This window comes from Falco rusticolus, chromosome Z (assembly GCF_015220075.1).
Source record: "Falco rusticolus isolate bFalRus1 chromosome Z, bFalRus1.pri, whole genome shotgun sequence".
Lineage (NCBI taxonomy): Eukaryota > Metazoa > Chordata > Aves > Falconiformes > Falconidae > Falco > Falco rusticolus.
The window spans coordinates 47,817,663-48,106,020 of NC_051210.1; the positions used below are offsets into that span (position 1 = coordinate 47,817,663).

A 288,358-nucleotide genomic window follows, 5' to 3' on the forward strand; every position below is an offset into this window, starting at 1 on the left:
CTCCTTTTTTGTGATATATCTGCAACATGTAAGAAGACAATAAAGGCAGCAATTCCTTTCAGCACGTGTGGAATCACCAACAGTATATCTATGAAAACTAGCTCTTGTTAGGTCGGGTGCAATGCTGCACTAACTCAGCTGTGCTCTTCCAGAGTTAGATGCATATTGAGCAGAAATATTGACTCATGTTCTAAGTCAGGGATCTGGGATCTGTGCAGCACACTTCACAGCATGTGATAGGATGTGAGGGAGCGGCCTCAAGTTGCGCCAGGGGAGGTTTAGGTTGGATGTGATGAAAAATGTCTTGACTGAAAGGGTTGACAAGCCCTGGAACAGATTGCCCAGGGAAGTGGTAGAGGGACCATTCCTGGAGATACTTAAGACTTGTAGATGTGGCACTTGGGGACATGGTTTAGTGGTGGACTTGGCAGTGCTGGGTTTACAGTTGCTTCAATGATCTTAAAGGTCTTTTCCAACCTAAATGATTCTATGATTCTATGACGTAGGTATGTCTGAACGTGTCTGAACATAGGAACTAGTGCCTGCTGGGAAGCCTACAGCTACATCAGTTATTTCAGCAGACACAAAATGTGCAAGTGTTTTCAGCATCGCAGGAGCTGATTACATAAACCTTTAGGTAGTTAAATACATTAATGAGCATGACTCAAATGTCTCTTATTTTCCAGCAACTGTATAATTATTCTATTGTAAATGCTGTTTTAGCAGTACTGGATAGTATTACTAGAAAATTGCCTTCACATTTATAACTTTGTAGTTCTTTAAGCCAGGGTCTTTGCACTTTCATATGCACATAATTGCAGCCATCTGCTGTAATGAGATCAAAGAATGTTTAACTGTTAATCCAAAATGAAGGAAATAGTTGCAACAGTTTGTCACTTAACCAGCTTAAGATTGTTCTTTGATTCTGCTCCTGTCAGCCAAAGATTGTATTTACAGTTTGTGAAACTGGTAATTTTAAAATGGCTGTAATTGCATCACAACCCCTTCAGCCTGAATACAAGTGGTATTTTAATATTTTTTTTGTTTAATAATCAACATTGTTTCACAACTGACATATATTAAAAAACTCTCTTTTCCAAATTTGAGCCTGAATCTGCAGATGTTTTTAAGTAATTATTACTCAACTGAGTGGTCTCAGTTAAGTTGTTAAGAAGACTATTAGAATGAAAAAATTAGGTAATAGAAGCATTTACCCTGTTACACTGATGTGCAACATAGGAAAGCAGCTTATATTGATTCAGTTCTGTTCCAAGTCAAGAGGAAAATATTTTTGTCCACATACATAAGAAATAAAAATCAGCACTGAAAGACTCCAGAGGACTACCCAGTTCCATTTCTTCCTGTAGAATCCTAGGTTAGGGAGATGAGTATGGAGTGTGAGTCTATGCCAGAAAACTCAGCCATTTAAGGGATTCTGGGAAACAGAATTGTCTCAATGGTATCTGTTAAGAATAAATGAATTTTCTGCTTGCTGACAACCTTATTTCATCTTATTCTCAACTGTGACACATACTGAAGAAAAAATACCTTCCTTCAGTGGAAGACTTTTTTTTCACTCTTATTTCCTGTTTCCTCTATCAGTGAAAATTAAAAATCCAGCAACCATAATCCTACAGTGTAGTAGAGACTTTACCTTTTGGACAGCTTCTGTCTTGCTAAATGGCTTCGGATGTCACCAGCTGTATTAGAGCTACTATTAAAAACCTAAGACGTACTCTATTTGACTACGCTGTTACCAAAACTTCTCTTTTGAAGTAGCCTGAGTATAAAAGCTGTTCTGCTTATCTACACTCTAATTCTGGTAAAACAAAAATGATGCCAAAGATACCATAAAGTAACAGGACAATCATCAAAGAGATTATAGCCTTGTGGCTTTCAGGACAAATCTCCAAAGGTTCAGAAGGGACATTGGTTTCTTGACTTCAGCATAAAAGCCAGCAGGAACACAGAGGCACACACTTTGTGGAGACAAAAGACAATTATTTTCTCACTCATCTGATTTGTTCTCTTTTGCAGTACATACATTTGGTGGTGCCAGGCCTAAAAGAACCCTTCCTTTCTCAGAAATTAGTATATCAGGAGGAAAGAAAGAAATTAAATCATATCTTTACAGCCTTCTGAGAAAAGCAGGTGTTGTGGTTTAACCCCAGCCGGCAACCAAGCACCACCGCAGCCAGTTGCTCACTCCCCCTCACTCAGAGGGATGGGGAAGAGAATTGGAAAGGAATATAAAAAGTCAAGAGTTGAGATAAGAACAATTTAATAATTTAAACAGAATAAAGAGGTAAGGACAATAATAATAACAATAACAATAATAATAACAATAATAATAATAACAAAATGGAAAGGTGAGGAAAAAAGGGCAAAGCAAAAGCTGTGCACACAAGCAAAGCAAAGCAAGGAATTCATTCACCATTTCCCATGGGCAGGCAGGTGTTCGGCCATCCCCAGGACAGCAGGGCTGCATCACGCGTAACAGTTACTTGGGAAGACAGACGCCATAATACCAAATGTCTCCCCCTTCCTTTTTCTTCCCCCAGTTTATATACTCAGCATGACGTCATATGGTATGGAATATCTCTTTAGCTAGCTTGGGTCACCTGTCATGGCTGTCTCCCCTCCCAATTTTCTGTGCCCCCCACCCCCCCGCCCTCTGGCTGGCAGGGCCCAAGGAACTGAAAAGTCCTTGATTTAGTATAAACATCACCCAGCAACAACTAAAAACATCCATGTGCCATCAATATTGTTCTCACATCATAGCCAAAACACAGCACTGTACTAACTACTAAGAAGAAAATTAACTCTATCCCAGCTGAAACTAGGGCAGCAGGGCATATCAATAAATAAATCTATGTACAAGTATATCTTGTATAAAAATGTCATCATGGCTCTTACCCTGCAAGATAGTAATCATCTTTGCAGACCTGCTTCCACCTCTACCCTGTAACCCAGCAAGTGATCATTCAGGATCACGCCCACTGTGACTTCTGTCTAGCTATAGCTATGAATCATTTGTGTGGTTATACAGAGGGAGAAATAAATTTAAAAGGGCAGAGGTTTAAAATGATATCAAGTAATAATGATCTCCAGAACAAACTTAGTAAGACTAATTCAAATCTTTGCAGAAGAAAAAAAGCTGGAAGGAGGTGGACAAGAAGTAGAAATATTCCAACTTAGATCGATGCTTTTATTTTTGCATTTGAGTACTTCTAGTGTTTTCTGAACATCAAAATCTCTCATTGACTCAAAAATGCTTAAGAGTCATGATTTCCAATGAAACTAGCATGATTTAGACAGTTAAAAGCTCTAGATGGTCTATTCTTGGTCCTTACAAGTCTCTTAAGTGACTTAACACTCGAGAAGAGCAGCTCAGCTCAGCTGGGCCCCGACACCTGGAAGTCCACTGCATTAAGTGCAGTAGTGGTCCAACCTTGCTGTCCTCACTCATATGCATAATCCTTAGCCTAGTAAATAGTGTCAGTATCTTTTTCTACTTATCTTGCACGTACAAAGTTTTAAAATTACCAGAATCAGCTTTGATGTTTATGGGCTGAGCAGGAGTTCTTATGCCAGCTGGCTTGCTGGCTAGCTCAATGCAAGATTAGTTGAAGATATGTGAACTATTTGATCTGCATTATGACTTGTGCAATTTTTACAAATGGTATTCACCCTTTTGAGGTGTTATTACTGATACTTACACCGTCTTTGGGAAAAAATAAGATACAGCTCAGCACCTTTGAAGGAAGTATTAAATTATGCTAGAATTTCGATAATGTGCGTTTCTCATTCCGAAGCGAAAAGACAAGAGGATGGGGATGCGGAGAGGTCAAATGAGGACATTAGCGCAAGGACGCCGCGCGCCATCTCTCGGCGAAATCTGGGCCGCCCGAGGGGCGCGTGTCAGTGTGTACGCGTGCATCTGCTGGGAAGGATGGCTGCGTTGGCTGTGGGATCAGTGAGTTTTAACTGCCACCAGAAAATTAGCAAAAATGTAATTATCAAACAGACAAGAGTCGGTTTTCGGTGTGGCAAAATTTTAATATAGACAATTTTGGACGATTTTATGTTTGTCGGAAAATACCTCACAAGCATCAGTACTGTGATTTAGTCATTCCTAGTAAATCACTTGCTGCTCCTCACCAGCATATTCCTGTGGCGTGAATCAGCATGTTATCTCTTACAGTATGGAAGGGATATGGAAATTGTTGAGCTAGTATTTGTTTTTTTTCAAGAGAGTATCGGCCTATTAATGTTAGAAGTAGCAGTCGGTGCTACAAATACGTGTTAAATGATCCCGGCTGTCATTTCCCACCTGCTGGCCACCATCACCTGTCCTACCCGTGCAATTAGGGCATTCCCTTCCTGTCTTCCTCCCTTTGTTTTGCAAGAGGATTTATTGGGAGCTCTTCAGAAACGTCTGCTTGTTTCGGTGCGCGGGACAGAAGCCGCGGTTTGGGGAGGCCGCCCCTCCTCAGCGTGCCTTGGGCACAGGGACTCCTTTCACTTACTTTTGTCCGGGGGCCTCCTGCAGGCTCGGCGGAGGGCGGCGGGCGGGCACTCCGCGCGCTGCCGTGAGGCGCTACCGGCTCTCGCCGCTCGTAACGGCGGATCCAGACCGCCGCGCCCGCTGCCTGAGCGGCTCCGCCAGGGGAGCGGGGCACGGCGCCGCGGCCCTTGGCGTGAGGAGAGGCGGGGTGGGAGGCAGCCCCACCGCGCGCCGGCCCGTTTCGCTCGCAGCTGTTCTTGCTCAGCCTGCTTTCCCGCTTCGGCACGGCGCCGCCAACCCCCGTGCACGGCTCGGCGCCGCCGCCGCGGGCCGCCCCGAGCACCCCCCCGCTGCCAGCCCCCCCCCAACCTGTTACTGTAAGGGCTGCCGGGGAGGGGCGGGGCTGGGCGGAGGGGCTCGCGGCCGCGCCGCCGAGCGCCATTGGCTGCCCAAGCCGCCCTGGTGCCCGCCCCCCTCCGCACACTGTTATGTCTGTGTCTCGGTGTCAATCGGGCGGGCGGTGCGCATGCGCGGCGGGCACTCGCCCAGGCGGCGGGGCTGGCGAGAGCGCTGAGGCCGAGGGTGCTGCGGGCTCGGTGTGGTGCGAGGCAAGGCAGCCAGCGAGTCAGCCAGCCAGCCAGCCAGCCAGCCAGCCATCCAGCGGGAGCAGCGAGGCAGATGATGTACGCCGGCCGCCCGCCGCTTCTCTGCACGCCCGTCGTCGTCTCCACGTCTTCATGAATTAGCGCTGCGGGTGGGGGCGACGGACCGGAGCGAGCGCCCCAGCAGAACCGGCGCCCCAGGCATGGCCAGCTCGGTGAGTACTGCCCTCCCGCCCCAAGCCCCCCGCGCTGCCCGGCGCCGCCGGTGCTCGCCGCCGGGAAGGGGTTGGCGTGACGGGGGATTTGTCTTCGCCTGCGGCATTCCCTGCCTCCCGCTACCTCCCCGCCGCTTCCGGCATCGGCACGGAGCACGCACGCACCCGCAGCGAGGCGGCGGGTGTCGCCTGAGCCGCTTTCCTGCCGCCGCACCGGGGACACCGAGCGCGGAGGCGCCGGGAAGGGAGGACGGTGCTGACAGCGGCCGCCGGCTGCCCGCGCCCGCAGGACGGCACCGCGGGCCGGTGGCCGCGCCTTCCCGCGTCCTCCCGGGCGGCAGCGAGAGCTCCTTACGCCCTCGCCTGCGGGTCCGGCTTTCTGCTGCAGGGTTGCGGTGAAGCCTTTTTGGTTTTGTGCCTTGCCGGGTGTGCGGTGCCGTTGTGTCCCTTGTGTCCCTCCTCCGCCTGCGATGAGGCCGGTCCCCCTCGGCTGCCCGCCCGGCCGCGCTGCCTCGGGCGCTCACCGGCGCTCCCCGCCTCTCCCCCCTCAGGGCGCCGTCCAGGTGAAGCTGGAGCTGGGACACCGAGCCCAGGTCAGGAAGAAACCCACCGTGGAGGGCTTCACCCACGACTGGATGGTGTTCGTCAGAGGACCCGAGCACAGCAACATTCAGCACTTTGTGGAGAAAGTCATCTTTCACCTGCACGAGAGCTTCCCCAGGCCTAAAAGAGGTAGGTAGGGCCCGCCGCGGGCCACCCCGCCGCCGCCGGCGTCCTGCCCCGCCGGCGCCGCGCTGCCGGTAGCGGCGGCTCCCTCCAGGCGAGCGCTTCCCGGCCGCCTCGGGGCGGGCACGGCTGACAGCGCCGTGCCGGTCTTCGCGCAGAACAAAAGCGGCCGTCGCTGAGGTGATGGGCTGCCGGCGGCCCTTTTCCCGCCCCCCTTGGGGCTGCCCGGTGTCGCGGTGGGCTCCGGTCTCGTTTCTGCCGCCTCCGCGCTCCCGCACTTGCTCCCTCGGGGGTCTCCACTCGGGTCTGGGTCCCGGCTCCTCCCGGTCTCTTAACTTGTCGGTGGCTGTCGCGGTTTAACCCCAGCCGGCAGCTAAGTAGCACGCAGTCGCTTGCTTGCAGCCCCCCCGCAGGGAGGAGAATTGGGGAAGAAAGTAAAACTCATGGGTGCAGCTAAGAACAATTCAATAAATGAAATAAAATATTATAGTAACAGTTGTAATGAAAAAGAGAGAGAAATAAAACCCAGAGGGAAAAAAACCCAAGTGGCATACAGTGCAACTGCTCATGACCTGCTTACTGATGCCATCAGTCCCCCAGCAGCGATAGGCAGCCCCGGCCAACTGTGCCCAGTTTCTGTATCGGGCATGGTGTTCTGTGGTGTGGAATCTCCCTGTGGCTAGTTCGGGTTAGCTGTCCTGGCTCTGCTCTGTTGCAGCTTCTTGTGCACCTGCTCACTGGCAGAGCAGGGAAGACTGAAAAGTTCTTCGTTTAGAGTAATCAGTACTTATGCTGATGGTTTAATTGCTGTGTCCTCCTGCTGAATCTGAAACACAGCGTTGTACCAGCTACAGAGAAGAAAATTAACTCTGTCGCAGCTGGAACAAGGACAGTGGCATGGGGCTGACTTATCTCTCAGGATAGGTCTCCACCGAAGGTTTTTGCTCACATGTTGCTTTCTTCTGGCTAGTGTTGTTTTCTCTCGATGTACTAAGTATCTGCCTGAAAACGTGTTCCTGCCCCAGTTGTGGTACTTGCATTTGGACCCCCCCAGAGCTTTGCTTTCTGCTTTGTTCTGTAGTTCATCGTCACGGCTTCACCCCTGCCTGAGTACATGAAAAATTCTTGAGGTGTGTGTGGTGCGTGCGTATGCATGTAAGTTGTGGGGGGAGAGGTATAAGAAGCCTTTTGTTTTCATTTCTGATTTCTGAGCCCTTACTGTCCTGGTTATTGTAGTTGGATTAGTAGGGGTAACAGTACAAATATAAGAAGTGAGCAGGTTTATTTGTCTATGCAGACACAATGGTTAGTAGTTATCTTTCATTTGATCTGTAATTTTTATTGGTATCTAGAACTCCTGCAGTTCCTTAAAACAATATCATCATAAATCCTGTCTGCTTAGAGCTAGTGGAGAAAAATTGAATGTTCAGGGAGCAAAAGACAGGAAATCTTTGTGTTGAGAATTTTTTTTTTTTTGTGGTAAGGTAAAAACGTATTTTGATTTAGTTTTCCTCAGTTTGAAGATACCAAGCTGTGACTTTTTTTTACATCAAATATTGTTTCTTCTAGAATATTTTCCTTCCCTTAAGCAATGAAGTGTAAGAATTGCAGTATTTTAGCTGCTAAGATTATCTTCTGAAGTATAAGTTATTAATTCCCTTTTACTATCAGAGTATCAATTTTTAGATCTACTGTAAACCAGTGCAGTATTGCACAAAGGGTTTTCAGTGGATCACATATAATACTGCAGTATTTCTGATGAATTAAATTGCCCAGATTGTGCTGTGGAGTCTTCTTCCTGTTTTCTTCTATTTCTTGTACAGAAAAAACATAACTTGAAGTAATTTCAAATAGTTTGGCAGAGAAACTCCTGAGAACACATCTGAGTAGCCTAAATAGGTGAGATAGCATTATGCATATTCAGTGAATTAGATGATCTATTGAAATCAGTGGTAGAAACTACATTTAATACTTTGAAGCTCTGTCTGCACAGGGGGTGTTTGTGATGCTTTTATTATCCATACTTTATTTATTTATTGCTGTCTGGCCTCGGGGGACATGGCTGTGCAGCCCAGACTTGGAGGTCGGTTGCTAGGTGTGATGTGGAGCTTGCTAATTTAGGACTTTTGCAAGTGAGAGATGCACGGTTTGCCACTGGGAGTGCTTTGTCTCCAGCTGCTGAGTTTAGTTATGGAGTCATTTATGCCATTGTTTTAAAGTGTTTAGTTTGGGGTTTTATTCGCATGCACCATTTTCATGATGTGGCAACTGCTGGGAAACATGCCAGCTTATGTAGCCTGGGAGGGACTTGTCACACTGTGATTGCCCATGACTTGGACTATGGGAGAGCGCTGCAGCCACTCCCATCTTGCAGAGTGTAAGCTCAGATGGCGAGCACCCCATTCACTTCTGGGCTTTGCTTAGCCTTCTAAAACTACAGCAATGAAGGAAAAATAGATGGTGAGGAAATGCAGGCCCCTGAAGACACCGTGGGAGAGATGAGCATTATGCTGCCAAGAGCAATCCATGTATCAATTACCTAGCACTTCTTTCTGTGATTCAAAAGTGTTCAGGAGAGTGGTGGTGATCTGTGCCTTATAAATGGAAACATTTTGTTTGTCTTTCTAATTTACAAATACACTTAATTTTTTTGACAAAAGTAAATGCGCTCTGTAAATCAGTGCTTATAGTTTGACTTCAGATGGCCATCAGGGTGCTGTCTTAAGTGTTGCATATTTAATAAGAATGATATGCTTGCTTGTAGTTGGTCAAACTACCTTGTTTTCCATCACTTCTTCTGAAGTTGCATACTTTATTGGAGATACTTTGTAAGTTCTCAAACTAATTCTGGGCCATGGGTTTAGCAAGCTGAGGTAGGTGTACAATATTAATCAAGAACAAGTACTAATATACTGACTAGCCATAATAACACTTAGTTCTCTGGTAAGTGATTTTTTTTTTTTTTTTTTTTTTTTGTCTCTAGATTCATGCTGTGAATGGCTGCTGTAAAAATGCTTGCTAGGAAAAGTTCAATTCATTAAGTCTATTTATAGAGCTCATGATCAGTTTGAAAATAACGAATGAATAGGCTACCGTGATTGTTATTAGCTCATAATGTGTTTCTGTTGATAGATCACTTTTTATTAGGGGCATAGTCATGCCAAACGTCAAGGGGGACAAGGGAGACTAGTTATTTTTGGCACATTCATTTTGCAAGTTTATGAGAATAGCTCGATAAACTGCTGGCTACAATTCTGGCTTTGCTTATCTGTTCTGGCTATAGTAGGGATTCTGGTAATTAGTACTGGAGGTTGGTGGTGAGTTTGCAAAGGTGTGTCCAAGTGTTTGCTCTACTAATAATTGCTGCAGAGCAAGCAGGGTCCTGTACCCTGAAGCTGGCATTGGTTTAGAGATGGCAACATAGCTAGGAACAGCATTTGGTGGAGAGCAGAGCAGGTTGGTTGGTTTGTGTGTATAGATAGGATGGGAAGGCGATGGTGACTAACAGGGGTGTCGAAAAGATAAGGTGACCTAAGAAATAGCCTCCTTCATCTTTCACTGGGCCTCACCTTAAAAACTTGAGCTTGGCAGCGGTTTCATTGTTTTCTGTTTGCTTTATGGTGATGGAGTGTTTCAGTGTATCTTTGCACAGTAGAGCATACAGGCATTCACAGTGGTTGGTTCCCTGTACTTCCTCCCATTTAATAGGCTGCTCCTGCCATCTGACTTCCATGAGTAATTTTATGGGGCTACAGGACTGCTTGTCACATTAAAGTAAGCAGACTCATGGCCAGACTCAGTTTTGAATAGAGTTTGCAAGACAAATGCTCTCCAAAATCATCGTGCAATCAGAAATACGGCTGTTTAGAAAGTCTCGTCTGTTCTATGATGCTGGTGCAAATTGGTTAAGACATGGAGAATTTCTAAGATTCTAGCTTTATTTCAAAGTGTTTGTTGCTTGCCTTTCATTATCAATGTGAAGAAAATAGTGCAGTATTTTTAAAGCATATCTGTGGAACAAGATTTGTCATCAGGTTATGATTAGTTTTGATCTGCTGCGATACTGCCTCCAAAAGAGGAGCTGATTTTTGATTATTATTAGTCTTACAGTATTCCAGCTGAATAAGGAAATAAATCTCTTGTGTTTCAATGACTCATTATTAAGTACATGCAAAAAACTACATTGGAGCTAGCATGGCGTGAGTAGTTAAGTTTCTATTGATCAGTGGTGCATTTTGACAAACTACATTTTTCTTATTAAGAAAGGGATGGGCTAATACTTCCTTGCTAATGTAGTAAATATGAAAATAGTGATTTGGACACTGGAATAATGTAATTTGAAAAGTGGGAGGTGTTGCTTTCCTCCGCAGAGCTGAGGAGAACAATGCTTACTGCACCTGGGTTGAAGTTTTAAAATGATATGGCAAAGGATGGAAGTGGAACTGCTCGTTATTCTGCTATAGGATGGATCAAACTGTAACTTTCTTTGAGGAAGTCCACATTTCCAGTATTGGTTGTTTTTGTTAAGGCTGTGTGTTAGTGCGGCATGAGACTTCAGTAGACCAGAACATTTTGACATAGACTTAGCTACTGTAAAAGCTGCCGATGAATTCTTCCTAGTAAACACATTCTTTATTTTCTCATATGAAAGCTTTTCCCATTTTGTTCCCACAATTCAACTAGGCGATATTTCTGAATAGTCTTCCTTAGAAAAGTCACAAAATCTCTTCTGAATCCATTGTGTTGTAGGAATCCAGTAAGGAGGAAGAAACTCTGAAAGATGCAGTCCCCATTATCACTGGCATTTTTTTACTGTTTGTTTTTTAAGATAACCTTGTCCCAGAGGCCATGGTATTTTGGGCCATGGCAAGGTAAGAATATTTTGGCATGGGAAGTGTGGTGTGGAGGTCAGCAGTGGTGTGGGGTGTGCCCTTCCTGGTGTGCTCAGTGTACAGCAGTTGCAGAGTAGAAACAGCATTAAGACCATCCTTCAGTTTGCTTATAAGCTCTTCTTGGGAAAACATATTTGTAGATAAACCCTAATATAGTATGCAGAATTTTATTTAAAGGGTAAACTTCTTGATTTAGGAAAAAAAGTCATGGCTTTTTTGTGCCCTATACGCTGCCTTGAAATGAAAAAATGCCAATCAAATTCTGCTTTTGTGCATTTGGATTCATTATGCAAAAACTGAACTAAATTGATTGCATCAATTGCTTAACTTGTGATGATCAGATTGGTGCAGCTTCCAGATGTAGCTAGGTTCCTCCGTGGAGATGTTTGGCCTGCTGCTTTAAAGGGATGTTTAAATTTAGACAATTTTTTGTAGTGACAATTTAATCCTCTTGTGAAAGCATATCTCATTCTATATTCTGAAATAATCTCTAGTGATTTGTATTTTGGCTGTGAAAATGCTTCATGAAGCTCCCTAAAATATTGATAATATGCTGGCCATGAGAATGAAATGTCTTAGAACAAACTTTAATTAGAAGGAATGATGCAGTTCTTACCTGGTTACTGTGTGGTGGTTTTTTTTGTTTATTTATTATTTTAAATTTGCTTTCAAATGCTGTGTTAGGAGGCACATTAGTGGAAGAGAAGTGAAAGAAGATCCTTAATCTTTCCTTCCTTTCCTAGCCCCATTTTATTAATGTCTTGACCACACTGCAAATATTTCTGCCTTTAGTAGCTTGTATATTGTCTTGTAAAATTTCGGAGAACATGGCTGTACAATATTATCTCAATGTTCTTGATTAGGTAGGGTTTTTTATTATTTTGCTGACTTTTAAATACTAAGTGTAAAGGGGAAAAAAAAGTCTCTCCCTGCTCCATTTAAAGTCAGTGAGAGACTTCACTATTAATTTTAGTAAATTGAGTGGTGGGAGGGACCCACAAGCAGGTTCTTACCATGACTTTGAGTTTTACTTTTGTACCAACTAGTGCAGGTCAATGGTCAAGATCACTAAACAGGCAGTCAGTTTTCTGTTGAATATTTTAGTAGGATATTTAGCTACACCTGTAAGAACTAAGGTGTTTTGTTTGTTTAGATTTTTTTTTTCTCCCTTTTACATTTTGCCTAAGCCTAACCCTCTAGGTATGATAGGCATGTGGGAATTTCTTTTTCTATCGGTCTTACAGATACAGGCTTGGTACTGCAGCTTTTAGGGCAGGTGCTGCTACTTCAGTTGCAAAATTGTTTTGTTATTGGGAATGGATTTGCTTCTCGGTGGATTTCAGCTATGGCCAAATGAAACTCCTGATGTCTAGCGAATGTAATTTCATTTGTTTAACAGAAACTCTTGGGGCTTTGTGTTGCTACTAGTTTAACAAGAGGCTGAATAGCTTTGAGAGTACATAGAAAGTGCACTTCAAAACACCTAATTCAGCCCAGTGCAAATCACAAGGGCATCTCACAGCTGTCTTTTTCAAAGAGAGTTAGAAGAGTTGAATATAGAGAAGCTATCAAGTTTCATTTTTACATGAGTGGCGTCAGTAAATAAGTGGTGGCTTTGGTAAGATGCTGCCTGTATAGTAAGATGTGTTTCTAATAATTTCCCTTCCCTGGTACATGTCTAAAAACGATGACATGCAATGCCAATGCTTATGCTTTATTTAGAAGTGTACAGTGTAATAAGGACTTGATTCCTAGAGTGGGCAGTTGTCATGGTTTAACCCCAGCCACTGACTAAGCCTCACACAGCCACTCGCTCACTGGCCCCCCACAGTGGGATGGGCGAGAGGATCAGAAGGGTAAAATTGAGAAAACTTGTGGGCTGAGATAAAGACAGTTTAACAAGTAAAGCAAAAGCTGCGCACGCAAGCAAAGCACGGAATTAATTCACCACTTCCCATGGGCAGGCAGGTGTTCAGCCATCTCCAGGAGATCACGTGCAGCGGTTACTTGGGAAGACAAATGGTATAAATCCAAATGTCTCACCTTCCTCCTTCTCACCTCACCTCCCAGATTTATATGCTGCACGTGGTGTTCCATGGTTTGGAGTATTTGGTCGGTTGGGGCCAGCTGTCTTGGCTGTGTCCCCTCCCAGTCTCTTGTGCCCTTCCAGCCCTCTGGCTGGCAGGGCCTGAGAAAATGAAAAGTCCTTAACTTAGTATAAACATTACCCAGGAACAACTAAAATCATCCATGTGGCATCAACATTGTTCTCACACCAAATCCAAAACACAGCACAGCACCAGCTACTCAGAGGGAAATTAACTCTATCCCAGCTGAAATCAGGACAGCAGTACACATCTGGTTTACGAGTACACAAATCTGATGACCCCTCTTCATCAGCAATGATTTGCTGTCTGCGAAGACTTGCATTGTATTCAACTGAAATGAAATTAAATGCAGACTGAAGTGTAACAATGGGCGCAGAGCACTTGCTCAAGGTACGTGACTGTACAGTCTGTAAGTACCTCAGTGTGACAGGACATCTGACTAGCAATGCTGCTACATCCTCCAGTGTCATGAACTTACAGATTTTAAAGTTTACCTGCACTTTTTTTTATGTGATTTATTTGTGTGGTTTGTCTTCAGTGTGTGCTTTTTTCATTCTTCTGCATGGGATGTCTAGTTTCTGCTAGGTTTCTTCCCTCTGCCAGTATATTTCTGCAGGGGTAAATGATGATTTGTCTGAACAGCCAGTCAGTTCTGACTGTAATTTCTTAACTCTTAAAAAGAAGCCAGGTTATTTATTTCACATTAGTTACTTTAAATAGCATTTAATTGCTGATACAGTATTTTTAGTTCTTAGAAGCTAGGGCTACATCTATCTAAAAGCTACATTATTATACTCTGTGCTTAGAAATCTTCTAGATTTTAGATGGTACGAAATGAAATGTAGTTTCAGGGCTATCATATGCAAGATTTTTGGCTAGCCGTAGAAGAAAACTCACTTGAAGTACAGGAAACCAGATTGTTGTGTGTAAGATCAGCTCTATCACTTTAGTAAGATGAGAGGGAAGATACCTCAGAATGTTTAAATCAGTAGACAGTCAAATTTATTAGCATTTATTGGAGAAAATGAAAACAGCTGGATTGTTTGATTGCTTTTTATTATTACTACTCTATTCTGTGCAGTCTTTATCCTTGTAAGAAATTTCTAAACAACATTGTTTACTGTTACAGGTTAGACAGTCTCAACTGGAGATAAAGTACGTTTAAGATTCTTCAGTGCTGTATTAGTAAACTGTAAAGTCTTGGAAAATGGTGTAGTTCAAGGTGTGAAGGCTGTTCTCATAACAGAGCAGTGCAGTATGGTTAGGGTTGTTTTTTGGTGTGTTGTTGGGTTTGGGGATTTTTTGTTTGTTTTTTAAATTCAGGTTTAGGGGACGTTGGAGAGGGTTATTCTGTCCCTGGTTCTAGTAGAATCTGTGGAAAAGATTGACAACTTGATCGCTGCAACCTGTAAAGCCTGCTGATAATGCTTTTGATAGGTGGGAAAGCACAGATTAATTGCAAAAGTTTGATCTGAATGAAGTCTGTAGGCTGCTGCAGTTCAACTACATTAATTTTTGTGAGATACTTATGATGGATGCCTGCACTTTAAACCAGCAGAACTTAGTTCAAACTAAGTGGCATCATTCTGTTCTTTCCTTCCAGGTAGTGATTGGTAGGCAAATATGAAAACAAAGGAACAGTCAAATTCTAGCACTTCTATGTGTTTGCGTGAAAATTAGTTTCTTGTCACAAAAACACTTAGCTTCTAGTTAAAAATGTTTGGGTTTTGTATGACTGTTGGCTTTTTTGCTATGCTTTCTAGTGTATATAAAGGGGAGGAAGAACAGACTGGTATTTAGAAACCTTTGTATGCTGACTTAAATCTCTGTATGGCTATTTAATTTATAATTAATGTGTTATACTGTCTACTATTAAAGGATAGAGCTAAAATACAGATTTTTTGCAATGTAGAAAATTTTGAAAATGTACGCTGCTAGATAAAACCTGTTGTTCAGTACCTGTTAAAAAAATTGTTGACTTCTTTCTGGAGAGCTATTTACTTAATATTAGTGGATAATATTCTGTTACCACTAGGCAGAGTCAGCCATCAGAGAGTTTCTCATCACTATCCTTGTGATGGTGCTCCTAGGCAGAGCATCTGTGCTGAACTGTCTCCCTTGCTTGCCAGCTACCGGCTGTATGCCATTAATCCCATGCTGGGTTTCCTGCACTGGCTCTGGCTTGTTGGGCTCTCTTTGAGGACTTCAGTTTTGTTCCTTTGAGCCATCTGCACAAGCCAGTGGTGCTGGATTCATTTGATTTTAAAAATTTGTGGCACGCTGTGGAACAGAGATCTCAGCAGCTGTAACATCAGTAAATGATAGATCAAATATCTTTTTCTTTTTTTAAGTATGTTCAGATCTGTTCTCAGCAGCTGTTGCGTATGAATTGCCTTTGTATGGTCCCAGTAACTTGTCCATATTAGTGTAAAAAAGCATACAGTAAGGATATATGTATTTTCATATGGAAGCTTGCTCGTGAGGGCAAATACCAAGATAGTATTTCTGGTTTTAGGTGGTTATGATGGCAGAGATTATAGTGCAAACTGCATTATTATACACAACAACAACAAACAACACAAAAGCATAGCTGAACAAGAAATGTGAGATGGATTGATTTTGCTGATGATATAGGATATAGGATACTGAGTGTTTGTAGTAAGTCTAAATTTACTATTTGTGCCTACCTTTCTAAAGCTTGGTACATAAAAAAACTCCACCAGGCTCAATGAGACACTATCATTTGTGGCTTGTCCTAGATAGAAGTAATGTGAACATAACATAGTCTTGAAAGAGCAGTTGGCAGACAAGGTGTTCTGCATCTGTAGGACTGTAAGGGAAATAGAGGACTGACTTTGTATACTTGTAGGAAGACATTATTTTACCTTTCATGTGCTAATTTAATTTTAAAGGGCAAGTGATCCAGAAAGGAATAGTGCTGAGATTCAATTGAGACAAACTACTTGATGCTGTGAGCCTGGAGGTGAGCAACCGTGGTGTTTTCCATGTGTGGGGGGGGGAAGAAGGGCACTTCCAAAAACACTTGCTGTTAGTCAGAGCAGCCTTTCTGATAGTGGAGGGCAGAAGTTTTCTTGAGGAATTCTCATTGAGAAGTATTAAATGGGTAAATAACATTTGAATTCCTTCTGTGATCCAGCACCAGGCTCTATAAATGACAGTAAAAAATATTTGCCTATTTCATCTTATACAATGCAAATTCCGAGTGAATATTTTATTGAAGCGCTTGGTAGAACCATTTACAGGATGGTTGTTTTTAAGTTGTCACAGCACTAATGTCATGCTTTACTGAAAAGCAGGAGAGGTGGATTGAACTTAATTTTATGTATTCTGAACATAGAGATGCACAGGTCTGGCATAACATTCAAAGGTAGCTTTTTTAATTGGGATACTGCCTGATGATTTTTTTTGTGGAGTTTTTCTTTAATTTCTTTTTTTTTTTCCTCCTTATTTTGCTTGCCCAACGTGGAGGTACACAGTATTTCTGGACACACTTGATGACTCAAATGATTTAATGTTACTGCAAGGTAGATAAAACTGGTGTGAAAGAGAAATATACTGAATGTGTATGTCATATAGTGGGACAGAAATCAATCTCAGATCTGTTTTTATGAAAAGATCTAAATGAAAATAAATTTTTGGGAACTATTCCAAAGTATTTCTTTAAATACTTCTAAAAGTATAAAAATGAAGATGTTTCACTTTTGAAAGAACAGCATGTCCTTGTGCTATATTTTGAGGCAATGTTGGTATGTTTTGCCTCTCTGACAAGGTAAATTTCTACTTGGGTAATAAATAGATGCTAATAAGCACAGAGTTGGTTTTTTTTTTTTTTTTAGCCAGATCCAATGCCCAGCCTTTTCCAGCCAATATCCAGTTGCCGTCTTTCATTAGGGGACAGCTTAGAAACTGGAGGTACTGCTCAGGATGGAGGACCTGCACCCAATACGCACTCGCTTGCCGTGTTCTGAGCTTTCCCAGGGCTTGGAGGCTTTGTTTTGCTGAGCACTGACTGAACTCACACCAGGCTTCAGACACTGGCTCCTGTGTGCCACAGGCAATGTGTGAGAGATTATCCAGCAACCTGCTCTCTGATGGATGGGCTGGCAGGGAGGCAGAGGTGGATATCTGCTGCCAGCAGATAAACACACATGAGATCTGCACTGGAGTTTTTAAGAAATGGTGAGGAGGGCTGTGGAAATGTTTTGGTGCATTTGAAGACTTGACTGCTGAAAGCATTTTATGCAAATTGTTCCCAAATTTAGTAGCTAGCCAGATGGTGGAAGTACAGTTGTACTTGTGTAGTTAACTGGCTTTGCACAAAATAAAAATAAACCCCAACCAGGTAATCTTCAGTCATCTCAAAAATAGTGAGCACGGAATAAAGACAGAATCTATGGTGAGAGTAGTATCTGGAAGGACATATATATGGTCTGAGAGGGGGGAAAAAAACCAAAAAGTGTATTTTGTAACCATACCGTTCTGCTAGCTTTTTGTTTAAATAAAATCTTAAATTTCTTTGTAGTGCTACACTAGATTCAAACTGCTTGTGAATTCCTCTTTGATATGTGAAAGTTCCTCATCTGTTTTGATGCAGCTACTGTTAAGGTTATGCCTCTTTGAGCTGCAAAGGTTTTCTCTCATCTGTGATATATTCCTGCGCTATTAAGACTTAAAAGCTTTTTGACACTGAAGTTGTTACTTCTTTGTCTGGCTGTCACTAGTTTGTGAAGTGTGTGGTTACTGTGAGTCTGTTAGTATTGTAAATGCTCCTGTTTGTATCTAGCAAATACTCAGAACATAAAATCCAACTTCTTAAATTTGGTGCGGGCTTTTTTGTCCCTTTCATTTGAGCTAGTTTTAGAGCCTAACTCTGCAGAATATTGCTCTAATGTCTTCTCATCAAGAAGTATTTACCCATAACAGATAGCCTACACAGTAATTCGTTACAGTTAGGTTAATAGAAACAGCAATACAGTAATACAATTGCCCGTCCTTATCTAAAAGCTAGGGATACTTTAGGAAGTTTGACTGGACTGTAAATATTTAAGATTGGTCTTTGTGTGAGAACTGGTGTACTCTCTTGCTTATATAAAGGCAACTGGAACACATAAATGTGTTCTCTATCTTGTGGTCTTAGCCTCTTCTGTCTCCTCCATGAAAGCATGGGGGCATAGTAGCCTTCAACCAGACTCTGTATTTACCTAGCATACTTTCTATAAGGATATTGGCTTTTGTTACTCTTCAGTACTGTCCTCTCCGATGATATTCCCTAGATACTTTTTGTTTTTAAGGAGCTACTTAGAGCTGACGAAAATGCTGTAGGGTATTCCTGTGTAAATTACTTTGAAGCAACTCCATCCAGGTTGTTTGGGTGCCTTGGCAGTCCTGTGCAAATACCCAAGACCAAACCTTGAACCTAAATCGAGTAAGGTACCCCCCAACAGTACAACGCCTCAGTTTGCTTCCGCAGGCACTGCTGTGCTGTGCAAGCACTGCACTTCCAGTGAGTGGCTGGCAGCGCTGCCAGTCACTCTGGCCATCCTTAAGGCCGTAGAGGCGGTACTGAAAAAGGCTCTCATGGTGCTGTGTCTTGAAGTAGAACCTGCTTTGGTCCTGGGGTGATTAACTCCCGGGAAGCAGCAGTGACCTGTGGTCTTCAGGCTGGACCCAGGTGGGCAGATTGTTCTGTGTGAATCCAGTTACAACACTAGGAGCAAAGACCCAATCATTTCAAATCATCAAAGAGACTAAAACTTAAGAAACCACCAACAAACAAAAACATGTAGGTGCATGTGCACACACTCACACTTTACAAATACTGACTGTTCCATAGACATGGAACACTGTTTCTGTGTGGATTCTGTAGCTGTCCAGCATTTTAAGTTGAGGTGATGTACCTCAAACCTGCTGTGTTTGAAATCCTGTGCTTTAGAAAAACAGAAAGTCTTTGTTGGATGTTGCACTTCATCAAAGGCTGTTCTTAAAATGGTAGTCATAAATTATTTTAGTATTTGCTTTGAGCTTTATTGTTCAATGTTGACTCATCCCACAGCAGAAAAGTTTATTTTTCACTTACAAAATTATTTCCAAACAAACTAAATGTCTTCACTGAGTGTACATGAGAATAGAAGTTATTATTGACAAAGTAAATTTTGTCAAATACACTGATTATTTGTTTTCATTACCTTTCCATTGCCTGGAAACTAATAGAAATGAACTGGTTTCTATGAAGCAGATCTCGTTAGGTGACTTCCTTCAATTTTTTGATATAGTAAGGCAAAGTTAAACAACCACTGTAGGTCTTTCAGGTTGCTAACAAAGTTTAGTTGTACTGGTCTACTGATCTTAGTCTGCAGGGATATTTCCTTACATTTCTGTCTTAATGCCTGAACTGCAATTTACAGGAATTTAAATACTAATAAACTAATAAAATAAATCAATTCTAGATTGACATTTTAAGTGAACAGTCCAAAGTATCTATCTATGTTTCAGGTGGAATATTTTAAATGGTTTTGGTGGGCTTTTTTTTTGTTGTTGTTGTTAGCAGCTTAAATCTGGGAATTTGTCCGTTGTGTGTCCAGACAACGGAAAATTTCACATTTTGTTTTCTGTTTCTTCCTTTGTGGTCTGTCCTGAAGTGTAGAGAACAGTAATTTCTTGATTAAAATCTGAGGTAACCTCTGGTTGTTCAATGCATTTTTAATGAAATATTTGATATGTAAATATTAAGTTAAGCTATGTAGCTAGCGTGTAGCTTGTAAATGTGTTTGTATGTATTGTAATTTTATAGGTATAACCAGCTTTTTTTTTTTACTTTAACAGTAGATTTTGAAATCTAAAGCAATGATTAGCTCAGTATGTTTGCCTTGAGGCTTCAGTAACTTAATATAAACTCCTGCAAAATTCTGGAACATTCTTTATTTGAAAATGAAACTATTCAATAAACGAAAACTGGTATCTATATCTTTGTATGAAAAACAGTGAAGCCCGTAAGGGTGGTTAAGGCTAACATGCAGTCAGGTACTGAAGATAAGGCTTTTTTCCTTCTCCCTGCTCTCCCTAGAGGGTTTTTTTTCTTTCATAACTTTCTGCAGCCTGTTGTACTGTACATTAATCTTGCATAACTGGTCTTTAAACTGTATGTATAGTAGTTTTGCAAAGCCAGTGTTGGGGCCACAATGTTTAACTGCAAATTAGGACTAGAGTATAAGTACAAAATGCCTTCCAGCCATGGTCAGGTATGGGATTAAAAGTCTTTTTTTCAATTTTTCCTTGTCAAGTTAAGAACAGTGGACTTCATAAAAAGTGTGCAAGATTTTAAATGATAATGAGAAACATGTTTCTTCAAAAGTGCTACCGAAGAATGGGAAGAGGGGGTGAATCAGGAAAAGGCTTAGATTAAAGGTTACTCTAATTTTTAAAAAAATTTTGACTGATTCTTTTCCTTGCTAGAGATCACCAGGTTGATTGCCTGGTTCTAAAAGAAGGATTTAAAGTTACAGGCTTGTTTATCACAATGCTAATTTTATGTGGCACCTCTAGAGCATGTGAGTTCATTCTGTGAAGAGAAAAAATGGACATGCGGGCATGCACATCGTTTATACATAGGGTAACTCTAGAATAGAGAGTCCATGATTCTAATTTAATATTGACTGTGTGTATTTGTGTGTGCCTGCTCATGGTAGGAATTACTGGCAAAATTTTCTTCAGCCTTCCACCAAAAACACAACCGGCACTTGAAATGAGCAACGAGTTTAAAGGTTGTTTTGGATTTTTTTTGTGTCTTTCAACCATTGCATATTATATTAGCATGATAGTTTTCCTTGGCTGACAGGGAGTTTTCTTTCGTACAAAGAAATACAGTCATCAGTCTTCAATTTTTTTTCAGTTTCACCTCTCAAATTCCCCGTCACTAAAGAGGCAATAAGCATGTGTGTTATTTGTAAGGGGTTATAGTGTCCTCCCCTTGCCTCTCTCGAGTTGTATCATGGATATCAGAAACCACGTTGGTACAGCAAGAGCTATCTTCCCCTGCTTACATGAGGTGAGGACCCTTTCATACTATAAATAATACCACAGAGATAAATGTAGCTATATAAATCCCCAGGCACCTGTGATAGTGACTTTCAGTGTATTTGTAATTTGTTTGCTGGCATATCAGTTCCCTTAAAGCAAAAGATACTGTCTCTTGCGCTTCTGCATGCTTAGGCAGTTTCACACTTTCCTTTTACTATTATGATTATTTCCCACCCTTTCTTTGCTATCCATACAAGAAGGGGAGAGCGCTGAACAATTAAGCGGAGAATGTGCTTCTCAACTTGCCAGTAAGTATTGGGGGATCAGAGGCAGGTGTCGTATGCTCCCTCCCCTGCTTTTCTGAAGTTGCCTGTATCTCTGCCTTCTGTGAAGCAGTGTTGATTAAACTGTTGCTGTATCTACTTGTTCCATGTTTGTGCTAAATCCACCTTCCTTTCAAACATGGTCATCCCCGTGCTAAGATTTTGGTGTGTCGTGTTTGAACATCTGTGGGAATTGAAATGCTTTTATTTCCTCTCTGTCTTCTGGAAATTAGATTTTAGCATGCCATAAGATGGCTTTTGAAGCCCTACAGCCAAGCTAGGATATCAACAGGGCTACAGGAATTCAGCCATAATTGTTTTATGGCTTGCCAGAAATCAGACCTATTGTATAGGTAGCATAGAAAAGCGCTTTGATTTGACAATTTTGGTGCCATTTATATCACCATAAAACTAATGAAAAGTTAAAGGGGTATTTTGGAAGCAGGAACTAAGCTGTAAATACAAATTGCTTCTGCATTTTCTTACAGAAACAAAAGAAACAGGTTTAGGAAGCTTTTTATTGACGCCAAAGTTAACACGGACCCTGTCTACTCTAAGGATATTTAATACTGCACTTGCACTGTCAAATAGCACATTATTGTTCCTTTAGTACAAGATCACATTGTCCAAAATATCCAGATTAAAAGGACTTAATTACTAATACCTCGAAGGAAAATTAATGCAAACTTATGCAGCAGGATGAGTAAATAGTCCAAGTGACCTCACTTCTGGAAAACTGGAAATACTTCTTTTTCTGTGTGAGTCTATGCATGATGCCCTTGCTGTCTTCTGGAAGTCTTACTCCAAATTACTGTCCAGGTACCATTTATGACTGAAACGTTAAGTGTGCAGGCGTGAAACTCTAATAGAATACTTTCTCAGCGGCCTGGAGAAGCTATTTTGGAAATGTGTTGGCAATCTTATTTGAAAACCTGGGATTAGGAAGCACTGGATCCCTACAAAGGAGTTTTAGGGTGTTTTGCTTTCCATTATGTTGATAAGCATCTGGTCACAGTAACTTAATCGCATCTACCTTGCCTTTCACTTGGCTGTACAGAGTACTCTGAACATGTAAGTATGTTTGAGGGGTTATTCCAGTGCACTGTGTAGAGGAGCGATGTAAGGAAGAAGTGTTCTGTGAGATACTGTTCAGTGGCATGCAGTGATAGCAAGGGCTGGAAGATCCATCTTTTCTTAAATAAAGAAGCATTTGCAGAGATTTGACTTGGCATCAGCACAAATACAGGTCAGAGAACCGTCACCATGTCTCCTTACATGTCTAAACAGATGTGGAATGGCAGGTCAGTTGTTAAGTACAAAAACCTAGTTGCCTAACTGATGAAATCCCTGTATTTAACAATTACAGGGGCATCAAGGCGTTAGTGTTCCACCCAAGTGAGGACTGTTAAGGGGGTTAGTGTTTAGCTTGCAGTAGCCTGTGCCTCTGTAAGCAGAGCAGAGCACGTCTCAAGGTGGTGAAAAGAAGCACTCCAAATTACTAATGGCAATTTGCGGCCTGGAGAATGAGTGAATCAGTATGCCACGCTGAGCATAGCAGAGGCTAGAATTTCCACTCTAGCACTCTTCCTTTTGTTGATGTTGGTGAGCCTGCTGACATCCAAGCTATTTTCTGATTAGGCATACCTTATTTCTTGTCCCGATCCCTTCTGGTTCTTGAAAGCACTGATGTTTGTTGGAGTGTTAATATCATTTACACAAGCAATGAAACTTGTATTTGCTGTTGGGCTTCACTTAATGTGTGAACCAAGGTTTGGCACCTCTACTACTGCCCTGCCCTGTGAGAAAGAAGGAGATTTTTATTCTCAAGAAATAGTGTCGTTCTTCCTGCTGCCAGTGGCACTCCTGTCACTAAAAAGAGTGGTTTTTCATTAATATCTCATCTATCTCGTCTTTTGGTACCTGAAGAAGATTGAACTGTGGAATTTGTCTTAAATTCATACTTCTAGATCTATTGATTTAAGCTGTTCACTCTTAGTGGCTTTTAGGCTGACTGGTTATACCCTTAGTTGGTTTCCAGCTCTCACTTCATCGTTTTGACATTCATCTGTTGAAGACGGAAGAAACACTTTTAAGATTTGTAGTTGAGCTTGTTGTATAGATTGTGGGTTTTTTTCAATAACTAAGCCTGCTTTGAAGACATAGCTATTTCTTCTCAGTTTATGGTGTTTTGTTGAATGTTGCCTCCTGACTTGAGTTGTCTTGCTAATATCTGTGATTTGGCCTGGCTAGTAAATATCTTCCCTCTGACAAAGCAGTGCTTGGGTTTCAATTCTTGGCCTTCTCACATTCTCCAACAATGTCCTTGGTGGGGTAGGATTATTCAGTTATTCAAGCAGGTGAGGATTTGGATTCTGTGAACTTTGTATGGCATGAGTGCTTATCCCATTTTTAAAAGATTTGCTGGAAGTGGAAACCATACAGTTGATCCAAGATGAAGGCCAAATAGCTGGTGATTTCTATGCAATAAGATGTGAGCAATTGCAAACCTACTATAATAGCTGATAATTGTACCATGACTTGCCATTCAGACTGTGTCTGCAAAGGGTTAGCACTTCAACACAACCTTGGTACAGCTTGGCAAATTGGTTGATTGTTTGATCATTGTGTAGCTTAAGTGTTTCTGTTTATCTCTCATTGACATTGTAAATTGATAAGTCTTTCAGTTGTGGAGCAATGAAGAGTGAGACTTTGGTTGTATCTCAAGAAGCTTTCAAACCTGTGGCACACTACGGTCAACTGGCATATGAAGGTGGACTCTCAGGCTATAGCCATTTGACTTTCGCAAGCTTCTAGTATGAGTATGTCTGAGAATTTATTTGTGTTGTGTCCTGAAACAGATTCAGTTAAAGGTGATGTAGTTCATTGTGAGGTTGTGGGCATCTCTGACCTGCAGCAAGTTCACTGGAGAAGAGGAGGTGCATCTTCTGCTCTGTGTGCTTGTGTGGTCTTATGTGGTTGCAGTTTTCCCTCTTTTCTCTTTGTGTAAAAAGTGGCCAAGGAACTGTACACAGCATGTGTTACGTGAAGCCTTTGAATTTTCCGTTCCATATGTCCTCATTCTGAGCTTCAAAAACCATCAATAATATGGCATTTCTGTTTATCTTGTCTCTGTGCGCTAGTTGAGGCACCCAGAGGAGCTTATTTTCTGTTTGCTGGTATGTGTTTACCCTGCAGTTGCACATGCAGTGTAGTTCTTGGGGAGGTATCAGAAGTGTATCTGTTGTTGTGATCTCTAGGAATGCTTGAGAAGCTTTAAATGGTAATAGATCCTTACAAGAGGTCTTGTTTATACCACTCCTTTTAACATCCTGCTGCTATGTGTCATTTCCTTTGTAAAGCTTATAGCAAAAAGAAACATGATGCCTTTAAACCATCTATAAAACAGGATGTCTAGCTACAGAAAGTGAATTTGCAGCTTGTGAGCTTTTCTACTAAGCCGAAGTTCTGTATGGCTAATCTTAACTGTGCCTTAGTTAAGGGCTGAAGGTAAGCTCTTCTGGAGTTGCTTAGTACCTCACGGTAAATAGTTCTTCTCCTCTTCCTCTTTCTCAAGGACTGCTTCCCAGTTCCAAGATAACTATTTTTAATCTTGGAGTTCTGGTGAATACAATTAGATTCATAGAGACAACAAACAGCTTAGTAGTTACATAGTTATGCCTTACTAGATCTAGGCACCGCCTGCTGCCTAAATGGGTGGCTTCATGTCTCCTTCTGTGTGTGTGCTGCTGCAGTTTTCCATGTGACATTGGTCTGAGCTGGGACAGCACTCTGATTAGATTGAAACAGCTCCAAGCCACTCCTACCACTTGTGGCTCTGAACTCTTGAGAAGTTCATTTTAGTTGGATCTGTGGCTGAACTGACTCGCTCTAGAGCTGCCATGGCATCCAGTGCCAGCAGGACAGCTGGGAACGCATGGCTGAGAGTGGAAGGAAAAGTAAGTCTTCCTCTTTCAGTGGCAGCTTGCAGTTGCATAAGGTGAGATACTGTGTTAAAACAAAACAAATCCTTAGAGTTCTTGTATAAATAATTATTGCTTTGACGCTGATGATGATCGGTTGGGGGTCTTGGCTCTGACATTGTGCCTTTGTACAGGAATCTTTAACTCACTCTAGAACTGTACTTACTCATAATGAATTTCTCTTATTTGTAAGTGCAGACTTTGCGGCATGGTTGGGAGGTGCAGGGCACTGCAGTATTAATTTAAGACTCGAAGGAAAAATTTCATAGCTTGGGGAAAGGCTATTTGCAGTCTGTCCGACAAACAGTATCTACCAACTAGGAACCATTCAGGTCTGTGATAAGGAAAGGATAAAAGGATGCTTTGCTTTTCACTTAGAAAGAGAAATGTAGTATTTAAAAAAACCTTTTTTTCTTTCCTTTTTCCAATGATACAGCTTGTTTTCCTTGAAGGCCATTGATACTCTGTTTACTCAGTGGATAAGAAGGCCGGTAAAGGGAGCTGTCCTGTCTGTATTTCTAGGGTTTGTACAATTCTGAAGAGCAGTGAATTCCCTTTCTTTTGAATGCTTACAAGGCTACCAGTATGCGAGGCATGCGGTAGTACTCAAGGGAACTTCACTGCCCAATAAGTGAGGGATTTAAAGAGAAACTGTTACAGCAATCATGCCAAAACTAGGCTTACTCCTTTATATATCTGTGATATCCATGCAACTCTGTTCCTGTTCTTAATGTTTGGTTTTTTTTCTTGAATTTTTACTTACGTTTTGGTTTATTGGTGTTTGTATGAGAGCATTTAAACTGATTGGTTTCATGACTAGTAATCTTAAACCACCCAAATAAATTAATTGGACTTCCTTCTTGGGTTTGATATTTACAGGGGAAGAGGGAAAAGTGACCTGACAATGTCTTTTTTTTCTTCTACAGTGTTTGACCCAAATGAGCAGTGCTTTGTCTCCTGTCTCCAGAGACAAACGCTGTGATGCCAGAGATGAAGATTACTGCAGTGATCCTTGAAAATATGCTGCTTGCTTTGATGTGCTGTTTTAGAGCCTCCACTTGGCACAGTAATAACGTGTTCATCAGCTGAAGACTTACTAGTGATAGAGAGTACTGTGTAGTCTGTAAGTGATGTGGGACCTAAGCTGTGCCTGCCTGACTCTGAAAATTCTCTCTACTACAGGCTTAGAAGTTACTAGGCTTTACACATTTTGGTTTAGATGGACATGTAATTAAACTGTGACAGCCATATTGACTTAGTAGTCTATGATACATTAACTGGATGCAAGCAGTTAATTTTTCTTTACGTGTTGGTCTCTAAGAATAACAGACGAGGCCAGCACTGACTCAGGCTGCTTCTCATCATTTTAGACAGTGTAAAACCAAAACTGCTACTTTAACACTCTTACCAGAGGAACTGATCAATACTGAAGCTGAGCCAGGTGTTCATTTACCTACAGATTTTTTATTTATTTCTAATGGTGATGTATTTTTACTGATAGCTTACTATTTCTTGAGTGATATGATCAGCCTGAGTTTGGTGAAAATCTAAAGCTGAGAGGTTCTTAGTTGCTGTCAGGTCTTTAAAAAAAAAATAATTGCTTCTTTCTACTACTGGAGAGGAGTACTTTCCAGATCCAAGAAACAAAATTCTTGGTCCTGAATGTTTAGGACATAAGGGGTAATGCTTCCGGAGCTGCTCCTGCACTTGTTACACCAGTCAGAGATATCGAGAAGTCTTCCACAGCATTCTAGCCAAGGAGCAGCATTATTAGGAATCATGGAGTGTTTTTGAGGTTGCTGGCAATGGTAGGGCTTGAATGGGCTACAGTACTGCAGACACTGTTGCTTCCCATAAGCTTGAAGACTCATGCCAGTTGCTTGTCAAAATTAAAGACTTGCCAAATTGCAGAGCAGCAACTGGTACTACAATTTCCTCCTGTGTCTACAGTACCAGAGGCCTCTCCCAACGTTCTGCATGCTGCAGATATGCATGACTTGATGCTTATACAAAATTATATTCTTTTGAAAGAAGACATGGCCTTCTCTAATTGCTGTGATCTTTTAGGTTATGATTTGTTGCCTTACTAGCACAGAAGGAAAGTCTTCATGTCTGTTGCTGAGGGTAGGCACAAGTACTGAGACTATTTTCTGTTAAGTAAGGGCATGTTATCGTCAATAAGTATTTGAACAGGTGGAATAGCCTACTGCCTTCTTTTGCTTGCTTCTAGACTATCAGTGTTCAAAAGACAATGTGTGACATCAGGACAGAGTGACATCAAGATAGGGTTAATGTGCAAATATGGAATGCAGAAGTATTTCATTCTAAGCAAGGTGAGAGAGGACAAAGCTTTTTAAGTTGCATGTCTAAAAATTTTCTGTCAGAATGGTCAATTTGTTTACTTGCATCCTAGGGATATGAATGGGGCCAGATGCAAAATCTGACTGTTTTTCAAAAGGCTTATTTAGAGTAATTTTATTCAGACAACAGTTAAACTCAATGGTATTGTGTGGCATGTGATCCCTCTCAGATTGCAGCAAAGCAATTTGAAGTTTTAAACTTTTATCATACAAGCCCTTGGAATCCACCCATTCATAAGGCATTTTACCAATAAGCTTAAAACTGTATCTGACCTTCCCTGGTGGAATTGTAGTTATTCTTTTTCAACATAGCATATAATTGGAAACAGACTGAGTGAACTGTTCAGAAGTGAAGTAGCGTGGAGTGTCAGTACAACCGAACCCTCTTGACAAGCTCTCAAATGAGTTAACTTGAGAAGGCGTGGCCCTGAAATGAACAAGAGTGCAAACAAAAGTAAGGTAGAGTGGGTCTTGGTTGTCTGAAACATGGGATAGTTTGCAGTGGTCAGCTTACGATGATCTTCCAGATTTGAAATGCTTTTGCAGACATTGCCTGACTTATACAATTGGCTTAGATAAGCTGAGGGAAGCGATGGGCATTTTTATGGAAGCGTGTAGTAAATGCTTGGGCCTTCTGTATTTCCCCCTTCGTTCTCTGGAGGGGTGGTGTACTGTGGGCATTTGTCAAAGAGCCAGATGTCAAGGGAAGTGTGTATGTGAAAAGTGGTGAGCACAGGCTCATCAGTAGGGCAGGGAGACAGGGAGCTTTAGAGGCAGTATTTTCCCTCCTTCAGTGTTAAGTGAAGCAGTCTTTCTCGATTGTTTAAGGACTAGTGGATATCCTTTGAATTACACATCTGCAGATGCAGCTCTGGATTGACTCCTGTGAGGAGCAGAAGCTACTGTGGCTATCTACAAACATTGCTGTAGTTGTGAACTCTGTTCTCCTGTAATGTTCCAGTTTGATGGCAAGAGAGACATTTCTGCAAAATTTTAGAAATTTGAAACCTTGAAGAGGAAGGCATTGTAAAAAGCATAATGGAGATTTCCTTTATTAGATCCAACCAGTGGTTACCTACCCTATATCTTCACCTGCTGTAAAAATACCTGATGAGATAACTTGCTCCTAGGACCAAGGGAGGAAAGCCATTCCACAATAAAATCAGGTGGTGTAAATTCACTATTCTTACGCAGATCTGAGATAAATATCATGAGGAAATCCTCTTGCAGGAAAAAAAAATAAACAGCAATTTGTTTGTCACTTGATATATTATGAGTAATTAAGCAGATTCTTCCTGCATCTGCCTTGTTCTACATAGGTTTTCAGGTTTTTAATTCTATTTTTTTCCTCCTCGGGCTAAAAAGCTTTATTTTTGTTACCTTATTTTGGGTTTTTATCTGCTTTGGAAATGGTCGAAACTGTTAACATCTGTGTAATGTCAGTGATAACACTGTCTCCTATGTAAAATATACAAGTTGTTCGTGCTGTGTATGTGACTAATTCTGCTTTCTGATACTTAAGCTTCTGTAAAATGGGAGTCTGAACTGTCTTTACTAACCTTATGAGCTGTTGTGGACAGCAGGTTGAGTTCAGTGAGAATTGTGCTTCAACACCTGGATGTTATTTTGAAAAATTACCAGCCCCCTCCTCCCCTCCACCCCCGCTCAGCCATCTTAAAAAAGACTTAGATGGTGGGCTTGTATTTGTTACTTGCTTTGAGAAATTTGTCAAAAAGATATTAATTTTTTAAGATTAGTAGCTTTTGAAAATGTGTCTTTTTTCATGTAGTTAGTTTGTTTTGAAACATCAGGCTTCTTTTAAATTAAACCTAAAAATATCCCAACACCTTAAGTACTGGAATTACAAAGTCTTGAACACAGCAGTAAGACCCTCCAAGGCACATGCATGAAGCTGCATACTTGCTTAAGTGTTTGCAGGCCTAAAGCCTTTGTTTAGAAATCTGTTATTTTCTTTTTCCCCTTGCCTTGCTTTAGAAAAAGAGTCTCTACCAATAATGGCAGTCACCTTTCTTCTCACAATGCACCATTTGGGAATTTATTGTTTAATTCCTGTAAAATATGTAAAAGTGTTGGTTAGTGTGATTCAAAGCAGTTAGTTCTTGATGTAATAAGTAGGTTAGGTTCTTAGCCCTTTCGCACTACCAAATAGTGATAGTACATTTACTAGCATAAGCATAGTTGAAGAGTTGAAAAAAAATTCAGTATTTTTCCTTTTCCTGGTTTGGTCTATACCCTGGTATTTATTTAATTGTAAAGCAAGTCTAGTCTTCCTACATTTGGGAGGGGAAATGTATTTGGGGTGTTTACAGTAATATGGTTTTATGAGTCAGTACCATATTTTTCTGTTAACTTTTGGATACTGTTGCTGAGGTTGAGCCAAGTGAGAGGAATCTGGAGTGCACAGTTTTGTCTGGAAGGCTAGAAGAGTACAACAACAGAAGTTAGGGATAGATCTTCTACAATGGAATGTAACATCATTTCTGTGAAGAGCATTCTGTGATACATACTACTTCATACTGATGTTACAGATGTAATTTCATCATGTAATGACAATCAAGTACGAAAGTCTGTGATCCTTGCAGGCAGTGATTCTTTACCTTTGCAGACTGGAGGTGTAAACAGGGCCCTAGATGAAGGGGAGGTAAAACCACCAGCAGGCTTTTTGCCTTGACAGAAGCTTGCGAGACAGTGGGAAGTATTCAGGGCAGGGAACTACAGACTTAAGGAATCAATCCAGAGTAAACCTGAGTTCAGATATGAGTTTATTAACAAGACTGCTGCATGCAAGCATGCTTTGTGGTCTGTGTGGATCCTCCTTTGAGCATCCAGAGGTATTGAAAATATAGTAGCAATATTTTAATGTTACACTCCTAGACTGCATTAATTAAATGGTAAAGCAGTATGGAATTTTCTTGAAACAGAAGCAGAGATGCAGGCTAAGTTGCTATGTAACCAGAAGGTTACTGACGTCAAGATTTGAAAAGACCAGCTGCTTCTTGGCCATTTCTGTTTTCACTTTGTGTGAAGAAAACTTGAGTATGAACTCCTTAAAACTATGATAAAGGCAAGGCAGATAAGTGCTTAATAATAGTTGAAATAACTCTACTGTATAGACTTAGGAGTTGATCATGGATTAAGCAAGGGAGGAAGATCCCAAAGAAAGACAGTCATTAGCAATTGGGATTTGAACAGAGCCTGTTAATGACACAGTGGATTTGCACTCTGAAATCCTGGCTGTACCTAGACTTTCTGGTGTATGTGGTAACATACAATGAGCTGGTAAAAGCTGCTTAGAAATGAGACCAAGATGTCCCTGCTCATTCCTGATATATGTCAACATGATATCAGTAATTTTCAGTACTGACTTGCTTGTTATTGTTCTGCCTTTATTGCTGTGTGGCTTTTGGGATGTCAGTGGATATCCTGGGCTGCTTCAAAAGAAGGTTGAGGGGCATGATTCTCCCCAATCTGCTCAGCTCTCATGAGAACCCACCTGGAGTGCTGCGTCCAGCTCTGGGGGCCCCAGCATAAGAAGGACGTGGACCTATTGGAGCGAGTCCAGAGGAGGGCCACAAAGATGATCAGAGGGCTGGAGAATCTTTCCTGCAAGGAAAGGTTGAGAGAGTTGGGGTGGTTCAGCCTGGAGAAAAAGAAGGCTCCAGGGAGACCTTACTGCAGGCTCGTCTGTCTTAAAGGGGTCTCATAAGGTGGGGGCAGACTTTTTTAGCAGAGCCTATTGCAGTAGGACAAGTGCTAATGGTTTTGAACTAAGAGAAGGTAGATTCAGACTAGGTGTAAAGAAGAAATCTTGTTACAGTGAGGGTGATGAAATACAGGAAGTTTGCCCAGAGAGGTGGTAGGATTCCCCATCCCTGGAAGTGTTCAATGCCAGGTTGGGTGGGGCTCTGAGCAACCTGGTCTAGCTGAAGATGGCCCTGCTCATTGCAGGAGGGTTGGACTAGATGACCTTTAAAGGTCCCTTCTAACTCTAAACTGTTATATGATTCTAGGGTCTTTCTGCCTGGCTAAAAACTTAAGTTCATAAAATTTTTCTTCAGTGATCTGAAACACTTGAAGTTCTGGATGAAAAGGAGTTGATGCATTATCTTAGAGGATAAAAGCAGAAAGTTTAAGTGTGTGTTATTCTCTCCTGATAGAATGGGAAAGTCAGGTAGACCGCTAGTCTTACAAATAACCTTTACACAGGCAAGTTTAAAGATAAAACTCTCAAGTGCCTTTCATGAAGGCACAAAAAAGCACCAGTAAAGCTAATGAGTTTCAGCATAAGCAGTGGCAATAGAGTGGGCTCTCCTCTCTGCTCCCCTCTTCCAAGAAACCCCCCCAAAACCCAACAATAACTTGAGAGTTGGAAATGGAAGCTTTTTGGGGTTCCTGTTTTAAACAAAGGTTACCTTTTATTCAGTCTGAATGGGTCAGGAAGGGATGTCCCTTGGTTATCTGTGTAATTGGATCTGTTGAAGCATGGCCCTTAAACACTAGAGAGTTCACAACTTTCAATTCAGTTCTGAGTGCACTATATGGCTATTCCTGCAAATTGCAAAACAATGTCTGGAACTTCCTGGCTGATTTCATCCAGCAGCTTTGCTTGTTATATAGTAATCATACCTTGTAGTACTGGAGATTTATTTTAGGTTCGTTGTGCCCACAGATGCACACATGCACAAATCCATATCCAGTAGTACTAAAGCTAATACACAGGTAAGCTCTGCCACGTGTGACCATCATCTGTCCTCATAAACAAGTTTGTGTGAGCTGTCGGACGAGTTAAATATGGGGCATTTCAGAAAACCACCCGTTTCCACAAAATCATTCACATTCATATAGTCTCCTTCACAGTACCTAGCAGCAGTCTCTGTTTCTGTTTGTTGTGTGTCCTATCTCCATTCATGGGTCTGGAGTCAATTGCATGTGGGCAGCTTTGTGTTCAATTTTCTCTGCCTTTACAACCCTTCTCACTCATACCAAGGAAGACCCACATGCTTGTGCTGTGTGTTTAATGAAACACCAGAATGCTGCTCCCCAGATCTATGTGGGATTGCTTGCGCAGCATGTCCTCTTTTCTAACACATGGAGGGCTTGTTTGGCACACTTACAGCTTCACCAGCAGCTTTTATCCAGCCTCTTGTATTCATTATGTTTAGCACGGCTAATACAGCTGCTCTGCTGGCAGATGATTACTGCTGGCTGTTGCTGGCTTTTTGAATAGAAGAAGAGGAGGGGGGAGTAGTGGGGTCTTGGCATATACCTTTCATTTCTTATTCTTGGTCTTCATGGTTCTGAATGTTTCTGACTGTGGTGTTATGGAGAGGAGTCTCAATGAGGTTTGTTGGTAAGTTTAAGAACAATAATATTTTATTTTTGGACTCATTTGTTTATCTGAGCACTCTATGTGATAGTTAAAGCATCAGTAGCTATTTCAGTTTTCAGCTAAGATTCTGTGGGGTTCAGGCATGATAATATTTAGCTTGTGAATTTTTACTGTGAAGTCAAAGCATTTCACAGAGGAGAGATGTATATGTCCATTTGCAGATACGGAGAGCCTGAGACATCATGGCATATTGTCCTGAGAGGTCAATGGCAGAACTAGGAAAGAGAGTCTGATGCTTCTAGGCACTGAGTCCAGGGTTAGAGACCTTCCATCCTACCCAGACCAGATAGGATGGAAGGTCTCTAGCCCATTCCCCACTTCAGTTTTGTGCTGCCGTAGGGTATTAAAACTCATTTTTATGATTTGAAATTGTTCAAGGGAAGCAATTGAACTGTCGTAAAAGTAAGCATGAAAATTTGTAGTCACAGGAGTTGCAAATCTTACTAGTTTCCCAGAGAGAAACATATGCTGCTTTTGTGCATGAATGGAGCCCAGCTCCCTTCATGTACTATCCACAGGTAATCCCTTATTCCTTTTCCTTTCTTTTCAGCTAGACCCATTTGACCACACAGTTACCAAGTCATCTTTGAAAAGGCCCTGCCCACTGTGTACCTCCAGTTCTCCTAAGCACAGTAAAGCTCTTCTGTACAACAGAAGTGTGCCCGCGTGTGCTTGCATATTCACACAAAGGAGGGAGTGTGGAACTAGCATGTGAGCTGTTTCTCTCCCATCATCTCCTGACAGATATTTCCCTCCTACTGTTATTGTCCCCTGTCTTTTGATTCTTCTTCTTCCAAAAGTTATTTAACTTCTTTTTTCAACAGTCTAGTAAACATGTAAGGTACAACATACCGCTTTTGACACACCAGCAGGTTCAGTGGGCTGCTGTGTCAGCGAGGTCAGCACTGTGATGTGATGTGCTTTTGCAGTGAGACTGGCATGTCCTGCCTCACTTACTAAGGGCCAAAAGCATGCACACAGTCCTTATGCATGTCTCAGGTGATTTATATGGTACCCCAGCCATGTTTCCAGCCCCTCAGATGACATTAATTTCTCTTCTCCTTCCTCTTTGGTCCTCCCACTCCCAACAGTGCTCTTCATGGTTGGACCTCAACAAAATTTACTCTGTTTTCTCAGGACATTGAAGACTACAGCATCTCATTGTAGGTCAGGTTCAGTGACTACAGTATTTCTCTCTGAGCTGCCAATCTCATAAAAAATTGATCTGTTGTTTAATATGCCTGTGCTACAGACTGATGAATTTACTGTGCAGTTTCCACTTGCTCTGTAGTACTTTTTTTCAGTCCCAATAATACAGGATGTATTGAGGTCACTTGCCCAACTGAGCTTGGTAAAGGGATGCTAATAGTCTGTTTCCTATGTACAAACAAATCTCTAAACAGCTTCAAGTTGACTGTATTTTCTGATCACCTTGGTGATCACTTGGTAGTGGCCAGTTTATATCACTTTTCACACAGTGCAAGGAGTAGTAGACAGGGAGATTTTTCAGGTGCTTTTACCTGTTCTTTGAACAGTGACTGCTTATCAGCCTTGATTGTACCAGATCTGGTGCTAGCACTGGTTTGATAATTCTAAACTGCTGCAGGAAGTTACGCCCTCTAATGCAGATTTCTTTCCTGTTTTTATAGAAGTATAGCAAGTGGCTAATGACCAACAGGTACTATGTCTTTTCAGAATGCCTTCTTTTATGATAAGTTGATTGAAGCTGTTGTTCTATAATAAATCTTAATTATACAGAAGGTATTTGTGACCTGACTATTAAATGCTTAGGGGTTAATTGTAGACTTCCTATCCAAGGAATCTCTTGATTTCAGTGGGTACTAGGAATGTATTAAAGCTGCAGGACTAAAGAGTAGTTACTGTAGAGTAGAAAGCCAGGCAAATTGGTTTATTTTTTGGAACAACTGAAATGCAAGTTCTAAAGACACATTCTTCCCCTCCTATATATTCCCTTCCTAACCCCTCATTAGAAGCCTGTACCACACTTCTAGTTTTTAAGAGACACTTTTGAACTTCATACACGGGGAATAGTCTTTGCCATTTCAGCAGTGTTACACATTGTAACCCTACCCTTGAAACATTTAAAAGCATGGCCACCAGTTTTATTACCCTACAGCAGCATGTGACTGAAGTGGAGAAAGGTCCTTGGTCCATATTTGTTAATGAGCCTTTGTAGACTATGGGATGAGGAGATAGACTTTGCATTTCGTGCTGCTTAGGAACTTTTCTTGATCTCCACGTACATGTAGAAGGGTTAGGGACAGTGTCGTCGTGGCAATCCTAGACTGACTGAAAGAAATGAGGAGAGATCAGTGCTTTTTAGTTTATAGGTGGTCAGCTGTAATATTAATGTACAGCTTCACAGAAGTGGAGTCAGTGCTGGGATGCTTTCCTTGTAATAAGTACAGGAAGATGGGAGCTTTACTCAAATCTGTATCACTAAAAAGGTGCTTGTTGTAAGAATTCTGCAGTCATGCTCAAGAAGCCAAATGGGAGCAAACTGTACCAAATAACATTTATTCCCCTGTTCTCGCTTGTTTCTTGCAATTGCCAGAATTTTGTCTTAAATAAGTGCAGCTATTATACTTCTGAGAGTTGTGACATCTTTTTAATGTGGAGTACCTTTGCAGACACTGGCATAGAAGCAAAGTTTGTGAAGTAATCCAAGGAAGATTAGCATCACTTTCAATTAATACACTGGACATCTGAACATCAAAAACCTTGCTGCTGTCATGTATTTCCTTTTGTATGTGACGTGTATGCCAGGATTGTCCATCCTGTTCATGAGCAGCGTCAAAATAAGTATTTTCTTCAGGTTATGCATCTGTATTTAGAGCATACTGTTTGGTTGCTTTTTTCCTGTTTCCAACTATGGCAAAAATTTAGCTGATTAGAGCCAGTAAGTTTTTGTTTTATTGGGTTTCAGCTTTTGACTTTTTGATGGCAGGCCTTCCAGTGATTGATATGCTCTAATTTTTCTAAATTATTTTTTAAATTTTTGCTGTGGGTGCTTAACTTTGAAGTTGTTACTTACCTCGCTGCTGGGCTGATCGATACAAGCCTGAAAAGCAAACAAGATTATTTTGAGCTTTTCTGTAGCTATGTTTCAGCAGGGATCTTCAGGCGGACGGTGAGTGTCATAACTGGTTACAACTGGCAGGCTGGCTGTGCATCAGCCATGGGGAGCTCTCTGTTGTTACAGGGAACAGAAGCCTGCTGTATGGTCTTGGCTGGAAGCTGCTGCACTGTACAGGAAATTGGGCAGGGAAGTGGGGATGGGCTGATTGCAGTCATTAATGCCCCTGTAATGGGGGGCCTGTAAGGAATGTTACTCAGCAGCTGTCATGTCCCTTGTGCGGTGCCAATTAAATAATGTGAATGTGCAATTTCAAGCAGCTAGTACTTGGACTTACACAGAGGGGACAGGAAGTTTCTTATGAGGCAGGGATTAATTGCAAAGTCTGAGGGAATGTGAGGTGGCTGAAGTTCTCCCTTGTGTAAATGGGTTGAATAATGTTGCCTTTAATAGAAACTTGGAGAATCTCACGTTTATTAAATAATTCTGCTGGAGAACTGAGTTCCAGTGACAGGCATTATTGAGCCGAATAACTGTGTGGCAACTCTGCTTCCCTGCCCCCTGCTATGATCATACCACTCTTTGGGTGTTGCTTTGGAAATAGTATGTACTTTGTTCCCTAGTGTATTACCAGTCTCTTTGTTTAATTCCAAAATGAAAGATCAATATAATGATTGCTATGAATGCTAAATTTTGGATCTGTGTGGATCTTTGTTTTGTTACATTCCCTTTAGTACTTATTCATGTGACCACAAACTAGTGATTTTTAAATGACTATGGTAGGGAAAATAAAACTTTTCCAGTGGACATAGAACTCAAGCACCATAATTTCAGAAAATAAATAGTGCTGATTCCCCCAGCAACATCTCGCAGCCATAAGTTTTGAACTAAACCTTTTAAACTGTTACCATGTTTACCATATCTCAAAACAAATGACTATAAGCATTACATTGTTAGATTACTAAAAACAAATGGGAGTAATCCTCACGATCTTTACAAACCAGCTGCAATTCCTAGTTAAACTCTTTCCTTTCTTTCTTTGCTTTGGGGTTAAAATAATGGCATGCAATAAGATCTGCTCACATTCAGAACAATGAATTAGTGACTTTACCTAATTAACATTTCTGAAATGTAACTTTGCTCATATGGCGTGGCTTGTTCATATTTGAATATAATAGGAGCATTGCAGAAGGTGAAGATACTAGGCAGAAGTGCTGTACACAATGTCAGGAAATACTGTCCTTTAAATCAGAGTAGTTGATATCCACCCACCACCACCCCAGCTCTGTGTTGTGTCATTGTTGGTGAAGAAGGTGGAATTTAATATTTGTGGAAGTGTGGTGTATTTAAAGAACTACTTTCAATGTCAAATGAACCTCTGGGTTTCCTTTCAGCAGCAATGCATTTGTGGAGGCATATGACATCCCGTCACTGCTCCGGTGGGACCAGTTTCCTTTCCCACACGGGTCTGCTTTGCCCCTGAACACGGGTGGAAAGGGGAACTGGAGACAGGCTTGCCATTTAATGAGAAGTAGAATGAAGTGGTAAGCATCTTCCTCACAGACTTTTTAGTTCTTGATGACTTCTCATTTTGTAGTCTGTTGACAAGAAGGTGGGTTTTGTACCTAAACTGCCAACTTGTTTTTAAAATCTGCATATTAAAATCAGAGTATGTGTGTTTCACATCATTACGAACTGACTTGCAGATGAACTTGCGCTATAGATTAAAATATACTTTCTACCTGAGAAATTTAGTGTGCTAAACTGGGGGAGGGCTGTTTCTGGTTTTGTTTGCCTTCTGTGGTCAGGGGAAGGTTAGTTGAGTTAGATACTGTCTTGTTATGTGAGTCTTCAGGAGAAAGGTGGAAAGGTACCTTGAAATTGACAGTACAGGTGGGTCAAAGTTTAGAGAAAACCTTTTCTGTTTTTTTAAAAAAGCCCTCTTTAAAAGCTGTGGATTTTTTGTTTAGGGAGTTCCTTTTCTACCTTTAGTCTTCTGAAAGAAGTGAGTATAATCAAATTTAAAGTTGAAGTTTGGTGTTTTCCAAAACGTTTCTTTAAGCTTTTTATTTTATTTTCTCCATGTCTTTGTTCCTCAGTGCATCAGAATGAATGTATTTTGGGGGAAAGTGAGAACACTCGTTTTTCAGGCCTTGTTTTCCCAAAGCCAGAACAATTGTGAAGGCAGGGAAAGGAGTGGGCTGGCTGAGTTTTAAGGGTGGGGGAGAAACCAGAAATGTCATGTAAAGACATCAAGGTGCACTCAGAATGCACAAAATTTCTAGACTGATGCTTCCAAACTAATGCTTTCTCATATTTGAACAGTTAAACTACAAATACCACCTCAATATGAAACTATTACAGAAATGATAGGTGGTCTGCAAGGTGTCCATTATGTTGCAGCTCACTTGAGACTTGTGTGCTCAGTACTGGAATCTCATCTTGCTTGGAGAGACAAACTGTGATGTCTGACAGGGGCAAGAAGAAGGTCCATTGTGTTAGCAACCCGCAATTCATACATTTTGTGCATGTACTCTGCTTGGCCTACAAACTGGTTGAGGTCACAACAGCGTCATTGGCATTCCCAGCGATGGCTACTTTTTTTCTCTGAACTGCACAGATAAGATCTCTGATTATTCTAGAACCTGCCTTTTAAAAGTACATGTACACTGAGTATTTTTTTTCTAATAGTTCTGCTCTTATCAAAGAAAGAAAGAATTTTCTTTGCTGGAGGAAGATACGGGTGCATGATCTTCTCTCTGAGTTGCAAGACATGTCAGCACCATCATAATTAGGTCAGCTGCCCATAGCAGAGCTTGTGTGCACATTTCCATAAACCATGTGCTTAAGATGACTGTGTTGGTGTTTAAACTAACATCATTAAGTGTGGGAGAATATGGCAGGACCTGTAACTCACACCCACAGTCATGGAATTCTGCTCATACTTGTTCTTTAACTATATTTTTCACGTACACCCTGTTTACTTCTGAATGTATATTGTGGTGGATATTTCTCTTCAGAATTTTTGCTATTGGAAGCCTCCTCAGTTCTTCCAATTAATGTTTAAAAAGCAGAAAAAGGCAAAGCAGTCAAACTTTAAGAACATCACAGAAGAAAACTGATTGTCTGCAGATTCTTAATATCAAGACCACTGGGAATTTGAATTCAAGGTAAGCACACAGCAAACCTTGTAAGTCATTCCCCTGTGAAGAATGTTATTATCTTTTTCCTTAAAAAAAAGAAATAATTTAGAAAGTATTAGAGCTCAGACCTGGTGAAAAATATGTGGCTTGTTGTTTTGAGAAAAGATCAGTTTTGCTAAAGCCCTGACACGTTGTGGTATTCTTTCTTTAGTCTTGTGATTTAGGCTTTCTTGAAGTCTTTTGGGTTCTGGAGTTTTGAGAGAATGGTTATATCAGACACCAGGATAACTTCAAAGTCCAGAGACTTGAGACATTCCTTGTTTTGCTGTTCTTTGTTTCCCCCTTCACCCAGAGTGAAAACACTCTGCCTGGCATCTGCTGTTAGAGTTGGGGGAAAAAATTAATGAGCTTCAGGTACGCCCTCTTCTTTTGGTGTGACTTACCAGGATAGGCAGCATTCTGGGTCTGTCAGCCAACTCTTGCCACAAACTTACTATGTGCTTTGACCATCATGGCTACAACTCATTACACATCTGTGGTAAGACTGTTTAAATGAAGCTTTGAGTGGAACCCTTTTCCTTTGTGTTTTGTAAATGGACAGTGCTTTTTTTACATGTGATACCTCTAGTGAACATCTTGAAGGACTAGAACATAATGGTAGCCTGAACGTCTGTTTTCTAGTTTTCATCTTCTGTTAGCCTTTTTCCTTGAAACTGAGGTCTGTGCAAGATCTAGCAAAGTAGTGAGAAGTGGCAGGCTTGTAAGGAGGCCAAAGAAAGTGGAGCCAATGCCATGCATTAAGTTAGGTGTATGTTGTACTGTTGGAGTCTGAGCAAGAGACGTTAGCGCCTTTCATAATTCTTCCCCTTAAAGTGAGAGATGGAGTAGCATGTGTTAAGCCGTAGACTGGCCCATTTTTCTGGTACTGCCAACAGTTAAACGAGTCTTTATTTATGTAGTGCTCCCTTTCTTGTTTAGTTGAATATTTCAAATATATTTTCAAATGTTACTTGAAAAATAGCAGATTTATTTCACAGCTATGAGGTCACAATCATGAAGTTTCAACTTCTAAAGCTGTAGATACGATGTACCTTTTTCAGAGGTAGATATTTCTTATGCTCATCTTGAAGAAAGTGCTAGGCAGTATGTTGTACCACGCAGTACGTAAGCTATGTAAAGCAGACAGAGCAGCAAATATAAAACAAGCACACTTACTATACTCATTCTTTATTTGTGTAAGTTTTACTTGGAAGACTCCTAGCTGCTGCTTTTCCTTAAGGTGCTGTGTTTGGATCGGCAAAAAGCAAGCCAGATCTAATTCTTAACAGAATAGTTTCTAAATACACACTTTAAGGATCACAAAACATCCTCACAGACATTCACTCTTCCCCCTAGATCCTGTTCTTTTCATGTCAGAGTTCCTGTGGATGATTTTTCATGCTGTTGGTGATTCAGCTACATACCATAGTTTAGAGGTGGATGAAGCTCATGGGGTGAGGGACAGGTGCTTCTAATGCATACATAGACCTTGGCACATACATAAGTGCTCCCTCTCAGAGAGGAGGGAAAGAACTGCTTAGTCCTCCTTTTGTGAGAGCCAGCAAGGCAAGATTGGAAGCATAGGCATGCCCACAAGTGCATGATCGGGCAGGGGAAAACTGGTGTTTGAACACATTGTATTTGTGCCATTTAATCCAGTTAAATGGAATTGTATGTCTGTAAAATAAATAATAGGAATTCTAATAAAAAAATATTGTAAAGTCTTTTCTTCTTGGGGAGAAGATCTAGGCAGATCGATCTCAACATTTCGGTCATCACTGGGTTTTTTTTCACAGGTTAAAACAGCCCACACAGAAGTAGAAGAGATTACTTCAGGACCTGGCAGTATGAGTTACTTTGACTTATAAAATATGTGGGGGTTTATTAGAATTAATCCAAACTTTCAAAATGTACCTTCATAATTGCTACTAGTTGCAATGTTGGTTAGGAAAGTGGTAACCTAGTTAAGCTTTTCTGATCCTTAGGTTTATATGATGTCATGGTTGTAATATTTTAGTAGATTTATGAGGTTCATTATTTATTAGATTTATTATCTTTATTAGACTAATTTTTTAGATTTATTAGGCTTATTAGAGACACAAAACAGTGATGTACAGTATAATCTGACAAGAGGATAAGTCATGATAGACAACAGGTCTTCATTAGTATGAAGATGCAAAACATTTAAGTGGCAAGCTCTTTTTTGCCTGTAGGTAACATGTATACACAGGGTTTGAAAGGTTCTTTTTTCTGGCTGTGTCTTTTGCTTGATTGACCAGTCAGTTTCTTGTTAACCAGATCAGATGTATAATAAATACAATTAATTGGTGGAGAATGTGAAACAAAAAGCGGCTGAGATGTTACTGCTTACAAAAAATCATAGGTTAGAGAAAAGAGCTGGTTGGCCAGTCTGCTGAACTCTGAAGACTTGCTAGGACAGTAGTCTCTCTGTTGGTTCAAACTTGTAATGAGTAGTAAGCTTCAGCTCCCAGCAACAGCAAAATGGATAGAAAGTATAGAGTATGACAAGCATAAATCAAATTGGTTAAACCATGGTAAATTGAAATGAAATTAAAATCCTTAGAAATCTACATGGAACGTCAGACAGAGCAGACTCTTTGAAACAGTAAACCCTGGCATTTCTATGTTAGATCACTCCAGGAAAGTAAACAAGAGGGGAGGATGTATGAGTTGAAAATTCAGTAGTACTACTAATTTAGCTAAAAGGAAGAGTATTTACAGTTTCACTTGGAAGTAAGGGACTTCACACAGCAGGTAGATAGTCCCACCATCTTTCATAGGTGTGTGTTTATATGAGAGAAGTCTGGCTGCTAATTTGTGGTAACAGCATCAGAATAGAGACTTTCTCTCCTTGCCAGAGGTATCGTAATTTTTTAAATTCACATTTTAAATGTGGCTTTTGTTCTCTTTGTGTTATGTTGTATGTGGGCAGTGCAGAGAACACATGATCTTTGTGGCAGATGCCGTGAAAGTGCTATGGAAAGAAAAAGTAGGGAAGCATCTTGAGTAACCTAGGAGCAAAATCTGTATTACATAGGAGAAGGAAATGGTAAGAATAGGAGTAGAGATGAGGTTCATTGAGAAGTTGAAGTGATTTGAAATCAAGGAAAGGAGCCACCACTATAAAGCGTCATGACTTGGCTAGTGTTGGATTTAGAGGAGGGATGGTGTGAGTGGCTTATAAGTAGCTAACTCAATTGCTGAATAACTTGCCATGTGACATCTGGTGTATGGAAAGGGGGAGTTAGAGGAAACGTACAACATATAGCCAAACCACTACCGAAATTTATCCCTAAGTCAGAGGTAGCAAGAGAGACATGGCTTGTCAGAGCCTAGCTAGGTGCTTGTTTGTACAGCTCCGATTAGAGGTATTGTTCTCATAGTTGTGACCTTCAAAGTACAGTGCTAGCACTTTTTTTTCTCCTTAGCTTTTCTAAGTGGCTGTGAACAAGCTTTTTGAAATAGTAGTTTCAGAAGCTAGCAGTTACACTGCAATAACAAAGGCCTGCAAGGCTGTAATAAAGGGCAGTAAAGGATTTTAAATCCAGTTTGATATGGTGAAAAGTCTTATTGTTGCTTTAAGAACACTGAAAGTCCTCCAAAAATGTACCAAAACTGATTACAGAGAGAGGAGAAGTGTGTGCTTGTAGTGACCTTGGGACTGAACACTTGCTTTAGGGATTTGACAGGAATGGCTTGCAGATCAGAGAAATAAAAAGCATGTGTAGTAAGTATACAGTTACATTTGATGGCTGGAATGAAAAACAGAACATGGGTCTTATTTTAAGGTTCTCAGCACTTTTATTTTACTGCAGAAATCATGATTGTGACTAGTTTGCCAAAGTTGTTATCTTTGGTGATAAATGTGCTTTTAAGTATCTGAAAGTATCTATGCAAGTCAGAGAACAGCCAGACATATACCATGTTCTACTTCTCCAATGGTATCCTTACAGAGGTTTTTCTTTTTTATTAGTTTGTTTTAAGCAAAAAAAATTAATTATATGACTGCTATTAAGCCTTTCATGAAGGACTTTATACCACATAAAGGAGACAGGAGAGGCAGGAGGCTAAGACTGGGTATGTAGTGAGTATTGCAAAGGGGTATTTTTTAATTGGATTTGTTTACCAGTTTATATAGACTGCAGTAGTATTAAAACCTGGAAGAAACCAGCCCTGCAGAAGCATGTGCGTTGGCATTTCAGCACCCAGTGGACAGCATATGTGCTCAGCTCAACAGGAAATAGGGTTCTTCAGATTTTTTTCTCGGCTTATTCATCACATGGCTGTGAATGAGTTGCTTCATTTTCACATTCCTTCTGGCTTCTGCACAGGCTTATATCTTCAGTGCCATGATGTAGTTTTAGGAAAGGTGCTAACAGACCAGACTCTCCCCTTCCACTTGTTCTCTCTCTTCCACTTGGAGCTTTGACCAGTCACAGCCGGAGATGGAGCTTTCCTACAGGCTGAGGTCTCAGTCTTGGCTGTGAACCTTTTTTCAGTTCACTGGTGTTTGAGTGCTCGGGTTATGTCTCCAAATTCCCAGCCAAAGAGGGCTGGTGTTTAGAGGATGTTTAGAGCCCCTCTGCTTGCTCACCATCCCAAGAACTGCTGGTAGCTCATCTTTACCTCATTGCCAGAAGCAGCTGGGGACAGGTAGTAGAAAATATCTAGTCGTGAAAGGGTTGAGCTAGGATCTGTGTTCTGGTGTGGACAGTGAGGAGGAGAGAAACAGCCTATTTAAGACAAAATTCAGTAAATTTGTGGGAGGGTTTGGTTGTATTACATGTTTCCCAGGAGCCTCCACTCAGCAGGCTAGACTGTCTGTTATGTTCCCAAATTCAAGTTCTGCAGTGTCTTGTGACATAACCACATCAATGACTTTGAGAAAACAATTGAAAAAATTGCCTTTGACTCAGAACTGAGGATGAAGTAGAAATGTTTAATCACCTTTTGCTAGATGCTATGGATTGAGCATGTTTGTATTAGAATATGAAAGCACTTTCTATTTGTCTTCTATCAAATACAAAGGTGAATTATAGGTGGCCTGGTGTTCCTGGTTACGTTTTGATCTTGAACTGAGGGGTGCTGATAAGTTCTGCCAGAAAAATGTCATCATTAGAGTTTTGTTTATTGCATATGAAAGTAAGGTAGACAGAAAAAGAAATTAAAAGTAGCCAGTTTAAAAAAAGATGAGTTTTACTTTGTTCTTTAGTTAATTTCTGTTTTAGCTTAATAAGGTAATGTGGAATATCTTGCAGGATGCTGTGAACGTAGAATGTATTGTGAATTCATTTAAAAAAATCTTGTTGATAGGTAGAATTTGGAAATGAAGCATCATGTCAGAGAGATGTAGAAACAATAGAGCTTGGAATGAATTCAAGTTGCAGAAACAAGGCGGAAACTGATAAATCATCCTCAGCATTTTAGTGCTTTGAGTACATACACTCATATGGTATTCTGCCATGACTGTCTGCCAGATATCTGACCTTACCTGTCAGGGTCTCCAGTTCTCTTGAAGGCTGACCCACTGATTGCAGTGGGCATGGGAAGGATGAGGAGAGGGAGTGAGTATGTGTGTGTGTGCGTGCTGTCTTTTCCACAGCATAAACAACCACTAGATCTGTGTTAAACTCTTGTAGTGCTGTCATTTAATTCTGTTCTACAGCAACTGTGAGAAATTACTAATGTAGTGCTAGGACTGCACAATTATATTTGCCAGCTTGTGGTTGTAACTGAGAGCTGAGAGAAGCATTAATTCAACCATGTACATCTTTTGTGACATAAAATAGATTATACAACAAATAGTAAAATATTAATAGGAGGAAACCAATAGGATATGTCACACAGATACAAGACTGTCTTCCTCCTGCCTGTGCACGCACTCTGTAAATTTGTATAAAAGAGCAAATTGAATGTGCTGTTAACATATATGTTTCTGACCTTTTTTTGTGTATGTTGGAGAAACAAAGACGCTTATTTGAACTGAGCTAGTTACAGAGCTTGCAGAGGATAATCTCCTGTGTTGTTCTAGTTAATTGTAGGGTTCTCTTGTATCTCTGAAAGATGAGCTATTGTTCTTTATTTGGAGACCAGGTGGATAGAAACTGTAGTGCCAGTCAAGATAGTTTGGACCAAATGCATGGTAAAGAAACAGTGCTTCACTGAACACTGGGGTTTTGTGGAATGGTATGACATGAGCTAAAGTCTGCGTGAAAGTGAATGAGCAAAAAATCCTGGGCCTGTGATGGCTATGTGATAAGTGGTTTTTAAATTTGTCCAGCAGTTAGTGGTCATGGTGGTTCTAATTGATTATAAATTGACTTGGAGTAAAATTATAACTGAATTGGCCTAAATTTTATGTCACTGGATGCTAGGTCTCAAAATTTCATGGAAGCTTTTGTTTTTATCATAAGCTCATTGAATCAGGACATGTCTTCCTGTGTTTTTATAGACTGCCTTGGACTGCACAGGGATGTCATAGGGCCTCCACAAGCTGTCACTGCATAAATAATATGATTTGATATCAGTTTGACCTAACATCTTACTATCACTGTGTCCTTTGCAAACTGACTTTCAATTTAGTAGCTGATTGCCATCAGTATCAGTGTGAGTGCCTGGTTTGTTGTGGTGGCACTGTTTTGCCTTGGAAGGCATTTATCTCAGAACTATGTTACAATGTCCTGTGGATGAAATCTGTGGGTGATGGGTCACAGAATCAACTGATGCTCTTAAGGAAAAAATGAGTAAGGTTTTGGGCAGATGCAGTGAGCAGCCATTCCTCATATTAGTAATTGGTACCCCAGTGCCTGTGTCTGGTCATACCCAGAGAAGAATAGCAGCTGTTCTTTTAATATGTCTACAGGGGTTGAGTTGTCAGATTGTGAGGGAAGAAGGTGAGAAAAAGAAATATTCTACATCGGCATTAGTCATGAAGTGGAGAATGTGGCTGAGTAGTGTTTGGCTTTTTTTGTTAAACAACCTGTGCAAGGTGCAAATGATGACCCTGAGAGTCTGCCTTCTGCAGTCTCCCTTAGAAATGGAAAATGGGTTGGTTTGGATGCATATAAAGATGGTTAGCACCTCAGTGTAGGAGACAAGGATTACAGTATAGGGCAAGTATGACCTTTAGAAGGTGGAAGAAGAATTGGAAAGCCATAGCTGAATGCTTTTGGGTATGCAAAACCAAATCTTGTATTGTTGAAATACCTCCAAGCTGTCAGTGAATTTTTCTCTTCTCCTTGCTTTTTGATGTAAAAACTAGACTAGCACAATAGTGAAATAATATCAAACACTCTATCCACTTGCTACTCTAGCATAAGTATGCTATTCACATGTGAATTAAGATTATGGCAGAGAGAACCTACATTTCCACAGCCCTGAAGATGCAGACACCTTCCTTCTATGTGCAGGTATGATTGCAAAAAATGGGCAACTACTGCAAAAAAATTTGAACATTGGTTTTACATTGATGCTTGAGATGAGACAGTGAAAGTCTACAGTATTTATGAAAGTAAATGAGGGAAGGAAGAATAAGGGATGCTTTAATGGAATCATGTTTTTACAAGTGAGCCAGCAACAACAATATTTATGACACATGAAGACTAGCCAATTGCCAACAGTGAAACTAAAGAATCAGAATTATGTAGGCAGGGTTGTAGGATTGAAAATGGGGAGGAAACTGTCCTTTTTTTAACCAACTTTTTACTGCAGGCTAGAACTGAGGGGAAGAAAACGTCATATACCCTGACCTTACTGTGTTTTACTGCACCTTGTTCGATCCCTCTAGCAATGCTGATGTCTTCATTGAAAAACGTGTAATTTCTGAAAGTATGTTAAAATCACCTAAACTATGAATGCAGCAGTAGTCCTAGCTTTTAGATAAGACAGTAAATTGTGTGGTCCTTTCCTAAAGGAGTTGCTTTTCAGTTTGTGACAGCTCTGCTTTTATTGTCATTGTTCAGCTGTGCTATTTTCAGCACCTTGTAATATAGGCTACTAAAAACAGTTACTGACCCACTTACTGTCTTTTCATGCTGGGTGCCATACATGGATGTTGATGGCAAAATGTTAAACTTCTCACTTGTCTAATCTGCCCTTGTGACAGATGATTGCTTTGTTGATAGGCATTAACCCCCTCAAAGTATAAAACACTGAAAATAATACTGCAAATTGCACAGAACAACTGCTTTGAATAGAAAGAAAAGGGCTTCTTGAGTGTGAGCAACTGTAAAAGAAGACTAACAGAAAATTATTAACTGATACTTCAGCTTTCACTTAATTATATTAATTTGCTGCTTGCGAATTCTGATTACAGACTGCTTCTCAGTACTTGTTTCCTTCCACATCTCTTCACCGTCTGTTAGTAAGAACCAATGTAAAGTTGAGTTGGGATGACTTTATCCTGTGCCAGGTACAGTTCACCCTAGCAAAGAGAGCTATGCAAAAAATCACATGTTTCTACCTTGAAAACCTTGAGCTCCCATCAATAGCAGCCAAGCAGTACTGTAGCTTCTTGAATTTTAATGGAACTGAAACTGTTGTAGCAAGATTTCGCTTCTGCACTGAGCTGAATTCCCTTTTTTAAATGAAGTGCTTCATAGGAAAGGGCATAACTGAAATGTCTTATTGCCATTGCTTGAGATTCTGGCTTCCCCTTTAGGACTTGTATCAAAAGCTTGAAAGTTTCTTTACATTTTGGGAAATGTGCTTTACCATATAAGAATATTTGAGCAAATATCTTGTTAGAAAAACAGTTTACTAGATTAAGATTTGCTGGTAGGTTTTACTGAGAACTAAAATTGTCAGTAGTTGGTACCTTGCTCAAACAAACCAGGTAGGAAGTCTGTTACTAATCTATAGTGCCATCCCATTTTGGAGAAAACCAAGTGCTCCCTACCATTTAACCTTGTGTAATGGGTGTATAAACATACCTAACTGTAACATCTCTGTTGAGTATGACCTCATTCCATTGCTCCTGTTTGCTGATAACTGTGGATCTTATGGTGGGTTGGCTTTACAGTGGTCCACCTCTTAATGCTTCATTCTTTCATTCGTTGTGTTAGTAACAAGACTAATTGTGTGCTGATGAGAGAACTCATACTCTCAACATTTTGTTACTATTTTTAAAGTGCTCCACTCTAACTTTTGTGATTTTAAAAAACAGCCCTTATCTTACTGGGAGAATAGGTTTGTTATCTTTTAGTTGAGAAAACTGTCTCATACAAACCTGCTATGTCCGCAATTATTGTGGTTTGTCACTGGTGCTTAATAATACTAAGACTGACGAAATGTATGCATGTAGTTGTGTGATATATTCCCAGGTGTTAGCTCAGACTTACCAGCTGTCTTTGAAAGCAGTGGTAGAAAATGTCAGATAATTGCTGCCTAGAAGGCATGTTATATTCAAAGCAGCTTAGGGGCAGATGTGTGTGAAAGATCTTTTTGTTGATTTACTTTGTGCCTTTTGGGAATGCTGAATGTGAGGCCAGGTTCAGGTTCAACTTTGTGAAGTCTAGCAAAATGGAAGCTTTTTATGGATAGTCATGTCTTAATGGCAGTCGGCAGCCCTTGCATCTGTTCTTGACTTTGCCACTGATTTGGTGGATGACTTAGAACAAAGTGTTTCAACCCCGCCAAATCCTCTTGAAGTTGGTGCCAATAAGAGTAGCTTCCTTGGTCAAACACTTGGAGGTAAACCAAGTTTTTACTATATTACTATATTTGTCTTGAGAAGTGGTGTAAAATTGGCTCTCATTTCCTGTTCAGCTGAATACAAATGTGATGAGATTCCACATTAATGTCATCCTTATGGTGAAACACTGCTCCTGTATACTTTCGTGTTAATTGAAAGACATCTTATCTTTTTGAAAGAAACATCCCTCTCTAGTGATCTGCAAGCCACTTCTGGGTGTTTTTTTGGGGGGTTGGGTTTTGTGGGGGTTTTTTTTTGTTTGTTTGGTTTTTTTTTTAGGGTGGATACTAACAAGTGCCCAGCATGCAATAAACAAAATAGGATTTTACAGTGTAGTCACCCAACCAATTATCAAACTGTAATTAATTAAATTAAAATTTGATAATTCATGTAAAAGAAAATAGCAAGGCTGAACTATGCTTGCCTGAAGGCACTAAAAATTGCTAATGACCTGTTTATTTGCACTATGGGATGAAGATTAAGTGAAATCTAATGTTTCCTTGCGCCTTTTGAGTTTCCTCAGTCTTAGGTCACTTGTAAGCATGGAATTTTGTGTGACTACAGACCTTTTTTGTGTGGGTGGGTTTTTTGATGTATGTTTGTTTGTTTGGATGGGATTTTTTTAGAGCACTTTCTGGTGTCTATTGGAGCACAGGTTCAACCACAAATTTACAGAGGTGTTTCTTATTGAGTTGATTCTCTACCATCTTTCCATACTTTTCTGTGCAATATTAAGATGCTCAGTACATGCACCAGCTGTAGGTTGTATTGTAGAGCTGTTTTTTATAAGTGGTGTTTTGTAAACATATAAAAGAAGAGTTGTGCTGTTTAACTCTGGCACTGACTTTGGTGGATTGACTCTAGTATGAAGTAGGCAGAGAGAATTATGCTTCTTCAGAAAAACAGAATTAGTTACTTGTTCTCTTCATTTTATTTCAGAGATGCCTGCAATAGATATCCACAGCTATGGTGTTTCAGAGTAGGTAAGGATCCTTAGTGCAAAGAACTTGGTTTGAATAAGCCACAGATACAAGTTGTTTATATACTGAGAAACTTAGAGAGGGAGAGGTTACGCTGTAGTTGAGATCCTATGAAATAGGACAGTGACAACTCTGAACTTGATGAGGTATCTGCAGATAAGGACAAATTATAATGTGTTTATTATATAGAAGGGTAATATAGAGAGCAGCAAACACTGTCATGAAAAGTCTTCAAGCTGTAGAGAGCAGCTCATAGCCGGCTCATGATCCAAACCCACAAAAATAAGTATTTGAGGTATTATTCTTAAGTGTCTAGGGTACTGTAGGCTTAAGATACTGTGTTAGTGTAGAGCAGTGTATTTTCACCAGGGGAGGAAGTAGTTTCATAAAGTTCCCCAAAAGGACTATGTTAATCTATTCTAAATAATAGCTTCCCATTTCAACCTTCTATTATCTTAGTTGGAAAGAAGCTTTTTTTCTACTGTTAGTCATGTTACTAATGAAAGGATGAATTAATAAACTTTTTAAAAGATCAGAATGACTGTGGTCTGAGACAATACATGGATTAAGGTACTTAATTTCTTTCATGTAGTATGTCTTAATATCACTTTTGTTTCTGCGGCTACTCATTCAAAGTAGTAGTACAAGACATTAGCCAGCAGCTGAAATTTTCACTTTAAGGATAGTTGAGTAACAAAAATAATCAGTGCCCACATGTCTTTCTGCAGAGGCATTTCTGTAGCTGTGGCCTAACTTCAAGGTCCAAGGGCTTAAATGTATTCTTAATATTTAATTACTGCAACAGCTGACTCAACCAAGGAAAAATGTGTAGGTGCCAAGGAAACTCTCAGAAGTTGAATAAGCTACTAGCCTCTGGGAATTTCATCCTGATACACATGGTACATATTAGGGGCTCTTGTGGGAAAATTGTGTTTCATAGAATGTGAAGAAAAAAACAGTATAATTCACAAGATGATCAGAATACAAATACTTTGTTAAAGGAATTTTTACTATAAGCAAAGAGCAGACAAGCCGGGGATCAAATTCAGTGGGAACAGATGAGCTAAGGTTTAGGTTATACTGTAAACAGTGTGTGAGTGAATCTTAACCAGTATGGCTGGCTAGAAGAAACATGTAAGCCTTACTTATTTCCTTAAAGACCAAAGCTTTTTCTCATTTTCACATCTCCCCGTGAAAGCCAGCCAGTTTCAGCCAAACTTGACAAAGGAGATGGGAGTCTTGAGGATGTTAAGTTTTTCCATAATTTATGGAAATTGGCACCTTCTGGAGGGGAGGACAGACTCAATTTAGCATCACCAGTGATGGACAGGCAACACAGAGGTTGATGCTAGTCTCTTCCGCTGGCCTTTTTCCTTCCCCATCAGGCTGGATACATATCAGCACTTGCTAACTCCTGCTCAGGAATGCAGGAGGCTGATTTGTCTTCCAGCTTCTCATCTGGCAGGATAACATCTCTGGAGAGGAAGCCTTGGGAACAGGTGAAGATAGATGCCCAAGGCACACAGGCCACACACTCATACAAAATCTGGACTAGGTAACTGCTGCATTAAGAACTACTTGTTTCGTTAGTCAGAGCAGAGACCTTCCTTCTCCTTCACGTAGGGCATTTAAACTTTAATGGCTTTGATACTTCTTTTCCTGTTGTGTAGCCATAGTCTGACAAGGTGATGGAGAAACAGTATTATGGATCTGTTATCGTGTGTGGAACTGTTGAGACTAAGACACTGTAGCTTTTTTCTGTAACTTCAAAAAAATCATGCTGTTTTCTTGTAATGTTAGTTTTCTCAGCATGGGTTTCAGCAGATCTAGGGAAGGATGAACAGACTATGCTTTTTGTAGTTGTTTTCCAAACCTGTTTAGAGGAAGAAGGGTATATTTTGAGTCCTGTTCTTCTGAATTTCTGCTCTTGGAGTGGTGAGAAGCAATGGGGAACAAAAGTGTGAGCACAGTTTATCTGTCTTTGCTTTCTGGTGAAGCCAGTTAACTGCTGCTGGGAGTAAGAGGGTAAATGAGCCCATTTTATAGCGAATGTCAGCTTAAACATGTGTTACATGTTCAGAATATGTCTGTTAGTAACATCCAGAGGGAAATGAGCAAAACAAGAACTTCTCTAAGGGTAAGAATGATCGCAGTCAAAGAAGGAGCATGAGTGCTGGGAGGCAGAAGAAATTGTTGGTAACTCCATATCCACACGTTGTTTACAAGTGAAAACCTATATAGAAGAACTATAGCCAAAACCCCTCTGGATTAATTTTATTTGGTAACAGATTCCAAGTCATAACCCTTTATCTGAACTATTTCCCAGCAGTTCAATGGGTGCCAAACTGTAACTTGCTCCACCATTTTTCTTTTATGGTATCCTCATTTAAAAGTGTGGTGAAAAAGATTGTTTTTTGTGCCTACTAAGAGCAGAGGATGTGAAATGAATGACCTGTCCTAGTTCAAAGCATTAGAGTAAGAAGTAAAGGATATGTTTAAGAAACCTGTAATAAGAAACTCTAGTCTCCTTCAGTTATTAAATGAAATTGTTTCCAGGGGAGGAGGTGTGATATTAGTGAAGCTTTTATACTGTGTTCCCAAGGAACAGTGTTTTTAGTCCCTACTTCTGTTCTAGGAGAGACATCCAGAACGGAGTTTATTCTGTGCCCCCTGAACACCCAGCCACAAACTGAGGGACCAAGAGTGTTAAAAACAATTTATTTATAAAACAATTGTCTCACAGTTTCAGGGGACCCTGAAAGAAGATAGAAGAGACAAACCAAAGGCTGTTTAGCCTCAGACTGGGGATATTAATGCAGTTTTAGTGTCTTGGATGAGTTGGAAGGATTAACTTGGAGTCCAGACATCGCATTTCCTGCACAGTTGTGTATGTTGTGTATGCTTTCAGAGGATGAAATGTATTGGCATCTGTGAAGTGTTTGGTGTGGATTGAGAGGGTGATCTGAACAACTGGAAGGGTCATAGGTGTATTTTTTGGCCTGTTCCTGCAAGAATCAGGAGTGATGAAGGCAGAAATACAGATCCTTGTACATACTTCTGTACTTTTCCAGGAGGAGAGCTGGTTGAGGAGTGAGAAAAGAGAACAGAAAGCATTCAGTGCAGGTCAATATACGAGGGTAAGACTGTTTATTCTGTAGCTCCATGGAAATCACCCCCTTAATTGACTGTGTCAAAGCCATACCTCAGAGTCTCTGCCAAATGCTTAGGTCACTGACAGAAGAAGCTTGGGGGTTTCCTGGAAAACTGCATGCTGTAAAAGCAGTCAGTAAGGATACAAAGCTGAAAACTGCATAGTTCAATAGTTACGCTATTTATATTAACATAACAAAGGAGATCTATCACTAACTTAGCAAGCGTATGTGCTTTCTACAAGGAATAGGCTTGCACATAAACACTTTCACAAGCTGTTTTTTGTAGGTTTACAAGCAAAATTAAGTTGTTAAATACAGAAATATATTGCGCTTAGGGATGTTTGACAGACATGTCATGGGATTTTGTGTTGTATAATATCTTATTTAGAACACCCTCCTTAACCATGTTGCGAGTGTAAGCAGGTTACTAATAAAATAGCAAATGTTGCTATATAGAGAGACATTATTAGCAGAAGTAGTAACACGGAAGGGATGTAAGTTTAAGGGGCATGGAGGGAAAGATGAAAATAACAAAATAAGGCTTACCTTGGATTAATGTGAGCCAATATCTAAACTCATAGCAGCAAGATTTAATTGCAGGGAGATGCCTAGAAAATAGATCCAGGAAGGAGTGGGGCAGGCTGATAAGCTTGTAGTGAACAGCAAATATATTGGTTTGTGTTGGACATATGTAGAAATAGAAAAGGCACTGCAGTTTCATTAGGAAAAGGCACTGCAGAATACAGTGAGAAGTATTGCTTCAAGGGGGTGCAGATAGTTCCTTCTCCTTCAGGGCTCTGCTGCGTGGGACTGTGGGAGGAAACTTACAGAAGAGCAATGAATTGCGTCATGGAGAGGGACTGCAGCCTTAAAAGTCTGGTCTGAGGCCTTTATTTAAATGAAACAGTTTGCCTTGGGGGATCTGGTGGGTTTAGGACTCATGTAGTGAGACCTGGTTACATCAGTCTGCATTAGAGGTTACCTGAACATAGTTTTCTGTTATTGCTTTACTTTGTAGCCAGAGATTGTTGCTCAAGAAGGCTAAGGTTGTTAATGTTTTTGAAAACAAAACGTACACCTTTATGGTATAGGTTGGTTTCTAGCATTAGAGTTGAGACTGAGTAGCAACAATGTGGTTATGATAGCCCCATACAAGCTACTGTGAAACAATGTAACTCTATTCCAGACAAAGTCACTAGAGAAGTGCTATACATCTGCTGCCTAAAGGCTTTAAGGTTTATCCTATGAAGGAGGATGCTTCCACTGCTGCTGTTTGTTCAAATCTGTAAGTCTGTTCTAAGTCTGAAGTGCAGTGTGTTTAGTGCTACAGACAACTAGTTTTGTGGGACTACCACTGTGAAGCATCTTACAAAAATGGAAATAAAATTAGAAAAATGCTGAAGTTGAGAACGTGCTGCTTTCTGAAAGTGACTTATTTCCAGAGGCATTAAAAATTATTGTTGTCATATTGTTGCACTTTTATATGTTTCCTATAGCTACTGTATAGCTATATACTTGTTTAGTCTGTGAAGGAGGAGTCTCAGGGGGGATCTTATTGCTTCCTACGGCTACCTGAAAGGCAAGTGGGGATGGGTGTTTTCTGCCAGATAACAAGTGACAGGACAACGGGAAACAGCCTCAAGTTGTACCAGGGGAGGTTTAGATTGGCTATTGGGAAAAATTTCTCCACTGAAAAGGTTGCCAAGCATTGGAACAGGCTGCCCAGGGAGGTGGTGGAATTGCCATCCCTGGAGGTGTTTAAAAATGTGTAGATGTGGTGCTCAGCAACATGGTTTAGTGGTCCATTAATTGTTAATGGTTGGACTTGATGATCTCAAAGGTGTTTTCCAACCTCAATGATTCTGTGATTCTATATGTATTTGTAGGGGCTTTAGTATGACTCTGAAAGTAATTACAGGTTTGAAATACTCAAGTGCTGTGTGTTCATGCACAGATATGGCAAATAGAGCTTAAATGGATTAGATGGTTTAAGAGATTGACAGTTGCATGGCAACGTCTACTAGCATGTACTGTTCAGTGTCCTCTTGAGGTAACTGCTATGTTCTGAAGTTACAGTAATTGGTACTACTGGGAAGTGTGGGAATCTTTTGGTGAGAGGAAGTTCAGACTAAAAATTTAGAGAAATTATCCTCATCTGTTGCTGTAAGGCTTCAGCTAGGGCATTGTGAAAGGGAATGCATGTTTGGGGTTGTCTTAAATGGCTAGTTTTCGCATGTAGAAGCTGTGGCAGTGGCATTCATGAGCACATGACCCAATTTATTACCTGAATAAAGCACGTCAAAGGTTTGGTTTAACTCTTCTCAGTGGTGTTGTAATTTTTGCTTTTTAACATTCCTTTCAACTTTCCCTAATTTTCTGTTGTATTTTTTAAGGAATGCGGAGAAGATAAGTCATCACTATTACAGCAATTCAGTTACCCAGAATAATTATGTTACACTGCAGAAGAGCAGATAACTGGAAGACTGGCTATTTCAGTTAATTATTTTACTGGGTTCATATTGAGATTGCCTTGACTTCTTATGTTCATAAGTAGGATATAGCACCAAGTGGTAGGTACTTAAAATGGAATTACAGTTTAAATGGTATCTTTTTAAAATTCATATTACATGTTTTTCTGTACATTGATTTCCATTTGTTACTGCCTTGTTAAGTGTAGGAAGTTATGTCAAGTCACCTGGTTTTCTTTGTTATGCCCAGATGGAGCTTAATCTAATTTTCTTTTATCAAGATGTTTCCTTCCCAGTAGGCTACCTGTCTTCCATCTAGTCTTTAGTAAATGTTGTGACTAGCACTCCTATATTGAAAAATATCTCATTAAGAATCATGAACATTGAAACAATCTGCCTGTTTAACAAGTTAAATAAATAAAATTAAGATCGCTGTCTGGTTTGAGTGTTCTGTATTCTTTTGGTTTCGTAGAAGTTCTTTCCTGCAATACTTTATATCTGTCTGGTCTTCTGTGATGGGGTTACAATGTTGATGGATCAGGGAAGAGCAACTGACGTCACGTACCTGGCCTTGTGCAAAGCTTTTGGCATTGTCCCGAGTGGTGTCCTTATCTCTAAACTGGAGAGACATGGATTTGATGGGAGGACAACTCAGTGGATAAGGAATTGGCTGGATAGTTACACTCAAAGAATTGTGGTCAACGGTTCAATGAGACTGGTGACGAGTAGCATTCCTCAGGGGTCTATCCTGGGACCAGTGCTGTTTGACATCTTTGTTGGTGACATAGACAGTAGGATTGACTGCACCCTCAGTGAGTTTGCTGATAACATCAAGCTGTGGGGCACGGTCAACACACTTGAGGGAAGGGATGCCATCCAGAGGGACCTTGACAGGCTTGAGGAGTGGGCCCCTGTGAACTTCATGAAGTACAACAAGGACAAGTGCAAGGTCCTGAACCTGGGTCAGGGCAGTCCACAATATCCATACAGACAAAGGGATTGAGAGCTTCTCTGTGGAGCAGGACTTGAGTATAATGGCAGACAAAAAGCTGGACATGAGCCAGCAATGTGCGCTTGCAGCCCAGAAAGCCAGCTGTAGCCTGAGCTATATAAAAAGCAGCGTGGCCAGCAGACAGAGGGAGGTGATTCTTCCCCTCTACTCAGAACCCACCTGGAATACTGTGTTCATCTGTGGAGCCCCCCATATAAGAAGGATGTGGACCTGTTGAAGTGAGTCCAGAGGAGGGCCACAAAGATGGTCAGAGGGCTGGAGCACCTCCCCTACGAAGACAGGCTGAGAGAGTGTTACTGGGTGTTGTGGTTTAACCCTGGCCAGCAACTAAGCACCACACAGCTGCCTGGTGTGATGGGGGAGAGAACTGTAAAGAGTCAAAACTGATGGGTCGAGATAAAGACAGCTTATAAGTCTATATGTCCCCTGCTTCCTTCTTCGCCCAGCTTTATATACTGAACATGACATTCTGTGGTGTGGATTCTCCCTGTGGCTAGTTCGGGTTAGCTGTCCTGGCTCTGCTCCGTTGCAGCGTCTTGTGCACCTGCTCACTGGCAGAGCAGGGGAAACTTGGAAAGTCCTTGATTTAAAGTAAGCACTACTTAACAATGGAGACATCACTGCGTCATGGACATTATTCTCATACTAAAGTCAAAACACAGCACTGCATCAGCTGCTGAGAAGAAAATTAACTCTATCCCAGCCAAAACCAGGACAGTGGGCATTTCTCTTCTGAGTGCACCTCATTTGTCTACCTGTGAAGCAGCCATTCCTACTGTCCTTCACTCTTGTCTCTGATGTCTTAAATAGTTAAACTTACTCTGTCTGTGGGAAAACTTAAGAGTGTCTGGTGCTCATGATTGTTCTTAAAAGGCAAATTGATTTAGATAGGGCACTCATTGCTCAGAGTGTTATTTTCAGTCTATCTGTCTTTACTTTTAACTGAAGCAAAATGTTTCCTGCAAGGAAAGGATGCCCAAAATCTACCCTGGAGCAGAAGGTGGTTTGATCTTTTGTGCTGTCCTAAGAGGTACATAGGGAGAATCAAGAATGTTCAGTTCCTACTCTTACATGGACCATAATACAGTTTAATATTTTTTTATCATGCTGTCTTTTGTGTATGTAAGTAAATATTCCTCATAAAGAAACCTGAGAATATTTTGGAAGGTAGTAATATGTTCTAAAACCAGGTTTTTGCTATGTATGTTTTCAGTGTCTGTCTTTTCATTGCTTCTCTTAGTCCTCCTAATTATGTTGGGTTTTGCTTGTAGGACTTCTCTTAAAAGTGAATCATTATTAAATAGCAGAGATCTGCATGTATGTCTCCTATTTCAAACCCCACAGAAAGCCTATTTATCCATTCCTACGGGTGATAACTCTGTGACTGATTTGTTCCATCTCCTTCAGCATTTCCTGTAATATCAGTCTGTCCAAATGGCACTGCCTATTGACATGTGGTGTCCTGACAAACAGCCACGGAAGCATTCTTAGTTTCTGAAGCACATGGCTGAAGTTCTGCTACTCATAGCAACCAGTTCCTGAAGATAGAGGTGGAGGTTGGGTGCTGGAATGAAAGCCTTCTCCTTGTCCCGCTCCATGTCATGGTTCTCTGAACATTTCAGCTGCGGAGCTCATTCTAGCATGTGTTACTGCCTTTGCTTCAGGTTTTTGTACTTGGGAGCACTGAGAGTCTTCACAGCTTGAATTTTATTACTGATGGTGTTTTCTTTGTAGTATATTGGATTATGCGTGTGGGGAGGGCTCTTCATTGCTCACTTAGCATGAGGCTGTGAATGGGCACGTTTCTGACACTGTGACCTTGTTACTGAAGAAAAAGGGTTTTTTTTGTTACTGTGTTCTTTTCATTTAGATGACAGCATAATTATCAGTAGCCTTTAATATGGCTGGTGGCAGGGAAGCAGTGGAGAGTGCAGGAGTGCTTCTGAGTGGCGTGGAGCAAGGCAGTGGTGCTGGGTGTGGGCCCAGGCTGGGTGGAGGCTGCGTATTTCTGCGGCTGCAGGAGAGGATGTGGGGCAGCAGAGGTTCAGAACTTGCTATGAGCTCTGTCTTAGATGAGAAGTACTAGGGTGTATGTGGGTTTACAGCAGATACAGAGTGCTTCCTGAAGAGGATGGGTAAAGAGTAGCAGCATCTGCACAGAGGAACCCCTTTCCCCTGCCTGCATCCCCAAACCCAGAGCCTGCAGCTTGTGCTGCTGCTTGGCCAACTTTTGGGCCAAATGAGGCTTTTCTGCCATTGTCTGTTACATCTTCCTCTTCTGTTTGTCCTGGAGAAGGATGTGTGCTTTTTAGCCACAAGTTGTAGCTTCATTAGCACTGAGATGAAGACAGAGAGGTCTTAATTTGGTAACTGCTCTTACGAGTTGACATCCTTGGGTGCAGGTGCTCGCTGATGTCTGTCATCCCGTACAAGTCTCCAAAAGTGCCCAAAGGCTCCAGTGTGACCTACCAGCAACAGAGGTGTGGTAAATAACAGCTGAAAACCACTTTAAAAGAAGGACAAAAGTAGCGGGAAGGGAGGTGTTTAAGTGGGCAGTTTTCCTTGTGTGTTGTCTAGGTATTTTCAAAGAACAAGACAAGCAGATGCTGTAAAAATGAGGCAGTCAAGCTTGCACCTTCTGTTTGGCCCTGTTTCATGCTTACCTGTTAGAAATTAAATGAACAGGAACATCTTGAATTTTAAAAGAAACAGTACCTGGCTTTGATACAGCATATTTTTAAAACACCTGATTGGTGGAGAGACTTGTCCTTCCAAAAACATACAGAAAAACGAGTGGCAAAGCTTACTTAAGAGTTTTGCTCTGATTTGACTACATCTTGGGTTTCACTTTCTCTTTTTGTTTCTTAAGATTCAACAGTGGATTGCATGCACACTGTGGTCAGGGGTTTTCTTTCTTCAGACCTGTGGAGATCAGACTTGGAACAAAATCCAAGAGATATCTATTCAGACAGTTTCCTGGGGCAACTGCTAGTTTAGTAAAAGAAAACAAAACAAAAGTAACCAACAAATCAAAAATGACAAAGTTAAGAAACCCCCAGAACTAAACATGCCAGACTTTGAAAACCTTTTTTATGCGGTTATTGTCAGTCAAATCTATTAAGGGAAATAATGTTTTTTGATTAAATTATGTCCAAGAAGGAAGTCAGCTTTGATAAAGGGAAGTTGTGAGCATGACTCCTTTGAAAGCACCTGGTATGCTAGTTTGAAATGCTAATTTTCATTTTGACTAATTCAATGTCCTCTAGGCAATGTGTACTCTCATTCCAGAAAGAACTATAAATAAGTGTTAACTGGGGGATATTTTGTTAGGTTGAAGCAAATTATTGTGAGGTATACATGATATTACGGGTTTATATTGATTCACCCAAAGTAATTAATGACATTTCCTTCATAAAAAATGAAGAGAAGTGTGCAAGTTTTCTATTCCCCTCTATTCTGAGTCATGACCACTAATGAAGCAATGGTGGTGTAAGATTACTTGTTTCCTGCATGTCTGGCTGGGGTAATGCTCTTCAATTTTTTATTCAAGATATTTGCTCTGAATTATTTATGTTCTCTGTTTTTAAAGCTGTTATTAAATCAAATAAAACACATGCAGAAAGCATGTGCCAGAGGAATACCAAGAGATAGATAAATATATTTCAGTGAGCGAAGAAAATTATTAGAGTTGAAGTGATTGAGAGTTCAGATTCAGAAGGTCAAGTGATGAACTGCAGAAAGTGTTCTAGAGTCTTTTTCCTAAGCTGTTCACTGTGTTAATTTTTTTGGTTTTGTCTGGTTAGGCTTTGTCTGAATGTGTAATTATATTGTTGAGTAGGTTTGAAGTCCAGTGGGATTGATAATGAGCGAGGACATGAAGTTCAGTACAAACTAGTATCTCATTAATCGACTGTTTCCTTACATTAATTTCAGTTTACATCTGGCAAGGAATAACCTGTGTTGAAATTGAGAAGACTTCTTGTGCTTTGTTCATCCCTGGGTTATTAAAACTTCAGAGTCACAACTCAGCTGTAATAAAGTAAACAAGGCCTGAGTTGTTCTGAGGGAACAAAATCTGATGTAGAAAATCTGTCAAGGGTAATTTTAGTTGTCATTTTATCATGTAAAGTCCAAGCAATGACCTTACATTTGGCCATTTTCTTATTTCAAATTGACACATCATTTAATGATATGAATTAAAGAGCTGTTGAAGAATATAAGGAGGCATGAGTTTTCTCCTGGAAATAATTAAAATACCTGCCATATAAGAATGTCCTAGTCATTGTCCAAAGACATGAAGTTTGCTTTTCAAACATACCATCAAACTTCAAAGATATTCAGTTCTTTGAGTCACAGTTGTGTGACTGAATTCCTATTTGATCAACTTGAAGGTGAATGACAACCAAAATTCAAATACTTTGTGCTGGGAACATTGACGGAGTAAAATAAGACCATTCAGTCATGAAAATGAAGCCATAACAAACCTTTAGTACCTCGGTAATGAATGCTAACAAGAGCAGAACAGATGAAAATGTTTCAAGGAATGAGGTACAAAAACCAATCAGAGACTATACTTTTTTTAGAAGTGCATTACGTGCCACCTCTTAAGCTTTTGAGGATTAACTGAGATGATTTTATTGATACAACTTCTTTGTCTGTACGTGACTTTAAACATACTAGCATACTATACAGTCATAGAAAATCTGTCTATTATGCATCTTGAGTACCCTTTACTTTTCAGCTTTGCAAATACATTTTTCCACAGGAAAGCTTTGTAATGACACTTTTGTCACTTTGAAACACTTCTGAAACACTTTTCTGTTTCACTGCCATATTCTTTGAAGTTCTTTTAAAAATAGTTTCCTGGAAGCAAAACACATTATATATTAGGAGTATGGCATAATTCTTCACAAAACCAAACTTGCCTTTGCCAGTGATTCTAAACATATTTTTAATGTAATAATGCTGTCTGAACACTGAAACAAAAGTTTCTGGGATATCTGGTAGTAAAAATGAACGTTAGCAGTTTGCGTATGTCAAGGTCTATTAGGAAGCTGTTCACTTTTCCCCTGTCTGCAGAACTAACAGTTAAGAGCCCCAACTGTTCCTCCAGAATTTTGAACAAAATTATTTACTTATTACCCAACTCTTGCAACTCAACAGTGGAATTATAAAGATGTCATTGATGGGAAAACGATGCTGTACATTTTTTGTCTCAGAAACAACTACAGGCTAGGGATTGCAGGTAAAATGTTTTTACTCTATAACGTATAAACAAGTAAAACATTGCTAATGTTTCAGTCAATAGCTTTCTGATTTGTTTAATTTCAAGAAAAAAAATACCAATTCTCAGATGCAATTTTGTCTGCTTTTTTCCATGACTTTTTAAAAAAGCAGAGTTGAAAGATTGCGAAACAAATGGCTTTCATGCCTGAGAAAGCAAACTGCTTTCTTAGGCAAAACCCTAGCCATGATCTATCAAATATGTATTTGGACTGCACAGTCACTGTATTTTTATTGTTTTACAGATTACCACAAGATTAGTAGTGCATATACAGACTCTTGAATGTAACATTTTTTAAGGTGAGGATTTTTAACACTAATTGTTCAATTTATGCTGGAATTGGCCTAGAACAAACCCAACTATTGTGGATTAGACCATGCACCACTTTGAAGATTTTCTGCTTTCAAGGCCCAATCTGTCTTTCCTCCCCCTCCCTTTTCCATTCTTTTCAGCTACACAGTATGTAGGGCTGCAGATTTTGAGAAGAAACGCATCTGTGGCTGCCTTTCAGCGTGTATCTTTCAGTGTATCCAAAATGCTTGTACACCAGTGCATGCAATGCGAGAGACAAACAGGATAAACTGGAAGTGTTGGTCAGCTCCCAGAGCTACAAGATCATTGGAATTAGTGAGAGTTGGTGGAATGAGCCCCACGGCTGGAGTATTGGGATGCAGGGCTACAGGCTGTTCAGGAGGCAGGGCAGGCGAGGGGAGATGTCACACACACTGTATGTAAGAGAGAGGCTTGCCTGTGCAGCCCTTACAGTTATGGCTGATGTGGTTGAGAGCCTCTGGGGGAGGATTAGGGGCATGGAAGGCAAAGGAGATGTTGCAGAGGGTGTTTACTGCTGATCACCCAGCCAGGATGTAAGCACTGATGAGTTGTTCTATAGGCAATTAGGAGAAATCTCTGGGTTGGTAGCCCTTGTCTTTATGGGAGATTTCAACTTCCTACACATCAGCTGGGGAATATCATACTGCTGTGACGAGCAGGTCTTGGAAATTCTTGATGTTTGTAGGAGATAAATTCTTGTCATAACTACTCAGTGAGCCAGCTAGGAGAGATGCTCTCTTAAGACTTGATTGTTAATGGTAGGTGGCTGTCTTGACTACAGTGACCTGGAAATGGTTGAGTTTAAAATTTTCAATGCAATAAGGAGGAGAGCAGAGTTGCTACCCTGGCTTCAGGAGAGCAAACTTTAAGTTATTTAGGGAGCTATTTAGCAGAGAGTACCCTGGGAATCTGCTGTTGAGGGCTTTAGGAGTCCACAAGGGCTGGTCTGTTGTTAAGAACCACCTTTTAGAAGCACAGGAACAGGCAGTCCCACTGCGTCATAAGTCAAGTAAGGGGGGCAGCAGGCGAGCTCAGCTGAACAGGGAACTCTTCGTGGAGCTCAAGAGAAAAAAGAAATTCTGTCATCTCTTGAAGCAAGGTCAGCCTTTGCAGGAAGAGTTACATAGCTGTGGTTCATTTATGCAGGGAGAGGACGCAGAAGACCAAAGCTCAATTAGAGTTGAAGCTAGACAGTGTTGTTTCAGATAACAAGAAGGGCTTTTAAAAGTACGTTAATAGCAGGAGGAGGCCTAAAGAAAACATTGGACCAATACTTGTTTAAGATGGTCAGCTGACTAATAGGGATGAAGAGAAAGGGGAGGCACTCGATGTGTTTTTCACCTCAGTCTTTAATACTAATGATGAACCTTGGGCTGCCCTGTGCCGAGTCAGAGGACCACAAGTGCGGGAAGTGGCTTTCCATTGGTGGACTCTGAAATTGTAAGGGACCAGCTGTATCAGCTGGATGTTCGCAAGTCCATGGGGCCTTATGGGGTTCATCTGAGAAGGAGCTAGGGGATGTTACGGCAGGATCCCTCTCAATCTTCTGCCAAAGATCTTTGGAGTCTGGGGAGGTCCCTGCTGACTGGGAGCTAGCCAGTATTATTCCAGTCTACAAAAAGAGCATGAGGGATGACCCAGGGAACTACAGACCTGTTAGTCTAACCTCAGTTCCTGGAAAAATTACGGAGATGATTGTACTGGGTGCCTCTGAAAGCCATTTAAGGGACAGTGCAGTCATCGGGCACAGTCAACACGGGTTCACAAAGGGAATATCGTTTAACTAATTTGATACCCTTCTACAACAAGATCACCCACCCAGTGGGTGAAGGGAAAGTGGTGGATGTAGTTTTTCTGGATTTTAGTGAGGCTTTTAATGCTGTCCCTCACAGCACCCTCTGGACAAGCTGTCCCACTGCGAGATGAGCAGGTTCACGGTGCACTGGGTGAGGAACTGGCTGAATGCCAGGGCTCAGAGGGCTGCAGTGGATGGGGCTCCGTCTGGCTGGTGACCGGTCACCAGTGCTGTTCCTCAGGGTTCCGTTCTAGGGACTGAACAGTCCTGTTTAATACATGTATCAACTGTCTGGATCCAGGAGTTGAACGCACCATTAGTAAATTTGTCAATGATAGTCAGCTGGGAAGTGCTGCTGACTGTCTTGAGGGACAAGAGACCTTGCAGAGGGATCTGAATAGACTGGAACATTGAGCAAGGATTAATGGCATGAAATTTCACAAATGCAAATGCTGGATTCTGTGGGATGGAGTAATGCCAGGCACAAGCACAGGCTGGGAGAGGAGTGGCTGGAGAGCAGCCCTGCAGAAAGGGGACCGGGGGTGCTGGTGGGCATTAAGCTCACTTGGGTCAGCAGCGTGCCCTGGCAGCCAGGAGGGCAAACCGCGTCCTGGGGGGCACCAAACACGCCGTAACCAGCCGGTCAGAAGGGGGGATTATCCCGCTGCATTCAGCGCTGGTGCAGCCTGACCTTGGGTACTGTGTGCAGTTCTGGGCCCCGCAATTTAGGAAGGGTGTGAAGGTCCTTGAATGCACCCAAGGAGGGCAACAGAGCTGGAGGGAAGGGCTGCAAGGAGTGTCCTATGAGGAGCGTCTGAGGACGTTGGGCTGGTCTGGTTTGGGGAGAAGGAGGCTGAGAGGTGACCTCATTGCTCCCTGAAACTTTCTGGGGAGGGTAAGTGCAGAGGGAGGTGCTGATCTCTTCTCCCTGGGATCCAGCAACAGGATGGGTGGGAATAGCTCAGAGCTGCGTTAGGTGAGGTTCAGAGTAACATTGAAGAACGTTTCTTTTGCGGGTGGTCAAACACTGGAACAGGCTTCCTAGAGAGGTGGTCGATGCCTCAAGTCTGTCAGTGTTTAAGGGGCATTTAGACAATGCCATTAATAACACACTTTCAGCTTGGCCGGCCCTGGAGTGTTCAGGCAGTTGGTCTAGATGATCATTGTAGGTCCCTTCCAACTGAAATAGTTTATTCTATTATATTCTACCTCTCGGAGGCAGAAAAATAAAGCTGTAGGTTTGCTATAGTGGTCAGAAACAGCATTTAGTGCTCAGAAATTCTATTTATTTCTGTTTGAAGAAAATCTTAGTTTTCTGTGCCCCTTCTTTATAAATTACTTATCATTAGCCTCACATGGCTACCTGTTCTCCTGTTTTCTTCCCTCAAAATGTCAAACAGCTGAAGAGTATAATTGTTGTGAACATTAACTGCATGGCAACATATAGAACATCTGCATTACCTGCATGCAAACACAGTTCATAAGCTGTGTTTATGCCTGGAGCATACATTTGCATTATGTTCATTATAAATGTGTTTGCACACAGACCTCAAATCTCTGCTTCAGGGTATTTTTGAGTGTAGGCCTTTGTGTTGGTCCGTTACACAAGTAATGTGAAGTGGAAGCCGGAAGAAGTGGGCAGATTCATTTAAACACACTGTGTAAATAATTGTTCCCACCTTAGCGGCACCCATGTATAGTTTCAAGCTCATGTCATATTAGTATGTCAATGTTTTGTTTATATTAGGATAGTGTACTTTATTGTATTTTCCCATTTGCTAGTGAATGGTGTTAATGAAATGTGTTTGAAGAGGTATTTCTCTTTCCCTTCTCTTAGTCCCACTCTCCAATTGCTAAAATAACTACGAAATGTAGACTAGCATTCCTGATCTTATATACAGATGCTCTGAACAGCATCAAGAAGACTATCAGGTAGATGATACAAGCAGAAATAGTTATGTTTTCCAGTGTATTAAATATGAAGAAAGAAACATTGCAGTTAATGTTAAAATGTTTTTGTAAGAAGCAATTTCTTGCAGACTTAAGTTAAAATATACTGCAATTCTGTCTGCAGGCTTCAAAGGGCAATAAAGAGATACAGCAACTATTGTTCCAAGTGCAAAATGCTATTGCAGCTGACAATGAGGATGTGCTAACTCCACTGAATTAGTGTCTTGCTTTTAGATACTAGTTAATATTATTTCAAATACAAACTCTGTATTCATTGTGAACAGTAACTGAATTATGCTACTTTTCATGCAGATGTGCCCTAATCTCCTATCTTGGTTTCTTAGTTCTAAATACTTTATCTTCTCTGAAGAGAAGTTGTCTGTTACTTGGCTTTTTCTGGAGAGTGCTGATACAGTCCAGGAGCTGTTCTAGCCATCCAGAAATCCACTCACTTTTGTTGCTGGAGCTACTTACGGGTTCCTTTTAAATTGTCGCATAAGAAGTCAGCTACATTTATGGTAACTAGTGGTAATGGTGAATGTAGTAGCAGATTTTGTTCTTTGCTACTGAATTTTCACAGAAGTTCTACCAGACAGCATTACAGACTGATTTGCAGCTCTTGTCTCTTAATAAAATGGAAAGATTTGTACTGACTTTGTTGAGCATTAGGCAGCAGCCAGCTTTTCTGTGCACTTTTTAAAGCTTTTTTGAGCACTCCCAGACGGAGAGACTTACCTTCTCAAGGCTGTTGCAAACACAGATTACACATGATGCTGTTCTTTTACAAGAGAAGCGTTCTGATATTTTTCTAAGTTACTATATGTGTTCCATAGAATGAAAAGCCTTACAAATTAAAGAAATTATGTTTTTGTGATCATTAACGAAGTAAAACAAGCACAAAGAACTGAGAAGTGTGATGGAAAAATTCTTAGACTTGGCTTGCAGTTCAACATAAAGTTTGACACAAGTATGGCATCACTGGAATACAGACTAATTTTGGTAGCTCTGAAAATATTTGTTCCCAGTTAGATCATTATATAGCATAATTAAGTTAAAATAAAGAACTACATAGATATTTATTTGACTTTTAAGTGCCTGGGAGTTGAGAAAAAATACTCTCTATGCAAAGTCTCTTTATTGAGCAGGGAGAAGTATATAGTTAAAAACTGAGATAGAATTTACTTCAGACCCTGCAACTGTGCAACCTATTTTCCTTAGTAAAAGAGAAAATCCCAAGGGCTATATTTTCTATACAGTTATGAGGATGCATCAATGCACAGTTACTGGGCATTTTTATTACTCTTAAAATAATAATGGTATCTACAGGACAAAATTACGTTTATAGTCAGTTTTTAATATTAAATCTAATGTCTTTTCCATGAAAAATAATTGTCTGGTTTATTATGTTATTTCCAGACAGCCCTAGCTGCAGTTCAGTTAAGGACCTTTCCTGTTCAAGGGTGTTTCCTTTGCTTCAACAGCCTTCATTTCTAAGGAATACTTCTAGACTTCCTGGAAGTCATGTACTCTTATCCATTGATACCTGGGAGAGATAACACTCTTGTTTGAACACCACTTCCTGTTGGGAAAAAAAAACCACAACAATAACAAAGAATTAAAAGGTGAAATGCAGTGTAGGAATAACTTCAGTTTCAAAATAGTCGTGGGGTTTTTTTCCTCTTCTCTCCTCTCCCTGTCATTCCAATACGATGTGGAGGAAACCTGAGGGAGCAGATGGAAGGGTTGGGAGGGATAAACTAGGAGTGGTCCTAGACAGCTCCAGTAACTTCCATATGTCTCATTAAAGATTGTTGCTTGCTTGTGCAGTACAGACAATAGCTAAATACTTTCTATGTCCTTGAGCCAAGCGGAGGGGCTTCTGCACCATCTGTGATGTGTGCTGAAGTTTGAAACCTTGCAGGTGCCAGGGTCTCTTTTGATGCCTGTGGTGGGGCAGTCAAGAGAAGTGCTCCTCCTGCTGGAAGTCCTGGAAGGGGTGGGGACACATGGTTTAATGCAGCATTTCAAGGTCCAGTGGACGATTTACTGCCAAGCCACTATTGCTCCACAGTCTAGCATGTGACGTGGAGCTTTTAAACCCTTTCCCCTTCGTCTCCCATTTCAGCAAAGCTGGAGAATATTAGACAAATAATTAGTGTGAATTTCAACAGTGTACCTTTACGTGGGAGGGAACTTCCAAGTTAGGGTAGCTCTTGCCTGTTCTCTGGCAGTACAAATTGCTTTCTTCTGTGTAGTTAATGAGTGAAGATCCGTTCTTTCCTGCATGCACTTTCTGCAGTATACGTACATTAAATGGGCTTGCACAGCATTATGAAATAGTGAGGATACCATAGGTCTGCCTTCTGATCTCAAACAGTTGATGTCAAAACGCTTAGTGACTATATTTTCAAAGGCCAGGGGGTATTTTATATGTGCTGCAGAAAAAAATCAAAGTAAGGAATTCCTGGATCTGTTCAGTTTACAGCGTCATGTTCTCAATTGTTTCCAGGACCTGTGGACAGATAGTATATGTGCACTGAGAATTAGTATAAGAAACCATTAAATTACAGGAAAACACCTCTAAAGTTATCAAAGTTATTGACAGCATCGTAAATGCGAAACTTCAGGTTGCCCCGCCTGACTCAGAGGATGTAGGAAGCACACTGCTGTATTTCAGAAACTCGAAATTGTGTGTTGTAGGCTTACTGCTCTCTTTGTGTGCTAAGACTAAGAGTTAGGAGTGCCTGCCCCCCCCCCCCCCCCAAAAAAAAAAAAAAAAAAAAAAGGGTGTGTGTGTGTGAAGGAACCCAAATCAAAAAAACACCCCAAACCTCGTCCTTGTTAATCTACTTTTGTTTGGAACAATAAGAAATTTGATTGTGAGTGAGTGGGTGTTTTCTACTCTCTCTGCTGGTCTTTTAGCAATGTTTAAAGGCCAGTGCTGAGTTAAGTACTTCAGTAAGACCTGAAGTTGGAAACCTTGATGGACATGATGGAGTTTTTTTCCTCTTCCCTCCTGTCGTGTGTATCAATTTCACCTGAAATGATGAAGAAGCTACCCAGTGGTCAGGGAGTAGGCATTGCATACAGAAAATACCACTCCAGAAGTTAGTTAGGGGTCACTCTATTTAAGGTATCTTTCTATCCTATCCAGCTGGTAGAAGTGGTGAGAATCTGGGCATTCAGCATGTGGGCCAGGGAGTTTCTCTGACCGTAAATGCACTGCTGAAAGCTCAGTCTTCGTGCTTAGTACTTCCCGTGATCTCACATGAGGGTTATATCTTTCTTATGAAATTCTTGTTAACATAAGGTGTTAATGAAATGCAAACTCCTTATTCCTAGTGTAGGAGGTGCTGTTTAACCCACACTCGACATAGTAATTTTCGTTAGCTTTTGTGTGAACCTTCCTAGCGATTTATTCATATTTAATGGCTGAGGTGTGCCTGGAGGTTGATGGGGCATAACAGATCTGTTCTCGTCCTGGCTTTTTGTAGAGTCCAAGTACTGCAGCGCACCAGCTGAGAACGTGAGCTACTGAGTAGCAGTCAGAGAGCTTTTATAGACGTCTCAGCTGAATATTTAAATCTGACTTCTTCCTGCAGGAGGGTTTTGGCACCGTGATCTGCCTTCCTCTGAAAGTCAGTGCCACCCCTTGTTCTCAGACTTCTTTCAATGAAGCTGGTGATGAATAGAAGGAAAAAGTTGGTCAAAGGGTGACAAATATAAGAAAATTATAGGCAAGAATATATGAAATACCAGTACAACAAAGTTAAACCAGTTCTCTTATCAGAAGGCTTCACTTCCTCCAGCACCCGCTTGGTGTATCCTGCAGGGTGCACAAAATGTATGTGAAGGGTTACAGTCATTCTGCATTGTCCTGATGTCGTGTCAGTATCTGCCTAAAAGGAACTTCTGCCTTTCCTTACTGATCCTGACTGCATTTTTAATAAAGGAAACATCTATTCACAGTAAAGTGTTTAACAGTGTTGGAGTGGCAAATGAATCTCATGTTAAAGCCTTTAAAAAAGATAGCTCTTACTAGAATTTTGTTGTTGTTATCTCCAAAGGCCCCATTGTGGTCACTCTTAGTGAAATGCATCATCATGGCTTGATTTGCATCTGTTCCTTACGTGTCAGTTAAAGTCTGATGCAACACATGAGAATGCATGTGGGAGCACAACACAAAATGCAGGGCTTCACTTGTGGAATAAAGAAGCAAAACATTTGAGATAAATTATTTAAGCCATTTATGTGAGCTACAGAGAAGGCATATTCCCCTGACAAATAGGGGATGGATAGCAATTCATAAATTCCTGTCCCGGCTTGCTGTGATCTTAGGTAACTCATTATGCTGGCATTATCAAAAGAATTTAGTTGTAGAGTGCATTGAATGAGAAATGAGCGCTCACGTCACTCTCTTATACGTAGAAAAACAGGCAATATTACCAGAACATGTACTGAGATCTTTTGGAGAGGAAATGCTTGTTAATAAAATTGGTTATTAGTAATGATAATGTTTTTACTGATCTTTCATTTAAAGATGCATATTGATAATCTTGCAGTTGGTCTCTGGAAGGCATGTTTTGTTTGAGGAGTATTTCAATAATTTTTATTAGCGGCAAATTACTGCACTTGCGTATGTGGCAAGGCTGGTCAAAATAAACAGATTAGTATGGCCAATATGCTTCTGACTATTCCTGTTGTTTGTGAAGTGTTGGTAATACAGCTAAGACTGCAGCTAAGTGCCTAAAGAGTCCTCTATCAAGGGAAGTGAAGTGACAGTATGCTGTAGGTGAGCACCTGAGGTGTATACAGTACTGGAAGTCAGTACCTGTGCGGTTGCACACGGGTGTGCATGTGTCTGTTTCCCTAGCGTTATGGCAAAATGGCATTCCAGCTGTGAGAACTACTTCTTGTCCTGGGACCTGAACCTTCTTTCTCTAGCATCTACACCTTCCCCTCTTCCCTCCATCGCTTCACTTGTGTAGTCTTGTGTAGCTTGTGTAGTCTTTCAGTTTCACATATGTTCAAGCTCCTATGCAGTATATGAACAGCTTTTGTTATACTTAGAGCCCTGCTTGATCCAAATTCCCTTCTGTGGCCTCCAACATACCAGTGTTACTATGTGTTACAGCAGCGTTCACCCCAAGGTATAATGAAACATGATGAGCAGAAGGGATGGACTTCAGCTTGTATAATTGTGTTGCATAAACTCCTATTCTCATTTCAGAATTGCACTAAAACTGCTGTAGGGGGGTGGTCTATCTGTGTTCAACAAATGCGTTTGCAAATACCTAAGATTAAAGCTTTCATTTATGGTGGAAGAGAAATGATCCTCCATTCTGACAAAGAGATGATAACAGTATAGTGCCTTACAAAGGCAAAAAACCACAGGTTATTCTGTGGCTAGTGGGCCTAAATAAATACGCATAGTTTTGCTTTTCCTCTTTACTTCTCTCCTCCTAGCCCTGCAGTTCTCTTGAGAGGAGGTGCTGTGTTATAACTGCTTGTAGTTACGCATACTGCTGGCTGCTTATCCCTGCATCTCAGTTAAGATACTCTCTGGAACTGCTTTCTCAGAGCAAGCACTAGTATATAACTAGATCCATAGGATTAATTGTCACAGAGATTCTTGAAGTTGGACCACCTAGTCAAAAGATAGAGGAAAGAGGGAGGAAACTCATTGTGAATCATACAAGCTGTTTCCATAGAAAAAAACCCTGGCCAAAATAATTACATCTTAGTGATAATGTTGTGCAAGAGGCTTTGTTTATCTGGTGCTTGAAATGCATTTGTAGGTGCCACTTCAAAGGAGAAGAGCATTACTGGGGACATGCCTCTATCCCTCTGGATGAGGAGGAAATTGTATGTCTGTAGAGGGGCAGTTTTTCCAGTTTATCTACCTGATGTAGTGTAGGTGCTTTTTTGAAGGAGCTTTGAGAAGCTGTTAGGGTTTCCAGGTTCTTCAAAATCACTCCTTCCTAGTGTCTGTTGTTGGTTCTGATCTGTGGGGCTATACTTGTAATTTGCTTTTGCTTCTATTTTCCTTCTCCACTAAAGGTGTGGGGTTTTTTCCTCTCCTGTTATTTTTTTCTTTCTACTTTTTCTGTATTTTACCTAACTTGCCACTTCTGTCTTTTCCATTCACCAAAACTTGCTAGGATGTTTGTGTGTTGGCTTGGCTAAACCACACATGCCATTGCAGCCCTGGATACTACTTGTGACAGTTCAGCAGCACAAAAGGAGCTTATGTCGGTGAGCGCTGGCTCAGAGTGCACAGAGGTGCTGTTTCTGCCAGTTCAGAGTGCACAGAGGTGCGTTTCTGCCAGTTCATGTAGTAGTGGCTTCCACAAGAAAGGTGAGGAAAATGCGATAGTTGCTGTCTACACATATGCAGTGGCATGGAGCTTTTCTCAGTCACTTGCTTGCTTTTTTTTTTTTTTTTTTTTTTTATTCCCAGGAAGGTTTCGTTTACAAGATTGTAGAATTTTCCTTTTATTAGAAGTCCACCTTTCAGTTGGGGAGGGCACCCGAGGTAGTTTCCTTGTGGTTATTCTTTAAGCCATCACCCAAATTTCAACAAAGCCTGCAAGTATAGCAGACTTCGTTTTCAGAACTGTATTTGGAACTTCGACAAGGTACTGTTCAGCATGGCTAACAGCTGTGTAAATCTGAAAGAAGATAAACTTGAGGGAGAGAATGAGAAATACTTATGCTGACAGTGTGTTCTGTACCAATTAAGTGCTTAGGAAGAAGTTGATGTGATATTTATTTTTTAAAAAAAGAAGATTTGTGACCTGTCATATAATGGAGCCTGAAATCTCTGTAACAGTTAATGTATTGTTACAGTTCCTATGTTTCTGTCTGGATAAATGCTGCTGTATAATCTTTCCCTGGTTTTATAGAACTAGATTTCAGTCTTCTGAACCCTGCTAATCATTTGAAGAATACTGGGAAGGCTTTCTTCTCATGTTCTCTTCTGAAGGCAGGGGAGAAGCAGGAAGGTTCCTCTATTTTGACTGAAAAAGTTGTCAGAATGTATAACTCTTAACCTGTCACTGTGCTCCACTAGGACTATTTACATTTTTCAAATGCTGGTAAGCCATTTTAAGGGAAGACATGTCAATAGAAGGTGAAATACCACTTCTGGGAGGTTCTAATCTAACAAAATGCCCAGTTTCCAACTTGAAAGGTTTATGTATCAGAAACCACCTCTCAGATTTGACCTATCATTGTTAACACGTTTCTTCAAAATCTTTTACAATCCCACTTTATCAACCGTAAGTCCTCTTTTTTCCAGCCAAGAAAAACAAACTAAATTCTATAGCTGCAAGAAGACAGTATTGCAGAAGAGCCTGGAAAAGAGACTATTCTTACTCTGTTTTTGTCATCCTTTTCCCTTTCTAATGATTGCATGCAGTGAACTGGGTAGTGATGGCCAGCTTCAGTAGGTGAGCAAGGACTTGGAATCTTTCTCATCCTTGAAGTCCTTGTGTGGGGTTGGTGCTAGCAGAGCAGGAGAAGAATGGCAAGGTAGTATGAGAAAATTCTGCTGTGTTCATTCACTTGGGGTTAACCAAGCTTGCATGTCTTCAGAAAGCTGACATACCAATGATACTTATTGAGAAGGTAGCAGTGGTTGTATTCCTGGATGTGTCTGATGGGCCTGTCATCCCTGATGGGATGGTAGAGAGTGGTAAGTGCCCATCTATGGTGCTTTGCTAAAAATAATAATTTTGGTATTCAGGCCCTGCACAGTTGATTGCAAGACACACTTTTTGTAGCTTGTTGTACCCGATACAGTACAGTGAACGGCTAACAGGGAATTCTGAAAAAACTGTACATCTTAGCAAATGATGATCTATCTCGAAGTCTGAATTCTTTTTTCAGTCAGCAAGATTGAACAGTTTACTTGTAGACAACAAATCTACAGTTGAGAAACTGGTCATTTGCCTATGATGTCATAGAGATGGTAGTGCGTATAACGTGTCATACGTATCGATGCAGCATTTGGAAGCATCTGAGTTGATGCTGCAGGAGATGTGGTTTCTCAGCATACCTTTGTGTGTATGTGTTATGTGGGCATGAATTCTGTAATGAGGTTGTCATGCAGCCAAACAGAAGAGGTGGCTTCTGTTCCAGGTTCTATAACAACTTGCTTTTTGTCACTGGTTGGAGTCACTTTCTTCAGAGAGCTCATGTTCAATACTGTGGGGATTTCATGTAACTAAAAGCCTCTGCATAAACTGAAAACCTGAGGGAGATGTTGGAGCTAGTAATACTCACTGTCAGTTAAAGAAGTCTGAATCCTATAGGGTAAACCCGAATACTGTTTTAGGTTCTCTAAGCTGGAATGTTGTGTTGTGTGTCCCTCCCCCCCAGTTATACAGATTTTAATTTTATTAGCTCTAATGTAATTAATTTATTTTAAATTAAAGTTATTAGAATTAGCATTTTATTAGTAGTAGGTTATGAATACATGACTGGCGGTTCTTCTGCCCTCTACATGTTTAACTCTCTCAGGGTGGAATCCTACTTTCCATTCCCAGAACAAGCCATGGCTGCAGTGCCTATGTAGCAGTTGTGGGTACTCAGTGGGTCCACCTGGTGTTGAAGTCCCTGGTGGTTCTACTTCAGCAGTCTGAAAGGACTGAAAAAGAAAAAAAAAAAAGAAAAATTTGCTATCCCTAAACTGTAGGTTGTATACCAGCAGGAACGATTTGCTTGCAAAATTCACGTTGAGTTTTGCACAGATATGTAGTACTGTGTGTGTGTAGTTTTGTAATGGTGCTGCCATAGAACTATTGTCACAGATTATTTGCTCCTATGTTTTGCTTGTGCATGTAAAACTTTTTTTTGTGTGTGTTAAATATGTTTTTTTCTTTTCGTTTCAGTGTGCAAGGATCCACCATACAAAGTTGAAGAATCTGGGTATGCTGGTTTCATTTTACCAATTGAGGTTTACTTCAAGAACAAGGTATGGAATGACACACTTTTCATTTTTTAAAAAAATAAATTAAAAAAATCATGTGGAAGTCAGAGTTTTTAAAGTATTTACTGTGTAATTCATAAACTCAGTTAAAAATTAAGTTTAAATCTGTCTTTGTCAGTGCTGTTCCTCAATTCAAAGTCACTGTAATTTCTAGAAATGCATAGTTGTGTTTAGTAGATAACTATGAAATTAGGATTACCTGATAAAATAATAAAGTTGAATGTAATTTTTCAGAAGAGTTACTAGCCCTACTCAGAAGTGGACAGGCTTTAAATGATGATTAAGGAAGTAAAAGGGCCACTTAAACTTTAAGAAAGGAAACTGATCTTGAGTATATTGATTTCATAATGAACTCGTTCTATTTTAGTATTGCCAATCTTTTTAATTTGTTCACTTTCTGATCTTGCAGAACAGTTTTGGATTTTTTTCAATCCTGTATCCTCAAACTGAAAAAACATTCTTTTACACTGCATGTGAACATTGATTGTACTCAACATTACCAGGGGGCACAGTTTAAAAACGAACCCAGTGCCGTTCTACAAAGCTTGCATTATTGTGGTATCTCAAGTTCTTGAGTCTCAAGTAAATACTGCAATTACTGTGGGTTTCTTAGATAGCAAATACAGAAATTTGCTTTAATGTATGTAACAGGGTCTGTCTTACTAATAATTCATTCAGTTAAAAAGAACAGGATTTGGGTGGAATTATAGAGCAAAAAGCTTGCAAGATTTAATGTACAGTGCCTTAATAACTGCAGTATTTTAGGTTCCTTTTGTATGCCGTGTGCCTTGGTGGATCTGGTACTATACTTTGCAGGCAGAGAAGATAACTCTGTGACTATTTTATGTTACCAAGATGTAGTTTAATATAATTATTTTAGTCAAGTCAGCGTTACATCTTTCATGTGTTGAATGCTTGGTGAGAACTAAAACCAAAGGAAAACAGAAATGCATAGTAAAAGACTTTTTCAGGAACTCTGGTCACTTAAAATTTGTGTTAAGAGTACAACTTTGTTAACTGTGTATGCCTTTAAGTAGATACTCCAGTATTCTTTTGTCTTTCACAGAAAGCTCTGTCAAGGTGTCAGGTGTGGATAATTCTGCTCAGGCATTTTCTAAGTTCTAGGTTTTGAACAGAACAGGTAAATCTGAAATGTTCCCTGTATCAATCTGTGAAGAGCAGGGCTTAGGCTACCCTGTTTGCTGTTGGAAAAGGACAGAACTGCCTCAGTGAGCTGACTGGCTTTTTTGGTACGCTTTTCAGCACTGTGTATATTAGGGAAGCAGTTTTGATTCATTCAGGAAATCTAATGAAAAGCAGCCCGTTCTCTTTATTGCCTCTGTTAAGAGGTCATCCCAAAACTGGGCAGACAAAGTCAGAAGACAGTGAGTCAGTCATTGAAGCATCTCTACAGAAAGCTTCCTGCCCGACATTTCTTTTTTTGTTTTTCACTCAGAGTTTTGGCTGCCTTTGCTGACTGTGGAGACCTGCAAATCTCAGGAGTTCTCCAGCAGGAGTTGTGGCTTAGACTGAGATCAAGAGGGCAGCAGTGATTACAACTCACCTCACCCTCAAGCAGCATGTGGAATTAGGAAGTTTGCAAACATCCATCACCCTTATTTTGGTGTCATGGAATACGACAAGCAGCAGTTGGACTGTGAGTCAGCTAGCTCTTCACACAGCTGCAGGAGCATGCCCTTCCCAGGGGTCTGTACAATACAAAGGAAAAGTGGCACAAAAATTGAGCTGGCATTCCTGAGGCAAATTACTGCTTTCTCCTGGCTCAGCTACTCTTCCTCCTCTAAGCCACTTCACAGGTATTCCAGTACAGAAAAAGAGGAGATAGACAGAAGGAGGAAGAGGAGACAGACCATCATCACTTATTCAAGGTAGACAATTTTTCAATTTCTGATTCAGAAGGTACCCTAGTGAATAGAGAAGGCAGGGGTACAGGAAGCCACTTGGACCATGGAGAATTAAAAGGGTCCCTGTTCCCAGGACTAAGCAGAAATTGGTAGTAAATCTAATAGGCATTTCACCCTGATGGAAAATATTCCAAGCTTTAAAGAACTGGAGAAATGGCAAGCAAACACCCCTCCCAGATGCAGTAACAGAGCATCTGTTAGCTATTGAGACAAAGTCCTTGAAAGACGCTTTTAGGTCAAAAGACTCCTACTTCAAAATGCAGTCCATTTAGGGTAAGGTTCATAAACTGCAGTATAATCTGCCTTCCCTGTCATACCATTTTGACACAATGACAGTGGTACTGGGAGTCCTTTGTGTAGTAAAAGTCATCTTCAAAATCACTGGTTATGTTCATCTAACTTTCCACAGAGTTCTTCCTGTTTATAAGTTATTGCAACTTTGCTTCTATGGCAAAGCTGTCTGGTACTAACTGTTTGCCTGTAGCAACTTCACAGTTTTCTAGACAGACCGTGGAGTAAATCACATCCACTTTTTTTCTGCAAGAAGTCGTGTGTTAATCTTTTTAACAATAAGAAATATCTTCATCCATGGTTGCCTTTGAAAATGGTCCATCAATAAAATAATTCATGTAAGGGAACTACTCTCTTCTGTCTTCAAAAATGGACTACTGCAGACCGTTTATTTCATATACCCTTCTGTTGTCTGCTCCAAATCTAGAGATGGGATGATGAGGCTGCTCTTTGGCCGTGTTTGAAATCTCTGATTTTAACTTTTAGAATAACTGAGATTTCTACTATTTCTGTTCTTTACATCCTTGGAATCCTTAATCAAAGCTAAACATTTTTTAATGCAAGTTTTTTAAGCATCTGTTCTTGAAAAAAGCACACATTTTGATTACGTGCAATGTTGGATATGGACTAAGATTTTTCTATAAGTCTTCCTCCTTTTCTCTCATGGTTCCCTTGTAGCTAAAGCTTTTCCCGAATTTGACTTTTTAGTTGTTCTGCCTTAAGATTGACATTAGTTTGGTGGCTTCTGTTGTACATCAGGACCTTTTGAGGAAGGGCTTCTTCATCTTGCCTTAAAAGAGCATTTAACTTACATACAGCTTCAGGAAAGGACTGTGTAAATGTATAACACAAAGTGTTCTTGGTATCTTTTCTCTGTTATTACAAACTGAAGTCTGTTCAATGCCACTAGTATCCTTTTTTCAGCTGAGGCTTTCTTGGGGCAGTAGAGCACTGATGATTTTTTGCTAGATAAAGTTAACTTTCCGGTTCTTTCTCTCTCCGTATTGGTACAGGGAACATTCAGTTTCATTTTTTTCACTGCAGCAGCAGAAAATCTTAATCGCTTGGAAGCTGTGGTGCAACACTTGGAATCTAGCTGGCCACACTTGTTCAAGGCAATGAAGTTTCATTAATAAATGAGCAGACCCCATACATAGGAGATCATATGCAGATGGCTGCAACAATTTCGTTCTTACCCCTTTCTACAACTTGTGAAGAAAACAATGGTGTTTGGCTTTGTGGAGGAATTTGTGTTAAAAACTTACTGCAGTGTCTTCAGTACTATCTGAGGCTCAAAAGTGTGATTGTGCTGGTGAGTGAGTTACCTTGTGTCAGCTGAATCATGATACTTGCCTATGTGTATGTCTGCTGCCTGTGCCAAACGTGACGTAACACTTCAAATTAAGCCTTTTCAGGACAGCTTGAAGTTCATGAAGTTCATGCATTTTACCATGTGTTATTGTGGGCTGATAGGAACTTCTCTGATTTATTGTAGCTCAGCTGACACTTGGTAAATTCCATCATGTGTCTGAGAACACAAAGAATGATTAAAAATGACATAATTTTCATTTTAATTTACAGTCTTTATGTAGTTCTTATTTTCAACTTAGTTTTGGTGCTAGATGTTTCTATCTGGTTATTTTCAACCCTCAGGAAGAACCTAAGAAAGTTCGATTTGACTATGACTTATTCCTGCACCTTGAAGGCCACCCACCTGTAAATCATCTCCGCTGTGAAAAGCTCACATTCAACAACCCGACAGAGGAATTCAGAAGAAAGCTGCTAAAGGCAGGAGGGGTGAGTCCTGCACCCGTGTCAAAAGCCATCACAGTAAAGATGTTGCTGCTTATTGCTGGTGCATGATTAATATAATAAAGATTTACCTGACAGTGAATCCAAGTGGTTTTGTGATTAACTTCATGTAAGAGCTCAGTGCTTGTTGTCTTTGAGCAGAGTGGGTGAGCAAATGAGCATGTGCCTACTCTAAATACATGATTAGATCTCTGTCTTCACACCCAGCTGATTAACGTTTACTCCTGCAAAAGCAGAACTTAGACCTTATGCATGAAGCATTGCTTGCTTGACTTCCCAGAGATGAAATACAGGAGGGGTACTGTGATGGGAGGAAGTAATAAGAAAATAAAATGTGTCTCATTTAAAGATAAATGGTTCTATATTAAGCAGAATAAATTCAATAGTTATAAGGTAGAACAGCTCAAAAACTGTAAGTATAAATAAACCTACTTGAATTTATATATGTTACACAGTCTGAACCAGAAAATTTACCAAGATTTCTGTACATGTTGGTAGAATTAATTGATACGAAGGAGCCCAAAGGAAGTTTGCCCGTTTGGAGGGAGGAGAGGGCCAAACCTTTAGATTTACACTTTGCCCATTAGTGGAAACTGTTCTGCTGTGTTACACACAGTGGCAGAATAGTTCATGCTGGCAGGGACCACCAGTGCCTCAGCCCTGGGGTCAGACCAGGCTGCTCAGGGCTTCGCCCCTCCTTTCCAGGGTGTGAAACCTCCCCTGGCTGAAGGTGGGGCAGCCTCCCTGGGCCCCAGCTCCACCACTGGGCTGTCCTCGTGAGGAAGAGGCATCTCCTTGTCTCCAGTCTGAGCTGTGTCATCCTGTGCTTCTGCCTCTTGCCCTCCTGCTACACGCACCACCCTGTAAAGCCTGACTGTCTCCTCCATTCCTTCCAGTTTGTGCTGGGGATGCTGTTGGGTGCCCCCAAAGCTGTCCCTCCTCCCACCTGAAGCAGCCTTGATCCTGCAGCCTCTCCTGGCAGGGCAAGGGCTCCAGCCCCACAGTCTCAGTGGCCTCCTCTCGCCTCCCACCAGTTTGTTGGTGGTGTTTCTGTGTCAGGGACCCAGACTGAAGGCAGTACACAGATGGGGTCTGATAAGCACCAAGCACAAGGTGCAGTCCCTGCTCTCCCCTGGCCTGCAGAGCTGTGACCTGCTCATGAGACTACAGGCACTGCTGGCCCTTGTTGCTGCCCAGGCACGTGGGTGGCCCCGGCTCAGCTCACTGCCCTCCAGTGCCCAGGACCATGTCCCAGAGCTGTTTCCCAGGCCTAGCCTCATGGCTGCAGCTCTGCCTTGCTGGAACAGGGCTTGGTGCTTGGCATTTGTCCTGGTTGTATTTCACAAGGCTGCTGTTGACCCATTGCTTCACACTGTCTGGGTCACCTTCTGGTGGGAGCCCTGCTCTTGTTAGCTGCTTCCCTTCCCCAGCTGATTGTCATCTGCGAATCTCATGAACACAAGTGTGTTCTGTCTCCTCCTCCAGGTCACTGATAAGAGATGTAAAGCAAGCCTTCATACTGCGGGTTTACTAACATTAAATGCCAATGCTTTGCATTTGTGACCATTCATAACAAAAATGGGTAGTCCTGTTTGGCAGGATTAGAAAATAGTAGGCTCTGGGCTGGAGATAAGAGGTAGCTAGTGTGAAAATATTCAGTCTGCTGAAGAAGGTCTTTGAAAACAAAGCAAAAATAAGTAGTCACAGATGCAGTCTGAAAGACCTTGCTATCCTCCTGGAGAACTGTTACAACTATAGTTGTACTGAAATAGAAGCACGAGCTGTGTTTTGTGTTTGTATTTATTAGGCACAAGAGGGTATCCATGTCTGGACAATGTATTGGCTCTTTATTGTGTTTGCAAATAAAACGTCAAGATTGTGTTCTGGAAAACTTCATGAGCTACTGCTTTAATATTAATCATACCAGGTCAGTTGTCAATGGACAAGTTTTACCCACAAGTATAATAAATCTAAATGATACCAGCAGGGACATTGGGAGGTGGCTAAAAAGGTAAAAATAGGCAGCATCCCTTTTATTGCTCACTTTCTGTGCTTTCTAATTTTAAGTTTCATGAGGTAACAAAAGCAAAAGTACTGCCTAATTGTGAACAGTGAAAACATGAGTTTTTTGATAAAATTATTTCCCTGAATATTTCGGTGTGGTCATTCCTAAAATGCTTTGTGTCATTGTCTTCTGGAGGCTACAGACTGCTTGCCTTTTTTTTTTTTTTTTTGTGTGTGTGTGTGTCTCTTTTTTTCCTTCTCAGTTTTCCCAATTTCCTTCCAAGAAATGGGTCTCTTTTGAACCTGTCAGTGTTGCATGCTTCCTTCTGTAGGCTTTCTGACCTAGGAGTTTGACCAACTTGGCAGAGATGATGTAATGGTACTCTGTCTTGTTATTAAAAAGTCTCGATGAAGGGCTTCCATCTCCCAGCATTAAAGGCCTGTTACACTTTCATGAAGTGCTACACTCAGGCTTTCCTTTGAGTGTTTCAGGAGCCCTGGAAAGCTGGCTCTTGCTTCTGAATGTAAGTAGAATAGACAAAGAATTCACAAAACATTAACTCACACGTAACTTCCATGATTTAGGCTGAGAAAAGCTCAGAAAAACATTTACAGGGTAATAAAGTACAAGATGGGGTTTGCACGCACTTGTAAGTCAAAGCAAATCTTCTGGCTTATGGCTGTCTTCAAGAAAAAGTAGAACAAATAAGGCAAAATGAAGTTTATGTCCTTCGAAAGGAATGAGACACCATTTTAATGTAAAACACTGAGTGGCAGCTTTAAGAAAAGCACTCCAAGATGTCAGCCTTTCTCTTACATGCTTTTAAATAATGGTGTAAATTGCTTGATTTCTGTGCACCTCAAACCCCTGATTTCTCATTAGTTTTTCTCCAAGCAAAATTCATGGACCGTGTCATTTCACTGGTGTAAACTACTAAATATGATTCTTGATTTCTCGTTTGCATAAACATGTTTATTACAGATAGTGTGTCATTCTGAAGGGAAGACTACAGGCTCATCTGACACCTGCATGCTGCTATATTTAGTATAGACTTGTCTATGTGTTGATCTCTTGCCGCATATTCCTTGAATTACTGCTTGGATGCTCACAACTCCCCTTTTCCCTCACACATACACGTTGTGGCATTCCAAATGCAAACCAGTCAGGGAAACTTGCTACAGCCAATGTTGTCTTTAAGGCTAAGAACCCCTTCTTTTGTTTTAAAATTAAGTGCTAGCAGTCTGCCGTTCCATTGTTACAATTACCCTTCCCCATCCTTCATGTGCCCAAAGGCCTGGCCGGTTATCCTGCAGTTCACTAGGAGAGAATAAGAGTAACATTTGAGTATCCCAAGTAGTCAAACAAGTGTGAATGCAACTGTAGCACAGTTTTGCAGTGGCACTGCGGCCACTTTAGTTAAGGCAGCAAGGACACAGGACATGAAGCGTGGTGCCAGTCATGTAGATTAATTATGTGGAATATTTCTCTCAGCGTTTAGCTTGATACCACCAGAATTGAAGCATAATTGTGCAGTCAGTTATCATTAGTAATTACCACCTTGCTGACTTCCAATCTGTCCAGTAATTCCAAGAGAATTGCTCTTTCAGTCCTTACAAGAAGAAGGATATGATTTGGCTACAGAGATTGTATTTCTGTAGTCGGGAAGGTAAATGGGAACCTTCAGTTCAGTCTTGTCCAAGTTTTCCACCTTCAGAAACATATTTTCTACATCGAGCTTCCCCCACCCCCTGAAAAGATATTAATGCTCAAGTCCATCTCTACATTTACCTACTTCCAGTTGACCTTGTTCTAATAAATGTAAAAAGAAATGTTTACAGGAGAAATAAAATGTTTTTAAGAGTACAATGGGCAAATTCAATCAAACCATTCAGTGTAATTGTTTATGTTCCATCTTTTTGCATATGTATTCAAAATGACATTTCTTTGTCTGCTGTGGAAATTTCTTGTGCCATTTACTCAGTGTAGTACCTAATGATGTGAAGGTACCATGTATACAGATATGATTCCTGTGAATTAGCAGTGTGTACCATAATCCAACCTGTTGCTTGAGATCCCCAAAGACACCCTGTATACAAATGATGATTTCTAGTTAATCCAATTCTTACTGAGAAAATCGTCAAGTTACTGGTAGTGACAGAACTATATTCATGTAGTCTCCTACTGAGCTTTATCCTCTAGACACAGCATGAAATTATGCATGAGTAGGTACAGCAGGATTCAAGTTTTAATCAAGGAAACACCAGCAAGCATTGATCCTTACATGGTCATTCCTTCCTAGATTTGTCAGTTACCTTTCTGATTAGTTTCAGCCTTTAAATGTGAAAGAGCCTGAGGGAAAATAGGCAGTGTTGTGATTCCTGTGTATGAATATGGGGAGAGGGATGACTTGGAAGTTACAGTCGTTAAAAAATAATCTTCAAATTTGAAGTAGATTTTGAATGCTGAATCCCACTAAAACCGTTTATAAACAGGGTCTGACACCACTGATGTGTTTTGTATTGTCAGCAGTAGTGCTGCTTCTGTTGATTTTTTGGCTTGCATGTTTTTCAGTTTCAAGAGAAAATTGAAAATTATACCTAATCTGCTTGTTAAGACAGAAAGAAATTAATTTTGAAGATGCTGAATGACAGCTACCTCCCAGTTGAATTGAATTTTGCTGCTGGAAACACAGGCTTACTCAGGCATCGCTTGTTTGAATACGATGTTATGAATAACTTAATTTTGATTCTTGCAGGAAAAGGTAGTGTAAGTATTTTCAGTCCATGATAAGACAGCAATTTGATAAAGCCCTTTCTCCAGTAGGTTCAAATACATAAATAAAAATATTTATATTGTTTAATACTCCCACCTTTTTGGAAGGAGACTGAAAATTAGTCGTTTAATCCAGGAATATATAGACAACATTTAATAGCTGAATTTTCTTTCATAAAAGGAAAAGCTTTATAGATGCTTCTTAGAAAGCAGTTACCACTATGGAAAAAATAGTAAAATTCATAAGGTTATTACAAATGCACATGACTATTAACGGTAACAGTTTGAGGTTTCAGATTTAGAGAATGCAAGGAATAGGTCACTTTTAGAGTAGTAACAATTCGTTGTAGCAATAGAGGTGTCCTTTTTCTCTGCTTTCTGTAAAATTAATCTGGAAATACAAGCAGTTCTGCTTCTATATTAAGACTACTCTTTCCTTGAAGAGAATTGGTGTATTAATGAGTCAAGAGACAGAAAGAATCATTCTGAAAGGGGTAGGATTTTTAGAAAAAAGTACCAAGGTAAAAGATCAGGCTTTGCCAAAACCACTGCATTGTGTTCTTTGAGGTTTTTTTCAATTCTTTGTGGTTTAACTGTTTCACAGTTGAGAAATGTCTTTTCAGTCACTTGAGAAACCTGCATGATGCCTGTTCTAAAACCTACGTTCCTAATTCATGTAATGAAGATGAAATCATGGGGATTCCCCTCTTTTCTTTATTCTCCCTCTTTCCTTGCAATTCCTTTGTGTCAGTTGGAATAGTTGGCTTCTACCCAGAGCCAACCTTAAGTATAATGCTGCTCTAGGGAAGGGATTATCTTTAATCTTGTGCTTTTAATAATTAAGTGATTTAATTTTCTTAAACTATGTATTACTTTACTTTCAAGCAAATAAAATAATTCTAAAAGGTTTTCTATTCCCTTATGAGTTTTTTGGTTTAAATAGCAGTAATAGTTTATCAGGACAAATGGATTTTTGTTGTTACTCTTAGTGCTTTCAGTGGTGAATGAGCTCATTCTTCACTGTAAAACACCATGGGTGCGGCAACCCAGGACCACACAAAGAAGTCCGTTTATCTGCCACTGATGCACAATGAATAGAATTCATCTTCAGTGCTGCACAAACGTTATAATAATGGTTCCTTTTCCCCAGAGTTCTAGCAGATACCTCATAGCTCTTTACTGAAAGTACTATTTGAATTTTTCTGCAGCACATTGTGAGGAAGCTCACCAACCTGCTCTGAGTTCTGTTGTATGAAGGTGTTTGTAGATTACCAGCTCAGGAAATGAAAATACAACAGGTACTTTGGTGTGGATCTGTTTGATGCAAGATTATTCCAGCTTTGTTGATAGCCTCCTTTCATTCAGGAAAATGAAAAAATAGGAGACAGGCAACAGCTTTTTGGTAGTGATTCATTCCCCTGGAGAAGCTCTAATGTGCCTTAATAAGGTGATTGTTTTGATCTGGAGCAACTGTGACAGCTCTTGTAATTTCTACCTGTGTAAGTGCGTATGTGGGTTGGTAGATACATGACTCCCATGCATCAGGGGTGGCACAATGTGCACTTGTAGATACTGGCAACAAGAGAAGACCAGCTTCCATGGAACATTTTGAGGCTGTTCCTGCTGTTCCTCATGCTTTCTGTACTGGGATCTGAAAAGCAAAGTTTTGTATTCTGAAAGTGAGTGGTTCTTGTTGGGTGCTTGTATATTCCAAGCTGCCAAATGTGTTGGTAGATAAGTGTTGTCTTAGGTCAGGTTTTTGTAAGGAGATTTCTGAATCTGTTGTTAGTAGGTTTATGTACAGGTATTATAATTTCATAATTTTTCCCAAAATGCTGGGAAAAGGATAGTGGAAAAGGGTTCCTGATTGTATTAAGATAATTGGTACTGCACAGTTGTTGTTCCCTGATCCCTTCCTTTGTTCAGCAGTACATGGAACTACATAAATAAAACACGTGGCAATTTTTCATTCCATAGCACTTAGTTGTCTTGAGTAGCAAACTGGAATGCCGTTAAGAAGGTGCCTGCAGGTCAGGTAATATGGAGATTGCTCAGTTCAGGTTGATTAAGCAGGTAGGAGCATTCCTGCCCAATAATGTGAATACCAGTGGATTTTCTCTTCTCGTTGTTTGGTTTTGTTTTGTTTTGTTTTGTTTTTTTAAATAAGTTTTTCTTTGCCCTTGCCCAGGAAGCTGTCTTTTATTTAAAGCAGCTGGTAGACAGACTTTTTAAATACAAGCTCAACAGCTGCAGGCTAAAGTAGGTGTTTGGTAAACTAGAGGCAAGATACCGCTACTAGCAGATCAGTTTGAATGCTGATATGCATAATGCTTTGTTGGCACATATGACAAAAGGAGAAGATTCTCTCTGTATGGGGTGGACTGGTGAGAAAAATGTTGGGGGGAATGTCCTGGTTTCAGCTGGGACAGAGTTAATTTTTTTCTTAGTAGCTGGTGCAGTGCTGTGTCTTGGATTTGATCTGAGAATATGTTGATAGCAGTGGATATTTTCAGTTGTTGCTGGGTGATGTTTATACCAAGACAAGGAATTTTCAGTTTCTCAGGCCCTGCCAGCCAGAGGGCTGGAGGAGGGGTACAAGAGACTGGGAGGGGACACAGCTGGGACAGCTGACCTGGAACAGTCAAAGGGGTATTCCATACCATGGGATGTCATGCTTGGTATGTAAACTGGGGAGGGTTGGCCAGGGCTGCTGGTCACTGCTGGGGGGCTGGCTGGGCATTGGTCAGCACGTGGCAAGCAACTGTATTGTACATCACTTTTTTTCTCCCTTCCTTTTGGATTTTATTCATCTTCCTTTCTCTCTCCTTTTCATTATAATTATTATTATTATTGTTTGGGGTTTTTTTTCTTCCTATTTAATTGTATTTTTATTGGATTGTTCTTATCTCAACCCTTAAATTTTCCATTCTTTCCAGATTCTCCGCCCCATACCTCTGCGGGGTAGGTGGAGTGAGTGAGTGGCTGCATGGTACTTAGTTTCTGGCTGGGTTAAACCACGACGGGGGGAAGCTGTCTTATACATTTGTCCATAACAGCAATGAAAGTAAAGCATAGTTTATGTAGACTTGTTCTTTTGCTCTGCAGCAGGTGTTGTTTACCATAGTAGATACTACCAGCATCATATTCATTTGATATTTGTATGCTTTAATATGATTTAGTCTTGCATTGCTTTCATAAATTTTTCTTAGATACATTATTAGGATGAGATCTTGTGAAAACTTATTTTGATGTTACCACGTCTTCCCTATGTTGAGCTAAAACTTGCATGGAACAGCTTATTAGTGGTGGTGTAGGAAGCCTCCCAGTTACAGCGTAAACCAGAGCATGCAAAATTACGGAGGTTCATTTTCTCATGTTCAAGTTTAGTGTTGTGTTAAGTAGATGCCCCCACTGATGCTCCAGTTCTCCTTTCACAGAGAAAGTGAAATGGATTGTGGCTTGTTCCATCTCTGTTGTCCATTATTCAAATAACTCCTCCAAAAACTGCAGTCTTTGATGTTACTGGAACAGATGAGCTTTGGAACAGGACAGGGAAAACCAGCAGTGGGCATCTGCATTTTCTTCTGTTTCTGTCTAGCCACATCAAGCAGTTGTTGCATTAACCAGTGCTACTATTGGTCTTTCTCCTCTTTGTCTTGACTGGCATCCTCTACCATGTTGACATCATCTGTCCATCTTCACTAGATTACAGGCTGGCTTTCTTGGGAGTTCACATCACCTGCTGACTGAGTTTCTGTATGCCTTATGGAACAGCTCATCTTTTTCTTCTCTTCCTTAAACATCTGCTAACCCAACAGTCATGTTAGTATGGTGGAGCTTCTCCTGGACAGCACAGGCCATCTCTGAAAAACAGCTATCTGTGTATCATCTGTGAACTTACTGAGAGTTCACTCGATCCCACTGAATTGTTAATCAAGGCCTCAGACAGTTTTGGACTAAGTGTTGATCCTGGAGCGGTGCTGGTAGTCACTGGCCTCTAGCTGGACCTCATGTAGCTGAAGAGAACCATTTGAGTCCAGCAGTCCCAACAGTTCTCCACCCATCTCATCATCTATTTATCCAGTCCATATATCACAGATCTGGTTCTGAGTTCTTATTAAACCTATGCTGACTGCTCTGAGTCACGTTCTTGTCCCTCCAGTGGCTGGAGGTGGCTTCCAGGAAGATTTTCTCCATCTTCTTCCAGGGACTGAAGTGAGACTGATGGGACTGTTACTCCCTAGATCTTCCTTCATGAAGATGAGTGTGATGTTTGCCTTTCTGAATTCATCAGGAACCTTCCCTGATCATCACAACCTTTTGAAGACTGACAGAGAGCTCCCTCGCAAATGGTACTGACCAACTTCTTTAGTACCCCTGCTTACATCCAGCCTGGTTTCTTGAACCTGAGTGTCCCTATGGATGAAGTACACCCTTACTCAATCCTCCTCTCTTCAGGGCACTGACTTGCCACTACAGACTCTGCGAGGATGCTCGGCTACCTTGGAGGCCTGAGGAAACAAGATCTTACATGTGAAAAGAGAGGCTAAAAGAACACTTAGTACATAAGCCAAGCTCTTTGTCATGAGGTCTCTTGCCCCATTGAGTAGTGGGCCCACTCTTTAGCCTGCCTGTTATGGCCTGTCTGTTTTTAGAAGCATTACTTGTTGTCATTCACATCATTGAATGTTAGCTGCTTCCTATGGGTGCAAAGAATTTCCATTCATGAGGATTATGAAATTCCTGCCAACAGGTAGTATTAAAAAATACACATTTTAAAAATTGAATTTTAAACAAAACAAAAAAACCCCAACGTAGATACGTAGAATCATAGAATATCCCAGGCTGTCAGGGATCCATAAGGAGTGCAACTCAGTGCTCCTTGCAGGACTACCCAAAACTAAACCATATGACTAAGAGCATCATCCAGGCACTCCCTGAACACTGACAGGCTTGGTGCTGTGACCATTCCCTGGGGAGCCTGTTCCAGTGACCGACCACCCTCTCAGTGAAGAACCTTTTCCTAATGTCCAGTCTGAACTCCCCCTGATGTAGCTTCACTCCATTTCCTCGTGTCCTGTTGCTGGTCACCAGAGAGAGGAGATCAGCACCTCCCCGTCTGCTGCCCCCCCTGAGGAAGCTGTAGACTGCCGTGAGGTCACCCCTCAGCCTTCTCTTCTCCAAGCTGAACAAACCAAGTGACCTCAGCTGCTATTCCTATGTCTTGCCCTCGAGGCCTTTCACGACCTTGGTTGCCCTCCTCTGGACACAGTAATAGTTTAATGCCCTTATATTGTGGCACCCAAAACTGCACACAGTCCTCAAGGTGGGGCCACACCACTGCAGTGCTAAGTGGGACAGTCACCTCACTTGAAATATTTCTTAGTACAAGTTACTCTGTAATTCTCATATCTTGGTACCCTGGTATTAAACTGTATTGTATTGGGCATCACTTGTTTTTCTTTCTTCCGTTCCTTTTGGATTTCATTCTTCTGTCCTTCTCCCTCATGTTGATTATATTTCCTGTTGTTGTTGTTGTTGTTATTTGGTCTATTTCATTTTATTTCAACTATTAAATTGTTCTTATCTCAACCCTTGAATTTTACATTCCTTCCTGATTCTCCTCCCCATTCCTTGCAGCTGGAAGGGGGAAGTGAGCAAGTGGCTGTGTGGTACTTAGTTATCAGCTGGGGTTAAACCATGACAAATGGGTAACATCATGTCTACTTTTGCTGAAAGGTGATTTGATTCTAATGCAATTGGTATTTTCTGTGAAGTTTGTGATTTAAAACATTGCATTGAGTTTCAGTTAAAGGAGAACAGTCTCATTTAATCACCCATTTGACTTAGTCTGTGAGAAGAAATAATGGTAGAGATGTGCATTTTCTCTACCTGTTGCACAGGTTTATGGTATGCACATGTGGCTACAGATTTTCCTTGTCCTTGTTGCTGATCGTTCTTTGTTAGCTTGTGCCTTCTCTTGCATGCAGCTGGGCTGAATTCAGTCAAAACCCTTGACAAGTTGAGGTTAAAAAGCAGTTGTGAGGCTAAAAGAAATTCCTCATTGCAATTCACAATAGCTGATTGCTGTTGATATTACCATGGTGACAAGAAGGATGCCATTGCTTTTGTCCAGCTAATTTTTGAGAGTTCTGGCTCCTGCCAGGCTCTGGTTTAGGTGTCTGAGAAATGGAAATGAGGAATCGGGGAGAAAATTTGTTACATGCCCTGGGTGGAATCTTACTTCACAAAATGTTTGAATACATTAATAACTTTTAAAGATTTATTATTTTTTTAAAAAATACATGAACCCATGGTCAAGGAAGGAGAACAAATTTATTGCCTTCTTCCTCCACCTTTGGATTCTAGCATCAATGTTGAAAGGTAATGCTCGACTTACAGGCTGGTAAAAGTAATCTTTATTACCTAGACATGTCCTGTAATATTCTCCAGGCTACCGCATGATCTTTGAACAAAGTTGTCTGCAACAAGATTCATTTGGAGCAGTGTTTAAACAAAAAAAAATTAAAACATTTAAATACTGTCTTGAAGAAGCTCTAGGCAGTAAATACCACCTTGACTTTGAGACGTAAAATATGAAGTATACATATATACATCCTAGATATCCAAATATTGCTATTTGTGTTCCTCCTTTATCGTAATGTGCATGAGGCACGTTATGGGTCAATCTCTCACTGTCCCCAGTATCAGAGGATGTTTGGATCATGTGAAGACGCAAGGGTGACCACACTGGGCATCCACAAAACCAGTTGTGACTTTGTGTGGAACTGGTGGAAAGAGAGATATGTTTCCTTTTAAGTGCAGAGCTCTGCAACTTCTCTCCAGGTTTTCAGGGCTTGTCAGGCAAAGTAAGCTGTCACTGCCATTTAGGGTTTTGAAACAATAGATAAATGAAGAGCTGTGCTAGGAAGCAGTAGAATCCAGGCACAGCAGCGCTGCAGCAGAAGACAGGAGCTAGCTGAGTTTCTCTCAGACAGAAGGCATCATCTTTACGTGTCTGGTAACTGCTCTGTGATGGCTGATTTCTCTGGAAACTATGTTTGTACTTAGGAGTCTTTAAACTCAAGAAGGGGAGCTAGATCCTTGTTAGAGCAAAAACGCTGCTTGCTCACCAGCCATCCAGTTTACTGGGCTCTAGGTAAAGCAGAAGCTTGAAGTTCGAAGTTGAAGTCGGAGCTATACTGGTTTCACGTTAAAACCTCAGGCTGTTTTTACAGTGTGTGGCTGTGGTGGGCTGATCTTGGCTAAGGGCTGAACCTCCTACCCAGGCGCGTGGTCACTTGCTCTGTCTCCTCAACAGGGCAAGAGGAGAAGACAGAATGATAATGCCCATGAGTAAAGATAAAGACAGGGAGATTGTTTACCAGTTAATGACACAGGCAAAACAGATGTGACTTGTGAAAAATAATTTTTTTTGGATGCAAATTAAAATAGATTTGGCTAGCGAGAAGCAAGACAAACAAAAAAGAAAACACCACCCCATCCCCACCCCAACACCACTGTCTCATGCTTAACTTCACTGCTTTGTTCTAGACTGATGTCCTCCACCTCCTGGAGAGGCACAGGGGGATGGGGAATGGGGTTGGCAGTCAGTCATAACAGCTCCTCTCTACCACTCCTCCGTCCTCACACTTTCCCTCTGCTCCAGCACCGGGCCTCTCTGGGGCTGCAGTCCTTCAGGAACTGCCCCAGCATGAGCTCTCCATGGACTGCAGAGAAATACCTTCTGCAGTGCCTGGAGCATCTCTTCCTCTCAGTCTTTGACCTTGGTGTTCACGCTGCAGTTTCTCACACTTTCTTTTTTTTCCTCGCCTGTGCAGTCTTTTGCCTGTAAACCTGGGTTCCGTGAGGCATAACCATCTTGCCTGAGGGGCTGAGACATGTCCTGCAGTGGGTCCATTGGAGCCGGCTGGATCCAGCTGTGTCTGGCATGGGGGAGTCCCCTGGCCTCTCCTCACAGAGGCCACCCCTACCACCCAAACCTTGCCACCTACACCCATTACAGTCTTTCCTCACTTTGCTTTAGTTGAACATTAAGACTGCTGCACATACGTATTTATGGGATGTCAGCAGCCTGCAGAAGCTTTTACTGAAAGTGGGATGCATTTTGAAGAGTACTAGGCATTGCTCAGGAGAAGAGCAAGAGTGCTAGGGACTCAGGTGCCATGGTGTGTAAGCAGCCATAATCAAACAAGTTATGCCGTTTTCTGAGGGGGCTTTGTTGCATTTGCATGGAAACAGAAAGATGTGATTTGTCCATTAAATAGGGGATGGCAGTGTGGTTTCACTAACCCATCACCTGTTGAGAAGATACATGGATACTTTTGGCGGAGAAGTTTTATTCTCCTACCAATGTGTTTTGCTAGTTCTTAGGCAGGTGAGACTGTCTCTGTTGGTAGTGTTTGACTGATGTGCTTTCCCTCTTACAACAGATCATGATGATGTCAGATAGCACATCATTCTCTTCAGGACAGAGCCTTCATCTCCCCAACCTGCCCAGTAATTCCCTGTCTTTTTCTGAAGTGAAGAAGAAATCATCTCATGGGCCAAAGGTGAGACTTATTTTGCTAGAAGGTACTTCAGTCAGTGGTGCTTTCCTTGGGAATTAACTTGATAAAAAAATACTTCTAGGTATTATTTTTGCAATCTCATTACACAGTCCAGTGATTTTGGTATTTCATTGTTGTGAACTGTTTACCACATGAAAATAACACAGAGCAAGGAGAGCAAGGATGGTTGTGAGAAGAGGTGCCAATGAAGGTACTGCTTTTCTGCTTCTTGTACATGCATGATTGTTTTCCTCCTTTCCCAGAAGGAATTCTTATTGTCACTTTTAGTATTAGGGGATTCTGGTGGTGGAAGTGTGACATAAAGAAATGTGAAGAATATGAGAAAATACTGTAATTATTGTTTCATTTATTAAGTATTTTTGAATACTCTTAAAGATAATTGTGTAGACTGAAAACTGGACGTTGGTGTCCTTTAGTATTTATAATTTTGTTTAAATTTCAGAGGTTAATTCTTTACTAGGTGTTTCAAAGACAGCAATGTGTCATCAGTCTCTAGGACATCAAATTTAATCCCCAACCATCAACATGGTAAAAAGGTATAGTCCAATGAACCTTTTGAATAATACAAATGGACCTTTCTGAGACAGTGGAGAATTTCTTCAGTTGGACAAAATGAATTAATGGTGTGGGAGAATAAAGAGCATCCTGTTATTTATTCAAATAAGAAATGCAACACAATGACTTCTTCATAAATGAATTAACATATGTGTCTTTGTTCTGTTAAATTGTTCGGATTTTGATTTTCTTTCTTAACATCTTGTCAATTTGAAATATGTTACTTAATCTTGCACCGCATGTACTACAAGGGGCAATACCTATTTTTATCAGTAACTTCCATGTTCTGTAGCTGTGCCAAATCTTGTATCTTGTAATAACTGTCAGGTAATGAACTATGCATCTGCCTAAGTCTGTCCATTGGAGAACGTGTCACAACAGTAATGATACGGGGTGGTTGCGGTGGTGGTGGGGGATGGCGGTGGTGGGGTAAATAGGTTGTTTTGACATGTTTCTGCCTGGTTTACATTTTACCTGAGTGCCTCTAATGCACGTCTACTTGTGATGTTTAAAGGATATGTGGATGTATGATTATTCCTAGTGAGGAACTGCGGTAGATTGAGTCTGAGGGTTAGACTGAAGACACTTACTTTGGCATGCCAAAATGACTGCTTAATGCCTAAAAGGAAGGCATCTGGCTATATCAGGTGCTGGAGCAAGGTGCTGAAGATAACTGACTTTAGACTAGAATGCATCTCCATCTACTCAGATACTGACGATGAGTTATTTCGACACTTTGCCATCTATAATAGAGGTTCTTGAGAGGCTGGATACCTCTCTAGAGTTCGGTTCCCGATCACTTCTTCAGGTTCAGCTGTAATGTTGATTCACTCTTGTCTTGCATTGCATGCCAAAGCAGGCATACTGAGGCTTGACCTAAAAAAGCAACCCAAATACCTGCAGAAGGATTTCAGGGAGGTACAAACATGATACCAAGTCCTACACTAATGCTCCATCTAGTAACTGTACACCATGGTAAGTCTTGAATCTTCAGTGTAAATTTTTTCATAAGCAAATGCTAACCTGGGATGTCATTTTCTGAACTGTATATGGACACTGAACTTTTGTCTGGTGTAGAAACCCGACAAGTGTGGAGTGTGTTTGGAGCAAATTAGGGTGAAGGAAGTGTTGTATGTTTGCTTTACTCATCATTATAAATAAACGTTTGAAATCTTTCATTTTTGCCAAAGCAGCCCAACTACCTGCAGAGAACTTGACCCATAGCAGGAAGTTACAGGAGTCAGAAGGCTAGATGTGCATCACATCTGAGGATTGTATTCAATATCTGTAAAATTGTTACACAGGAATGTTTTTAACTATTTGGTTTCAAAACAGGGATGTTCAGCAGCAGTGCTGTCTATTTGAAATCATTCTTTTTTCAACCTTCTGTGCTGTTCACTGGAGTTTTTCACAGTGGGAAGAGATGTTATATCAATGCACTATTTCTTGTCAGTCCATGTGAATATTCAATTTTACCCCTCTCCCCAGCAATCTTTGTTTCCTCCTGTCCAACTTAAAACACACACACTGATGAGCAACTCTTGTCTCGTAGAACTGTATATATCTGGCTAGATATCTAGATCATCATGTTTTTGAGAAATGGAAACATAAAGTAACCTTGATTTTAGTATAACAAAAAAGTTGGATTTTTTTATTATAAATCCTGGGAGCGGAGAACCCTTGGATTTTTGTCTTTAGGATTTCTGTTTTGGTTGGGGGGTAGGAGAGTTCCAGCCAATGTGTAAATAGATTTTTGGTTTTGTCATTTAAAGTAATTCCAGTGATGGAGCAACGTCAGTGTCCAAACTTCATTTAAATATGCCTCTAGAATAGGAGCTGTAGAAAGGTCTTGGTAGTTCTTGGATCTAAGTTGTCTGTACGAAAACTGTGGGTGCATGTACTCCAGGCATCTGTACTGGATGATTCAGGGATTTTTCTGCTGCAGTAATAGCCCTTTGATATGCTTGGCTTGGTTTTCAAGACAGTAAAACCAGTGCAATGAAGTAGTATTGTTGGTTTAGCATTCACTTATAAAAAAATACAATGCGGTATGAAGTAAGAGAGAACTGTCAGTTAGCTTTCTGTCACATCCTCTACTGAAATATTGCTTGTATTTGTTTGTTTTTCTATTTGTATTTCTGAACTTCAAAGATTTTGAATTTAAATTAATGAAGATGGTATTAGTGAACCCCAGCATTGTGATTCTAAAACAAAGCTTTAGTCTTGGAAATGCAGAGGACAGGCAGAAATGCATGAAACCTTACTTTATGCATTTTTTCAGAATATAGAAATAGGTGCAAGCTAGCTACAGATACTAGTGTTGCTTTTAAAGCATTTTAAAGCATATTACCATGCCTGTTTGTATTATGTAAATACTCCATGCACAGAATACAGAGAAACAGCTTGATTAGTTTTGTTGTGATCATTAAGTCTTTTGGAATGAGCTGTAGTGCCAGCTGCAGTGAAATGAGGTTTACTTTATAAACAAAAAACCCAAAGCTCTTATTCCCCTGTGACCAGGAAAAAACCCCACACTGTTTTATGGTCCCCGTTTAGGACTTCTCTGTCAAACCATTGAGCCTTATAATTCTCCATCTGCTTCTAATTCTCCTGGTGTCATGGTCATAATAGTTTGGTGGGCTGGACAAGCTGAAGTGTCGAAGGCTTTGTACATATGTGATACAGTAATAATCTGTAGAAGAGCTAGCAGCAGGTAATTTCATCTCCATGCGGCTAGCATGTGGAATAATACCACAGTATTTGTGGAGGCTCTCAGAATCTTGTGTGTGTGTTCCCCTCCCCCCCCCCAAATCAGTTAGTGTTTTTATTCAATAATAAACACATTTGCATTCACAAAAATCTGAATTTCCTTGGGCAAGTGTTTACTTTTACATATCTTCCTCCTTTTAAAAGCAGGATGCATTATTTGAGACTAATTCGAGTCTATTGGCTTAAGATGGGTGCACTATTTCAATAGGAATAAAATTTGAAGAAATGCTCTTTTATTACAAATGAAAATAATGCACGTTTTTATGATCACTAATAACAAATTTGTAGACTAAACCCAGAGTACAGTAGATTGGCCTGGCCATGCTAGTGTGCTCGGTTTAATGACTTTATAAAATTTAATGAACTGTCCCTCCCTGCCCCCAGCTGCTCCATTTGCTAATTAGGTTCCTAATGTCTGTCAGCAACTGGAGAGTTTGAAATGCTTTTGAGAGGATACTGCTTATTCAAACTCATGTTCAACCAAATTGGGAGTTACATTTTATGGTGTAAAGTCATAATCCAACCCTGCAAGATAAAGAGATTTCAGCACCATTTTTTGCCTTGAGTTACAGAAGTGTTTTAATCTGCAAAAGTGTTACCTATTGAGTAGCTGTCTTGGTCTGTTTGGACCTCTCAAATTTACAGGACAATGTACTCTTGTGATTTAAACTTTATTTCGTGAGCTTATTAAGAAAAACAACAAACAAACACAACAAACAGAACTTGGTCACCTTAGCCCAAACTAGTCTATCACATGAATTTACTTATTCACCACTCAGGTCATAACGTTTCATAACTTATCACCTGTAACACTTAATTCATGCACTTGGGAGCAAAAAAAAATAAAATAATCAGTTACCTAGCCAAAGGTGAGGGTGCGCATCCTTCCTCCTCTGTCGCAGTGTGAGGGTCCACTGCATCACACTGGGAATCCTGAAAGCCTCAGTAGTCCAGCTGCTGATGGATCTACTGCAAAAGTTGTTGGGTTTTTTTTTTTTGTAAGATGATGGTTTATATCATCCAGCTTGGAGATTTGGTTTATATAATTTCCATGAGTTAGTAGATTCTTATGAATTACCAGACAAAGATGGTGGCTGCAGGAGACAGCAGTTTGCAGGTAGGTGATCATGGCTGCATGATGGCCCTTTTAGCTCTTTCTGACCGCCTGTCCTGCCTACCTGATGCTCTTACTGCTCCCAGCGTACATCAGGCATGTATGCCAGCATACATCAGGCATGTATCAGCATGAGCTGTATTAGCTAAAATCTGAGCAGGAACTGAGTGCAACAGTCACAGTAGCACAGTTTTTCTCTGTTGGTAAAACTGTAGATTTTTATCATGCCTTCTAAAGTATGTATTTTTAAAGACCTGTTAGTACTGCTGGATGAAAGGGGTTATGTATCCTGAAGTACTAAATATATATGGTGGTACTTGGCTTAAGAAAAAAACCAAACATCTGCAGGTATTTTAACAGGCATATAATCCTCAGTGTTACTCTTTTGATGTTTGTTATTAAATATATAAAAGTCTAACATTCGCTTGGATTGCTTTAATATTTGATGAATTCACAAATGTGAGCTATGGTATGTAAATATATTACCTGCCAAAATTCTATGATCTCCATTTTGCATATGAACTTGAGAAGAGACCCTTTTCTTTGTCCATCTTAGCAGAAATACATTGTTCACTCTTATTCCTTGTAATACTTCTGTAAGGTGGGAAGGAAAAGAAACATTGAAACACACTGTTAGATTTTGATAAATAAGAAAATGGATTGAAAGTGCATTCTGATTTTCACTAAGATCTGTGCTGTACATAATGTATTTAGCCACATTTCATCCCCACCAGCCTCCCACATTCATCATTAGGTATAATATAATTTTACCAGTGAATATATATGGGTTTTTTTCTGTCCTACAAATTTTATCTTCCTCTTAAGTCATTGTTGGCTTCTGTTAGAGTCTATTGCAGAAACTTAAGAAATACGAAAAAGATACTTTTTTTACTTAGAGAATGAATGCAGATATAAAAGCAGTGGGTTGACCGTCTTAATGAAAGAGTAGTTCCCAGAGAGCATGACAGAGGTATATGTATGTGTCCATATCATAAGTACATTGTATACTTGTACTGTGATTTTTATGACAGCGCTAGCTTCCATATTTTAGAAAGAGGAAAGAAGTCTGATTTTAAAACTGAAAAGACAAGAAAGCTCTCAAGTTCCTGTTTGAAATTAATACTGCTATACCCCAGGACCTATTTCACAGCTCTTATCTGTTGGAAAACCACTAAAATTTCATCTCTTCTGTTGGAGAAATTTAAAATACATAGTAAGGAGACAAGTAAGAAACATAAGGACTCAATCTAGTTTATTAATGGCACATATTTTATTCCTGCCCAGGGCAACACTTAAAACTCTGGCATGGTAGAGAGATATGTGAAGATAAAAGTATTAATGTTCATTAAAAGTTCATATGTCAGCCTTTGGGACTGGTATTGCATAAAATAAAATATGGAGCATGTTTGTGGTGTTTTTTTAAAAATCAAAAAACCCCAAACAAACAACAAAAAAAACACCAGGAAGAGAGTTTTGATTGAAGTAAAATCTCAAGGAATGATTAGTGCTTTTTTATTTTCATTTTTTAGTTGCTGGCCTGGGAAGTGAAGAATTGCTTTATGTTCTGACATTCAAATGTCATAATATTGTTCATTGTTGATACTTCTGCCCATTGATAATGTTGATGCATATATATTATATAGATGTGTAGATTTCCAAATCTGACTCAGCATTACGTTTGCAGTACTGATGCAAGAAACATCTGAATAAAAAGCACAATTGAATAATTTGTGCAGCACTGTGTGAAAATTCAGTGTTTCACTGAACAGTTAAGGTAATGAGAAGGGAAAAAAACATTCAAAGTAATCAGTTTTGATTACTTGTTTCCACCTATTGCTACAGAGGAGGGGGGAGATAGTGCTTGGTTTTGCGCATAGGATGTGTGTAAACTGTTCAGGTCCTACAGCATTCAATGCTGAGTTAACACATCTGGACTAGACAAGTCATAAGTAGTTATCTGCCAACAGGGAGCACACAAGTGGATGCATTCTCAGTCTTCATTTCTCTTCTTGTTGTCACAACTTTCATTAAACAGGCTAATTCTGCTTAGTTTTTTTGAGTGGGGTTTTTTTTCCAGAGCAGTTGTACTGGCTTTATTTTTAGAATTAGTTCAGCCCCCATGGGGGTTCAGGCTGGCCATCTCCTGCTTTGGTCCTTCGGTTTCCAGCACACTGAAAACAAGGAATTCATTCACCGCTTCTCATGGGCAGGCAGGTGCTCAGCCATCCCCAGGACAGCAGGGCTCCATCACACGTGATGGTTACTTGGGAAGGCAAGTGCCATAAGTCCCTATGTCCTCTCCTTCCTTCTTCTTCCCCCAGCTTTACGTGCTGGTCATAACTTCATATGGTCTGGAATATCCCTCTGGTCAGCTGGGGCCAGCTGTCCCGGCTGTGTCCCCTCCCAGCCTCTTATGCACCCATCCTTCTCACCAGTGGGGTGGGGTGAGAAACAGAGAAGACCTTGATGCTCAGTGTGCTATCAGCACCAATTTGGTGCTGATAACTCTGAAACATAGCCCCATACAAGCTACTGTGAAGGAAATTGACTCCACTGGAGCCAAAACCACTGCAAGGGTCAAAAAAGAAAACCAGATTCTTAGCATTGTAGAATGATGTGTGGATGGCTAGAAAATAAAGCAGAACTAGGGATTTGTACATTAATTTTATACAGTTGCAAGCATATCCAGTCTTACACAGATGAGAGAATTTTGGGCACCACTTTGGTCTGCAGCTTGCAAAGGACTTGGATGAATACCAACAAAATTATTGAAAGTCAAACCCAGAAGTGCATTTGTAATATTTATACTGACTAGCACCTTTTTAGTAGTTCCCCAGTTCCAAAATGCTTTCTTTGCATAAAAATTGTGTTGGAAGAACACTTTATTGTAAGCATCTTTCATCATCCTCTCTTTGAACCTCAGAATTTTATTAAAACTGTGACTCTAAAACTATGTATTGGGACACCCCTAATTAAATATATTCCAACTTCTGTCATCTTTTGTCCTAAGGAGTAGTAATTAAAGATTCTTGAGCTAGAAGAGGTGGTTTCCAGCAAGTAAGGTGAATCCAGCAAGTGAGCATGGGAATCTTTGGCATACTGCAAGTGTACAGTCCATATCCTGCTTTCAGGAAGAGCTCGTTTCTTAGGTTCATGGGCTATAACAGCCTTACAGTTTTTCATCAAGAATAAAAATTCACATACTTCTATTTTCTAGATTAGTATGGGTTCTTCTTGGTGTTATTCCAGCTTGGTATTGTTAATGAAGTCCTATTCAGTATAAATCTGTATCTAGCATTAGGATTTTTACAAATTTCACAATACATCAGGTTTCATGCTTGATTTTTTTCCCCAGGGTTGTAGTATTTTTGGTTTTATACCATATAAACTTCTGTTCTACGTAAAGGGAAAGGAAATCAATGAGTACATGGAATATATTTGTTGAACTGTTTCTTTCTGAAAGTTTCACAGATGCTAGGCAATATATAGGTAGAAATGCTTACCATCAGCTTCGAAGAAAGTAAGCAACCTAAACTTGCTGACCATAGATTCCTGTAAATTGAGATGTTACTTTGCGGATTTGAAGTAGTATAAAAATGAAGCCTGTTTCTGGATAGAGTGCTACAGGTGTTTAGTGTTTGTAACAGTGCAGTTAGGCTGCTGGGTATTTTTGTAACGCTGCGCACCCGCTGCTAGCAGTTCCAGTGAAAGTAGGCAGTGCTGGAGCTATCCTCATCTTTTGAAAATGCCTGGGTGTTAATTGTCCGAAGAAAGGATCCTACACAATCCGTTCTGGATGGTTCAGTTCCTGTATTGCCAGTTCTAGCTGCAGATCACCACTTTCCTTGCCACTCAACTTTTCTGCCACAAAATTTTTTTGACTGAGTGAAGAATGATACTGCTCTGCTCTTTCTGCTTTTGCCTATCCTGGGGGATGTCTGAGTCATCACCCTCTCAGAAACCCTTCTCACTTACAGCAGTTGATTTAAAAAAAATGCAGTTAAATACTCAGCAGGGACAGCAGCAATAAATACAAGGAAGAAAACTTTTTTTAGTAAAGGAGTTTTCCATTAAAAGACATTAACTGCTGAGATGTTGTGGGTCAAATCAAGTCTTCTACAACCAGGCTGAACCCAGAGTTGTTATTGTGTATGAAGAAGAGGATCTGGGAAAAGGTGGAGAGAGGACACAACAGAGAAGTCAAACTTTGCCTGAAATGTCATCAGGAGCACATTTTGCTCTGGTCCTAAGTAATTCTGTTGACAGTATATGATTCCTATTCTGATCTTTAATTACGATGGTTTCTTTTTCTGACAGCTAATGGTCATGGTTAACATTTCCTAAACTATCTTTGTGCTCTTCATAGGGTGTTTCTTAAAAAACATTTAATTCTAAAAATAAAAGCTAACTTGTCTTCCAGATGTTGACAAGCAGTGGTACCTGCTCATGTACCACCACTTTGTAACAGCTAAGTTGACTGAAATGATGGGGTTTGTATCTGTTCTTATATAGACATTTGCAGTTTCTGGTTTTCAACCTGCAGTTCCCAGTTTTTGATACGAATCCTATGTCCATATTGTCTCTGTCTTTCGGGAGTTTAGGGTTCTTTTTTCTTTTTGTAAGTAAAATTTTGCATCTCTTTTTTGCAGGACCCAACTAGGATTCTGAACACAAATAGTAGCAGCAGCAGCAGTAGTAACAGTTTTTCCAAGACCAAGTTAACAAAGGAGCACAAGGAAAAAACTTCTAAAGACTCAAAAGAACATAAAAGTGCCTTCAAAGAACCTTCCAGGGAACACAACAAATCTTCCAAAGAATCCTCTAAGAAACCCAAAGAAAACAAACCACTAAAAGATGAAAAAATAGTTCCTAAGATGGCCTTCAAGGAACCCAAACCCATGTCCAAGGAGCCAAAATCTGAAAACACCCCCATCCTTACTGGTACAGGTGGGCAGCAGCAAGAAAAGAAGACCCCTACAAAAAGGCCATCTGTTCTGGACTCTGATGAACCTTCTGCAAAAAAAAGAAAAAAAAGTGGCTCAGATTCATTATTTAAAAGTTTTTCTAGTGCCCCACCACTGATTCTTACGTGTTCAGCTGACAAAAACCAGACAAAGGACAGATCTCAACTCAAGGTGGGGAGAGTCAAAATTGAAAATGATGCACTGGAAAGGAAGACGCCTGCTCTACCGCCATTTGATGATATTGTAGATCCCAGTGATTCTGACATGGATGAAAACATGTCCTCCAAATCTGAAGTAAGTGGTGTGTGGTTTTGCTTCATACGTATTGAGTATTCCCCATTTGTGGAATTGTGCACCGTATTTGTATTTTCCCCTTCTTTTTTCCTGTCTACTGGCAGATTGTTCAAACTGAAGGATGTTGACTGCCAGCTGTTCAAACTTAACACGTTCTAGATGAATTGTATTGCCTATTCAAGTCTACTTAATTTATAAATCTGTTAACATTGTGATGAATGAGCATATGGGAGATGGCGATAAATAATACCGGACTTCTGGTCTTGTTCTTTTGAATTTCATGCTTCTTATGAGAGAGAAGGAAATTGATTTAAATGCTTGTATTTCACACCCTAAGTCTTTGTGCGTAGGTGTTAAAGAATTCAGTAAATTCAGGAAAGGGTTACAGTAAAACAGAGTGTTATTTTTCTGGTTAAAAGGGCAGTTCTGTGAATGATGCCAGTTTTGTGGAGGAGGAGTAGTTCCTAGAATCCTCGCTGTGATGAGGAGACTCTATCCAAAGTCACAGGCTTACCCAAGAAGAAAGACCATTTTTATGGAATTTGCTTTCCTGGAAATGTTTATCTACCATGTCTGCTCATCTGTTTCAAGCATCATTTGCTCTTGATGTTTATAATTTTAATCATTCTCCTAGCGGACTTCAGTTTTCAGAAGCATCTTTTATGGAAACATAAATAGAGGAAAAAAGGGCTGGGAAGAGATGGCTTGTTTGGTGCCTTTATTTGTGCTTATGGCTAGAGGTAGTGTGCATGGTGGAGAAGATGACTTCCCAGCATTGCCTGTTCAATTCTCTCATTTTTCTGGTTTCTGTTGTATGCCTGTGTTACTGCCATCAGATTCACAGCCCTCCTAGCCCTCTCTGGAACAGACAATAAATACCCTGCTGTGGGGATGTGTCAACATCAGTTTTTTACTTCATAGAAACTTGCCATGAGGGAGAAAGTAATTTATTTCTGAAGTGACCTTTTAATGCCTGGTCCCTTATGGCTTATGAAGTCTGTAAAATTTAGAAGGTATGGAATAGGACGTGGCGCTGGTGATATTGTGGTTAGGGTGTCATTCTTAGTCTTGCTGAGAACTTACAAATTTGCCTTTAAACCCAAAACTGTTTACACTTGTCAGCCTTGGAGTGAATTAATTTTTAATGTCTTCAAAAGAAGCTGAATCTTTTATTTTAATTTATGTCAGTAACCTTAAGACTCACTACCTACCCTTAGTATAGCCAGCTAATTTGCTATCAGATTTCCTATTCATTCAAATAGGTGCCATGTAGCAGTACACAAACTTCTACGGGCAGCAGCGGTTCTCCGTTTTTCTTCAAAGACAAAAGAATTGAGAGGAGCAACTGCAGTGTGACTGGGATTTTACAAATGCAGGCACTAGAGAGGCGCGTGCTGCATAGATGACTGATATGTGAAGGGTTTGGATGGTGCTTAAAACTGAACCTTCTGAATTGCTGATGTGTTTCCGTCTTTGTCTTGCAGCCTCTCACCCATTACTACTGGTTTAATGGGTACACCCTTGTGGTTTTCGTAGAGTGACACAAATCCACTTGCACTTCTGTTCATCATCCACTTACAGTTGACCTTCAGGCTCAAAGGAGATCCTTAATTCTGTACTAAGGCAAAAAAACAGATTCAGGGTTTTCTCATTCTGCAAGCTGCTTTACTGAGAGGGTCAGATACTGGAGTTTGCTCAAAGACAAGCAGATTCTGCTGGTCTGGGCTCTGGTGAATCTGCTTTAGCACGGGGTTGGGCTAGATCCAGGGTCCTCAAACTATGGCCCGTGGGCCGGGTACAGCCCCCCAGGGTCCTCAGTCCGGCCCCTGGTATTTACAGACCCCCCCGCCCCCACCCCCGCTGGAGGTTGGGGGGGGAAACCAAGCAGCCGCAGATGGCTGCCTGCCGCTGCATCCGCGCGCCAGCCCCCTGGTTAAAAAGATTGAGGACCCTGGACTAGATGATCTCGAGAGGTCCCTTCCAACCCCAACCATTCTGTGTATGTGTGAGGTATGGACCAGTGTGGACCACATCTGTCTGGGTGAAAAAGATGTCTGCCACTTTGGTACTGTGCTTATTAATAAATCGGCTCCAGTCAGTGACAGGCTATTATTTAGAAAGTAAATAATTTACTTATTTTTAGAAAAGGTATCCAGTAAACCTGGAACAATTCCCTAAGGTGCCTGTGGATTCAACACTATTGTTAGTGCTGTGGGTGAAAGAGCTGGGCAGCCTGGTTGATGAGTGCCTACAGAATTTCACACATTCCTTCTACACGTCATTATTTTTGATCAGGGAACCTAACAAAAGGCAAGCAAGCAGTGTAGTAGAGGTAACTATGTTGGAATAGTTTGAATTTTTAGTATGTGTTGGTGGGTTTCTAAGCATTTGAGGAAAAGGAGTGCATTTTACAGCAAGATCCATAGAGGGTGTGTCCTATAAATGTAGTTGTATGAAGAAAAGAAAAAGTGAAAAGTTGCAACGTTATATAGAGAGTAGGGGAAGTGAAAATACGATAATGCTTTTTGCTATGCAGGAACAGTTAGTTCTGTTAATGCTTCATGATACTAACCAACATAGTTGCCTGCAGCTGGGAAGACACTTCTTCAGTGGCATGTTCTGGCATAACACGCTCTAAAATTCAGTCAGATGTTTTTTCTTACTCAGGTACAGTTACACTGGTGGGTATTGTAGCATTAATGAACAAACAATGTATCATTATTGAGGAGTATATTTGGTAGTAAAGTATTAGTATAGCAATAATACTTTATTACTATATTAAGTAAAGATTTATTCCTAAAGTGGCTTTAAAAAAGCAAATCCACAAAACCCGACTCAGCAAATTTCGGTTAGGTGTGAGAATTCCAATTACAAATAAATAACTACCAAAAAAATTGCTAGGATACCACAAAAATATTAAATTTGAGTCAAGTGCATTTTTTTAGTTTGTTAAGTTTATGATGCAGTACAAACCTAATGCTGTATGAATTGTAATAAAAAATTATTTTGCTAAGAATTTTGTGAGGATGATAATTTCTTCACTCGATGGAGTAAGAGATGTTCTCATTCTTGAACACACATGTTCTGAAATGGTGACTTCACTTTCTTGGTATTAGTTCATATACATAATTATGCATATCAAACATGATAAATATGTAATAAAAGGTGTAGTGTAACAGAGCTGTTTGTAACTGCTTTGTAGCTAAGGTTATATTACTTCACCTAGAATTATTATAGTCATGCTTTTATATTTTATAGAGAGTTCACTTTGTCAGTAGGTACGCAAAACCAAGTAGTTTTTATGTTCATTTCTTTAAAAAGGAAAAAAATGTGATAGGGAGGGTAGAGACCTTTATTTCATAGGTTTTGGAGGAATCTTCCCTTGGCAAATGTTCATTGCTTCTGAATTTTGCCCATTAACTCATTTTTTTATAGTATGTAAGAAGCAAGTTAAGAAGTGGGACATCAACAGACAGTGCTGGCATTATCTCTGGAAATTTGTCCAGTAAGCTGGATAGCAGTGGATGAACTCTTACTGCTTTTAGCAAACATTCACCAGAAGCTAGAACTTCCTTCAAAATTGAGTTTCTTTCTATTGCTGGGCACACCAAAGACTGTTTTAGAGCTAGGGGTAGTCCCCTCATCAGTTCTCAATTTCGAAGGCTGGGTTCAGTTTTTTAAATTGAGGATGACATCATGAAAAGTCCTCATGGTAAAGGAAGCTGACAAGCATCATTAAACAGAGGTGCTACAGAAAAGAAATGCTGCTGCTCCCTTCATTTCTTCAGATACAGCCCCTGTTCAGTGCATTGAGGTGGGGTGTATCCTTTCAATTAATGGGCTTCAATTTCAGATGGAAAAGCAGGGTGAGCTCAACCCTTCTCAATATTGGCATTATGCTTTACATGATTCTGGGCACTCAGACTTGAAATACTGGCCTTTACCTTCACGAAGTCAGGATGTAGAGGTTTAGTACCCTCTGAGAGAGGTGGATTCTTTTTCATGTGGTAGAGCATGTCTTCCAATGGCTAATTCACCCTACAAGCTGTCCTTTAAAATTCAGGTTTAAGACTTAAACACAGCCAGATTAGCATACTGTTACATCAGGGGTGTTTCAGAATGCCAGACACTCTTCTGATGTCCTGCAGTCCATCCCTGTTTTGAGCTCCAAATATCTTTATAATATTGCTGTGGGAAACAAAAAGAATCACATCCTCGCTTAGTGATAAACTTCCTGCCCTTGTTCCCTTTCCCTGCATGACTTAAAGAATAAGATCAGGTATGGTAATTTCTCTGTGGTCTGCTTGGCATATGCTGTAGTGTGATGAGCTGCTGTATTTGGTTTAGCTCCGTTTTTCTGTTGACTTTGAGCTGTTGGCAAGTGAAATGTGTCTCCCATTCTCTTCACTCTGCTATCTTGAGTATCACTTTCCAAATACATCCGTGATTTAAAATGTGTTGGACTTCAGCATTAGTGAAAGCCTTGTTCAAAACAGCGGTGATCTTTTTAGAGTCAGATGAGCTAGCAAGGGTATTCAGGAGTGACATGTAGTATATTCAGTTAGAAATTACAAATAAAGGCTGAGGAATTATTTTACTAGCTTTGCTATGATGCATATAAAGTAGTGTATGGAGCAAAAGCATGTCAGATTTATGGTTTTATTGAGGCGCAGGAATATTGGCACAGTCCACTTGAAAACTCCAAAGATTTTGATGTTAAATTCAATGGCAGGATAAGAAGACTCCCATCTATTTGCTTTCTGTGTGTGGACAGTGCAGCAACATGATTGAAAAAAAATAATTTAAAAAAAAATATTAACATTTCAATTTTACTGCCTGTCTGATCATGAAATACGATGATGTTCTCAGAAAATTTGTGTGAGCTGCAGACTGGTTTGTGAGATGGGGAAATACAGTTTCGGATCTGAGCGAGACATCTTGCATGGCCGGAGCTGGCCCTTCTGAGCTGTGGAGCCATTGCAGAAAGGATGCTCTGGTACTTCTTGATTGATTATTACCAGTTTTGCGGGGCTGGGTAGGGAGGAACAAACAGTGTCTAGCTCTAAGTGAAGCTGCTGCAGAAAGGCATAAAGGAGATCAGGCAGATACATAGATGTTTAGGTGTTAACAGATGTTCTCAGTGTATCTCCAGTTGCAGACATCCGAATAAAAACTCATAAAAACTGCTGTGCGTGGCAGTGGTATGTTGGTGGATTTTTTTAGAGAAAGCATGTGGCTCTGTTGGATGAATCTCTGCTCCTGGTGTGATCATTTTGCACATAGCATGTATTGTTTTTACCCTTTCTGCCTGTGTATGTCCCTGCAATTGTAGCCTTGTTATTATTAGTAGTAACATCCTTTTGGCACGTTGAAGCTTACAGAAATACAAACTAAGCAGAAATGCATGCTAGCAAATTGTGACAGCTTAGGGTGAGCAGTTTCAGTTATTAAAAGTGGAGTACTTCAGCGGGTCTTTTTTGGGCTGCTTGAGAAGTCCATTACAGAGCAATAAAAATGCAGTAGTGATCACATAGGCTATGGGTTTGTACATAACGTCTTGCATATCTTAAGCCATCTTATAGTTACAATATGGGTACCTTTTTTAAATAATGCATAAAATGCCACTTTGGATCTGGCTCATGATCTATTAATTTGACTCTTACAGAGGAAGAATATTTTGAAAACCCCTATGGTCTTGTAAAACCTCCAGGCCCTTGTTAGATGAAAAAACCTGCTTTCTGCCAGGGCTGGGAGCCAAAGTAAGATCTCCTTCAGATAATATTTAAAGTTAGAGATAACAGTAGTGAAATAGAGCTCTGTGTGGAGTTTTCATGTAGTTACTCAGGAAAAAAAGGAAGCTTAATTTTTTTTGTGAAACTGTGACTCTATTAAGATCTTTAATGACACAGAAGAGGATCAATACTGATGATGTCCTTCATTGCAGGCTGTGTACCGTGGGTTTGCAACCTGTCATATTCTTAGAAACCTTACTTTTGCTTGATATTTTAATGCGTTGTTTCTACATTTGTTTACTTTTAGTCCAGATGTGAATGCTTCTCATAAACCCCTGCCAGCCACTTTTGTTGTGGGGTTGTTTGCCTATAGTACTGTTGTATCAAGGAGGTAATTCAGTAGTTGCAAATGAGTGGGTATTAGCAGGTCATGTAGATTCTGTACAGTCCAAGGAGTTTCCTTCCAGATGCATGCTCAGAGAGAAACAGCAGCCTAAGACAATCAGACCTCCTTAGAGAAAGCGTAGTAGGCACAAGTATGCTCCGTGGCTGTCAGCGTCTACTGTAGCGTGGCACCATTCAGCTGCTATACTAAGCCTATTTTTATTAGCTGTTACTATGAAGGCAAAAACGCTTTGGCTTCGCTCACAAAAGCAGAGGTGCATATTAAGCTGCTCTGTGTGTGGTGAGATGAACCACTGGTGGATGGGGAAGCAGCAAGATTGACAGGGAGTGATTCCTCTAGCAGCAAGCTTGGATGTTAAACGGGGATACTTTTGTTACCATGGTGTGTTAGGGAATCACTGCCTTACAAAAATGTATAGGATTTAGAAATAAAGCAGTGAGGAGAAACTATGTAGATGTGGTTAAATATACATTAGTTAGTTGCAAATGTAATCCCATGAGAGTCAGGAAATTCTGCATTCATGAGGCAAAGTCATGGGTATTGAGTTGTTCTTTTCAGTTTTAGGCAATGTCATGTTTTGACCACAGAAATAACATCCTATGTTATTAAGCTACTAGTTCAGGCTTCAGTATTTTACTTTATTCACATGTGTTGACTACATTCCTTTCAGTGGGCACGACTTGTGTGGATTAAGTCATCGTTAGCATAAATGCATTTTTAGGTTGGGGCCTTATTTTCTATATTTCAGCCCTGGAAAATTCTATTCACCTGGTAGCGTGCAGAAAGTAAGGATTTTAACTGGGTATGCGCAGTGCCAATATTTTAATTACATTCTTTCTTTTGTGGCAAAAAAACCCCCTTTGTGCCTGGTCCAGTAAAGTCATGACAGTTTTGCAGGGCTTAGATGAATGCAGTCAAAATGCTAAAGCTTGGATATTTTATTTTAATTGTGATCAGGTGACATCTTCTTGATACAGATTTCATTGCTTTGAAGTTGCTTTATCTACTTATATACATTATGTTGTGATCCAGATAAATGGCTCCATATAGCTAAAATAAAATCCAACACCTGTTAGTTGTCTACTATGTTAACTATGTCTACAATAGTTAGATCTATCCAAGGCTTTTACGCCCTTTTATTTTTTATGTGGAACCATCAAGCTTGCAGTTGTTTCCTTTGGCAAAAATGGCATGTTTTACTCATGTACTTTTGAAGGTTTGCTGCCAGACTCCCCATGAAATTAATTAGATAATTTTCGTAACGCTTCCCATTTAGAAACTTGTAATCTAGCGATGACTGATGTGAATTCTCAAGGACACACCATAAGTGCACAATTTAATTTTTACTTTTTAAAGACTGAGTAATCCCCTGAAGGGTAATCCCCTGCAGTCTGAGTTTTATCAAGGCAGGATAAAGACTGCCTGAACCCACTGCTACTGAGTGTGTCGTGCCTGTGTAGAGTTAATGACAATTCATTGCTTGCTGATGAGGGGCTACTGTTCGGCGTTCCATGCTGTGGAGTCCTGGAGTTGTGCTGGGTGTTGGCACTTGATGCCACACCATAGGGGGATGCTGGGGGGCCCTTTTGGGATGGGCAGCAGATGCTCCTGATGAATATCATGTGCCTGCCCCAAACTCAAGGGTGATAGTGCCTGTGTGTCACTGTTCTTCCAGTACTGAAGTGCATGTGTTACCCTGGTACAGAGAATGAGTGAAGGTAGGTGTAATCCAGCGGTGCTCTTTCTTGCCCTCTGCGTGGTTGCCTGTTCCCTCGTGACAACAGTTTCCACTCCTTCACTGCAAAATCAAGGCATGCCAGGCAGCAGCTACTGTTTAGGGAGAGCCTCGTACCTGCAACTGATTTTAACAATTGTTTGGGTGTTCGCTGAAGGTGGTCCTGCATCACCATAGCAGCAATAAGAAAACTGTCGTTCTCTTAAACTTTAAGAAGTGCTGGTGTGAATTTGATTTAACTCACTGTGTCATCATTCAGTACTGCTGTCTTACTCAACTTGGTCAATACCTTAGTACAGCTGATGTTTTTGTAAGAAGATGTTGCAAAAGGAATTTTCTTCACACTTTTTCCTCGAAACAAAAAACCCAAAAAGCTTAGAATAAAACATTCAGCTGTGTTGGTAGTAATTCCTATAAAGCCCAGCGTTTTCTATTAAAAGCCTTTAAGCAGGCTTACATCTTCCCTTGAAAACAGAAATCCTTTTCTGCCCAACTGAAATGTGTAGTTTGTGCTTCCTCTGGCCCCAGGTACGTTAGTGGGGTTTCTAATGCTTCTCTTCAAGCATCAATATTTCACACCGTGCATTCCCATTGGGGGCTGAAAACAAGTAGGTGCGTATAGCGTTGGTGTTCAGACTTCTTTGTTGTAAGACTGTGTGGCTATGAAGGGATCAAGAAATTTGCTAATTATTGCTGACTTTATCCCATTTGAAATGATAGTCCTTGCACACGTGTAGCACAGCAAGACAGGGCTGCCTGGTTGTAGGACATGTATGCAGGGTTTTTCAGTTTGTCTTGGGACAAGTTACCTGTTCTTGTCGGGGATGTCTGAACCTCTGTGAAGGAATCGCTTACTGTGTACCAACTGTGCTGCAAGCCACCTGACAAAAGTGAAGGAAACTATGTTCTGTGTTGTAGGAATTAATGTTTCAGACAGCAAAGTTAGAAGATACAGATAAATGGAGCTATTTGAACATGTCTGAATCTGTTTAAATATCCACAAGACTTGTATCATTGCCTCAGAGTAAGAGGAGAATGTTTAAAAGGGATTGGTAATGTATACTTCATCACCAGAAGAGCTGTGTTTTGTAGCTGAGGTTAACGGTCAGCTCTATTGGTGCCCAAATGTCCCAAGGAGAGATTACTCACATATCTGGGGATAACGGGAACCAGGGCAGCAGTAGCTGGACCGGTGGCCTCAACATTGATTATGCTGTTCAGAAAACCATTGCAAAATTTATGCCCTTAAATATCATTGTTGGTGATCAGTTGTGGGTAGGACAGAAGTAAATCAAGTAACGTTGCTGCTTTGTGTGAGGTAATTTTATGTATTAAATAGTGGAAGGACATTACATAAAAGTCTAACCCCGTGTGTTTTTAATGTTTCAAATTATCAACCACAAAAGTGTAATGGTTTAAACCATGACAAGAAAAGAGTAGATAAAGACTGTGGTAATTTTAGTGTCTTTCATTGTATGAATAATCTTTTTCCATTGCCCATGCTTCTTTAACACGATTTATTTAATACATTCTAACTTTATTCTATGGATGAAGAGGACCTAGTTTCAAGACAGTGATTATTGCATTGCATCTTCCACAAGGAGAGTGAAATATCACAAGTGAGCAGGAATATCAAGCAAACAGCCATGGTCTGAATATTCTGGATAATAACAGTTCAGTTGCAGAGTTTCTCGGGTTCAAGGCAAAAGGAAAAAGTCACTCTTGGTATTCTCAGTGACCTAAATTTGCTTTAGCAGAGGACTGTTGGGACTAAATAAAATTTTCCTAAGTTACAATTTTAGCTAAATAAAACAGTTTGTAGGTGCGATGGTTCAGCTTCATTTATTTGTGCCATATGCAGCCTTTTTGATCCTTTGAACACTGTAAAACTCAAGATTGATCAGGGTTGTAGTACATGAGATCATAGTTTAGCCAGCATTTTAAATAATGAAAATAAGTACCCAATATTTTCAATAACTTCAGTTACCTGTATGTTACTGTATCAGTAGCTTTTTGTATTTTTCTCTGTGTAACTTTTCACTGAAACTGGAATGTACATAAATGAAAGCTGAGATTTTCACATAATCATTTAATCCCAGGAGTTAAGTAAATACAATGAGGCTTGCTGTGAAGCTGACAGAGGCCAACAGAGATGGCATGTAAGAGCTGCACTAGATCTCTCTAGTCAACAGTGAAATTTTGGATGCAGGTTTTTTTTCTGACATGGGGGTGCAGGAGCCAGCAGTCTGCAGTAGCAAAGACAGTGCATAGAGACTCTGAAGCAGCACTTCAGAAGAAAAGCTTTTGTTTTTCCTGTATTTACATCTGTGTTTACTTTATGTGTATGACCTTGACAAGACTTCTGCATAGTAAAGGTTTAGTGTAGGGTCATGCTGGGGGTGCTGTACAGAGTCTGAGCTATAGAAGAAAAGAGAGGAACTTCATTGAATTTGCAAAGTCCATGAGTACCTGCTGGGAAGATCAGATCTCTAATGATGTGGAAATGTAGTGCAAGGATAACATGCATAAAAAACATTCTACATGTACTGAGGTGGTTCTGTGGTTGCTTCCTTGCTAATAGAAGTGCATGAATTCCTAACATCAGGACCTCAGATCTGGGAGAATTTAGGTGAAGAACCTGCTTACTGCACAAAAAGTGACAGCAAATTGTCAGTTCAGTTTCAGAAACTGGGACTGCATCAACATCTGCCCTTCTCAGTGCTGACATGTGAAGCAGGGCACGCAGGAGAGAAAACAGGGCATAAGAGGAGAATTGGGAAGTGTTGGCTTTTGATACAGCACCTGTCAGGGCTGGCCAGAATAGCTACCACCTACCTTCTGCCATTGCTGATAGTTCCATTAGAGCAGAAAATGTAGGTTAGTTGCATGAAACTCTCACACTGGCTTTAATACCTAGGCTGAATTTTCGAGTTTGTAACTAGCACTAAAATTGAGAATTTGACTTCCTTTCTAAAACACATTTCTCCTTTGTTGGCTTATCGGAGCTTTGTGTATAGAATGTATGAAGGTTCTCAAAGGCAAAGTTTAAAAATTGTGAAGTTGAAGTCCCAGAAAATCAGTATCTGAGTGTTGCTTGTCAGCTTAATTTGGGCTTTCCGGTCTTACCAGAGCAGAGTGACGCTATTCTCTTGTCACAGGGCTTTCATGCCACTGAGCTTGCCAGATAAGCAATATTCTTCAAACAAGTTGTCCTAGTTTCAACTGGGATAGAGTTAATTTTCTTCCTAGTAGCTGCTGCAGTGCTGTGGTTTTGATTTAGTATGAAATAGTGTTGCTAATACACTGATTTTTTAGTTGTTGCTCACTATTGCTTATTCTAAGTCAAGGACATTCCAGTCTCCCACACTCTGCCCGTGAGCAGGTGCACAAGAAGCCGGGGGGGGACACAGCCAGGACAGCTGACCCCAACTAGCCAAAGGGGCATTCCGTGCCATAGAACGTCACAGTCAGTACATCAAGTGGGGGGAGTTGGCCTAGGGCTGCCAATCGCTGCTGGGGGACTGGCTGGGCATCGGTCAGCGGGTGGTGAGCGGTTGTGTTGTGTGTCACTTCTTTGTTTTCCCTTGGGTTTTATTTTTCTCTCCCTCTCTCCTCTTCATTATTATTATTTTTGTTGTTGTTGTTACTATTTTTCTTTTAATTATTAAACTGTTCTTCTGTCAACCCATGGGTTTTACCCTTTTCACATTTCACTTTTTACCCTCCTCCCCATCCCACCAGGGTGGGGAGTGAGCGAGCAGCTGCGTGGTACTTAGTTGCTGGCTGGGGTTGAAACACAACACAAGTGATTTATTTAGGATATCTTCATCTTTCATCAGTGGACCCCATTTTGATGTTGTTGGGGTTTTTTTAAATGTAATTCAGACTTCCCCACATTGTGCTGCATGTACTTTATTAATTCTTACAAATATTGATGCCTTTTCACACACTTCTGGGAAAATATGGTCCAGATAATGCAATTTTTAGGGCCAGGTTTGAAAAGCCTAGAACTTTATATAATCCTGTATTTGCCAACATTACCTACATATTCAGAACAGAGTTTTCATGGTTATCTGACAAGAACTTCCTCAGTTTGCAGTTTGCCTCTTTCAGTTTCTTAAGGACCATGTTCATACTCTCATGAACATGCACCTTTTTAGTTTATTTTACATTTAGTTTACTCATTATTTTGTAGGCGTGAAATCCATTGGAACTGTAGTATTCAGCTGCTCTACATGAGAAACCATCATATTATCACTTGTAGTTCTTTGCCTGTGTGTCTTCTACTCTTACCAGTAAGGTTTCTTCTTCAGCAAAAATATTCCTGCAGGCAGCAGCCTTCACTAGTGCTTCATCTTTCAACTCTATTGTGCAATGAATTGTTTATCCACATGTGTTAGCTCAGACTCCTGTGCATGACTCTAAGTCTTATACTAGATTATTTCTGAGTTTTTATGTTAGCAGTGTCTCAGTTGGTTTTTTTTATAAAGCTAAGACAAAATATGTACATCAATATAGAAGGAAAGAATTTTCTTTCAAAAGTAGATACATGTGTCAGTAGGACAGTCTCTAAAGAAACACAAATCCTGCTTCATCCAGTGCAATTGTTCAGACAAAACAGCTGCAATATTTGTCTTAAGGTCTTTTCTGGATTCTAATTGTTAAACGAAGGATGTGTTTCAGATTCATAGAATCACAGACTGCTTGAGGTTAAAAGGGACATCTGACGGTTATCTGGTCCAAATTCCCTGCTCACCCAGGGCCACTTAGAGTGGTTGCCTAGGATCACATCTAGACTTTTAAAAATACCTGTAAAGAGACTCCACAACCTCGCTGGGCAACCTGTGCCAGTGCTTGGTCACCCTCACAGGAAATAAGTGTCATCTGATGTTCAGAGGAAACCTCCTGTGTTTCTGTTTGTACCTATTGCATCTTGTCCTGTCACTGGGTACTACTGAGAAGAGCCTGGCTCTGTCCCCTTCACACCCTCTTTGCACCTTCCTTTCAGATTAATATACGTTGATAAGATCTATGAGGATCCCTAGATCCAGGACCCCCATGTCCTTTTCTGCCAAGCTGCTTTCCAGCTCAGTGGGCCCCAGAATATGTTGGTGCATGGGGCGGTTCTTCCATAGGTACAGGACTTCACGCTTCTTGTTGAACTTCATGAAGTTCCTGTTTGGCCCATTCTGTCCATCTGTCAGGGTCCCTCTGGGTGGCAGAATGACCCTCTGACACATCAGGCACTCCTCCAGTTCTGTGTAATCAGCAAACTTGCTGAGAGCACACTCTGGCCCATCATCCAGATCATTAATGAAGATGTTAAACAGGACTGGACCCAGTATTGACCCCTGGGGTATATTGCTAGCTACTGACCTCCAGATAGACTTTGCACCACTGATCACAAACCTCTGGGTCTGGCCATTTGTCCAGTTTTCAGTCCCCATCACTGTCTGCTCATCCAGCCCATACATGAACGGCTTGTCGATGAGGATCTTAGGGAAGACAGTGTCAAAGACCTTACTGAAGTCTGGGTAGACAGAATCCACTGCTCTCCCTTCATCTATCAGGCCAGTCATTTCGTCACAGAAGTGTATCAAGTTGGTCAGTCATGACTTCCTCTTGGTGGAGCCATGCTGTGACTGGTCCTGATGATTTTTGCATCCTTAAGTGTCTGGAAATGGTTTCCATGATTAGCTGCTCCATCACCTTCCCAGGGACTGAGGTGAGGCTGACCAGCCTATAGTACTCTGGATCTTCCTTCTTGCCCTTCTTGAAAACAGGAGTGATATTCTGGAGTGATATTCCAATGTTAGGGCACTTCGTCCAGTCCCTGTGATCAGCCAAAGATGATCAAGAGTGGCCTTACAGTGACATCTGCCAGCTCCCTCAGCCCTCATGGGTGCATCCCATCAGGGCCCATGGACTTGCTCAGGTAGCAGGTACAGAGTCAACTTAATTAACAAATAACCTCATCTCCATCAGCAATTTGGTATTTTTGTTTGAAATTATAGTAATTAAGGCAGTTAATTGTATCAGTACCTTAGGTCACATTCTCTGCAAATGGCTGTCTCTGCCTTCTCTCAAAAATCAATAATCTTGGATTTGCTGTTTAAAGTTTACAGATCCTTAAATTACCTCTCTAAAGAATTGTTTAGTTCCTTAAATGTTGTAAATGTTATGAATAAATACTTCCATTTCTATAAGAAAATAATGAATTCCACTTCCCACTCTCTATCCCGTTCTTCCATCCTCCCTGTGAGCTTGCAGTTTGCAAGCCAACCTTTGTGAATGGTTAAAAAGGAACAGTTTTAACCCTGCCTTGGAGGTTAGTTGCTAATGTAGCAGCGTGACGGGAGATGTGGCGATACAGAATTTGGGCAGGGTGCAAGCAGCTCAGTTCAAGCTTATGGTATCATGGACACCCAAATGGTGTCTCCCTGTGGTGGTGGCAGATGTGGGATTGTTCCATCCTTTGAGCTACAGAGGGGTTGGATTACTCTGCTAAATGCTGAGACGGTGGTCAGTGACAGGGCGCTTCAGAGGCAGTACAAATTTTAAGTACAGGAGTCCTGTTAGCAAAGGCAGCTTGTCCTGCGGGAGCATGTTGCTCCTCCTTCTGAAGCTAACTTTGGATAAAGCAGAAGTGGAAGTAATACTCGGCCATAAGCACTTTTAAGTGGATAAGACTTTTCAGTATGTACGGCATAGGGAAACTTAAATTTTAGACTGTTGTGTGTAAAAATAGGAAATCTATACACTGGTTGGTGGGAAATGGGATATTACTACACAACGGAAATTTTATTTCAGGAAACAATATGTAAGCTTCCCTTAAAAAAGATTAAGGGGAAGGTGAGAAAAGCCATTGTCACCCACATACAACTGTTTTCTATTTTTTAGTGTAAATTAGGAACGTAAAATGATGAGGGTTATTATTAGAAGTTAGATGAATCCGTTCAACCATGAGATATTACAGAAACAGGTCTATTATATCCTGTGTCATAAACAGGTGAGTTTGCCTGAAAATTGTTTGCAGCTCAAGAGTAAGTTGTTGTACTACTTGTAGTAACAGACAAGGGCTTGGAAATGACAGAAGCCAAGTGATTTAGAACTGGTGAAAAAGGTGCCTTTTTAGGGAAAACTTGAGCCAAAGAAACTTCCCTTTTCTTGCTGAAATTTTTCAAAGCACAGAATTCCCTCAACCAGGCCTAATAAAGAAGCCAGTGTCTCCTTTGCATCGGTGTGAGAGCACTAAAATGAAATAGACTGTCTAAGAATGCAATAAATCATACCGGGTCATTGCACTAATGAACAGTTTGGGCCCAAACTCTCATTAGCTTGTCTGGGGGAAGAGAAAACGAGTAAAACAGGAAAAAGCTATTAGGAAGGAAGCTGGTACTGTCTTAAGCTTTCATTGTTGAAGGACACCCTTTAGCTAATTTCAGACCCATAGAAATAAATAATTCTGTTTGGTGATTAGTAACCAGTGGATAAGAGCAGAAAGCCCAAGTGAGTAAAGCCATAAATACCTAAGTCTTTGGGATAACAGCCTGCAAAACTGTCAAAAAGCGCTGCTTAAGTGACAAAAGATAGCCTCTCGTAACTAGAAGCATCAGCGCAGTCAGCACTAATCCATATTCATAGATGGAAGACATATTTTTAATTCCTTCTAAAAAGACAAGTCTTTTCTGTTAATAATGTTCATTCTTATGTTAAAAGCAGTTGTTTCCTCTGGGTGCGCTCTCACCCAGATTTCTCAAAGTCAGAAAAGCTAGGTTTAATTTCTGATACTTAGCAATTTTATCATTTATGCTAATCTGTATTTCTTGGAATAACTTTTCAGATAGGGCTGTTTAAGAAAATAATGTAAATTGTTTCAAGAGGCATTAAGAACTTTTTTCAAAAAAAGTGTGAATTTGTTTCACTGGACTTCTCAACTTGCTACAGCAGAGTGAAATTTTTACCAGGAAGATATTGTAAAAACTTTATGTGTATTCATATCCATTCCTTCTAGCGATCCTGTCTCATTTAGTTAATGCTGAGAAAAAGTTTTGACACAGAAGAATTCACTGGTGTTTGCATGCATTATAATGTGAACAAGACCAGGCCTTTTCCCTTTTTTCATTTCAAAAATGGTTAAAAAATAAGTAGTGATGTTTTCATAATGGCAAATATCACTGTCTCCGCATCTGTGTGGTATTTTCTTTTCCCTACAGTTTTAGCACTTCTTCAACTGAATTTAAAACTGAATATGATAGTCTTTCAATGTTTGTTACTTTTTTAAGGGAATGGATTTTATATTTATAGAAGTTAAAAGTACATGTTGAAATTAATAAGGGAAAAATACAGTTAATGGAAATACTCAGAAACCAGTTGTCAGCTAGTAAATTTGTTGCAAGAAGCCAAAAGTGACAGATAAACCAGATGTTTAAGAGTAACCTGAAGCTGGAAGACTAAATTAGTTTTCCGAATGGTGCTGTCTTTAAAGTTTGCATTGACTCTTGTTCTTCATCAGGGGCAGTCTGTATCGCGTTATGATGCCACTGTATAGATACCACGGTATATACATTTATGTCAAAGTATTCTATTAAGGGAAGGTTGCTGGTATTAAATGAATCACTGCACAAAGTTTAGTCCAAGCTGACTCTCAAGTCATCAAAACTGGTGAATGAAAGGACTTCTAATCAACGGAGTCGACCTCAGGAAACAAAGACCCAATGATTAGAGCACTGTTATCTAAATCATGCAGAAAGAAGCCTCCAAGTGAGGAAGTTCTGGCCACAAGAGGAGACAAGCTGATAAGGTGCTGCAGCCCACAGAAAATCAGTTGAAAGTAGGACAGAGATAATTGTGGCACTGGGAGATTGGACCTCCCACTCAAGTACCCCCCCCCACCCCCTGCAAAACAGAGCAAACTCCCGCTTCAGGACCATGTATAGTTGATAGAAAATTTTGTTAGTGCTGTCTGAGGGTGCACACTAGTTTGCATTAGAAGCAAGAAACTTGTAACCAGTCCTGAACGTGAACGAAAATGCATATGTAATACACTATGAATGTGCAAGTACTCTACTGTATATAATGTGTACCCTCGAGTAAATTGGTGAGCATGCTTGGAGGAGACATTACCCCATGCTCCAAGCACTGTAATAAATAATGCCTGCCTTCTAAATCTTCAAATCAAGTGTTAGGTTTTTTTTTCCTTGACTGACTTCACAGTATCAGTTATCATACTTACTTTACAGCTAAAAATCTTGTATGGTTTTGCAGAAGTTCAGACAGTGAAAAAAATATTTTTTTTTCCAAAATTACTTGATTTTTGGAGCACTGTCAAGTGGTGCTGCAATGTCTTCCAAAAAGGTCTGATGCTGTGAACCATGTAAGAATCTGTCTTGGTACTCAGAAACGGCTTGTGGTGCTGGTTGGGTTGGGTTTTCGTGCACAGGGTTGATTCACCTGTATACAAGCTGTATATATCCATACAGTCAGGTCCGGAGTTCGTATTTTGACTGTGAGGACTGGAGCTGGTATTGATTTGAGGAGAGCAGATGTTAATAGTGTTTTTCTCAAGCATTCTGTTGCCCAAGTAGGTGTGTCTCATTGTGAGAAAAGGCGATGAAAGGCTGTAAATCTGCCTACTCCTTACAAAAGGCAACAATAGGTTGATTTATGGACAAAAAGTAACGGTTCTGCTTAGGTAGCCTGTGTGCATGAAAACTGAGTTTTAAAGTGACTGGATAGTACTGCAGTTATTTTTGAGAGCAGTTTGCTTCTAACTTAATCATGAGGGATATCATACAGGCAAGGAGAGTCAGAAAACTTCCGTTAGCCTGGATAACACTTCACTATAACACAGTTGTATAAAGTTTAAAGTGCAAGCAAGTTTTCTTTTCAATAGTAGATTTTTAGATTCTTACTTCCTAACCTGATTGTCACCATTCCTTCTGTATGATCGCTCCTTTCTTGTTTGATATTCTCTGTTAGCGTCTGCTGTGCCCACATACCAGATTTGTTCTTTTCCTCATATCTACAGATGTCGGTAGGTGCAAGTACGTACCGACACCCATGCACTTCAAGCCTAAGAAACAGCAAAAGAGTATATGGGGACATGCAGCATGTCAGCAGGAAGCAAGACTTCTCAGTACAACCCTCATAAGCCCTAACCACTATGAGAAAAATTATACAGAATTTTTAGATTAAGTAATAAGCCTTTCTCTGTAATTTTATATACTTTTAGAGAGAAATTTATACATTTTAAACAACAGTGGAAAAACATAATTTAGAACTGTCTGTTAAATAATGTAAACTGATTTAAACAATTCTGTTTTAAAATTGTAGTTGTCTTTTGTAATCTGTGGGTTTCAGATAATTGTCTAACAAGGCAATCTTTCTTGTTCAATCACTATTACCATCTGTAGGGTCTTTATACATATGGAAAGTGTTGGAATGAGGACAAATCCAGTAACAGCAGAAAAGTTTATTATGAATCCTCGTCTTTTAAACTTACTTTCTAAGGAAGAAGAAAGAAAACTGACTAGTTTTTCTGGCATTTAGTGTGGTCGGCTCAGGTGGTATTCTGGTTTTTGATTCTACTACATCATTACTAAATTGGAAATGTTGCAACTACGTTATGACAAGGACGCAGGAGCCTTAGATCTATTATGAGCTCATTTAGGCAATCATGTGCAGCCTTTCAAACAAGATATTGAGAACTTCTCGTTAGGATATTGGCTGTAGTAAAGAATGTGTATGATGTAGTAGTGTGTACGTATGTTGAGTGCATAGCAATTTCCACAATGTTTGCCTCACTGACACCTGAAATAAAGATCTTTGAGTATTATTGTGTTCCGCAGTTCTTTTTTCGTGACAGCATGCCTTAGGCAGTAGCGAATATTAAGAGTTTTAGGCAAAAATGTTTCTGACTATATTAATTTTCTTTTTTTTTTTCTTTTAAATCTGAACAGCCCAGTCCTGCAAGTTCCAGCTCCAGTTCCAGTTCCAGTTTTACACCATCTCAAAACAGCAGACAACAAGGTACCAGCAAAGGAAAAGAAACTTAAAGTGAATGCGTGAAATGAAGGAGTGAAGAAAAACAGAACTGGTGGTGTCTCATTACGGCTTTTCTGCTGCCTTTCACAGCCTGAACTGACCACAGTTTTGCTTTAAAGACTTTTTCTCTGGTTGTTTTCAGATGTGGCTGTCAGGACAAAATAAAAGGGGAGGAAATGTGTTTCTGAGAAAAGGGTGTGAAGGGTATTTGTTTTGAAGCACTAACTACATGCCAGTCACTTAACAGATGCTAAACTCAAAGGAGCTTCTGTTTCTGAGGTTCTTTTCCAGGGCTAGGTAGCATGGCACCTGGCTCCATCTGAAGCCCTCCTCAGGAAGGTGTGGCTTCCCATGGGAAGCCCAAAGATGTGTGCATGTGTACTGTTTCAAAGGGCTGTGATCTTCCCATAATATCGGGAAGATTTAAGAGCATACGGTATTTACTTTAGATACATGGCAGGAGATGATGATGGTCGGACTTTTAAGTTTGCGTTTTGGTTTTCTGGCTAATAATTACTGTGTACTTGGAATTCAGTAGTGTGTTTTTCTTCCCAGACAACTTGCCAAGGCAAGTTTTCTATAAAGAAGTTGAAATTCATTCTACGTGAGCTATTACTTAGTTCCCATTTGGCTTTTTTACCTGGGTTTATAAGATTGTACAACTGATACATTCTTAATCAGCATTTTTTTTGTTCTTTGGATCAGGAGCATTAAAAAAGCAGCTTTTGACTAATTAAAATTGCATTTGTTTTATCCATTTATATTCCTCAAAGGTAGACTTGATTTAAGGTTATGAAAATACATTAGTGCCTGAGGCAGGCAGTTTGTTTTTAAATAGATCTACACATGATGCAATCTGTCATGCTGCCTTCCTGTAGGTGACTGGTACTAATTTTCTAATGTGTTCTGGCGCTGTTACTCCAGATGAAAGAAGGCAAGAGGTGAAGTGAAATGTGGTTGATGACTGGCTTCAGGCATTAGATTTTTGCCTACGGCTAAAAAGAACCCCTTCTTGCTGAAACCCCATTTTTGCTCTCATATAAAATTCATTAATGCTGTGAACTGCCTGTTACAAGCCATAAGATTTGGTTACACATTCCTGTATCTGTTACCTTATGTTGAGCAAAAAACCTGTTGACTTAGTATGTTTTTCTGGGCAGACTGGATCCATCCATTTCTTCTGGTTCATGTACAAGATGTATCGCAGACCCTTCTCAAGAATAGGTGGATCATTTTTCCTCTGATGTGAACAACTTTTAAGTGCAAGCATTATATGTCTCCTCTTTCTTGCCACAGTGAATAGTGATTACTGCTTCTTTCTGGGAGGTCCAGTTAACTAAATGTGTTCATTGCTCAGGCTGTGCATTTGCGTATCAAAGGGAGGAAGTGTGAGGCATACTGTGGTGTGTTCAGACCGTGTGGTGTGTTCTGGTCAGAACCCATGCTTTTTTCCCTATGGAGAGGTTACCTGCCAGGGCCATTGCTCTTTTTCTCTTGTGTTCAAACTCCAGTGCTCGTTCAAGTGTCAAGTAAACTGCAGCATGAACTTTTTTCACCTCCTTTTAAGCAGTGGGCTAACCAAAGTTCCTTCAAGTGCTTTGGCCCTTGGGGCCTACTCTGATACTTCTGTTTCCTTACCAAGAGTACTTGCTCTTGGCCTTAAATATTCTGATCCTTTAGGAGATAACTTCTCAAACCCTTAAAAAGGTTGTAATGAAATTCTGAATTAAGTGTTAGCAAGGAGCAGAAGGTTAACAGTGACATCACTATGAGTGCTAAAAAAAAAAAAAAAAAAAAAAAAAAAAAGACCTAGAAATTAATGTGTTGCTGATTTTTAGGAAAGTCCACTGAAAAAATTACCCAGCTGGATACAAAATGCCTATGTAGAGTTGCAGGCATAGTCCTACATTAAGTGAAAACTTGTCTGTATGGCAGGTTGTTCAGTGCCTTTGGGTCTGTCAGTGGTGTATGTAACTCCCAAGAGTCCAAGTTAATTTTTCTCCAAGAAGAGGAATAAGCCTGGTGGCAACTTGAGACAGGACTATCTGCTTGTCCCAGAACACAGCAATGAAATATCAGGGGATAAAATTCCCCTGTGCTGTGCTTGAAAAAAGACATAGGCAAGAATAATGAATTAGCTTAAGCTTGAAAGAGTAGGCTGTGTAGGAATCATGAGGAATGTGTGCTGATTTTCCTTCTGGTTCTATTTAAAAATAAAATCAAGGACTGATGTTTTAGGTGACCTGTGAGCATAGATACCAGTTTCTGCGTTGTAAAGTGCTGGTGTTCTATGCAAGATCAGCTATTTATATGTCATACTAAGTTTCATTACAAAATTAGGTTTCAGTTGATTATTTTATGTTTCCTTCTACTGATCTTTTCTTCTCTTTACCATCAAGAGCGTGATGATGCTTTCATTTCACCTGTCCTTTACCAAGTTTTTTCTATCATATTCTTCCTCCTGTACATTGTGGAAAGGAGACGGACATGTTCTCAGAAGCTGGCTTTGGCCTACAGAGTGGAGTGAGACTCATCTGCTCTCAGTGCAAAGATTACCCTCTTCAGTAGGACTTTGATGGTGATTGTTAGTGTCTTTGCCCAGTAAGGTGTAAGGAAAGTAGCTTCTCTTGGCTAAGCCTAGCCTGTGGAAGTACCTTTGTGTTCTACCCTTTTATCTCTCTTGAAACATAGAGATATGTTTGTATATTTATAATTTAATTCTCTTTTCTAATCCTTTATGGCAATTCGTTCCATGGTGGTGGTGTGGACAAGAAGCACTTCAGTATAAGTCCCCTGCCCTTGTCAACGGTTCAAGTGTCGGGTCTGTGAGGAATCTGCCCATCAGCACCATCTGGTCTTCTTCCTAGCCAACTATGGGATGTGAAAACAAAAAGAAACCATTGATCTGAACCTGCCCAAACCACCAATGTATGAAAGTTGTAGTGCACTTTTAGTGGTAAATAATTCTCACCATTGGCTTTGAAGTCACTCACACAAAACTAGTCAAAATGCCTGTAACCTGAGCCTTGATAGGTCTGGAATAACCCATAAAGCCATTCCTCCCCTGAAGGGAGCATTTGCCCTGTTAGGAGTATGACCCTGACAGACAGAGGTCTATCTTATCTTCTGGCAGTGACCAGGGATGATACTCTTTGACTGTTTTCCCATTAGCGAGTAGAGAGCTGCAAGCTTCATCTCCATTTGAAGAACACTGTGAGGCTCACTTGAGTCACGTTGGTATTCATTGTTTCCTGGGTGAAGGAATTACAGAATCCTAATAGTACTTACTAATCCTGCAGGCATTACTGTGGCTTTCACTTGCTGCTTCATGTCTCAGATGGGCTTTAGTTCAGAGTTAAATGCCCTGTGGCATCAGTCTTGCTTCCTCCCCGCTTCTAGACTGCATTTGCTTGTTCTTATTTCAAGCAGCTGTAGTTTTACATTTCCCAGATACGTTAAGCATACACCTCTTTCTGTAACTGACTTTTACAGCAGAGTAAAATAAAACCAAAATCCCAAACTGAGTTTAATGCAGTTCTATGAGCAAGTCAAGCTCTGTACCTTCTGTTAATTCAAAAAAGCGATAGCATGGTGTTACACGGGACTGATGCACTTTTTACATATGAACATTGGCAAAGCACTTACTTGACTTGAAATAGACCCTGAAATAAAGGCACCAGCTAAAGCTAAATATATAAAAACCAGGAAGGCAAAGGCTGCCTTGGCCAGAATATGTTCATCAGAATGATTTTTTAGATTCTGCTTCGCAGTACGTGCATTAACCTAACAGTCATAGAATCGTAGAATCATTTGTGTTGGAAAAGACCCTTAAAGTTATTGAGTCCAACCGTAAACCTAACACTGCCAAGGCTGCCCCTAAACCATGTCCCAGTGTACTATTACTGATCAGTATGTCCCTGTAGATCTTTAATCGCCTGTAATACCTTTGAGAAAGCAAAAAATGCTAAAACCCAGCAATGCAAAACAATGTTGCATAATATAATAATAAAGTAATAGTCAATTTCTCCTGGCATGACAGTCTTTTACTTACTTCAGCTGTGGTCCAGGGGGCCCAATCATACAAACACTTGAACCTAGGAGTCACTTTACTGTCATGCGTAAGTCTACTGAAGCTGACTGTGTTGCTTGTGTGAGTAAACAATTCATGAATAAGTCCCTGCAGCACAAGGCACCAGTGCATTGCTTCATTTGTTTAATGTTTAAGATGCTTCCCTCCCAACACAGCGTGGGAAGGGTAGTTTTCTGTCTTTTGGGGGGTTTTTTAGACAAAACAGGGTGAATTGCCTGGAACACTACAAAGTGAACTTCATTTGTGTATTTTATTGTCCGTGTTGTTTCAGGTCCCTTGAGGTCTGTAATGAAAGATCTGCATTCAGATGATAATGAAGATGAATCAGATGAAGCAGAGAAGAATAATGATTCTGAGTTGGAACGACCTGTAAATACACGAGGAGGAAACAGAAGTCGCAGGTGAGCGTCTTGTCTTATGATGTCAAGTAGCCGGGTGGCCAGGATGTTGTGCATGTTAGTAATGAGGTGAGGTCTGATGTTCTCAAAGAGCGCTGAGTAGCACATGGGCGGAGAATTCAGACTCTCCTTTTAAAGCAGATGAAGGTAAAAGTGCCTTTTCTAAAAACTAAGAGAATTAGCCATTTCCAATACAAACTATTTCTATACTAATCCATATGGCTGTGAAGATCTTCCTTCGACTTCCCTTGATTTCATGCCATTGTGACTTCAGGGGAGTAGTCATAATTGCTCTTTGGCATAAATGAGATAGAATTAAATCCTTCAATTGCCAGATGAGCTATTTTCTACGTAGCATCTCATTTTCAGGATCTCTTTGCTTACCAGTTTTAGGTTAAGTTGTTAAATTGGATCAAAATCAATTAAATTTGAATTTCAAGTAATTTCTGCACTACGTGCAATAGTTAATGTGTAAAAGTGCAGGCAGAAGGCAAAGCAAGCATCTATCACAGAAATTACTTTTTTAAAAAAGCTTCTGCATCCTAGCTGCAACCTGAAGAGAGTGTTCATCCCTCCTTCGGGCAACTTTACGCTCCATCTGAATGTTGTTGCAGGTTACGGAAAATCCGAAGCTAGTCTCTCTTGAACCTTTTCATAGTAGGTTCTTTATCTGATCCACAGGCTTTTGCTGTGAGTGTGCAGCACCCGAGTACCAGTGTCAGCTACTGCTTAAATGGGAATGTAATAGGAAAACTTTAATAAATGTGAGCTTTTTCCCTGGTATACTTTAGCAGCTGGCATCAAGGAAAAAAAGACTAAAATGACTAGCAGTTTGAGAATTTGTTCATGACAGTGGTTGTATAAAGGATTGTCTGAAGCTCAACTTGCTCTTAATTGTGGAGATTTTGTTTCTTTTTTTTTAGTAAAACCTTAAGGCTAATTTTTCTCTACCTTCTTTTTATCCCAAATAATTATTCTTTTTTCTTCCAACAGTTAAATATTCCCTGTTGTTCCTAACTAAATGAATGATGAGACTGGCAAGGAACTGAGCTTTTTCATGTGGCCTTTCCCGAGATACTAAGTTTTAAAATTTTACCTAGGCAAAAGACTGTTATTTGTGACAACAAACATGGAACTTTTCAGTGAAACACCTGTCCAAGTGAGAAATACAGCTGTTTAGAAAGCTTGTAGAAGAGCAGAAAATTATATCTAAAAAAATTTTCCTCCTTCCGTGTGGCTGTGAACGAAGATACAGAGTAGGTTCAGGAATGCTGGGAAAAGCAGTTTGATATTCTAAATATTTAACAGTATCTGTAATGTTAGATGCTGTTAACTAGACATGTCATCTCAGCCAAGTGCAGGCAGACAGCCTTATTCTCCATGCTGTGCAGAGCTTCTTTCAGAGTGCAGCCCTACTCAGATGCCTCTCTTCCACGTGACCTTGATTAATGATGGCTTGCTTAGCGAGGGGTCATTCTTGGTGTCTGCCTCGAAGTGCAAGCTCGGTTCACCCCTGTTAACAGCCCTTTGTCTGGAGGTGTAATCTCTTGGCTCTGTTTTTTCCATAGGGTTAGTCTGAGTGATGGCAGTGACAGTGACAGCAGTTCAGCTTCCTCACCACTACATCATGAGCCAGCACCACCTTTACTGAAAACCAACAACAATCAGGTAAAGTCAGGATTCGTAAATGCAGTCCTGGGGAGCTGATAATGACATGCTGACTACTTTGACGCAGTTACTTAGTCCATAAACTGACATGCTAGCTTTTTTATCGGTAGAAGGATTTGGATTAGCAAATACTGTAGACCAAAGTAATGTTTTCATAAGTATTTTAAGAAATGTGTCCTTTCTGTATGAATTAGCTTTGTAAGGTAAACAATGCAAACTGGCTTTACAGTGTCAGTCATACAACTGATGCAGATTAATACAGCTATTGATACAGGTATTAGCAGTAGACAGTTTGCGTCAATAGGCTCATTCTCAGGAGTTTATTGACTCATCTTTTCCCCTCTCCCCCACCACTGTTCATCTCGAAAATACAATATTTTTTACTTCACTAGAAGACACAATAGTTTTTTTTACCCCACTATCAAAGTGTTTTTTCTGTATCTGTAAGAGCTAACATTGTTATTATTTTTGAGGTAGGAAAGTAGGGTAGTTATTTTTTTCAGAAAAAAAGAAATTAACCTAGAGCTACAAAATACATTAGGGACAAATGACAGTTAGAGTTTGGGAGTTACCTCACACCCAGTCACCAATAAAGCAAAGCTCTCCAAATATAAAAATTAAACATAAAACCTGTTTTTTTTTAAAAAAATAATAATTTATAAAATACATAACTTGTCCCTTATTTTAGGGAGCCGCAATTCAGTTCCAGTGTCAGTTGGATCATAAACAAATCAGTCATAAAATTTGCTGACTGGTCATAAATGGCTGCTTACGATGTTGATACAGTTAGAATAGTGTCTACATGTATTAACAAAAGTCTGTGGTTTAGGTGATGAGTTTTATGGGTAAGTTTTTCCTATATCTCTTAGGTTAACTGCTTCGATTATCTGCCAGAAATTATTTACTTGTAAATGTTTTTCTAGTAATGTTTCCAATACCAACTTACTGATAGTGCAGAAACAAAACATTATTATTCATGTTAGTTAACTTCAAATACACTGTGGAGAAAAAGCACACCCTAGGAAGTAGTATGTACACAGAAAGGAAGGAGATTCCATGTCCAGAAAGCATTCTTACCCACCAGAAACTCTGTAGGCTTTTTTATGTTGCTCTGTAAAAAAGTTACAAGTTTTAAAGACAGAGTCTTTTGGGAGAAAAGCAGACTATAAAGATGAAGAATATTGCATTTACTGGAGACATAGCACAAGAAAAACAAAACACCTATCTATGGCTTGTTGCTTAATGAAGACTAACGTGTACAGAGGCAGTGTAAATTTTAGTAATTGTAAGTCTCAGTAACAGCAGCCCACTCAGTCACATCTTTCATATTCCTTTCACCTTCATTGATCTAACAGAAGGTCTGCCTGCACATCTAAGCACTCCAAACAATAGCAGTGGGCCAGCTAAAATTGAATGTCACGTACCTTCTTCCATTTTTATAATTAAGCTGAATTTTAAAATCAAGCTGAAAAACATAAATTCAGGGAAGCATTATGACAATTCTAGTTGTACGGACCATAGCCACATTTGAAATCTCTGCTTGGTAGCATAGTGCTGATTGCCAGGATGATGCTTCTGACTGGTCAAATCAGGGTTGTGTCAACTAAGTCCATTCATAGAACTAAAGAGCTAAGACAGAGTTAGTATTTATATAAGCTTCCTCAGATGTGATCAGTGTTGTGTCTCTTCTAAATGAGTGCTTAAGATGTTGGGTTTCAATTACACATCAAGAACACTGTAAGGAAGCAGATTTTTTCCAAATATACTGTGGCCTTGCTAAGGTTCTATATAAACAGAGTTTTCTTCCTTTAAAAACAAAAGCATCTGAAAGGTGCTGGATCCACACCTAGAGGTCTGGGGTTTTTTTTTCAAAACAAGACTTTCTTTTCCACTAGCCTACACAGCAGTAACCCCAGGGAATACTGAATCAAAGAACTGGGATTTTCCTGCAGAAAAGTATGTTTTCTTTTCTGGACATGCGTCACTCTTGGCCAAGTAAATCCTTAAGTAAGGTTAACTCAGATCTGCAGTAATTTTCTCTATACAGGGAAATAGCTGCCTGCCTGCTGTATTCGCTATGCACCCTGGACAGCATATATGCAATCTTAGTGATTTATACCAAGGGAAGTAGAAATGAAACAGAGCTTAGAGAAAGCTATCAGTGAGGCTTCTTACTAGTCTAGAAGACTTGATTTTACAGGCCTTATTTCCTTGATTTATTTGCTGAGGTTTGTCCTGTGTTGTGACTGTCCAGCATGGTTTTAGAGATAAACATGCTAGTGATGTTAGTCTTACCTACAATGAAATGTGAAACAAAATTTCCCATCGTCTGTGATCATTTACTTTCCTTTGATGTTTTTCAGAAGAACTGATCATATTCTAGGTTAGGAATAACATGATGATTTATTATGTTTTTTCAACTCTTTTTTTAACTTAAAAAGAAGTGTGTTGTGTGTGGAAAATTGGTAGAACAATCAACAGTTCAATTTCCCTAAAGTATTCCTCACTTTAGTCCTAAAGTTTTCATATTAAGCATGTTGTTCTGCTGCTTGTTGACATGCTCTTCTTGGATGTGGTTCATTACTGGATGAAGCATTTTGTATATTGTTTGTATATGTGGTGGTAAATGGCTTAGTATGGCATTGAAGGAAGGGTACCATAAGTGCAAGAGAAATTACCATCAAACACGTTTTTTTTTTTCAGTTATAACTCACGCAGTCATTTCAAAGAATGTGTTTCAAAATCTGTATTGTAGAAGAAAAGATACAGCATTGCGGGGACATGGAGGGAAGAACAGGAAAAATATACTGTCATGTAACATTTCAAAAGCACTGGATAGTACTCATTTTGTATCTGCAGAATCAGACCTCTTATCCTACCGATGTGCAAAAGATACAAAAAAGTGTTGAGGTGACTTTAAATGACATGAAAATAAAACTTTTAAGGTTTAATAATATCAATGTCGCCTCATTCCAGCAACTCAGCATGTTCTGCTGTAAGCTGCTTTTTTTCTGAAAAATATGAGTAGGCTGTATGGATTAAAGAATGAAAAGCTCTTGAGTTTTGATTATATTTTCTCCAGATGTTGCATTCTTTGTGTTATTAACTGATAGCACAATTTTTCATATGTAATTGTATCCAATGATGCATTTAATTTTTACAGGATTGTCTTTCTTTTCCAGATTTTAGAAGTGAAAAGTCCAATAAAGCAAAACAAATCTGATAAACAAATAAAGAATGGGGATTGTGATAAGGTAAATGAAAATGAGGTAACAGTAAACTAGTCCAGAAAGTAATATCAATATATTTAGTAAACACCAACCTTTGTTACAGAATGAAAATCTTAGTAATTAGTACATTTTTTGCTATGGGTTCCTAAGGTTCAGATCTTTCTCTTTTTTTCCTGTAATTCTTTCTTCTTTCATGCTATTTTGGAAGTGTTTCCTTCAATACTTACGGTGATTTGGCAAATGTGACCAGTTAGGAATCTGCCATCTATTATTTATTTTACCTACTCTCCACCATGAGTTTGCTTTGTGCTTCACAGGTGAAGTGATAATTTTTGAAGAGGAGAATTCAGAGTTGTATTCATAGCCTGTAAATCCATCAATTAAAAATATATATATTTTTTCCAGAATCCTTTCTGAAGACTGTGCGTTAGGAAGTGGCAGTGTGATCTAGCATGTTAAACTAGAATGATGTGAAGCAACAGTTACCATTTAACACTGAGGAAGACAGTTTTGCATAAAATTATATCAACTGGCCATGAGTAAGAGCTTTAAGTCCTTGTGTGAGTTAACATAGCACAATTTCCCAGTGTGGACAAGTTCCTTTGAAGGTTCATATTTCACAGGTATTAGTGATAACATGAGGCAGGAGACCAAAGTTTCAGTATCTGCTGCTAGATTTTCAGTGGCCTGATCCATGTGCTTTTTGGTTTCTTAAGCTGGGTGCTGTATATCTCTCCGCTTAAAAGAAAAAAAGGTTTCTGATGGCTCAGACTGAAGGAGAAAGTTGATAACTGGGTGAAGAGGTGGGACATGTTTGACTCCCAGGAAGAAGGACAGTGGAATTTACTGTTGTATCAATCTTTCTTGATCTTTTTCCCCTTATATGTCCTTGTTGTCACAGAAAATTAAGTAGCCTTAGAGAAAGAGAAGGGGTTTGACTGTGAGCCTTTAGGTTTGGGTCTTATGTGGAAAGGTGGGAGACTTTTTTTCAAGATGCTCTTTTGGCATCACCAGTCTGTTTGACACTTTTTGTGACGGTTCAGATACAGAGATTATCTTCTACAGCGAAGGACCACCTAGCAGGATTTACATTGGCTATGAAGTATCTTAAGAAAAGCCACAAAAACTTACATTTGGGTTCTACTATGCTAGAGAAAGCCAGAATACTAAATGAGAAAATTTAGCTCAAAGAAGATTTAAAATAAAATTTCCATTTGTACTGGTTTTTGAAGACATCTGAATTTTTTGAAATTTATAGCTATGACTTAATTAACAAGTTGTTTATGGGGGGGGGGGGATTTGTTTCTAGGCGTATCTCGATGAACTAGTAGAGCTCCACAGAAGATTAATGACATTGAGAGAGAGACATGTACTGCAGCAGGTGAGGAGCACTCTCATGCAATATCACAGCGTGCTCATGGAAATTGTGAAGTCACATCTATTTTTTTGTCTTCATCTAACTCTATAATCAGGTTTAATGGCATTCAAGCCTGTATAAACCATATACAGTCCATTACCACTTCCAGTGCAGTTTAGGGAATTTCTACATATACTTTAAATTGTATTATCGCACTAAATGACAAAAAAACCACTAACCCTGTGTAGGCTAAATTTACACCAATTCATTATTATGTTTCTCAACATACTGTATCAATAATTACGGAAACAGGATGGGAGAATGGATACATACATGTGCACCATGACTTGATAACAATCTTGTTGCTTTTTCCTGAAAATGATCAGCGTTTTCACAGAAAAAAATTAAAGATGTTTTCTGTGGCAAACAGCAAACGTGGAATTCAAAACAAAACTGGGGGAAAACACATACTCATTGAGCCTGCTGAAGTCATGGAAGAGTACAATAAGAAAATGTGCAAACCAAGAAGGCTCCAAATTTATTGGAAGGTTATACAATAGTAAGAACAAAGAATAGTATTCTTGTTTTGGGTGGCATTGTCAGGTGTTATTAGATTACAAATTGTGAAGATTAATAACAAAGCAGATGTAATCGTAGTACAGATGGTTTTATTATGTTTAGTGCAGTTATGTGCTAGTTGTGGACATGTTGTAAAGTGGGAAATCTTTTCTACGCGATTGCCATCACTCATCAAATTTCTCAACACTTGGATAAGTGTGTTAAAAGTATTTTGTAAGCCCAAACATTAATTTGTTTATTACTTCAGGCTCAATGTTGTAAGTAAAAATGAGAAAACGGTTGAGAGGTCAGTGAAAAGGAAGACATTGATTAAGGATATTCTTAGTTAAAAGATGAATTCTGATAGCTTTGTCAGATTTCGTAAGCTGCAGCACACAATGATGCATATTGGTTATTCTTCATAATTTCATGTACAGTTGTTTCCCAAGTTCCCTTTTGTCTACAAAAGGAACCAAAGCACACTTTCAGAATGGTGACAGAGGCAAATTTTTATCTACATTGGGAAATTAATGTGCAGGAGGCTAAAGGGTAGGAATTGCAACACCCTCTCTGCTTCACATTATTCATTAATTCTTAGAGAGTTCACATAAAAAGTGAATCTGAAAAAGCCGCTGTATTGTAAATTCCCACCGTAGCTTTGCTTCCTGAGCGCTTACTTCCCCAGTTATCCAAGGCATAGCTGTTGAATGGTTTCACTTCTGGTAGACCTCGGTAGGCAGTATTACACAGTTACCAGCTCTCAGTACAGAATGACACCACTGCCTTAGCCTGCACCATCTGGCCCTAACTCCAGCGCTCACTGGGGCTGTATCGACAGCCTGCAGAGAGTGTAGGGCTTAGGTGGCTTCATGAGAAATTTTGAAAATGAAAAACATCTTCAAAACGCTTTAAGCAAAGCAAAGATGAAAACTAGCAAGAAACATTTTTACCCTGTGAGGATGGTCTAGCAGTGGAACAGAGTCCTGGAGAGACTGTGCTGTCTCCATCCTTGGAGCTTTTGAAATCCTGACTTGATGAACCTGGAGCAGCCTCACGTGATTGCATGGCCAAGCCTGCTTTGGGCAGGGGCTGGGAACAGAAAAATCCCTTCCAGCTGTAATTCTTCAGTCATCCTAAGAAATACTTTCCAAGCAAATAAGCTGGTTCAAGTTGAATCCATAATCCTCTTTCTCATGTAGTAGTATTTAAGTGTATTGGGTGGGGAAGAAATCACAGAATGGTTGAGGTTGGAAGTGACCTCTGGAGATCATCTAGTCCAACTCCCAGCTAAAGCAGGTTCACCTACAGCAGGTTGCACAGGGTGGTGTCCAGGTGGGTTTTGAATGTCTCCAGAGAAGGAGACTCCACAGCCTCTCTGGGCAGCCTGTCCCAGGGCTCTGTCACCCTCAAGGTGAAGAAGTTCTTACCTATACTCAGATGGAAACTCCAGTGTTGTAGTTTGTGCCCATTGCCCTTGTCCTGTCACTGGGCACCACTAAAAAGAGCCTGGCCCCGTCCCCCTGACACCTGCTCCTAAGATATTTGTGTACATTGATGAGATCCCCTCTCAGCCTTCTCCAGGCTGCACCGGCCCATCTCTCTCAGCCTTCCCTCATGAGGGAGATGCTCCAGCCCCCTCACCCCCTTGGCAGCCCCCCGCTGGCCCCTCTCCAGTCGCTCCCTGTCTCTCCTGAACTGGGGAGCCCAGCGCTGGGCACAGCACTCCAGGTGCGGCCTCAGCAGGGCAGAGCAGAGGGGCAGGACACCCCCCGCACCCGCTGGCCACGCTCCTCCTGATGCAGCCCACGCTGGCAGCGGCCTTCTTGCCCACCAGGGCACACTGCTGGCCCACGGGCCACTCGGTGTCCTCCAGGCCTCCCAGGCCCTTCCCCGCAGAGCTGCCTGCCAGCAGGTCAGCCCCAGCCTGTGCTGGTGCATGGGGTCGCTCCCCCCCGGCGCAGGACCCTACCCCTGCCTTTGCTGAGCTTCATGACGCCCCCCCTGCCCCACTGCCCAGCCTGCCCGGGCCCCGCCGAACGGCAGCGCAGCCCCCGGGGTATCAGCCGCCCTCCCAGCGCTGTACCACCAGCAAACTCGCTGCGGGCACGCTCTGCCCCTTCACCCAGGGCGCTGGGGGGTGGGCTGAGCAGGACGGGACCCAGTCTTTTTAGTCTTTTACTTTTGTTGGAAAAATTGTGCATTCATCTACTAAATCTTCTTCATGGGAAGTTACTAAAACAAGGAAAAACTGTGTGAAAAGAGACATAACTGAGCTGGAAATCTAGAGTATCCTATTCTGAGTAAATGAAAAAAAAGCAATATGTTCTTCTGCATTTTAAACTAAAGATAGACCTTTTCTTTTTTCCCAGGGTTATTTATCAGACAAGAGAAAGCATTCATTCATTGACTGTAGCCTCATAACTTCCGTGAAGAGTATGATTTTAATACCGTAGTTGGTGACTTCTGATAGTATGTTTTTTAATTAGTGATATTATAAAAGTTAGGTTGATGTAGAATCAACCCTGTGTTGCCTTGTTTCCTGGGAGGCTGTTCTTGCAGATTGTTTCCCGTGTTTGGGGTGCGTGCAGGCTGTCGGTACAGCCCCAGTGAGCTGGAGTTAGGGCCAGGCGGTGCAGGCTAGGGCAGCGATGCCGTTCTGTACTGAGAGCTGGTAACTGGTAATACTGAGAGCTGGTAACTGGTAATACTGGCTGCAGAGGTCTACCACAATACAATGGGGGAGCTAGCTTACTCACTAGTTGTCTGTTAGCCAGTCTGCACTAGCAAATGGTCTATGCTGTTATAAAACAAATAATGCAGTTTAGTTTTGAAGACTTTAATCCCTTTATATTCTGCGATTCATTAGTTCATATGTTTTTATCAGTTTACAGAAATAAGTTCACAATATTGAGTGGATATCTTTCAGAGTGTCAGTGCTCCTCTGCATTACAAAAAAACCTGTCATTCCATCTTAAACATCCTTACTGCTTTTCAGCTATGTAAGTAATGTGAAATAATTCCAGTGAGCACAGAAATGGAGAAAGAGTACAGACCCGAGAAAGTTGTTAGGAATGAATGTGAAACTTCTAGACCAAGAAATACATAGAGACTATAGGAAGTACAAAGATCATGAGAGCAAGGGATAAAACTGTGGAAAGGGATGGTATTTACTGCATATGAAGGATTGCATGCAAAAATAGCAGAAGACCATAAAAGCTGCAAGAGTTTTCAAGACAATGACGATGTTGAAGTGGAGTGATGGTGGAGTTGTGTGTTCCTGAGCAGTGATTGTCAGCTCTTTAGTTTTTGTCAGGGCAGGTAATAATCCCTTGCAAATGGCAAAGTCTGCTACCCGCAGACTTCTAGGGAATTGTTAGAGAAGGGACTTGTAAGAGAAGAATGAAGGCATTGATCATTCGAAAACGCTGGCTTTTGAAACTTGTGCTGAGGGATGTGCAAAGGAGAGGACAGGTTTTTGCAATTTCAGTTGTTACCAAGTTCACAGGCATGACAGCAAACAGGAATGCAGCCAAGTTGGAAATGAGAAAAATGTATCTGTCTGAGAATGTGGCTCTTTCCCAAGAAAGGCATTTCTCTTTGAGATGCTTTGTTAAAGGAAGCTGAAATAAATCTGCAAAAAAGAGGGAGGAGGCAGGAGACATGTCGTATTGAACTGCAAGTGCCTGGAAAGTAATCCTGATGTAAAATGACACTTAGAGATATATAAGAACTGTCCAAGAGGGAGAAGGCAAACGGAAAAGAACATTTGACCAAGAAATCAGTCCTGTGAGAGTCACCTGAGCAATTTTTATGTGAATATTGGACAATGCCAAGACAGAAATCGGTCTGAAAATACATTTTAAAAAGAAATATCTCTCCCACCTCTTTCACTGTAAAGAAAGGGCTTGGGATTTGCAGTGATGAGGCTTGTGGGGTTTTTGGGGATTTTGGGGTTTTTTTTAACATTTTAACATCTGTGATTTCCATTGAAATAGTAGGGATAACCAAGTGTGCATCAGATGTTAATACTGCATGTCCCATACATTCAAATTTGGCTGCCTAAAGCTGTGTTTCTAAATCTGCATTTTCAGTGCAGATGATGTTAGCATGACCCCATGAAAGGCAACAAGATTTCTGGTAAGACTTTGCCTTTTATTTTGAGACGTCGGAAGTTGTATCTTCAGTGGGTGAAAAGTTTCCTTAAAGCCGGTGTGCTAGACAGCACAGGCATAAGGAAGAAACTGAGAGTGTGCAGCACTGCTGAAAATTACGTTGCTCGTGTCCACAGCTTAAGTTCAGATGGAAACTGTCCCCTGAGAATTTTCTGCAAGGGGTAGCTTGCAGGTCTGGAAACTATCACATGGCCTAAACTCCTCCATAAATTGAGAAATACACACACACACAGACAGACACAGAGACACATGCACGCACGCACACACACACACACACTTCATGTTTAAAGGCAGACAAATAGTTGTACTATAGTGGATAATGATGAAACTGAGCTGGAGAGACATTATGTAAGAGAGATGTGCATTACAGCAGAAAAGCCAAGCCTGCTACATCAGGAATGAATGGGATACTTTTGTTCTTTGCAGCCTGAGGTCTCGGAATAAAACACTTTAATGCTGTGGTTTTGATATTAGAACTGTCAGGCTTCCTGGCAACTAATCTCAACGTTTATTCTTTTTCAAGTATTTCTGTATAGCATAAGGATGCATATGCTAATACTGTAAGTCATGAATTCCTCATGGACTGGCACACAAGCAGGTGTTTTTCATTGAGCTGTCTGGGTTTATCTTGATACATTTTTGTACCTCCTTTAAAACTTTTGGGGTTCATTTCAGTCCAATTTACCAAGTGCCCTGACATGGTGGCTACATTTCTTGAGGGCTGGATGAGGGATATATTGAAAATGTTTATATTTCCATTGCTCTAGAGCTTTAAAGCCCAAAGCAGAACATGATCAATAGAAATCCTTATCAGTTTTTTAAAATATACAGTGCTGTTTAAAAATGCATGTGTTAACACTTTTATGTAATCTTTGTTTCTAAAGTCAGGCATATTGCTGTGGGGGTTATGAGTGGTGTTATTCTTCTACTGTAATGCAAGGAAGTGTTAGGCAGAATTGTTCAGCATAGCTACGCCTTCATGGCCTCGGCTTCTGCAGACATCTTGTGCAGCCATTTATATATCGCACAGTGAATGTACAGAGACCAAACCTGAAATTGCATTCCTAATTTTACAGAGAGAGGCTGGATTGACTCATTAGCTTCTCCTTACATGAGGTTCAAGAGAGTGCCTTTCAATGAGAATGACATTCAATGAGAATGACAAATAACACATATCAAAGTTTCCTTCTGGTAACAATCAGTTCTGTCCCATTTGATTTTTCTTCTCTCTTATTAATTGCAGTATAGTAGGAGATGGAAAAGTGTTACCAGAATCTGTGAATCAACAAGTGGACAAAAGAAGTTGGCAATTTTAGATTAAAACTTCCCATATGGAAAAAAATTAAAGCCAAGAGGCACAGGTTTAAATGAATTGTTAAAAAGAGCAGGATTGTTCCTAAGGACTTTCAGAATTTTGGACAGCTGCAAACCAAATTAAACAAGTTTTACTTTCACACACACACACACACACACACACACCTGGTAAATGGAAGGTGATTGAAAAGGGGGATTTTTACTATAACAGGCATTTCCCTCTTATTATTTTATCTTGTTTCCATTCTGTTTAATCCACCCTGGGCTGTATCGTTCTATGCCTTGACAATACACATACTTCATTTATCATCAACATAGTCTTTTCTTCCATGGTCTAAGGAGGAAACCCATCTGCTTTTATCACAAGATGAGGAGTGGAAAATTAAAAAAAAATTAGTTTAAAATCATTTTTCTTTTTCAAGTTGGTGTATTCCTACCAGATTTGTCATTTTAAGGTATGCTCTGTAAGCCATGTGTGCACACGTCTGTATCTACTCCAGCTGTTTGAAAGAAGTTACAGTCAGAGTCATAACGCTCAAACAAGTAAGGACTATCTAGCAGCAGAGTTTTGATGGAGGTGGATGTGGAAGCTGTGGAACTAAATGGGTTTCAGATTGAAGGGTGCAAGCAGGATATGGAGCCCAGTCTAGGTACTGGGGAAGCAATGGTTGGAAGGAATGAGCAGAAGATCTCAGAATGTTCTGTCAGTCCATGACAATACCCAGAGGTCCACTTCAGATGGGGTGCCTTTCTGTGTGCTCACTTGGTGTGTCTGTCCCTTGGAATGAAACAACACAGAACAGACTTAGAGATATGGTCCGCCCTATCTGACAAATAATGCTTTGGCTTTCTGAGATGTTGTGTGGGTTTTTTTAGGTAGGTGTACATTCTAGAACTTCACATATCTGGAGTTACTTGTTAAAGAAATTCAGTGTTGAGTATGACCACTCTTCAAAAATGTAGGCCGCAATTCAGAGACTAAGAAGCAGAAAGCGACAAGTTAGATACGCACTGTTGATTTCACAGAATTACAGAATGGGTGAGGTTGGAAGAGACTTCTGGAGGTCATCGGGTCTGACCCACCCCCTGCTCAAACAGGAACATGTAGAGCCAGTTGCCTAGGACCATGTGAGATGGCCTTTGGCTATCACCAAGAATGGAGACCCCACCACCTCTCTGGGCAACCTGTGCCAGTGCTTGGTCACCCTTACAGGAAAAAAGTGTTTCCTGATGTTCAGAGAGAGCCTCCTGTGTTTCAGTTTGTAACCATTACCCCCTCTCCTGTCACTGGGCACCACTGAAAAGAGCCTGGCCCATCCTCTTTGCACCCTCCCTTCACGTATGTGTACACATTGATAGGATCCACTGTGAGCCTTATCTTCTCCAGGCTGAAGAGAATGGCTTTCTCAGGCTTTCCTCATAGGAGGGGTGTTTTAGTCCCTGTTTTTCTCAACAACATCTGACAGCTCTTCTGTTTCCTGTTTGAATGAAAGCTGTGATTGCAGGTTAAACAGTCGCCAGAAGAAGTGTTTTTTGCCATTGGTAGGAGTCTTTCATGGTTGATTCATTTTTAAAAAAATGATTTAAGTCTGATACTCCAGAAGTAACTGTTAGTATGTGAACTAACAGTTGATGTGAGAGCTCTTGAATAAATTTTCTGTTTGATAAGGACTAGATTGTATAAGGATTTATTTCTTTCCCTTACTTTCAGAAAGACTTATGCCAATTGTTTTCTAAAATAACCTGCTTAGCACTTATGCACATAGTAAATATTCCAGAGATCTACCTGGGGTTCTTTTTATATGTTCGGGCTTGGGGGCTGGGGTGCATGTGCTCATGTTTTGGGGTTTTTTTTGTTGTTTTTTTTAAAGACCAACTAATAAAATATGCAGATTTTGTTTTAACATTTGTAATATATATTCTCAATAGTAACATTTGCTGGAACAGCAGATGGGTAGGCTGACGTTATGGTTGATGATGATCTAAAAAAAACCAACCCTGAGGTACTGTACACTGGATCTTAATGTGTGTCAGAAAGGAAGTGAATGATAAGGATAATGGTTTAACCTGCAAGTATTCGGGCGATTTGGCTTGGTTTATGCCTTTTGTTTCATACTTAGTGGCATGCTAATATATTCAGTAGGCATGTAAAACTTGTGAAATTTTCAACTGCATCTTTTCTTTCCTTTCAGGTAGTAAATCTTATAGAAGAAACTGGACACTTTCATATCACAAATACAACGTTTGACTTTGATCTTTGCTCACTGGACAAAACCACAGTCCGTAAACTACAGAGTTATCTGGAAACGTCTGGAACCTCCTGAGGATTCAGCATCTGGCTGCATCAAAAACTGTTCTTTAAATGACACATTCAGAATGATGCAACCAAAATGGGGAGAAGGAACAAAACAACCGTCTTCAGCTTTATTTTTCCTTAAAGCCAGTCATCATCTCTTAATAAGGGAGAAAAAACGTGACAAGACTCAGAGGACCGCTCTTCTGAAGAAGAAAATACTCTGGAAGAGTTTGCCTGGATAGCCTTGAAAAACAAACACACAAAGACAAAAATACTTGGTCTTAATGAATGTGTATGGTATCATGTATCTCTCTCTGTGGTGTTCCAGTCCACAAGATGAATGCATGTTCAGCACACTGCCTTATTACATAACTGATCTATTTATTATTGCATACATGTATTCTAAAAGTCATTGAATGACACTACCAGATGTTGCAAATAGCGGGGTCCCATGTGTGCTCTTTTCATGCAGTACTATCACAAGCCTGGTAAACCTTATTCATGTTAAAATGCCACTTCTTGCTATCTTTTTCTAGTCACTTAAAACACTACAGTCTTGTTTTCACTTCTGCATTCCAGGAAACAAGATACAAAGTTGAGGACCAAACAGCGGTCCTGTATTTTCTTTCCTATCTGTCACAGCAGGTTGCACTGCAGGTCCTTGGTTCTATCCATTTATTGATCTTGGTCACAGTAGGAAATGCACCAAATAGGATCATATGACTTGCTGTCTAGCCTTAGTGAATAAACCAGTAGGGCTTTTAACGAAAAACTATGTATACTGTCCTGAATCCAGCATCTTTTCCAGTCTCCATTCTTGTGTCTGTTTTAATGTTACAAAATTAAATATGAGTGAAGGTGTTCTGCAGTATCATCATACAAGAGGAAATACTGGTCCGGTCTTCTAAGAAAGTGTTGTAGAAAATTCTTAATTTGGAGCTATTTATTACTATAAGTTTTAACACTCCTCTGCTGCCATTGTGTAACTAACTTTTACCGTAAAGCTATATGCATAATAGTTTTGTTTGTTCATGTAATATGTGGTCTGCTTAGTTTGTTTTGGGGTTTTGTTTCTGGTTTTGTTGGTTTTTTTACAACTGCTAAATTAAAACCCATTATTTGAAAAGAAAAATTATGTTGTTACACAGTTACATATTGGAATATATACATATGCTATATTGTGTATATATATGTGTGTGTATATATGTGTACACACACCTGTATATATAAACACACACATATACATACCTGCTTTTTAACACTTCCCAGATTTTCTTATCTTTTCAACAAGCCACTTGTGTTTCCAGAAGGATTTCTTGTCTATAAAAATGCGTATTCTGTCATACCATCTGTTACACATTAAAAGCAGGATACTTGTTTATGCGTGATCAAATGAGAGGATGTGTACTCACTTTCCCATCAAAACTCCGTGCTCTCATATTGCTGATGGTTTCTTGATGAAATCATCATCGTTCTATTAGAAGTTCAAATCCTCCAATGAAAAGAAAATAGAACTAAAATAATACTTCTGGAAGCACAGGTTTATTCAGGTTTACCTGCCTTACAAAATGTATCTTGTTTCTGGACAGGCCAGTATGTAATGTGTATGCTTACATGCCATGTGTAGTCTGTATGTGTAGAGCTGAACAGTAGTATCTGTATGACTTACTGTTTCATGCGCACAGATTGTGCAGCACTGTAAAACTAAATTTTATTGGGGTTATTTCTTATTCAGATGGTAAATTTTAATAGTGTTTCTTTAAGTCCAAAGAAGGTTTTACACTTTACTCTTTTTGAGAGGCAGGATATGGATTGGGCTATGGTTCTTTTTGCTTATTTAAAATGTTGTTTGACCACACTCTGCAGGGAGTCCTTCTCAGGCTTCCCAAGAATAAGTGTACTTTTTCAGTAATGTTATGACTCTTATTGACGATTGGCATGAAGCATACTTGAAGCATTATGTTGTTCTTTTAAGTCTATGTCTTAATGTGCAATTGGGGAGCAGGGTGAGGGGAGGAGGAGCGGGAGTGTAATTGCAAAGTTACTTTTGACATAAGGCAGGTGGTGATGGGGATAGGGAAGGGATGCATGTGAAGGGGATAAACTTCAATTTTTATTGATTATTTTATATGAAAATGTTTGGAAATCTAAAAGAAACCTTAAAAACATTTGTTCTACTAGTGTGTGTTCAACTTCTTATCTTTTAGTTATACCATATACTTATGGACTTCTGTCCACTTTGACTTTTCTAAGTTTTGTGGTAAAAACTCATTTGAGTTTCAGGAGGGGAAGGATCCCATGATTCTTCTAGGACAACTGTTGCATTGTTTTGCTAGAAATGGTGAAATGAATAATTTTACCTTTATAATACCAGATAAGCTCAATTATGCACTGAGAACAGGGTAGAAGAAAACAGCAAATAGGAGAATAGGCATAAAAGGGAGATGACAACAATTACAGCGTCAACTTTGTACTGAATTTCATGCAAATGGTGGATCATCCTTTAACTCTTTAAGTTTTCTGATTCAATGGGAGAAGGAAGAACGTAGTCTGCAGTTGTGTGTGTGTGTGCGCGTTGACTTTCACAAAATTCTGATAAAATAAGAATTACTAAGTGTTGATCTACACTGAAAAAATACAGTAGCTATTTTGATCTAATTTTGTATGCAGAAACAAAATAAATCCTTGTTCACTTAATTTCAGACATTCATATTTCTCTTAAAGAAAAAATAGTAAGATACCCTTCCAAGACTTTAATGTATATGAACATTGATCTTTGGGATGGGTTAGTGTTTTGGCAATAAATGTTTTGGAGTTTTACTTAACATCAGGCAGTTTAAAACAAAGTTACACGTGAGAGTTTGGTTTTGTTGAGGTGACCAGGCAGAGGTCTGCAGTAAGTTGCAATATCTAAAAAAAAATTTCAGCATGAGTTGCTGTTACCAGAACAGTAGTTATATGCAATAGGAAGGACAGTTTGCATCTCACCACTAACGTTACAACCTCAGAAAGTGGATGTCCAATACGGTTGAGAAGTTTTAATATCGTTTTGTAAGTCTGAATCCACTGAGAGGCTTTACAAAAAATTCATTATCATCTGGATGTTTAGGCCATCTTAGTCCATGCTAAAGAGAAAGAGCAAGAAAGGAGGAAGGGGCATACACTGAAGTGAGGAGAGTCTTCCAAGGTAAAACAAAACCCATGCTTAGTCTTCAGCCTTTGGATCATAAGAAATGGTTGATCATTTCTCTCTCTCTTTTCATGGGTTGTGTGGTTTTAGGTTAAGTCTATGCTTTCAACTTCAGAAGCCAAGTACATACAGTACAGTGCATTTGGAGAGCCCAGTATATTTTTATTAAAATTTCTTTTAGTCTGGAGGATGGAGATTACAAGTTCTTGGGTTTTGCCTGACCCATTCTCCTTCTTTCCCAATCTTACAGTGAAATAAAGTATGTTCACAGTCTGCTTCGGGTCCTTGATCCTTACTTGGCAAGTATAATTTTGTTTTCTTAGAGCTATACTAATGTTTTGGGGTCTCTTGAACAACCCATTGATTCATCTGAAGGAAAAAACTGTTTGGTTGTTGTATGCATTGTCTTACTCTAGGCATTGCTCTGATGGTAGAATGTTTGCTTTGCTTCATGCCATATTTGTCCGTACACATCGTATACCATCTGTTACTAGTTGCAGTTTAACGGTAAACAGTGTATATTTTAGTGAACTCCTGTTTAAGTCTGTAGAGGGACTTGTTACTTTTGTTTGCTCATTGGTCTGTTGATTTGCACTCTTTGCTGTAGTGCAGTACACTGAAACTGAGACTCACAATGAAGTGTCAGCCATAGCAGGAGCTAGCAGGAACTGCAAAAATAAGCAGTGTAAAACATGTTCCAAAGTTTAACTTTGTGTTAAGTGCAAGGCATGTGTTTTTATAAGCCTTAATAGTTTTCTTAATTATTAAGCACTATACAGTAGAATGTAGTGTACGCCAGGAAGCTATTTGGTATACTGTACCGAGAAGCTTTACTGTTGGGCGTAAAAAGCTTATGAACACATGATGGAGACTAAAACTCGTATATCTGTAGTGCTTTTGTGTGTGCTTGGGAGTTAATCAGTGCATTAAGACAGCTAAACCAGTGACATTTACAAGGCTGACTCTGTGTCTGAGCAGATAAATTAACATCAAAGCACAATCACATAAGGGCCTTGAATTCACTTGAGCAGCAAGAAATGCTACTATGATTAGACAGGAAAGAGCAGAGAACAATACCCTTTGTGTGGGGAAGAACTAATTAAAAAAAAAAAAAAAAAAAGTAGAAATCCCTTAGTAGCTGGACATGGTTCCTTATGTTATCATAGAGAATACAGGTTTTGCCGGTCAGCAGTACTGTCTGCTGTAAGAGTGGCAGTGTGCAGCAGCAGCTTCTTTGGTTCACTGCTGTAATAATTCTGGTGTTGCTGACTTGATGAGAGAGAAGTATTGCAGCATCATACAAAAATCTAAGCTGTCTTATGGTTTGAAATGCTAATGTCTGTGTAACACTGAATATTGCATCTTTTTTATATTCTGTGTTTTACCTCAGCCAGATTGATTCTACTGCAAAGTGATAATCTTGCATTTTTCATTCTTCATTTACTTTTAATTTTTCCAGTCTGGAAATCTGAGCAAAGTCAAATGTAGGTCTGTGAATACAGCAGCAGATGTGTTTTCATCATCATTCAGTATAATTGGGACTGGAAGTAACCCTTTCCTGAATGTTACTTCAAATGGGTCATACATTTTCCTGTGTTCTTTCAGCGAACTGATGCTATAAAAGCTGGAATTTTCAGTAGTAAACTTCACCCTTCTCATCACAGTGAGGAATAAATGATTCCCTTTTATCATTGCTCACAGGGAGACAGAATCAAGGTCTGGGTCCTCTTTAAGACATAGTAGGTTTGTGAAGCTGTCAGTTACATCTTTTTGGTAAGACCTAGAAATAAAGCCTGTCTCTAGGGGAGGAAAAGAAGGGGAAGAAAAATCCTTGGAAAATACTTCCAGTCTGGTAATGGTGTTTTTTTCAAAGTTATATTCCCCTTTCAAATCCTTAGGCATCTAGTACTAGTAGAGAGACTGTTAAGGAAGCAAAGGTATTGAAAAGATAAGTAAGTTGTTTTAAAAGCCTGGCTGCACCATTAATAAGGTCATAATGCTGATACTGCTTTCAGTGCAGGGCAGACATTCCTAACACATGTGGTTTGTGTATCCAGATCTGAGTGGGTGGTCTAGAAAATGGTGCAAAATGCTGCAGGAGAGCTTAGTTTTTGAGCAGTGGTGAGGAGACATTCAGGATAGGCTCAGTCAGCACCACCCAGGCTATCCAAGATAAAGCAATTTTCTTTCTGCTTTCATGAGCAGATAAGTTTTCACTTTGCCTATTCATTTAAATATTTGAGTTCTTTTTTGCAACTATATTAGTCTCCACTCACAAGTTTTATGCTTGCTAGGAACCTGGTTGGGTTTGAGGTGGGGTTATTTTGACGGGTGGTTACTTTCTTTGCATGGGGCATAAGAAGATAGAATTGGAACATGATGGTGACTTGTTATTATTCTCTACTTCTGTCCAACAAGTATAAGTTTCTGAAATGTTTTCCCTCAAAAATCCTCTTACATGTGGGAAGAGGTTAATGCTGCTTTCATTAGTGTCACTTTTTGTTAGCACAGTGTATAATAAGATGATGAATTAAAGCTTCTGTGAAAGTACACATCTAAGATTAGGATGTAGCTTGGTGGAATGCTTGATGGTCTGGTCTGTTGGACCACTGCAAGCAGGGAAGGCTTTTTTTCATTATTATTATAGAAATGTGTGAATCTCAGCCCATGTAGCGAGTGAAGTAAGTGATTGAGGCAGTCAAATACTTTTTGACTGTCTCTTGCCTAAGCTCCCTTGGACAGCTGCACACCACCTATGTAAAAAACAAATTACTGTGAGTAGTGGGATTTTTCTGTGCTGAACAGCCCTTTCTCTTTACATTATCACAGATATCAGGAGTGGGTGGCTAGAATAGACATCTGCTACTGTCTTGCAACTATGGAACAGAATTCTGCAGTGCCTTGCTTTAAGTTGAATTATACTCAGGACTAGCCATGATGTTGGTTGCTCAGATAAATTTTCTTTATCCTTTACTATTTTGCAGTTAAAGATGCCCTCCCACCTCCCCTCTCCCCACCTCCAAAAGAGAGTTGTTCTCTCTCTGTCTCTGCAATGCCTTTCTTCCTTCCTGGTTCACATTCTTAAAATAGTTAATAATAAAACATCAGGACTCAAGCTCTTCCCTTGACAATGTGATGCATTAGACATCTGCTGAACCTTTGATGGCCTAAATCAACACTGGGTCTACAGTTTCTTCTTCAAAAGGAGTTGAAGCAAGGAAAAAGAGATTGATTCTATTTCACAAAACTGTTGAGATTGGAAGGGACCTCCAGAGGTCATCTGGTCCAGCCCCATGGCTTCTTCATGTGAGTCCCATTGGGCTTTTGCCAGACCATTTGGGAAGCTCTTGGTTTTGGGCCTTTCTTATGCACTGAGTGTCCAAGAGCATTTAGACACACTCTCATAAATGTTATGTCACTGTTCCTTTAAGAACAGGCTTTCTTTCCTTCCTGGGTAAGGAGTTTTTCTCCAAGGGCCAAGGCTGGTACAGATCTCCCTCTGTTAACAGTAAATTGAAATAATTTTAAGGAGCCTTTTCAGCAATTTAGATACACCATCTTACAGTCCGAGAACACTTGGTTGGCTGTGGTTTTTAGACTAATGGTAATGTTTCTTCTTTTATTAATATACATACTATATTATAGAATCATAGATTGGTTTTGTTTGGAAGAAGGGTTGGGACCTCTAAAGATTACCTAGTCCAAACCCTGCTGCCATGGGCAGGGACACCTTCCACTAGGCCAGGTTGGTCAAAGCCCATCCAACCTGGCATTGAACACTGCCAGGGATGGGACATGCACAGCTTCTCTGGGCAGCCTGTTCCACTGTCTCACCACCCTCATTGTGGAAAAGACTTCTATATGTCCAATCTAAATCTGCCCTCTTTCAGTTCAAAACTGTTGCCCTTTGTCCTGTTGCTACAGACCCTGGTAAAATGTCCTTTGCCATCTTTCATATAAGGTCTTTTTATCTATTGAAAGGCCACAATAAGGTCTCCCTTGGAGCCTTGTCTTCTCCGGGCTAAACAACCCCAGCTCTCTCCGTGTTTCTTCATAGGAGAGGTGTTCCAGCCCTCTGAACATTTTCAAAGCCCTCCTCTGTACCTGCTCTAACAGGTCCATGTCTGCCTTGTACTGGGGACTCCAGAGCTGGATCCAGTACTCCAGGTGGGGACTCACAAGAGTGGAGTAGAGGGGAAGAATCACCTCCTTCGACCTGCTGGCCACACCACTTTTTAAGTAGCCCAGGATATAAACGCCTTTCTGGGCTGCAAGCACACATTGTGGCTCATGTCCAGTTTTTTGTCTGCCGGTATCCTCAAGTCTTGCTCCACAGAGAAGCTCTCAATCCCTTTGTCTGTATGGATATTGTGGACTGCCCTGACCCAGGTTCAGGACCTTGCACTTGTCCTTGTTGTACTTCATGAGGTTCACATGGACCCACCTTTCAAGCCTGTCAAGGTCCCTCTGGATGGCATCCCTTCCCTCAAGTGAATTTACTGCATCACTCAGCTTGGTGTCTTCTGCAGACTTGCTGAGGGTGCACTCAATCTCACTGTCTGTATGTCATGCAGATATTAAATAGTATTTGTCCCAGTATGGACCCTTGAGGTACACCATTCATTACTGGTTTCCACTTGGACATTAAGCTACTGACTGTAGCTCTTTAGATATGGCCCTCCAGCCAATTCTTTGTCCATCTAACAGTCCATCCATCAAACCCATTTTCTTCCAATTTAGTGGCAAGAATGTTGTGGGGGCCTGTATCAAAAGAGCCACAGAAGTCTGGGTAAATGACATCCATAGCTCTTCCCTTCTCCACTGATGCAGTCACTCCATTGTAGAAGGCCATTAGCTTAGTCAGGCATGATTTGGCCTTGGTGAAGCCATGTTGGCTGTTTCTTATCACCTCCCAGCCTTCCATATGCATTGACATATCTTCCAGGAGGATATCTTCCATGATCTTAAGAGGCACAGAAGTGAGGCTAATTAGTCATTGGTTCCCATGATCTGCCTTTTTACCCTTTGTAAAAATGGGTGTGATATTTCCCTTTTTCCAATCACTGGGGATTTTGCCTGACTGCCGTGACTTTTCAAATACGGTGGAGAGTTGCTGTGGCTTGGCAACTATGTCAGTCAATTCCCTCAAGAACCTGGGATACCTGTTGTTGGGTTCCATGGTCTTATGTATGTTCAGGTTCCTCAACTGGTCTAGAACCTGATCTACACTTATGATGGGAGGGACTTCATTCTCCCAGTCCCTGTCCTGAGGTTCAGAGGCTTTAGAGAGATGTGGGAGAAAGATTACCAGTGAAAACTGAGGCAAAAAATTGTTGAATACCTCAGCCTTTCCAGATGTCATTAGTTCAGTATTATCTATGAGGAGTGGGGAGACACCTTTTCTTCCATCTTCCTTTTCTGGCCCATATACCTGCAGAAGCCCTTATTAGTCTTTACATCCCTTACCAAATTCAGCTCCAACTGTACCTTACCTTTCCTGATCCCATCCATACATATCCACGCAGCATCCTTATACTCTCCCCAGGATATATGTCCCTGGTTCCATTGAATATGCATTTTCTTTTCACACTGTAGTTTGACTAGGACGTCCTTACTCAGCCATGCTGGTCTGCTGACTGCCTTTCCTGATTTCTTATACATGAGAATCAAGAGGTTTTGCACTCTAGGGGAAATATCCTTAAAGAGTTGCCAGTTCTGTCCAGCTCTTTTATCCATGAGGGCGGTTTCCCAGAAGGTCTCATCCACTAATTCCTTAATCAACTGAAAGTTTCTTCTACAGTTCAGGGTCTTGAGATCTGTTCTTCATCTGCCAATAGACCTCAGGGCAGTTCCACCAGGGCATGATCACTGGATCACTGGAGACCAGGCTGTCACCAGTCTTGACATCTTTGATTACTTCATTCATGTAGGTAGGCAGCAAGTCTAGTAATACTTCTCTAGCTGGGCTGTCTGTCACCCGGATTAAGAGATTATCCTCGATGCACTCCCAAGAGTCTCCTGGACTGCTTGCAGCTGCTGTGCTGCTTTTGCAGCAGACTTTAGCATGATTGAAGTCCCTCAGCAGGATCAGAGCCTGCAAGCATGATGCTTTCTGAAGTAAAAATGCTTTGTCAACAGGGTTCCCTTGACACCAGCCACAAAGTTTCCTTTGATGACTTGGCCCCTAAATTTTACCCATAAGTTCTCAACCTGTTCATCGCTGTTTTTCAAAGACAGGTCTGTGCAGTCATTTTTTTTACATAAAACGCAATTACCTCACCTCTGTTTTTCTTGGCTTGTTCCTTCTGAATAGTTGATAGCCATCAATTGCAGTGCTCCTCTTGTGATTCCTCCCACCATGTTTCAGTGATAATGATAAGATGGCAGCTTTCTAGCTGTGCAGTAGCTTCCAACTCTTCCAGTTTGTTACCCATACTGCATGCATTGGTATAGAGACACTTAAGTTGGGCAACTGACCATGTCAACTTTTTAGAGGAACATGCCCTGACTCCTTCAAGGCATTGTTTGTTTGTTGGCTCTTAATATATCATCAGTTCCTGGCTCTTCTCTGTGGCTCAAAACTCCATCCTCTTCCCCCACTAGATCATCCTCTGACTTCAAAAATTCAATACAATACTTTGTCCCATTTCAGTACTGGATCTCTTTTGAACTTGTGAAAATCTTGCTTGTGCTGTTTTGTCAGCCACCTTCACTGGGTGTCAGAATTTTCCTCAGCTTGGAGAACAGCTTCACAGAGAGTTATCTTGGTCTTAAGCAAACTACAGTGTTTTTTCTGGCAGCGGTTTCTTGCATTCAGTCCATTTGCAGTGTTATAGCAGAAAGCAGCAGCAAACTACTTCTGTTTCTGGAGAAAATAAATGAAAGATTTTCTTCACTCCATGACCTAGTCTTCTTGTTGGTTTCTTCTGCGCTTTGGAAAAGACACTATATATGGCAAATAATCTCATCTTGGTATGGGATAGATGACTCTGACTTGGGTCATTAAAACCATCATGAGTCTGATGAGAATAATCTTTCTCCCTTCTACCTTGTCTTGGTTTAACCCTGGCCAGCAGCTAAGCCCCGCACAACTGCTTGCTCATTCCCCCCACCGTGGCATGGGAGAGAGGTTCGAAAGAGTAGAAGTGAGAAAAATTGTGGTTTGAGATAAATACAGTTTAATAGGGAAAGTAAAAGCCATGCACGCAAGCAAAGCAAAGCAAGGAATTCATTCACTACTTCCCATGGGCAGGCAGGTGCTCAGCCACCTCCAGGAGAGCCGGGCTCCATCACATGTAACAGTTACTTGGGAAGACAAACAGTGTAACGCTGAATGTCCCCCCCTACTTCCTCCTTCTTCCCCCAGCTTTATGTGCTGAGCATGACGTCATATGGTCTGGAATATCCCTTTGGCCTGTTTGGGTCAGCTGTCCTGGCTGCGTCCCCTCCCCATTTCCTGTGCCACTCCAGCCCTCTGGCTGGCAGGGCCCAAGAAACAAGTCCTTGACTTGGTACAAACATCACCCAGTAACAACTAAAAACATCCGTGTGCCATCAACATGGTTCTCACACCAAATCCAAATCACAGCACTGCACCAGCTACTGAGAAGAAAATTAACTCCATCCCAGCTGAAACCAGGACATACCTGGACCAAATGTCCGGGAAAGGAACATCTTTGCTGGTGGATGCAAAGAAAAGACTAGCTAGCATGCCAAAACAGAGATGGGAGTTCTGATGAACCTGCAGGAAGGCTGGAAGAGCTTGTTTTACTGCAATGGGTCAGCAATCCTTTTCAGCTTTCTTGGCTTCAGTTTCCACTAGGAAACCTCTCCCTACAGGCTGTGGAACTGCAGGTCAGTTTTATTGTAGTGCTTTGGGGGAAAAAAAAAAGAAAAAAAAAAAGACTTATTTGATTAATTTATGGCTGGTATAATCTGCTCGTACTAGCTGTAAAGTTTCTAAAAGGAATTCACTGAGGTGTCTTGCCAGCTACCAAGTGCCTCTCTGACATTATTAGTGGCTAGACCAGTGACATCCCCTAAGAGACTAGAGTCTTTGCTGTCATTTGGTGAAAAACACCCTTCTGATATTCATCACCTAGAAGGCTGAAAAGACCAGTGTTGAGGGAATCTCCTACAAACATGACTTTTTTTTTGGTGAGAATCAGTTGTCCTTAGATCTCACCCAAACTTATATCTGATGGGTGCCTTCCCTTTTTACACTGGTTGGTGGTAGTGACTTCCTTTGCAGAACACCGTTCCACTGCAGATGTAGTGAGACTGTGGGGCATCACTGGCTGTTTGCCACCTTTTTCAGCCTGGACAGAATCCAGCCTTTTCAGGTGTATGCCTGAATTCCTTGTTGTGTTTCCTGGCAGAGATAACATGCTGCTCCAGCAATTATCTCAGGTTGGCTACTTATTTCATCCTAACAGTCATGTCATTGTGTAGTCACGTATCTTCAATAATCTACCTGTGCTATTACTCAGAAGCTTGCATTTTTTAAAGATTTTTTCTGGCAAAGAGTATGGCTGCCTTGCACCTTTCACTGCTGTGCTACATAGTGTCAGAAAGTATCTAAGAAGCAAGCAGACCCATTATTTTGAGAAATCTGCTCTCATATATGTATGCTTGTGCCCTCTGAATGGACCACCTGTCTTGAGGAGCTTCATTACTCTAAAGCAAATAACTGGTTAGTTTCACTACATATATCTTGTGTGCCCTTCAACAAGGCACTACCCCACTTTGCTGCTTCAGTTCTTTTGCTGTACGTAAAGCACTAGCACAATTTTCAGTGACGAGAAGGCTTACGTGTCTGCAAGGTATCACCTTATAGATCAATGGTATCTAGCAGAATGGAGGTCACAGGATCAGAATGGTTGAGGTTGGAAAGGACCTCTGACAGTCATCTGACACCAACTTCCAATACTCAAGCAGGGACACCCAGAACCAGTTGCCCCGGACCATGTCCACATGGCTTGTGAATATCTCAAGGATGAAAACTTCACAACATCCCTGGCAACCTGTACCAGTACTCAGTCACCCTCACAGGAAAAAAGTGTTTCCTGATGTTCAGGGGGACCCTCCTGTGTTTCCATTTCTGCTCACTGCCTCTTGTCACTGCGTGTCACTGGGCACCACTGGAATGAGCCTGACTCTGTCATTTTTACACCTTCCCTTCACTTATTTGTACACGTGAGATCACCCTTGAATGTTCTCTCACCCAGACTGAACAGTCCCAGCTCAGCAGCATGCTTCACTGGGTTCATGTGTGTCTGTCATTATTGTATGGTGATTGATTTAAAAATATCTGTTGAAACAGTTGATGTTGCTATGTAATCTCCCAAGCTTGTGAAAACAGATACCTGTGGTTTCCAGTCTGATTTATGAGACTTACACGGATGTCAGGGGCGTGCTTGTTTGCAGGATCAGGGTCTTAATGGTGGGATTATGGGGCAGCCCTCAGGATTCCTATCAAACTTCTAGTGTATGTAGAGTAGAAGAAACTTAAGGTGTAATGCTGCAAAATCACCATGGCTGACTGGACAGTGAATCTCTCCAACACCATGGTAAACTTCCAATCATTACTTCTTAAAGGAGAACAAATATAAAACCTGATTGTCCTACCACAATAATTGTGAAAGCTCGAGAAAGTAATGGTTTTGACTTTTGTGTTATGGTTGCTTTTGATAAAGAATGAATCTGTGATTTCTAAAATGGAAATTTAGGAAATAGGAGGAATGGACTTTATTAAGAAACCATTTTGGTTAATAGGATTGAAGTGGTGATGTAAGACTTGTTAACTTTCCTGGAAAGCTCCTGAATGCTTTTTGTTTCACTAAGGTGTGATGATTTTGTTGTCTTTCTAAGCCAAGACTGTAATTTGTCTAAGTGGAGAAAAAAAGATAGCATGTTAGCAGAAAAATAAAATAATGCAATATTTTAAACAGGAAGGGACCTGGGGAGGCCCATCCCAGGCCCTGCCCAGAGCAGACTCAGCTGGAGGACCCAGACCGGGCTGCTCAGGGCTTTACTAAGAGTGTGAAAAACTCCAAGGATGGAGACAACCCAGCCTCCCTGGGCCATGGATTCTCTGCTGGACTGTTCTCATAGGGAGAGGCTTCTCATCTCCAGCCCAATACTCCTGTGTTTCTGTTTGTGCTGCTGCTTCTTGCCCTCCCACCATGTGCTGCTGTGAAAGGTGCAACTGCATCTCCTCCATCCTTCCTGTCAGTGCCTGGCATGCTGTTGGGTACCCTCAAAGCCATCCCTCCTCCCAGCTGAATCAGTCCTGGTCCCACAGGCTCTCCTTGTAGGGCAAGGGCTCCAACCCCATCATCTTGGTGGCATCACCTCAACCTCCACCAATCTGTCAATGGTTTTCCTGCATTTGAGGCAGTATTCCTTACATGGTCTGGATGCAGAGAAGAGGGGATGATCCCTCCTCTGACTCTCAGGGCCGCATATTTTTCATGCCACCCAGGATGCTGCTGGCCCTTGTTGCTGCCAGGGTACAGCTGGCACCTGCTTAGCTTGCTGCCTGGCTGTTTCCCCAGAGCTGTTCCCCAGACCCAGCCTACATCATTGCAGAGCTCTGCTTTCCCAGGGCTGATCTTAGCATTCATCCTTGTGAAATTTCACAGGGTCACGGTCATCCCCTTCCCCCCACTTGTATAGGCCATGCAGCCCTACCCTCAAGTGTTTGACTACAGGCCCCTCAAATTTGAGTTATATGCAAAGCTGAGGCAGGTGCAGTTCGTGTCCTCCTTCAAGTCACTGATAAAGGTGTAAAACAGGAAAGATCTCAACAAAGACTTGAGGAAGGCTACCCGTAACTGGCTTCCAGGTGGAGCACAAAGCATTAATGACCAGCCTTTAAACCTGACCACATTACTCTTGTAGCTGTCTCCCCACCCAGACTGTAATGTCTGAACCTGACTATGCAAATACCATGGGAGAATAGGTTGAAACCTTTGCTAAAGTTAATGACATCCACTGCTCTCTCTTTTACTCTTGGTAACTACATGCTTCTGTTACCTGCCACCACCATCACCTTCACGTGCCTGGAAGAGTTTTACAGAGGCCTGGGAGACCCTTTCAGCAAAGACCAAGGTGAAGGCAGCACTGAGGATCCCACAGCCTTATCTGCGTCCATGGTCACTAAATAGAATCTGAGCAAGTAAGAGTGGGACAGTTAACAGACCATAAAGCTTGATCATATGTAGTCTGAGCTGGGGCTGTGGTGCAGTATAGAGCAGGGAAAACATCCTTCATCCAATCTGGTGGATTTCTTCTCTTGAATGGAGATGCCAGGTAACCAGTTACAAGGATTTTCTGGCTCCTCCTACTGTCAGAGCTGCACAAAGGGTCTGGAAGAATGCTAAGGATTCAACCATTTATCTGAAGATAAATAAACAGAGCAATTCTTTGTACAGTTTTCATGTTGGTGGTTTTGCTCCCACTCTCTCTCAAGGCAGATGCCAAAACCTGCACCAGACATAATCTTTTCTTTTTCATAAACAATGACAAGGAACACAGCGATATATAAACTTAAACTAATTAATCAAATAAATAAGTCAAATGTTAAGTTTGCTTAGCAATGAATGCTGTGTAACATAAAGGGTCAGGGAGGACTACAGCCTTCTATGCACTTTCCCAGAAATATCAAGGAGGTATGAGAGGTGGTGCGGAAAAACTTTCAGGCAGTAGTTTTCTTATGCTAGAAGTTCTCTCAACAGAGACAATCTTTGCTTTAGTGACTGCTATTACCATAAAAGGGGAAATGTAAAACTGGAATCAAGCTATAGAAAGACTTGAAGAAATCCAGGCTAATGATATGATAAGTAGAAAGCTTAAAAATCAAAGAAAATATGTGGCTCCAGGAGGTCTGGTGAATGAGTTTTCATGTCCAACAGGGCATTAGTGATGGTTTACTTTGACCATCTCCGTAACATAATGCTGAATTTCTCCTTGAAGTTGTCCCTGTGTGTAGCTGAACTACAGCCTCATGCGTGAATGACATTTGGTGTTAATTTGAGAATGCTACATGACAGAACACTGTCCTTGGTTCCCTGTCCCTAGAATCACTAACTTTCCCTTCATTTTAAGTGTCCAGTTTGGGGTATTTAAACTATATACTTGTTATTTTAGTACATAACTTTTATCCTCTGAATTGGACCTCACTTCTTCTTCACTACCTGCAGGGCATGGTTTTCTTTTTCCATTAGCTGCAACTTAAGTTTCTAATTTAGCTGTCTGTTCTGTGCTTAATCTAGATGCATAAAGTACACAGTATGGATATGCTTTCTCCTCCTTTTTTCTAGTATGACATTTGTTCATCTTACTGAAGTAGTTTGTCAGGAATCATAGAATATCTTAAGTTGGAAGGGACCCATAAGTGCCATCAAGTCCAACTCCCTGCTCCTTGCCGGACTGCCTAAAACTAAACCACGAAAGCGTCATCCAGATGACAGGCTTGGTGCCATGACCACTTCCCTGGGGACCCTGTTCCACCCTCTCAGTGAAGAACCTTTTCCTAATGTCCAATCAGAACTTCCCCTGACGCAGCTTCATTCCATTTCCATGTGTCCTATTGCTGGTTGCCAGAGGGAGGAGATTAGCATGGTCCAGAATGGTTCTAAAGGTCTGAAGATACGTCCAAATTTGACCTCTCAGCTTAAACGGAAACTAGAAAAAATATAAACTATTTAGAGAGCAGTCAGTAGGTACTGTATTTTAAGATTAACCAGTATAAGCCATCTTGCCCTCAAGCACTGAGAACTCAACTGAAATGTGTTCTAAATTAAGGAGTTATAAATGTCTAATTTCCTCTAAATTGAGAGGAGAAGACGATAGAAATGAGACTGTAAGAAAATTGGTGAAACGTTTAACACATGCCATTCAAATATGAGGCTGATCCAAGAGAGCAGAATAAATGGATAAGATACCCATTTGCAGTGTTGGCACAGTGTGAAGAGTACAGGTACATACATGAAGAAGAAAGGGAAGATGCTTTAGTTGAAGACATGAATGGTTGCAACACTGAAGCTGAAAACTGATTAATAATGCCATCTTTTTTTTTTTATTAACATTAACATTAACATTAACATTAACATTAACATTAACATTAACATTAACATTAACATTAACATTAACATTAACATTAACATTAACCCAAAGTTAATGGCTTTGTCTCCTGGAGGGAAGGGGGGCACATGGTGTGCCCTCACCAAGGAGCTGTGACAAGAACAGGGAACACTGTCTTCCCAACTGTCCTGCCTGCAGGCAAGCAGGCTGAGAGAAAAGGTACTGTCTGTCTGCTAATAGGAAGGAGGGAATGAGCTTTGGTACTGCTAATTGTTTTAAACCTGAATAGCTGATGAAATCATGAGGTGTGGAGACTGGGCTACAGAGAGAGGCAGGAATGCAGGGTGTTGACAGACGTGCAACTGAGATGAGGGAGGATAAGAAATTAACATTAGTATTAGAATTTACTTTCATTAGAAGAAAAAATCAAAGAGCTGGTGTGGATGATGGTATGTTAATTTACCAGTGGGAAGGAGAAAGAGGAAGTGAATTAAGAAAATGGGGCTTTGTGCGGTTAATCTTCAGTGAGTATTTTTAAGTTGAAAAATATCAGGCATAGTTTTGTGGACACTTTCAAAATCCCAGTACAGGGGCTTTAAATGGGAAACTTCCACAACTTTTCCTGGTGTTCGAACACTGAAACACCAATGCTGCCTGTGCATTAGGAAACTGAGTCAGGATAGGAAACTGAAAGTATTTCTTCACTTGGTGAATGATGGCTGTATGGAATACATTTCTAGAAAAACAAGTTAAGCAGTCATCTAATGAGAGCAGGATATCTTGATTTGTTCCAGGGGAAATGAAGATGTCAAAGCAGCAGGGTGAAAAAGTTCAAAAGTGAGATTTTGATATATTTCAGAAGGTTTAATATCTTTTCCTGTCCCTAAATTTTAGTATGATCTTACGTCTGATTAACCTTTCGCCCCTGTTGTGTGGCAGAATAATGGTGTCTTTGTTAAACTCTCAGCAGAGCTGATCCATTGTATCCTACTTAATGTCTATTTGTAATCCTCAGGTTTATCTGTGGTGGGGGTTTTTTTCTCCATTTTTTTCTCTTCCTTATCAAACCAACAGAAACAAAAAATAGCACTCAGACCATTCTGCCTTGTATTTCAACCCCAGTTGCTGAAATGTGAGAAAGAAGTAATTTCTTTTTAACCAGTCTAACATGTTCTGTATTGAATATTAGTTTTAAAAGCAGCAATGTCAGAGCTTGCACTCTGTTTTTCTAAGATGAAAGAAAAGCACCAGGGGTTTTATACCTCACTGCTCTGTCATCTCGGGAAGTGCACAGGAATAACAACCATTTGAAGATTTTTTTCCAAAACAACATGGTGAAATTTTCCACACTATGTGAGTACATTAACATTGCTTTTCAAAAGGGTCCCACAGTCACTGAGGCTTTTACTCTTGTTTTGTGCCTCACATACATTATGTACTTGTCATTGGAGTGGGTATCCTCCTGTATTGCCCAAATCGTGTACCATAGGATGGGGCCTATAGAATCTAAGTTACCTGATTACATAACAGTATCAGTTCATGAGCTCTGAGCTTAAGCAACAAAGATGCAGCAGTAGCTGCCTACATTTGATATATGATCTTCACAACAGTCCCCAGAGAGGTTTGATAAATGTTGAAACTGAGGTGTAAAAAATTCAGCCAGGGTATGTCAATGTTTATTCTTTATGTATCACAGTGAAAGTATACAGAGAACTCATTAAATTTGCTACACTTTCTGTACAGCCTGCATGCTGGATTTGCAATACTAGTCTGAAATGTAATGCACCTGAAAATATTTAAGCGTTTTGTCTGCTGCTTTTGCCTGAAGGCTTAGGGTGTTTGGCTTTTTTATTAACTTTTCTCATCACACAAAGCCCAACCACTATCCTTTCTTAGTGAACACTTGAGGTTTTGGGGTAGTATTTTCTTACTGTTGCTGAAAGCATTAACCGTTGATTGCATAGAAATTAATCTTTTAGTGAAAACTCAATGGTTATGAATAGTTAAATTAATGGGTAAGAGTGTGGTCTCTTTACAGCATCTGAAACTTTCAGAATTTGTTTCATCTCTAAATTTAAGTAACTAAACACACAAGTTTTTACACATCTGCAGAGAGCCACAGTAGCTGAAATAGGTTTTGCAGGCAAGATGTTATCCATATACCCTATAGCCTTAACTGAAACAGTTATTAAGTCACTTATTGTCACTCACTGTAAATCACTTTTATAACACTTGAGAGATAAATATCGCTAACACAGCACTGTGAGTAGGCACAGCACCCCAGAGGTGTCTGAACATCATGGAGAAGTTTACCATCTAAGTAAGATGTAATTCAGCTAGTAAAAAACAAATAAATAAACAAACAAAAATATTTGAGAAGCCCAGGAGTAATTGCATTAAATCTGTTGTAGGCAATGTGCCAGTTTCAAAAGCGCTATTGTACCAGGGAAAGTTAGCAACAGCCAATTTATTCAATCTGTGTGCTGTACTTTTGGAAACAAATAGATTAAATGCTTGAAACAGAATTGAATACTATTCTCTTTCAATGAGTCTCCATTAGCTCATTGTTTGTTGGCTAGACAGCCCAGGTCTGGTTTCAGACAGTGTCATACCATCACAGACCTTGGCCTGGAAGCATGAATGCAAAAGTGCATTCATTGAAAAGGTCTGTGAGGTAAATGTTTTCACATCTGAGACTGAAAATTTAGGATAGTTAGTGATCTTATGAAGAAATTCAGTTTGTTTCTCCTGACATCTTCTCTTGCCACCCATCTGGGAAGGATTATCTCACATGTGATCAGAGTAATCCCCTTTCTTTTGTATGCGGGCCATAGTCTGTTCTCATGTCTCATAGCAAGTCCTCATCAAAGTAGGAGATCTGCCTGCGTTTTGAAGTGTATAGGGTCCATGAACAGTGATCTCATCATCTGGTAACTACAAACTGGATGCTACAAACCTGTGTTATAGCAAACAAATTGCTATCATGGGAAGGTTTGGGGATTTTTTCCCCCCTTCCCCTTATGGTGCTGTATGGGACCAAAGTCATGGATCATTTATGCAGCCAACTTAGGTTACATTGTTTTAAGGATTTCTAAACCTTAGGACTACAGCTACTCTACCCTTGCTAACTGCTTGCCAAGTTACCAGTCCTGCAAAGCTGATTATGTGTTCCCAGATCACGGCAAGTTTGGTGAAAGGATACAATTTTATGCACAGCGGCACTGGGTGGGAAGGATTGTTGGAACATAGTGCTGCTTCACTCTGGCTGTCATCAGACTCTTGGTTTTTCACTGCTGGTTTTAGTATGGTAAAGTGGGAATATTCCTTTACCTCACAGGGGACTTCTGAAGCTGGTTTTATTGTTAATTTACAGTCAGTCACTTCTTTCTTTCATTGCTTCTCAGTTAAATAGTGTGAGCTCAGAGGTATTAGGTGTGCTCAGAAGAGCTATATAACTTCTCAAGTATGCCATCAACTCCGCAACAGCTGTTGGGCTCGCTATTTCTTGCCATGATGCCCAGCCACTTACTGCAACCGTGGAAGTCTTCTGAGCACTTGCAGCTGCCCAGTGGGCTGTCACCTAAGAGGCAGATAGTCTGAACTCCCAATTAGCAACATAGGAATGTAGAAAGGATATGGTGCTGTAAAATGTTGAATACCTTTAAAGATTGTATGTTGCCAACCCCAAAAGAAAATTCCTACTGAAATTCCCTAGGGCATTGCAAGGTGAGGACTACAGAAGAAAAGACAGAAAAAGTAGAGAACTTTAGAAATTGGAACCTGGAACCTGTGTGTAAGCCTAATCATTTATTTGTTTATGGCACTGTTGAATATGAATATAAATCATCTGCTGATTATTTGAGGGGTTGTTTTGTGTGCTTCTCCTCTACCCTCTCTTCTTCAGAAGCATGCCCGGTATGTTTTCTGAGTTGTTTTGTGACTGAAAATGGGAAATGATAAATATTTTTCAGAGTCTATATTTCTAGGTCTGGAAGATGTTTTGTGGACACACATTGTGAAAGGATGTGTATAGCCCACTCCTGTGAAAATCAGTATCGACATGATACATAGACACAAGCCTTAAAGAAAACAAAGCTTTACAAACACAGCTTTAAAACTACTAAACGTTGAGGGGGTTTTTTTTCCCTTCTGTGTACTATCCAAAAGCACACAGTACCTCTGGTGCCAATTAATGTAATTGGTTCACTTACTTGGGCAATGTTTTCAAGTGCCACTAAACTCTCTCAGGCCTTGGCACACAATTAGAGGAGATGGCTTTGGTAGTTAAAAAAATTTAAAAAAAAAAAAAAAAGAAAGAAGAAAAAAGGAACAATTAAATCATATTTAAATGTCTTTGTGAGAGCTCATGAGTAAATGTGTATACAGTTTATACAGATGCATGTGCAAACATGAGTCTGTTACTGATTTGGAATATTAAGTAGTTTCAAGACTTTTGTCTTTCATTAAAATTTCTTTGAAATTTTAATCATGTACTGGCTTAAGTTCTTTCTTCTAGCATGCTTTATTTTTTTCAGTCTTGATTCCTTTCTCTTTCCTCTTCCTTTGATTTTTGTCTTGACTGTTATGTCTTGTTCTTGGTTCAAAGACCAGGATGGAAGCTGTCAAAGAGCAGAGTAATAGTGAGGTGGACCAGGATGTATGGCTTTCTAGGTCAGCTTGGTATTTGCAGTGCTCCTTCAGCAACAGTGAGCTGTGGACATAAAATGAACAGTAAGACTTTCATTTTCAGCATACTGCTTTTTAAAATCACTGTTTAAGCTAAGTACTTGCCTACAAGAGACTGAAAATACTGTTGTAGTGTCCCAGATAATGAGTTCATGCAAAACAAATGCCACAACAATCTCTTGGCACTGCTAATGGTACTTGAGTGCAGACTTGAAGATTGTTCAGACTTTGAAGACTATTTGTCCTTGGATAGCTGTGACCTCCAGCCTGCTCTCGCCTCAGTATTAGTGCTTCACCTGGGCCAGAGAATCCCCAGCCAAGTATAACCGACCCATGGGAGCAGGTGTCCAAAGAACTGTCGGGAGAACTAGTGTCACCTTCCAGTCCTGTGCAGTGGTGTCCTCAGGTCTGCGGGTCCAAACAGCAAAGAGCTTGCTTTGCAGTGTCTGAAATTGTAACCCGTTCTGTAACCTGAGGAGTGCTCTCACTCTGTCCTTCTTACCCCGCACCCCACAACCCTCACCTCTCCCAGCCCCTCAAGCTCTGTGTTTCCTCCGCACCAGCCCATACATCTAACGCTGGGCCAAAATCAAAGCCTGGGTAAAGAATGGAAGAAGATATAGATACCAGGTTTTAAATTAGATGAGATGCAATGGTTTGGTAGGGGAAGAAAGGTTTCTCCTAAACTGCCTGACTTTGGTAAGGGTGTAGAAATTTACTAGTGGCTAATAATTATGACCCACTTTTTCAAAGAACAGTAACATACAATTGCAGTAGGAAACTAGGCAGGTGGTCAGTTGAGTGAAATTTTATTTCAAAAACAAACGATGCATAAACATGCAAAGCATAGAAGAAAGTTACCTTAGCTGATGACATTTTTTTAATTGTCCTGTAGCTTTGTTTTACTGGGCAATCTTGCTGTGGATTTCACATATCAACACTGTGAGATATGGAGAATCAGGATGTTTGAAGTTAATGGCACAGAACACATTAATCTACTTACAGGCAGTTTGAATAGTGTGAGTAATTCTATGCCAGCAAGTGTCTTACATTCCTGTGTTATTCCCTTTAGAGCAACTGAGAGTTCACGGTCTTATGTTTCTTCAAATGGAATTAGATACCTAGAAGCCTGCAGTTTGTTTATGTTTCTTTTCAAACTAATAGAATAATGTGGTTGCATTCAATTAAACCTTTTCTTTCAGCTTTTGCAATCTTTGAAACATCTTTGTGGGTTTTGATGTCCATGTAGCTGCATTTATGCCAATTAGATTCAGCCCCACACTGAGACTCTGGCACAAAAATGCTAAAATAAGCAAAAAAACCACTTGAATGTTGCCAGTTGCTGCTGTCCCCTCAGCAGTCTTAAATGCAAGATAGTGCTGTGGGGGTTTTGTGTATATGTATGTGTAAACATCCATTATATTTTACTTGGTTACATAATTTTTACCAAAAGCTCTTAAAAAGAATGTGAAGGTGAAGGAGCTTCCCATTTTTTGCTTAGAAGGAACTAGGGGGTTTAATATGTGAGACCATGGGGATAATATAATTATTACACCACTCATTTTAACTGCTTATGATACCGAAATCCTTGTCAGGCAGAGCTGTTTATAGTCCAATACCTTGTTTCTCACAGGAGCCTCTGAAAATCCCTGAGAGGAAGGTAAAGGAAACTGCGCAGCTGACAAGTAAGCATTAACTAGTTTTTACAGGAAGTCTGCTGGCTTCAGGGCATAGTCTTTTTTTTACTCTCTAGCCAAGGTGGCTGTTCTCCTTAACCATTAACAATGCACAGAAATGGCTTGTTGACTAACTTGGGGAGCAGGGAATAAGACTAAAAGGAGGAACAGAAAAGAAAGTGAGTCTGTCTTTACTTTCTTGTTGTAGTTAGTGAACAAGATGGAGTGAGCAAAATGAACGGGGAAAACTTTCCACCTGCTTGGTTTCTGCTTTCCTTTATTGAAAGAGCTCTGAGAAGAGCAATGAAATACACAAAACACACTAATGAAAAGAGGTTGTCATGGACAACTCTAGTGTTCAGGAGCCAGTGGGCCCCCATCTCTGCTGAAGGACTGGCAGATCGCTTTGCACAGGTCCTCACTCCTGTAAAAGCAAATGTCAAAGTTCTCACGTTCTTGGCAATGGTCCCCATTAAATGCACCTGCATTGGGTTTTAGTTGTGTTCAACATCTAGATTCACATACATTGTTTTTTCTCTTTTTGAAGGCAAAGGAATATCTTTTGCTATGGACCATAATGCAAGTAATTGGATAAAATAGACATCTGCACAGTGAATGACATTGCTTAGATTTTAAATCCCCCTTGACCTGTTCCCAGCTACCTCATATTTAATGGAAGTGGAGGAGATTGGTGACATCTGGACAGGTTTTTTTTCTGAAATAAACGTAGAGTTGATTTGCTGTTTCAAAACTCCACTTTTTTTTTTTTTTTGGTAGTAAAACTCCTTGAGGGGTGTATTCACCTTTTTTTGATTTATGAATATTTTACATGTCTAGTTTAGGAGGATGGGAGGAGTTGGGGATGATGAAGATAAAATGTTAACCAAAGTGTGACTTCTAAATATTTTTGTTCTTGGTTTTTTGGTTGAGTTTTTTTTAAGCAGTCAAGGAGCAGTTGACAACAAAGATATGGAATTTGTGTGTCTTGAATTTTAAATCTCATAACTGCCTAATAGTGTTAGTGGCTAAGATCTAAAGACATGCTTCATGAGTGGCTTAGGAATCATGAAAGTTAGCTGTGGATATGGAGGTTGCAAGGCACAAAGAAAGATGTTTCAAGTGGAAATCAACTTTCTTTTTGTCAGTGGGAAAATTAATATTTGGAGCATTTATGGATCTGGCCACCTGTAACTGACAAAGCAGAAGAGCACTGGTCAATCATCCAAACAAGAGCTTAGCTGGAGACTGTAGCAGCTGATACAATAGTAGATTTGTCCTGCAGAAAGCCTCTCTTGTGTCTGAAGTGAGTTATGAGTTGCAGTCAAAGTCTTTCCTGGGGCATTTCCCTCATTCCTCAGTAGTTCCCCACACTCAACCAGCCCTCACAGCCTCCCCATGGCTACAGGCAGAGAGGTGTCATCCTTCCGCAGATCTCTGCTTTCCTGGGCATGGCCCCTTTTCACAGATGATTCCCCTTCCTGCAGCAAGCTCTCAAATGTTCCTTGTGCAGGGTGTGAGACAGAGTATTTACAAAAGATGGTGTGATCATTTGAGCCCTTTCTCCTTAGGGCTGGTAAAAAGGCACAAAGTAGACTTGCATCAAACCCTGAGAGTCCATAGGTTTCTTAGCTACTCTTTAGTTTGCTGTTTCATCAAATAACACATTTCATGTCAATTGACTTCTCTGCTGCAGACATTCTGGTGAAACTTGCTCAAGTTCTAAGTAATACTCTTAAAAAATATTATTTAATGTAGTTTATTTTACTGGAACTTATACAGTTTTAATAGTATCACCAAGAATTCTGGAAGGAACATAAAAAAAAAAAAAGAAAGGAAAGTTATTTCATGTCATTTTTGCTATAAGCAGAAGGCTACTGTAATCTGGTGTGGGATGTTTTATGTTCCTGTACTGCCAGAAAGGCTGCGATACTCGATTAAGGCCACAGGGAAGTAATGCATCTTTCGGACACCAGGAATGAAAAAACCCAGGAGGAAAATGGTTAGTGGTACCTGACTTCTGTGGTTTGTCATATTATGTCATGACAGCACTGCATGTAGAAACAAGCAGTGGCCGCAGAATCCCCAGGGATCAGTGGGGCGGGTTGCAGATGCCCCTTCTCTGCCACTGTTCAATCCAGGTTGATGGGGCTTTGAGCAACCTGGAAGGGGTCCCTGCCCATGGCAGGGGGGGTGGAACTAGATGATGTTTAAGGTCCCTTCCAGCCCAAACCATTCTAGGATTCTACGAAGAGCTAACCATGTTAGGTGGGTGGTTTTGCATTTATACATTTATAACCTAAGACTAACAAATTCATCCATGTAACACCATTTAGCTGAGACTATCATGGAGTCTATTATGCCCTGTGAAATCATTGCGCACTGTGGAGCATGTGGTACAGTTAGACAATTGCTTGGCAATCAATCACCCCTAGCCCACCGCAAAAATTCAAAAGCCTGTGAAAAACCCACCTAGAAACACCACAGAAAATGATCACCAAAGCAGCATGGAATTGTATGATTAATAAAATCCCTGTGCATAGTTTTGGTGGTTCTACTATAACTGTTGGCCTCAAAGCATTTGGTCATAGGCTCAGTGTAACCAGTTATAGCATTTTCATGGCTTTCCATCACTTTTGGATAGAGTACAAAGTACTGTTCTGCTCAAGAGATAGATTTAATTACCTCAGTTTTAAACAGGTGCAAGCAACTCTGTAATGTGTTATATTGTGTTAGAGCTAGATCTTCCAGTATTGTTCATGAACTTAGAGAACATTTGACTTTGGTTGCTGTAGTAAATTTTCAGCAAATGTGAAAATCAAGCTTTGCATAGCCAATGTATCTGTAAAAATAGCAGACTGAAGACCAAGTAGACAGGCAGCAGTGACAACAAGGAACAAAGCCAGGGACTTATACCCTGTGGAGTTTCTCCACCAGATCGGAGTGTAAAGAGTGTCTGCTATAGGCAATTCTCTCAATACTTGGCTCATGAACTCACTGCCTTCTGATAAATCCATTCCCTGATAGACTTTTTCTATTTACAGATAAAGAATCCCATAAATATTTACCAAAATATGGAAACAGTCTGAATGGTTTACAATTTCATGCAAGGAAACAGTAAATCAAGGTTAGTAGGCAGTAGCCTGCTACTGTAAATGCTTTAAAGACTGTTTCAAAAGAGTGTTTACCTTGTCAGTTAAGACATCTTTGGGGTTATTATTCATTGAGCTACTACCTGAGCTACTACCTTATGGTAAGCATGAAGTATGGATTCAGCAGGCCAAGTGGATGTTATAACCAAACAGTAATCAAAATGTAGATCAAAATTTGGAAGTAAGAAACAGTAGACTTCCAACATTTTTTTTTCTGTATTCATAAAACCCATTCTTTCATGTTTGATTGCTTTTCTAAAGGAATAAATAGAAATGAACACTGTTTCTACTGTGTCCTTATGCTAAGTATCTTGCAGACAGCTTGTACCACAAGCTCTGGTTTATAAAACACATCTTAAGCCACACTTCTTCAGTCTTCAATCTGCAATGCAAAGATAATAATGATGCCCTGGACTTAAAAGATCTAAGGTCTGTGTAACAAATTATTTTCTTTTATTCAAGTGTATCAATTAAGAACTTTGACAGAGTCTTTTTTGTCATTATTACAGATTTCTAGTTTTCGTATGTTCTATATGTCTTAAGCTACTTTCCATATGACTTTCCAGATAATTGTTTGTGGCTGTAGTACAGATGGATAGGCACATTTCACAGCTTTAAAGTGATGCATGTTTCTTCAACATGGCAACACCACGTAGTGTCTAGAAATTACTCTCAGTGTTTCAGTTAATGCCCTCTCCTTGGTAGAGGGCTTAGATGCTGGATGAATGGTTTGTCGGTCCATTTATAGAACCAGAAGGAGTTATTAAATCACCAAGTCTGATCCCCTGCTGAACAGGGAATGAAAATTTTACCCCGTTAATCCTGAACTGAATCTAACAGAGGACACAATACTGCATCTGCTGGCAAAGCACAGAACTCTCTTTCAACTTCTTGATTTGTGTTGATATGTTTTAGAAGGTGAAAATGAAAAACAACAACATGCAATGTGCCCTACAAAATACAGGTAAGCATGATGAAATGATATGACCTTATGAATACTTTTCTACTTCATATAAATAAAGTCTGTTTTAAAAATAAGCACAATCTTACTGATGAAACAACTGTAAGTGCTAGAAGTGCTAGCCCTGGGGATTTTCAGAAAGGCCTTTGATAATTTTTAAATCCTTGTTAATTTAGCTCTTGGATTTTTTTTCTAAAACCTTATCTCTTTTAAAGGTGACTTGAGAAATTATGTCATTTCTGTTTGCTTCCTGCTTAGGTACAGACTCTGTTACCTGAAGGTGTTTCTATAAATGAGTGCACTGCATGTTATTTTCTTTAATGTGAGTGCAGTGCTTTCTGTGGCACAGCTACATGACAGCAGTAACCTGCAAAGTACATTGTACCACATGAATTTCTGTTTGTATATGTTTAATAAGATTGGTAGTATCTAGTGCTGCTGCCATTGAAAGAATGCATCAGACACCATCCAATGACAAGTGGAAATGGCCAGGCATGATAAGACACCATACCTTTAGTTATCTCTGAACATCTTTTCTACAAAAATAGTCTCCAAACTTATGCTTTTCCAGATGGCAACTCAGAATGGGTCCCTTTAGACATACTGGAAAAGTCCGTACTTAAGTCCAGCATGCACCATCTCCACTCTGCAATGTTTTTGACCCTGACTGATGCTGGATAGCCTTTCTTCCTGGCAGGAAGCCTTGCAAGGCTTTCCTCAGACATTTTCTGCTGCTTACCCAGCCCACATGCATCATGCAAGTCAAAATCTTTACCTCTAATACTCTAGGCCGTACAATCCAGTAATAAACTGGACATCCTCTTTTGCATGTGGAAAGTATAATTAGCACAGTGATAACCCTTAGAATGGCCTATGCTAAATAACTATAGTTTAACTACAGGCCAAAAGCAATTGCTGCTGTATTTACTTCTTGGTTTCTCACCACATACAGTCTGTGTAAACGTATTTTTCCAGTTGCTGAGATGCACAGGGAAACCTAGTCTTGGACGTCTGTCAAAACTGAAGGCTCCGTTTGGATCTTTCTGTCAAGTATCAGTCTCAGATAATCTATGTTCTGCCTATACAATTTCCCATCATACTTCAAGGGGAAATGATATGCTATGCTCTTTTGTGATGCTGTGCACTGTTCAGCTGCTGAAATCCTGTATCCCAGAACTGGTCATGTTCAAATGCTGGATGAAATGACTCAAATCTCCTCAGCCAAACCACACTAATGCGGCTGGTACCCAAACAATGGCAGGTGAACGCAATTCTTACTGGCATTTACTCAGATGTCTCCTGTGCCTTGGGAAAGGGGAGGAATTGGTAAGGCATTTTGAAACTACTAGACCAGACTGAATAAATTACCTACTAACTGGCAACAGCGTAAGAGTTAGAGCAAGACATGGCAGGATTAGCGTGGGTTTGTCATGAGCTGCATCAGACCTTGTAAGGCTGCTTGCTACCACTCTGTCTGTCAGCTACATACAGAGTTCTGGTTTGGGATATCTTTGTTCTCATGCTGGATATGCCAGTTCTGATTTTCCTGCTTCCACAGGATGACTTCTGGGATTTCAATGGAACTGCTGTGAAGAAAATATTAGATTAAAAAAATACTGTGTTGGCCTCATGTGTTCCAAATTGGGATTTAATAAGTAAAAAAAATTAATAACAACTTTTGAATATTATTGCTGGTTTAAGCTGAGACTTTTCAATTTTTAAATTTTAATCTAGAGGTAGTCTGTTAAAACTAAAGACATTACAGTTCAGAGCATATATTAAAAAAAAAAAGAAGGTATGAACTTAATTTTATGTTACCTTATGAAAAACTGGTGATGATTATTATTACTTCTTAAAGTAACATTAAAAAATTAAGAGCTCAGACTTCAATGTTGTGATCTCTGGAACATTCCTCAACTCATGCTGGCCTGACTGTCGTGAAAGGCCTGACTGTTCATTTTTGTTTGATGAGCTTTTTCCTATAATATGTCTTTCCTAAAAAGTAGTTAAATTTTTAAAAATTATGTCATTTTGCCATGATGTACTTCCTGTAACTTCTGTGATAACAGGAGATGCAGAAATTCAGCACTCTGTAAAATGACATTGCACTACTTTTAGCTACCCAGCCATCAGCATTACACTTGATATCGCTCATGACCTACGGCATAATAAGCATGATGAGCTGAATAAATGTTTTTAAATAGCTGACAGCAGTCCACTGAAAACAGTCTGGGAACACTATTTGCTTTACTGAAATGAACTGATGAAAATCTAATAATTTCTGACTTTAGCAACAGTTTTTCTCTCCACACTGTGCCCCGGTTGTATTTCAAGTGGATAAAGCATGCAAGTCCATGAGCTCTTTGAGTCCATAAAAGTGAGAAGGGTTGTAAACTCAGTTCAGCTGTACAAGCAAACCTGTTGTCTGACATCAATTCCACTTGGTGTAAGTAGGAAATCTGAAACAACTGCATCCCTCATGGTAGAATATTCATGCAGAGGGGGCAGGCAAATGCCCAGAGTCCTTATTTAAAGTCAGAACATTTTGATAGTGTTAACCAGCAGTTTCATTTTTGGAAAAGTGATCCCTGATAACTTGCTCATCTTCACACTGTAATCTACTAACTGTAAAGAATTTTATAGATCACATCTGTTAATATAGCTGAAGAATTTTCTTCTGTTTTGTTGCCAGTGTTTATGCAGCCCTAGCTGGGGGGAGATGTCTTGACCTTGATATTGTGCTCTATCTCCTTAATCTATGGAAAAGTCCTGGTAAACCTTAGTAGAAAAGGTTATGACAGCTTTGAGAACCTAGGTCATAATTTTTTTCATGGAATGGCAAGCTGCTGTTGCTTGTCCTGTCCTCTGGACTAGTGCTGAAGCACATACACATTTGTGCAGACCATTTTACAAATCAAGGTGTCTTTGGGGCAAAACTTTTGCTATGATCAGAATAAAGTCAAACATAAACTATGTTCCAAGCCCTCTATTCAAAGTAACTGACAAGAAGTTCTACTTAAGTAACTGAAACAGCTGTGTGTCTCAGCAGCAGATGGCTATGCTTTGGATGTTACAGAGCTGAAATCCCATTTAATGTGCTTATCTTAAAAGTGGGCTCATCAAAGTGTTGATACCAGTTTAAATGCTTAAATGTTGCATGTCAGAAATTAGTTTTATACTGTGTCATTGTAAAAAGTTACAAGAAAAAGATTATCTCTGCCTTTTATTTCTGTGTGGAGCTGCCCCAAGCTGCAATGCAACAGGGCTGGAAAGCCTAAGTTGGTTGTCGTAACCCAGGTTTCTGCTGTATCAGTGGCTGAAAGAGAATGCATTATACTACCTTTTTCTTCACTGCAGAAGGTAGGGACAAATGGACAGATGTTCTTTGGAAATATGGCAATAGCAATGTGGAATGTTTTATTTTTGTTGTTATGCCAGAGTCAATACCAACTACGTAGTAACAATAAATTTAAAAATCCACGTAGAAACTGGGTACTCTACATGTAGGTACTGGGTTTCCTCTCTCAGGGTGAATTTAGAGCTTCTCTCACAGGCATGACTGACATGCCCAATTTGTATATCTAAATTTTGACTAACTAAGCAAGAGAACACAAAGAAAGTGGGCTATCTCAACACACCTCAATTCTTTCATCTTTTCCATGAGATCCTACTGACGTAGTCTAGCTTAAGAAGTGAGCCACAGCTGGAAATCCCGTTCCTGTAGTATCTTGATTTTTAGGTATTTTCCCAACTGGAAAAGGAAGATTACTGTTTTTAATCCATGTGGGATAATTCTCTTCAGTCACATCCTGACAAGAATAGGCATGCTGAGAGAGATTTGTTTTGAGGAGGCATTAAACTGGCTATTGTTTTTTGAAGTCATGTTGAAAAATATACTGGAAGGGATTACAGACCTATTTTAGTGGTAGTGTACCTGAACAGAAACAGAAACCCACAGAAACAATCTTCTCAGCATAGTCTTTTGTCTTTGTCTCAAAAGTAGAGCTATATCATGCAAGTTCTATGTAGTAAGGAAAACACATGGGTGCTTTTAAGGACCAAAGGGCAGAATCATTCAGAGTCCCTGGTGGCTGGAGGTGGCAATGCCAGTTATGTAGATAAGTCAGGCTCACCAAGCAACAGCAAGTGAACACAGAAGCCTGTGCATGATATGTGCGTACCCATGAAAGAAATAATGTAATTGTACTAGCTATCAGAGATTTAGCAATTTTCTTTCTGTTTCATTATGACAAAAAAAGCTTTTTTGTGTGTTCTTAATCATCTGGGAAAAAAAAACCCAAACACAGACCAAACTGCAGACCAGAGTAATCTATTCCAATAACAACAATTATTTTTTTTCCTCTGTAAGTTTTCTGTTACAAATTTTGAGAAAACTTACCGCTGACTAGCCACTGGAGGACATCACTGCCACTGCTATATGAGGCTAATCCCAACATGTACAGAATCACAAAATAGCTGAGGTTGAAAGGGATCTCTTAAGATCATCTAGACCACCCTGCCCTGCTCAGAGCGGGTTTAACTGCAGCAGATGGCTCAAGTCATTGTCTGGTCAGGTGTTGGGAATCTCCAAGGATGAGGACTTTGCAAACTTACTGGTCAGCTGGGTCTAGTGCATGACCAACCTCAACACAGCAAAGTGTTTACTGCTGTTTAGGTGGAATTTCCTGAAAATCCGTTTGTGGTCATTGCCCCTTGCCCTTTCACTGGGCATTACTGAGGACAATCTGGCTGTCTTCTTTACACACTTTCATCAGGTATTTATACACACGAATAAGACCCCCTCAGCTTTCTCTCCACCAGGCTTTACAGTCACAACTCTCTCAGCCTCTCCTCTTTTGAGAGATGATCTGGTCACTTAATCATCTTCATGGTCTTCACTGGACTTGCTCCGTTATGTCCATGTCTCCATTGTAAGGAGCCCAGAACTGGACCCAGCACACAGATGTGTCTCAGCAGTGCTGAGCAGATGGAAAGATCACCTCCCTCTACCTGGTGGCACCTTCCTGATGCAGCACAGGAGGCTGTTGGCCTTCTTTTCTGCAAGGGTACACTGCTGACTAATGGTTAGATGTTGCCCACAAGGGCCCTCCAGGACCTACTCTGCAGAGTTTCTTCCCAGCCAGTCAGCACCCAGCATGTGCTGGTGCATGGGCTAACTTCTCTCCAGGTGCAGGGCTTGGCATTTTCTTGTGTCAGATTTCATGGCATTTCAGTCAGCCCATTTCTCCAACCTGCCCAGGTCCCTCTGGATGGCTAAACCACCCAGCTGGTCTAGCAACCACTCCTGTCAGTTTTGTGTCATCTGTGAACTTGCTGAAAGATGCTCTCTGGCCCATCATTCAGGATATTCATGAAGCTATTAAATAGTATTGACCTCATATCCACTCCTGGGGCACATTGCTGGTATCTGGCCTGCAGCTGGACTTTGTGCTGCTGACCACAACTCTTTAAGCCTGACAGTTCAGCCAGTTTTCAGTACACCTCACTGTCCATTTATCTGACCTGAATTTCAATAGCTTGTCTACATGATTGTTACAGCAGACCATGTCTGAAGCATTACTAAAGTCAACAGTAAACAAGATGTACTGATGTCCCTCATCCACCGAGCCAGTCACCTTGTGGAAGGCTGTCAGATTGGTTAAGTATGAATTCACCTTCATAATATTGGTCCTTACTTCAATACAGAGGAATACCTTCAAGAATAGACATCTTTGGAAAACTCCTATCTTAAAGTTAGTTATTTCCTGTAAGAGTGGACTTGCAGCCATCTATATTGAGTACAGAAAAAGGTGAATTTAGAATTCTTAGGTCCAGGTCAAGTGAAAGGTCAGTGGCAGAAAACAAACCAGAAAGCAGGTTTCATGTCCAAGCCCTTTTCATTGTCATCTTTACTGCTTCCTAAAACAAAGAAATGAATGAAAGTCACGATATTAATTAAAATAAAAGATCAAAAATCAATCTCTGGAAACACTGATCTCAAGGGTTTTTTGCCTTTAAAATACTTATAGAGGCTTTTTATTCCTTTCTTCTTTTTCACTGCCTTAAACAGAGAAAGTCATCATCCTTGCAATCATCCCTCGCTCTATCTCTGTCTTTTTATGTATTACTAAGCATTGTCATGAGGTGCCAATTCGGTATGAGGCCACTGAATGCTTGAAAGATGATAATTTTGAGGTTTTAACAATATATGAGATCCTTTCCGTTCATCTGCAGTCACTTGGGTTCTACCTCACAGTGGACTACTGCAGTTACACATGGCAAAGGCAGGGAGTCTGCGTTGCGCCAGTCTCACACACACTTTTGTAGCAATAAATGTGATAGCTGTGTGTCTCTTGTGGGTTGTATGCAATCTGATTGCTGTATTCTAATTGCTATAGCAATTTTAAGGTAGGGCTGAGGGGAAGAAAAGGCGTGGGCTGTGGAGAACAGTTGCAAGAGTTCTACAGGAATGTGCTTCTCTCTAACTAGGAGAAGTGTCCTATCTTCTTGTTTGTTTATTGCTGATTTTTTCCCAGGTGGAGAAGACAAGATCCCTATCCATCGCACCTGATTCCACATTAGACTCAGCAACTGAAGTCTTGCACAGCAGCAGGAAAGGGAAACAAAATGTTATCAAGATCCTTCAGAATAGGCCACTAGGGCAGTTGAAAGGAAAAGCTTTGTGAATGTTCAGGCTGACTAATGAGGCATTGTCGTATCATTCATATGTTCAGATTTGAAGGTAGTGGCTGACCACATGAAATATGGAAGTAGGTAAATGCCACCTGTGCATTAATGAATATAATGGAAACACATTGTGAAGCATGTGAGAGTAGTGATTTAAAAAGGCATTTTCTAAGCTTTGTGAAACTGCAGTGTATGAAATAATGTTACCGGAAAATCAAAGCCACATCTTAGGTAACAAAGTTCACAAAACCCTTTGTAACCAGTGTGATAACAGTGGTCTCTATGTATCTATTAAAGATTTTAATGAGTCACACAGCTCTGTTAAGCCAATGGACTTAGTTGGAGACAACTGAATAGAATTCAAGATACATGGCTTTTGCAATGACACAGCTGAGAAGATATTATTAGTTTGGTGTTTCTCTTTACAGAGCCTGGGGGGAAGTGAGAGGTCTACAAATCACCAATATAACATGTGTGTAATTTTAGGGACAGTGCTGTGGGAAAACAGAGCTGTCCTGGTTTCAGCTGGGACAGAGTTAATTTTCTTCTTAGTAGCTGGTGCAGTGCCGTGTTTTGAATTTGGTGTGAGAACAATGTTGATAACACAGAGATGTTTTTGATTGTTGCTGGGTGATGTTTATACTAAATCAAGGAATTTTTAGTTTCTTGGGCCCTGCCAGCGAGAGGACTGGGGCGGGGCACAGGACATTGGGAGGGGACACAGCCAGGACAGGTGACCCCCAACTAGCGAAAGAGGTATTTTCATACCATATGACATCATGCTGAGCATATAAACTGGGGAGAAGAAGGAGGAAGGGGGGGACATTCAGCATTATGGCATTTGTCTTCCCAAGTAACCTCTATGTGTGATGGAGCCCGGCTCTCCTGGAGGTGGCTGAGCACCTGCCTGCCCATGGGGAGTGGTGAATGAATTCCTTGTTTTGCTTTGCTTTGCTTTGCTTGCATGCACAGCTTTTGCTTTCCCTATTAAATTGTTCTAATCTCAACCCCTGAGTTTTACATTCCTTTCTGATTCTCCTCCCCGTCCCTCTGGGTGAGGGGGAGTGAGCGAGTGGCTGTGTGGTGCTTGGCTGCCAGCCGTGGTTAAACCACGACAAGAGTCCTAGAAAATAATGCCAAAAAACCAGGGGGGAAAATGGCAACGTCAACATTTCAATTGTAGATGATTGGGATGTTGCCAACTAAAAAAGGGAGCAGAAATCTTAATGAAAGAAAAAGAAGTGTTCATAGAAGAAGAAAGGGGTCCTTGCCATCACTGTGAGCTGTTGAATATTTGAGTGAAAGCATATTTTTCACTGTGTTTTGTCTAGAAAATAAAGGTAAATTGATCATGACTTCTCTCTACCTTTAGCAGAGTAATACACTGCATTTGCTCTTCAGCAGTACTGAGTATTCAAAGTAGCATTTGTGTTTCCATGTGCAATGGATGCTGAAGGAAGACATGCTGTGGCTGCTGACAGAACAGGTAGCCAGCAGTTCTGCTTCATCACTGGGAAATGCTATGGGGTCCGAGTATGAATAAGAAGAAAATAGCCCAAGAAAACAACTCCAAATATGTAGGTCTTGTCACCCTCAGTATGCAGTTAACTTTGATTCTAGGGAGCCCAGAAGAGGCACTGGCAAATGCTGGCATAGCTGGCTTGGAGATGGTTCAGACATTGTGGACTCCCTGCTATCTGGCAGGCAAACTGGATGTGTGTAACGCTGTTTTCTGTTGTAGGTGAGAATGTAGAGGTGATTGTTCCGATCTGTGGAAACCCACACTGAACAGCACACTGGTTTCCTTCCTGCCTGTCATGTGAGAGTGGTTTATTCAATGCAGTTCATTGCACTAATGTTGGTGCAAGCTGAATGTTGGCTTACCTGATCTTTCTGATCCTGAAAGACAGAAAGGAGGTGATAACACCTCCCATTTCCTCTTCAGTTTTGTTCTCTGTTCCATCACACACACACACACAGAGCGTTGCCTTTAAAGCCTGCCACAAAACCATGAAAAATCAGCAGCGGCATGCAGGCTGTGTTGGCTGTAATGTGTCACTGCTGCAGCTACCTGAATGGACATACATTGTGCATTCATTTTTCTCGCCCCTGTAGTAACCAGCTTGAAATCCATTGAACAATGTAGGAAACAAGACAGCGCTTATTGATTTTGGTGAAGTCTTCAGCAAAAGTGCCAGTTTACTTTTGAAGTGTCTGTCTCAGATGTTGGACTTGAAGTTTCACATAAAAATAACTGACTGGCTGTATGATGATTATTACCCCAAAACTTCTGAGGGATTACTGTGGGCTGTAGAGGAGACACAGAAAACCTGTGTGTTACTGTGGTGTGCTTCCTTTGGCATGCCATCACTGTCTGAGTGCATAACCAGAATAGTTCAGGGCAGGACACTGGCTGCTGGTTTGGGTCTGAGGAAGACTGATGCTCAGCATCAGCTTGGCTGCAGACTCAGTGTGACCAGTTTTGTGCAAGTGGTTGAATCTCTGTTCGGTGTGGTGCTCTTTCTCTTGGTGAGGGATTAGAGAATGGCTGGGACACTGTGAAGGATGGCAACAGTAAAGAAACTTTGTTCATTGGGAGAGATGCCTTAATTTACCTAAGATGGCCTAAGATAGCTGTTACCTATATCAGATTTTTTATATCAGCAGGATATGCAGAAAAAATATTGTTTATTTGAAAAGGATTTCTGTAAAGATGTGTAATAGCTTGACAATGTTGTATAATCTATATATTATTTTCTAATGCAGTGCTCTGATCTCTCTAGTAAAAACCATGGACAATACAAATGTACTCAGTAGCTGCTGTTCATGCATAACAACCACACCCTTTTTTTGAGGTGATACTGTTCAAAAATAATAGTTCAAAAAAAGCTGAACCAAATTCTGATAAACTAAATATGTGATTTTTAATCTACCGACATGTCATTTGCTGCACAAGGCATTAGACATATTAAAAACCTTAATTTGAGAACTATTTGACTAAAATCTGTTTGTGTGTGATTTTGCATACCCGCACAATCACTTACTTGCATGGAACATTTTATGTAATTGTTTGGGGGACTGAATCACAATTAGTTTGGAAAGTTCCGTCTATGGATAATAGATATATTCAGATACATGTTTTAACATGATATTTTCTAGTCGGCTTAATATGCTGAGGAACCACCTCCCTAGAGCCTCCCGTTGAGGTGGCATCCCTCTGAGGTTTTTGAATCTTAAAGGAATAAAGCTAAACAAGAAATCTGCAGCCTAGTCTCACTGGATTAGTTTAAACAATCTTGTGTCACCAGCACAGCCAATGAAACTGTCTTTCACAGCTTGGGACACCAGCGAGACATCCTGTTTCAGTTTAGAAATCACCCCTGTGGCCCCCCCCACCTCCCCACTAATAAAACAGAGGAACCCAAGGAATAATCTCTGGCTGAAGAGGCTGCTCAGGCACCGATTGTCACACTGGCACCCAGCCAAACCCAGTGGCCCACAGAAATTGGCTCAGGAGGGGAGTGCCTGGAAAGCAGTCAAAGAGCACCAAAAAGGGAAGTCATTAAACCACCAAAACCAACAAAACTCTCGTTTGTTCAGTTTTCCTTTATTCTTCTTCTCCCTCCTTTTTTTCTTTTCTTTTTTTCTTCTACTTTTTTTGAAGAATGAAATTCAATACAAAACTTTCCTCCAGGCTGTAATGAAAGTCCAAATCCGCTTATTTCTATCATCCCAGTGCTGCTGCTTTTGCATTTTTGTTTTGGTCACATTTTTTATGAACTTTTGCATAACCTGACTTCCTTATTTCTAAAAAAAAAAAAAAAAGAAAGAAGAAGACTAGATTGTGAGTTTCTCGCAGAATGAAAGGAAAGGTTTTGTGTGCAGCATGAGTCTTGTAAGTGCCTTTGTGATGAAACCCTTATAGTTGCAGAATGGTTTATTTGTTCTCTTTTGGAATATAGTGGGGAAAGGAAAGTGACATTTTTTACCATTTGAGGGCTGGATTGTTGCTGGTGGAGCTGATGTCAATACATTGAAGAGAAGTTAGGTTGATTTATTCTAGTTAAGAGACTGTTACTCAATTTTTTTTTTTAATTCCAAAGAATGTAAATACTTTGGAGGAAGTAATGTTGAGAGTGTGTGTACACTGGGAAATTGGAAGGGATACTATTATAATTAAGATTTCAACTTGTAAGATTAAGAAAGAGTTAGCAGGTGTTTAAAAAGTGACCAAAAAACCAGTGATTTGTGTCATGTGAAACTACAAAAAAAAAAAAAAAAAAAAGAAAAAGGTAAAATAACACCCAGTCTGCTTAGCAAAGTGACTTGCATATCTGTTGTAACAATTACCAGACCACACGATAGTAATGGCTCCAGAGTGAGGGCCTAATAAAGCTGGCAATGAATGTTTTGGCAGATGATGGAGAGAGATGTTAGGAAATGTTTACTTTTCCTTTTCCTAAATACTGGTTTTAATTAGCACCAAAATGCTTCGTCTGTAGCCCTTTGGAGTGCAGCTTTGGGATGGCTCCCTTGATACAACACAGTACTTGGGGTGGCTGTTTACTTGTCAGCACTTGACATTGTGGAGGAAAGATTAAACTTGAGAAATATCCTAACATATGGCCCAAAAGGAAAAGGTTTCTGGGAGGGGAAGAAACTGGGGTGAGGCTGATCAAAAGTATTCTAGGGGATCTAAAAACACGCTCTGAGACTAGGCTTTCACCTGGCTGGCACAGCCACATTGTTTATGACAATCTGGTAAGTCTTCTGTAATAGATGAGGAACACCCATTTGGTGCAGCAAAACCTTGGGCTTTTTGAGAGTGGCTGTATTTTGTACGCAGTGCCTGAAAGATAGCAAGAGGGGAAGAGGAGAGCAGGCAGGCTTTCTGCATGAAAGGAAAACTACGGCTACTAACTGTAGGTGCATACCTAAGGTGCTTCCTATGACCATAGGTTTTTATGATTTTTACTTCACTGTAAATAAGATTTTATGCATAAAGTGGAACTTTGCAACCTAAATCTGAACCTGCCGCTGTGGAAAATCTTTGGGTTTAGTGCATTTGCTTACTGGGACCAAAAAACTTCATCAAGCTAAGGGGCAATGCCAAGCTGAGCCATTTGAAAGACAAAGGTATATTTCACTGCAGTGGCCTTTTATTGAGTTGCTGTCTTTGCACATACAAGAAGCTTCTCAAAGCTGCTTCACATTAGCTCTTTGGGTTTCTTTCTGCTCGCAGCCCTTCATATTACGATTTAGTAATAAACACTCTCCTAATTAAATATCTCAAAATACAGCTTATGCAAATTCATTAGCTGAACGTGTCTGATAAGTATGAAAACGTATTTGGGTAAATGTATTATGGACACCCAGCTTGCCACTCATACCTTTTCTTTTTCCCCATTTGCTCACATTTATCCACCTGCTGCTGCGCCATACACCTGTGGCTTTTTGGCTGTAAGTGGGGTCATTGTGTGACTAACTGTAGTTGGATCTTTAAAGGGCTCCCCTCGTTACCTTCACTGCAAACTTTCAAACCAATCTGCTGCAGCCTGTAGTCATTTCATGCATATTTAATTGGATCTGGGTGTTGTGACATGCTTAGTCATCAAAATAAGGAAGAATTAAAGGCTATTGCCATTTAAAAAGAATATGCATGCAGGTCGTGTGGACATCAGTTTGTGTGAGGAAGCAGAGATGCGGTATTTCCTGCAGACAGATGTTCTTACAAAGCACATGCTTTCCAAAATGTCACAGTCCTACCGAACCTGTCAGCGTGAGCTGTAGCTGAGGAGCAGTGTGTCTGGCTTTAAGGAGGCTTCTAAATCTGCCAGAAGAGATATGAGCACAGGGCACCCAAAAACCACCTTCAAATTAAATTTTGTAGTTGAGCATAGCATTCCTTAACACATCTATCTCCAAAAGGATTTGCAGGCCTGGGTTTTGATTCCTTGTAAATAAATTTCTGGTTATAAAATTGGTGCATTTGCAAGGGCCACCTAGTAACACATACTGCCAGGCATGGTGTACACTCACATGCAGCTGGCATTTAGCCTGGTGTCCCAAAGTGGAATCCTCTAGTGTCTGTAAGGGATGAGGCCCAGAAGGTTCCAGAAGTAGGAAAAGGCAGTCATGAGGAGAGGCCTGGTGTCACTGCCCCTGGCTGACTGGTGTCTCAGCCACTCCTGGAACTGGGCCAAGAGAAGGTTCCAGAAGTCCAGGATCTGGGGCCAATAAATAGAGACACATACAAGCCTCTTGAGCACTCGCTTTCTCCACTGAACACCCCTGCTGGCAGGTCCAACACTGGACCCAGGACTGGTGATCTCCTCCCTTCCCCTCACCCTTCTTTCTCTTAAAGTTGTTAACTAGTGCAAGGCCTGCCTTGTCTTCTCATAAAGCCGCATGGCTTAGGTGGGTGTAATTGTGAGAGGGTCAACACATACAGAAGGTGGGTTCCCTTAACGTTGATGTTTATGTACAGTCCTTGAGTGTTGTCTCACCTTCATCCACACTGAGGGCATCTGTGAGTCTTAGTCACTCTCTCTGATCCTTCTTAACAGTATCGTCATCAGTTTTGTTTTTTACAGCCCCTTTGATAGGCAGCTCAGCCAGACTCTGTTTAGCTGTTACACAAAGACAGTGGCTCCTTTTGGAAAAAGGTGTGTTTGATGGGCAAGGGTTAGCCCGTGGTCCGGGGAGGTAGAGAATACAACACTCCAAGTCTGTAAGTAATGGCGTTGCCGCTCACATCGTTGTGCTCACATATTATTTGATATTTACAGAGCCTGTCATCTCAAAATACGGTTACATTCCTTTGTGTTGCCTCAGCAGATCTGCTTCTGAGGATCGACAGCAGAGAGAGCTGACTGCAGCATTTACCTCTAGGCACAATGATACAAGGTGTTTCCTACAGCAACATTCTAAGCTTCAGTGCTGTGAATATGAAAAGATGTAGCATGGAATATCTCCAAAACAGGCTGTACAGCATGTGTGTTTAGAACTGTACAGGAACTTACGACATCTAATTACAGCCAGAGACCATTGACTCTCGCAAATGTCGCTTACGGTGACTGGATGCAGCCCTTCTTGCAAAACCTCCATTCCTGCCATTGGTGTCTGTTCATGCCAAACACTGCTGGCCACTTACACTTGCCTTACTTCCCCTGTCTTCAAGACTTCAGATCAAGGCCAGATGCAGAGACCACCACATAAAGTGTAACTTCAGCTAAGCAAGCATATGGGGCTGCAGGTAGTCCGGCAAATGAAAGGAGGCAATCCACAATCTAGTCTGGAGTCAACATGACAACTTCAGTCTCCTTGTAGAGCAACAAGAGAGAATGGACAGGAGATTGAGGAATGAGGCATGGTTTTGTCTCAGTTATCTTTAGGCTAAGCTAGTGGACTTGTAATGCCTGCACTTTCTTCTGATCAGACCAGTATTCCCTGTATGTGGCCTTGAGTGCACCCTCAGCAAGTCTGCTGACAGCAGTAAGCTGCACGGTGTGGTCAACACACTGGAGGGAAGGGATACCATCTGGAGGGGGGCCTTGATAGGATTAAGAGGTGGGCCCATGTAAACCTCATGAAATTCAACAAGGCTGAGTGCAAGGTCCTGCACCTGAGTTGGGGCAACCCACAGTATCGATACAGGCTGGGTGGAGAATGGATTGAGAACAGCCCTCAGGAGAAGGACTTGAAGGTGATGGTGGACAAAAAGCTCAACATGGCCCAATAACGTACACCTGCAGCACAGAAAGCTGACTGTATACTGGGCTGCATCAAAAGAAGCATGGCCAGCAGGTTGAGGGAGGTGATTCTCCCCCTCTACTCTGCTCTTCTGAGACCCTACCTGGAGTATTGTGTTCAGCTCTGGAGCCCCCAACTTAAGAAGGATGTGGACCTGTCGGAGTGAGTCCAAAGAGGGCCATGAAGGTGATCAGAGGGCTGCAGTACTTCTCCTATGAAGGCAGGCTGAGACAGTTGGGGTTCTTCAGCCTGGAGAAGAGAAGGCTCCAGGCAGACCTTATAGCGGCCTTCCAGTACCTAAAGGGGGCTTGTAAGAAAGATGGAGACATACATTTCAGTAGGGTCTGTAGTAACAGGACAAGGGGTAATCATTTTAAACTAAAAAGAGTTAGATATACGTTAGATATTGGGAAGAAATTCTTTACCATGAGGGCAGTGAGACACTGGAACAGGCTGCCCAGAGAAGCTGTGGCTGCCCCATCCCTGGCAGTGTTCAATGCCAGGCTGGATGGGGCTTTGAGCAACCTGGTCTAGTGGAATGTGTCCGTGCCCGTGGCAGCGGGGTTGGAACAAGAGGATCTTTAAGGTCCCTCTTCCAACCCAAACCATCCTATGGTTCTGTGATTCTATGAACAATGACATGCCTATCTGCTGGGCAACTCTCATGTGTAAGCATGAGAATTTGTAAGTCCAGTGTCCTTGACACTGAAACAGATTAAACGCTAGTGAGAGAACTGCAGTTCCCCTTCTTCAAAAATGTCAACCTGATTCATACTGAAACTTTTCTGTAAGAAATGAAGGAGAGAAGGCTAAAAAGGTAAGGATATGCTTGCAATATATAGATGTTTGTTCAATGTGCTAACCACAGACAGGGCTTTATAGTCAGACTCTCCTCTTAAAGCTGTTTCACAAGTTCTACTCAAAAATCTGTCTTGGAAGTCTTCAACAGGAAAGTTTTTAAAAACTGGGCATGTCCACAAAAGATTTCCATTTCTGTGGCCTAATATTTTTCCATATAAAACAACCTTGCTTGGTTTCTTCTGTTTTGTTGTATTTTTCCAAACTACTAGCCCTTAACCATCAGAAAGACCTGAAAACATCCCAATTCTAATGGCAGCATCCCAAATGCTCTTGTCAGGCAGTTTAGAAAGACTGAAGCAGGAGATGAAACATTAGCTGGAACAACATGAAATAAATGAAAGGGGCAGTGGAAGAGACAGGGGAAGTGGGGGAAATAGCTGCCCAGCCTTTCCATGTGGCAGGAAACAGAAGACTGCTGAGTCCATATTTGGTCTTCCCCTTGCTGCAGCTGCTTTTTCTTTGGCTTGCTGTGTTTTCTCACTCCCTAATCTTGCTAGGACTGCCTTACTGGGTGTCAGAGTTTTCCCTCCATCCCCACTGCTCTCCAGGGCTATCTGTTGACTTTTTTCAAGTCCTTTTTATCCTGTGCCCCCTTGAGCCATCACTGAAAGGACCAATGAGAGGAGAGGCTCCCAGACAGGAGAATGAGGGACAGGGGATGGAAGACAGGTTGCCTGGGTTGTGGCATCTCTGTTGGCTCTTCAGAAGATGGAGGTAAGGTGAGGCAATATGAATAAAAAAACCACATGTGAGACTATCCTGTTGTGCCTTGAAAAAATTTTGCTTCCAGTGTCCCTGCTTAAGGATTTTTGTTTTGAGAGTTTTTTTAAAAACGGTATTTTACCATATCTATAGACAAAATAAATTGTTTGGGGAGAAAGCTCAGTCCAGATTTCTGTAGGCAATCAGACCCAAAGATCCAGACTGTAGGTTGTCCAGAACACTTCAGGACATAGTTTACACATCCCAGCAGAGCTGACTGAATGAGCAACTACAAGGACTCTTCAGGGGCAATACCTTTACTTGCACTGTGTAAAAGCAAGGCTTGTGTCTTCCTAACATGTGTCACAAACCCTGAGTCTCCTTCACATGAGACTGACTGCTCCCATTCTGCATGGGCAGTGAGAAATGTCAATAATAGCCACCTTAGGCAAAAGCATTCATCACTATGAGTTAGATCTGCTTTTTTATTTTTTTCTTTCTTTTTTTTTTTCTTTTCATGTCCTGTGTGAGGAGAAAAACCATGCTTTCTCTTCTCTTTTTGCCTCTTTGCTGGAAGTTTCCACTTTCGTGCTAAATTTTTATTGCTTCTGTTTTTTCTTTGAAGAAAAGAAACTTCTGGCATTGTTATTTGTTGCAGATGGTGTTAGCTGTCAACCTTTTCTATTCAAAAAAGTTGCTTTATTCTTCTAAGCTAACAAAGCAGTGCAGCATTTGGAAACCCTGCTACAAAAAAAATTGTCAGAAATAGTACCTTTCTGGTTTTGTGCAGTGCTTTTGGTCTGCAGCTACCACTAGAGAACAGTAGGCACAGACAAGTGAAAATGTTCTAAGGCCTCCTGCCAGGCAGAGCATCAACAGTACCACAAGAGCTTGCTGAGTACCAGACCTGCCCTGTTCCCATGTGTTCATCCTGTATCAAGGTATTTTACAATTGATCTCTTATTTAAGGACTTCCGAGGTCAAGGCACAAGTAAGACTGGATTTAGCTCATTACATTACATGGAACAGTGACCTTCACCAGAAGGTGTCTGGGCAGATCAGAATAGCACACTAGTATATGATTTATAGAGCTATTACGTGCTAGACTAGGGTATCTAAGTACATATTTCTCTATTGCCCAAGAAAATACCATCTTCATGTATGTGCCTGGATGTTTCCAGAAGTCTTGCAAGGTCATGCCTGTGTGCTTAAAAGTCTGGTCCCCATTAACTGATTCTGACTCAGGTCTGTGACTGCCTTACACAGACAGCTGTTATTTTGTCCTGTGACTAGTCACCCCTAAAGGATACAATCAGAAATTCATTTATGGCTGAATTGTACTTACTGCTCTTGCATTGATGACAGTGCTTTTATTTGCTTTAGATATATTTTACCTACACAATATGATTACCTTCACTTGTAATTATCTTTCTGCTGCCATGAATTATTGTTTATTAGTTATCAAGAGGACAAATGCCAGTATTCACTACAAAGAGCTGTGACTAACCTAGTGGGAAGACCTGGGACTGAAACACCCATAATCACCTGTAACTTCACTTCTTTATTTACAGAGTGTCCAATGCAGCGCTGGATGTCCTTACAATAACAGGCTTTGTGTCATCAGATGGACCATAAAAAATGTGTACAAAGCATTTCCCTTTCTAAAAGAATGAATGAGCTGTTAAATTTATAATGCAACTTCTAATCCAGATAATTTTAATAAAAGACAGAGCATTTTACTGAGCAGCCTTATGCAGGCATTGTGTGACAGACCACACCTTGAGCATCGGGCTGGGTAACCAGGTGACCATGCATCTTAGGGGGGCATGCATGAAGCTGGCACACTGGGGCTGTAATGCTATTGCCAACTGGAAAGAGGAACACCCAAGAACAGATGGTTGCTGAGGTGAAGGATACAGGAAACATGGCTTCCTCATCTCTGGATAGAGGGGGAAATGGTGTTTCCAAGCATCTGGTCTGACAGGATCCCAGGTTCACAGGTGCCAAACGTCATGGCATAGTGGGCTGCAGTAATGAATACCATCTTCAGGAGAGGGCAGGCTGAGGTAACCAAAACTGTTTGTGAGGTGTGCTTGGGAACCCTAGTGGTGGTGAAACAAGTAGGCTGTCTTTGGGGAGGACACAAAAGGAATTCTGCTAAGACCTTGACTGGCAAAGAGACTACCAATGGAGAAGCCAATTAGTGCTGTGAATGATTTATTGTGTGATCCCCTCTCAGTTTCAGATAAACAGTGCTTATGTGTGTTGGAATCTAGCAGATGGATAGTGTTTGTCCTACTTGTGCCAACTGAAATCTGGAGCTACTTTAACTTCCCAGCAACCCTTTCTTCCTCACCCCTCTCTCTGAGTGCTGGCTAATGAGATGAAAATCAGGAGTTGCAATCTATTTCTTTTTTTTTTTTTTTTTTTTTTTTGCAGGTTCTTAACGATACTTTGCCTAAAGAACCAGGTACTCCAGTTCTATATGGCATTATGTACCCATCAAGCAACTGTGGCATAAATGTCTCTCCACATCTGCTGGATTTGTCTTTTATTACAGTTAAATTTACCCATGTTCCCATTTGGCCTCAGATATTCAGCAGTAGAAGAAACTCTTCTCAGCAGTTTCTTACTCTGGAAAATATTTGGCATTGTTCAGGGTACTTCTCGGCTCACCTCCATAACAAAATAATTTGCTTCTAGAAGGGAAGAGGCATATGGGAACATTTCTCTAGTTCTAGTGTACACTGGCTTTGGACTAACAGACAGCTTCCAGATCTCTTGAACAATTTGTCAGATAATCCATCAGCTTTTGCTGTGAGCTACCTCTAGTATAGCCTTACTGTAGAGGAATAAAATCTGAAGGAGACTAAACAAATGTCCTTCACAGTCTTTCACTGCTTCATCTTCATCAGATGCTTGATAGTAACAGTGGTCTTTCAAAGAGCAAACATAGGTCAGGTATGCATTTGGCAGATCTTTATAAACCAGCTGAATTGATTCCAAGACAGAATTTCTTCCAGCTTTGACCTTTTGAATTTGGTTTTCTGCCCAGACATCTGCAAACAGTGAAGCTCCTGCAGTCACTATAGACGTGCTCAAGACCTGCCCAGACACCGGTGCCTTCCTCATTACAGGAAACCTGAATGCTTCCCAGTGCAAGCGCACAATTGTTTGAAAGCTTGAATGTGAAGAACATCACTATCAAATGCTGTTACTTGCAATGAGAAGCTGGAGACTGGCTGTATTTTGCTGGCAACTAGGCAGCTGTAAAAAGATTTGCTAACAAAAACATGCCCATCACATGACCAGCGAGTTCCGCACAACACTGAAAGTGACTGAGGCTGTAGTTTGATAGTAGAAAGAGGGGTGATATTAAGATAAAGATATACTCCTCCCTACTAGCAACTGCCCCTTCAGCTCTATCAGTGAAATGGGGCACCTGCCCTGGATTTGAAATTAAGAATTCCTTTGGTTAAAGTTTTTTTTCAAGCCATCCCTTCCGTGATCTAGGTCACAATACTGAGACGGGAATTATCTGCAAATGCATAACCATGAGGATGCTTCTAGGGCAGGAGAAAGTGCAAGGGAGTGCAGCAACAATGCGCACCACTGCATCACTGCTGCAAAGCTCATGCTGTTGTCATGGGCCTGTGGTGTATCCCAAGCTGCACTGTTCAGCATGAGCTTGCAAACAGTAGGAGTCAATGTGTGAATCAGTTGAGCTACATCTCTGCTGATGAACCAGATCAAGAAACTGCAAATGAGTTCAGGAATATCCCTTCAGTCTTCCACATGAAGCCATCTCAGCTGGGCACATGCTGCTGCAGGACCACTCTTTCTGGTCTGGTGCATGAGGCAAGTGGCTGGACTTGCCACCAACACAGCCCATTCTGCTGAATTCAGCGGTGTAACACACTTTGTGTTAGTATACTCTCTGGTATCAAGAGCTGGTTTTTTCAGACTGGAATGTGTGTTGTACGGCCTGCAAGTCCAATATCAAGAAATATCTTTAAATATATGAAACAAACCACTTGCAAGTAGGCTGCAATTCAAAACTCTGTGTAAGTACATGTAACTTATTGAAACAACTTCACATAACAACTACTGTGTAGAAACCATTGTATTATAGATAACAGTTCAAAACAGGCAGAAACTGAATGAATGTTGTTATGCATTGGTCACTGGTTTATTGTGAATATGTATAGTGTCTAGAAATAGAAAAGGCTGTGGCACAGCATACACAGAGCAGTATTTTGAAATAACTCTCAAAATAACACTTTAGCTTTGATGCTGCCAGTATGAAACTTAACTTCAACTCATTTCCAAAAATATGGGACAGCGCATGGCCTTTATGTAAGCCATGCAACATACTTCTAATTAGTACTGTGGGCAGCAAAGGTCATTGTATCATGATTTACAGATTTACAAACATTCTTCATGGCTTTAATTGAAGAAAATGAGGATGACTTACAGAGATAATTCCATGTACCCTGTGTGGCAGCGTCATGTGTTAGCATATCAGTGACCTTTTTGGAGCCTTACATAACAGTAGACAGAGACCACCTAAAGTGCTCTGCAAACAAACGCTTCCCTGCCCTCTCCTGCTGCACTGAGTCACTGCACAGCATTCTGCTTGCTGTTTGGGGGGGTGTCATGGTTTGACCCCAGGTGGCAGCTAAAGGACCACACAGCCACTCACTTACTCTCCCTCAGTGGGATGGGAGACAGAATCAGAAGGATAAAAGTGAGAAAACTCATATGTTGAGATAAGACAGTTTAATAAGTAAAGCAAAAGTCATGCACATAAGCAAAATAAAACCTGGAATTCATTCAGTAGTTCCCATCAGCAGGCAGGTTTTTACCCATCTATAGGAAAGCAGGGCTCCAGCATGTGTAATGGGTGTTTGGGAAGACAAAATGCCACAACTCCAATGTCCCCCCACTTCCTTCTTCATCCCCTCAGCTTTTGCTGCTCTAAATGATGTCATATGGTACAGAATATCCCTCTGATCAGTTGGGCCAGCTGTCCCTCTGTGTCCCCTCCCAAATTCTTGTGCACCCCCAGCCTCCTTGCTGGTGGGGTGGGGTGGGGTGAGGAGCAGCTTTTTGCCTTGGGTCTGGGTAAGCCCTGCTCAGCAATAGCTAAAATATCTCGGTGTTATCAATGCTGTCTCCAGCACAAATCCAGAACATAGCCCCATACTAGTTACTAAGAAGAAAATTAACTCTATCCCAGTCAAAACTAGCACAGGGGAAAACCTGACCTAAATACAAAGCACTAATCTTACAGAATGTTGTGTTCTCACGCTAGCTTGGCCCCTGCTCTGAGATCCCTGTAGAGGCTGAATCTGAAACATTCTTATTTGGCAGCATCTTTGGGAGACAATGTTCTGAACATTGCCAAAGATGTCTCTTTTAAAAAATACCCTTGAATAGATAGTGGAGGCCTATGAATCCTGCATAAGGATGCTAGCTTTAGAGATGCTACTAGATATATGGAAGATATAATGTATAGATTTTGCACATGCAACATGCCCCATAATGCCTACCGACCTGGGAAACAAATACTGTTTTAAAAGAGTTCTTCCTCTCAATCAGGTCTGAAAAGCTCAATCAACATTGGGAGCTCATTAGTGCTAGCTGTTTTCAGTGTTTTAATATCTGATGAATAAAAGGGTTCTACAAGAAATTTTATTGTGTCTTGTGATTCCTAGAATTGAAATAAATAAAGCCAGCTGCAGAAAAAAAATTTGTTCTCACTTGAGCCCTTAATGATTTTAATGATGCTAGAATAAGAAAAAAATAGTTTAAAAAAAAATTTAGAGCTAGGTGAAACAGATTTTTTCATGAGCAGAAATACTTGTCACAACTGCTGAATGAGAAGTTCTGAAACACGATCAAGGGCTTGAACAACACTTGTGACAATTTATGGACTGTTCCTTCACAGCTGAAACAAATTAAAAGCTATATCTTTTATTTGAGTTTGCAAAGTGTGGCCTGTAAAGAAAGCCACTAGGTTTAGATATAAGTGTGTGGTGATTTGACCTTGGTTGGATGCCAGGTGCCCACCAAGCTACTCTATCTCTCCCTTCCCCTCCTGAGCAGGACAGTGGTGGAGAAAATAACATAAAGACAGTTTTATAAAATGATACTAAAGGGTATTCTCTACTTCCCATCAGCAGGCAATATTCAGCCACTTTCTGGGAAGCAGGGCGTCAGTACACCTAGTGGTTGCTGCAGAAGACAAACGTAAATATTGAATGCTTGCACTTCTTCTTACTTTCTTTTAGCTTTTGTTGCTGAGCAGATGTCATATGGTATGGAATATTCCTTTGGTCAGTTTGGGTCAGCTGTCTTGGCTATGTCCCCTCCCAAGTTCTTGCCCATCCTCAGCCTACTGGTGAAGGGGAAAAGTTGGTGCTGTAACAAAACACTGGTGTGTTATCAACACCTTTCTAGCCACCAATACAAAGTACAGCACTATGACATCTGTAGAGAGAGTATGGGGAAAACTAGCTCCATCTCAGCCAGACCCAATACAAAGTGTGAAATAAGGAATCATTACCTTTAATGCAGAAAAACGGAGCTTATGCCTATTGTTGTCTAGTCTAAGTTTAAGAGACTGATTACACATTGGTTCTCATACTTCATTTTAACAAAAGAGGCTGAAGTTTATATGCTGGCCTGAGTAACAGTAGCAAGTCAGTCAGATGATTTGCTGAGAAGCATGTGAAAATTCTAACTGAGCAAACATTCTCTTTCATAAGTAATAAATAGGCTGTTCCCTCCAGTAATAGTGTTGTCCATAAAAGTGGAATCTTTCACCCAATATGCAAGAGCCAGTCAACACACAGAGTCGAGGTATTTCTTTTATTACAGGTTTGCGCAAAGCTGGGGGCTAGGTGGTGTTCCACAAAGCAAGCCCAAAACTCAGAAGAACAAGAATAATATTTATACAGTCTAGTTATACATATGTATTTTCCAAACTGTACCTAAAAGATACTATTGGTAATTAGTTGTGCACAGTAGCTTCCTGATGGTCTGTAATTGTCTCGCATTGATTTAAAGTTAGTGTATTTTAAATTTACTATGCATGTCTGAGGGAGGCAGGGGGGTGGTCTTTTAGTGCTGAATTGAGTCAGTGGTCATGACCTGCCCCTGCTGCCTTTACAGCCCTAGTTAGAGCCGCCTTCTGCTGACTTCTTGTCTTCATTGCAGTTAACTGGTTGTTGGCACCTCCTGGGGTAGGATGTTCCCTTTATGAGGTTTATAGTTCTCCTTCAAGGGCACAGTCATTCATACAAAGTTACAGCTATGCGGCTAACCTAGCATCACTAGGAGAAGAGAATCATTTCATGTTGACAACAATGAGATCACGGAGACTGAATGCATAGCTAGACATCAATAGCATTAAAACTGACTCTGTGAAGCTAGAAGAAAGCACCACATTTCCAGCAAAGCATTGTACCTGTGGTGCTTTTTAAGAGTTCTCGAGTCATGGTTTAGTGAAATCACTCTATGAGAAAAGTGAAGGGAGGAAGGAGTAGTATTCTGGCCTCTGGGCAGCTGGACAGATATAGAGAACCCTTATCATCTGTATTAAGAAAAGATATATATAACCATTACCATTGTGAACACTATCTTCATCTGCCTTTTTCACAATGTGACTTGCAGGAAGTCTCTCTGACACTGTTGCCTTTCTTTAAAGCGCAGAGAATTGAGCCAAAAGTAGGCCTGAAGCCAGATCTTTAACGGTGGCAGCTAAGGCAAAACAGAAGGAGCACCACCACCATCTCTAGCTTGAGTCTGTGAGCAAAGGCATGGCTACCCTCTCCAACCAGGGGAAGCTGGCTCTGTCAGCCACTACACATCAGCCTGAAGCCCAGCAGCTTAGCTCCAAGAAAGTCTCCACAGGCACAGAGTGGCACCTGCCATTGACTGCTGCATCCTGCACAAAGGCTATGTGACCCTGTCCCACCAGTGGGCAAGGCCAAGGTGCCTGCCCACCAGCCCTGGCAGCGCCAAGGGCCAGGCCAGCAAGCAGCTGGCACTGCTCTCTCTGTAGCCATCCTGTGCACCACCACTGAGCCCCCAGCACAGTGGCAGGTATGCTCCTCCCTGATGGATTTTCTGGGGAGAGGTGTCTACTGGGAGGTCATGCTCTTGGAAAGGACTGCTGCCACAGTCAGGCTCTGGTTTTGGCTGGGAAATGGCTTTCCAGGGCTTGGGAGCAATGAAGCTGCTCCACAGTTTGGGCTTTCCTTCTCAGCCATGTTGTCCAGACTTGAGGAACAGGGTGCAACAGGCTGATATGAAGACATGCATGGAAAGTTCAGTAAGGCTGGACAGGAGCTGTGGCTGCATATGCAGTGCAGGTGTGACGGGTGGTGCAGGCTGAAGAGGGCCTGCAGGTAAACGGGTGTCGTGGCTTAACCCCAGCCAGCAACTTGCTTACTGCCCCCTCACAAGGGGGGTGAGGAGGAGAATTGGAAAGGAATGTAAGACTCAAGAGCTGAGATAAGAACAATTTAATAGTTGAAATAGATTTTTTAAATTAAATAACAATAATAATAATAATAACAACAACAATAAAATTCATAATGAACAGGAGGGGAATGGGGGAGGAACAAAATCCAAAGGGACGGGAGGAAAGAAGACAGGTGATGCACAAAACCGCTCACCACCCACTGACCAATGCCCAGCCAGTCATACATACAAAGTTACAGCTATGCAGCTATCAGCAATCAGCAGCCCTGGGCAACACCAGCCCCCCACCCCTCACCCCACTGCGAGTTTATATACCATGATGCCCCATGGTACAGAATACCCCTTTAGCTAGTTCCCAGCTGAAACCAGGACAATGTGACTGTTTCCATGCAAGTCTCTGGGTGCGAAGTTCAGCTGGTGGGGGGAAGGCAAGAGCTGTGGGGGTAGCCATAATGCAGAGCAGAAACCTTGCCATCATTTAAACCCTTGAAGGAATTTCCTACCTACTTATGGGGAAATGCAGCAACCAACACTGAAATTGCCTAGCATCTCTGTTTCCAGGGATGAACCACTACATCCCACAAGAAGGGGTGGTGTGTTCTCAAAAGCAGCCTTGGGAAAGGTGCTTCTCGCTCAGAGAAGCTGTGAGAAGGCCATGTGAATCCTGAGCACTGGGCCAGATGAGGGCAGAAGCTTTCATGGCAGTGTTGTGTGAGAAATGATGAGCTCTGCAGAGTCTTGTGCTTTCCTATCAGCGTCAGTTCAAACTCACGATGATTCAGCTTAGTCAGGGCTCTCTGTATTTGGGAATGGTACAATGCCAGAAACAGTGCTGCTGCTAAACAAAATAAACCTAATAAAACACAGGCATTGTCTGAACAGATCAGACTTCATGTCCATCTATTCCAGACTCCTCTCTCTCACATTGATGAGACCCTTCAAAGACAGTGGTGGAAAATAACAGCAAGCAGATGTGGACTAAGCTGCCCTGTTCCTTCCCTGCAACTGTGTTAGGTCTCATTTTAGTCCATATAAATATTGGCTTGAGCACCAAAGTATGAGTTTTAATATCCCTTCCAAAATATTTTCCGCTGATATAACTCTGGCTGTTGTTAGTACTTCTTTATAAAAGTACACTCTTCTGTTTAAGGCAAAATTACATTCTTCTAGGTGGTTTCAAAACCACGTTCACAGATCATCCCAGAAGCAATTTCTTTTTAATTTTTTATAACTTTTTGGCAAAATTCCATAGGTGGCCTCGACAAAGGAGCTATAGCTAGTATTTGTGAAAAGCCTTCTACTGTCCCCAACAAATTAGTTTTGAATCCAAGTTACAGATGGCAGATAATACAACAATGTAACAGCAAAAACAGAGGGAACACAAGTCTCAGTAATGCAGACAGACCTCTAGGTCACATTTTGTTTCTACTCTCAAGTGATAGCTTACTTCTTTTGTTGTTTTGCTTTTCTGAGTCTCTGAGTGTTTCAGGGTTCTGCAGGGCATTTCAGTTTCCTGTTAGTGGACACCATAGTGTGAAAAGTACAGAATATTTTTAAAAATACAGAACATTTAAGGAAAGCATGATTTTTAGTTCTTTGTCTTTGTGGCTTCCCCCCTCCCTTTGCTCTGCCACTGTGTTAGTGGTATGCTATTGGCAGGCTTTCCCCAAACACATTCAGCTCTCCCATATTTGTTATTTGTGTCTGCACTAACCTGGCAAGGCTGACAAATTGTGGGGTTTTGGTTGTTTTTTTCTTTTTTCTTTTATTTTTCCTTCCTTCCTTCCTTCTTTTGTTCGTTTGTTCTTTCTTTCTTTCTCTTTCTTTCTTTCTCTTTCTTGCTCTCTTTCTTTCTTTTCTTGTGTGCTTTTCTGTATCCCTTCTACCCCCAACTTTCCAACCACACAAGCTCACAAAATCCATCTATCCCTACAGTAAATTCATTATCCCTGCCAGCAAACTCCAATACAGAATTCTGGGTGGCAGATTCTGACCAGGGTTGCATACAAATTAGTTTGTAGAAAATGGCATCAAGTTAGGTAAAGAACAAAAGCAAACTGACTTCAAAGGGAATGAACCAAGTAGAATCTACAGTTACTATACACCAGGGGTTTAACAGAGCCTGTGTTAACAAAGGAAACCACCTACAAAACAAGCAGTAATCAGACCTTCTCTTCTTTCTGTGATACATAGGAATTGCTTTTATAACAAATCATGACCAAAAACTAGCTATTTGGTACACATTTGTGTTGCAACCACTGCTAAGTGCATTTTGTTCTTCCTGGTATTCCACAGCAATTCACTGGGACTCCCTGACTCACCATGTCTGGACCAGCTTACAGACACAGAGACGGAGAACGTCTCAGCTGGCAAATCTGAATTGGCTGGCTATAAATGAAATCTGGCTAGTTTCCCAAAGATTAGATGCCTGGGCATGCTTCCTCTTGCTGTTTTTGTTTTTTGATTTTTTTCCTTTCCCCTTTCTAGTCAGTCACTGATGTGTGTATATCTAGCAAAGACACAGTGAACCCACAAACTGTCTAGCATGTTCTCGTGTATGTTCACCTTGTTTCTTTTTTTTCCATTTGGGAGGTTGCAATGGCGTTTCAAAACAGAGGGGAATTTAACAAGACTTTTAAAAAGTCTATTTCCCCCCCTCTTTTGCATATCAGCTCAGCAGATTACAATAGGAAAGATGTTATTAAAACCATGTTTGCTTTGCTTTATAAGATACATAAAATGTCATTGCACTTTAATAAGGTCTGTCCACTTGTGAGCTTTTTTTATCATTTATAAGAGTCTTTCCTTTGGAAAGCAGTATTACGTCAGACCAGGATTCAGAGGCAGCCATTATTTGTGTGTGGGTCTTGCTGGTTGTCTTTAACTAGAAAGGCCACACAAAGCAAGTTTTAAACCTATGTCAGACAACAGGAAAGCACCTACTTTTGCATACTGAAAGTTCCTGCAGGGAAGTAAGAGGAGTTGGAGGAAACAAAAGGGGATAGAAAGACAATTTATGTCCTAAATATGGAAAAGAGTGAGTTGACAGTGTGTGCCTTAGTTCTGAAAGAGGTAACTATCCAGCAAGTTTGGACTTGAACACCTGAGCTATATCATAGTCACTTCATCCTATATTACTTTTAGTCACTCTTGTGTGCAGGGTATGAAGCCAAATTGCTAATATGTTAGTCTCAGCTTTTATAAGGTCATTTCTGGGGAACTTTTTTTCTCTCTCCCTCCCTCCAAAACCCCCATTAAAATAGTTGATTGTCTGTGATTTGTCAGGTGAAAAAGAAAGGAGTTGCATTGCTCCTGGAGATGAAAGCCATTCAGTTGTTTGATGTGGGGCCCTGGGAGGGCTACCCCACTGTCTGTATGAGGTGCAAATACAGAGCACTGTTCCCAAGACAGGTTTAATACCCATTTTGTGCCTTGTGTGCAGCAAATGACAGGTTTTTAAACTCCTGCTTGTAGTGTGGTGATGTAAGACAGTATATGTGCACTGCAAAAATCCTCTCATAGAAGTATGTAACCACAGAAATACCAAATAATTCCTTCTTTGTCCATGGACTGCCTTTTTCAGCTATCCCAGATAAATCTGCTAGACATGGCTTTGGAATACTTGTTAAAGAGTACAGAGTAAGCAGGGAGAAAAGATTAAAAGAAGAATACAATCTGTGTGAAACAGTGGCCCTGACTCTAAAGAAGCAGATGATCTAAGGGAAGGAAGAGCTTCCCTTTAAACAAGAGACTCCGCATGCAATGCAAATGATCCCATATGCAGCTGCCACTGGCAGGCAGCCACCCGCCTACAGAAGAATAAAGTCAAAGCAACAATTGCCTGAACTCTGAAGCTCAGTGACTTCAAACAAGAGAAAAAGAAAAAGTGACATGATTTTTTCCAGTGGACTCTTTCCATTTCTAAACTCTACTGATGACCTCATCAGCTCCAGCTGTCAACTTGGAGCTTAGCTTCTTTCTGTCCAATGGACAACATCTGGTACTATCTGTGTATTTGTACCTAGGATGGGAAACATGTGGAGCACGCTGCCTCAAAAATATGTAATGATGCCTTAAAAACGAACCTCAGCTTTTGTTCACATGGGCAAGCACATGCAAATCCAGTAACTTAGTGGGAACTACATATAGAAGGGAACATTGACATAGATAATTTAGAAACTATTGGCTCCTTAGGCAAATTTTATTGACAATTAGTTATGCCCATCTCAGCTTTAGATACTTGTGTGATCCTTACACATAGCCACAGTGATGAAGAGTGTCTCAACTAGCAAGGTAAGCTTGCCATCTCTACCGGACTCATCTATCCCCTAAACAAGGCTGAGGGGTCTTGGTAGTGCATCTAGATATTTTCATGCCACTGCTGCTACTTGGAAGTGTGATACTTGCTTTCCTTTGGAGGCAATTTTTCAAATCCAACAATATACTTCAATTTTCAGTCTCTTACTCCCCAGACAGGAAGATGCAGATGCTTGGAATAACCTGGAGCCATAGTACCTCTGGTGCTGGGAACATGGTAGGCTTCAGGGGGCCTTCTTGCTACCTACTGTATAACATATCTATATTCAAATATATCATATTAGTCTTTATGACTCACCAGTGAAGTCTTCAATGTATACAGACTTAATTGGATTTCCACTTAGTTCCATGTGGCTGCCAAACTATGAAAGCTGGCAGCTGATGTTGCTTTGATTGCTGTTCACTGAGTAGCACATTAGTGTCCACACAGGCTTAAGTCTTGGTGCTAAGTACTTTGCAAGTGCATGGCAAGAGTGGTATCTCCTCAGAAAACTTACAGTGCAAGGCCCTAATTCAGCAAAACACATGTTCTGCTGTGCACTCACACACGTGAGTCCGTGGTGGGGAGGAGGCCACTAGACTGAGGGTTAAAACTACAGTTTAAAGTCAACAGCAAGCTTCAGTGCTTTGCTGAATCAAAGCTTGCTGGGAGACAAGGGAAAGGAACAGAAGAGGGAAAGTGAGAAGCCATACTGAAAAATTTGAAAGCTGCTTGTGTGTTGTTTCTTGCTAACATGCAGCTGGAAAGCCCAATTCATGACAGCTCCCTGCTATGTGTTTAGTTTTAATAGTACATGAAAATGGATCTAGTGGCAGGATTTGAGGAACAGAGTTGTGGAGATGTGGACAGTTCTGGAAAAATGCTCCCTGCAGAAGCAGTTGACAAACTCACATCTGAGGCTGCTGCAAAGTGGAGGAGTAGAAATTGACACTTGAAAATATAGAAGTGGATCAAAAAGGCACAAAGAGAGCTGTGGAAGAAGCTTAGGAATTAAAAACACTCCTGGTTTTGTCTCTCCATCTGTTTTGGGAAATGTGCTGCCACCTTCCAGAGAAGTTCAGCCTTCAGAAAACTCTGGAGGTAAGTTCTCGAATATTATTACATTAGTTAGTATTTATCTGTCAATGCAACCCTGTTTCCTTGTTGTTGTTTTTTCAAAGGTCTAGATTTCTCATATTTCAGATAAATGAAGAATTAGCACTTAAAATAAGTGAGATAAACAACAGCAAAAAGTGAAGAGAGATCACCTGGTAACTTTGTGGCTCCTTAATCTCAAAAATACTTCAATTTAAGCGAAGAAAATGGCCTTCAATTTGTGAAGATGGCATTTGTTTGAAAGGGTGAAAGCAGAATGGCTGAAAATGGTCACATCAAGTTTTGCTCACGGAAGAAGATCTCTATCATTTGTCCTGTGTGTTGTGGACCACCTGCTATACTGCTGAAAAAAACAGGAACAGGAATAGGTACACCCACAATCCCAAAATCTCAAATAGCTATCCTTACTTACAAAGAATGAAACTGAAATGTGGGTGCATATCATCTCAGAGCTTCTGGGTTGCATTTTTGCTGACAGCCCTACATTTGGACATCAAAAGACTTCAGTGGATATAGTTGAAGGGCTTTCTATCATCTATGGGACTATTTCACTGCCTTCCAGAAACAGATCCGACACATTGATGTTGGAGGGTGAAGGGAATTCATGAATGCAGCCAAAGGCAGAATTTGGCCCAAAGGCCAAAAATTCAATTCTGGAATCAATTTCTCTTAATCTGGCCCATTTTCTAATATTACAACTACAAGAAGAAAAGTAGGTGCCTGATAAAAAGAAAAATTCAATGCCAAGAGCACCATTACCTGTGAACTATTTATAAATTATGCATCTGTTCTTAAATTTTGTAAGATTCTAGTCAGATGACAAATAGATGTGGTATAATGTTCCAGCTGAATTCAGCAGAACAGAACTGACCTTAGGAGTGTCTAAATTATAGGAATTTCTGTAGAAAATTTTCCTGTTTCATCTTAGATTTCTAGGATTTTCTAGACATACTGGAGGCAGGGCCAAGGTCACAGCTGTTACTCATGCTAATAAGCAACATGTTAACTATGCTTTCTGTGCCATATTAAAACACTCTACTGCGATTTTTTTCAGCCATGTAAGAACAATTACCTTTGAAGTTGTTCAGTATATGTGTATGTTCTTGCTGTTCTGTATAAATTCTGCCTGGCTAAATTAAATCTAAATAAGGTCCCTGTATATGTTTTCAGTGTCAGAAAACCATACTAATACAAACATACGTAATCAGTGAGTATGATCTGCTTTTTATATACAAATGCAAGTTCCATGATTTTACTATTATGTAGATGGTACACCGTAGGAAAGTGTGCAGTGATACTGCAACTAATGACACTTACCATTTGCTCTCACAGCTTTGCCAAAAGCCTCTTGTAGATCTGTCAGAGAGGAAATTTTAGTTTTTCTATGAAATCTAGGGCCAAGTGCTCAGCTTAAGTCTTTCTCAGGTGAAAATGACGAGAATTTTGTGCTTATCACAGAGATTTGTATTTAAAACATACAAAGAAACAGACATGCTAATATGTTTATCAAAAATTATGGGAAATGCTTTTGTCCAAGTCTTCATACTTCCCTACAGTGCCTCAGTTGAAATGTCATTCTACCCCTCCTATCCCTTTCTGCTCATAGCATTGCCACAAAGAACCTGCTTTCTATAGATTTCCAGCTATGATTTTAGGGTTTTGGTATTGGAAATGTACAGCACAGGAGCTGTGTTTTCTAGGAGGAACGTATAAGATTCAAAGACCATCTGCAGATGTGTGCCTTATCACAAACTGAGACAGCTGTGAGCAAGTTGTGATCTGAGGTGAGAGCGGAAATGTGAAACCCAGATAATTCTTTTCCCCCGAGATGGGAAAGGATGTAGACTTTGCCTTATCTTCTAAGAATGAACAGAAGATTCAGATGTGAACAACAACATTTCTTTCTCAGTGAATTTTCTGCTGGGATCTCTGGGAAATTTGGTTATGTGTCATCTTAGCCTGACAGAAAAAATACAATGTTAATCAACTATATTGGAAACACCCCTCAATGCCATCCCTATCAAGAAGAAAGCATTCTTCAAACAGGAGCTAGAAATACATTTGTGTAACTGCATATTACCAGGTACTGATATGGCATAGTCTAGTTTCAAGCACCAGGCTTTTGAATTTTAAGAATGCTTTAGGAAGAAAGGGAACTATTCATTGAAATGTGAAAACAATTTTAATGATGCTGATTTGTTGAGAAGACTGAAGTACAACTCTTTCCACTAGGTGTGTCATGCTTCAGTGCTGTCTTGATATAGACAATATCTTGACACAGAAGTTCTATAAATATTGTTTTCTGTCATGTGAGTTTATGAGCCAAGTCAATAGCTTTAGGGCCGACTTGTGCACTAGATCGTGCTATAGTCTTCCTTGAAATGTATTTTTGGTTCACGGAAGAACAAACAGAGTCTAATAGGCAATGTAATGGAGTGTAATTTCATACAAAATACCTACATCACATGAAAGCAATTAGCTTTTTCTTTCTGAAAATGTCTTTACGTTCCTGCCTGGATATTATTTACTGCCATATTTATTTGGTTTTATTTATTATTCTGTTTACCAGGAAACATCAATTCAGTTTTTTCTTCATCCTTACTGGTGGTTGTGTGCTACCAGTTAATTGCATTTCTTCCTTCAGCGGAGATGCTTGGCACATTAGGGAAACAGAGGGTGGTAGCACACTGCATTTGGACACTTCAGTCTATATTGCCCCTCTGGGCCAGCAACATCAAGTACATACAGTGCTGGAAGACTTTTTGTCAGAGCAATAAAAATATATTTCAACCCTTCTCTCTCTGTATGATCTAGTCATAACAGCTGTAGAACTTGCAAGGAACTCAAGTTCAATCTGGGTACATATTTAAGTGCTGTAACCAAGTGCTGTATAACCAAGTTATAAAAACAAGGGTGAGGTAAACTTGTTATGACCACCATGTGGTGAGAGAAGGTCTTTCTGTTTCTCTGTGTGTGACCTCTGAATGTTATCATCAGGATGATGAAAGTTGTTGGCCAGTGTCATGCACCAAAGGAGAAAGGAATGGATTTCCCATAAGTCTTTCTAGACTACATGTCTACTCTTCTGCACTGTGGCGGCCACGCTATGATTCAAGACAGGTTGCTCTAAAAGTTCCTCCTAGTCTTGCTTCTCCTGCGTGTTATCATGTGTGTGAGTGGGACTGATTCTGAGAAAGGTGGGATCTGATTCTGATCTCCTTTTTTAGCTTAAAATGGAGTAATCATACTCAAAAAAATTGGAGTTAAATAAGTGTAAGGTGATGTGCCCACAGTGATGACTAGCAACACATAAGTTAATTTCATTCCCTGCATGAGACTTGGTGCTGGATATACTGTGGTTTAGCACAGCTGTGAGCCATCAGAAGATCTCACGGAAAGTTATGTGGCTGTGTAATGAATTAACCTGTATCACTGCAGCACAGCAGGGCCTGTAATTAAGCTGTAATTCTTCCCAAATAGTTTAATAGTTCTTCTTTTGCAACTACCACTAATTCTAAGCCATAGCTCTTCTGATCTTACCCCTCTCCAGACCCACAGAGACTCCACGGGGTAGGACTGCTCATCTTGATAGTATTTTACAGAAAGCTTTTCTTGGTCAATCAGTTCTTCTTGGGGCACAAATTTAGGGGGAAACTGAGCACAGGACTTGAATTGAAAACTGAAGGAGTTTTTAGGGCTATGTCAGTTGTATCAAAAGCTGAATTCTGTAGCAGCTTTACTTGGGAAGATAAAAGAGGTTTTATCTTTGGGTGCTAAGGAGACTATGTAGTATTCAAACTCTTTAGGACTCTGGTCAAGCTTATTGTTAGCTATCCAGAGGAAGTACCATACTATGCTAAATGTAAAGCCTAAAAAGCTCTCCTTTTGATGAGACCTTTCAAAGTGGATAGCTCAAACAATCCATAAGATTCATAATGTCAAATTAATTTCATGGTAGAGATGGATCTAACATTGCTTTTTAAGGCTTCCCCATAAACCAACACTAGTGAAAAGTTCTGAAGTTCTCATGGGAGGGCATTGACTTTTGTATTTTTATCTTTTCAAATGTTTTTGCCCTAGGATTTCGCCCCCCCCCCCCCCCCCCCCCCCCTAGATTGCTATGACTGATTAGCCTTGTTGCCAAGATGCAGAAGCCTGAAACTGTTGATTTACTCCATTACTATAGACAACATCTTCATTGTTGGTATGGGAGTTTTGGCCTTCACAGAATAACCAGGGTCTGAGAGTACAAAGATTGTATTGAAAAGCATAAGCAAGTGCCAAATAACAATGTATTTTGAAAAAGAAATTAACCTCAAAGTTCAGAATAAATAGGCTATGCATTGCAAAATCTTCTAGTTTAAGAATTTTAAAGATGAAATGCTCAGGTTTTCCTGTCTCATCATACCTCTCAAATATTCTTGAATCTTTAAAGGTTGATCAATAGGCATAATTTTGTTATTAATACATTTTCTTTCCTACTTTCTCTCTGTCCTCCTTCTCATCTATTTAGGTAACTAAAGGTCAGAAATTTCAGATAAAGGCAAAATAAATGAGCCTGATATGCCAGATGGAGGTACTTGCCTTTTAAAACTGACCCCACAGTGTAATTACTGATGACTTGAAAAATGTGGCTGAATTTTCTTCTAATGATTATGCATTTGAATTTTTGTCCAGGAAATCCATATGAAGCTGTATGTCACAATATCGCCTCAGTGCTAGGCTTCTCAAAATTCTGCATGTAGGTAGATGTATCAAAATTACTACAGCTTCCAGTGGTGATTCTGTGTTTCCTCTTAAAAAATGTGATGGCAAACACCTCTGTTCGCTGCTTTTAATGAAAGAATAGATCTCAAATTTTCTCTACTTCTCTGTCCATGCAGTATGAATTTTTCTGAGCACTCAGAGGTTTGCTTCATATTCTGCAATATTCAGGTGGAAAAGGTAAAATGTATAAGGGAGTAGGAAGGCTGCAGGGCCAACAGTGTCACCAGGCCAAGTATATGTTCATCTGAATTCTGACTAGTTTTACAAATAGCTTGCAATGGGACATCTCTGCTCTAAGCAGATCTCTGCTGTGTATAAGCACAGTTACATCATCGTTATCACCAGGAAACCTTCCTTTTTTTACCTCATATAGAGGTCAGATCCTCATTAGGATCTGGTTATTTATTTTTATCATCATCTAGGAGATCACTGAGTAGCTGCACACATTTGAACAGATAACAACTTATGCTTTTTTTTTTTTTTTCTCTTGGTAAAGCAGACACACAAAGCAGTCTTAATGAAGGTGTTCATGGTCTCTGTAGCAGGTCTGAAGACAGCAGTGTATTTTCTGACATGGTGGATTACCCATATTTCCACAGCCTGGCTCACTGCAAATGATGCCTAAATTTGGACACCTGCTGCTAACAAGCTGCTGTTTTTCACTGCAACAATCCAGACAACAGGATTAAATCCAGACTCAGTGACAGGCTGTTTGTCACATAATTCCCAAAAGAGAAGAATAGTTAGTTGCCTCAGTAAGATAAGCATAGCCATTTTTCAGCAGCAGCAGTCCTGAGAGTGCTTTTAGCCTTCACTTTAGCTCTATAAATAGGAATAGGGATAGGAAGGGCCTTGAGAGCTACTCCTCTGCTTTTAAAGAGTCTGGAACAGGGACTGGAACAGTTGGACTCAATGATTTTAAAAGTCTTTTCCAACCTAAGTGATTTTATGGTTCTATGTTCTTGGAACACTTTCTGATTTTACCTTCAAGTATCATTTAACAAATCAACTGTTGTTCATGTACAGTTAAAGAGATGGTTTATTGCTCTAGTGGTAATGAGAGGTCTTCCTTTAATATCACAATACTTTCACAGGACTGTGTGCTATTTAACTAACCCTCAGAAAGAAAGACAGTCCTGCCCAGGGCAAGCCACACAGATAAGTTTGCGCTGGCAAACCTGTGAGACTAAGTACTAAAAAGTTGCATGGAGGTTACAACTTATGATTGTTTATGTCTTTAAACTCTGTCTAGGTACTGGGAATCAAACAAGTTACAAGTGATGCTGGAAGCCTTGTGATGAGCTCACTGGAAAGAGAATATGTGGTTAACTGTGACCTCTCCCAACCACACAGATAAGCATGCTGTTCAAAGTAAGGTGAAGCCTTGCCCTGATTCACTAAATCACCAGATCCCAAGAACACCGGACACAGACAAAGAAAGTGGAGAATTTATGTTGTACAAATGATTATTAGTTAAGCTAAGCAGAGAAGTTTCTCCAGAGTAAATAAGTTCATGTCTCACCTCTGTGTTCACTGGTTACCAAGATGTCCTCAATAATTTGCTGAAATTTTTACCTGGGTGTTTGCAATAAGAAGTCTTTTCAATGGTATGAACACATATGTGGACTACTGTAAAGTATTTGACATATTTTCAAGTTTTCAGTGAAGTGAAAAATTTCAGCTGGATGTACAATAGTTTTGACTATTCCAGAGTCTAAATGAAACATTCAGACAGGGCAGAAGAGAATAAGAAGCATAAGTCTGCAGAAGTTTCAATGCAATTGAGAGACTATGCAGGAAAACAGAAAGAGCTTTGGTACTCAGGGATCACAGGACACAGCTAAGAGATTGGAGAAGTGTACACAAACCCATGAAAACAACTGGTGATGACAGGAGTTGAAAAAGTTGAGTTACTTCTTTAAAAATTACAACTCTAGCCTGAAGTTTTACTCTGTAGTCCTATTCCAAATACTGTGCTAGAGAGAGAGGCAGAAGGATTCTTCCCTATATTAAAAATAATCAGGAAAAAAACTATTTGCCTTTCTGTGAGGTGGAAGATTATACAGAGACAAAGATTTCCGGATTGTCAGATAAGTCAATTTTATCCTATGAGTGAAATTCCTGTAAAGAGAAGAGTGTCATCTCACACCTTACCTCTTGCATACTGGGTCTACCACATGTAAGTCCAGCAGGGAGCATGTGTTGGGGAACTCTTTGTGGGGATTTAATATGTCAATGGTCACTGGGCAGAACCTCAAATTCAAAGTAAATTTTCTGCAGGGTGCTTTGAGTTGCCCCAGAACCTCTATTCAGTTAGCATTCGGGCTAAATTCTCTGGCTCCTTTATCTGTGTAAATAGAATGAGGATGTTCATCTAGTCTCAGCTTTCTCAAGCAGAGTCATAACACTTACCTATAGCTTTTTTTCCAATTGCTTTTAGGTCTCAAACAGAAGAATTTACTTTCCCAAAGAACAATTTTTCTTCAAGGCAGGATGCTTTTTAGGTGCCTGTTCTTGGACTTCCGTAAGCACCAAAATTTTACTGCTGCTACCTGCCTAGGGTCTTTGTGTGGAGGCAGCAAGATCAGTTCATACTGAGCTTCCTCAAACATTTCTACTCACATAAGTCAAGGGTGGTAAATGAAGGATGAGGTTAGTAGACAGGGAGGGAAAGGCAATGAAATGGTGAGGGAGAAATCTTTGGTTAAATCTGCAATGAAAAGAAATTAATCTGAAACAAAGAATATAGGATTTGGGGTATCCTTATTCTGTGCTCCATGTTTTTGATTGAATAGTTCATCTGTTGAGCTCTTTTACTTCTTTGTATATATATGAGAACCAAACACTATTATAGAAGAGGAAAAAAACAGTAAGAACTTCATCTCTCCAGTCAGTTTCTAGAAAGTTGTTACGCTGTAATCTTAAATATCTTACATAGGAATGCTAAATAACTGGACATACTTTATGATTTGGACTGTGCCAGATGTACTGCCTTTCACTGTCTTACAGACACCTTACAGCTGGTGTCAGCAATGTGGGGAAAGAGTCTTTTAACTTACTAGTAACTTAGAACTGATCTCTTACTTTCCAGAATTTTTATCTTTTGTATTTCATCTTGCAAATAGAGATTTTTTAGTCTAAAAATTCCCTACTGTGTTATTTCAGGACCAAACAGCTCTTGTATTAGCTAGTCTCACTTGGTGCTGTCCCTGAAATACATCAGAAATATGAAAGAACATTCAGATAATGAAACTAATAGGAGGCTAATGAAGACTGAACATGATAGCATACTTTGTTCTTTTGTTATTTTTTTGTTGTTTTTTGGACAACTACAGCAATCTTTTTTGTTTTCATGACATAAACTGTCAAAAGGTGTTTTTAATGCAGCTAGTGCACCTACTTTTAACATGTCCTCAGCTAGCAGCAGAAATTGGGGGGATTTCTTTTTTTTTTTGCAAAATACAAATTAATAGTGCTTTGGTATTTCTCCTTTCTTTTCACCAACTTTGTGGTGTTTTCATCAAACTGTTTACTGACTATAACAATAAAGAGGTTACTGAAGTGTTTCCTGAAATGTGCATCCATGTCTTCAGCCTCATCAACGTTTCATTTTCCATATGAGAAAGCTTGATGACATTCTTTAGAAGTGGAAAGTTTTCTCTGTTCTGAAAGTAGAACCCAGAAAATGTAAGAGAAACATTTTTCTATCCCTTTAGATAATTTCTTGTTCTCCAGATTTCTTATTTGTCAAAATCTGTATGTAGTTGTCATCTTTGATGAAGTTTCTAACAATCACTAAGAATTATGTAGCCCTAGCAAATGATGGGATGTATTTGTAAAATGTGTTAGGCTAGACAGAACAGAAGTGGACATTGTTGTTTTAATCCACGGTCATTTAAACCTGCTGTGTTCTAGCGTTTGTAATAAATACCATTCCTGAGCATAACTGCAAATTACAGAAGTCTGGATTTTTCCTGTTTCCTACTTTTTGAATTTTGTGTACTTGGCTGGTGAATGAAAAGAATGTCCTTCATGTTCTGAAGAACAGACATGTCCAACAGAAACAGTTTTTTGTGACTATTCTCTAGTTGTTTTGTGTTTCTTTCACAAACATATTTTAGAAACTGGATTATTATGGTGTGCCAGAAAGCTGCCAAAGCAAATAAGTGCAGGTGCAGTGCAATTACAACACCAGGCCCCAGACGTCTATGTACCTGATTTGAAGGTACATTTCACCGTGTTATCTTAACTGTGTCCAGATGTGTCAGACCTTGCTGGGTCAGTGGATGGAATACCCTTTCCAGAGTATGGTTCTGTCATGGTTTAACCCTGGCTGGCAGCTGAGCCCCACACATCTGTTCACTCACTCCCCATCCTGTGGCACTGGGTATAGAATCAGAAGGGGAAAGATGAGAAAACTCTTCGGTTGAGATAAAGATAGTTTAATAGGTAAAGCAAAAGCTGCACGCACAAGCAAAGCAAAATAAGGAATTAATTCTCTACTTCCCATCAGCAGGCAGGTATTTGGCCATCTCCAGGAAAGCAAAAAACCAACAAACCAAATGAAATTATTCCTTGTACAAACACAACGATTCATTTCTTTTATGCACCATTAGTTTCATTAGGGATTTGTAAGACACGTCAATTGGGTATTTCAGAACAACCATTCTCATAACATGAAACTGTTAACAAATACTGAAAATTAGTACATATGGGGAATAAATGGCATTGCATTTCTCACAAACACCCACTAAAGCAACCATAATTTAATGTTCAGGCAGACATACTGAATCTTACTACAGGCAGCTAACTTAGCTTTTTGTTAGTGTGTTGTCTGTCATTATTATAAATTGGTATTTCTGGCTAAGGTGATTTTTTTTTGTTTGTTTGGGTTTTGGGTTTTTGTTTTGTTTTGGTTTTCTTTTTGTTTTGTTTTATAGGTGTGTGCATATATATGGGTGTTTTCTAGAAAGGTCCGTAGTAATATTCCATTAGTAAAATGGAAAATGTTAGTAGTCTGATTTGAATGAATATGTACAGCCTGTGCTGTATCAGCAAATCCCTTACATGTTAGGGCTTTCAGTCTAAATAGCATTGTGAGGAAAGCTACGATATCCTTTCTGGGAAACCAGCATGACTGGGTGCCTGTCAGAATACCTGACCCCTCACAGCCTGGAGGACACGTACGTAGAATGAGAGGTCTGTCTGCATCTGCAGGTTTATGGTCTCACTGGGATCATGAAGATGCGGTGGGACATGACAGAAGCACTATTGTGGGGGAATATAGGCTTTTTAGAGGGACAAGCCAGAAAGGTGAGGGGGAGAAGTGGTTGTATGTGAGCTCTTTCTGTGAGAGAGAGGTGAGAATGGATGGAGTTCTGCCTTGGGATGGGTGGTGAGACAGCTGAAAGCTTGTGGGTCAGGATTAGTGAGGATACCAACATAGGAGCTATGTTGTAGTGGGAGTCTGCTGCAGATCCCCTGACCAGGAAGTGTAAGTAGATGAGGCTTTCCCAGACACGTGCAGGAAGCTCCACATTTGCAGGTCTGTCCTCACAGGGCTTCAGCCACCCTGGTTACCTGCTGGAGGGACAACCCAAAAGGGCACAAGCAATTCAGGAAGTCTCTGGAGTGCATTGATTATAACTCCCTGACAGGTGATCAAGGAGTCATCAAGGGAGGTCCTTTGCCTGACACATGCCCTTCCACCTCAACAACACATTGGTTACCATTGCCATTATGCCGGGTGTGCTGGCTCCTGCTAGGGACATCAGTGTCTGGGTATGGGATTTTACCTGAGAACACATTTCTTGGTGTGGTGACTGTAAGTGCCACAGCTACAACATGCACAAAACCATTTCCTCACAATCTTTCCTTTGCAGCCACTCATATTTTCTTCCTGTCCCACAACCGTTTACCCAGAGCAGATGGTAGTTTGTCTCATCATTTAAGGGGCCGTCTTCCGACATTGGCTTTCTAGGTAGCTGGAGATCTCAACTGCCCATGAGGAGTTCCCTGCTGAGATAATGACTGATGTCATCTCAGGTCTGTCAGGAGTAGAGGGAGATCTCACTTCTATTTTTCCAGAAGGTAGCAGGAAAGAGAAGTAGTTGTGCAACGATCCATTGCAATTTCTCTTCATCAGGCTTCATTATGCTTCCTCTGTAGTAACACACATTCAAAAATGCTTTAGTTAAAAGCCAAGAAGCATCCTTTTTCAATTCAAATCCATTTCTTGTAATCATGTGCATATTTTCTAATTGCCTGTGCACATAAATTCACCTCTTTTTAATTTCTGTGTGGTAGCTGCCACAGATGTTACTAGAAATCAATTTCTCTTGGACTTCGTAACAGCTCACAAGACTCTCCAATTGGACTATCTGCATGGAAAGTAAATTTCTATCTTTTATTTCTTGTATAAACAGAGCTAAAATTTATTATTCTCATTTCCTTTATAATGCTTTGCTATTATTATATGAAAAAGACGTAATATAGGTAGAAACACTATTTATTTTTCTTTATTAAAAATTTGGGATTTCCAGCTGAGCAGCATATTTGCATGCTGTTACCCAATCAGTCTCTACTGCTTAGCTGAGTTTAAAGGCTGTCTGTCTCTTATAGTAAGCTGAATAATATGTCCCATTTGCAAAATAAGGATCCTCTGCTGTGCCTCATTAAAATGAGGATACTGAATTAAAATGCTCACTAAAAATATTGCCTGGCTTTGTTAGTATGCTTCATGTAATTCCTGTTGGGCCCTGTGACTGTAAGTGGAAACCACACTTACTAAGGTCTCCAACCTGCAAACACACACTGCCATTTGTGGCATTATCCTGTTATATTATCTACATGTATCCCTGGAGAGAGAATCCTGCCTATTGTATTTTAAAAGGAGAACAAAAAAAACCCATCAAAATTGAAACTTAGGAAGGTTTTTAAGTAGGCTAAGTAAACAGTGTGAGAGTAAAGATGTGCAGAGGAACCAGATTTCAGGCTGTGCTGTCACACTTAGTTTCGTGACATTGACTGTGCAGGAGGCTCTGTTCTGCCCATCCTTACTCCAACAGATTATTTTGTCTTGTTTTGACACTTCGTTGTTTAGGATTTCTGTTCTGCATAACAAAAGACATAAAAATGTTACTGAAAGTTTTAATTCCCTGGGGAGCTGAATGTGTTTGCTCTATGAAGCTGTTTTGAGGAAGGAGCTTTGGCACCAAGTCTGTGGTGTTCAGTGTTGGAGGAAAGGTGTCTTTAGAAGACAAACATAAATGCCCCTCATACCCTCTGGGTTCTGTCCTGTGGTGAGGTGGACTGTTGCAGATGGCTGTACTGAAGTATTGTCCAGGTTTGGAAAAGCCCATGGAAAGTCTGTGTTATTCCAGCATGTTTTACGAAAAGATGGATGTAGGTCACCTGTGCCATAACTCAGCACACACAAAGCTTTGAGAAGCTGCTGGCTAGGTACCTGGAGGGCTTTGCCCAGGGATCTCAGCTATTCAGAGTGACTTAATCATCTTCCTCATCTCCCTTCAGCACAGGAAAAAGTAGTAATAATGAAACTGGAGTACAGTAATAAAGAGATTTCTTTCCTCAATGCTTACTGAGTGCCTGCATTTTGCTTGGTGGATAATGGTGTGGGACTGGCTGTGATTTCCAAGCCTGTGTTCAGGTATCATTTTAAACTTGCTTCTCTTTTTGACACTATGATTAGTTTTGGCCAATGTACACTAGACTGGAGACAACAATAAAAATAATTGATTTAATATTTCTTAAGTTAGGTTTGTGAGAGGTCTCTTGCTTGGAGGAAAAGCACGTTGGAGTCCCTAGGGTGGTAGCACTTCCAGCCTCCTGAACATCAGAGGGCTTTTAAATGCAAGCCCAGTCCCTTCCTGTCTCCCTTGGCTGCAGTTCTGCACGAAACCCTACAAGCATCCTCTGAGGCACACAGCATGGCGCCCAGGAGTGGAGCTAGCCTCAGGCATTTATGAGACTCCACCTTGGGGACTCCCAGTCTCCAGTGGGCAAAAGACAGAAACAGCAGCAGGTAAAATTGCCTCGTCTGGGCCTGGATTTTTATGCCTTCCCTGAAGCGTATGGTATGTAACTTTCAGTCAAATGCAACCAACTGAAAGACTAGTTCTTTTTGGAAATCTCAAGCTAACAGCTTTTTCCTAAAAAAAACCCAAAAACAACAAACAGTCTGAAATAAACCACGTTGCATTCGTGATATTCAATAGTGAGAGCTGAGTCCCTGGACTGGCAGTCCTGAGCCTGCTGTGGGAAGGCAAACCACCCAGGCACTACCTGCTCCTGCTCACATGGAAAATCAGCCAAGTGGGAAGCTGTCGCTCCCTAACAGCACGATGGGCCCTGGCAGGCATGGCAGTACATGTTGTGGCATCGCTTGCCCTTTGCATGTCCCAGTCTGTTCTGAGGGGAGAGAGCACAGGGAGCCAGCGTGCTTTGGTGGACTGCCTGCCTGTGCCCTGGGAGGACTGGGCAGCAGGGAGCAGTGCACAGACACAGGGAATAACATTTTTCTTTAGAAGACCTCTAGGAGCCCATTTGTCACTTGTATGCCTGGATAAAAAGTTTTCTGTCACTGGGGTGAGGAAGGGTCCCACTGGTTTCAGAAACAGAAAATTTTCCATTCACTGAAACACTACACTTGTATTATTGCTTGGTTTTGCTTCATTTATTTGCTTTGGAACACTTTTTCAGCTGGGACAGTTAATGAATATGAAAGAGATTGTATCTGTGTTGATTCAACTGGTCTCTTTTATAAAGTGCTCAAGTCAGCTTTAGTAGCTGAAAACGCAGCTGTTTCTCTTCAAATACAGATGGTATCATAGCTGATAAGTCAAATTAAGCCTGAACAAGCAACCCTAGACTACATCTCAGCTAGTTTAAGAATCAATTTTAGAGATTTATAATACCACAGTGGGCACTGTTCTGTATTATCTCAATGTGCAATGATTTACACGTTTACCAACCACTTACCATTAATAACATAGACACAGAAAATCCCAGTCAGTGAATTACAAAGTATGCTACTGAATAGGGTTCCCAGCAGTGCCATGGGGCCTCCATGTAGAAAGGAAAGAAACTGTGAATAAACTGATTTTGCATGTCTATAACTTTGTGTATCGGCATTCTTCCAGTGTGGTTGCTTTGACATTTCTTTTTTAAATTTTTTGCATGTAAAATGTTTCTGGTATGGGGTTGTTAATATGATGGAGGACAAGCACAGATAAACAGAATTTGCCTGTGTTTAATATGGGCAATTTCTCAGTTACTTCCATTCTACTGTTCACATCAGGAACATTACCATGTGAGCTTACCTGTTTTGCTACTCTCGGCAGACTGTTTAGTTGCTTATGAATGTATGAAAACTGTGTGTTTGATGCATTAAGCTGAAATGTACGGAGTCTTAAGCTTTACTTGTGATAAGTAGATGGTTTTACAAAAAGACACATTTCTACAGGTAGTATAGTTAAGCTGCAAAACTGTATGTTGCCTCAAGAAAGTCAAAGGCTCTCCACAAACCTAAACCTGTCATTTTTTTTACACTTTTGATATGTTTTGTTGTCTGTTGCATGTCTGGCCCTCACCACTGAAGTGCTTGTGAACATCATACATCTTAACTGGTCTGGAGTAGCCAGCTTCACTCCCAGCTCACAGTTCTTCAAAGCAGTCATTTTGTGTCTCTTTTGTCTCAACACCTCCCACTTTACAGTGGCATTAGGGAGAGGGGGTGAATGCTCTCGAACTACATTTGTGTGTTTTCATGCTTATGAGAGGAAATACCTAACTCAGAGAGGTCACAGAACACCCAAAAAAGGTGGTGGAGTTTGTGTGCTCATAGCAGTCAAGTTCTTTGGTTTCCAAAAAGCTGGCAGCATGCAGTACACCCACAGCTTTTGTTTGATTTGGAGGCTAGTGGCTATGCTGGGGAGGCAAAGGTGGTGACTGGGATCAGGGATCCATGCCTGGAGGCCTGTCTTCACCTTCCAGCTCTACCCCAGACCTCAGCCCTCCCCTTCCCCTTCATAAAACAACAGCTACTCTTTGTCCATCAGCCTGTATTTACCTGGGCTGGGGGTCCTTTGGGGACTTATTATGTGTGAGCAGCACCTATTCTGGTCAATCCAAGGTCAGCAACCAACTTGAGCAGTGACAACCCAGAAGAAGCAGAGCAAAGCTTGAATATGACTGAAATTTTACATGAGTCCATTCACTGCCCCAGCCTCTGCTGTAGCAGAAGCAGCCGCTCCTGTGCATTGTTGTGAGGACTGGCTTACCAGGAGGGCTGCCTCAGGAGGACCATCAGTCACACACAGACTCTCCGTCACAGAGGAAACCCATCTGGAAATTTCAGAGCTCAATTTTTTGCATGACAAAGTGTTTGGAGAAAGGAAATAACTGCTATTCCCCTTGGTCTCTCCTTCCCTCCCACAAGCAAGCCTCAGTATTTTTTGAAATTATTTGAAGAGTTATTACTCTTGAATGAGGGGGAGGGGGAAAGGACTTTATTTTTTATTGGTCACATTAATTGTGTATTTTTATCTATTACTTGGTAGACTAGGTATCTGTAACTTGCAAATTAGATTTTTAGTACAAATGCACCCTTTCATTTTCATAGTTTGCTTTCCAAATGCTTTGTACAACTAGAAAGAAGTGCCTCTGTGACATAAATATGTTCTCTTATGCCATTATGCAGTTATTTACTGTCATCCTGTGAGACACAACCCATCAAGGACTTTAAGGGTTCTAAACTCAGTTCCACAGGGACACAAAAGGAGAAGCCTGTTCTACCCCTCCACCACTCCCACAGCTTATAGCACATAAGTAAGATGGAGAATGTCCACATTCTATGTATCTAGGTATCCATCCCACAGTGGAGCAGAGCACAGCAGGGCTTGAAGACAGCTGGAGCAGCCATGTGCTGCAGATGAAATTGCCTGGGTCCCAACAGCACGAAAATTGAATTAATGTGGGGTTTTGCCTGGGCTCAATAGGCCTACCACTGGTTAGCTCAGGTGAAGCAGCACCTTGATAAGTTGGTATGTTTTCTGTTTCTGGGTCTGGACAGTGTCTGTTCAACACCATGTATCAGTAATACATGGAAAATCATTGGGGAAGGCAGACATAGGCACAAGTAAAGATTTCTCATTTTTTGTCTGAGAAAGGAGACACTCTGGAGTAAAATTGGGTTATTGTACCAGAGGCAGACTAAATAGACTGAGCTGTTAAACCTGCATTTTATGAGACATTTTAGCTTGCAGTTATATCAGCGGGTTGCACAAATATCTGAGAAAACAGTTGTAAGGTTTTTCACCAGTGCTGTTCAGCACTTCAAAATCTATGGTTTGTATTACTTTTACATTGCCTCTTCTTCCTCTAGCACTACATCTGCCAAAAGGTGCCATGACACTTGCTTTACAGATTCCTCTCTGATCTCAAGACTGCCCCTTGTGCAAACAGCTTTTCAGCAGCTGATGGAGTTCCCTGAATATGGAAGAAGTTGCAGGACGGTCTGTAAGCCTAGGCATTAGCTGTCCCACTGTTCTTTCTCCCCAGCAATCTGTTTGTGCTGTAGTCTTTCCTCTGGAAATTTTTATGGTAATGTTACTTAACCACAGACCTAGTGGCCTGGGAATACTTCATAGGGGAGATGGTTGCTGAACAGCAGAAATGCAGCTCTTGGGCACGATCAGTTGCTTCTCTTTTAACAAGGTATCCAGAGAAACAAAATACTTTATTAATATGCAGAGATAGGCCAATTTTGTAAGGGAGGTGTTCAACAAAGGATGAATACTAATATAAATAGTCATAACTAGTTTTTTTCTGGAACAAAATTGACCCTGTCCTACATGTTGCCATAAAGTGGACATAGCTGTGGACACATTTTAGCTGTGGACATAGCTCCAGAGAATACCCCTGTTGTGATAATATATTTCTAGACATAACACTCTTTCACCTTTCAAGCAAATGTAAAAACTACCAGCATACTGCTCACAAACCAAACAACTGCATGAATTTACATAAAGGAATAAGGAGTAAATGACACTCCAGGGGCATGCAAATACCTTATATGATGCAAGAGAGTCCACTGAGGGATTTCAGCCCATCATAGCACAGACATGGCAATTGTACCTAGCTTGTCCCTTTGCATTTTAATTCTTCTCTAATTTCTTCAGCAATTGTAATAAGGAAAATAAAATGAAAGAAGTTGGCAGCTTGATCCAGAGACAAAAATATACTTGTCACACTAAGTTGTAACTAACTGCCTATTAAATAAAAACCATGTCTGGTCATGGTTATGAAACTGCTGCAGACTTCTTTACAGCAGTTTCTTGACATTACAGCTTATGCTAACTTAATGATTTGCAAAAATCCGTGGTATTCATTCCTAAATGGTTCCAAAACATTCTGAGCCATTCCTCAATGGTTTGCTAATCTACTGAAATTCAGTTTGAATTTCTTTCTACTCTTGTTTAATCCAAACCCACAATGTTCCCCCTCTCATCCTCCACTTTTAACAGCACTTTAGAAAATAACTGGTTATTACCTTGATACGTTTATTTTATTATACACATGTGATTTCAGAATACCTTTTTATGTTACCCATCAACAGAAATAGGCCTACAGTGTTCCTTTGTCCTGGAGCAAGCTTGGGCTGTTAGCTACCACTAAACATTAACAATCTTACTTATATGTTTTGTTTGAACTGTCAAGTGATAGAAAAATAAATAATTTGGATTGTCCTTTACAAGCTGCTGTTCAGCAGTGCATGTGAGGCTTCTAGAGATCCTGTACTACACGTTCTAGTATGTGTGCTCTTTGTTCTAGCCCTGTGTTGAAAACTGGGTTAACACAATGAAAGGTGCTTGAATACAGAGCAGAGCAGTTGCTGTTAAAAAATATTAAGTAACATGTGAGTGATTACAATGGCCTCTTCATCCTCTCACATCCACTGTCCTGAACTTCCCATCATTTCTCCCTTCCACTGTAAATCTATGCCCTCTTACAGTCCACATACCTCTTTGATTGCAGGATGAGAACAGTGAAGAGGAAGGCCTCCTGGCATGTGAGATCAAGTAGCCATCAAAGTGATGAGGTCATGTTTGGTTGGGTTTTTTTTTAATTTTATGTAGCATGGAAGACGGAACAAAACCAGTTTTATTTCCAAACCTGGTGTCTGATTTAAAAACAAATCCTTTTACTCAGAGGTATGTTAATTTCACCTAGCTCTATCTTAAAACCTTGGGTTTTGTAAATCTACCAAGTATTTTCCTTTTTTTTAGATACATGCTGTTAGTTGTGGAAGGTGAATATTTTGAATGAGATTAAATTCCTTTTTATTTCCTTAGTAAACAGGAAGGTAAAGAAAGACATTTTTTATTTTATATATAATTAGCTAAATATTTCCTAACAATCACACAAAGCCACACCAGACCAAATGTTAACATGCATGCCAAAAATCCTTTCCAAACCCTTCTTCACTCAATTAAATTTGTAAACATTATTTTCCATTAGTTGTAGTTAACTTCTGAATCAAGCTTCTGAGCACTGAAGAAGGAAGTAAATGCTCCTTTTTATAGCAGTGTGCAAGGAACTGAGGGAGGTGGAGAATAACATAGGGAAGTTATAACAGGAATATGAAATTAGACACCTGAGAAAAGAAGAAATTGAATGAAAAACAGTCTGCTCTTAATTTGTGTCAATTGGCAAGTAACAGCCATGAAAGCTATTTTGGGGATGGATATTCCCTCTATGACTGAAGTAACTGGAATCAATCCAGCATGCTTTCCTTATCCCAGTTTCTAAAAACATGTTGTATCTTGTAGGCAGAAACACTGAGAAGATTTATTTTCTCCCTTTGCTTTTTTCTTCTCCATTAAATCCAAATTTATTTAAAAGGACAGCTTAAAAAAATTAAATCTGACCTGCAGCTGTCCTGAAGAGCTATTTGTGAATGGGAGAACAATGTGGTTGGTAGGACACAAACCAATTCTAAAACATTGTGTCTGATTTTGCTGGTGTGGCATGAATACATAAAACCAGTGTTCTGACTATAATCATGAGGGTGGTTATCCATACTATTATGACTGGCCTTTCCTGGATAAAACCAATCTATTTCATAAAAAAAGGCAGAGCTAGGTATTAACCTAGATCAGCTAAAGTTGATTCTCACCCACTGAATGAAACTAGGACAATTTTATCCTTTAAATGCAAGGGAATATTGTGTGTTACTCATTCAACATAATAAACCTTTTCAACCGAAGTATCAAAAAAACCCTTAGTATGAAAAGGCTATTTTATATTATCAGGTAAATTTTTAAGTTCAGGTGTGAAATGGTAAATAATCCTTAATGAAAATAATTTGAAGAGAGGTGGTCACCATTTTGATGTGTGTTTTGGTGTAGAAAACCCCACCTTTGTTTGATACAGTCTAAGCAGCACCTTACGTAATGTACCTATCACAATATTAAAATGTAAGTAACACCAAATCTGAAATAAAATTAAAATGATACATATAACTGGATTACACTTCACCATTTTCTGGCTATCACCCCCGCCACCCCACCCCCACCCCAAGATTGAACTGGTATGAATACTTCATGGCACCCTTGAGTCCAGACAGTTTTAATAGTGTCATTAAATTTCACAAACATTACTTCACTAGCTAAAAATCACTTTTACAAAGTATCACCTCTCAGTTTCTTTCTTTGCCCAGCTATTGTAGCCAGCTCCTTTTCAACATACTGGCAAGCAATAATAATTTTTTTATTAATTTCAGGTTGCTGAATGAACATTTGTTACTTTAGTGACTGGCAACACCAAACGTTAAAACAGTCAGGACATTAGCAAAATGTCGTGATAACTGCATGTCAGCCACAACAAACTCTGCTTGGTTTAGTTGTAACAGCATCAGACAGGGCTGCCTAACCATCATAAAAAATTGGTGGCTTGGGAACCCTCCTAGAGATGGGCACCTCATTACAGAGTATTGCCTGTGTTTCGTGGGTTTTGCATTGTATGTGGCTGTTACAGGCTCATGCTGGAGGCAGTAATGACCCCTTCAACCTTAAAAAACAAACTCACATGGCTGAAGAAATAATGTCTAAGTAAATGACAATTGGCTTCAAAACATAGAACTGGTTCCTTAGACACAGTATGTTGATTGCCATCCACTCCAGGTATGGAGTTACGGGGACTCTCTTGGTTGTGTCAAATGTGGGAAAAATATCTTAGTACTCATTCTTGTGCATTAATGCCTCTTCTAGACCACCTCTTGGAAATAGTCCAGATTCTTTGTATTGACATAATGCTCAGCAAAAATAGCAAAGTTGTCCACCAAGAAGCAGGTGGTTCGGAGGAGTAGGTGCTTGTATTAACAGTGTGTTTACAGTTTCTTGTGAGGGCACAGTTGCCTCTCTTTCACTGCATGCAATTTGCGTGGGAAAAAACCCACTTCACTACTTGTGAGAAAGTGCAATGCAAGTTTTTGGGGGGTGGGGTGGCAGCAGGGGGAAGTTTAACACTTGTAAGGTACATTTCGGTAAGTATGAAAAATGAAACTTCTCTGCAGAAAACCTTATGTTAGGACTCATTTCATCTGATACATGAAGAATAACATAATGAAATATTAATATTGTATTACAAAGGAAAAACAAACTAACATTTACTTGAGGGAAAAATGTAAATTTCCTTTTTCAGGAAAACTTACTCAGAATTTTACAAGAGAGCAGACTCCCTCCCCCTGTCAAATGCATATTTTAATCCTGTATACAGATGGTAACCATTTGCCTGATCAGCTAAGTTGAGGTCTATCACACCTTAGTTGACATCAAAGAAGGTGAACCTACTGTCAGCAGGCATATGTGTCAGAGCTGTTAGGTCATCTCTCGCCTTACTCCAGTCTCTTCAAACACCAGTATTGGTGGTCTGCAGAGCTGCCGGTCACTAGACAGAAGCAAACTGACACGCTCCAGGCTTGCATTAATTTCAATATCTGCTGTGTTTAAAGGGTTGGAATGATTTTGATACCATAAGCACTGGGAACCTTAGTTGAAGGCAATGCTTTTGCATCAGCAGCTTAGTTGTATGAACTTCTTTGAATTTGCAAGCAATTGTTTAAATGGATGTGCGTTGAGAAATACCTGGTCTTTTCTTCTGGGTAAAGGCCAAGGGAGAAAAACTTCTGTAGCACAGCTGATAACTCAGCATTATGATCAGTGTTAGTGAAATTTGTTGTATGCATCCGTTCATCTTGACCAACACATTTTGCTCTTTAGAAAGCCGTTGTTTCCTTTTCTGCTGCCTGTTTCCCAGTGTGAGCCCCTGCGAAGCTAAACAGCTTATGTTGGTACCAAGCTAGGCATCTTACACTGTACACACACAAGTGCACATCAGATACATACACACACAAACACACAACTCTTCTCTGTTAATTGCAGACCCAGTGCTTCCTTTGCATTTTTGACAAACTGGCTTGCAAAGTCAGACCAATTTCCATCAAGAATTTCAGACAATTCATGTGACTGCTGTTTTGAGCTAATTCCTTCAGCACATACAGCTTTGCTTTTTGCTCAGTGTTTCTCTGGGCTTCAAGTGGGATGAGGAAGAATCTGTGCCTTACAGTGACTGTTGTTTCATGGCTGAAATTTATAACAATGCTACTAGCAATGTGATTTTTGCTATAGCAATGAAAGACTACGAGTTTTGCAAAGCAATTTGAGAGCTGACAGTGACAACCTCGAATTGCTATGGAAGGAAATCAGTGCAGAAAGATGGCTTTCAGCTGTCACCTCTACTGATTCAACTCAGTCATTTTGTTCTGATCTAGGGAAGTTTGTGACACACTATTTCAGAGGCATAAACGTAAGCCCATGTGAACTAGTGATAATCAGTGAGTGCTGCTGGGACAGGGAAGAAAAAGCAAAGTTTAAAAATGAAATCTCCAACTGCCCCTGATTTGCCAGGGCTGACACTGTCTTGTAACCAGAGCCTCTGATGCCCTTGAAATCTTGAGCTGAGATTGACAGAATCCCAGCTTCAATATCCCTGTCTGAGCCCTGCTTGCTCAATGCCCATCTGAGTTTTCAGATTCCCAAACAAGTAAAGATGAGAACAGCCGTTCTGTTATTCCAGGCCAAAATCTAATCTGGTCTCCCAGCACTTCTGTTTCTTTGTGCCACTTTCTCATAAGATAAGTCCCGTCAGCCCAGTTTAAACATGGTTCCTTGTCTTTCCCTATGTTTTGTCCTCGTCTCCAACTGAAATCAGATTCTATTGGTTTTCCCACTTTTTAAACCCTGACTGTCTGCTAATCCTGAACTAAGTATCTCAACTTTATTCATTGCCAAGACCTGACAAAACGTTTTTCTCTTTTGCTTTGATTTTTGCCATTCTTTCTGCTTTAAGAGTCTTCTAATTTTTCTGCTTTTAATCAGGTTTGCATGATCAACATTATGTTCTGCCTGCTGGCCTGGATTTCTTTCCTAGGTCTGGTATTCTGCAGAGCTGACAGGAGATAAAAAAGGTTAGATGATATGTTGTTCATGGAAATTAAAGAAAATAGCATCATGAAATTCTTGCATACAAAAAGCAATCTGCTGGCTTTTTTCCCCCAAATGATCTTTTAAAGGCTATTGCTTTGTTTTTCTTTAATCTAAAATAAGTTCCCATGAACCAGTTTGGTATCTTTTTTGTAGATGACTGCATTAACCCAATTTCACAAAATGGCAGCAGTTCCAGCTCCTGAACAGAAACATAAAAGCCACATGTGTTTCAAAAAAGTGAACACTTTGGAGGATCTGCCTACATAAGGGGCAATTTAAAACACCCTCTCCTCCCTCTAATTAATTCAGATTTTAACGATTAATTTTTTAAACCTGGGCCAGACTGCATAACCTTTCTTCATCAAAAACAACTGTGATTTCAGTGGGAGATATGACTGAGTTTGAATTGCAAGATTTGGGATGGAAGAGGACTGCCATAAGTTAGAAAGAGTAGTTGGGGACTGCTCTCGTGGAGGGCAGCTCAGGGAAAACATTGTGGATGGAATGGTTACAGTGAATTATAATTCTTTTCACACATCCTCACTGGCTAGAATATGAAGGTGAGTTACAGGACACAGAAAGAGTAGACATAGATCTCTTACATCCGGTAGGCAATGAAAATTAACGTAATATAGTAAGCCTAAAACTGTCAAAATTAGACTTACCTCTGAATGAGTTGACAAAATATGTGGTTAAGATGGAAAACAAAGCTTCCAGTAGTATGTGCTGTCAATATTTCAACAGTATTGTCTCCAATCTGTGCTGACAGGATTCAGAGTGTTTCCTGCAGACAAATGGGGAATCTCTTAATTTGTTTGCCCTTTGAAACAAGAGTGGTCTCTTAGGGACAAGGAAGGAGGCTTTGCCATTTAGCGAACTAACTTCTGGGAATGAAGTTTGATTAGCAATGTTTGCTAAATCTTTGCTCTTGAAAACTGGTGGTGGCTAGACCTGAATGGCTTGAAATAAGTGAGGGAGAGTGACCATTGCCATGGAGCAGAGAGGAGGGGACTAACTCTGAAAGTCTGAGACTTCTGTTCAGTTTGGGAAATTCAGTCAATTAACAAGTGCTCAGTTTGAGTGGGAGTTTCTGTGAGTCACTGGGTCAGACTCCATGCAGTGAGCTGGCAACAGCAGGAGCATGCTGTGGGTATGACCTCAGATGCTGGGATTGCCACAGCTAACTGTTCCTTTTGGAGAAGGGACGCAGGTGGCTGCTTCACCTCTTTCAGTGCAGGCTCAGCTATACTGCTGTTTTGCAAACCCATTGCCCTTGCCTGGGTGGCAACAGGCAGGGATATCACAGTGCAGTGCTCACAGAACTGAAATGTAGCCCTTACCTGAGGGTTCGCCTTCTGCACCCTCACCCTGTCCACCATGTTCATGTGAGACAGAAAAAAATCATTTATCATCCCTGGTTAGCTGGCTGAAAAAGTTCCTGCTTACTCTTCTTAGAAAAAATCTTACTAGACTTTACCTCAAGAGTCAAGCAGGTGATGAGTTAAAGGTATCTGTATCTGGGACGCTTTGTAGTTCTCTTCTTAAGAAGCCAGCATACTGTAAGATCACACTGTCTCAGCAAGGTATCTGTCATTAGACAGCCTGGTGAGAAAGCACTCGTTTTTCAAGCTTCCCATATATTACCACTGCTGAGGTCAAGTTCTACCTTTATGTCCTTGTACCCTCCAGAAATATATGTGGTGAAATCTTTCTTCACACTCACAGAGGTATTTTGATGGTGCGCCATTTTGCTGCTGACCCTGTGGTTAACAATAAATTCTCTTGCGGAGCATAAATAATATGTTTCTTAGGGACAGATCTGAAACACTTTAACAGAAAGTGATAATTCTTACATTAGTCAGCAGCTTTTAAGAAAAATGATGTGCTCTTCCAGCACCTTCATCAGTTTTGGGGACAATGGGAATATGTTTGTTATTATAATTGAATCACTGTATTGTTTGGAGATTTGGGTTCAAAAGACTTTCTCTGTGATACTGAGCAGCCATTTGCCTTCTCTGTTCTTCACTTTCTTTCTGTAAATGGGTTGCAGACTGTATTCTTGACAGCATATTACTGTTTTTCTAGTAATCTAATTGTTTTAAAGCATGAACATCTACACCCATCATTTACGGTCAAATGTTCAACAGTAGGAGTTTCAAGGTGCTGGTCTTATTGGTTCTTTCTTATGAGAGTGAAAAGGCAGAGGGACCTGAATCAAACATCTGGTGGTTTATAACTGACAATGCAGCTTTCTTTATGGCTGTATTTCACAAAAGCATTTGAAAGATTTTACTTTTGGGTCAATTAAGAAAAATAGCTTTTGAAACTTGGTGACTTACACAGAAAAAAAATTGTCATCCTCTAAACCAGGGCTCCTCAAGCTATGGCCCGCGGGCCAGATACGGCCCCCCGGTATTTACAGACACACACACACACACACACGGGGGTTGGGGGGGGAAACCAAGCAGCCGCAGATGGCTGCCTGCCACTGCATCCGTGCGCCGGCCCCCTGGTTAAAAAGTTTGAGGATACCTGATCTAAACCATTCTTAATATGTTATTTTTTTCCCCACTTAATTCTGTCTTGATTATCTGCATGGGAGCTACTCTTCTTAAAACAGTCCTTGTCTTTTACCATAGTCCAGTTTCTGATCGTCATCATGACCATTTCCAGTAATCTCATTTCCTTCAACTTTCTCCTTACTTTTGGACTCAGGTTGTTTAATATGACTGGAAATGTTTGGAAATACACTTCTGCTGTACATATGGAGCATGCCAGTCTGAGGACAGTATTATAAAAAAACTTATAACATTTTAACAGTATTTGATTTAAATTTTGATTTAAAAATCAAACAGTATTTGATTTTAAACCTGATTGCTTTTCTTTGAAGCTGGTAACTATATATTTATACTAGTTTTGAGACTACTTTTATTTGTGTTCCAGCCTGCATTGTTATTTGCCAACACTTCCTCCTCTCTGTGTGTATGTTTACAAAACACCCAGTCATTATGCTAGGTCATCTTTGATACTTCCCTTTAAACTCCAGGAAAAATGAGATTAAAATTAAAAACTCATTTCTGGAAAAAAAATCAAAACAGAGTGAATATTTTGAAAGGAGTATTTCTAGAGATGCAACATCTATAAAGAATGCAAAGGAACAAGAAGTAATAGAAGCCAGACATGGTTTATGTTTGGAATTTGAAGAAGAGATGGTGTTATGAGATAGATAATGCCCTTTCCTTCCTATTTTTTATTAGAATGCTACAAGAGAAAAACTGCTAGGAGCTTTCAGCTAAGAAAATCTGCAGCGTAAATGGACGTTCTCTATATTGTCTTTGCTTGAAGTGGTATAGGTGGATGTCTACATGAGGATACAGGAGCAGTGTAAGTGAAATAGCTCCTTTCTCTTCTAACTTGTTCACTCAGCTGAAAAGGACTGAAATACAGGAGAAGCTGTGAGCTGCAAAACTTAACTTGTTAGTAAAGGGTTTTTTCTTGTGGGGGAAAAAAAGAAGTAGATTTTTTTCCACCTTGACTATCCACATTTGAAAGTATTTTCAGAATTTTATGTTTAGTTTTATTTTTAGAAACTGTTTTCCAAAGGTTGCTACTGAAATAACATTTCTGAGGTTTATCCATGTCTCTGTTCTGCAGATAAACAGCAAAAGCGCACACACACAGAGATTTGTTTTAGGAAGATATCTGTGATGTTCCTGTTTTTCTGATGACTGGTGAAGTCATTTCTTTTAAGGGTCCTGTTTGCCTGTGTTTCTGGAATACCCAGTGCAGGTTCAGTGCATGCCATGGTGCTTTTAGATCACACAAAAATCCTTTCTTTTTCTTCTTAATATTTTCAGCTTACTGAATGACGATGCTTACACTACGGGCGTGAAAACTGTACTACCGGTTCATATTCAGGGGTGCTATAGGCCTGAAACATTTAAACTGCCTAAAAACGAAACCATGGCTGTAAAATGGACAAGAAGCTCCTTTGGATGATGGGCTTATCCTGTGCTTGAAAGAGGGCATGCAAAAATGCAAGTGGGCCTTGAGATCCACCTAAAACCAGACATAGTTACAGCAAAATCGCTTGAAATATCAGGGTGGACTCTCAACTGGCATAAAGCTTATGTGCTAGCTCATAACATGACCAACTGCATTTTTGTTTCTGTGTAGTCAGGATACACTTTTAAATTACATATGCCACTAATTGACTGCAGTTGGAGGTGCTTTGCTCAGCACCTTTAGAAGTCAGGTCACATTTTTTGATGTCTAAATATAATGTTGAATGGCTGAGGCACCTGAGTTTTCACAAACTTTCCCAATTGTTTAAAATCATATATAGAACTCAGATTGTATATATACTTTTGCTAGTGAAGATGGTACTTCCTGCAGCATAGCTCCTACCAAGAGCCTTCATGGTGTGATTTTGTTGAACACACAGCATGGGTGACAATATTAGTGATGCATTCCTGACAAAATTGTGCTATTAACATGTAAGTGTTTTCTCTGTGATCAGTTTCAGTGGGAAAGTGATTGCCTTTCCCGTCTCAATTGTTGGAAAAAAATACTGTATAATGTTACTTGGTCAAAACCATACTTCAAATCTACTTTATTACACTGTTGATGGGTATTTGAATTATGGCACTCTCCACTTGTGAAATTCTTGCACAGCACAGTCTAGACATGTGAAATTCCTATCCTCTGCAATGTAGGCTTAGAAAAGCAGCTTTGCTGTTGGACTGAAGCTTAAGGAAGTGTCAGGCTTTTCTGCTGAGGCCTTTTACTAATAACAGATTATAATAATGTAATTAAATCCATTTATGTAGAAGTAGCAAGACCATTCTCATTTGCCAGTGAGGCAGCCTGCACTGGAAAGTGCTACAACTGTATTCACAGTTCCATATGAAGGGAGGGACCTTAAAAATAGTAACACAAAGATGAGCTACTGTTCGGAATTAACTCAGATCTGTTACCAGGAATATTGGAAGAGAGAGTTTTGGTCCCCATGTGCCTCACCTAGTCTGTCTGTGGCCTATGTAGGGGAAGAAACGTTCAAAAAATCCCTGATGTTCAGTACAAGAGACCTGCTTGAAGAAGTGAAGCTGGAAGGTGCCCAAGGATGTTTGCTGGATCTCAGTCTGGGATTCAGTGAAGATAAATAATAAATAAATACAAACAAAATAAAAATAAACATGGAAAAATAGGATAACGTGATAAGTCCATGCTCTCCCTCAGCCTACTTACACATTCTGTTCTTGATGCTGTGTAGCGAGCAAAACATTTCACACTGGATGGGCAAGCTGCAAGTTCCCCAAGGGGTCTGCATTCAAAGGAGGGATATGAAGACAGAGGTGAGGAAGACGAATGCTAACAGTAACAAGCAGTCACAACACATGTTGTCAGTTCAGCTGACTTCCAGGCTGTGTGGGCAGATGATTTTGGTTCCAAATCTTGGGCATGAGGGTGAAGGACCTTCTGCTTTGTCTCAGGAAGAGCATATCAGACTTAAAGACTGGATTGAGATAGGCAGAAAGGTGGTAGCATGAGAAGGTGATGGAGAAGCAGGCAGTGCTAGGCATGATGCTCCATGCCAGGGACTGGCACAAGCCTACTGAATGCAGCTCTGAGGCTTATGCAGCCTGCTCCTATGCTCTTGCCCTTCCACTCTCTTGGGGATGTACAGGTGAAAAGAAGGGCTGACGGCTAAAGACCTGCTTCCAGGCAGAAATTGCTTTTCTTACCCATTCCTCCAAAAGATCATGATTCCAGAGATTCAAAAAAAACCTCTGTTGAAAGAACAACACACATAGCACATTTTCCCCTTAACCAAAGGGAGCCATGTGGATGAAGCTCTCGCTCAAAGATCTCAGGCATCTGGATGTAAGCACCAGCCTCATGAATGCTCACCACACATCCCCAGCACATCTGCTAGCAGTGTCTAGGAGATGACAACAACCACTGAAACCTGATCTCACATCCTTTCCACTGGCTATTGTAGTGGGTTTATATGGCAAGGTTTTGGTAGCAGGAGTGGAACAGGAGTGGCTTCTGTGAGAAGCTGCTAGAAGCTTCCTGCATGTCCAATGGAACCAGTGCCAGCCAGATCCAAAATGGACCTGCTGCTGGCCAAGGCCATCAGTGACGGTCGTAGCACCTCTGTGATAACATATTTAAGAAGCGGGGTGGGGTGGGTGCGGGGGGGTGGGGAAGAACTGCGCAACAAATTGCATTGTAAGAAAGGAGTGAGAATATGTGAGAGCAGCAACTCTGCAGACACCCAGGTCAGTGCAGAAGGAAGTGGAGGAGGTGCTCCAGGTTCTGGAGCAGAGATTCCCCTGCAGCCTGTGGTGAGGCAGGCTGTCCCCCTGCTGCACACGGAGGTCCATGGTGGAGCAAATATCCACTTGCAGCCCATGGAAGAACCCACACTGGAGCAAGTGGATGCCCAAAGGAGGCTGTGACATGTGGGAAGCCTGTGCTGGAGCAGGTTTGCTGGCAGGACTTGTGGACCCATAGGGGACCCATGCTGGAACAGCCTGTTCCTGAAGGACTGAACCCTATGGAAGGGACTCATGCTGGAGCAGTCTGTGAAGAACTGCAGCCCATGGGAAAGACACATGTTGGAGAAGTTCATGAAGAACCATCTCCTGTGGGAGGGATCCCGCACTGGGGCAGGGGAAGAGTGTCAGGAGGAAGGAGCAGCGGACACAATGTGTGATGAACTGACTGTAACCCCCATTCCCCATCCCCCTGTACTACTTCGGGAGGAAGCAGAGAAATCAGGCATGATGTTAAGTCTGGGAAGATGGGCTGGGTGAGGGGAAGGTGTTTTTTTAAGTTTTGATTTTAATTCTTATTATTGTACTCCAATTTGAATGGTAAGAAATTAAACTGATTTCCCTAAGTCCATTTTTTGCCCATGATGGTAAACGCTGACCAATCTCCCTGTCCTTATCTTGACCCACGAGCCTTTCCCTGCCCTATCTGGTTGAAGAGGGGAGTGACAGTGTCTCTGGTGGGCACCTGGCATGCAGCCAGGGTCAAACCACCACACTGGTGAACAGAAAAAAAACACACTGTAAAAATCCTCTGTGGTGCAATGGGGAATTGCTATGGTTGAACCTGAGGTCCTCCAGCATGGTGCAATTTGGGAGCAAATACACCATGGGAGTTGCTTTTATATGACCCTGAGATTTTAATAAAGCTGAGGTTTTCCTTCCCATTGTACCACCATTTCTGCCAGAAAGATGATTGGATGCTTTTGCTCATTATCAAGAAAAAAAAGAATGGAGATTCATTGTAACAGGGTTAACAGGTAACTGAGAAACAAAGAAAATTACTTCTGCATTACAGCAAGTATTCGAATACTGTCACTATCCTTAAGGAATACAACCACCCTTACGATGTGTGACTAAAATCCTTCTCAGTCAAAGGGGACACAATGTAAGCTACTGAACTACTCAATGTTCAGTTCTCAATAGAGTACACATTAGTGAGCTCTGATTTATTTGATACCTTAGTGCACAGCAAGATGCTTCTAAATGAAAAATTGGTAAAGGAACAATCACAAGCAACATCTTTTGCAGAAAATTACTCTTCTTTCTTCACAAGTCTCTGCAGGTATGAGTTTAATAATAATTTGAATGGATACCATGCTATCATAAAGCCATCAACATATTCCCAAATTACACTTAAAATGAATCCTAGATATTGGGAGACTTGACTGAATCACAATTTTGCTGTTAGTGCATCTATAATCCTACACTAAAGAAGGAATAATATCAAATGCAGACTAGAGCAAAGTCTGCTGGTAAGAAACTAAGTTTTCACCCTGTTCCTTCTGCTGTCATTTCCAGAAGGGTCTGATTTATGCTTTATGTCTCCCAACTGAAATTCTTAAGTGTGAGTAAATTGGAGTAACTATTTGGTGGCAGCCTCTGGCTTACTCCCTCTATAGAGTCCTCTTTTGCTTGTGAGTCATTAGCCACCATTCCAAACAGACATACCATGTTTCTGGGCCTGCCTAGTTTGTTGCTAAGGGTACTACATGAAGGAAGTGGTGGGTACAGTGTTAATGGTCCCATTGGTTGAAAGTCATGAAATCAGGAAGAAACTGCTTTTTAGGACATTTTCCCCCGTGCTCAAATTGCTTAGCCAAAGTTTCACTAATATTAGCAAGCCTCATCTGACTTCAAATTTTCCTTTAGACTCTACACACTAACGGTGACTCCCACCCTTTACACTGCCAGACCAGATAAAAATGTACAAGATGACCTGGGGGATAAAATGAAAAGGAATTTGACTGTTGATCCCAGCTTCCTCCTGCCACCACCACAATCTTCTTCCTTTCTTTCTTCTTTGCTTCCCCATCTCTATGTACCGGGAGCACTTGAGAAGTGACAGATGTCAAATATTTCTATTCCAATTAGGAGCTGCACTCAGGGTCTCCAGAGGAAAGACTAAATCACCTGAACGTCTAACAAATTTTTTGGCATGCCAGGAGTAAGTTCAAAGGCAAAATCATCCAGTGTTGTAGATGGATGAATATGCAAAAGGAAAATATCACCAACACCCATCCCCTTTTCTGGATTATGCTTCCTGATGAGGAGTGAAGTGCAAGGCAACAGAAGAATATGTGCTGAAGCCTGAATTATCTTGTCAGTGGTGCTTTCAAGGCTGACAGAAAGAAGCCTGCAGTGTCTTGCCTGGGATGTATTCCTGGATCCAGCACTCAGTTGCAGCTCCAGAGAAAACTTGTTGAGAAAATGCAAATGAACACTGGCAAAGCGGTGAGCAAGCCCAGTACATTCAGTTCTGGTCAGTCTGGTTCTTTTCTTGTTACGACTACTGAGTGTGACTTTCTTTCTTGTCCAGGGCTTTCCCCATAAAGGACTTCCCTGGCTGATGGTCCTTCCAGGCAGTTGTGTCTTTTACAACTGCTTTTACATGCAATGGTACCAAGAGAAATTGCAAAGCAATTCATTCATTCTCAGCCCATGTGACAGATAGTTGTTAACTGTGGATTTGCCACAGAGTCCCTCTGATACTGAACAACAGCCATTCACAGCTCACCCATCATTAACTAGGTAGTTGCTGTAATGCTGCTTAAGATGTGACAGGAACAGTGTGCTTGAAAAACCAAACGTTTGAAAAATCTGCTTTATAGATTCATTCTCTATGAGAGGTGGATGGAAAATAAGTATTAATCTTGGGGTAGACAGATTAGCTCAAGCTCTATTTGTAAGGTGCACATCAAACGTAGGAGTGGACTGCAGCTGTGTATAGCCGCAGCCAGAAAGACAGTTTCTGCTTGTTTTTCTGTAAGCAGCATGGATTGTACTGCACCAGAGACATCAGTGCAAGCTAGCAATATAAATAACCACTCATAGTCTATAGCTGACATGCACTGCCTTTGCTAAAGTTCATGATGGAGTTCCTAGATTTAAGCAGACTAAACTTAAACCAGACTTAAACCAGACTTAACTGGTTAACTTAACCATACTAAAGCGAATTTGTGTGTTTCTGTTTCTGCTGCAATCTTACCTTTGGTTGCAAAGCAGCCTTAATGACATGTCTGTAGGGACTTGGAGAGCCAGCCAGGAGAATATAGGTTTTGTTTTCAGCTCTGTCATGGGTTTAGGTTGTGACTTGAGGCGTATTACTGAATCCCTCTCTCTTTACTTCTGTGATTAGGGGAACACTAAAGCTACTTTCGTGATTCTTTGGAGTGCAGTAAGGTAAATGCTTGTGAAATGTTCAGAAAAAAAGTTTGAGGGTGAATATAAATAAAACACACATTATGTGCCAGTGCAATAGTATGGAAATGAGGAATCCATACAAAATTCCCTTTGAGAGTAAGTACCAAAGCAACAATGACATGTTGATGTAGTCAGTCCAAGCACTACTGAGGGATGTTGATAGATGAATAAAAGTGACACTGCTTATGGTTGATTATAATGGCATTCAGAATCCTTTTCCTAAGTAGAAGGATCATGTTGTATCTGATGTAGAACATGCCAAATAACTTCTCTGTAGTTGGTATTCTTCCTCAGCTGCATCGGTCAGTCCAATAAAAGATGCTACTTTTTGTCTGTAAGCCACGCCTCACTATGACAGAGTATGTTATTTTAGCAGAAAGTCCAAAGGGATTCCAGTGATCTTTGTGGTGTTGAGAGTGCTTGGACAAATCAAGGGAGCTTCATGAGCCAGAATAATGCAAAAAACCTTTTTACAAGACAAACTTTTTGGGTGGTGGGGATGTGTTTTATTAGAATGAATAACATCCATGGTTATTAGACAAAAATGTAAGCAGTTTTAAACCCACCATCTGAAGGATGATTTTGAGGTCCACAAGCTGGAGGACTTTTTTTCAGTGACACTAGTTAATGTAACAAAATACTTACCTAAAAAACTTGTTTTCCATGTTTCTTTAGATCACTAAGGCTACAGCATGGCTATCACTGAGGTTTATTCTCATTACTGATTAAACCATAGGGACTGAGTAGTCAGTGTTAATTGCCACAACCGTTGTGGTTTTGTGTGCTGTACTGAGCAGCTGCAGTAGCTGCAACACTCACCTGCTGTTAAGAAGACGACTTGTTAATAATGCAGTACTGCTCTGCATTCAATAGCATTTGGGACATTCTTTGAGAAAATACTGAACTGGAATATCCCACCTACCCTGGCCAGGACTGTTGCATGTGCAGCTTAAATCATGACTCACTGGAAACATAATGCAGCTGACTGTTGAGGGAGCAGCAACCCTTCAGTGGCATGGATTCTTTCAGGACAAAATGACTGGGATAGAGCCTAGATGGCTGCACGCCCCTTTAGCTTGTCCTTTCAGGGTGGAAGGTACCTTCCATTGCAGAGGTCAGCTTAAACAAAAGAAAAGCTGGCAAGTCAAAGGTCACAAAAATCAAGCACAGGAGGTTGTAAACCAATTTCTGGTCAGGCGTGGTCGCCTGAAGTGCTGTTATTATCTGGCACCAGAAGAAGTATTTTTTATAAAAGTAGTAACAAGATGCACATTTTTTTTCCGTTGAAGGAGTAGGGTAAAACATAAAGTCTCCACATCAAAGATCGTACAATATGATAATTACATTGTATGCCTCTGTGTGTTTCTGTGATGTTTTATGGAAGTTCTGTGATTTCTTATCTGCCTGTCTCCTTAATTCTTTGTCTAAGTTAGCATTCCCAATTAACTATTAGTTTTATATTGTAGTTTTTAAGCAGCTGACGCCAGTTCCCCTGGAAAAAAGCAAGAAAGGTGTATGAGTTGGACATCATGTCAGTCTGCCTATGGATACAGATAAAAATATATGCATATTATTTGACAGGAATGTTTTTTCAATTATATAAAATAAAACTTCTGTGAGGGTGGTGAAAAGCCTCTGGGTTCAGAGCCTTCTGGAGAGGTTATTTCTGTGGAGCAGAGAAGGCACCCTTTAAAGGCACAGTGTGAGTGTTTTTCTAGAACATTATTAAGAATAAAGTTAGGTATTAGTACAGCATCAGCATGCATGTACAGACTGAATTGTTGTAGTCAGCTGATCTCCAAAATAAGTAGTCAGATTTAGTCATGTCTTTGTCTGTCAAATCTGTTTTATCTGTGCATTGCTACTGTGCTGAATATTTCCACGTTGCTTGTCATGAAAACATTTAATTCTCACTGTGGTGAATAAACTGAAAGGTTTGTATTAAATGGGTCCCACACATAAATGTTCTCTTTCCCCACTAAAATTTGTAGCTCCTTTTTCACTGTTCTATCCATCTGGAGTTTTTTTGCAATCATATTGGTCTCTTCCAGTATGTTACATGGGATGCTAGGCCAAAGTTAATTCAATTAGATCATTTTCAAAAACACTCAAAACTTATTTTGTGAGATCACTGAGTTAGGGACTGGTTGCCAAAAGAAAAGAAGAAAAATCATTCTACTATTTCTGGCATGTAAATATGATCCCTTTCTTCATAGTATACTCAGATGAACCAAGATAAGGCAGCTCAAAATTGAATCAGTGTAACCTCATATTACTCAAGAGAAAGAACCAAATTTGCATCCTATTCATCCTTTTGTTCTCATATACTGTGTTTGGATCCAAAAACGTTCTACTCTATTTCTCCAAGAAACCTGCTCATCAAAGAAAGAATTCAGATGTCTACAGCTGCTGGCATAGAAGGGATCTATGGTTCTTAAATTTCCAAAGTGATTTAGAAGGGAAAACTCTGTCCACACCTACCATAGAGCTGCTCTGTGGAACTAGCTTAACTTAGAAATCCTTCAGTTTAGCAGTATTCACACAGGTAAACCAGAGTGAAACACTAACGTTTCAGTGGCCTGAAAGTCTGCCTCTTGGGGAATGTCATCGCCAGTTGTCCCATTCAGATAGCAATCTTCTCCCTTCTAGTGTTCTTTCTATGTACTTGCCATCTGGATCTTGCCACTTGCCACTGCATCTTAATATGCCTTTGCAGTTACATTACAGACTTGTCTCTCTTTATCTTGTTTTTCTTCAGTTCATATGTTCCCTAACTAATGTCATTCTTAAACTCACAGATAGACATTTTGAATTCTTAGTCCCATTATTACCAATATCTTTTAATACTTTTGAAGTTACCTGATGTGTTGTTAGAATCTTGTCTTGCAAATGCCTATTTGCAAGGGCATGTGCAGGCAAAACTTGGAACATCATATTCATCGGCTAGCTAAAGAAAAACGGTATCTCTCCCTGCAAACCTTGCCTCCCTTATGTTATGATGCACCATGTGAGCACTCCTATTGACTTCAGAAATGTAAGCCACCCATGTGGTGTGAGCCTGGGTCTTCAATATGGGGATGGCATTTGTAAATAATTTCTGCAAGTCTCCCTATGCTATCTGTAGTTAATTACTATTATGATGTTTGGAAGAAAGTACGGTCTTTGTTCTCAGCGCTGCTCCTCTTTGTTAATTATTGGTTTGGTGGGATACTCTTTCTTGGGGTCAAGTCCAGGTCTGAGGTATGTAGAAAAATGGTTGTGTCCTTTCAGCTACTACACCTCTAAGATTTATGTTTCTCCTCTGTTGCATCCTGTATCACTCAGCTGTAGGCTGATATCCTGCATTCTGACATCTTATACTAACCAGAGATGTACTTCCCTGAAACTTAGGTTGTATTGTTATACTAGACTCAGCCTGGTTGGAATAAATTCAACAGGGTTTCTTGTTCTATAGTTAAGGTTTATTTCTGATTTGAATACAACATTCCTTTTTATCTTCAGCTTTTTTTTTGTCCTGTGGTATGTATTTCTGTAAGATGTGTGTGTGTGTTCTTGACAGAGCACAAAACCTTTTCTAAATTTCATTTAATCTCCCTTTGTGGAGTTAGAACCTCTGGCACTCTCAAAAATATTTGTTCAAAAGCTAAGAGCTAATGTTTTTGAAATATCACAACGGGCACCAACAATACCTCTTTCTCTGAGAAGAAAGGAAAATGTACATAGGTTGACGGAATTCCTTCAAACCGTGCTTTTCTGAAGAATAGGATTGTAGAGTGAAGAATAGTTGGAAGGTCAAGTGTCACAGCAAGTCTGTCAGCTGTTTAGCAGTTGAATACATCAGAAGAAATATGCATGCACTTCAAGCAAACATCTTGATTTGCTCTTTTTCTCCTTTTATGTACTCCTTCTTTCTTGTCTTACAAAACTCCTCATTCACTCTATAGAAAAAGCCTTTCTTACATAGACACACTGGAAAGCAGGTAGCCTTTCTTAGAGCTGTCAGCACCTGCAACTCCAAGAAAACCCCAGAGCTGAGAGATTCAAGGGAAATAGCAATGGGAACTGCTAGAAGCCTATAAATCATTTAATCTTAAATTATCTTGTTTCTTTAATATTTGGTTGGGTGAAGTTCAAAACATATCCCCCCCCCTTGTTTTTTCTTTTCTTCTTTTTTTCCCTCAGGACAACACATTATTTCCAACTGTGATTAATACTTTATTTCTCACTGTACACAGGTTTTTTTATTTCCCTTTTCTTCAAGGATACATGGCCCATTTTCTTCTTCTCTAACCTTCATCTGCAGTTCCACCCAGCTGGGAACAGCAGCCTGAGAGACACTGCAGCTTGCCTTACCTGCTCACCTGCTAGCACCATGAATGAGAGTCTCAAAAAGCAAAGCAGTCATCATCAGGACTGCCTGTGCTAAGGTGTCATTTTTCCTTCTTCTCCTAGTCTCCTGGGTGTAAAGTGTTAATTTGCAGAAGGATTTCTGCCCTATGCATATTTATCAACCAAGACAGTTACAGCAGATAGCCAAGATGAGCTGTCACACCCATGTCCTGTTTCAGTGACGTGAGGGAGGAAGGGGCTGGATGTCACAGCATGCAGGCTAGTCCCTGCTCCTTACCTTCCACTCGTTGTCTCTGCCTCTAACAGGTACTGAGGAGGTGCTCCAATGTTTCATAAATATCACACAGATCAGGTGAGAGCAGAGTGCTGCACACAAGCAGAATTTTGCATAAATTTATGGTTTGGTGCCCTTATTTTTGGTCATGGTTGTCCTTGTACCTTTGAGGTGCAATGCAGTGTGATCTCACAGTGATAAGAGCTCACTGTGGCTTTTACTTAGAGGCTGAGCTGCACAGGCCTGGTGAGATGGTTCCATCATTCCTTTGGACAGGCGTACCTGATGTCCTCAATTGTTTTGCAGTATGGGAATATTTTATGTAATGCTCTCTTTGCAGGGAGAACCTTCTTAGGGAAGCGTCCCCTAGGAGACTTGAAGCTGGATGAACTCAGGGCCTCAAAATATGACATATGTGAGATAGGTACTGAGACTCACTCTGATGGAAAAGTAAATCACTGAGACATATTATTCAGGGATTTAATTGCATTTGCATTGGTTTTCTAGTCTTCTGTATGCAGTCATACGGAAAAAATGGAACAGAGCAGAAAGCAAAGCTGTCCAAACTGAGTGTGGCACTACAACTTGTCATACAGCCAGTTATAGCAGATTTTATTTTTTTTCCTTCAGCAGTGCTTCTATATGTGAAGCTCTTGGTACTTTAAGAGTGCAAACTCTTACCTGCGAAAGTTTTCCATAATCTTTTTCCTGGGAGGTTCACAGTCCATTTTAGGAAATTTTAGGAAAAAAACAAACGGATACACTTTATATTACAGACAAGAAGTATCCTAGTGAAGTCTATGTGAATGAATGCACATTTACATACATGCAAGTTCATACCATCACACATGCACAACAAATTCTGGGCATATTCATACCACACGCGTTGGGACACCCTGCATATGTGTTCAAAACCTGAAAAGAGCACATTTGTTGGAACAACACAAAACCACCCTGCTATAGCACGCAGGATACCAGCTGCCCAAGTACTCATGCTGACACAGTACTGTGCTAGACATACATCTTCTCTGCAAGCTCATATCAGCTTCAGAGGCTGCTCTTTCAAGACCACAGGAATGTATTTTCTGTGTCTGAGAAGAGCTTGTAGTTAAGATTTCTCTCAGTGCATTCAATAGTACGCACTAGTTCTTCCATGTGTGGCATTTCCCCATATTTGAGGTGAACCCAGGGGCACAAGCAAGTATTTAATATTGATATTGAGAAGACATGCATAGCTAAGAAAATTGAAGTATCTTACATATTTTGAAAAGATCTGGGGTTTTTGCTGCTAGTCAGAAAAAACACTCTTCTAGCCTCTTGTTATTTTACTGGTAAAAAAGCTGAAACACTCTGCATGTGATTATTCTCTTGCTGTCTTTGGAGGATGCCAGGAATAACAGTGCTGAAGTCAGAAAAGCTACAATGACTGTAAAATCAAGTCTTTTTTCTCTTGGTTTCTGTAACATCTGCCACAGTACTGTTCCAGCCTTGGCACACTGTAATTAGGTATAGTTATTGCTAAATATAAAAAGTACTGAGAAGAGCACTTCACATCTCCCAATTTCATGCATTTAATTAGATTTATAGAAAAAAGGAAATGCAGCTCCTCAAGCTTTTTCTATGTTACTTGCTTTCCTGCACTAGGCCAGACATATTGTTGAAACAACTAAGAGGTATTCTTAAGTTTCAACATTTTAATAGAAGTTGGTAGAACACCATTGCAGGAAAGAAATGATGTACTATCATGGCTGGTTTTTAAGTCAAAAGAAAAAAATGAAACATTGATAGGTTTTAAAACTGTAGTCCAGTTCTTTTTGTCTCTTTTCCTTCTACTTTGGCTATACGGATATGTGATGGATTGTATACCATCATCTGGCTCCTGTGGGTCTGCTCTATGGCTTCTAGGACAGTAATTGATTGCTAACATTTCAGGTTGGAGGAAAATGTGGAAGGTTTGCAGGCTACCTTACAGCTTTAAACAGAAGTTGAAAATTTACTGACCACCTTCAAAACTGTCTCCATATATGTACTGCATGTTTGATACATGCCTAAGTGATGATGGTAAAAGGAAGAGGTGGGGATGAACACTTATTCACTCTTTTGAACTCTATTGTTCCTTTTTTTAAAATCCAGCTTTCCATAATAATGGTGAATGTAAGCAACAGCTTTTATTTTTCGATACCTGAACCTGATGTCTGAAATACACAGAAATGGGCTCAAAGAGCTTGGGAGAAGGCCATGTACAACTGTTAATGTTGGTTTTCAGTTTGATTGCTGTGTTATTCTCAGACAATCTGCACTGGATGGAAAATGCCCACGTCTGTGCACACCAAATTGATCTCCAAGTGTATTTGTTGAGGTTTGTACTGCACAGCCTGTACATCCTCAGAAACTGCTGAAAACTGAGTACAGATGTCAGGTGCAATTATTTTACAGAGTGGTTTAACTTCAGTTACTTCAGCACTAATACCTGTTTTTTACAGGTACATAGGAAAGCAGAGCTAGTGCTCTCTTCTCTAACTCTTCACCCTTCTTCTCCAACCCTTTATATCTCTTTTCCCATGTAGGAGGGGGAAAAAAGCTCTTAGCAATCTCAAAGGGATGTTTTAATGCACAACTCATACTTACACCTTGATCCAGGATATTCTCCAGAGGTGTGATCAATTGCCCTTTAAAAATAGTACTAATCTCTTTATCACTTGAGAACTAGGCAGGAAAAGGACAGCAAGTGCAGAAAGGACTGGTTTTCTGGTGTCTAGCCACAGACAAGATGAGTGCAGGAAGAACTGTCTTTTTGGGTTTTAGCCGAACAATTTTTGTTTCATTTTGTAGCATGCAAAGTATAGGAGAACTTCTTGCAGAGGTGCATGTAAGCATATTTTGACTAGTCCCATCCAACATTTTCTATAAAAACATCAGCCCATTAAAGGATTCTGAATGTGAGGAGATTAAAAGAAAAAAAGGAAAAAATATTTTTTCCAGGAAAAACAATCAATCAAAAAGCAATTTAATCATTCAAAACCACCATTTAAGTTTGCTTTCCTGCCTTCACTCATGGTGTTTGTACATTGTGTATCTCAGAAGCAGCTGAGCCTGTGCCTACCTGCAAAACAACTGTGAGGAGGTCAACCTTGGCTTCAGTTTGGGTGAGCTGCAGTCCCATGGCCAAGTGCAGGAAGGCCAATTCCCACCTTTTGGAACCATGTGAGCAATGTGGGGGGAAGTGGGCTCATCTTATTCTTCCTCCAGTCTCACCTAACCAGCAGACCATTTACCTTTCAGTCTTCCTTTAAGCATTACCCATTTTTCCACTCTTCATTTTTGGTTCAGGGGTTTGGGGTTTTTTTCCAGCTAATCCAGCTAATGCTTGGACTGATAACTTGAAATAACATGGGCTGAGAAATTGCAAAGGGAACTCTATAAAACTAAACAGTTATTTTACTCTCAGTTTTTCATTAAACAAACACTTCTATCAACATTCACTAGTTTTAGCACTTCTATAGGTGCTAAAAACAGGAAGATAAAAAATACTAGTTTGCTTTATCTTCTCTCACACACGATTCTTCTAGATTTCAGTGGTTTAAATTGTTTGTTTAAGACATAGATTTTTTCCCCCTGAAACTGAAACTGTTCAGTTTATTTCCTACTGATCCTGGAGGAAAGAATGAAGGATTGCTTACACGTTCATTTGCTTTGTTCAATACACAAATCAGGTTTCACTTCAGAGATGCTAATTCACTGCAGTCAAAAAAGGTGTATGTTTCTTTCTACTCTTGCTGTGTAAGAGGTGAGACAATAAGGGCAAGCTTCCTCCCACAATCAGAAATGAAAAACAATCCATGTCCTCAAACTTCTGCCCAGTGTCCAGCAGTTAATGCAGTCCAAAGGCTACATTTATTCACAGATTTTTACTTCAACCACATTGTTCTCAAAATTTTTTCTGTTTCTATTTACCTTGTTTTATGCAAAGCCAAGTTTTCTATTGTGTTCTGCCAGTCAAGCAGAGCAAAGTGTCTGGAAAAGAGCCAGTCATCACCTGGAGAGATTTTATCCTAGTCCCACTACTTGTACTTGGCCCCAGTGCAGGAGCAAGTTGTGGTAGCACAGCCAGTCAGCAACCTCCTCTTACCATACGAGGCAATGACCAGTTGTGTGCTGCCATGCAGTGTGCCATGTTACAGAAAATGGCACACAGGTGGCACAGTGGCTAGAACTTCCCAATTGAAGTACAGAGTAGAATGCGGTAAAACTGTGTTTAATGAAGTATGTGCTTTGCAGGTAGAGATGCTTCTTAACATAGAAATATAGGATTATTTAGGTTGGAAAAGACCCTTAAGATCATCAAGTCCACCTGTTAACCTAACACTGCCAAGTCCACCACTAAACCATGTTCCTAAGTGCCACAATCTATATGTCTTCTAAATACCTCCAGGGATGGTCACTCAACCACTTCCCTGGGCAGCCTGTTCCAATGCCTGACAACCCTTCCAGTGGAGAAATGTTTCTAGCACTCAATCTAAACCTCCCCTGGCACAACTTGAGGCTGTTTCCTCTCGTACCATCACTTGTTACTTGGGAGATGAGACCAACACCCACCTCCCTACAACTTCCTTTCAGGTAGTTGCAGGGTGTGATAAGGTCTCCCCTGAGCCTCCTTTCCTTCAAGCTAAACAACCCCAGTTCTCTCAACTGCTCCTCTTAAGACTTGTTATCTAGATCCTTCACCAGCTTCTCTTCTCCAAAGACTACAGCAAAATTCTATCAACTAGAAGATTCTATAAATTAATGTTCCCAATGATAATGTCATATGCAGAACTGCTACAAAGACTCAGACATGCCAAAACAAAAATTGACAGATTTTCAGAATTGCTTAGCACCCTCCCCTCTTTTCCTTTTTTTTCCCCTGTTGCAAGATACACAAAGGGTAAAAAAGGAAACTAAAGAATATGAAGTAAAATCAAGTTTGCAGAGTCCACAAAGTTCCCCAGAAAATTGTTAGATGTGCAAAGCCAACAAGGGATTGAAAATTACTGCTCTGATTCTACCAAAAAGTTGTGACAGAAAATCAGGCCATGGAGGCAACCTTCCAAGGAATGAGGATATTCTTCATTTTCCTCACCTTGTTTATTCCTTCTTTTACATTGTATTCTGAGTTTGTTGGGTGAAAATCCAGATATGTGAATCTTTCCCATCTAGAAGATGTTCTTGAAGAAAATTCTTTCCCCTTCAGAAGAGCAATATTCCTTGATGATTTGCTGTTCCAATTTTCCTGGGGTCCCCAGCAGCCTACAGAGGTAATCAGAGAGCTAGAGCCTGCAACACCAGTTTTCTTTCTTGCAGGGTGCTTGGGTTCAGTAATATCAGAAAACTTGACAGCCACTCCTCAGCTGTAGCCCACCAGGTGCGCTGCTGAGGGCCTGAGAGCATAGAAAACCGTGCTCTTAAAAGAAGACTGACAACTTGATTTCTATCATCAGACAATGAAGAAATAGCTGCAATGGAAATAGCGACAAGTTTTTCATACAGATTCTTGTCTATTTCCACATATCTTTGGTAATGGCAGTGCTATCTTTTCCTGAGAGTGAAACACAATATGCTAACAGCTTTGTTCAGACTTGAGACCATAGACTTTGTGTCTCTAGAACAGCTGTTTCAAAGTGTTTTAAACCACTGGGCTGCTGCCAGACCTGTGTTTTTCTGGTTTCCAATACACGTTTTTCATTGAAAACCACGTATTATACTTCTGTGAACAGCTCACCATGACTTAGACCAGTGTTTTAGTGGAAATCTTGAACAGGAAAGTATTGTACTCTGTGAATCCCTGCATTGAAATGCTTTTGATAAATAAAATAAATACCATGGAAAGAAATTTGCATCACTGTCCAATTTAGCCATTGTAGAAAAGACAGACTGGATCACAGCTTGCTCTGTGTAACTGTGATAGTGGCAGCTGAGTAACTTAGTAAAATCAGTATGAGTATTGCTGATTTACATGGGTGCAAAAATATCACTGATCAATACTCTCTGCTCCATGAGTTGCTCTAAAGTCTGTCCCTAGGCTGTCCAGGACAATGATGAAATTTGAATGTGGTGATGTATTTTAACAAACACCTTTTTAATGACATCATCCAATAAAGGCGCCTGGGTGACCAGCATGTTGTAGGATGGCAGTGTCTTTAGAGACTCTCCCTACTACTCCAGCTTTTTAAGAGTGTAGAATAGTTCAGACTTGGTTGTTCTCCTCCTGCAGGTAGTTAAAATCAAGAGCTAAATATGAGGCTTTTCTGCAGATGCCTGAATTCATTAGTGAAGGGTGAAATACAAGGTGTGGTATTTCAACTCTTACTGTTAACAGGGTCCGTATTCCCAAGTCATTAGAAGTGAATCCTATTGGCACATGGCCTGAACTGCTGCAAAAAAAGTGTCTACTTCGTGTGTTGGAGCAGTCTGAGATGTATTTCAGATGGGAATGTTTAAAAACTGGCAGTAAAAGCAAGCAGTGCTAATTGCACAGTGAGGTTTGCCAAGGTTGCAAGGAAACACCCAGTGCCTGTTACAGCAAGTACCATTGAGACCCTTAATCAATAACTGGATTGCAAGCACCAACAGGGTAACATTGTGCTATGTTAGCAATGCTATTTGCTGGAACTAAAGCGGCCTGCCCGTTTGCTGCTGTTTGTTCTTGCGTAGAACATCTATGCTAATGGTGGGAAACATGAGGCAAACTTACATCATAAAGAAAACAGAGAGCGTTCACTGGTGTGTTCATACACTATCCCTGACATTCTAACTTCGCTTTTTCAGTTTCTGCTTCTGTGCTTTCTGCTTCTCTCCTGCTGTCCTCAGTGACTTAGACAAATGTATGTAGCCTTTGTCCTCCATTCAGCTTTGTATGAAGTACAAGTGCGACATGTATCTGCTTTTCTGATAAACAGAAGAGATGATAATAGCAGTTTAGGGAGGTAAATAAAACCCCCTGAAATAATTGTCATCCCCAATGGCTCCCTCAGAATGTATAGGTTCAACTTTGGCATCGTTGCCAGGGGTTGCAGCCCTCTGTAGAACAAATTTCCTGATTTTTTTGCCCAGCAGAGTTATGGGCAAGTAATTTGGTTTACCTTAGCCTCAGTTTCTTTCTCTGTAAAACTAACTCATCCAATGGGTGGACAACACAATGAATCCTTTGGTCATTATTACTGAGGGACAATAGTAATTCAAGAAATGAATCATTTCTCCAGCATTTACCTTAATCATTATGATAAATCAATGCAAATAGAAACAGAAAAGCGATTTTAAAAATTAATAAAAAACATAAAACCAAGCAGAGGTGCAATACTAAATAACCCATGGTAATCCTGTCACTTGAATTATATTACCTTCAAGTATTTTTCAATTTGTCATGCAAGTTGTCTATTGATGTAATCTCTATGCCTCATTTGAATCTAACCGTAAAATATATCTGTCTCTTTTTTTATCTGTGTACAATCATCTGTGGTGCTTTGTGGTTTAGCATTGTTTGTAGTTATATTATTTCCAGTGATTAATGTTTTACTTTGCTTACAGATTCTACCAAATGTTTTGTCTTGGTGTTTCTGGTTTTGGAAGTCTGTACTCTATATAATCCTTCTAATGATTTTAAATGAAGTGAACAAGAATAGCCTAGTTCTGTCCTTTCCTAAGTGACAGACACAATGTCTGAAGAGTAACCTTTCACAAAGACTGAAATAAAAAAGGCTGCTAATTTTTATCCTTTGTGATTATTATTACTTACGACCAGCCCACCCTATCTTCATTTAACCCCTTCTGTTCCCATAGAGACATCCTCTAGAGAGGTAATAGAACTCCAAGAAAGGGACAAGGGGGGAAAACTAAAAACAGACATAGTTATGCTTAATGCTTTTGTCTGTGCTATCCAGTGATGCTGTATTGGACTTTTTTTTCCTGTGGCACCACCAAAGTTACCAAATGGATTGATTTCTAAGCCCTTGATCTCTGCCTTACATTAGTGTGTCTTCCTTCTCACAGTTTGAGAATCAGCTACACTGTGGCATTTGGGCCTGCATCATGTATAAATGGCAGTCAATTGACTTTGCTCCGTCTGGTGGGTATTCCCCCTGCTTAAGAGGGTTTTCTCTGCTGTGAGAAGCTGCTCTCATCCAATTTTTATGGTGGTTGCTGTTGTAATATCTCCTACAATACTGTTTTCTCTTAGTGTTTTCTGTAAAGAACCTTCTTACTTGCACCTATGATAGCTCAGACAAGCATTGAACTCAGTCCTTGTTTTGATGCAATCAAGAGGGAGCATATGTGGTGGTTTGACCTTGGCTGCATGCCAGGTGCCCACCAGAGACACTCTATCACTCCCCTCTTCAACCAGACATGGGGAGAAAAAATATAACAAAGGGCTTATGGGTCAAGATTAGGACAGGAAGATAATCCAGCAATTACCACCATAGTTAAAACACATTTGACTTGGGGAAATGAGTTTAATTTCTTACCATTCAAATCAGAGGATGATAATAAGAACTGAAATCAAAACTTAAAAAAACACCTTCCCCTCACCCAGCCCGTCTTCCCAGGCTAAACATGTCTCCTGATTTCTCTGCCTCCTCCCACCAAGTGGTACAGGGGGGTGGGGAATGGGGGTTACAGTCAGTTCATCACACATTGTGTCTGCTGCTCCTTCCTCCTGACACTCTTTCCCTGCCCCAGCGTGGGCTCCCTCTCACATGAGATGGTTCTTCATGAACCACTCCAGTGTGGGTCCCTTTCATGTGGTGCAGTCCTTCAGGAACAGGCTGCTCCAGCATCCAAGGGGTCAAAAATCCTGCCAGCAAACCTGCTCCAGCACAGGCTTCCCACATGTCACAGCCTCCTTTGGGCATCCACTTGCTCCAGTGCAGGATCTTCCATGGGCTGCAAGTGGATATTTGCTCCACCATGGACCTCCATGGACTGCAGGGGCACAGCCTGCCTCACCGTGGGCTTCACCACAGGCTGCAGAGGAATCTCTGCTCCAGTGCCCAGAGTACCTCCTGCCCCTCCTTCTGCACTGACCTGGGTGTCTGCAGAGTTGTTGCCTCACATAACCTCACTCAGCTGCTGTTGCACAGATATTTCCCCCGCCCCTCCTTCTTAAATATGTTATCACAGAGGCGCTGTCATCATTGTTGATGGTCTTGGCCTTAGCCAGCAGCATCCTGGAGCTGGCTGGCACTGGCTCCATCAGATGTGTGTGAAGCTTCTAGCAGCTTCTCATTGAAGCCACCCCTGTAGCCCCTCTGCCACCAAAACCTTGCCATGCAAACCCACTACAACATAGAACATCTGTTCCCATCACCAGAGCAGTGACTGTACTGGAGCTGTTCACCACTGACTTCAGTCAGAGGAAGACCTTGCCAAGAGTCTCCAGCATATACTTTGCAGTTATTTCTCAGCCTAGAGTTTCTGTTAAGTTGTCATTGGCAGAAATTAAGGTAACAGGGAAACCAGCTTTTCAAGTAGAAAATGAAACTGAGTGTTTTTAAAAATATATTGACAAATTAAGTATGTCAGTCCTAAAAGAAATAGTTTGTATTGACCTCTTAGGAGGCTACTAGACCAGATCTGGACCTGTGCCTAAGCAGTACAAAGCACAGATCATGACAGACCTCCCAAGGCAGCTCCCCCAGTTTTTGACCACAGGATTGCTTGTTCATGGACAGCTCTAGCAGTCTAGGGCCAGACAACTGCTGTTACTCTGCCTTTTTGCTCCAGAAATCTCCTAGTGCTGCAAAAATCATCCTCTGGCAGATTGTACTCCTTTTGCCATCTCCGTGATCACTGCCTTGCCTAAGGGGAGCACTTCAGGGCAGCTGCAGTCAAAGGTGATGCAAAAATGGCTGTTGGTGAGGAGATGCATGAGGGCATGGAAGCAAGGGGAGGTACAAAGGCCTTAGGTACCAAAAAAAGAGTAGGAGATGTATGAAGAGTATGTCAAGGCATTGGTCTAGGTTATATTTTTGTACCCACTAGTGTCCTGATCTTCTCACCTTCCTATGATTCCATTTATAGCTATGAACCTTGGTTCTAGCTACACTGGCCCTGCTCTTCCTCTTGATAGTCTTGCTCATGCTTCTTCGAAACTCGTTAAGGCAACTACAATAAGTATATAATAATGTACAAACACTTCCCTCATAACAAGGTAATCAAAGCCTCTGGACTTCAGTGCAGCTTTACAGCTGTGATAATCTAGGGCTGGCCTTCTACATCCCATCTTTCCACAACGTTTTGTGAAGACTTGTCCTTACCTAGTCTTTCATTAAGCAGATTATCCAAAAGCAGGGTGAGGCAGAGTTGGGAGCACAGATAACTTTAGGGCTCTTCTGTCCCCAAATCCACACTGGTGGAGGCACAGGCCAGCTCTGATATTCCCATGCAGTGTTGCCTCCAGTGATGCAGCTGGTTCCCATAGAACCAGTTCACAGATGGATATTCCCTAGGCCTATATTTGATAGGGTTCCTCAGCACATGCCCTCTCTGTTAATGGCAGGCCATTCCCACTTCACCCAGCACAGGCACTGAATGTGATAGCATATGAGCAATTCCTTAACTGCAGCAAACTCTCTGCATGAATTCATTATGCTAATGTTGGTTATAGTTCCTGTCCAAACAGATTTTTCTACCCATATATGACAAAGTATGTCACCACAAAAGACAGCAATCACCACTGAACAAAGAAAACTGAAGCAAAGAGAGATGATGTGGTGCATCTCTTGTCAGTGAAAGTTACCATATCCCCTGTGTCATAAGTAGACTAAACATGTGGATTCCTGGTACAGCTCTGTTCACTTTGGACAGAGCCACTCCAGTGTGTGCTTCGGTGTGGCACATGTTGAACACTGCCGGTCTGATCGCTAGCCAGATGAAAATTGATGGAAAATCTTCCCATTGTTTTCCAGAGCTTTTGGACAAGTCATAGCAGGCAAGGGGTGAAAATAAATGTACAATAGATGCAGCTCTAGCTTGTTTCATCAGAAAGGGCAGGATTGTACTGGAGAATGGAGTTTGTCTCTGACAGATAGCATCAACACTGCAGCAATGTTTATTTTTCTATGTCAATGTAAACCTTATTGTTCCATTTAGAGAATGAAGCAGGCACTGCCTGATGACTGATTCAAACCCCACAAATTTCCATCACTTTTACATTGCATGGATGATGGGGCAAGCACATTTTATTACATCTCCCCATAGGGCCTGCTTAAAACAAGCAGTTGATTTAAGCTTTATCTGGAAGTCTTTCTCCAGGGTTTACAGACACAAAATAACTCATCTTTGTGGGACATTCTGTCTCAAGAAAAAACATTCAGTGCTCTTGTTCAATGGTGACAAATTGCCACTGATTTTAATTAAAAGCAAATACATTTTCACCATAGTCAATGAACTGACTGCATCTGTATAAAAGTTTCTGGGTGTTATTAGACTGTTACAGTATTCCTGTTATGCTTGTATGTGTACAAGACAGTATCAGAGACAAACCAGAGTGTAAAATGTCTTCTGTTTCTTTTTCTGTGCTTGTGAAAGGGGCAGGTATCTGTGCAATGTCTGTGCTGATAAAAAAGGGCTTTTTTCCACCCCCAGTGATAAGATATGATTAGCTTGTGTTACTGCAGCAAGATATCACTAAGAGTGGGCAATTCAGTAGATCCCAGAAAGGTTAGAGGTTTCAGTCGCCAATGAGAAAGTCTCTAGTTTCAGAAGATAGGAAATGCATGCACGTATATAGTGTTGAGAGAGAGAAATCCCTCTTCTTTCACTGGACAAATTTTAGGAGAAAATGTTACCTGTGAACAGGTTATGCTCCAAAATGATTTGTCTGCCTCCAAGATAGCCACTGCCACCTGCAATCAAAAATAGTATCTAGGCAAGTGAACAGGTTCTGTAGTCCTCTGTATTATGTTTAAAATGAGAAATAAGAAATAAATGTGGTCCTAATAAAACACATCCAGAAAAAATGTGCTGTGAATGCTTTATTGTTTAGCACTACAACTACACTAATTGTGAGCTAAATTAAAGAGATTTAGTTTGCAGTTGACTCAGATAAGCTCCTTACAGAAAATCACAAAGCAGAATATGACAACTGATATAGAATCACAGCCCTATCAACCCAAGTCTCTAGAGAGATGATACAATTACAGGAGATTGCTTTGCAAGCCATGTGAGGGTAAGTGACATACACTTCCACAGACTGATAGAGCTAAAGAAGAAACTGAGGCAGAGGAGACTGAAGAAGGAATGTAAAATGGAAAAGAGGTGAGGATTGTGCAGGTGTCATCATGACAAGAATAGCTTATAATGAATTCAAGCATGGAGGTAGAGGACAACAGGATGTATGACAATCCAAGCAAGGGTAAACTTGAGAGCTGGGTTGTTCCTGACTTAAACACTAAGCCTCAGGTCAAAGTTATGAAGAAGATTCCTTTCCAGCACCAATTCTTTCCCTTCATGACCCCGCGTAATTGTACTGCTGGGCCACCTCTGCCATTGTGTCCTGGTTTCAGCTGGGATAGAATTAGTTTTCTTCTTAGTAGCTAGTACAGTGCTGTGTTTTGGCTTGGTAATGTTTATGCCAAGTTGAGGACTTTTAGGTTTCTTGGGCCCTGCCAGCCAGAGGGCTGGAGGGGTACGGGACATAGGGAGGGGGCACAGCCAGGACAGATGACCCCAACTGGCCAAAGAGGTATTCCATACCATATGACATCATGCTGAGTATATAAACTGGGGGAAGAAGGAGGAAGGGGGGGACATTCGACATTATGGCGTTTGTCTTCCCGAGTAACTGTTATGTGTGATGGAGCCCGGCTCTCCTGGGGATGGCTGAGCACCTGCCTGCCCATGGGGAGTGGTGAATGAATACCTTGCTTTGCTTTGCTTTGCTTTGCTAAACTTGCATGCACAGCTTTTGCTTTCCCTATTAAATTGTTCTTATCTCAACCCTTGACTTTTACATTCCTTTCTGATTCTCCTCCCCATCCCTCTGGGTGAGGGGGAGTGAGCAAGGGGCCCGTGGTGCTTGGCTGCTGGCCAGGGTTGAACCACGACACATTGCAATACCTGAGGGCCAGACAGAAGGCTGTACTCAGACAGACTTCTCACTCATTTTCATTGCTTCTGAAACTAGCTGACGGCAGCTCAGATTGTCTCCCTCCTCTTTCTTCCTTTTAAATCACAGCCTTTAGATAGAAGTATAGTTCTGCAAAAATGTGGAAACAGCCATATTCCCTGTACATGGTCTGCTTTGGCTCAGTTTTATTCACTGCTATTTATCATTCTGGAGTTGAGAGGCTCTAGCTGGGAGTGCCTTATCTCTGACTCCTGTGAGCTTTACTCAATCTGTGGAGCTATACATGATTAATGTCTTCAGGATTAAACCTTTGAAGGAGAAACCCCTTTGACTCAGATGGCATAAACAAGAGAAGACAAGCATGCCAGAAACATGCTTAGAGATTTTTATTTCCTCTTGTCAAGTACGGGACATAAAGATATCCTGGCACCAGTCTTGGAACATCAGGCTTGTACCATGGAGATGTCTGCCAGTGTAACTGGATTGACAAAGAGGTCTGTTAGGGACAGCTGCATACTGATAGATCCTCTGCTTGCCAAGGTAGGACAAAGTTTTGCTCCTATTTGGAAAAGTCTCAGGAAACCATCTTGTAAGTGAGCTCCACCAGCCAGGGTGAAGCTTCTGCAGGAATTCATGTTCACTCTTCCTTAGTTTGAAAGCTTTTGTGGAGCATAAATGGGTCAGTCAATATTACTGCTCGTTTAACATTACACGTTGGATGCAATGACAGCTAAGAACCTTCCTGTTAGGAGGAATTGCCCAGACATACAAACCTATTTAGGCCACATCCCTCTCATATACAACTACCAGTAGATTTAGCCTTTTGAAGCTTGCTGCCAGTAAAATAAAATACATTGTTTACCGTGAGTTTTCTTCTCTTCAGTATTTATTATAAAGTGTTAGACACTGTGGGTTAGTTCCTATATATTAAATCTTTACTATGCAGCTCCCAGAGCTAACATAATTCTCTGGGCTGCCCTCAAAATATACACCAATAGCCTAAGAATGTAAGTACCAACCAATTCTCTTGCCTGAGTTTTTAATAGATTAAGAAATCATCCCTAAGAAGACCACAGACAGCCACTCAACAGATCAAAGCTCCATCATGGCATTTCACACGAAAATTGCAAACTGATATGGGCTCGTTTTTAGGTTACCAATATCCCCATGCTAGAGTGTTTCCTAAAATCTCTGGATCTGTAGTGATCAGTGATATGTATGTAAGGGTGGCTGAACAACTAAAGATGGTGAGGGTGGCTTTATTTGGGATAAGGGATGGGGCATTTTTGCCCTTATTTCTTTTTTTATTGTTATTTATCTTTTTACCTTCAGCTGTTGTGAAGGACCACTTCTAACCACACTGGACTCCCTGTTGCAAGTTAATTGAATCTCTCTGTTGCTGGTGGTAGATTACGTGGCTGGCTGAGTGTTACAAATGTAATTTCTGAGGTCACAGAAGAGCAGTGCCATTACTGTTAAACAAAAATGGTAGTCAATCACTATTTAAAAGCAAATGTTTTCAGCTTGCCATTAGCAAATATCAAGAACATGAAATATGAATTCACAGTTGCAAAGTAACTGCAAAAAAGATTTGAGGGGCTTGGGGGGGGCGTTCCTTCTGCCTGAAAATTAAGAGTGGAAACGAGGAAATGGGTATAAATTATATTTTAAATGAAGCACAAATGTTTTTAATCCTGTGTTTATAAAATAGTCTGTATAATCTGACTTATAACAACTGGTCTTGCATGATATATTTTGCTGTGTAATTTTCAAGACACCAAGAAAGATGGTCCATGGTTAGGTAGTTTAAAAATAACCTAATCCACGCCAGTTTGGGGCTACCAGCTAAGCAGATCAGTGGAATATTGTCCCCAAAAAGCCGCAGCTAGGTAAGGTATCATGTGCTGTCAACATTGACCCAAAAGCTGGACAGAGATGGAGTGTAAAAATGCCATGTGTTAGCCTGCACCCATTGAGGCTGGTGGGATTTTTCCAGTAAGTTCAAGGGAAACAGAAACTGCCACTCCGTGTAAGCTTAATGTCTATCTCTTCAGTGCCTTTGAAAGTTAGGAAGAGGTCTGCGGGCAATTAGAAAACATCACTTAATTTTGCATTCAGATCAGCTTCCCCTAATGATTATCTGCTGCTTTGGAAACCAGATGTGTATTTCACAGTTGCATGGAAATGTAAGCCTTTGCTAAACATTGTTTCAATGGGAAATTAGGGTTGCAGAGGTTCAAACTTAGACCAGAAAACCAAGGCAACTTGACTCATTGGAGAACTGTTTCTGGTCCTGGCCACTTTACTGACATTAACTGTTTCATGGCTTTCCTCAGGTGCAAGGCTGTCAGTAGCTGTGACCTGGAAGTGGTGAACAGAGGTGATGTCCCAGCTAACTGTATGCTCTGAGTTCCAGAGAAGGATGGTCAAGTAACCAGGAATTTGGTGAGAGCTCTACACCTGCTGTCTGCTTGGTCAAAACCTTACTTACATGCAGAAAGTGTCATTAGAGCCCAGCTTTGGATTTCAGTGGGACTCACAGACCAAATTCCTTGTATCTGAGCTGCAGCCTCTCCAGTTCCCTTGCACAATACAGGCTGGTGTGGAGTTTGCTGTGACTCTGCTTAAGCACCTAACCTCAGGAGAGATTTCTGGACATTAAGATGAAGTACCACCAATGGCTGAATTCAGACAACTCTGGCAAAAATGCTTAAGTCCTAGTAGCAGAGGAAATGGTCTCTTACCTTCAAATATTCCGGTGATGATTTTGTTTAAATACAGCCACAGCTGCAAAGTCCTGATAGGAAAAAAAAGTTTCTGCTGTGTTTCATGATCTAGTCCAAGCAGTGTCTTACCTCCTTTTCCTTTAAAATACAGAAAATGTCAGACTTTATTAAGATACTCAAATTTCATCTTTGAATGAACTTCTGGGTAACTAAATGCCTTGAGTTGCTCTGCCAAGTGTCTATTTAAATGTCTTTGGATGTCTCAGTAAAATCCAAATACATTTGGCCTGAGAATCACACAACAAGATGGTTATTTCATTCCCTTTTCCCCCATATTTTACCACAGAATCTTACTGGCATTAAAAAGATTATCCTGAGTCCTGCAAAAAGCTGTTCTCAGGAAGGTTCATGGTAGATACTACCATTACATCCTTCTTTATACCACTCTTTTCTCCATCCCAGCTACCAGTCTTGAGTAAAATGTGGCCCACACCAGCTCCATGCCTAGTATGATCTGGAGTTTGGAGCGCAGGGAAGGTGGGGTTGTAATTTTTGCCTGCAATGACAATCAGAGCTTTCTGAAAATGAGGATTAGGAAAGATGGTCAAAGTTTTGAAACCTTGCCAGAGTTCAGGAGCTGAAGAATCACTCTAGGAATTCAGCTTGGGCTCATCTTAGAGAAAACTCAAGGCCTTTTAAGTATCATCAAAGCCTTCTTCAGTCACTCCCTTACTCCTCATTCACCAAATGAGCAATTAAAAGCCCATTACCAATTGCTGCAGGGCATTGAACAAGAACTGAAGGGGAACTTGAAATTCAAATGAAAACAAACTGTCATTGGATTGTGGAAAAAGCAGCAAGAGCACCAGAAGGCCAAGAGTTATGGAGAGAAAAAGAGGATCCCCAGCTCCACCATGGAGCCTACTAAAGAAGGGTACTAGGGTTTTTGTGCTTCTAACTGACTCCTCTGCAATTGCTGCAGCAACATTTTCAAGTTTGTGCAGACTGGACCCTCCACCAGAAAACAGAAGCGCTTTACTAGTGGTTGCCTCTGCTTCTGCTGCACCCAGGCAGAGGCCTTTTCTCTGGTCCTACTTACCCAGGGTTTGTAGAAGACAGTTATGTTGCTTGAGTGTTTGTTTCCACTATGCACCTTAAAGGTCTGCAATTTTTTTTAGAACTTTTCAGATGAGATCACTGAATTTGGAAGAGGCACATTTGATATCTGAGGAGGAAGAAGCTGAAATAGGGTTGACTGGTATCTCCATACAGTTGACACATATGCATGGTATGTGCCTAACATCTGCTGTGCGCAGAAGCTGGTGGAGCCATTGTAGTCCCGAATATTCAAACAGGGTGACACACTAAAGAAAAAGCACATGTGCTTGAATTTCAAGGGGGTTTACCAGACCAGAAAATTTGCCATATGCCTTTTCTAAGGACAATACTAAATCGCATTGAGGCATAGTAAAGTATTGTGGTATGTATTAGAGCAATATATATCTCACTGACTGCAGGAAATTCCTTAAGGGTTTTCTGCATGTACAGCAACACTATTTGACTGTCATCCTCCATGTAGAAATATCCTGTTATCAATAGGAAAGAGCCTAGACTGATACAGTGTATCTGAAAAAGAAAAAAGGCTGACGGTTGCACAGTAAATCATCATTTTTCTAGTATAACTGAATTCTCAGTAGAGATTGTCCGGGCAAAACTGTGCTAATCAAAGAATTGTTCTGTAAATGCTGGGATTAATGAACCCTGATTTTCAACAGATTTATATCCTACCACCCTACACCACCCTCACCACAGTAAGTCTAGTTCTTCTGAAGGTTTCCTTTGACCTTACAGGTCCTGCTTCTCCCACTACGTCCGGTTCCTTCGGCCGCATCCTCTGTGTTCAATGCTGCGTAAGTGCAATGGCAGGCTGGGCCAGTGCAACAACACTGCAGTCTTTCCCCCTTCAGCAGAGCCATTTAATAGATTCTTTCTCATTTTACCAGCTGCTGATCTTCATGGTATTTGTACATACTTCCTACTCTTGAGCCCAGTACCCCTCTATCACATTTGCAAATGGACTTATAAGAAGGAGAAAACAACTGTACGTAACCACGTTTTCTAAGGAAATCTGGTTGAAAAACCATACTTCACAGCAACAAAACATTGATTTGTAGATCAAACTTTTAGGAGATTTCTTGGTACTAAACCCTACTTTCTCATCAAATATTTTTGGTGCATTCCGTTTTTCCTAAACACTTACCATTGTGTTGCCTGTTTTAGTTTGGAACAGGGTGCTGTAAAAATGCTGCATTCCTGAAACAAAGGAATACATGTTGCTCTTTTTGGTTTTCACTATTTTCTTTTGTGATTACACACACACATGCAAAGAGTAGAGAAACTAAATACTGACAGGTAGCTAATGAGAAGAAATTATTGTTTGGCACTACCTATACAGTGAAAATCTCCTACTTATAACTAAAAGCACAGCATAAAACTTTTCAATATGATACTAGAAAAAACAATCCTATCTCTACTTGTGTAGCAGCATTTCCTATTCCTGTAATTCCAGCCCTCAGGTGCAGTGATTTAGTAATTGTCTTACATAAGCGATCAAAGAATTTCACTTAGTACACTATTTTGCTTTTGTTCAGTGGTGGGAAGAAGCGACTAGAAGTTATGGAAAATTAATTACACTTCCAGAACTAACAACACTTCAGTTTTGATATTGCTGCAAAATAACTGGTTTTGAGCTCAATTCTCCCTACCTTTCATTTTTCTCAGCTTCAGGAGTGTAAATTAAATGCAGATACCTACTAATTGATGTCATACTGAAGTTATGAAGGCAGAAGAGTGACAAAATCATGCAGGTAAACTTCCCACTGGTGTATATCTGTTTTTTAAAAAAACATCCATAAGACAGAGTTGTGCACAGTCAAGCAGGTTAATACTTCACAGTATACAGCACCTGTATTTCCTCTGCAGGAAGTTTATACCAAAACACTTCTTTTGTGTCTGTATTTTGTGCAAGGGCAGAAAAAGGTAGTGAATTTTGCTGTTATTGGCACGGATTAAAATATCCAGGAAGGTTTTCATCACTTTTCTCTTTCTCAGACCTTGTCTTGAGCATGTCAGCTTTCTTTCTTCATCTCCTCTCATATCACTTCCTATTCACATGTGATCCTCCCTTCCATTGTCTAGTTCTCAGTCAAGCATAACATGGCCAGCTGGTTTTATCCATGCTGCAAACAATGGCACCAGCCTCTGCTAAATGATACTCTGCCAATGCCAGCCATGGTTCCCTGTCCCCTTAGTTGGTTTCAAGTTGTGGCCCACTTTTCTTCCCATATTTACATACCATGTTTACTGGGGATTAAAATCTGTGAATGAGTGGTGATGGGGGTGGTGGGAGGAGGAGGTCGTTCTGGGTCCAAAGGGAATCAACATAGTCTCTTTGAAAATGTCCATGTCTGCTTCCCAGACTGACCATCTGGGACACTGCATGGCACTAAATCAACTACAAAGACAAAAAGGGAAACAGGGAAAAGTAATTAAATTAGAAAAAGGAAAACTTTTCCGGGAGCTGCTGTCCGGTGAACCTCATCAAAGACAGAAAGTGGCATGTATAGGTTTCAGGATAGTGTAAAAGGAGGACACTAACAGAACTCCACTCCCATCAGTAAACAAATAGCCCTTTAATGGTGAATACACCTCTCCTTTCCTTTCTAATTACTGATTTATTTTAAAGCACTTCCCAACAGTTGTGATGTCAAGAAGAAATATGCCTGCAAGCACAGGGAGTAGTGGAAATACACTGGGTTCAATATCTCTTCCTGAACTTCTGGCAAACCCTAACGCCTGGGATGTGTTGGGTATTCATTTAAGAATATCAGGATTTTCTGGTCTATTGTTTGTCATAGCTATGAGTGTAATGGCAGACTCACAGGATGGGTCGGCTGAGACACTCAGGTTTCAATCCATGTGGAATTCTGGGTTCTGCATTTGGAATCCAGCTGGATTATTTACTTGCTTCTTCAAGTGACAATAAAATCTTTCCATTTCCAGCACTAATCCAAGAGGATATTCAACAGCAACTTCTTTATGTGTGCAGGAGTTAACTGGTTTACTCCCGTGAGGTTCGAAGCAATGTTGCTGAGGAGCTGTCTAATCCACTGATGATGCAATGCATTTTCAGTCATTAGGGAAGTTTCAGAGAGTACGGTGGAAAAAAAAGCCAGTGTTTCACCAGTATGTAAAATGTGTCTAAGAGTCTTGCATAAAATTATGAAAAACCTCAGACAGGACTGTATTAGCAATTAATTTACATCTTGTGCAATTACTGAGGGCAATAAAGTGATTTTATGGAAAGTCTCATCTGGCAAACTGGAAAGTTTGCATAAGAGTGCATTGTTGGTTGCAAAAATAAGCTTGCTTTAATGCATACACAAGATCATGTCATCCTACATGAGATTCATGAAAATAAAAGAACTATGCTGAAAAAATGTAGTCTATTATATAGATATTTAAGAAATCTACTGATAAATTTTGAAAATTATTTGCAAATGTTTTGTCATTTGTAAGTCTTGTGGAAGAAAATGCAAAAAGCATCACTTTTAAATTTTGAAGATCACACCAACATAAAGTTTGCTATGATGAAGCAATTTCTCTGTAACTGTTGTTTCTTATTTCTCTCTTTTGCATAAATTTATCAAGCTTCAGATGTAGATTTGTTAGGTTTTGGTCTCCACAGCTCTAATGGGTAGGCTGTTCCCAGAGGCTTGTTACTCTGATTATTAGGACTATTCTAATACCTAGATGACACGTGGGAAATGACTAGCTCATATCATCTTTTTTCCCTGAGCTGGAGTTATTCACTAGAAATAACTCTTCTGCTCTCCCTCAGATTATGTATAGGCTATCTACATCCCTCCCAGCCTTGCTCTGATATTCTTGTCTAGCTCTGTTAGAGCCCTCTGAACCTTTTCCAGTGCGAGTTCCCCTCAGCAGACCCAGATTGTGTACAAAATTCTAAACATGGTTTCATTGATACTTACCACTGTAAACTATGTTTCATGAACAACATACGCTGCAACACAAAAAAGGTAACAAAGAGCAAGGTATTTTGTTGTAGAAGTAAGGGGTGAATGCCAGAGGACTGAGGGGCTGTTGGTGTGCGATGAAGCAATGCAGCGTGGAGGCTCAGAGTACAGACCGAGCCTCTGAGCGCAGGAGCGGGAGGAGAGGTTCGTTTGGTGGGAGCAGGGGTTGCCAGTAGCTGGTATAAGCTCTTTTATGGAGTACTTCAGGAGCAGACTTAGCTTGACAGGTGCGGGCTCAGGGGCTGCAAATTGTCAGTATGGTTTGTCTTCGCTTAGGACTACAGTGGTCAGCTTAGATACAAGTAAGTTTGTAAAGCATGCCCTACAACAGAGACTTTGCATTCCCCTTCTCTGCCCCGCCCCCCCCCCCCCCCCCCCCCTTTTCCCTCCCATTCTCTTCCACTGAACTTTGTATCAACAGACCTAATGTTTGACTCAGGGCAGGGAAGCATATTGGTGGTAGTAGTAACAACAGTGCTGCTTAGATCTGGGTTTCATCCACTTACTATTGAATGAAAATCCCTCCCTGGCATCCATGTTCAACATTAAAATCTGACCCTCTCTTCATCTTTCTTCCAGCTTTCACAGTACCTTTCTGTATTTTTCACCCTGCCTGTTCCGTTGCACGTTAACTTTTCTTCCCTCTCTCTATCCCATTTTAGTGCAATTAATCCCAAGCATACAAACTCAAAATTTTTGAACCTAAGTCCATCTTTCAAATCCTGATTTGTAATAAGCTTTTCAAAATTAGACAAAGCAAACTCATCTATCCTCAAGTACAATTACCAGCCGGAATAATCAGACCAATTTTCTTAAACTGTTGGCATCAAGCAATGTGCCTGCAGGGTTTGAAAGAAAAGTGTTCTCCACACAGATTATTAGGTAAACAGCAAAGCAACTCACAGGCTTTTTGTGTCAGGCTGAGTACAATCATGTTGCAGAACATGGAGTGGAGAAGAAATGGCCTGGGGGAAAAGAGGGCCATCTCTGAGTATAGGAACTGGTCTGTTTAGAAAGCTCAGTCGGAGACAGCTTGCTTCCTCCCCAGCTCCGTCAATGTGTATCCCACCAGCACTTCCCAGGTGTGGAGGGCAGGCCAGATCACATCAGGTAAGCCAGCTGGCTGGCAAGCACCCCACAGACAAATGCTTTACTTGTGCACCTGGATATCAGGAAAGTGCTGGCCTGTAGCAAAATAAAATTATTATGAGATTGTGCATTAAGGGATAGTCTATATAATTTTGAGACTCTTGTTCCACTCTCAGCATCCTTTCTGGTGACATTACTGTTGGGTCAATATGCTGACCAGTGCTCCTTGCTAGATTTTGTCAGAAAGATAATCTTGGTAAAAGCACAAAGAACCTTAGAATTTTGGCTTCTGTAGATTAACATTTCTAGTGTCTGATTATCTGGGAAAATTCAGAGTTGAATGTCTCATTGAGTGAAAAACTTCCCCTACAGACAAATTATAGACATATATCCTTGCTATTTTACAAGTTTTGTTTCAGGTTGTGCTAATTTGTATTTCTCAAATGACTTTTCATCAATTTAGCATGTTGTCCCTACTGACTCCTTCCAATTGAGAAGAGACAACTTCATCCTCACTCCTTGAAAATTCTGAAAACAATTTGAATTGTTACATCCTTTTTTTTTTCTTTTTTTTTTTTTAATCTAAGTTATCATCTGTTTGCTGATGCCAACCTTCCTCAGAAATTTAATTTTCAACAAGAATTTTTGTTGGCAAAGAGGAAATTATGCAATGTATTCAAAACCAAATACAACTTTGGACAAAGTTTTTTTTCTTTTGGTAAGGAAGGAAATTATTAAGGAAATTAGAAAGCACTTAATAATATTGTACAAGGATAGGTGTCCTTACAAGTATGCAACTTCCCTGCACAGAATATGAATATAAATGCCTTGCTGAATCAGGCTAGCAAAGCTCAATGTTCATTTATTTCTGAGTATTTCATAGCCAGCCCTTACCTTTTCATGTTGCCTTTTGAATATCTGCATGACTGCTGTACTCGTCCTGTTAGGAAACTGTAGGTGAGGGAACCTGAGACGAGAGAGTCCTGGAACAGAAAAGGTCCAGTTAACAAATGTCATTGGAATTTTAAGAAAACACAAATAAACTCACCAAAGGGCATCTCTGTTTGTCCAGGTTAACAGGAAAACCTGCTGCTACTCACCAGGCTTGGAAGCACTTCTGATGTGTAAACAGGTTCATGAGTTGTGTTTTTCACAAGGTGGCCAGACATCCCAGTTAATGCCAGATGGTCTAGACTCATCGAAACAGAGCTGTAACAAAATTTTATAGGGATTGTAAGTATGATGTATACTTCTAGATCTGCCTCAGGTAATGTTCATCCCTCAGGACAGGACAGTAATATAGATGCTGTCCATAGCAAGAAACTGTTTGATGCATAGCTGTCCCTGTCTCACAGGATTAGTCTTCCCCAAGCATCAGGACACTCATCCCAGCCTCCAAAGCTCTTCTGTCTCTCCTCCTCCTTTCACCTACACTTACCTTCCTGTTCCCATGGCAGGAATGCCCCAGGCTTTCTGTTTTTGAATTTCAATCTTTCCTGTACTGCTAAGAAGCCTGAAGTGGCAGAATTTCTTAGGTGGCCTAATTTTCTACTACCCAAAGGTAGTCTTTCCATTAGTTTTAAAGACGAGGTGGTATCTTTGGGGTTTTAATCAATGCTATAAATGTCCTCTTGACCCTCTAGTTCAGGGGTCCTCAAACCACAGCCCACGGGCCGGATACGGCCCCCAGGGTCCTCAATCTGCCCCCCGGTATTTACAGACCCCCCCTGCCCCCCCCCTGCCGGGGGTTGGGGGGGGAAACCAAGCAGCCGCAGATGGCTGCCTGCCACTGCATCCACGCGCCGGCCCCCTGGTTAAAAAGTTTGAGGACCCCTGGTTTAGTTGGTCTGTACTAGTCAAGCTGAACACAGTTTACACTGTTCCTCCCTCAGCAAGGCTAATGAATTTAAGTAGGAAAACTGTGTTTCACAAATACAGCTCGCCAATCACAGACATCTGAGTCAGGGCTGGAAAGTTTTTTTTTTAATTTACAAATTTATTTGAAAACTTCCAGTGTGAGAAATACCGAAGTGTCTCCATCCCAATTTTGAACAACAGTGACTGGCAAGGTGCCACATCTCTCACATTGCTGTCTGTGAAGTGCTGTAGTTCTATGGGTGGGTGGGTGTGAGTGTCTGGACTTCTACTTGTTCTCGCCACCATCCTTCGGTTTTCCTGAGTTTTCATTATGATTGCTCGCCCTTATAATCTAGCCATGGCTGGTTTAATTTGGTTTTATTACAAAGAAAGGAGGGATTCCAGCATGTCCTGTTATGGTTTTACAGTGAGGGTGTTAGACACCTCATAGAAAGGATTCTGCTTGTACTCACCCACCAAACCATCTGCAACAACACAGTTTTGGGAAGAAATTGGTCACTGCCTAACTTAATGTTATTTAGACTGTGCTCATTAAAATAGTTTCCATGTTTAGCAATTGCAGTGCTAGTTGTCAGCATTTGACAGATCTGTATTTTGGCAATTATAGTATGAAAATAAAAACCCCACAACAAATTGTGATGGGGTATTGTGATGACATGTGTTTTAGAAAGAAATTGCAAGCTAAGGAGATTGGCAATAGCGCCATCCATCTTCTTATTTCTATGTTCAAAACCACTCGGAAAAGTTGCTGTGTTTTGATGCCTCCAAAATTCCCCACACACAAGCTGTTTGGTGTCAGTCTCATTCCCAGTGGAAAAATATGTTTGTCACAAAAAAAACACTACAAGTCTCACTAACTGGCACCTTTGTTGCTAGTTTCAGGAAACTGGAGACCCTGAATGGACTTTGATGTTCTCCCCAGACTAGCAATGAAGTGAACTAAAACTGTGGAAGCATTTTGGTTTCTATTTGATGCATAGGTAAAGTGAAACTCTGGGCCTATAAATTCAGTAGCTTTTACAAACACACTGAAAGTATGTACAGTGGAAATGGGAAGGAAATGTGATTTTTATGTCATGCTATTCTAAAGGCACAATCTACATCCTTTATTCAGAAACAAGTCTTAGTACCTTCAACAGCACTAATGAGGAAAGAAAGAATACCAAGGAGCTCCGAGTTTGTAAATTTTATTTAAATGCATCTACCTCAGCAGCTTTCCTTGCACATGATTTGTAATATATTCCCATACTATATCATTTGGCTTGATTGTCTGAGGCAACTTGTATGTATCAGGCAATTACTAAGGCAATGTTTGGGATAGCTCAGTGGATATGCCTCTGGGCTGGGACTCAAGAAACCTCAGGCTGACTGTGGCATGATCAGCTTCCTCTGAGATGCTGGACAAGGCAATTATGGTAGGATTAATGCTGCATATTTTATGTGTTTCAAAGGGAAATGTCTGGTCTGAGTGAGCTCTCTTGGCTTGGTTTTCAATGCAAAGAGGGTGAGAAGAAGCTTCAGAGGGGAATTACTTCTACAGAACAAATGCTTCCTATCATTAGGATGAATTGACACCTGAAAATACTGGCATTGCTTTCACTGAAGTATGACAACCCTAATTTTTTAACAGCTAATGTAAGGTGAATCCTACTTTTAGTTCAGCCTGAGTCAGCTCCCAGGCAACAATAACAGCACGTTGGTCACACATGTGTGCCAAGAGGCATGTCAAATACATAAAGATGAGCCATATAGCTATGACAATCTGAGAATGATCATCTGAGTGCAAAATGGCTGGACAAAGTGATGTATAATATGTACAAAATAAAAAACTGCCCAATAACTATTCATGGGACACGATTGCTCCTACCGCTGTTGAGGTCGCAGCTCACGTGGTAGTCCATGCAAGTGCTTCCTCAGAACTGGACCCTACAGCACAGACTTCATGTCACTGCTCTTTAGAGATGTTAGCCTCCATGCTGCCTAGTATCCCTTCACGCACTAAATTCACAAAGGAAAACTCTCCAATAAATAAAATCCTCTAAAAAGAAAGCAATTAAGTAAGTGATTTTATGGGCCAAGATCCCTGTGTCACCGCATCATCCCACAGCTGTGGGAGTTTTGGGGGCTCCAGGGATTGAGGCGATGGGCAATCCAGCAGCTGTCTGACATCCACATTGTGTATGACTGAATGCAGCAGAAGCGATACGAGATAATCTTGCTGTTTCTTTTCCCTCAGCCTCTAGAACGCAGCGCACGTATCTCTGGCTTGCAAGGGAAACCTTAGTGATTGCCACGGCAGTGAGTCTTTAAGTAGAGGAGGCACCGTCCTCTGCTGGTGAAAAGGAGGCAACATTTGCTTGGCTTTTTACACAACAGGACGCAACGAAGAGCCTGGAAACGGTGGGAACCTTGTCTCCTGCATTTCTGATTCTGCATATACATAATCACGTGCTGAGGTCACTGAAAAGAGTAGCTTTGCGTAGCTAATTTTTGAAAGAAAACGCAACCCACAATGGGTTGTGGGACAAAAGCAAAGTCCAAATTCAAGGTACAGGAGAACAGTTTCCACTTCAGTGGAAGGTTTTACACTTCAGTGCTGGTCTGGGGAAAGTATCAACGTCCATGTGGGGTTTGTTCAATCTCCAGAAACAAGCAACAAAGGCACCATTTAGTAAGAATTGTAGTGAGGTTTTTTTGTGACAAACATTTTTCCACTGGGAATGGGACTGAGATTAGTGATACAGTTATCTCTGTGCAGTATGCCATTGCTAGTTTGTTTTGCATGTGTGCTTGCATTGTTTACAGTCAGAGTACATGGATTTTTGAGATCTCTAACACCTACTGTCTTGATAGAGAAGGGCTTATATTGGGCTTTGTTTTGTTGCTGTGCCACACCAAACCAAACCATTGTTGAAATCAGCTGGGCAAGTGGGGATCTGGAATTGAGCCCTGCTAGTGCATCCTGGAGCACAGCTGGGTAAGGTATTGCTTTTTGCTGTTTTCTGTTCAAAATCATGAATCGTTTTCTCAGGTCCCCACATTTTGTTTATATTTGCTCAACTGTTACGTCACCCTGGCTGGAGTTGCTCATCTGTTAAAAATTCCAGAAGAGACAAGTATTTGCTTGGATGTATTTTGGCAGAAAATCACCTGTGTTAGACTTTATGCGGTTTTCAGCTGTCACATGTAAGTGAATGGTTGTACGGTGCACATATAGTCATCATACTGAAGTGTTCAGAAATGTAGCCTCATGGGTTTTTCCTAGCAGAGAATGCAAAATACTTTGTAAAAAACAAAGCTATGGCATTGCTTAACATCATTTCTAATAACCATGCTTGCAGTATTCAGAGCCAGCATTGTTACATGAAAACAATCTCAGCCACCAGCTTCAGGAGATGATTTATCAAAGACAGGAGCATTCAGATCGTGTGATGCAGCATGAGGTGCCTGAGCAAGCATTGCTCAAGTCAGTTCAGGACTGTGTAGAACTGTGGGATTTTTATGGTGTCCCTTATGTTTGTAGCCATGAATCCTGATGTTAGTATTGTTCAGGCTGAAAAAAATCCACCAGTGACGGATTCACTAGTTGTGGAATAATGCCCATGCTCTTTAGAGCTCTTGGGACACAGTCACAGGTGGATACAGACAGACTTTGACGTTGTTGACTGCTTTTCACCTTGCTTCCAGGCTTGCATAGGAAATTATACTTAGTTGTTTCTGTCCCCAAATTTGAAATGCTGATTTGAAATTAATGTTATCCTGAGTTATAGTGAAAGAGAAACAAACAAACAAAAAAGCAATGTGGGACACTTTAATCTGTGTATGCTACAGGAGATCAATGAACTGAATTCTGTCTGGTTACACACCTTACTGTCATGTTTCCCAGAGCATGGGTGAACTGTTCACTTCTGATGATTTCTCTAGTGCTCAGAAGACATTTCCTGAAAAGATGTCCCAAATAACAAGCCTCAAATCTTGCCATAATTGTGCTGTGTTCTGGAAAACTGTGTTTTTCAGCTTGTTATGCAGCAAAATTGGAAAGATGCGTGTTGAAGTAAAAAGACCTTTTTGCATTTAATTATTCAATGTGCAGATTATTTGAAGTAGGTTCAGAAATAATTTTGAGTTCAGGAGTTGTGACAAAACATTTTTTTTACAAGTAGGCTGGATGGATCACCAGAAGTTGTTAATGGGATTAATTCAGATTCATTCTAGAATTTTGGTTAATTTTCGAATTTAGATATATTTTAGATTAGCAAGTAGATTCTGTGTGAGGGATTCTACAAGCTAAAATGACTCACCAACATGGCAGATTCTCCTAACCTAAGCTCCTACTCTCTTTACAGAAGCACAGTCCATTAGATGTGAAAATTTATAAACAGGTGATAGGACCCCAGTAGAACTTAACATTCATGAAGCTTGGACAATAGAAATTATCCAGTCATGCTATGGTAGCCAACCCTCTCTAAAATTTCTTCAGGCCACCTTGGCACTGTACAAGGAAGGATCCGAGAGTGGAGAGAACAAATTTCATTCCAGAGAGCTCAGATCCATCTTATCCAGCCTTGGATACCTGCTTTCTGGTATGTCACCCCATACTGACTTCATAGACTTGAGAGAAACAGATGCCAGTAAGGCACCATTTATAACCTATCAGAATAGTTAATGCAAAATAATAAATAATAAAATACTATGTTGCCTGCAAGAGTGTTTCTTTCAGTCTGTCTTTCTGTCTGTCTTTTCAAACCAGGAAGCCTGAACTGTTTCAAGTGGAGATGTATGCCATGCATGTTTGGTTGAGTTCATCCCACCTAGGGAAGCTAGGTTACTATTACCTACCAATTGGAAGGAACAGAAGAAAAGTGTGAGTGTCCTGAAGACAGAGAACTAAGAATCCTCCAAGTGCATAATCCCTTTAATTTAAATGCATACAAATATTTCAGCTCTTCAAAGAGCAATATGAATGGATCATTCTTGTTTTCTGACAGCTCACCCCCACAGAAATACTGCTGTGCCTTGCTGTCTGTATTTTTTTGAAGAAAAATGTTTCCTTCTTTCTTTTTACAAAACAAAAAAAAATTGGAAGCAAAATTGTTCTGACCTTGCTTTGCAATTTACTGTCCCTCTTGCTTGTTTCTGCCAAATGCATACTCTACTGAACAAAATGTTTCTCTGGTGGTATTCTGATTCCCTAAGTCAAAGAAAAGCAGCTGGGAGAAAGGGCATCCAGCTGTATGTCTCCCTTTCTCCAAAATGTGTGTGGGGGTTTACATCTTAAATATTTATCTCAAATTCACAACTGTAAATAATATTCAAAAGCTCAGGGGAAACTGAACCAAGATACCCTGTGCCACTCTGTCTGTATTTTACCTATGACACATGTATTTGTGTATAGGACATTATCATCCTAAAACAGTTTATTTACAAGATAAAACAAATGTGAAAATCCTATGTCTCTTTCTTACCCTACTCTTCCCTCTGACCCTGATTCTCTACTCCTTGTTTTATCTTGATTCTCTACTCCTTTTTTTATCTCTTGGCTTAACCCTCGGCTAACATCCCAAACACATAATGGTCTGCCAATAGAAAGTGACCCTCTGGGTAGTTTACTTTGGCCAGATGTATGCGTAGCATGTACCGCAGCCATCATTCCCCAGGGCAAGAAAAAGAGGCCTTCTTTTTTCTGCATTGCTACTTTTCTCTCCATTTAAAATGACAAAGTTTGATAAGATAGCAAATGCTTTCAGTTGTGACATAGCTTCTGTCCATCAATGCTCCAAAAGTAGGCTCAAAGATGTACTGGGAGCCAGTGGTATCCAAATAGTCTCACCCTGTGCACAGCCACAGAACCATGGGAAAAATAAACACTGACCACCTCCAAATAGTCCTCATTTTCCCCAACAAAAAGTCTGTGAGAACTGTCTTAACTTACAGTAGATGAGTGCCATGTGCACAGGCCCTTCCCTTCTGCTCAGAAACTCCTCAGCTCTGTCTCCCAGCAAGGTCCTGGAAACTATGGATTTTTTAAAGTGTGCACCAAATGTTCCATCTGTCATTCTGTGGTTTTCCCTGTCTCATTCATCATTCCCTCACTCTTGCTGCATCTCTGCAGCCCATGCCTTATCTTGTCAGAGAGCAATGCCAAACATTTCAAAATATTGTGGCTGATCAGGAAGCAACAAGCATTGGTCCTTGTATGTGTTGAGGAATAAATAAAAGAAGCAAAGAAAAAATGACAAGTCAATAGGTTTAGCAAGTATAAAACGGCTTGGATGCTCCCTTGTAGGAACATGTTCCTGTTATTGCTGCTACTGATGGAAATTTTACACTTATCAGCTCCCTAAAAAGCCACAGAAAATACAGATCAATGCCATGCATTTTCTTGTAAGCTGGATCTTAGAAAAGATACTGAGCAGTTCCTAGGATTTGTTGGATGCTTCTTTGACTGTAATTGATTATAAAGGGGCTTTTGCACAAGATTGCAGGACTGGCTTATGAGCTGGCAGCGACATAAATACTTTTTAAAGAGATCACAGGTAACACAGGAAAATCAAAATTATCAAAATATGGGACAAAGTCTAGTGGGATTAAACTGTTTGGGAACCCAAAAACCTGAGTGCGATTTCCTGTTCTGTGTTTTGCTTGATTCAGTTTTGCAACATCTCCTAATTCTCTCTCTCAGACTCACAGTTTCACTGTGAAAAATGGCAACAAAACTATTGCAGTGGCTAATACTTCAGGATATGTGGGTGAAAATGGATTGGGCATGCTCCAAAGCACAGTAAAGTAAAAAAGGAGCTTTCAGTTTCCTTGCATGCAAAAGATTTCTGTTTTCATTGCACTATTTCAGCATATATATAATTACATACATATATTTGAATTGATTTTAAATACCCACTGTTATTCCATATGTAGGAAAAAAGAGAGGGATATTTTATTCCTTGTATAACCAGCTGAGTTAGATAAGATGTTTCATGGCCACCCTTACTATACAACTGTAGAAGAGTCCCAGAGAGTTTACTGACAAGAATAGTTTTTATAAAACATAGGGAATAACATAAGCTGGATTCATAGCTTATAAAATAGTACTTTTATTCCTAAGCAGAGTGAAAATATGTGTATTTCTTTGGGCCTGTGCCAACTTTGACTTGGAAGCAGGAAGCAAGAAACATCTGGAAAGGAAGGATGGTGGGGGTGTTCATCACTGTGTCAGTGACCAGCTGCCTCTTCTGAAGGTGTTGCATCAAAATAGGTGGTGACAAAAGAGGAATGGGGGCAGAAGAGAAGGCGGAAAGAAAGCTTTAGCTGTTGCCTTGGTGGATCAGTTTTCTCTAAGCATCAATTTCAAGTGCCCTTTTGATGTGTCCCTGCAGTAAAATAAAACCTGGGTGGGCAAAATTCTTCCCCCATTAAGGAGACTGTATAGCCTCTTAAGGTTTTTATGTTCCCCTTTACAGAGTGGCATTTTATCTTTCCTCCTGCATGGGCAGAACACATCCAGTCTCTAAATCTTCCTCACCCACCTTTGAAAATTTATAGGGGCTTTCAGGCAGGCTTGCCTGAATGCCATTGACCTCTTTGGCCTATGTTATTGACCAGAACACAGAATCTTCTGCCCACATAATATATGCCTCTTCATGTCCCTGAAAGAGAAGGAAATGACTCTTAGAATGACCAGGACCACCATAAAACCTGGAGCTAGTTTCCCTTTGCATTGCTGGGCTTTGCAAGAAGATAACATAAGGGATCAGCATACATATAAAGGAGGGCTTTGAACTCACTGATTAGACAGTCACTACTTTGCTGATGATCTACTTAAATAATAACACTACTGGCAGTGTAGGCTGCTTGCTACAGTGCTCTTGAAGAAATAAGCTGTATCATAAAACCATTGTAGGCAGTAGTAATGCGCAGATCACCAAAAAAGTCCTTTGGAAGGTAAGATCTGCTGTGGAGGTTTTCTAAAACGTTTGAAATAGATGGAGCCCTACACATGCCACTACCTTTTCAGAACCACAAGTTAAAATGTTACCTGATGGCTTCCGTCTTCCCTTTCCCAGGGATTCATGTACATCCTCCAGAGCTGTCATCACCTGGCATCTTGAAGGAGCAACTCTCAGTCCGTTTCAGCTTTCATTCAGGAAATCAGTACTGCTGAGAACAAAAGACAACATAGACAGGCGTAGTGAAGTACATGTTGGGTGTTCCAGACAATTGGCAAAAGGATGGAGATAAATTAGCCAGGAATAGACTATTCATAAATTAGGGGAAAAAATGTCATTTAAGAATTTGTTTGCTAGCACAATAGAAAGCTGGTTAGATCATGAGTGCCTTGATGCCAAAGCAAAATTTGAAAGAGAACAATGATTAAAAAGTGTATAAAAGCAGAACAACAAAAAAAAAAATTGTACCACTGAAATCATGCAAAGGTTTGAACTGTCATATCAAATCATGAAGGATGAAGGCGAGAAGTTTCGAGTGGAGCTGCTGAATTATTATTATCATGGCAATAGTTTTCAAGCAATGTGAAATATACATATTTTAATACCTTATTAACCTGTATTATGTATTTGTGGGCAGAGATACGTGTACATGTATTTCTGTACCTGTGTGTATGTATATAAATGTCTGTGTCCGTTTTCATTTAAGTCCAAAACCTGCCTTAAATCTCTGGGTTTAGAACATTTTAAAACCGATGGGAGAGAGTAAGATCCTGTCTTTCAGTATCTTCAGGGATGTCTGTGCTTAAGTATAGTTAAAGCTTAATTCTCTCTCTTTATGTATAAAATATAGTCACACACAGAATGAAAACTGATATGTGAGAAAGTGGTGAAATCCCCATTTTTAAAATGCTACTTTAAAAATATGGTTTTTTCAACTACTGCCAAAATCCAGCTGATAGCAAAATGGGCAATTTTTAAGAAAATTTAGTGATTTTTCATTTTAAAGAAACTTTAGTGATTTTTCATTTTAAAAAAGTTCAAAATTAAAAGCATTATTACCAATTATACCAGCAATAAAGAAAATCTGGTGTTTTGGTCCTAGTTGTGTAAACAGTGAGATATTCAGGAGCTGACAGCAGCAAGCACAATGGGTGCAGTGTGTTACCACCTCCCTCTTCTGTAACTTTCATATAAGAAACAAACTCTTAGTTTTGGGTTCATAGGTGTGACTGCATCAGGGAACTGCATGGCTGCCTGCAGCTTTTTCCTCTTCCTTGGAGAAGCCATTGCACGTTAGAGATTGTAACAGCCCCCTCCTCCAGCCACCCTGACTGCTCCTGCTGCTGGATCACACATCTTCTGTGAAAGCCCATTTTGTGCATGTTTGTGTTATCCTTAACACTTTCCCTGCAGACATCTGAAAAGACTTATCTGAAGGTGCTCTGACAGACGGGTCTGGTGGCCTTGTGACGCTTGGATGGCTCACAACAGGAAGATACTCAGAAGTGCTGGTAAGGTAACAGGAGCTTTTTACCCTTCTTCCGGTGGAGATAAGGGGAGAGAGCCACACACTGACTAGCAGGCGATTTAAGTCAAGCACAGCCTTAAGTGAATAACAAGTATGGCCTTTAACTCGATTACAGCTGCTCTAATCAGCAAAACCGTTAACCTTTGCACTTCAGTCTAGCCTGGTCTGCATACCTCTGGGCAGCGCAGACCTGCTTTACGAGGCTTTCTGAAGCCAGCACGCTGTAATCAGTGTGCCTGCATCTCCCAGGCTTCACAGAGGAGATGGCACAGCTGTGCTAAGGGCAGCTCCGGGTCCCAGCACCCAGCTATTCTGGTGACAGGTGTGTCTGAGGCAGATACCTCTGCCTTGCTCAGCTCTCACGCAGCAAACACAGCGTGGGGGCATCTGAGCTGGCATTAACAGCTCAGATTCTTATCCTGCTTTCTCCTTTCATCCAGAATAGCCTGCTCGGGTGGCAACTGTCTTGCAGAGCCAGTAACAGCAATGTGGGACTCCTGTATCACTTCTTGTGTCTCTTCGGTGCTGCAGTGCCTCCTGGTAGGGTGCACTGAGTAACATGAATAACACTCAATACGTGCCTTTTGTCTTGAATATGACTCTTGCTATCAACATCAAGGCTGATAAATGTCTTGCACTGGGAGTGGAACTCTGTAAAAGTCTACCTAATTCCAGACCAGTTGGTGGTACTGAGCACCAGGGTTCACCTGCCCCCCAGTAGTCGCTACAGATGTGTACTGTCTGTTAGCTTCAGTCTCAGAGAAGCAACAGCATTAACAAATCTGTCACAGTGAGTCCTTGGTTTACAGTGGAGTTCATTTCTCCTCCCCCAGCTAGCAATTCTGAAAGATCAGCCTGCCATTCACAGACCCCTGGAGATTTTGTTTGTGTCTCAGACAAGCAAAACATTTCAGGAGCTCCTCAAAGACAAAGATAAGGACATTTATTATACAAAAAGTCCTAGAGGAAGACAGCACAGAGAAGGAGGAGAGTTTTGAAGTGCTCGTAATGAACTTTCTTTAATGTCTTATTCTGGTTTATGTTTTGGCAGGTGCTGAGTGAAAAGCTCCAAACTAAATTACCTTTTAAACCAGCCAGGGTGTACATTTGTTTGGCTGTAGACTCTCAGACGACATAAATGCTCTTCCTCCTCCTTCCTCCTGCCCCCTCAAACGTGTCGAGTCTTCTCTAAACACCAGATAAGGGATGGAGCAGGAAAGGCACATAGCACAATTGCACTGATACCTGGACTCATTTTGACATTCCTTTTATCCAGAGCTTGAGAAATAAGCCTCTAAACACCGTTCATTATGAATCAAAAAAACTGAAATAAATGCCTTGCCTGTACTGAGAGTACCTTCACAGAGTGGTCCCGTTTCAGTATAACATGTTGCATTCCTTGAAAATCACTGTTTAACAGAGTTACTGATTTAAGCATGTAAGTGATATTACCTTAAATACATTTAACTTATCAATTGGATTGAATAAATTTGCATAGGTAATGGCTGGGAGCCAGACCTCTCACACCTTGCAGGCTTGAATTGCCTATGTGCTTTTTATTGTTCTGTAAGCATCACATCATTTTTACTTTACTAATTCTCCTGCGTTTACATGTGACTAAGAAAAATGTATTTTGGAGTTAGGAAGTCTGATCCTGGATGTAAGAGATTAATGTATAATTTCAGAAGAGATCAGTTTCAACTCCTTAATACTTCCCTGCAGCTGCAGAGCTTGCAAAATGAATCTTTTCATTCCCAGCCCAGCAGCTGATCACAAATGTTACAAATCATCTCCAGGAGTTATCATCTCCTGGTTCCCCCCCTAAGTGAGCGCCTTCTGTTCTCTGCCTGTGCTCCCTTGGCTGCACTACAGATCACCGCTCTTTGGCAGCATGGTCTCTTTCAAAAAAATTTATTTCATTCAGGGAAATGTAGTGAAAAGACTGAGCCAAAGATACCCAGGAATACCACTTTTCCATTCATACCTCTGTTCTTTTTGATACTGTATTTGTTTGGCAGAGAAAAACATCTTTCTTCCCACTCCTCTACCCCTATTTTTTTAGTTTTAAATTACAATTACTCTTTTGGAAGATGGTAATACCAAGAATTTATTATCCTCATTGTGAAATTTCTGGTAGTTGAAATTATGACCCTGGATATTAGATGTGAGCTAGTTTTGACCTTGCACATGATATTAAGATCATTTTGTTGTCTAGCTCATCTCTCCAATCTACTTCTATGAAATAGGTGGGTTTTTTTTCTGGAAGGTGCCATGTTTCTTGTCTGATGTTTTTATCTGTTGCCTAGTTTTTATCAGTTTTTCCAGTGATGTTAAGTGCCTGGTTTGTTCCACATTGCCTTAAATCCCATAGTTAGGAGTCATACCTATTCCTTCAAGCCTTTAATGTCTTATTTCAAATACATCCCCTTATTAACTCTCTGAGCTCAAATAATTCCTTTCTGAGTGGCAGCTCTTGGTGGAATGTTTTGCATAATCCTGCAGGGAGCAGTTCAATAGGATTTAAGGAAGGAAGCTAGTATTTTCTAGTATCAAATGTTTCTCAAGCAGGAGGAGAAGAGGGGGAGTCTTGATATTTGGATGTTTTTATAACAGCCTTCCTTAAAGTCCCCAAATTTGCACATGTGACTGTAAAAATGAGGTCCGTCCCTTACGACTGGCAATAGGGCATGGATGGCACATGCCATCTAAAAGGCCTAATTATGTAGTACAGCACTTATGTGTTGGCAATATTATGCAGGTTCCTGAAACTAAAATTAAGATGTACAAGGTGCCTCTCTCGAGTTACAGTCCAAGAGAATTACTTTTTTCCCTTGATGGCAGAGGCCTGCTTTGTCAGAACAGAGTATTGCTGTTTTAGCTGACCTTTCCTTTATTAAATAAAAGGAAGCAAATAAATAAATGTAAGTGAAACTACCCCAGTAATTTCAATCATCAAAGTGTGATATTGCTAGGTTCCTTGGTACTTGCTAAGAAAACAAAAAGACATCTTTGGAAACCAGCACTTACAGGGAAATGGTTTCAATTTGTGCACAGAAAAACTTATCTCAGAACCCTGGTGTTCCATTTAAAGCCAAAAATATGACATGACAAGAAAGAAGATTTGGAGTCAGCTGTAGCTCCTGTGTGTTCAACTGTGTGTAACAATCTTCTGTCAAATGTGGTGGACCTGTGTGTATGAAGTAGCTCTGTAGGTGTGCTAACCTGCTACAACCTGAAGTGGTGCCACAGTGCAGGCTTGAGACATAAAGACAGAATCCCAGAAAATGGTTTTTGTCTGTGTTTTATCTTCATATTTCAGCATAGAAATCATTGTAATAAGCCCACCTGCATTCTGTGTTTCTCTTATACTTGCTTGTGAACTGGAGGCTTTAAACCACTTCTGCACCTCCCGCATTTTAACTCTCCTTAGGCTGTGGTTTAGTATCTGGAGCATTGTATTTTGCCCCACACATGATGCTTTTTTTTTGTTTTTAGCCCAGCACATCCCTCCATAAAGGAATAGATTCCATGTTTTTTTCCATGCATTTCATTCATTCAGCCACAATCCTAATGAAATTTCTGAGCCCCAGCTCAAGGAAGGGTACAGGAGAGCTAGAAAAAGTAAAACAAAGCGTAGCAAGAGTGATCCTTAGGTATGATGGTTTCCGTATGTGGAAAACTCTTTGTTTAGGTGATTCACGAGGGGAAGGAAAAGTATAAAAGAAATCTATAACATCCTCTGTGGCTGGAGAAGGAGCTTGTTAAATGTCTCTTATAATGCAGCAGAGGGAGCATTAAACAGGAACGAAAGACTTCAAAGCAAACAGGATACAATCAAACTAGTACTCCTTGTCTCAGATGGCAATGGACATTAAAAGTTTACTCCTGACAGGGAAGAGAAGCTGAAGTAGAGGGCTACAAAATGCCAACACACCCCACCAAGTTCAGAGATCAGTAAGCCCCAAATCTGTGGAGTGCGAGTGAGCAATCCGGAAAAGTAGCAGCACATGCTTGCTTTGTTATAGTCTTCCTGAGGCATCTGCTAGTGATTACACTTGGGAAGAATTGCTAAACCAGACAGACCTTTGATCTGATATGATATGACCATTCTTATTTCCTTATGGTCTCCATATGTTACTAGAACATCTGTCCAGTTGGATGCCTGTTAGCTTCTTCTTAAGAAGCCAGGAGAAATTTGGCTAATATATAATTTTTATTACTGTGGCTACCGGCTTTACACAGAGACCAGTGCAATGCCTTTGGTGCAGCCTACTGCAAGGTCATACACCTCTTGCTTTCAGAGCAGAGGCGTTTAAGTGAAGGGGCAGCAGTTTTGTGCAGACTTAATATGGTGGGAGCTGTGCGCATGATGCCCCAAGCTCACGACTGATTTTCCCCGTTTACTAGGGCAAATGAGCAACAACCTAGCTGTTGTGAGTGCCTTGACCACCAGAGAAGGATTGCAACCACTGAGAAAATACAGTGCTGTGTTTGCATTCAGTACACATGGCTTCCAGGTGGGGATGTTGTAGCTTCCCGTTTCTACAGCTTAGCCCAAGAAGCTAGAGAATGAACACGTGGTGGTAGAACTCAGTGCTGAGTCACTGAAAATTTCAGAAATCTGTCTCCAGCCCAACTCACAACGTGCAGTTCCAAAGGCCGGTTTTATTTTCTAGGAATAAGTACATTAAAAAAACGTAACAACCAAAACTTGCATCACCAGCTGCTGCACACGGGGAAGGCAAAGGGGAAACTCACTGTTAACAGGAACCCCCTTCTCTTGAGTGCAGCGTGTCGGCCCCGTTAACACCAACGCCAGCCGCGCGTACCGCCGGCGGGGTCGGCGGGACCCCGCGGGTGGGTGGGCGGGATCCCGCGGGTGGGTGGGCGTGCCCCCGGGGGTAGGCGGGAGGGGCCCCGGGCTCCAGGGGGAGGGTCACCCCACGCCGCCGAGTCGGCGCTCTCCCCGGGCCGGCCACCGGATGGCGGTAACGCGCCGCGGATCCGGCCGCGGCCGCCCTGGCGCGGGGAGCGGGCGCCTGTCGGGGGGAACCCGTGCGGCCGCGGAGAGCACGGGCGGGCCGGTGCGGCGGGCCGGCTGGCGGTGGCACCCTTCATCTGCTTATCCCCTGCCGACGAAAGGACCTTCGTGCCTACAACTGCCGTCCGCTCCGTACCCAGCGAAACACCCGTGGCGGGTACTTTCTGGACGCACCCAGACTTGGTGCCGCCTTCTTCAACAAAGTGTTGCTAGAAAACTGTGGGTGCAGAAGGGATTTCCAGCTTGGCACGGCCTTCATCCCCATGCTCTGCCTCAAAGCAGCCATGCGGTGGGTACACGTGGCAGGAAACAGCCCTTTGGTGGTGCCAAGGGCTACACGTGCTGCCACCCTGCCATCAAAGGAGACGGACGTGCCCAGGCAGGCTGTTCATGTGCAGAAATGCTGCAGCGTTTGAAGTGCTGCTATACTGGCTGCCGTCTCTTAATAGTTGAAGTATATTGTGGGTGTCATGGTTTAACCCCAGCTGGCAATGAAGTACCACGCAGCTGCTCGCCCACTGCCCCCACCCCACCTGAGGGATGAGGAGGGGATTCAGGGAAAAAGGTAAAATTTGTGGGCTGAGATCAGAACAAAAAAAATTATAATGACATTAAAATAAAATATAATAATAATGATAATAATAACAATTGTAATGAGAAGGAGAAAGAGGAAGAGAAGAATAAAATCTAAAAGGGGAAAAAAAGAAAGTGATGTGCAATACAGCTGCTTGCCACCCGCTGACCAATGCCCAGCCAGTCCCCCAGAAGCAATCAGCAGCCTTGGGCAAACACACACACACCACCCCGAGTTTATATACTGAACATGACATTCTATTGTACAGAATATCCCTTTGGCTAGTTGGGGTCAGCTGTCCTGGCTGTGTCCCCTCCCAGTCTCTTGTACACCTGCTCACGGGCAGAGCATGGGAGACTGAAAAGTTCTTGATGTAGAGTAAGCACTACTGAGCAATAACTGAAAACATCAGGGTGTTAGCAACATTATTCTCATACTAAATCCAAACCACAGCGTTGTACCAGCTACAGAGGAGAAAATTTAACTCTATTCCAGCCAAAACCAGGACAGTGGGATACATAATAAATTATTCAAATGTAGTTTTAGTCTACTTCTTTAGAGCTTTCAGGCCTGAAAATGGACATATTAACAGGTTTGAGAATGTTAGATGGAGAATCATCTAGATACAGCTCAGACCGTGGAAAGAGATGATTTAACATGTACTTTTGACACAATGGGAATTTCTCAGCAATACCAACCAAAACCTTAAGTTTTAAAGATTTGTAAACCATACTTTTACTGTCTCCTTCCTCACCTGTTTCCCAAATTTTCATCATCCTGGATACTTCAGATATCCCTGGGAATGTAAGCTTTTGCACTATGCCAAGAAACGGGCTGTTCAGTAGGTACTAGAGTATGAATACCATGCGTATAATAAACACACATCCCTGTGCAAATACACCAAGCCAAAAAGAAGCAGACCAACAGCAATACTGCCTCTCTCTCTGAAAGTTACCATTTGTCCAAAGAAATAATGATAGAAGCATGCAGCATGAAAGAAGACCCAGCAAGAAAGCACCAATGTGTGGTCAGTATTTATGTTACAGCTTTATTTGCTTATGAGACACAAAGTACTTTTACTTAAGGGTTTGGGTATACTATGGATTTTGTGCCTGAAATTTTACCGTTTTAGCTGTAGACTTCCACAAGGCCCCAGTTTATTCCCTCTCCCAAGATGCAGGGTAGCTGAATGCTGATGGCAGTTTTTGTTAGCAGCCTGGTTTGTTTCCTGCTTGTAGTTGTTAATTTATTTGACAAAGAAGCACTTTAAAATGACAACATTTATGAGTTCAGTTCAGCCCAGAGGCCAGATTTGTTCTGCTTTTACTCAAGGTAACTTAGTACTGTAGGTTAACCAAGGTCCATGTTTTCTAACCGCTACATTGGTGCAAGGCTGATCATCACCTCGAGTGAGAGTACAAGGTCAAAGCTGAACCCTACAACAGCTAAGTATTGGGAGACTGAAGAAGAACATGAAAAGGAGCAATATGTAATTTTCAGGACACACTGCAGGTCCCTGTAAGCTGGACCAGATGTTAAAGATTAAGCTTGCAAAGAAGAGGCTGGTTCTAGACTAAAGGCACTCTCTTCCCTGTATGCTCAGATTGTTATTTATATCCCTGGGATAAAACAGCTTGTCCCCGTGTTGTAACTGACACTTCCAGATCAATAGCACAGACTGAATCATTGCCATCTGAAAGCAGTAGGGCCTGTGCTGTTGGAGAGGACAAGCCATGTCCTTGTTAACACCTCGGGAAGTACAATCCCATCTGGCACACTTTAGCTAAGGCTTTAGAGGAAAGAAACTGCCTTCTGGAGGTTGTCCTTTTGAAACAAGACTGAGGAAATACTGAGGACAACTTTGTCTAGCATTTTCAAGAAGGAACTTTCCTTCTGCTAGGCTGTTGAAGGGCTAGAGCATATCCTGTGCTTCAGCCTGAAAAAGAGATGAGTGGGGACACTATGACAGAGCCTGGATCCTTGTGGGTGATGTGAAAGCAGGTATCTACTTCTTGTCTGTCAAAAGAAGCCATGGAAAAGGAGGCAGAAACCTCACTCAGCAGGTTTTTCACCTGCCTTATGGATAACATTATGGAGCTCACAGCCATGGGACATTTTTTAATGCAGCTAAGGGGAGACTGCACAAGTTCATGGAAGAAAAACCCAGTGAGGCCCTTAAATGGGAAGCAGGGAAAAAGCACCTCTGGTTAAGTCTTTGAGCATGAAAACGTTGCAGTCTGGGAGACCACACTGCGAAAATGCTGCTGTGAGCTGACCATTCGTTCCTTCAGCAGCCCCCTTCATCTGCTGGGCTCAATGAAACTGATTTTTCATGCTGTGGTGGTTGTTTTCTGTATCATGGAGAAATGTACTTTGGCCCATCTTTGGAGACTTCTAAGTTGCCTCTCTGGCAAATTTGTGTGATTATTAATCTCACTGTATTCTGTGAACAACTTTTTTTTGCATTTATTGCCATTGGTGAAATGCAAGAGTACTTTGTAAGGTTTCTGAAGCTTGAAAGAGGAGCACAAGACTGAGATAAAATAGAAGGATGCTTCATCTGGCAAACCTAAGGTGCTGAACAAGATACAGGAGACGGAGTCTCTGTAGCATTCATAATAGTTTAAAAGCTTAGATGCGGTGTGTGCCACCTGCAATCATGTCTTTGCAGTATTACTTATTAACAATGATCATAAAAAAGTAATTGGCAAAATTTAAAGCAACACTTTACCTACTAGTGGAAGAGAACTAGGCCTTCTGAGTTCAGCTGCTTAGCACTGCAAAATGTTTTTCCTGGCAGTACTCTACCGGCAAACTTTGAAAAGGCACAGGCTGTAAACATCAACCTTCCACCTGCAAATATTTTACCTACCTGGATTTCTACAAGGACTTTCTGAGTCACTTGGGGAGAAAACGTACAAAAAAGTCTCTGCATTTTTCTGCATTTCTTTAACCTTAGCGTTTTGGAAGGCCTTTGTGTATTTTGGGTTTCTACCTTGAAACCATGTACAGTGGTCACCTTGCCAAAGGTCATCCACCTGCAGTGCATCTGTTCTACCTATTTCCTGCACAGCACAAGGCTGCCTGCCTTATAAAAATGTTGTGTATGTATGTACTGTTAGCTGTAGAGGCTTCAAGAGAGCTGAGCTGCCATCCTTGAGATGGCACTGACGAGTTCATTCTACACTTAATATATAGGTCCTGCAGGAGTCAGAACCTCGGTGTCATCTGTCATGGGCCACAATTGCCCCACAATTTTGCTTTCAGTAACTGACTCAACTACTGATTAAAGATCCTCGTGCAACTTTGCGTGGCTGTGTCAGAAAGCAGCGCTTAGTTTTCTCTTGTCCTGGTGTTCAGAGGTGAGTGGCTGAAGTACCAGCCCAGGCCTTGACAAGGAAGCAGGATGTTCTTCCATAAACAGGGAACACATCAGGCTAGACCAAGAGTCTTTTTGATCTCCTTTGTCTTTTGCATCCTGCATCATGCACCTTGTTTGTGCTGCTAAGGGTGCTTTCCTCCGTCATTTCCACCGACCCAGACCATAGCAGGCTGGATTTAAAAACTGGTGCTAAGGAGGCAAAAAATTATGTGAGTCATTTATTGGTTCCGTAGATGAGATATGGAGTGTAAGAGAGAACTGTTCAGTTGGAAGCAGCCTCTTGTGACAATGTTGTGCTATCCAGCCTGCACAGATGTGCTGCAGAAACGAGGCAAATACTGCAGCAGCCTCTTCCCTCAGAATAAAAATGAGCCTGATTCACCTTCATGCACACTGAGTCAAAAGAGGATGTATAGACAGGGCCATCATCAACTGATTAATTAGTTAACTTTTGAATCAAGACCCGAGTAAACTGATGGTGTGTGTTGAAGGCTGAGCACTTTCCTCAGAAATGGTCCACACAAAGAACTGCCTGGCGTGAAGCAGGTAAGTTCCAGGATGCTGTGCTAATCACCTCCCAGGACTCATTGATGCACTTAAGAGTCCCAATTTCCTCCATTACCTCATCTGTGAGAAAGCAAGATGCCACTGGAGCGAGAAAGCAAGCAGTTAAATATACAGCTGTGGCATGAAATAATTGCTTCTCCAGTTCTCTTCTGCATACTCCCAGAGGATATTCCAAGAAAGTAGATCAACCCAATTTTTAGCTCAGTCTTAAATTATTGAACATAGTATGTACCAGGCCATTAACCAACAGAAAAAGCGGTTATGAAAATGACTTGCATGTATAAAAGAACAAGATATATTTTAGAAAAAGGAGGAAGTATTTTCTCTCTCTTTTTTTGTATGTGGAAGACAGATATGTTGTTATTTAAAAAATAAAAGGTTTTTCATCTTATGAGGATCCAGTTCTGAATATGGGAAGAATCATTATAAGGATGGCAAATGCCATGAAAGTCAATTTCCTTTTTATAAGCTCGCTCTCTTTATCCTAAGAGGCTCTTCTAGAATGTAATGTTAATTCATGCAGTGCATGGAAATGCTAATAACTCTAGTGCTTCTCACAGTAGAGGTATGTCCGCAGTGCAGATCCAAGGCGTGACTGCTGTTCACAGAAGTACCTGTCTCACTTGGAAAGCAGTAAAGCTACAGCAGTGCAAGATGCATTCAGTGAGAACCCAGGAGCTAAAATATGTGGTACCATAAACCTGCTGCTAGTGATCAGCAAAACATTTAGTAAATGTTCAGCTACACAAACTGCAAAACCATCTCTGCATACCCTATCACTAGCGGTATTCGTGATCTAGTGATCTTAAGGCATACTGGGTGAAGAGAAGGGAAGACAAGACAAAAACCTGTGCCTCGCAGCGTTAGCCATTCCCTAGCACATGTGGCACAGCTGGCACAGATGTGTAGATGCCACAGCAACTACAGCCTGGCATTTGCTCTGCTCTCCCTCCTGCACACTCTGCCCGCTCTATGATTCCTTGAAGGGCCCAAGTAGCTCCAAGGAGAATGGCAGGAAGCAGTGGGCCATGGGGACAGGTACCTCCACTAGGCAGTAAATGGTAAAGACTGAAACACCAAGAATTAGCCTGTTTTAAAAGCAACTCAAAGGCATGCAGTGAACACCTTTCCAAGTAACTAACATTCAGCTAACAGCAGTAAAAAGAGCAATGAAACAGTGGAGTAGACCTTAAAAAGCATAACTACTTCACACCACTGTTCACTGTGCTGATCTGAAACCGGGTAAAGGTGGCTGACAGCTCAAAATCCAGCCTGACCACCAAGAAAATTAATCCACTGTAACTTCCACATCACTTGCAAAAATGCTGTGTCATGTCAGTGCTGAGCCATGTATATGAGAGGATGAATGAATTATACAGGGCTTTTTGAATGCATCTGTGCAAGCAGTGAGGAGGAGTTATGTAAGGCTCCTCTTCCCAACAGAGGGGAAAGTGTTTGTCTGTCTTCCGCACAGTTCATCCAGGGACAGGTTCCATGCAGGAGAGCACTGACGGGCTCCTTTGTAAAAGACACAGAAAATAAGGTGACAGTTTTCTCTGCAATTCTCAAAAATTTCTCAGAAGGTACAAATCCTAGATCCTGCATCAAGCTTAAGTAAAACAGCCTTTAGGCAAAGGATGCCAGCAGGCACAGGAAAGCCTTCAAAAGCATTGTGGCTGCAAGTCTCCTGCAGGTTGTGGAGTCATTTTTCCCTTTTGCAAATAAGAAAGCCTAAAAACCAGACATACGTACTTACAGATCCCTATTCCCGTAGTTACATTCCTATTTCCACTCTGGCAGGCAGCTTACAACCCTCTCCAGTGTGCGGGAGTGGTGAGCCACAGCTCCTACATTTAAATGCTCTTCAGGAGAACCAGTTCTGTACTGCTGCCCACAGAGCTTCCTGCACTCACAAATGAACGAAAATCTGATGCTTTGCAGACAGAAGGATAAGCACGCAAAAGCACCTCCAGTGCAAGGAGCATTTCAGTGAGTACTTCACAGTGCACACTTCACAGAGCAGTTGCTGATACCTCATGGCTAGTAGTGGGGACAGACATGTTTTTTCTAGTTGCTTTACGAAGCTTTGAACAGATGGACAAAGAACTGGGAGTCCTCTCCTGAGAATTCTGCTTGATATTGGGAGGAGATGGGGAAAATGCCATTCCCAGAGATGCCAGTGGGAACAGGTTTATCTCTGAATAGAGTAGCTAAAGAAATTCCTATTCACACACTGAGCTGCAATAACTACAAGCTGTTTATCAGCAGAAAACCTACAGCAAAGCATGCCAGCCCTGTGGAAGAAACCTCCCTCACCTCTGCAATGGGTGAAGAGTACCAGCATGGACAATTAATGTAACCCAGCTACTTGTGGTGGCCTGATTTAGAAAAACACTTCGTGTTTTCAGAAAATAATCTGCAGTAAAATAGTACTTTCTTTTTATATGTGTGTGTGTGTATATATATACAATTTATGTGATGCCTATGTGTGACAGGCGAAAACATGACCCAAACATGTCCCAGGTACTGGTTAGAAGTTTCCTACACAAAACCTGCACAAAACCTCTGTGACTGCCATTGCTGTTCTCTGAATCTGAATCTTTGTTCTGACCCCTTTCTATAGCTGAATTCCTGATTAAACCTACTGTAACTCTTCTACTGTCTTCTGAATCAACCTGGCAAGAAACCAGATTTCAGTGTTTATTTATAGTGCTATTTAAAAATAAGAGGTTCGCTAGAGACATTTCTGCTGCTCATGTCTGGTTGCAGACGGACTCCAGCCACTGATCAGAATGCAGTGGAGCAGTAGCACATGTAGATTGTAAAGCAGTCTATTCATGTTTTGGAACTGGGAAGATGCAGCTTTCTTCCTTTGTGTTTGGAGCTTAGAAGGAAAGAGCCAACAACAACAGTAAAAGAAATATCCTAGTATGGACCAGAGTCCTATTAAAACATTTAAAAAGTAAAAAACTACATTTGGGTCAGGTTTCTGTTTCTGTCTTGAATTCCTTGTTCCTTTTTAATATTTATCTTATTAACTTGACAATCATTGTCACAATAGTATCAGAAAAACAATGAGAGCCTACCGTCACAGGCAGTAGTAAGAATCCAACCACTAGTAGGAGCTTTACTGGTTGTTTTTTGCATTTCTGAAACACTCCAGAGGGAAGAGAAACGTCTCTCTGTGCGATGCTCCTTTTCCTCCTCATCTTTACCCTGCACTCGCTGACCCAGAGGATGCCAGCCTGCAAAGCCCACACTGCCCATTGCACCGCTGACAGACATAGTCAGCAGAGCCGTTCCCAACTGCAACGGAGTCACTGCCTGCAAGGCAAGGGGCTGTGCTGCACGGCCCGGACGGGGGGGACTGGAGGCAGGACAAGGCTGAGTACCCAAGGCACCCCTCAGCATGAGAAAACACAGACACCAATGATGAAATGTCATTCTAAAGAGGGCATCTGGGGTAACAAGAAACCCGTTACAAGCTCTGAGCTTCTGAAAGGCTCAGAGAAGTACCAGAAGCTTTGGGTTATCATCATTAGTTGCAGCTTGTAGCCCACCACTCCAGAGCACACACGCCGAGGCTGGGACAGTGCTAGCAGTTAAACACTAGACCACCGACAGAATCGCAAGGCAGTATGGCGACAGTCTGTTGAATAAGAGGTCAGACAAGCATGTGAGCAGACAGGTAGATGAGACAATAAAGTGCTATCTGTCTTGGGTGAGTGTCTTCAGAAACAGGAGGCTGAGAAAATTCTTTTAACATACTAGGCTGATAGGAAAAATGGGAAACTGTATTCTGGTTCACAGATATCAAAGTTAATTTTTCTTCCAGTCAGTTTAGTCACCTTTGTCTGTCTCTGTGTTGCTTTTTCAGTAGTAATACGTCTCTCAAAGCTGTAATCGCTGTAAACACTGGCTAATTAATTTGCATGTCCACGTGCAGAGATATCCTCAGTAGAACAAATGAAAGGGACTAAACTATGAAATCAGCAGCTCTGAAGGACCTGAACACAGGGCAAACTTTACATTTTCTTATGCCTAAGCTTGTAGGAAAGGGTTCAGGACCTTACTGAAAAGATAAACACACGGAAAAGTCTTTAAGAGTAACAGAGAACACAAAAGGGAAAATGGAAAAGGGAAGGGAACTATCTGCCAGCCAAGGAAGTTATGCCTGTGCAGTTAGGAATAAAATTATCATCAAAATTCAATGTAAGTTTGAAGTTTTAAAGGAAATTAAAGTTTGAAGTCACTAGTGCTACACACAGAAATAAAATAACAGCAACAAAGAGATGAGACAGCTCTTTGCAAGGCTGAAGTAAAGATTAAGGTGAACTTATATATGTTCAAAAATTAAATGAGTGTCTTTACTTAATTTTTTAACAAAAATTATGATGTTGAAGATGGAAACAGAGAAGACAAATGAGGATTTGGGAAGGGAAATTCTAGACCAAGTAGCAAGATTAGGGCTAAATACAGAGTGTTTAATAATTAAATACCTTTTTGAAGGTATGCATTATTTGTTTACAAAATAAGCTTTTTGAGGTTGGTACCATGCAACTAGAAAATAGTATCAGTAGTACCTGTATTTAAAAAAAAAGGAAAATTGAGGTCCAACCACTACACTCTGTTCATATGATGATTAAGGCCACATTCGCACAGTAGCAGATCATCTGGCAGAGGGAAGCTGAGCTGGACCAGAGGGATGTGTGATTCATGTTTCCATTGAATAGCCAGCATACATGATACTGTGTTTATGTCAACTTTACAATGTCTGCAGGAAGACAGATAATACTTGATCTAGAATAAAATCTGTTGAGCTCCCTCAAAAAAAAAAAAAAAACTTAGAAAAGTTTTGAACGGGCAGAGAAATTTAAGACCAATTCAGTTCTCTGCTTTACATGCATGAGGTTTTGAACTGGTCCTTTGAAACTGGATTTACCATAACATGACCACTGCCTAATATAACCTTAATATCACATAAGTTTTCATAGCAAATTTTGAACAACAGAAGAGTTTAAAACTTGGATGCAAATGGAACAAAACAAAGATCAGTTGCACAAACTAATTGAAATGAAAACACGGTGTCTTTGTGTGACAGAGTACCTAAAGTTTTCCAAACAAGTAAAATCTCGTAGAACTCCTGTGAGCAGACTTTTTCTGAAGCCTTTAATATACTCCTATATGCAAAATTTAGTGATATCACAGGGTATTGGGCTATGTAATCCTGGACATTATCGGTGGTCATATGTAGCAGGTTTTGCAGCAGTAAAGATATAAATGATAACCAGATGATAAGTGGCTGCTGGGGAGCCTTTCTGCTGAATACCATGGTCAGTTTAGGGACTTTCTAAAAAGTATTATCTCTTACGTAGTTTGTGTTCTTTACTGATTGCATTGTAAAGTTTTCACAAACTTTAAACACTTAGTTCTTTAGCTCACAACAAAAGTTTTTTCCTCAACCTTTCTTTTTTCTTCCTTAAGGAGCAGTAAAATATTTCATAGACAGAGGGGATCTTACTGTAAACTGTGTACACTTTGGTACAATTTAGCACTGCAGTGATTGTTGTACTCTTCTCTCTTGCTTTGTAGAACAAGGAAGTTTTACTTTGTTCCTATATTGCTACCCACCATGCGTCATTACAAGCCCTGGCTGGTGGCAATTTATGTACACCTGGCTACTTAGTAAGTCTGATCTCTCTGAGGTCAAGGCTAATCTGTCCTAAAATCAGGACCTTCTGCTCTTGTTTAATATAGCCCACTGAGATTAAAATGGGATTAGAGCTCATCTGATTGGAGAATAACCTCTGCAGATGAACTCTTCTACTGTACTTTTGCAAAAATCACTAGGTGGAAACAGTGTCTTGCAGTGGCCGTGGGTCCTATATGTCTATATACATAAGGCTTTTGCCAATTTTTTTTTTTTAATGTCCCTGTGACAGTTTTGAAACCAAACTCTGAGCATATTATTTCCCAAAGACAGATCTAAGTTGTTAATCTACATATGGAATACATTAATACAGATATAGAATGGGTGGAGTTTTTCTCTTTCATCTCTATGTATTTTCAGGTTATGACAGCAATAAAACTAAAGTGAACTTAAATAACTGGAAGCTGTCAAGATGTACATGTTATGAAGTGTTTAAAACTTCACCTGTTTTATTACCAAGGCTTCTTTTAAAATGTTTTCACTTCTTTAAACACATGTGACTGCTAATTACTCAGAACTAAGATGTTTTCAGTTTACCATGGTTCAGTGTCTACATTATAGATATCACAGAAACAAGAATGTCTACATGACCCAAGTGATATATCTCAAATATTGATTTGTAATGAAGCCAAGCACAAAGATTGCTAAAAACCACATTAAACTAATAGTACTCTTCTGTGGGTTTTTTCTCTAGCATTTTCAGTAAAGCCATTCTTCTGTAGTATTTTCAATCTTGACATAGTATTTTTATGTTGAAGTATAAGATTGTGATGTGAGCCTAAAAGTGGAAGTAGAAAGAACAAAATTATTTGGTCATTGTGTTCTCATTATCAAGACTCTATGAAATGCAAAAATGGTAAATTGTCAATGATGAGGATGATTTAAAATATCACTGATAGCATGCAGAGAAAAGCTTTACAGGGAGAGAGTTCTGAAAGTGCTATTTTTGCACAGAGAGGCTGCTTGGCTGCTGTCCTGGGTTTCAGTCTGCTCTAGGTGGGGTCATGCTGTGGCTAAAATTAACAAAGTCAATCTGACCAGCTCAGTATGAACCTGGAATAACTCTACCGAAGTGCAGTACTACAACTGAGAAGAAAACTTAGGATCTTTCCTGGGTTGCATTACTGCCCGTGCTAGCAATGATACCTTGTTATGCTGCAAGTAAATTTCAGGACCTCTCAGCTTTGTCATGATCCTTGGCCATTTCACTCCACTGATACAGGGGGGTACCTTTTGGGTGATGTTACTTCCTAACAGCAGTCTGAGAATCATTCAATAACCAAGGTTAGAGCCTTACCTTCTCTAGCAGTTAAGGCTTGTCTTGGTCCTGTTTGGGTATCGGAGTGAAAGAAAACCCTCTTAAAAGACAAAAGTGCATGTTAAAGAGTTGATTGAGTTCTTAAAAAAAGTTGCCACTGATATGTCCAATTACATTTTCTAAACCATATTGGATGAGCTCCTATATGCTTTTTACTTGAGACAATGCATCCGTTGAAAGTATGAGGTATCTCACCAAATAAGCATGTGTGAGTGTCCAGGTTTCAGCTGGGATGGAGACAATTTTCTTAATAGCTGGTGCAGTGCTGTGTTTGGGATTTGGTGTGAGAACAATGTTGATGGCACACGGATGTTTTTAGTTGTTGCTGGGTGATGTTTGTACTAAGTCAAGGACTTTTCGGTTTCCAGTGAGAGGGCTGGAAGGGCATGGGACACTGGGAGGGGACACAGCCAGGACAGCTGACCCCAACTGGGCAAGGGGATATTCCATATCGTATTATGTCATACTCAGCATATAAAGATGGAGGAAGGAGGAGGAAGGGGGGACATTTGGCATTATGGCATTTGTCTTCCCAAGTAACCATTACACGTGATGGAGCCCAGCTTTCCTGGAGATGGCTGAACACCTGCCTGCCCATGGGAAGTGGTGAATTAATTCCTTATTTTTCTTTGCTTACATGTGCAACTTTTGCTTTCCCTATTAAACTGTCTTACCTCAACCCAAGAGTTTTCTCACTTTCACCTTTCTGATTCTCTCCCCTACCCCACTGTGAGGGGAGGGGACCAGTAGCTGTGTGGGGCTTGGTTGCCAGCTAGGGTTAAACCACGACAGTGAGGATATCAGTATCAGTCCATAAAATTTAAGATTTTCAATTTTATCAGCAAGTTTGTCATTGATAACCTTAGAGTATACAACTGTGTGAGATAAAAAAGCCACATAATTGCACTCATCAGCACATTATAATAATTTCCCATCACTCTCTGAGAAGTTACCTTGCATTCCCACCCTATCAGAAAGAACAGTTAATTGATTTTTTTCTGGCTATAGTGCATGTAAAGCTTTTCCTTGAAGATTGCCTGTGTCACTTGTAACTACTTGGAAATTTTGGCATGGTAAACAATGTAGATGTTTACATTTATTTTTCACTGGTTTTGAAAGGTCATAAGAATGTGCAAAGCTACTTTATTCACCATGTCATTATATAAAAGAATTTCTACCACTCAGAAATACTCACTTACTCCATTAGATTGCATCATACAACTACTGCAATTAGTGTGATAATGGAAAGTATAGTTACTGAGTAGCAAACCTTACAATGTCTTGGTGACCTGCTATGCTCATTTTGTAAAACATGATTTGCAGGCTACATAGCTAACATATTCCATTTTCTGCCTGACGGTAGTTTAATGTAATAATACATCATTCTGCAGCCTAAGTTGCTTAGAATGATTGGTTCTTGATCTATCCTCATGGCTGAAAATGGAGCTGTAACTTGTCAAGGTAATTTTGTGGCTAAAATTTCATAGTATCCAATTCATGCCACAAGTCTCATGGAATTCTTGACAAATATTCTTTCTGGTTTTTCCCTTTAAATGTATATGACTATGTGAATGGTAGGAATACCCACTCACCATCCTGTTGTCCGTGATGCTCATATAGGCAAAAGTTTGCTTTCTTAATCATGAAGCTAGAAAAGCACATGAGCACTGGAACATCATACACATGTAGGGGAAATATTTTTAAGAGGGCCAAAGCAGTAATCACCTTCATAATCAGGAGCTGAAGATGCATTCTGTGTTAAACATTGTCTCTGAAATTATTTCCTAGGTGTCATTTCCCTTTCTTGATTCCTTCCTGTGTGCTATGTAAAGCAATGCAGTTTTGTTGGCTAGGAGGAAAAAATAAACTTTCTGCTCTTTTAAGTTAGCAAATACAGTCTTTTTTTCTTTTCATATTCACAGAAAGAAACCTCTATTCTGTAAAAGCAAGACTCGAAACACAGCTGATGTCGCACGACTATTACTAAAGTGAAAGGTCTCATCCAACTACGCCATTTTCAACAAAAACATTAAAATTTGTCCTCTGTGTCAAAGGCACAGGCTAAGCCAACACCAAAAATGTTTAAATTGATCAGAAAAAAATTGGCCTCTTTACAGAATTTGTGTTCTATTGACTGGGAATTGCACTATTATTTTAACATCTCAAATACTGCTTTGCTAGAAAACAGATAACAGACTATACATGATTGTTTATCAAAGCCTTTCTTGCCAGATACTATACAACTGATGATGCCTGACAGCAGGATGTTGTATAATAGTCACCAGCTTAGGTAACTGCCACAGAAGGTAGATTTTGTAATTGTCAGACCCCGCTGAAAATAATTCAACAGGTTAGTGGAAAATGAAATAAAAAATAATAAAGCAGCCACCTAAAATGGCATTTGATGTCAGACTTTGAAGATAGTGTGGACTGTCAAATGGTAAGATAGCATCACTAAATCATGGTTTGCCACTACAGAGTTACTTGGTGGCAGCAGTTTGAAAGTGGGAATTCACAGCATTATGAAAAATGGACAAAGCTGCACCCAAGAAAAAACAAAACTCCTGTATTTGGAGTTACAGGAGCTGTCACATGTTTATATATTTATGATGGAAATTAGTGGTTGGAAACCATAGGAGCTTCACAGACTGATCAATAGAATAGCTGATACCCTTGCTTTCAGAAGGAAGAGGGAAAGGAGACATGAAGAGATGGGAGAGACATGAAGATATTGCCCATGGGAAAGCCCAAATTCAGCAACACCCCTATCAATGTAGCTCACCTCCTGAAAGTGCCAGCAACTGAATGAGATACTTAGAGATCAAATGAAAAGGTTTAGAAAGCTTAATTAGTTAACTGACTATATGCATTTGACAGTGCATGCTATAAAATGTTTTAGTAGCAATATGCTTTGGAAAAACAGGTATGATGTTGGGAGCTGAAGCTTTAAAGAAATTAGGAAATCCCACGGACGTCCACTGTAACGGTTGAACTATTGCTTAGAAAAGCAAGTGTTCTTCCAGAGCTTTGGGGCCTGGAACAATCTGTCATCACTGGTGTTCGAAAACATGCAGCCCCACCTCCAGGACTTCATAGCAGCAGGACAGGTCATGAGAGCCATGTCCATCCACATAAGGGGGCCTCCAACATGCCATGCAACACCCATGGGCCAGGCAGCTCCTCCACACCGGCAAGGAGCAACTGGGGAGCAGGGGTCCTCTCTGCCTCCTGCCTCCCTGCTGCAGGGCATGCACCTGTGGGCTGCACCAAGCTGGGGGTGCTCGGCCTCCTGTGGATCCTCATGACTGCCCCAGAAGCTCTGTCTGACAAGGCTGTCCCAAGATGAGCTGTGCAAGACCTCCTGGCAGCTCAGCTGCAGTTTCTATGGGGCATTTCCTGCTTCAGTCTCCATTTCATTCTACGCATGTGGCACTGCTGTGAAAGGGGAAGCACCCTGGTCGTTATCTCTCTCCTTGCTTTTACTTGCTTTTACTCCCCTCTGAGACTCATGGCACATGTGCTGTGCTTATTTATGTGAAATGTAATTTTGTTGGAGAGCAGAGAGAGACTGTTTGGCACTGAAGTGTGTTGATTTATTAAGATAAAACATTGATTTCTGTTATAAAGTTTTGGGAAATGAACTTTAAAGATAAGTATAGCATGCCTCCATGACAAAGAGTGTAACATGTCTACATATTTAACTTTGGGTTTTAAAATGTATTGATCAGCAGTTTAACAATAAAACATCAAGCTGGGATAAAAATGAGTTACAACTAGGTTGGCAGGATTTCAGACACCCCACAAAACCTTGACAATTTAGGTAAATCCCATGACCGATTCATCCAGTTTGAACTATTGGACTAGCTAGGGCACAGATGAAATAAAACAGAACATATCTCCTGAGTCCTCTATGAGGTGGTAGAAATCACTCACAGAGGTAAAAAAATTGCCAAAGTAGATTTGGCTTTTAAGTTTTGCCAGCAAGCCCACACAAATGGAGCCGGATTCATCCTGAAGGCACCTAAACCTCTTTAATTCTTTATTTACTGTATAAACTCCTGCAGTGACCAGTGACCCAAGTGACTTTCAGCACTGCATGTCTCCAGCACGAGCTTAGGTCTCACACCTAGCATTCCTCCCCAAAATGTTCCTGTAGTAAGGTACAGCCTTTGCTAAACAATGCTTCTGCCAGTACCAAACCTTTTTGCATTGGTGCGTCTGTACATTGCACATTGGTAGAACACAACAAGCAGCCTGTATGCAAAAGATAAGGTTTGGAGAAGTAATTTTTTATGCAAACCATGAAGCCTCAATGCTCATGCTAGCAAAGGCCATACATATCTCTTATCCACATGCTGGGCAGCTACAAGTAATGACAGACCCAGTGCTTTATGCCTGAATGCCAGTGTTGAACTGCTTGACCCTACAGGTTCTTGCCACACGTGAATGAATGAGGATGTCCCCTTAAAGGACAAAAGGAAGGAATTTGTCCAAAAAAAGTAGATTTGCAATTTGCCTTTCTTCTGCCCAGAGGGATTTTCAGTCTTTCACTTGAGCTGAGGCACACGAAATCTTGGCACGCAGCCACTCTTTTCCCCAAATCATGCAAAACTGCCACTTAATGTGGTATTCTGTTCATTCACGGTTCTTCCAAGATCTGACAATAAACTAATTGCTGGAAAAAAAACCATACTGTCATAGGCTGGCCTGCTTGACATCTGCCCAGTAGAGGCATGACAATCAGTAACACTGTTCTTAAATATCTGTGTATCACCACACTGATTCCCAACCCCTTTTTCCTAAAGAAATGCCAAAATTGTG

At 40.7% G+C, this 288,358-nt stretch overlaps 1 protein-coding gene and 2 long non-coding RNA genes across 8 annotated transcripts in view; 1 reads left to right on the forward strand and 2 right to left on the reverse strand.

Annotated features, from left to right (window-relative positions):
• Nucleotides 1–5,034: 5,034 nt before the first annotated feature.
• On the forward strand, nucleotides 5,035–142,908 carry MLLT3 (MLLT3 super elongation complex subunit). Of its 3 annotated transcripts, XM_037373956.1 has the most exons (12): nucleotides 5,035–5,324; nucleotides 5,876–6,056; nucleotides 75,020–75,102; nucleotides 78,987–79,130; nucleotides 92,376–92,495; nucleotides 101,601–102,209; nucleotides 121,044–121,113; nucleotides 125,490–125,619; nucleotides 127,185–127,284; nucleotides 130,467–130,538; nucleotides 131,824–131,895; nucleotides 140,108–142,908. In XM_037373956.1, the coding sequence occupies exons 1-12, from the start codon at nucleotides 5,313–5,315 to the stop codon at nucleotides 140,237–140,239; spliced, it is 1,725 nt and encodes a 574-aa protein (XP_037229853.1). In that variant the 5' UTR covers nucleotides 5,035–5,312; the 3' UTR covers nucleotides 140,240–142,908. The 3 variants fall into 3 exon arrangements, with proteins under 3 accessions (XP_037229853.1, XP_037229855.1, XP_037229854.1); XM_037373958.1 differs by lacking the exons at nucleotides 130,467–130,538; nucleotides 131,824–131,895; XM_037373957.1 differs by lacking the exons at nucleotides 5,035–5,324; nucleotides 5,876–6,056; nucleotides 75,020–75,102 and adding an exon at nucleotides 77,832–78,645.
• A 113,794-nt stretch (nucleotides 142,909–256,702) lies between these two features.
• Nucleotides 256,703–271,792, reverse strand: LOC119141620. 3 transcript variants are annotated; one of them, XR_005101994.1, is made up of 3 exons: nucleotides 271,704–271,792; nucleotides 265,507–265,628; nucleotides 256,703–256,805 (listed from the first exon to the last, which is right to left on the reverse strand). It is a non-coding gene; the product is annotated as an uncharacterized LOC119141620 (long non-coding RNA). The 3 variants fall into 3 exon arrangements; XR_005101993.1 differs by lacking the exon at nucleotides 256,703–256,805 and adding an exon at nucleotides 264,546–265,117; XR_005101995.1 differs by lacking the exon at nucleotides 256,703–256,805 and adding an exon at nucleotides 264,546–265,117 and having other exon boundaries at nucleotides 265,507–265,625; nucleotides 271,704–271,791.
• Nucleotides 271,793–286,428: 14,636 nt separating this feature from the next.
• LOC119141018 overlaps nucleotides 286,429–288,358 on the reverse strand; it is a 10,385-nt gene continuing 8,455 nt past the window's right edge. Inside the window, exon 4 of one of the 2 annotated variants that reach the window (XR_005101802.1) lies at nucleotides 286,429–286,972. This is a non-coding gene — a long non-coding RNA (uncharacterized LOC119141018). Of the gene's footprint in view, nucleotides 288,213–288,358 lie in introns of both variants that reach the window. The other variant, XR_005101801.1, reaches the window with a different exon arrangement.

What these genes read in the sequence shown, in the direction of transcription:
- MLLT3 (XM_037373956.1), top strand. An exon ending in CTTCCCCAGGCCTAAAAGAG is followed by an intron (nt 6,057 to 75,019) that starts GTAGGTAGGGCC and finishes TTTTCGTTTCAG; the next exon opens with TGTGCAAGGATCCACCATAC. An exon ending in AATCATCTCATGGGCCAAAG is followed by an intron (nt 92,496 to 101,600) that starts GTGAGACTTATT and finishes TCTTTTTTGCAG; the next exon opens with GACCCAACTAGGATTCTGAA.